The sequence below is a fragment of the Ictalurus punctatus genome, chromosome 17, assembly GCF_001660625.3.
Source record: "Ictalurus punctatus breed USDA103 chromosome 17, Coco_2.0, whole genome shotgun sequence".
In the NCBI taxonomy this organism is placed as follows: Eukaryota; Metazoa; Chordata; class Actinopteri; order Siluriformes; family Ictaluridae; genus Ictalurus; species Ictalurus punctatus.
In genome coordinates, this window is record NC_030432.2 from 7,223,395 (window position 1) to 7,463,394 (window position 240,000).

General features: G+C 38.3%; 1 protein-coding gene across 2 annotated transcripts; it reads right to left on the minus strand.

Moving 5' to 3' along the window:
• Positions 1-11,148: 11,148 nt before the first annotated feature.
• cadm1b (cell adhesion molecule 1b) lies at positions 11,149-216,071 on the minus strand. Of its 2 annotated transcripts, XM_017490141.3 has the most exons (11): positions 215,891-216,071; positions 91,589-91,609; positions 82,247-82,393; positions 65,597-65,749; positions 64,445-64,582; positions 61,393-61,551; positions 59,377-59,473; positions 58,627-58,799; positions 50,850-50,909; positions 15,830-15,955; positions 11,149-15,746 (listed from the first exon to the last, which is right to left on the minus strand). In XM_017490141.3, the coding sequence occupies exons 1-11, from the start codon at positions 215,964-215,966 to the stop codon at positions 15,628-15,630; spliced, it is 1,269 nt and encodes a 422-aa protein (XP_017345630.1). In that variant the 5' UTR covers positions 215,967-216,071; the 3' UTR covers positions 11,149-15,627. The 2 variants fall into 2 exon arrangements, with proteins under 2 accessions (XP_017345630.1, XP_047017146.1); XM_047161190.2 differs by lacking the exon at positions 91,589-91,609.
• Between the last annotated feature and the right edge of the window lie 23,929 nt (positions 216,072-240,000).

Here is a 240,000-nt window from a genome sequence, read left to right on the forward strand (position 1 = left end):
TTTGCAGGAGAAGAGGAGACAGGGAGAAAAGATGTGCATCAGTCAGGAGCAAATACATACAAAAGAACTGTGGGCTTGATTTGTCCTGTGAATCGATGTTCAAATGTTTTCAAATCATGACATATAAAAGCGCTACGGCTTTAAGAAACAACTGGTACCTTCTGTGTGTGTCTTTTAGTCTTTTTCCCCCTTCTTTCAGTATTCACCATGTTCATTCAGGGTCCCTCTGTGGATTTACCACGTAATCAAAAGCAAGGTTTCCCCACTGTTTTTGCCTCAGGTCTCACATTTCTCCTTCATCATTAAATCATGACACAAAAGCAGGTTAACTTTCTGACCCTTCTAATACCTTTTACAAAATAAATATTCCAGTAAGAGGTTATACCTTCATGCACTAAAACATGACACAAATGTAGGTGCAGCAAGGGCTAAAATGTCATTCTAATATATGAGACTAAATCTGGAGCCTTCAATATCAAGCCCCTGCCTTCCTAATCCCCTGCCTTCCTAATCTTTAATATAGACAACAGGCACATGGTAATACTCCTACATTGAATATCATTCCACACTTAGACATAAAGATAATAAAGCAATAGAAAAAGAATAATAACAACACAAACTATATCCTTCGAAAGCTATCGAGTTTAAATATGCTGCACTTCACATTCCTAGAGCTAAGGATTATTTGGTTAAAAAAGAAAACACACAAAAAAAGAGCATTATTGAGTCAGGGGCAAAGACTACAGTATATTCATAAAATCTCTGAGCTGCTGTGAGTCAAATTAATGCTCTTGCAGCTGAATGAGCAGAAATCTCCACAGCCATATTCCAAAACCTAGTGGAAAGCCTTTCCAGAACAGGGGGGTATTATAGCAGCAAAGGGGCAACCAACTCTATGTTAATACACATGGTTTTATAATGGGCACATATAAGTGTGATGGTCAGGTCTCCACATACCCTTGACCATAAAGTGTACCCTGTAGAATGATCTCGATGCTCTGTGCTGTGCCCTAAAGTTCTGAGAGAGGTTTTGTTATTTCAGCTAGTAGTTTATAACTGTGACAGTCACACTGATGTGTACAATAATTGTATTGAGGCTTTGCTGAGATAAGCTACCACACTGCTGTGTGTGTATAATTGTATATGCAGGGCACAATCACACACCCACAATTTGGAAATGCCAATCAGCCTACAGTGCATGTCTTTGGACTGGAGGAGGAAACTGGAATACCCGGAGAAAACCCCCGAAGCACAAGGAAATCATGCAAACTCATTTTTCCATTTTTTTTCCTTTTTATATACGTTTTCTTGTTTTCCTGGGTCATAAAAATTAGAACATCTGAAGGTTTCTCTGGTCTTGGTCCAGCACTATAGCCCATACATTGATAGCCCATTGGCAAGATGGATTTATTTTTTGAAATTCACATAAATATTTTTGGCTTATGAAACATGACTGCTGTAGTTTTTGTACGTTTATGATAACTGATGACAAAAATGATGATGCATCATATTGCAGAGTAACACACTCTATGATTGACAGGGGAGTGAGAGTATGCCATCCCTCCCGCCTAGAGAACATGGCCAGTTTGTTCACTTGCCTCCCAGCTGGCTGTGGCATTGTCGGGATTCGAACTCGCAATCTCCGCACAACAGGCTGAATCCTTTTGTTGTGCCACGGGGAGCTATGTTTGCTTTTTGAAATTGACATTGTAGGCCAGTTCCTTAGTATTTTCCCAGTTCTATGTGTTTGTGTTTCTTGTATTTCCTTGTTTATATTCTTCTCCTGTTGCAAATTGATTTCCCAGAATCTGCCTGTGTCTTGACCCATGCTATGGACTATGCCTACAATTATATTAACAGACTTTGCCATATAAAAACTCAGTATATAAAGGGTGAGATGTTTTACCATTGCAAAGGGTTTGTTATTCCAAAAAGTCCCTTACCACCCACAAGCCCCATAAAAACACCTTATGTGACCAAAATAAGGTCTGGTAAGCCTTACCCTATCTCTCTGCATGCCCCTGTTTGATTTATTGGACTTCCATCTGTCATGCCGTCTGGGTGTTTCAGCTCTTTATGACAAGCTTGATTTTTCCCTAGCTGGTTTCTGTATCCAATGCTAATAGTATTTTAGATGAATATTTTACTCACAGCTTAGTTTAATATAGGTTTACCAACAAATCATGTGGATGGACAGAGCACAGAATCACTGAGGGATACCCAGGTTTGGACACAGAGAGGGAATTTCCCATCCTCATTATAGAAACATGGGGCTTGTCTCTATCATTTTTCAGGGGAAAGCATGCAGGATCTGAGTCCTGTGCAAACAGACTCCCACGTAGTGAGCATGACTGGATGCAGTGGGAGCTCGGAGTGGGAGTTCTGTTGCCTGTGGCCTCTGATGACCCACCTACCTGATATTTTCCATCTGCCTGCAAAGCCACTGTAAATGCAATGAGTTGGAAAACAGATTTGATTCACTGCCAGCACTGATAACAAAATAAAGCATTATTTTTTTGTAATTGAAAATCGAGGCAAGAGGCTTTGAGAAGCGAAAAAAGAAAGAAAAGAAAACATTCAATAGTGAGTCAGGCTACATTTAAAAGCCTCGCAGCCTCACAAATCAGATAAAAGGTCAATAATAATACTTATGCTAAGGTTAGCAGTAAGTCTGGCAGATATAATCCTGAGTGGCTAACGGATTTACCATGGCTGATATAAACAGTTAACACTTTAACTTGTGGTCTTGGGTGGAAGGTGGTAAAATATCTGGCAACAATCTGTACATGAAAGGAAGAAAAATAATATGTTTTCACAGATCAATTACTATTTGTAGTTTCATAAAATAAACAATTTTTCAGCTCAAATTAAAAGCCTATCTCTTATAAGGTTTTCAGTTGTGTATAATGATTGCGGACTGTTTTAGGTCTAGTGCAACAATATTTCATTTGTACTACAGCGTCAAAAACTTAAAATAGAGCACAGATAAGCTAATTAAAATTATATTTTAGGCACCTTTCTTAATATGGGTGGACTTAGGGTAATGGGAGCTCCTGGGCTTGAACCCATTTTTGTGGCCCTGCAAGTAGTCTCTGTGCAGTGAGAGACATGAAAGTGTCCAAATTAAAGAGTTGTCATATTCTAGAGAAGGTGCACAGTATTGTTCAATTGATTTAGAGCACTATAGTTAACCATTCAGAACATCCACCAATCTGTTTTCGGTACCGCTTATCCTACACAAGGTCACAGGGAGGCTGGAGCCTATACCAGGGAACTCAGAGGACAAGGTGGGGGACACCCTGGATGGGGTGCCAACCCAATGCAGAGCACAATCACACACTATGGACAATTTAGAAGTGCCAATCAGATTACAACACATGACTTTGGATTGGAGGAGGAAACTAGAGTACCCAGAGAAAACCCCCGAAGCACTAGGAAAACATGCAAACTCCATACACACAAGTGGGAATCAAGCTTCCTCCAGTTTTCACCAGACATCAGTATCAACTTAAGAAATCTGGAAATATAAAGAATTTACAACATTAAAGTCCATAAATAAAGTCATGTGTAAAAAGCAGAATGACACAGGAAAAAAAGTATTGAACACACTAACTGAAATTTATTTAATACTTACTGGAGAAGTGCCTTTGTTTGTAATGACAGCCTAAAGACTGAAACCAATTGAGTTTCCTTTGCTGTATACTTTGGATCGTTGTCCTGCTGGAAGGTCCACCCACGTCTCATCTTCATCATCCTGGTGGATGGCAGCAGATTCTTCTCAAGAATCTCCCGGTAAAGGGCTCCATTCATTGTTCCTTCAATTATATGACATCGTTTGCATACAATTTCTTTCTGATGACTCCTCCATGCAGATCCTATTTGTGCAAGCAGCGCTTTACAGAGGACAGTGCAATGCTTTACACAGGTCAGTGGAAATTGTGAGCTGGAGGCACTTTGATATCTTGTTATAGCTTTCCTCCTCATGGTAAGCATCAATTAGCTTCATTTTCAGATCCTCAGTAAGCTGCTTAGCTGGGCCCAATGTTGTTTAGTCTTAGTACAAGGTGTGAAGAGTCAGAGAATTTATTACACTGTAGAATTGTTATTCGTACTGACCATTCAAGTTCTAATGAGTCAATTACGGCATAATGAGTTAATTAAGTTAACTTGCAGACTTAAAAAATTTTATCCATCCATCCATCCATCCATCCATCCATCCATCCATCTATCCATCCATCTATGTATCCATCCATCTATGTATCTATTGATCTGTACATTTACACTGCATATGTAGGAGAGTAGTCTTTAGTCGTTGAGCAGCCTATGATGGCCGGTTGTTCTAGTGGCAGCCATCTATAGAAGGAGTAACAGTTTGGTGTGTACACACACACACACACACACACACACACACACACACACACACACACACACACACACATTCTTTCTCTCTTTCTACCATCACACATTTTTCACATCCTTCATCTCTGATTATTCATTTGCAATGGTAGCTCTAAATCTTGCTTCTGCATGCTGATGATTTGATTATGGAAGAGGAGCAATTCTGATTTTTTGTTTTACTCTCAGTGAAACAGCTAGTCAGATTCATACAGACAACCTCAATAACGACTCATAAAAAAGAGAATTTATGTTAAGCAGGGAACTTTACATACATATACACATATACATATACTGTATACATACATACATTTTATATATATATATATATATATATATATATATATATATATATATATATATATATATATATATATATATAAAACTCACTTTAGATTGTACATATTGTAATAACGTGGGCAAAAATATAACTTGCTTGTCATTTTATTTTGCCCATAAAGCAGGTGCCTGTGTACAGCTAAAATGTTGATACTCCAAGTCTGTCAATACCCCATGATTAATTACAACTATTTATATTTTAATCTACAGTATCGACATAATAATGAGTCTTTATTGGTCACATATACAGTAGAGCACAGTGAAATTGTGCACAGTGAAAATTGTTTTCATCACATACCCCAGCCTGTGAGGAAGCTGGGGTCAGACATGATACAGCACCCCTGGAGCAGAGAGGGTTAAATGCTTTAACAGTGGCAGCTTGGCAGTGCTGGGGCTTGAATCCCCAACCTTCCGATCAGTAACCCAGAGCCTTAACCGCTAAGCCACGACTGCCCCATAATGTGCGACCAACCAGCTGGTACTACAATTACATTTAGAGACAGAAACAAGTGGAACATTACTAGAATTGCTTTAAATTGCTACAAGTTCTACTATTTCTCTCCCTTGTTGCTGAGAATTGTGGTTATTATATTGTTGCATTTGTGTTACTGTAAATAATGTGTTGATGTTTTCTAGCCTAACCTTACCTTGCCTTGACCTTCCTTAGTCTAGTCCTTTTTTGCTAGTCTTGTTCCCTTCACTGCCATAGTTTTATTTGTTAGTGTTTCATTAAAATCTGCATTTGCATCCACATCCCACCTCGGATTTGTTATAGTTTCTCAGGGGGTTAAAAAGTTTACCAGGAATCTAATAATAACACAGATGTGTGATAGTGCAGTTGCACAAACACTTCACAGTACTAATTATGTTTCACTTAATTTAAAAAGAAAAAGATTTGCAGTAAAAAGGTTGTGTCTTTTGCAGCCTGAGCTTCTCAAAGCTTACCTGTCGCCGAAATGTGCATAAATGAGAAATGTCTCATGTCTGCACATTGTTACAACAGTAAACACAACACAATACTTTGCAAGCTAGCATGTCTCTAATCACTGAGAATTATTTTTTGGCTTAAGCCTAAAAGAAATATAGTAGCAGTTCTCAGTATTGTGTTTGATCCAGCATGGGAAGGATCTTCCTGTATTCCTTGAGTGCTAGTGTGTTAGATCCATCTCAGCGTGGCTTGTATCGAAAACGACCGGAGCCTCCGAGTTACTGCAGCCATCAATCTCAGTAAGACATTCAGGGCTAAAGAGTTATGGTTTTATGTCCCTCCAGTGTCTTCACAAGGAGACCATGTGTAAGAAATGAGAGTCAAAGCTACAATCATTGTGCACTCAGCTATAGAGCGGCAATGTGATACCGCAATGACCATGTAGCATTTGACTGCAGCTCAGTCTCAGATATCATTCCAAGGACTGACTTAAGAATCAAAAAATTTACAATTTCTAGAGTCTATCATGTGAAGCAAAGTGTCTAAAGAAAAAGTGGGGTATGTCAAATGTGCTTGGTCTTAGTGATCTTGTGGTAATGCAAGTCAGATATGATTAATAGGTCGTAATTCCCAGGGTTTCAAAATTACTCAAGCTTATTGTAAATCATTGTTGCGACTGTCAATGATGTTGGAAATGCATCTCAAGGTTTTTAATTTTCTTTGCCCCCCCCCTTCATTGATTGGAATGAAAACCTGCACCTGCACTGTCTCTTTGCGGGTAAGATCGGACAACCGTTGCTCTTCAGCAAACAATATTGGGCAATTGTGCATTTAATACTGAATTCTGACTATTTTACTTATTTATTTATTCATTTACAATTCCAAAAAAAAGTTGGGACACTAAAATATAAATAAAAACAGAATTCAGTGATTTGCAAATCTGATAAACTCATGTTATTCACAATAGAACACAGAAAACATATCAAATGTTTAAACTGAGGAAATGTACCATTTGAAGGAAAAAATAAGGTCATTTTTAATTTGAAGGCCGCAACACGTGGGACGGGGCAACAATAGCCTGGAAAAGTAAGTGTTACTAAAAAGAAACAGCAACTAATTAGGTTGATTGTCAACAGGTCAGTAACATGATTGGGTATAAAAAAAAGAGTATCTTTGAGAGGCAGAGTCTCTCAGAAGTAAAGATGGGCAGAGGTTCACCTCTGCGAAAAACTGCATCCACAATTTGTGGAATAATTTCAGAATAAAGTTCCTGCATTTAAAACAGGCAATAGCTTGCATCTCTGATGGTATGGGGTGAATTAGTGCCTTTGGAATCGGCAGCTTGAACATCTGAAAGGCACCATCAATGCTGAAAGGTATATACAGGCTTTAGTGCAACAAATTCTTCCACCCAGATTCCATCCCTTCTTTACTTCTGAAAGACTCTGCCTCTCTAAGATACTCTTTTTATACCCAATCATGTTACTGGCCTGTTGCCAATTAACCTCCAGCTGTTTCTTTTTAGTAACACATAATTTTCCAGCCTTTTGTTGCTCCCTTCCCAAATTTTTTTTAGACATGTTGCAGCCATCAAATCCAAAATTATCTTATTTTTTTTTCTTAAAATTGTACATTTACTCAGTTTAAACATTTTATATGTTTTCTATGTTCTACTGTGAATATCATACGGGTTAATGAGATTTGCAAATCATTGCATTTTGTTTTTTTATTTACATTTTACACAGCATCCCAACTTTTTTGCAATTGGTGGTGTATTTTAAAATATAGGGGCACATCTATAGCACAATTTACAGGAGGGATGTGAACATGGGTATACGATACATTTCTCCTCATCCAACCAAAAAAAAAAAAAAAAAAAAAAAAAAAAACCCACACATTATCTGTAATATAAAAATGTTGGCAGAGCACATTTAAGGGTGATTTTTTTTTATCAAGAAAGTTGCTGAGCATTTTGTACTTGGGAATAAATGGTAGATGAGAACTGATAATCAAATGCAAAATATGAGTCATGAAATCTGTTTTAAGAGAACTTAATTGGTAGCGCTCTGTCTCCATGGAGAGCATATCAGATATCACCTAACCTCATCAAGCAACCAGATAATTAAAGTCCAATAAAGATACGGCATAAACAGACAAGGAAAAAAAGTTTGGTCTGAGAACAATGCAGAAGAGGGATTTGGCTTCTGATTGTACTCAAGTTCATTTAGGAACTAATTAGCTATTAACAATGCTAAATAACACGTAACGGGAGATAAAGGATTAATATGAGTATGTTCTGCATTGATTGCACAAGGTAAAGGCTGAACAGAAAACCAAACAAATGCTAAACGGTGAGATTTATGACCCAGCTTTTGATAAGTAGTATTTGTGTAGAGCATTCTTTGAAGACAGCTACAGAAGCTGAAATGTGTTAGCTGTGAAACATACAAAAATAAGCAAGGACGAATGTGATGTTCCTGCATGATGAACATAACCATAACACATAACCAGAGCGAGAATATGACATACAGAAATGATGTGATGATTATTCCTTTCAGGATATTATGTCACGTTGATCATTTGTCATGGATGTGCCGAGTGCTTTTGACTGCTGCTGATATTACCTTGCTCGATTACCTTTTTGCCCCCAAGATATTTCTCGCATTATGTACAAGTGCCTGTCAAGCATTCGAGTTTGCCATTCAGTGGACACATTTACACAAACCCAGAGTCCTGTTCACTAAATTACCGTCTCCTATTCTTCCACTCGCCTGATGACTCAACAGTACAGCAACCTGAGACACTTTCCTACTGGCAACACGATCAGCAATGAGAAAGATCAAGCTCACACACATATCCACTGACAGCGATTAAGATATTTCAATGCTACTTGCTCTGGGTGTGAATGTAGAGCTAGAGAACAGCTCTAATCCAATCTTCTCTAGCAAGATGCAGGCTTTAAATCTTTACTTTAAACGGAGCCAAATGCTTTTCAGATGTTTTGAAATTCCATATGGCTGGGTTGCTTAATTTTTATTCATATTTATTCCTGAGTGTTTGTGCTTGAACCTGATGGACTATAAAAGAGCGCACAGAACTCTGGATTCTCACACTGCCGAGCTGAAAACCTGATGAATGAGACTATGAATTCATATAATAAAACATGACAGGGCATGCTGTTATATGAAAATAATAATGGTGACCACCTTATAGTTGATTACTGTCCTATAAAAGCATGTCTTGAAGTGCTATGCCACAGAAATGAACCACTGATTCATTTTTAATTCATCAAAATGGACACATAATATTTTGTATAGTAGACTATACTTACTGTACTATATTTCCTGTAATTAAATATCTCCAAAACAAGTTAGTTCTTTTTATCACTCTTGGTACAGCAGCTATAAATTGTTACTTTCTCACCAGCGTCTATTATTTTTTTCCCCTCTTAAAGTTAATAAGACAAAAATCAAACCTTGTCAAGTTATGGAAAGCACACGCTCCTCTGTCCTGAAGACTTTTCCTTAATGGAAAACTTACTGTTTAAAGCGCTGACACTGGAGACCACGTGTTTTCCCTTTGAGCACATTTTTTAGTTCATTTGTGATTAGTCTTAGATGTGGACTGTCCACCATACAAGCCCCTATGAGGGTGTTGTTATTAAAGCAATAAGCCATAAAAGAGTGTTTCAGTGATTTTATCACTCTAGCACATGTTGAGTAGTGGCTTATTGCTTTTATAAGAGAGCAACAGAAACAATATGATCAAATTCAGTGTTAAGTATATCATTTTATTTATTAATACGATTCCCAATAAACAATTCTTACACCACACAATGTATTTGGATGGCAATGGCCTCTATCAGCAGGATAATGCTGCATAAATTGGTTCAGGAATGGTTTGAGGACCATGACAAAGAGACAAAGGTGTTGACTTGGCCTCAAAATTCCCCAGATCTCAATCCAGTCAAGCATCTGTGGGATGTGCTGGACAAACAAGTCCGATCCATGGAGGCCCCACCTCGCAACTTACAGGACTTAAAGGATCTGCTGCTAATGTCTTGGTGCCAGATACCACAGCACACCTTCAGAGGTCTTGTGGAGTCCATACCTTGATGGGTCACAGCTGTTTTGGTGGCACAAGGGGGACCTACACAATATTAGGCAGGTGGATTTAATGTTATTGCCGATTGGTGTATACAGCTCTGACTTGCCTTGCAGACTCAACTAGAATCAATCAACACTTTCTGATCAGAATTTAGAATTCAATAATGCTGTGGTATAAGCACTCATATGGAATGACTGTGAGTAAAACCTGACACATATTTAACAAGGCTCTATATCAATATCAGCAATTAATTTGTTCATCCTCAAAAGTATCCATAGGCAGCAAATTTTTACACAAAACGTTATGGACTATGGTGACTAGCATGAATGACTTCTTTCTTCTTTTCAACTTTTTTTAGTCTATTAAATTCGACAATCACTTTCATCAGTTAGATTTCCTACAATTTGGAATGATCTGATTAAACAACAACAACATTATTTAATTTGCTGTGATGTGTAATCATAGTTTTCCTCCTTTAGATCATTGGTTTTCGATAAATAATTTGCTGTAGTTTCAAAGCTTAGCTTTCAAAGATGATGATAAACCTTAGAATTAAAGTGATTATAAACTGCACACCAAAGACAAGTGTCATAGAAGAGATGAAGGTTTAGGCAATAACATTGCTTCCACAAGTGCCACTGATAGCATCTTTCAGATTTAGAGCTAATCATCTCTTTAGAGATGTAAGGCATGAAAAGTGTCACAACTTTGCATTTAAAGGAATTACGGTTAGGAAAAACAAGTTAAATACACTGCACCCTGAAGATCAGATCAGGTTTACTGATGGTGAAGTGATGGGGCGATTTATATCCCACACTGCTCTCATGCCTGTGCTTACACTCTCTGACAAACCAGTGCAGAAGAAAAGCATACCAAATACCCCTGAACAGTTCCTACCCAAGTCTCAAACTTTCTTCAATCTATAATCTCACCTGGATAATTCTTTTAAAAAGATAATTCTCTTCCCGATCCAGCCATGAGAATGATTTCAATACGTTCTTCTTTTGTCAAAGGCATTCTTAAAGCCTATCCGAAACTAATTATTAAATAATCATAAACTAGATATGAAACATTGCGGAAGACATTTTGCTAAGAAAGTGTTAATTTCCCCTTTTTGGGACACCCTGTACTATAAGGTGTCACTCAGAAAAGGATGGGTTTATTTTGAGTCTAGTTCCACTCAAGGTTTGTTCCGCTGTCTTTTCAGGGAGTTTTTCCTTGCTTTGCAAAAATGCGCATTGTTAAATTTATTTAAAAAAAAAAATACAACTGTCTGTTAAAAAAATCGAAGCATTATAATAAAAAGAATGAAATCAAAGAACGACAATGTAATAAAGGGTGGTGTAAGAAAGAGCTCAAATACTGTCTCAACATGAATATATCTATTTTTTATTAAGACAAGTACTGCTCCATTTGTTTAAAAATGTACTTTTATGATCAAATACAAACTGGAGATGGAAACATGTAGATATCTCCCATTACACCAAAACACAAACTACAGAGATATGACAAAATTTGGACAAAGAAATTGATCCAAACAATGAACAACTTGCACTGGGTGATATAGTAAGTGATCTAAAATGCTGAATTATAACCTCGGACTTCACTTTTAGGTCACGTGTTCACAAGCCTGCTATTATGTGTGATTGATCCAGCTATACAAAGTAATATCCACATTTAAAACAATGCACTGTGTGTTGGGTTTTTTGATGCTGTGTACTGAGCAGAAAATACTCAACTCGGGAGTGATAAGTGATTCTCTGGGAGTTAATGTTTTCATAAATTCTAAAGTTTTTCTGCTGTGGGGCCTAAATCTTGAACTCTACCTGAGATGCAATAAACTGAATTTGCACACAGACCTGAGACAGAAGAATTAATATTACAAATTGACATACAATTACACAGGGAACCTATTACCTACTGTTTGGTTTTACAATGGTTTATATCCTACCATTTACATTTGGTGCTTTGTGGCAGACTTTTAAGCACAGATATATCTCTAATTTCTCACATTTCTCAGATTCTGTTCATTTACAAAGCATGAGATATATAACAACAAAACGTATGACGCACTGAATGCTCCTTTATATTAATGTCCTTTATATCAGGGCCTATAAGGTAGACATGCAGACACTCACGGGCACTGTCAGATATTCATTAGTGTTGGATGATAAAACAGGGGTGGACAAATGACAAATTTATTAGCTAGCCCACCAGGCAAGTAAACGTTCTGATGTGCTACATGTTTTGATTGCCTCAAAACCTAATTTATTATGATTAAAAGTGGTAGCTAACATAAAACATAAACAAAAGTAGTAGATAACATAAAACATAAACGAGTGGTAGCTAACATAAAACATAAACAAAAGTAGTAACTAATGTAAGCAAATGTGGTAGCTAACATTAAACAAACAAAAGTAGTAGAAAACATAAAACATAAAAATGTGGTAGCTAACATATCCCTGCTGAAAAAAAACACAGAACCCCTCATCGAATTATCATTTTAATTATCGAATTTTAATTTATTTTAATAATTATAATGGGAATTATATTGGGTTTAATGGAAACTGTAATGGTCCCTCTGGGTCTCTACTGGTAATCTGTTGTATGTTATCTAGTGGATACCATTAAAGACCAATAATGGTAATGTAATGGCTTTAATGGTTAGGTGATGGTTTGTAATGGTATTTGTAGTGGAAACCGTTAGAATTTCTGTGATGGTTTCTATTATTGTTTTTCCAGCAGGGATAACAGCCTATGGTGAACTACTTAGGTAGCTAGTGAAGTGCATTAATACAGAGTAAAGGAAACAAACAAGTACATGATCATGTAGTACATTGTGTTTAGGCCTTTAACAAAAAGTCAGCATGTTTCAGCAGTGAGATGTGATGTGGTGGTCTGCCTTGCATCTTTATTTTTCTTGATATCTTTAAGCATAATGTGATTGTTACTAACAGCAGGAACGTTACTGTATATTACAGCTTTGCTCTGGAATAGTTTTCTTTCCACGTACCTGTGGGAGTCTGATTCGGAAATGCATGCTAATTAATCCGTTTTTTAAAAACCGTTGTGTTTTTAACGTGTGTAGTGCAGCAAGCGGTGGGATTTGGAATGAGTAGTACTGGCTATAGCAACAATAATTACACCACCATTGAGTGCATTTTATTTCAACAAACATATTAAATGAAAACTTCGTTGCAAAAGCCATTTAGAACTTCTTGTTGTTGTTTTTTCTGGTTAAACCTACTGGATACTAAATCTGGATACTGTGATTGTCCACCCCTGTGATATGTTTGAAACATTCGTTAACACATATTTCCAGTCTGCTCTTCAGTTCCTCAGCAGTCCAGACAAGTCAATTGAGATCAAAAGCATCGTACGTTCAAATTAACACAGAAAACACTGTACAAACAAACAAAGCAAGGTCAATGATCAAAGCCAAAGATTGACACTGGCAGATTATGAGATGGATATAAATATATCATAATATATTACCATTTCTAAACTGACACAATAATTTCCAGTTTTAAAATCCTGTTAAATAAACATTTTTGTTTATTTAAAAAAAAAATGTAGAAGCATTCTCTACATCCCATAATAACTCTACAACCAATAAAATAATGCACAGCCATGAGAATGCCAAAGTGTATAATATATGCCAACTTCTCCAATACTGCTCTATGTTACTTCATATATTCTAAACTACTTACTCATCCTATCCTGGACCATAGACAAGACCATGAAGGGGAAAAAAAGGATAAAGATATATAAGGCCCCCACAATAATACATGAAAACAAAAAAAAAATGAGGATGAAAAGTGAATGATAAAGAGTAGATTTTTAAACATATTAAACTGATAGGAGGTCATACACACACACACACACACACACACACACACACACACACACACACACACACACACACACACACACAGGCTCAGTAAGTACAGACTGAATCTGAATTTACAAGGTCTCGTGTTACTGTATATTTGATTACAGGGAGCATATTATCTGAAGCACTAGCAGAAACCAGTTTCCAGCACTGAGACTTGGTGACAACATGTGAGGAATCAAATAGAGCTGCTTTGTAGTCTGAAGCATGTCCAGAGGTGCCAACATGTGCGGTGTAGCTGTAGCATTTACGGTTTTTGACCTCTTGCTATGGTGATATGGGATCCACCTGAAAATTATGCTTTACTGCTTTCTCAGATAAAGCAGCGGTCAGACCAAGCGAGAATAAAATTCGCCGGATGGAAAGGTCAATTCACTGAAGGGGAAAGGACGTGAGACATGAAAGACTTTACCTGGGGCATGCATGACGTTACTTTCTCCTCACGCTGACTTTATCTATGTGAACTTTGTCTTGTGAATTCACAAACCTCAGCCTTGTCAGTCAACATAAATCGAGATGGTGGTCTTTTAGATCGGAAAAAAAAGTGGAGTTGCTTATTATTTCGGTCACACTAGGTGTTTTTTTTTCTTCCAATATGGTCCTGGTCAATTCCCATGCACCGGCCAGCTCGACCTATCATATGACAGATTTAAGCCAGGAAGGGTGAAGGCTAACACGTGCTTCCACCAAGACACGTGAAGCCAGTCAATTGTGTCTTTATTAACTGCTGCTCATGCTGCATAACACACTCAGGGAAGAGAGGGAGAGAGAGAGAGAGAGAGAGAGAGAGAGAGAGAGAGAGAGAGAGAGAGAGAGAGAGAGAGAGAGAGAGAGAGAGAATGCCATCCCTACTACACATTGAATGTGGCCAGTTGGATGGCTGTGGCATCATTTGGATTGGAACTCAAGATCTGTTGCCCCACAGAAAGCCTTTACCTCAGTGCTATGGCACACATCTAAACAACAAAACAAAACTGGCGTCTTGTACACAAATATATATTTTATTTTGTTAGCAATGTTGGCACCTCTGCATGTCTTTCGTTTTCATATGAGCAGGTTTCCTGGCATTAGAGAGCTTCTGTATCCATTCGATCCATGGCTCGTTCACTATTTGCTTTGGCATTCATTTTTAATGCATGATTGCAATTATCATGAAACCACTCGGTGGGCTTTTACGAACACGGCGGAAATGAATGAATACTAGCACAAGCAGGTTATTTGCACATACAGAAGAGCTATTAAATAATGCAAGAGCACAAAAGAGCTGCAACAGTTTTCAGCTCAGGTTTGTCACAACAATGTCAGACACCTTAAAAACCTAATACGGGTAGGGGGGGCGGGGGGGTGGTGGAGAAAAAGAACAACGGATAAATCACTTGGAACCGACCCATTAAAAAGATGTAAACAGTTCTTGTGAGGCTGAATGTTGCCGTTTGTATTAGCACGGATGGCGTTTGTTCTGCTTGGCTGACGGAACAGCGTGAGCGCTGGAGTGTGTGTTTGGTGTGCGGGCGTCGGAGAAGCGTGGTCTGATTGGGCCTGCTAAGAGAGCCAGCAGTACGCCAGCAAGTCGTGGGTGCAGGAACAAGAAGTAGGTGCTTTTGAAATAAATATAACAAGGCACAAATATTTTTTTTCTTTTCTTTTTCCACGAATGTTGAAAAAACTGAACAAAACTGGCACCGGCGGGAGGCGTTGGGAGGTGTTGGATAGTGAAGCTTGTTTTGAAAACGTGCGCTCTCTTTGAGCTCCTCCATCCTACACCTCTTCAGTCTCGATGGCAGCGTTGCTCCTCTTTCCTCTCCTGTCCTCTTGGTTAAATCACTTTGTCTAAATCCAATCTGATAACCATAAACCACAAACCCCTACAACCCTCACCCCCCTCATCCCTCCCTCCCCCTTCCGTCCAAACCCGACAGAACTCTCACTTCTCGTCCAGCAGGAAGAGACGCTAACAGAGTCAGAGTTAGATATAATATTCCTTTTTGTCATCCGTGTTGGTTTGCCCTCCCTCGGCGTTGATGATGGCTGTGTCGGCGTCTGCTGCGTCGTCTGCTCCTTTGGCTTCATGGGTAAAGTAGGTACCTGTGAAATGTGAAAGTGGTTTGAAAAATACATAAGGAAACGCAAAGACAAACTTTACACAATAAATTGTCTGCCTGTTGTACCTTTATGTCTGGCAAAGTAGCGTCCCAAAACGATGAGCAGACAGAGCATGGCGAATACGACCACAGCGACGACTCCGCCGATGACAGCGTGGTCGATTTTCTGTCCTGCTGCATCTGCTCTCGAATCTGCGAAATGAATAAATGAATAAAACCACATGTGGACAGCTGTGTTGTGCTCTGAGCTGCCTGTTTTGCTGATGCATGGGCTATTATCATAGATTTGAATTCTTTTACATACAGGCTTAAGAGCTCTACGCTGTATTCCTGAAACAGCTTAAACATCGCATGATATAAAGAAAAAGTCTGTCATTCAAGTGACACACAGAATTCGGTTCAGTTTTTTCCCTGAAACATACATAATGCTATAAGAATTCAGCATCCGCTACAATGATGTACAGTGGTGCTTGAAAGTTTGTGAACCCTTTAGAATTGTCGATAATTCTGCATAAATAAGACCCAAAGCATCATGTCCTCAAAGTAGATAAAGAGAACCCAATTAAACCAATAAGACAAAAATATTATAGTTGGTCATTTATTTATTGAGGAAAAAGATCTGGTATTACATATCTGTGAGTGGCAAAAGTATGTGAAGCTTTGCGTTCAGTGTCTCATGTGACCCCCTTGTGCCGCAATAACTGCAACTAAACGTTTCCGGTAACTGTTGATCAGTCCTGCACATCGGCTTGGAGGAATTTCAGTACAGAACAGCTTCAACACTGTTGTGAAGATCAGACTTTGATAGATCGCTGTTCTTGAAATAAAACAGGGCACTCACTTACATCTGATTGTCATCCCATTGACTGAAAACACAGACTCTAATTTCAACTTCAAATTAACTGCTAATCCTAGAACTTTGATCACAGATATGCAATATTTGATAATTTCCATCAATAAATAAATGACCAAGTATAATATTGTTGTCTCATTTGTTTAATTGGGTTCTCTTTGTCTACTTTTAGTACTTATGTGAAAATCTGATGAGGACATATTTATTCGGATATACAGAAAATTGTAAGGGTTCACAAACTTTCATGCACCACTGTACAATCTCATTTTGACACATGGCCTCTTGTTTGCTTCTCTGACTAATCCCCTCTGTTCACCTGGTCACTGACTTTTGGTGAATGTTGGTGGTTCTTCTAAAAGAAAAAAAAACAATATGATGTCAGCGAATGCTTTTCCCTTTAAGATGTTTTCACCATTTGCAGTCTTCTCATATTCTTGCTAGTTAGAGCTCACTTGTTGCGCAAGCACCAAACCCACACCTATAGCAGCTCTTATAACCACTGCTTTAATCCTATATATTTTTCAAATCAAACAAATGTTTTCAAATTCCATCAATTTCTTTCTTTCTTTTTTTTTTTGTGGAAATCATTCTACATTTGGCTCAAGCAGAAACGTGAGTCCTCAACTTTGGACAAAATAGAAACTAGTATCCAAGCAACTAAACTTAATAGAGGGGAGAGGATTTGATTGACAGTCTGTAAGTGCACCAGGCATGTGTACAGGGACACTTATCAAACCAAAAAAGCACCACACAGATTCTGTGGTTGACCCTACTTAAAAACAAAACAAAACTATAAAAAAATAAATAAATATATCTAATTTCAACAATACTACTACTGTTTTCATGCATTCAAAAGGGGAGATTTACTGCTGAATTTTGGCAGCAAAATTGCATTTTTAGTTTCTCATATACTGGAGCGTTTTATCTTTCATGTCAAAAAATGTTTAGATTCTGATTTCATGCACGAGCACGTCTATGATTATTGCTCCTCGTTTGAATTAAAATAGAAATTAAACTACACGTTTTTTTGTGTGTGTTTTTTTAAGATTGCCAAATTGTTTGTGTTTTTTAATTATTCTTTAGTGGTGGCAATAATTTTCCACAATTTTAAAACAAAAAATAATTATTATATTTAAGTATAAGTAAATACATGTATTTGATAAGTAAATAAGTATGTAATTATAACATGGTCTGTCTGAGTACTCGTTTCTGATTGGCTGGAAGGTGTGCATTCAAACCATTGAATGCACAGGTAGTTCCAGTCAGTATAATCACTGTTCTAAATGAATGTGCTGCCTATAAACAATTGTAACCATAGTATCATACAGTTACAGTTGCATACAGAAGTTAAACGCACAGCTACATTATTAGTAGAGATGTGGCACAGATGCAGGTAAGTCACACATACGCGCACACACACACACACAATCTCTCTCTCTCTAATAACTATTTATTACAATTCATTCAAATAAATGTAATCTTATCGCACTACTTTATCTTTGTGTATGATTTAGAGTGGGCAATTCTAGATCTAATGACCCGTATATAAAATGACTAACAGAAATTAACCTTTATTTTGATCCTTTCAATCAAATTTTGCACTGCAAACATCGATGAGAGCTTTACCTTGTCAATGCTGGCACACCTAGCCATGCATTATCCCTTACATACACAGTATATATTGTGCGCTTTGCATTCTAGATGCTTTTCTGGTCACCATGGTTGTAAAAAGTGATTATTTGCCTAGCGTTCCTGTCAGTTCAAACCAGTCTGGTCATTGTTATCAGAGCTCTCTCATGAACAAGGCATCATTTTCTGCCTGCAGAATAACCTTTTTTTGCACTTTCTGAAATATCTCGCACCAACAACCATGCCACGGTCAATGTCATTAAGATCACCCCCACCCCCACCCCCCACTTTGATGTTTGATATGAACATTAACTGAAGTTCTTGCCCTCTATCTGCATGATTGTGTGCATTGTGCTGCAGCCACTTGATTGCCAGACTGGATATCTGCGTATGTAAACTTTTGAACTGGTTTATTTTTGTAAATTCAGTTATTATTGTGTCTTGTGGACTATATGTAATCATCTGTTATGTGAAATTGCTTATTCAGGGCAGGACTAAATAAAAAAACATAATGCAAATTTTATGATCCCTTTTTTATGATCCCTCTAACATTATGCAGATTCCTCAAGGTGTTTGCAAACTTATGACTTTAACTGTAGCATGACAAATTCATTATACCCCATACATTCATATATTTTCCTGTATTGTGCTACTATATACACATACATTTACCTGTATTTTACTACCAAATGCAAACTTCACAGCATGTAAGCTTAAATATTTCATTTATAGACACTGAATAAGACTAATGAGACCGTGGTCATGCCAATATGAACAATATGTGGACTTTTTAACGTTTTTACCTTTCTGTATTGGTAGCTATTCACAAAAGGCAGTTCCATTATGGTTTTGAAATGTGTACAGCTTAGTTTAGCACAGCAGCTTTTCATGGGGAATATAAAGCACTGTTATTTAAAAGGGCATGTTCACTCAGGTCCCTCTGCCACCAGCCTTAAGTCAAGAGAAAAACAGAAACCATTCCTCAACCTCAATATATCTCTGAATAAGATGTAGGATTTGGCCAGACCACAGAGAGAGATGTCAGAAACATTGCTTCTGGTTTAAAAAAAACACCCAAAACAAAAAAAAGTTATACGTATTGTGCTTATAATTTGTATAATATTTGGTGCAGTACTCATACACCTATTTGTGGAGTACACAGGTTTCTGTTTGGCATCATCCTCCAACGTGCATGTTTGAGGCATCATGTACTACCAGGGGCAAGCAAGCATCACATGGTCCTTGTGCTTCTAGAAGCCAGATCGTGGTGTTACTTAGCATGAGATCAGGAATAGAGATGAGAGCACTGTCATGATGCATTCTGTTCAGCAGCGCTAACTCTTCCCAGACTGAAATCATCTCTCTACCTCTAGTGCTTCTGCCTGACGGTTCCAGATAAATCAGCTGTCTTAGGGCACAGACATTTCAGCCGAACTAAAGGGGAATTTGGCCTAGCTGTTTAAAAAAGGAGTGCTTAGGTCAAACGCCTCGGTGTAAGTAGGCTTACAAGTACAGCTTTCTTTATCAGAAAGAAGAGAATTCATAGGAAAATAAAATTTGTGTAGATTTGCGGCTGGTTAAAGGTAGGGAGGTAAGCGATGCTCTGAAGGCCAGCAAATCATGCTCTACTGCTCCCATTGTGCATCGCTGCTGGAGTGACGAATTAAAGTGTGGCCCCTGTCATTACAGTAGCTGAGGGCAGATTGGAAATAGCCAGCGCCTGAGTTCAGTGCCCATCTGCTCTCCTTGCAGCCAGTGTAGTGCCCTCAGGGCAAGGGCAGGCCTGGATTGAATCTCGGAAAATGAGATTCGTTTGGCCTTGTTTGCTTTAGAAATTAATCCAACATAAGCAACAATTAGCGCTGGATTAAGTACATGTTATATGACTAGAGACAGCCCACTCTTTCAAATATGGGGTTGAGAGCAACAGTCAATGGCAAATGTATTACTGAAGTTCTGCCCCTTCAGTAAAAAGAGCCAATCAAGATTCTACCAGAAAATACCTGGATATCAGGTTCTTACCATAATGCATGCGCAGAGATAGAGTACTTCGCTCTGTTAGTTATGGGAAATGTACATGTGCAGAATTGTCTGTTTTTTCATGCTATTTGAGTCAAAGACCACATATAAATTTTGTGGCCGTCTGGGAAAACCCATAAGATGTTGCTGTGGCTGAATTCTGACATCAACAAACAAACAAATAATTAAATTGGTCTCGCCAAAAAAAAAAGAATTCTTTTTGGACAATAACATGCATTAACACATTTTTACCAAAACAACGTAGAAAAGTTTCTGTTTATGTTTTCATGTCAAAACAGGTGTCAGCATCAAACTATATTTCCCAAGCAGCATCACAGCCTACAAATATGGCTGCCAAGGACTACATTTCCCACCCCACACACTCACTATTGCTTTCAAGGTCTCCTGCATCCCAATTGCCATACTATCTGTACTAAATAGTATCTGAGCTAAGAATCAGCATGTCCCAAATGGTCGTATGTTGAAATAAGTATCTCAAAGGTACCTGGATGGTCTACCTTCTCTGGATGGCTCTCTCCAAGTGTGGCTCAGTGGATACTTTTTCAGCTAAAATTTCCCACAATTCCTTGCGCGATGGAGGCAAGTTTTATTATGGATCCATTTTAAAGAGTTGTAAATGAAATGTGGAAAAATAAATCAAGGGAATGATAAATTAAATTACATAGTATAAATTATATAAGGTATGATGAATGAAGAAATGCTGAAATGCAACGAAGAGTTTGTTTACTATGACAGTAAACTAGGCAACAATGTTCTCTTCCTTTAAGACCGATGAACTACTACAAGTCTATAATGTTAACATTTACTGCAACTTTTTATTATTGCAGATGCTTTATGTGCACACTGCATAAAAATCACACATCCATGTGAAAAAATCTGCTTGCCCTTAATAATCATCCTTCTCTAGTGAGTTGTGGTGCTATTTTAGTGTTTGTCCAATAACTTAACTTTAATGATGCAATATACAGTATTTAATGGTCCATTCATCACTCTGAATGGTATTATCAGGAATACACCCTGAACAGAATTGCAGGGCACCGTGCAAATGCACACACACACACACACACACACACACACACACACACACACACACACACACCCACAGACGCACAGTAGCCAATCCACTTACATGCATGTTTTTGGGAGGAAACCTGAGAACCCTGAGGAAACCCACACGAACACTGGGAGAACATATAAATAGCCAGTACACACAGCTTTCTCAAGTGCTCTTGAAGCTAGCAAAGCATACAAACATGTATCAGTACAATAATATTGTTCTGGACTGAAAAGAAAAACCCTGAAAAACTGTACTTGAACTTTGATGAGAGCAAAATGGCAAATGTAATGCATTGCAGCTTTCACTAGCATGGTGTAAGACCTTTTGTGAGCACACAGGGGACTTGCAGCATGTGATGCCTTTCAAACAGACTTTCCTGAAAGAACTTTCCTGCCTGCTGCCACTGAATTGATCATACATTTGCTAATGGTTCCTGAGAGCTCGATCACAATGCCAGTGTTCAACTCTCTGATTGCAAAATGTCTTGTAACGTGTGGTTTCAGCACCGTTCACTGAACGACTGGTGACATTTTCAGAACGTGTGGGTGAAAATAACAAAGCCACATTTCCAACAGCTGCTATTGAGGCTAGTGCTAATCTGTATTGCCATACAGTAGATGACAGAGAGGGTATAATCACACTGTTTACCATAATTTCTCCCTACACTGGGTTTCTTTGAATATTTGTGTTCTACAATGAGTTTTATGTATCCTGATTAGGTAATAATTTAAAACAAAACCTTTACAAAGCAATGCCATAACTTGCATAAACCTCCTATACAGCTGAGTGTAACAGGTTTATCAACTTCAGCAGAGAATAATAGGAAATCACCCAGACTTATTTTTCGGCTTCCGATTTTGGCATGTGACGTATCTGAAGCCATTAAACTTTCATTTCATTCCTGTTCACTTCTGTCAGTCAGTGTAGCGGCTCAACACTGAACATGATGAACGATTTTTCTGCCTGAGCCACTAATGTTATAGCACTTCAGTGTCCATAAATTATATCGTGAGTAGGAAATAAAACAATAATAATCAGTAATGGGGTGACCTGATGTGAAGCAGAATGATAGTAATACTTTTTATCCATTTATAGTTAGATTTACCGTTTTGGAACATCCATAAAACAAGTTAGTACCTGTTCTCTTTTTCCCTCTTTCTTAAAGTTAATAAGACAAAGAAATGCAGCCTGTCATGTTACCAATGAACCGCAAAGACTTTCCTATGTCAGAAAAGTTATAGCAAATTTCTGACACTGGAGACCCCTTCCAAAAATGTTAAATGACATCTCCTTACCTTCTGAAAACTTCTCCATAGTAATAATTACACACCTTTTTAAAAATCTGTTTATGTGCCATACAATTTCCTGTGTAAGTTATTATTGTATTGGATATAAACCTTGCAGATTGGACTACTGTCAGAGCTACTGTCAGAGCTGCACCTTCTGACCAATCAGAATCCACAATTTAACAACTAACATGGTTAATGCACATCTGCATGCTCATAAAGTGGTCTGACATTCACAACCTTAATTCAATAATCATTCGAAGAGCTGATGAGATGTCGAGCTTTCGTGCTTAGATGTAATTCAACGATGCGCACACTGTAAAAAAAAAAAAAAAACACCTCAAGATCAAGCTGTGTGGCATTAGTTGCTCCTGACAGGTGACTTTTTGCATAATTTAGAGCAGTACCATTAAAGGAGGTGGATGATGCCAGCTGTGCTCTGCATTAAAGTTTACTAACACAGGCTACCCTCTGATTAATCTAATCTACACGCAACAGTGAGTTATAATTCATTAACATATACTCACACACTTGGCTGAGTATTGTAATCTGACAAAAAAGAATGAGCTTTACTGTAAGAGGCACTAGGCAAAGCGATATATACAGTGAGCTGTTAGTTTTCATTGACAATTCAAATCCTGAGATTTACTAAGATCCCAAATAAAGAGCACAAATTTGCATGTGAAATCTGATTAAATGGCGCATGCAGTCAATGGGTGTGTTGCGGATATTTTGCCAGGAATAACTGTGCACATTATGTCACATGCCAAGTGGTTTATGCAAATGCTATTTGTTCTCGAGTTGAATTCTTGAAGAGACTCCAGGATGATACTTTTAAAATAAAAACTGAAAGTATAATGCCAATTAAAGGTAAAAAGGCCAAAACAGTGTAAAAAGATGCGAGTGTTTTGTGTGAAAATATCTTGAATATAGAATATAGAACATCGAAGGATGTACAGGCCTCGCTTGCATCAATAAAGGTCACTATTCATGATTCCACTATCAGAAAGACACTGGGAAAATGGCATCCATGGAAGAGTGGCGAGGTGAAAACCACTGCTAACCCAGAAGAACAAGACTCATCCGAATTTTGCCAAAACACAACTTGATGATCCTCAAACCTTTTGGGAGAATGTTCTATGGATTGATGAGTAAAAAGTGGAACTGTTTGGAAGACAGGGGTCCTGTTACATCTGGCGTAAACCAAACACTGAATTCCACAAAAAGAACATCATACCTACGGTCAAGCATGGTGGTGGCAGTGAGATGGTGTGGGGATGCTTTGCTGCTTCAGGGTCTGGGCATCTTGCAATAATTGAGGGAAACATGAATTATGCTCTCTACCAGAAAATCCTAAAGGAGACTGACCGGTCTTCAGTCCATAAGTTGAAACTCAATTGCGACTGGACGCAACTCATGCAACAAGGCAATGACCCAAAGCATAGGAGTAAGTCCTAGTCCTAGAAGTAAGTGAAAGACTGATCTCAAGTTATCGGAAACATTTATTTGCAGTTATTGCTGCTAAAGTTGGCACAACTGCATTTTAAGTTTAAGGGGGCAGTTTGTTTTTCACATTGGTGATAGGTGTTGGATAACGTTTTTTGTGTCAATAAAATAAGTAAATAAATAAAAACTGGATTGTGTTTACTCAGGCTGCCTTTGTTTTATGTTCATTTGAAGTTCGAAAACTATTTAGTATGAAATATACACAAAAAATATATAAAATTTTTATTATACTAAACCAAATAATATTATAATAAACCAAATATCTTGTGATCTCCCAACTCTGGTTGTCTGGTGATGGACAACCCTCTGATCTCACCTTTGGTCACTACGCGCAATCTTGGTAACTCGGTACCCAAGGACAATCAACTGTCCTTATCCTTTCACATCACTCATCGGACACGCTCATATGAATTTATCCTTTACAACATCAGAAGGATCCGTCCATTTCTATCACCCAGACCACCCAGGTGCATGTATTGGACTACTGCAACTCACTCCTGCCAGCTCTGCCTCGGAGTGCCATTCGACCTTTGCAACTAATACAGAATACAGATGTATGACTTGTTTTGAAGCTTCCCAAATTCTCTGACACCACCCCATTACTATACTCCCTCTACTGGCTTCCTGTCAGCTATAAAACACTGATTCTTACCTACAAAGTAAAAAATGGACCAACACCAACTTTCCTCAAAGCACTTTTCACACCCCATACTGCACCACACTCCTTCCCATCCTGTAGCACTGCTTGACTGGTCCCACCATCTCTCAGGGTACAAGAAAGGCATGCGTCAAGACTGTTCTCTGTTCTGGCACCTTCGTGGTGGAATGAACTTCCACCACGTCTAAAGATCTACCTCTTTCGGAAATACTTAAATTAGCACTTTAATAAAAAAATAAAATAAAAAAAACAACTGTGCTGTCTGTGTGCTTTTCTTACTAAATTACCTCCCCATTAGAGTTCTTCGACTGATGGTATTCTTAGTCCATGACCTACTGAACCAGTATCAGGATGTATTTATTGATAGACACTTCAAAGCACTTTTATAAATTGCTCTGGATAAGGGCATCTGTCAAGTGCCATAAATGTAAAAGCAAATATAAGACTATTATATCTATATCTATTTCTCAACATTTATTCTCACTTCAAACTTCAAAAAGGCTTGTTCTACAGTAATTTTATCATGTAAGACAGGGTGAGATGGAAGCAAATGCAAGTATTGCATCTTTAATGATATATCAAAGTCCAAAGGGCAAGGCAAAACTCAAAAAATGAGGACAGGCATAGGTCAAACGATCAGGCAAACAGGCTTGAGCAGGTAAGGCAGATAAACACAGTCAAGGACAAAGCAGAATCAAAACCAGTAAGATCAACACAATAAAACAGCTTGGTAACAACAGAGTCTAAAGCAACTGAGCATTTACTTTGCAAATGTGCAATGTGTGAGCAATCTCTTTTAAAGCATAGTGTGAGTGGGAACAGGTGTGCCTAATTAGTATTCTGGAGAAGGTGAAGATGTCTGTGTGTGTTTTTGGGAGTTGTAGTCGTTGTCGGCCATGTTTGTAGTCTCCTGTGCATTCTGGGAAATGGAGTTGCTTGTTTGTTGTGATATGACAAATTTTGCTTATGTTAAACATTTATTTCAAGACAGAAGCAAAATGATCTACCAATATTATATAAGAAAATGTAAAGCTTCAAATTAATTATTTTTTTTTGTTAATGAATTAGGCTTAATAATCTTATATTTAGTTTCCTGTGATCTTATAATAGGAAATATTAGATACATTTGGCTATATTCAAGATATCTTCACTTGCTAAGGTGTCATGATTTTATTCATATTACATATGAATAAAAAAAAAACCCTGTTGCAGGCTATGTTAATGTGCTCTTAGCATCTGATATGTGAACATGTAGTGAATATTTAATCGAAAAAACAACTTTATAGTTGAAATAAAAAGTCATAATTGCAGAATTATTAAGGAAAGTAAACAAAATGGACACAAAGGTGCTAATATGATAATATCCAAACAAGCTCTTCAGAACACCCTGTTGTTGTTTTTTTACACATACAAACCTGTACTAAATCAGGGACTTAGTGTAACTTCTTGTTGCTTTTTTATGCTAACAAGGACAGCCATGTTGCAGATTTTCAAAGGATGTGTTGGTTTTAATACCCTTGCTTGCTTTAAGGACAAAACAACATTATTTTGATGCTTGAGGACACTTAGACATGGAGCATTCGAGTACTAAATTAACCTGAACCTTTGTCCTCAGCCAAAAATCATCCCAGCAGCCATCTGGCTGCACTGTGCTCTGATTTCCATCTAAGAAACTTTAACTCACTGAGCCTTAATTCCATGTCCAGCTACAAACTCGATTCCCTTTGGTCCATCTTCATATAAGCATCTTCATGTTAGACAGCTGGTGGGAAAACGAACATGGAGAAATGCACTGACTATTTGACTATTTTAGGATACAATACAGGCATAATTACCCACAAAGACATATTTCTCTGCCTGCATCTTTTAATTTAATCATGAAATCTCTCTCAAAGTTTCAACTTTGCCAACAAAGCATGTACTGAAGTTCATCTTTCCTCTCAGGTATCACGGTATAAAGGGATGCCATGCCAACATTGTCAGTAGCTTCATTTCATGAAAGACTATATCTGTGAAGAAGCAGCTCCTAGACCACAGGGTGCAATAGTGTGGGATCTTATCATGTAAGAGAGTGTGCTTTATGCAGTTTTGTCACCATGTAGATAAATATAGCAACACACACACTGACACCCCACCCTTCACTGTGTTGTCCTGCACAGTTGTGCATTTAATGTTTGATGTGTCTCTAGTGCGTTATGTGTCTTTGCTCTTAGGTATTGTAATATTTGGACAATTCAGGAACTTGCGATTAAGAATTTCACTGCAACAACTATACACTGTAGAATACTTTGTACATGACAAATAAACTCACGTACTCATGCACAAGACCTTGTCTGGAACAGCACCCCCGTACCTCAACAATCTCCTTGAAGTTTATGTTCCCTCCCGCAACCTGCAATCAGTTAACGACCGACGCCTGGTAGTGCCTACTCAGTGAGGCATGTGGTCCCTTTCCAGAACCTTCGAACTGACTGTCCCTCAGTGGTGGAATGAACTTCCAACCTCAATCCGGACATCAGAATCTGTTATTATCTTCAATAAAATACCTAAAGACCCACTTCTTCTGTAAACACTTAACTAACCCCTAACTTGCCCCCACTCAATAAATAAATAAATAAAAATCTACACGTTCACTGGGTCTTACACCTCTACTCTGCACTTTGCTCCTCTAGCACTTAAAAAGAAAGCTTAAAATGGGCCGTGGTTGGATCTTCCAGCAGGACAATGATCCAAAACATCATCAAAATCAACACAAAAATGGTTTACTGACCACAAAATCAAGGTCCTGCCATGGCCATCCCAGTCCCCTGATTTTAAACACATAGAAAACCTTTGTGGGTGAACTGAAAAGGAGAATCCACCAGCGAGGACCTCAAAATTTGAATAAACCTGTGTTGTGCTTGCAATTGTTTGATATCTATGAAAGCAGAGTATTTCTGTGATTTTTTTTAACAAAGGATCAAAAGGTTAGACAATAAAGACAAATTTTCACCGCCTTCTTTGCTCATATTTACCAAGGATGCCAATATTAGTGGAGGGCACTGTAAATGTTACTCACCACACCGTGGAAAAAAAGAGCAGCCTGATAACCATGAAGTAAATTTATTCACAAATCAATTTTCACTACTTTATGGCAGACAACTCTACCCATGTGTGTATGGCAGAATTCTTCTTTAAAAACCTAACACATAAACAAAGAACTATTCATTTTTATTGCTCTCTGACAGAGAGCACTGGAAAAAAGAAATAAACACGTACCTCATAAATGAACAGAACATTACACATTCAAGTTGTGGAAATATATTTTCTCTAGGCTCACACATATGCTGTCTGATAGTAATTTGACAATACTCTGAGAATAAACAATAAGAACATCCAGCCCTATCATACACTACTATTTTCATTCTGATATTAATATAACCTGCATCACATGCTCACCTTAATAAACAGGGCCATTGTTTGCTTTGAAATAAGAAATCATTTATTCTTATTTTTATATTTATTGATCTTTTGTGTGCTGTTAAAGAAACACATCAAATTATTATAATTTTGTTGAACACACTGATATTTGAAAGGATTGCGGAACTTAAAATATCAAGAATTTTTTTTATTAAACACCACAAATGTTCACAAGTCACGTCTCAAGTCTCTGAGCTTGTTTCTAATGTCAACCCCTTGCTGGCTTGGGTGTGTTGTATTTGGACTTGCTTTCCTAGCTTTAAAATTATTTTTAAGATGCCCTTTGTCAAGATTGTCGCCTTTTGTCGTGTCCCTCTGTACTGCACAATATGTCATGCTTGAGATGTCATTTAAGGGACTGTTGGAGTGGATGCAGCAGCTGAATGCTCATTTCTTGTAGTGTCACCCAAACCTTTTAATTGACCTTGAGATTTAGCCGTAATTGAGACTTAAGCTGCATTCGACTAAAGGTCACAAATAGTAATTCCTGAACTCTGCCTAGGAAAAACTAGGGCAGTGGTGGCTCAGTTGTTAAGACAATGGACTCCTGATCAGAAGTGTTTAAATCCCAGCACTACCAACCTGCCAGTGCTGGGCCCTTGAACAAGGCCCATAACCCTCAAATGCTCGGTTGTATAACTGTGGATAAGGGCAACTGCCAAATGCCATAAATGTAAATGTAAAAACCAAACACTCAGAATTTCTACTCAGGAACACAGGATGGTCATCTCAACCCCAATTTCAGGAAGTGATGTCAAATCAACATGGCTGCTCGCAGCTTCAGCAGTTTAAATGAGTTGTATTTTGTATATACAAGAATTTGCTTTAAATCAATCAACATACAGACGTATTAATGGTCTGCACTTAGTATCTATAATATATATATAGATCAGTCATCACAGTTAGCTGGCGAGCTTGTTGCTAACAAAAGATGACCATGGGGTATTCTTTATACATGTGATAATCACATTTACACTCAAGTTCATTAACAGTCCCAACCCTAGACTGGGACCAAACAGTGCGTAAGAATATGATTTTGATTTTATGCTATTGAGTTGACTTTGCACTACATGCAACATTAGTCTGATTCCATCTCAACACTTGTTAATCCATGGTTGAGCAGGGCCTCATAGTTGCTCTCCAGACTGGCCTGAATAAAAAAAACAAAGCTAAATATGCAGCTCAGATGCTCACAAAGCTGTCTGGGGCAGCAGAAGTGCATTCAGTGGAAATTAATCACCTGTGAAAATTATGGAACTGCAAAATAATGAAGCCAGAATGAGTTTGATTTAGCAACACTGACAGAAATCACTTGGCCATGGCTAATGTAACTCAGGAATTAATTACAAATCTTCTGACCTGTAAACAACTGCAGGACTCGCACACATCTGAGCTTTGCTTTGTTCTCACACAATAACAATAACTAGCTCACCTCATATCTGCCCTGTTTTTGTTTTTATTTCTTGTCATAATACAGAAGAATTAAGAAGTAACATTACCGGACTGAATAGCAGAAAGAGCGATGATGAAACTAAATTATACAAACAGTTGATGGGTAATCTGTTCGGACAAGTAACTGTCAACACTCTGGGTGTCTGTTATATGGTTCACATTATAATTTATCCTCAGTCCATGAATATTAGTATCTGAAACTTAAAAATAAAAAGTCGAATTTACAATGATACATCAAATCCCAAGATACTATACCACAGCACTGCTAAATTCTGGAGAGCGATTGGTCAGAATGTGTTGATAAATTTAGTATTTTCTACAGCAGCAGCTTGGACAGTAGTGCCAGCTGTAATTTAAGGCTTATATTAATGAGCTTGTTATAATATGTTATCTATGCTATATTTCTATAGTAACAACTTACACAGGACGTGTATGGCGGACATGTCACATAATCCAAGTATACTAATAATTGCATAAAATTTTTCTGTTAACAATGATAAAGTAAAGTTTTCCATAAGGTGACATATATTTAACATTTATGGAAGGAGTCTCCAGTGTCAGTACTTTGTAAGGGTCAGTAAGTTTGTGCAACAGGAAAGTCTTCATGACAAATGACTTAGCGTGTTCTTGATAACATGGCAAGTTGCATTTTTTTGTCTTACTAGGGAATGCTGAAGGAATGATTATATAAAGCTGCTATAACAGCGTTTTGTGGATGCTCCAAAACATTAAATGTTACTATAAATGGATAAAAAGTGCAGTATGTGTTCTTTAATTCATTAAAAAAAATTGTAAATTGCTGTGGTATAAGAGGCAAAAAGCTCTATTTAGCCAAAGCTATAATAGTTATAAATGCAGGCCAGAGTAATGTTTAAAGCCATATGCCAACATATACATATGCAAATGTCCATCAATCACAATCACAACAGCAATCACAATACATCACACCGTGTTGTATGTGTGCGTGTATGTACGTACACATACAACACGGTGTGATGTATTGTGATTGCTGTTGTACAAAATACTCTATTTTAATTACATTAACTCAATAACATCAACCATCAATTAATTAAAGCCAATGTTAGTTGACTGCATGGACTAAACTTATAAAAAAATAAATAAATAAATAATAATAATAAAAAACCTTAAGAATGTAAGCTGTCTAGACGGTAGCATTCATTTTTAATGCACCTACTTCACCTGAGGCACTGAACATGTTCAAAGCTGGATGGAAAATTAGTTTAAAAATGAGCCCAGTGAGTTGAGCGTCCCAGTCGGTCCTATAAAATTGTTTGGGGTCTAAAAGTAAACCTAAAGCATTTTAAGCGTTTCAATGGTAATGCATTAAAGGTAAAAACAAGACGATGTACAGCAAACTCTGCCAGACCACACACCATTTATCATGCAAATGTCACCGGTAAAAGGTCTCTGATGGAATATTATAATTTATTTAGTCTTCTGTATCTTACTGCTGAGAAAAATGCCTATGTATTATGCCAGCAACAGTGCTGTGCTTGATCCACTCATAATAACACAACACCTACAACATGTCAGTGTTACTGCTGTGCTAAAAATGATCCACCGCCCAAACATCTGCGTATGGTTCTGGGCAGTGTCCTGTGGACTGGGTAGGAGGTAGGTGGCAGGTTTTACACAACAACACATGAAATGCAGTCAGTAATTGTACACAAACTGCACCTATTATTTATTTAAATGTCACCTGAACTACACATGTGGCTTTTAGATACTTCACATGTTCTGTTTCACATATTTTACACATGTAGACTTTTCAAATGTACTACTACAACTACTACTACTCAGTCCCTCCAGGTTTTTGCAATTGCAGAAATTAATGCAAAATCAAGGAAACTCCACAACATTTGCAAGAGCTTGCAATTTTTCTAAATTACTGCAGTCATGATTACATATGACATCATCACAAAGCGCCAGGTGATGTCATCACAGCACGCATTTAGCCAAAGACCCCTTTGATTCACATGCTTCGAACATGAGTACAGCTGAAAGGTGTCATTTCACCAACAAACATAGCTGCTAAAGACAGTCAATTCAAGTAGTTTTCCACAGCAAAATCAAGCCTTTTGGCTGCAAAAATCACACAAAAAAACTCAGTGAAGTCTACTACATTACTACATGACTATTTACTACTACATGTGAGCATATACTTTAATATTCACATAATCATATGTGACAAAAAATATGATCATGTCTCAAATGTATTTGAATCATATGTTTGATTTTTTGAATATGTATAATAAAAATGTAATTTTAGAAAGCTGTAGATAAAAAAAGAGCTCGAGGGAAAGAACAATGCAATTTGTATTGAGAGTCACATCATGTGTCAAACTGGCCTGGCACTCATCAGCCTTATTATTAGTGGACTTGTGAATTCCCTCATCAGTGGATAGATATTCAGCACTATTATTCGGATGACTATCATCAGTGGGGAAAAAATGCATTATTTGTACGAAATGCTAGAGCTTTCAGTCAAAGTCAAAATATGTAGCTTTTTAATTAAACGCAATAGTTAGAGTGACTAAACTTGCCTAAAGCTATTTGTTGGAGCATACACATTCACACACAATGGACAATCTGGAAATGCCAATCAGCCTACAGTGCATGTCTTTGGACTAGGGGAGGAAACCAGAGTACCCAGAGGAAACCCACCAAGCATAGGGAGAACATGCAAACTCTCATAACATAAGAATAAAATATCGAAAATATAACACAGTTCAGATTAGTTGTGTCAATTGTAAATTCATGAAAAAATAAATACTTACTTGACTAATTTTCTTGATTAGTACTTTTCATTTTTTCAAGTGAATTATTCTACTTAAAGTCAGTGTGTTTTGTACTCTTTCCACCAGTGGCATCAATACAAAGATTCATTGGAGCATGATGTACGTTTTAATACAGGATTCTACAGTGCAAGTGTTTGCTTTTCTTAAAAGATGTGAGTAGAATTCAGATTTTCAGATTTCGAACCATACCGCCCTCCACTCTGATAAGTTTATATTTATTAAAACTCTCTTCCCACGGCAGACTGCTCTCTGCTCCACCTCCCTCTCTCTGCTTCTCAGAAGTAGTAATTACTGCAAAGCTCAGCCTATCGTGCAGCAGGTGTAAAAGAACACACTACTCCTAGCTCCAGCACATTTTTAATTGGGGTTTTAAATCAGCTGTATATGGTTGAAATGACAATAAAGCCACTTGACTTGACTTGCCAATAACCGATTAATTAACTGATAGTTTTTAAAATCGATACTGAATGAAAACGTAAGACTCATGTTGCTGTGAAATATTAAAATAAAGTAAAATATTGCTGAACTTTATTACAAAAATAGACAGTACCGTCTGTACCATGAAAATGTACTGCACTATTTTAATGAAAATAAATTTTATGTATATATATATATATATATATATATATATATATATATATATACACACACACAATTTTAATATTATATAAATATAAAAATATTACATTCATGAATAAAAGATATACATCCAAACTGAACCAAAAAGTAACACTCCAAATAATAAATAAAAGTAGAGACATCAAACACTTCAAATAACACAACAAAATTTGTCAGTAATTATTTTTATTTCGCCTCTAGAGGCCGCTCTCATCCTGTATACTGACAGTGTATTCTTCTCAGCTCCACATGTCCAGTGAAATTTGAGTTTGATGTGCCACATCACGATTAGCTGGTGTCTACATGACATATGGGCATTATGAATTATGTAAGATTTTGAAATATATAATGATTTAATTGAATCGACACCCTAGCTGTCGTAATTGCTTTCATTCATTTATTCCCCTTGTCGAGCCATTGGCAATCACTGAAAGAGCCACATATGGCTCGCGAGCCATAGGTTCCCGACCCTTCAGCTAGATTAAAGCAATAAGACACTAAGAGCATGTGTGTTATAGTGATTTTATCATGTATAAATGAGTTCTTAGGCATTATGTGAAGCAGAGTGCCTAAGACTCACTTAGCCCTGATAAAATCACTGTAACAAACACCCTTGATTGGCTTATTGCTTTTATAAAATGTCGACAAAAACAATATGATCTTCCAAACAAAGTAGTCTGTTAGCAATAAGCTGTGGTTGCTAAGCAAGATAACAGACAATGATTAGGGTATTCTATGAACTTAAGTGTAACTTTTTATTGATTTTTACTGATATTGGGGCATTAATACAAATGTTAATGTATGTGATGCAGTCACAGGTTTATGCCTTGGAAAACCATGGATTTTCCAACATCTTTGAATGCAGCTCAGCCAATCAGAATTTAGCACTGAAAATATCTGTTTTACATTAAGTATTTTAGGACAGCAATTTAAAAAAAAGATTTGCCAATTAATTTTATGACAAGCAAGTCTTAATCAAATTTGTGCTTCTAAATTATCTGTGTTGCTGTTTTTCTCAAGTCTGGTGCACCAGTGCTTCTTGGCAAAAAACTAACCTTAGAAGTCTGTAATAATAGGGGAGTCTTGGTCCACTCACTCTGGTGGTCTGCCAAAAATACTGTGGAGTGTGAGATGTTTGACTGGTATTTATGTGCATCTGTGTGTTTCCTTTGAGTGCTGTGGCATTTGCTCCTCCTCCATAGAAAACCATATTTGAGACGTGAACTGTTGCCTGCTACCTGTTGCTAGGCTACACAGAGAGGATGAAACACAAAACATGTATCAAGCGAAAGAGCGAGAGTGAGAGAGCGAGGAAGAGAGAAGCGTACCAGTGGTGTGAAAGCATAAAACACGCTCACGAACTGCACAACTCTGCATGTGCCCATTCTTACCCAAAAGGTGGAAGTAGTATCATTCAGCACCTGCAATGAACTTTGAGTCACACTGCATCCTAAATCTTTCATCAAGTAATAATACCATTCACAGAACTTTCACCACAGCATAGCAGAGAAGCCAAACAATTCACACTACAATGTGGTATTTTGAAATGGATTTAAAATATATAAACAAGGGATTTGTTTTTTGTTTTGGTTTTCTGAGCTCTTCAAAAATATTGGTCTGTTGAGAGGAGCTTTAGCCCAAGCACTGCAATCAATATAGAGAATTTATGAGTGCTGAGTAATACAGCTAAAGTTAACCACAGGTTGAACAGCATGATTTATCCTTAGCTTATGAGTACATACTTAGATCTGAGTGAATAAACCAGGCAGTCCATAAAGGCTGTACATTGCCCTTTCGATCTGGCATTTAACAAAGAACAGAATAAGTGTGCTAAAAGTACGTCACCTACTAAAAATATGGTGCAACAAGTAGAGGAGGCTCGTCCATAGGGACATGGCCAGTTACATGTGTGGCTCTTGCCTGGGGATGAGATGGCACCACAATGCACTATGGGAAGAAGGCAAGCTGGCCGAGGCAGTTTGATGCTCTGGGAAACCTTGTGTCCTGGCATTCATTAATTTATGTGGATGTTACTTTAACATGAACCACCTACACCCCTTCATGGCAATGGTATTCCCTAATAGCAGTGGCCTCTTTCAGCAGGATAACACATAAACTGCCACACTGCAAAAATTGATCAGGAATGATTTGAGGAACATGACCATGAGTTCAAGGTATTAACTTGGCCTCCCAATTCCTAAGATCTCGATCCAATCAAGCATCTGTGGGATGTGCTGGACAAACAAGTCTGATCTCTGGAGTTACAGGACTTAAAGGATCTGCTAACATCTTGGTGCCAGATACCACAGCACACCGAGGTCTTATGGAGTCCATGACTCGATGGGTCTGAGCTGCTTTGGCAGCACAAGATGTACACAATATTAGGTTTTAATCTTATGACTGAGTGATGTATATCAGCTGTTCAACAAATGTTAATCTTCATAAAGTCCTCATTTGCAACTCCATACATTTAAATGCCATTGAAATACTAATTACATTTTTAACTGACTACTGATTCTAAAAATGCTACTATTTGACAAACACAGTCATGGGGGAAAAAAAGGAAAATACACCCTCCTTCAATTATATGTATACTGTATTTATCAGTGCCTAAATAACAATTGTGTGGTCCTCACCAAATTCTATAAACAAACAAATCACCTCATGTGACAACAAAAAACAACACAACAGATTTCAATATACAGCCATTTCCCCCCAAAAAGTGAACTAATAATCAGAATCCAGCTAGGAAAAAATAAGTACAAGCTACTTCCATAATCATTAAGAGAGAAATTAGCAGCCAGGTGTTACTAACGAAATGCACAAGATTAGTTAATCATCAAGAAGTGTGACTACCTCTATAAAAGCAAAACTTTTGGCAGGTTGGTGTTCGGGAGCACTCGGATACCAAGAAGAAAGGCTATCAGCCATGACCTCAGAGAAGCAACTGTTGCTACTCATCAATCTGGGATGGGTTATAAGGCCATCTCCAAACAATTTGAAATTCACCATTCTACAGTGAGAAGGATTGTTTACAAATGGAAATCCTTCAAGACAGTGAATCTTACCAGGAGTGGGCATCCCAGCAAATTTAGTCCAAGGTCAGACCATTTAATGCTCAGAGATATAAAGAAAAACCCAATAGCTATATCATGTGACCTACAGGTCTCTGTAAGCACATTAAATATTTGTTAATGACTGCACAATCATACTGAAAAAGTATGGAATTCATTCAAGGAAAAAGCCCCTCTCTCCAAAAAGAATAAATTGCATCTGAACAAACCACAAAATTTCTGTAACAATGACCTTTATATTGATGAGACAAAGCTGGAGATGTTTAGTCAGCTTGGACATTGCCATGCTTGGCAAAAAAGAAACACAGCTTGTCACATAAAATAAGGGGTGATGATTTGCGTTTGTTTTGCAGCCATAGGACCTGGGGAAACTTGCAGTCATTGAGACAATGATGAACTTCACTATATACCACAATTTTCTTGAGAAATCCCTCCAGCTTAAGTTGGGCTGAAATTGGGTCAGGCAACAGGATGATGATCCCAAGCACACTAGCAAATTGACATATGAATGACTAAAGAAGAAAACAACTCAAGGTGTTGGAATGGCCAAGTCAAAGTTCAGACCTCAACCCACTGAGATACTGAGGAGGGATCTTAAGAGAGTTGTGCATAAATTAATGCCCTCAAACATCAGCGAACTAAAGCACTGTTGTAAAAATGATGTGAGAGGGTGATAAACTCAGACAAAAAATGTTTACTTCAAGTTATTCTTGCACTCACTGCCCCCATTTAGGTCCATAGTCTTATTATTGTACCTAGTGGTCAAAAATTGGAACTGTAACAAGCACTGATAAAAGCCCATTGGGATAGGAATCATGCTGCCCCATGCTCACTCTATGAACATTTTCAGTGGAGTAGTGTATAAGAGAGTTGCCAAGTTTTTCTGCTAAATTGGGCTAGCATAAACATTCGGTTGCCAAGACCTTGTTATATGACAAATAATTGGAATTGAAACAAACTGTTACATAAACAAAGGTAAAGTATATGTGAATTATGTTTCCCTTTTCGCCCATTTTTTTGCTGGTTGCAGGTCTTTTTTGTGGTAGTCGGAGAAGTTTTTGCTGAAAACTGCCAACCCTGGTTAATGATATTAACTCTTATGTGTGAGCCTTGCACAAAGATGGCAAACAAGCCTGCTGTATTGAACACAGTTGAACAAAGGTACGTCTAAAACCACTCAAAATGAACTGCTACACTGCATTCTGTCAACACATTATATATATATATATATATATATATATATATATATATATATATATATATATGTATGTATGTATGTATGTATGTATGTGTGTGTTCTGCTGCCAACAAGTACAATCACAATGCATTCACAGTGGCCTCATTTCACACAGTAAACCTCATGCTGAGCTAAAATACCAGGCTTTCATCTCTCTTCATGGTCCCAAACTGATATCTACGTACGTACATAGCCACCATTATTAAAACGTTAAAGAATTGGATGTCATAGAGCAGTACTGGACTACTTGCATGCACTTGACACCTCCAAGGTGAGAGACTTTTTCTTTTGCAGAGATGTTGTTGCAAGAATTTTTCAACAGTGTCTGGAACATTCCCTTTAAAACATGCATTTACCTTTATAACAGCAAACAGACAAAAAAAAAGTACAGTAGAAGAGCAATATAAAAAATACATGTACAACCGTAATTCTGAAAAAGTTGGGACAGTATGGAAAATGATAATAAAAACAAAAAGGAATGATTTGTAAATGTACTTTGACTTGTATTTAAAAATACAAAAATCATCTAAAAACAAGGTATTTGATGTTTTACCCAATCAACTGCATAGTTTTTTGAAGATAAACATTTATTTGGAAATTGATGCATGCAACACTTTACAAAAAAAGTTGTGACAAGGGCAATTTAGGACTAATAGTGATGTGACAAGTTCAAATAAGAAGGTCTAATCATATTATATAATGAGCCTCCAAAAAAGCCTAGTCCTTCAAGAGCAAGAATGGGTCGAGGATCACCAATCTGTCAACAGATACGTCAGAAAATACTTCAACACTTTGAGAACAACACTCCCCAAAGACAAGTAGGATCAGTAGGATTCTCGGCATTTCACCTTCTACAGTGCACAATATAATTAAAAGATTAAAGGAATCTGGTCAAAGCTCGGTGTGTAAAGGGCAAGGCCGAAAACCACTTCTGAATGTACGTCATCTCCGATCCCTCAGACCTCACTGTCTTAAAAACCGTCATGAGTCTGTAATGGATATCCTGACATGGGCTTGGGAATACTTTGGTAAAGCTTTGTCAGAAAACACCATTCGCCACTGCATCCAAGGATACAAGTAAAGACTTTACTATGCAAATCAGAAGCCATACATCAACACTGTCCAGAAGAACCGCCGACTTCTCTGGTCTCATCTGAGATGGACAGTATCACTGTGGAATCATGTTTTGTGCTCTGAGTCAACATTTCAAATAGTTTTTGGACAAAACAGCCGTCGTGTTCTCCGGGCCAAAGAGGAAAAGGACCATACAAACTGTTATCAGCATCAGGTCCAAAAACCAGTGTCTGCCATGGTATGGGGGCGTGTGAGTGCCCATGGCATTGCACATCTGTGAGGAGACCATTAGTGCAGATAGATATGTACACATTTTGGATCAACATATGCTGCCATCCAGAGCAGGACAACGCCAAACCACATTCTGCCCGGATTACAAGCGCATGGTTGCATAAGCAGAGACTGCGGCTACTAGAATGGCCTGCCTGCAGTCCTGACCTGTCTCCGATTGAGAATGTGTGGTGCAAAATAAGGCAACGAAGGCCCCGTACAGTTGCGCAGCTGAAGAAATGCATAATGGATGAATGGGGGGAAATTCCACTTACTAAACTTAACCAAATGGTGTCTTCAGTGCCCAAACACTTCATAAGTGTTATTAAAAGAAAAGGTGATGTTACACAGGGGTAAACAGTCAATTGTGCCAACTTTTTTGGAATGTGTTGCAGTCATCAGATTTTAAATGAGTGTATATTTTTTAAAATAAATTAAATTCACAAAGTGAACCATCAAATAATGTGTTAATAATGTGTTTTCAATATAGCACAGGGTGAACTGAATTTTCAAATGACTCTTTGTTTTGTTTTTTCGCATTTTCCATGCTGTCCCAAATTTTTCGGAATTGGGGTTTTACAATGCAGATCACTTAATTAATTAATTAATTAATTTGTTTGTTTTGCTGTCAATTGCAGTGTTATGCTGCATAAAAAAGAGAGAATTAAAAAATGACAGTTTTTACTTAAATAATACACAAAACAAAAGGCTAAGACTCAAAAAAATGTAATTATGAATATATTAAAGTTAAGTAATATGAGAAGTGTTTTATTTTTATCATGACTAGTATTTGTCTTAATTTAACAATATGGGGCTTCGGCCAAATTAACTGACTGATAAACCAACATGAACTAGATATAAATGCATGGCGCTTAGGCAGCAGAACTGATTGTATTTTTCATGTTCCAACATGGCCAGGAGATACTAAAGCAAAGTCACAAAACAGTACTATTTTTAAGGGTTGTCTGAGCAAGTACTCATCCTAAAGAAAAACTATATTTTGAAACACATTAAATATACTTCGACTGTAATATTTGTGATGTGTTTAGTGATTCTGCTGCTAATTTGTTGGCATTACTATTGCATTTTAGTCATACGTGTGAGAAGCTGGTGGTTTTCTGTGTCACAAAACAGCATAAAGGGACACAGTTAGTGCTGTTGCAATGGCATTTAGGTTTTGATGTTTGCTCCTAAAAACAAAAGTGCATGAACATCATATAAGAAATTCAGTGTAGAATTAACCGAGACATCAAATGTTGGAGTCAAGGTTTCAAAATGCAATGCAGATACAGTATATGACACAGTTATACTGAGTGACAGCACAGACTCGACTCAGCTAGTTAGCATCTATGAGATGATATGCGCAATGCCGTTCATGGTGGTATAAAAATTGATGCTTTGGAAGCTAAGTGTACAGATGAGGAGCTAAGAGAACTGGATAGACCAAATAACTAAAGCTCTGCTGAATCAATCACTTTATTTGAGATGACGTGAGGGCTAAATCCAACTGGCACCACTATCAGCGGGTAGTTGAATGGCATTGTGGGAAATTTAGGAACCTGTTAACAAAAATGAAACCAAATTAATATGTTAATGGAAGAATTTTAAACTAAGAAACTCAACTCAAAATAAACCTTGGTTCAGGGTGGGGTTTCCCTTTAGGTTAAAAAAATCTGCAAAATAGACATACCTTTTTTGGGCAAATGCAAATAGAACGTAATTGAGTCGTGCTCAAGGCAGCACAATGTGCTTATTTTCTAAATTACTCACACTGAATGGCTCTTAGGGTGTTCATATTCCAAATGAAGGGCTTGAAGTGAGTTGAGCAAGAAGTATACTTTTGATGCTCTCCTTCTGGATTACAACAAATCAGGAACCAAGGTCTCTATTTGGTTGCTCTGAAAGTTCAGAAAGTAACTTGAAACTTACTGAAACATAAAATCTGCCGTAGCGTTACAGAGTGCACACTGTGAAATGTGATGCTCGGGGTTAACCCTGTGTTCTGAATGAGACAACTATTTTAGAACCTTGTAGAAAAAAAATGAAAGCATGGCCAAGAGTGGACAGACCATTTATAAAAACCTACCGTGCCTTCTGTGTGTCATTTGCCCAGTGGCAGCTCCATCATCCTCACACACAGCAGCATAAATGCCCCTCATCAGACAGATATATGAGACTACCTGCTCATGCTTTACCTAAAGGCACTCAAGCCTGAGCTGCACATATTGCCAAAAAAGCCCTAAAAACACATCTGGAGAGGAGCTCATTATATGAGGAAAATACCCTGTTGATGTCAAAACATGGACTTAAGATACAGCTCAGCATCATTCTTCTGTTCTGATGATGTCTTGAGTGTATACGCTGTAATTCCTCTGCTAATTGAGGTAATACAGGTTTGCTATTCTGTTGGCCCAAGCCATAAGACTTATTTACCATGTGATGTTTGCTAGTGGCTATTTGAGTTCATCCACATACTGTGTATAAACTCACTGGTCAGGTAATAGGAAAACTTGTACCCCTGCAAATTCATGCAATTATACACTAAGCCAATCATGTTCATACAGAACATACAGATACAGGTCAGGAGCTTCAATTAATGTTCACATCAAACATCAGAATGGGGGGAAATGTGATCTCAGTGACTTTGATCATGGCATGGTTGGTGGTGCCAGACAGACTGGTTGGAGTATTTGGTTTGGTTTGGATATTTCAGAAAATACTGATCTGGGATTTCACACACAACAGTCTCTAGAAACAGAATGATGTGAAAAACATAAAACATCTAGTGAGCAACATTTCTACAAGTGAAAACACTTGTTTCTGAGAGAGGTCAGAGGAGAATGGCCGGACTGGTTCAAGCTGAAAAGAAGGCTACAGTAACTCAAATACTTTTTGCAACTATGGTGAGCAGAAAAGCAACTTACGACAGCAGAAGATCAGAGAGCAGAGATCAGGCTTGTTTGTCCAGCACAGTGCATTATCATGCTGAAAGAGGCCACTGCCATTAGGGAATACCGCTGCCATGGAGGGGTAGACTTAATCTGCAATAATGTTTAGGTAGGTGGTACATGTCAAAGTAATATCCACACGAATGCCAGGAAACCCAAGGTTTCCCAGCAGAACATTGCCGAGAACTGTGTTTTCTGACACCTTTCTATCATCTATTAACCTTTTCAGCAATCTGTGCTACAGTAGCTCTTCTGTGGGAGTGGACCAGATGGGCTAGTCTTTGCTTCCCACGTGCATCAATAAGCCCTGGGAGACCTTGAGTTGCGGTTCACCGGTTGTACTTCTTTGGTCTACTTTTGGTAGGTACTAACCTCAGCATACTGGGAACACCCCAGAAGACCTGCCTTGCTCTGACCCAGTTATCTAGCCATCACAATTTGGTACTTGTCAAAGTCACCCAGATCCTTATGCTTGCCCCTTTTTCCTGCTTCCAACACATCAACTGGCTATTCATTTGCTACCTGATATATCCCACCTCTTGACAGGTGCCATTAGTGAAATAATCAGTGTTATTCACTTCACTTGTCCAGGGTTTAAATGTTATGTCTACTCAGTGTGATATTTTTTACCATGCTTCACTCTTAAAATCTCATCATAAATCTCCAACTCACTTTACACTTTATTGTTCAGAAGAACATCCACAAAACCCTCTCTCTACTGTATTTCTTGTTATTATCCCAACATTGCTCTACGAACCAAACAATTCTGACTGATCCACCTACCCTGGAGGGATACTTGCAAAGCTTCATGCTGTATTGAACACTGCTGAAATTATATCTATGTGAAACTTCACAGCTGATAACCTTGTGTCTGGTTCAAATTGCTCTCTAACATTCTGAGCTCATCAATCCACACTGGCCTGACTGGATTACTCTGTTTGAAAGGTGGTACTGCTAAATGCTAATCAACACTGATACATAGTCTTTCCCTGTACTCACTGAATCTAAACAGAAGAGAGATAGACTTTACAAAACAGTTCAGCAGAGTTTAGGGGGATTTGTAAAGATTAATGATTAATCAAATTCCATGCTTTCACTATGTACTGCACATATTAATTACAGGGAGGTAAAAAGCCCTTAAAAGTCACTATTGTCACACAGAGTACTTCAATTTAGCCATTTATTCTGCATTATAAATAGCAATAATCAAGAAATGTCACCGCTGAAAGCTACTGAACACTTTAAAAAGGCACTGCTATTTTTTTTTAATGTGGAGTGCTCCTTATCATTTATTGCCAGTTCTCTCTGCGAGTTCATCAAAAATGCATTTTGGTTTGAGGTTCACTAGACCTAACAATGATTTATTTGGCGTTCTCTATAAACAGATTTCTACATGTGAAGTAGCTTGAATTAGTCCCCACTGAAGTTCAACTGGAAACATATCGCTGGCTTTTTTTTTCATTAAAGATCCCAAAATCCAGTTTCTCTTCTTCCACTTTCCACAGCAAGATAGCAGATTAGAATTGTTAATAGTTTCTCATAATAATAATAATAATAATAATAATAATAATAATAATAATAAATGTTCTTTATTATGCATTTGAAATTTCAGTGCCTAAAATTACAAAAGCTGAAAGAAAACATTCCCAGAGTAATTTGTGTTATGATCTGAGCCATTAACATTTTGAGCTATGGCACCAAGCTGGGCTACGATTCAGTCCGCAAAATGTATCTGCACTGCTAGAGATCAAACACAAAAAGGATTCAACAAACATAACCTGACAAGTGCTGTGGATATCAGCTGGCTTATTTTACTAAACTGGCCCGATCTTTCACCTTCTCCTGCTGCCTGCCGTAAACATGCATCTGTGTAAATCTGTCTTTCACACACAATCGATTTTAACAATCGATAATTTCTTAAACAGTGTAATATGATTCAATGTTTTATATACTGCCTATTTATTGATTTTTTTTTCCTTTCAGTAATGGTATAGACTAACGAAGCATTGTGCACTGCATTCCACCTGTCAGCGGACACTATGGTGCTCGGAGCACATCACGACTCCCAGCACAAACAGTGCAGCTAAATGTGTTTCTATATGTATATCCTGTCATGTTTTGTTTATATAGCCATGTGTGTTTTGTTATGAATCAAGTCTTGTCTCCACCCCTGTCTTGCCATTGATTTGTCTCCTTCCTGTGTCATAATCATTCTGACCTGTTTTCAGTTCCTCCCTTGATTACTTTGTGTGTTTAAGCCCTGTTGTTTCATTGTCTTTACATGACGTTTTGCCATGCTTTACACTCATTTAGTCCAAGCCTAGTTTCACATGTTTCCTTTTCCCTGGTTTGTGTATTTCTAGTTGGATTTCTTCGTTTTGTTCTGTGCCTGTGTTTACATTAATGATTATGGATATTCCCTGTATGATGCTGCCTGCCTATTCTTTGACCTATGCTCTGGATTATGACACTTTATGGCACTTTCTGTGTGAAGTGTCTAGGAGTGGAGCATGCCAGGGCAGCCCTTCAAGAAGTCACTGTGCGCAGAGTGAATGCCTTACAAGCTCAGCTCATGGCTGACTTTCTACTCGGCCAAAGGCAGTTGAGTTTCAGAGCCTCGGGTCCTGGGGATCTTGTATGGATCTGGAGGAGGAGCCTCTTGCTCTATCTTCCAGGTGTGGCTCTCTGCCAGATTTTGGAGCTCGCGTCGCAGCGACTCCTTCTGCTATGGAACACCCTCTCCCCCGACTCCGAGGAGCCAGAAAAACAGAGAGCAGCTCTCAAGCATATAAAGAGCTGCTTGAAGTGATTTACTATGGCAGTTGAAAAACTAAATCTGGACTGGCCAGGGAAGAGGAAGTGGCTCATAGCAGGCTTTTTTCCAGAAGTGCATGAAGAAATGTCACGCTTCTGTGGAAAACCATACACTAGCCGTATTTATGACCCTGCAACATCTGATTATTCAGCCATCGTGGGGAATGAAGGCACAGCAATTTAACTATGCCAGAGGTGGAGGAGCGGCTTGCGAGCTACCTCTCTCTCCATCAATGGCAGGAAGTTTAGGGGGGCCAGCTTTGCCATCCAAGACATGTAAGGCCGTATCAGTGTTGGTGGGCAAGGCCTATGCGGCAGCGGGTCTCACTTGTGGTCTACCAAGCAGACCTGCTGAGTGAACTTGACATATGGCGGCGTTCAGCCAGTTCCTTCCCCATCATGTTGAGTGCACCAGTGCTAGTGAGATGGAGGCACAGAAGGCAAGTGTGGGGGACCAGGTGGCCACAGTCGCAGTCTGCTAATAAGCCCGATCTGAGAATAATCATAAAGGCCAAGCAGACAAAGAAGGATTGGTCCTGAGGGGCCACGGAGGGACATATCAGGGGACATGAGGTTATTAGGGCAGTTAGCCCCCAGTACTACTGTAGGGCCTCCCCTAGCCATGGCTGTTCTAAATTTTCAGAATTCCCTGGTCAGCGAGCTATCACAGGACAACGAAACCTGATGCTTTCCCTCCAACAGAACGTGGAAGAGTCAACGTCACTAAAAGACCATTTGGCAGAATACATACAATTGCTATTGTTTCAGGACTGGTTTGTGACGATATTTCCACATAGAAATATCGCCCCATCACAGGAAGTTCCTGAGGTTTTGTGTTCTTACCTTCAGGCTTGCTTTATCATGGGCTGGGGTGCGGTCTTAGATAGCTGTCCTGCTTATGGTCTCTGGAGTGGCCTATAAATTGCCTAGAGATATGGGTATTTCTAGCACTGAAATTCTTTCTTCCTCAATTGAGAGGTCACCAGGTGTTAGTTGTGACAGACAACTCATTGGTAGTCTCATATATCAACCACCAGGGAGTGTTAGGTTCATGCCCCCTGTTCAGGCAGGCACAACTAATTCTTCTCTGGCTGGAGGGGAAAGTTTTTGTCAGTGAGTGCAATGTACATTCTGGACAACTGGAATGTGGGGGCAGACATCCTGTCAAGGCAGGGGATGAGGCCGGGGTTTGAGGCTCCATCCTCAAGTGGTGGAGGTTTGACCAAGCAGAAGTGGACGTGTTCACCTCCGAGGAGACAGCACACTGCCTACTGTGGTTCGCCTTCACTCCTTCCGCACCATTGGGGCTGGAGGCCATGGTGCACACATGGCCGAGGTCACGTTTGCATGCTTTTCCCCCAATCGCTCTGCTCCCACAAGTTCTGGTGAGAGTTCGCCAAGACCGTCTATGACTACTGCTAGTAGCACTTTATTGGCCAGCTCAAATATGGTTCTCAGAGAGAATATCCCTTCTAGACAGCACTCCATGGTAGATCACCATCCGCAGGGATCTACTGTATCAAGCCTGAGGGCTGATTTCTCAACCTTGGCCGGAACTATAGAAACTGTGTGTCTGGCCCCTGAGGAACACCAGCTCATAGATTCTGGTCCCGCAACTGAGGTTCTCGAGACCATGTTGACTGCTAGCATACCATCCACAAGGAAATTGTATGCGCACAAGTGACGACTTTTTCTCGTGGTGTGAGGAAAGTCAGCTAAACCCAGTGAACTGAGCAATAGCTACAGTCCTGGAGTTCTTACGAGGCTGTTTCTCTGCAGGGTTGGCTCCTTCTACAGTCAGGGTCTACGTGGACACCATTTCGGCCAGCCATGCCCCTACTGATGGAGCCTCTGTGGGGCAACATCATCTAGCATCGAGGTTTATGCATGGTGTCAAGTGGCTGAGTCCCACCTGCAGATTATGCCTAACTTCCGGGGACCTTTCTGTGGTGCTGGAAGGTCTGTCTTGTGCCCCACATGAGCCCTTAGAGTTAGCCTTAGAGAAGCTTCTGACTCTAAAGGTAGCTCTTCTGTTGGCTCTGACATCTCTCAAGCGAGTAGGAGATCTACAAGCTTTCTCTGTTGCCACTTCCTGCCATGACTTTGCCCCTGGATTAGCCAAGGCCTTCCTATATCCTAGGCTGGATTATATTCCTAAAGTGCCTACCCACTGCTACCCAGCCGATAGTGTTGCAGGCCTTCTGCCCTCTGTTCCTCATAGGTATGCTCTGGCCATAGTTGTAAGTCGGAGCAGCTGCTGGTCTGCTTTGGTGGTGACAAAGCAATCTCTAATTGGATAGTGGAAGCAATCTCTATCTCTTATGAGGCATGCAGTCTTGCTACACCTATGGGTATAAGGGCTCATTCCATTACGGGGGTTGTCTCCTCAAAGGGTTTGTACAAAGGTGTGCTGTACAGGATTTGTGTGCTGCAGCAGGGTGGTCTACGCCGCACACATTTGATATTACAGCCTGGATATACATTCCACCCCAGTCTCGAGTGTCTTGCAGTGACCCTCGGGCTCAGATCTTTTGAACAGGCCATGTCCTCAGTATGACAGAGTGGGTATCTTTGTTCCCACAACATGAAGCTCATGCAACATTGAGTTTTCTTTGAAAAAGAATGTCCCTGAGAAGGGAACTAGAAGTTGCATAGCTTTGTCATACTGGGGCATGCCTGCAAATCACATCTTTGCTTCATATAATAGAGGCTGCTTCATTGCTACGTCACCTAATCACAGCAGGCCTATAAATAGGTATGATGTTAAACAACCTTCAGATCCCAGTCACATGGGAGGAGCATGTGTCATGTGTCACTTCCCACAGCGTGTAGCTCACGCAACGTCTCATCTCTTCTCAGCGAACAGGGTTACATACGTAGCCCAGACGATTTCAAGCATTCGCATGGAAGCTGGAAATGTAATTTGTAGCTTAATGCATGACCATTAACTAAAGTGCAGTGTGACAGTTTCTTCTCTGTTGCCAATACCACAGAGCTGTTAACGTCTTAAATCTGATTGATCAGAAGCTCCCAGTTTCATTCATGCATTCACTCTGTTATAATTTCTATAGTACCAACATTGAGGGGGGTTTTTTTGGTTTCTCTGAAAATGTCAAGATGTGTTTTTTTGTCTTATTAACTTCAATAGAGAGAAAAAAAATAAGAAATTGGTGAAGGAATGATTGTTTATAGCTGTAGGTATACACAGGAACTAACTTGCATCATTTCATAACATTAAATGTAACTACAAACCGTTACTAAATGAACCATTTTTACTCTTTTGCAAGTTGCTGACGTATAAGAGGAATAAAACAATTCTGGAAATACCAACCTGTCACTGATTCTTTTACTATAACAGCACACCCTGTCCTGCTTTATTCCTTACTTAAGTTCTCTAATAAAACAGCATATAATGCTACTCCTGAGATACATTTGTGCTCATAAATTTACATACCCCCCTTGCAGAAGCTGCAAAATGTTATTATTATTATTATTTTTAAAAGAGATATAATAAAAATTGCATTTTGTTGTTTATTTAGTCCTGCCCTGAATAAGCTATTTCACATAATCTATCTTTACATATAATCCACAAGACTAAATTAATTTACACAAATTAACCAGTTCAAAATTTACATACGCTTGATTTTTAATACTGTGTGTTGTTACCTGGTTGATCAACAACTGTTATGTTTTGTGAAAGTTGTTTATGAGTCCCTGGTTTATCCTGAGCAGTTAAACTGCCCACTGTTCTTCAGAAAAATCCTCCAGGTCCTGCACATTCTTTGGTGTTCCAGCATCTTCTGCATATTTGACCCCTTTCCAACAACGGCTATATGGTGTCAGATTCCTCTAACTAACTGAGGACAACTGAGGGACTTGTACCCAACTATTACAAAAGGTGCAAACATTCACTGATGCTCAAGAAGGCAACACGATACATTAAGAGCCAGGGGGTGTAAACTTTTGACCAGGTTGATTAGTGTAAACTATTATTATTATTATTATTATTATTATTATTATTATCTTCTGGGAAACATGTAAATATGTATGTAGATTCTGAAGGACAGTACTAGATAAAACAACAGATCTTTAAGCACAATAATATTAATATAATATAATATAATATAATATAATATAATATAATACACCAGGGGTGAGGAACTCATTTGGGGTAGGGGTCCATATTGTCTAAAATATCCCCTTAGGTGGGCCGAGAACAATCCGAACAGTTAAAATTGAACTTGACACGTATTTAACACCTAAAATCTGGAATTCTGAGGTTAATGTTCATGCAATGGCCATAATAGGCAGGATTAGGCTAACACATACACCTACCATTTCACCACATCATACTGAAATTGTAATTCAAAAGTACTTCAATTTAAATAAAATTTTCATTTCAAGGAAAAAAATGAAGACAACAGTGCTGCTTTTTAAGTAGTGCAACCAACTCATTTACCTTGTCTGTCCGTGCCTGGACAACATCCTGGATGTACTTCTTCGCATGATTTGTATGGTAATGCTGTCGAATATTAAATTATTTGAGGACCGCCGCTTGCTGGGAGCAAATTAAACAAATTGGTTTTTTATTTATTTCCCAGAAGAAATATTCTGTTGTCCATTTTTCTTGGAATATATGGCATTCAGAATCCACCTTCAGTTTCTAAGGAAGAAACAGTTTTCACATACCCACGTTTTCATGTTACGTTGGAAATACCCAAAGATTACAAGTAACCATTAGCAACAGTAGGCTCATATAGCTTAAGGATGCCAACAAGAGGATGTCTAGTGGATATATCTATATCTGTGTGTGGATAATTTTTTACATTTCCATTACATTACTGCATTACATTTCCATTACTTGGCATACGGGCCACATGGAATCATCATTGGTCCCCTGGTTTATACCAAACATCCCATTCAAAAGAACAATTTTTCTGAAGAACAGTGGGAAGTTTAACTGCTCAGGACAAACAAGGAACTCGTGAACAATTATTATAAAACATAAAAACAGTCCTTTATCATCCAGGTAACAACACACAGTCTTAAGAATCAAGCGTATGTAAACTTTTGAACTGGTTCATTTGTGTAAATTTATATTATTGCACTCTTGTGGAGCTTATTCAGGGCAGTACTAAATAAAAAGCTAAATGCAATTTTTATGATCCTTTTTTATTTTTAAATTATTAACATTTTGCAGATTCTGTAGGGGTATGTAATTTTATGAGCACAACTGTACCCGTGATCCTGACCCCGTTTGCTCGCCGGACCTGCCTGATCCATCCTGATACCCTACTACTAGGGGCAGTGGTGGCTTGGCGGTTAAGGCTCTGGGTTACTGATCGGAAGTTCTGTGGTTCAAGCCATCACTGCCAAGCTGCCACTGTTGGGCCCTTGAGCAAGGCCCTTAACCCTCTCTGCTCCAGTGGTGCTGTATGATGGCTGACCCTGCACTCTGACCCCAACTTCCTAACATGCTGGGGTATGCAAAGAAAATAATTTCACTGTATGTATATGTGACCAATAAAGACTCAGTATCATTATCATTACTTCAGTTTGGAGTTCTCATCACCTGAAAACCCCTCACTGCTGCTAAGGATTGCCCCACATGGACAGCCTAAAGATCACTATGTGATTATTGCTATTGGTACCACATAGAAACAATAAAGATCGCTGTGGATGTTCTTCCTTGGATAGCCTTAGGACTGCAATTGCAGTTTTGCACTCAAGTCTCCATCGTTGAACAGTTAATAACTCCAGTTCAATACAATAGACTTTAAGTTAGTTTAAGTTAAAACTATAATGAATTCAGAAATGACCCTGATGCTCATACTCATTTCTCATATGCTCATAAGTTCCTGTTTACACAACTGCACTTTTTGACTACATAATATACAGGTATAAAATGACAGTTATTTATATTCACACTATCTGGTGTCACCCAGATGAGGATGGGTTCCCTTTAGAGTCTTGTTCCTTTAAAATGTAAAATTTTTATCAGTAATTTATATATTTCTGTAAAGCCATATGTCCATTGTTGTAATATTGCTAAAAGCGCTAAAATTTGAATTAAACAGTGATCAATCAGTCCTCAATCAGTTTCTGCTTTAACTATTGACTAGTCAACTAATTTTCTGAATCTCTCTCTTTCTCATACACACACACACACACACACACACACACACACACACACACACACACACAATGTTTACTACAGGAAGCACATAGAGACAGAACAAGGCAAACAGGTGAGATGGAGGTAGAACCCTGAAGCCAAGATGGTTTACAGTACCTTGGGCAGCATCAGGGTGGATGATGGTAGTAGTGGGTGGGGGGGTTGTGACGGGAACGTCTAAATGGGAAACAAAATGAACACACACACACACACACACACACACACAAGACAGACAGTGAAAAAAAGGGAAAAGGCATTCTGAAAGCACTGGAGGGTAGTGCAATACCAGAGAAATCTGACAATTCTCTCAAACTATTATTTCTTTAAGAAAAAAAAAACATGGTTAATTATATACATTATTATATATTAATCTTACAAGTGCCTGATTCATGCCTTCTACTGTATTAAGTTATTTATTCAACTTGAAGGCCCATAAGAGTCTCCTTTTACAGTGTGCAGGTAAATCTTAACTGGTTCTGTTGCATATTTTCTAAAAAGAGCATGCAATCAACCAAGCATGCATTTGATCTTGGTGTGATATACTGTATTACGATAATGTCTCACTAAATGTACAAGGTAACACACAAACCCACAAAACATAATGTACTGATGGCTTCCAGACAAGTTGAGTCTTTGTGCTGTTGATGTACAAGCCTGTCTAGAATGTGCACATCAACTCACCGTTTTTTTCTTCCCCCACCAACACACAGACCCCTTGCTGAGAAAAAGTCGCAGTGGGCAAAATTGGCTGGCTGTCTCTAACACTTTATTGTCTGTGCTCCATCAAAAGATCTCAGTAGGGATCTGAACATTTCCTTTCTAATGACAAAACTTCAAGAGCAGCATAGTGTCTGTAGATGCAGGAGCCTCAAGCCAGACCTCGGCAGAAACATTGTGAAGAATTCAGTGTATATGTTGATACAATAGCAGACAGGGGTATTGGAAATGTCAGCGCCTCCTTGTAGAAATTGTGCATGCAGTAGAGATGGCCACCGCCAAAGGTCTGAATGGGATGTGGCATGCATAATAGTCAAGCAAACAAAAATTTTCCACAGGCAATTTGCAGGCCGGCTGGCTCGTGGTTCAAAATTATGAGCGCTGAAATATGAATGCAATTTTGGAGTGCAATATTGTCCGTGGGCCGTGAAGACGAGAACAGGGAATTCAAATCATACGGGCATCACAAGCGGGATACTAACAACTTGTGACTTGCTTCCTATTCTTACCTATGATTTGTCTTTTCTCTGTTTCTCTTCTGAGGGCAGTAACAGAAGATATTGGCTTGATGTCAATTGATGTACACATAACAGAAGGAGGGGGATTCCATGTTCACAGTCATTTCATAGTTGATTAATTCTACGATTATTTTAGAAAATCGTGATTAACCATTAGCTCATGTTTCCACAAATGCATGTAATCGGTAAACATGGTGTTCATTCTCAATTAGATAATTAGCAAAATTATCTAATTGCTGCACCAATATATTTGAATTGTTATAAGGCAAAAGCTTTGTGCAACTATTTGTGATAAACATAGTGCAGTTGTAACTGCACAGTTTTATGTGTTGCAATACATATTTATGGATAATGCTGCATTTTCTTAGCAATTTTTTCTTGACACAATAAAAACTTATAATGATAATGGTTACACTACAGCCATGCTTATAAAAGTAGCACACATTAAATGGAAAAAAAATATATTAAATCGTTAATTATACCACTATTAAATTCTCAAAAAGTGTTGATTTTAATTTTCTATAATAGCAGCTCTAACAATATTGCAGCATGCAAAGCAAAATACATGTTTATATTAATGCGCTTGTTCTAATACGTTATCGTTTCTATAGTAACAGTTAATTCAGGGACTTTGAAACTTATGAAGCATCCATCCATCCATTTTCTGTACACTTATCTTACACACAGGGTCGCAGGGGCCTGGAGCCCATCCCGAGGGACTCGAGGTACACTCTGGAAGGGGTGACAACCCAACACAGGGCACAATCGCACACATGTTCACACACCACGGACAATTTAGAGACGCCAATCAGCCTACAACGCATGTCTTTGGACTTGACGGTCTTGCTCTATTGCCAGTTAATTTTATAATTTTTCACCTTTATTTCTTGAATAAGTATTTGCCCCCATCTTGATTTCTTCTGTTTTTGCATATATCTTATACTAAATGGTTTCAGAAATTAAAACAAAATCTAAGATCAAACAAAGGCAACCTGAGTAAACAGAAAATACCGTTTTTAAATGATAATGTTATTTATTGAAGCAAAAAAATTATCCAATACCATATGGACCTGTGTGAAAATGTATCTGCCCTCATAGTTACTAATTCCCCAAATCTATGAAACTGCATTCATAATGGGGTTCAGTTGGATTAGACACAACCACGCCTGATTACTGTAAACCCTGTTCAATCAAATAAGCAGAAGTATTTAAAAAGCACAAAGTTGGTTAAAAGGTCTTACCCAGTAACGAACTATGCCAAAATTTTAAGAAATTCCAGAAATTATGAGGAAGAAAGTGACAGAAATACATCAGTCTGGGAAGGGTTACAAAGCTATTTCAAAGGCTCTGGGACTCCAAAGGTAGTCCACAATAGTGAACCTTCCAAAATTCCTCCAAGACCACTGCAACTCCTCATCCAGGAAGTCACAAGGACAACATCAAAGGACCTAGAGGCCTCTCTTGCATCAGTAAAGGTCACTGTTCATGACTCCACTATCAGAAAGGCACTTGGCAAAAATGGCACCATGGAAGAGTGGGGAGGTGAAAACCACTGCTAACCCAGAAGAACATTAAGGATCAGATGAATTTTGGCAAAACACACCTTGAGGATCCTCAAACCTTTTGGGAGAATATTCTGTGGACTGATGAGTCGAAAGTGGATCTGTTTGGAAGACAGGGATCCCGTTACATCTGGTGTAACCAAACGCCAAATTCCACAAAAAGAACATCATAACTACAGTCAAGCATGGTGGTGGTGCAGTTATTGAGGCTAAAGTTGTCACAACTAGATTTAAAGTTTAAGGGGGCAATTGGTCCATGTTTTTTTTTTTTTTTTGCTTCAATAAAAAAATTTTTTTCAACTGTGTTGTGTGTTTATTCAGGTTGCCTTTGTTTTATGTTGTATTTCATTTCAAGATCTAAAACTATTTAGTATGAGATATAGACAAAAACAGAAGAAATCAGAATGGGGCAATTATGTTTTCAAAGCACTGTAGCATAATTATCTTATTTATAGAATAATAAATGCAAAACTTGATATTTTATATATATATATATATATATATTTATTTATAATATATTTCCTAATTTCATCTCCTAAATTTTTTACCGACCAAAGAGACCACAGTCCCGCCTACTTTAAATAGTTTATACTGGCTTACAAGAATGAGGCTCATGAAATCATGTTTCAAAGACCTTTCCTCAACAGTGAACTGGTTTTTCACATATCACTATCACTATAGTAAGAGGTCAACATTATAAATGCTACGATTGTTGTAAAACCATGGATGTTGGCACCTCTGAGCTAGAAGTAATGGCCACTGAAACATCTACTAATTTTCCTAAATCTGTGGTTCTGACAGTGGGTTCTCCTGAGAGAAGGCAGACAGATTTGGAACTCCTTAGACCTGTCTGTGGGTTCAGACTTACATTTCTAACTCTTCTGAAGTATAAAAAGTAGGTACTGATATAAATGATAAGTTTGGGACTTTACTGTCCTAATCCTGGACCCAAATTATAATTCTTATTTTTCCTTAAACATAAGTATCGTACTTCTTCTTTGTAAAATGGTAGAATAATAATATTGACATTAAGACATGAAAACTTTTTTTCGTTTTTCAACTTTCCTAATTACAGTCCACTGACTGATATATCAGTGCAGGTCAAATACCACAATTTCCCACAGATTAAAAAGTAAACATGCAATTAGCAGGAGTAGATTGATAAGCTCTATCAACAAATGAAATACATTGCCCGAATGACACCTGCTAGTCTTGTTGCACTACAAAAATGGCAAAAAATGCACAGGCATAAAAGATAAGCAGGACACTCTAATTAGGCAAAAAAATTCTCCTGTGAGCAACAAGTATTTAGTTTGATATTCATCTCGATTTCAATGCACTTTCTTCCAAGATGCGAAGCTTAAAACACTATTACATCAGATATTTTAGCAGTAGTTTGCCTATAACCTTGCCTTATCTTGAAGGGATCTGCTATAACTTGAATTTCATTCATTCATGTTTAGTAACGGCTCTATCCTGGTCCTGAGCCTATCCTGAGAACACTGGGCACGAGGCAGGAATACACTCTAGATGGTATGGGCAATATAGAGTCACCAATCCTAGATTCACCTAGCAGTATGCTATTTGTCCTATAAGATTCCCAGTTTAGGACAATCCAATCTCTCTTTTCTAGTGGCTATCTTCAGGGTCGAATTGGAGAGCAGTCTAGGCGATTGAATGTTTGTCACTATGCATAACATGACTGAACCACCGCAGTCACGCTTCATGCAACTTGTTGGCAATGGGAACCAATCTCATCTTTGTTCATGACTCGATTGAGCCAAGAGATTCGGAATGACCACCGCAACATCTTCATTTCCATGACATGGAGCCCCTGCTCCTGCTTCATCATCGTCAGCCAGCATTCTGCTCCATACAGCGCCTCAGGGCGAATGACCGTTTTGTAAACATTGGCCTTGAGATGGATTGGAATGTTTAAGTCACTCCAGTGTACCTGACGCTACTTCATCCATGCTGCACTGACATGAGCTTGGGCATCTGGAAAGGTATCGCCCCCTGAGGTGACAAGGGACCTTGGGGAATTTAAATTGGATGGTCTTATTCAGTTCCTGGTCGTCAATGTGTATGATGCCATTGGTTTGCATGCTGCTTTAGGATAATCCAATAAAATATCTCAAAAAGCAGTTTGTTTCTAAAACACCATGCCCGCTTGTTAAAATAGGAAGTAAACAAGCTTTTAAAATGTTTAAGAAAACAAACAAAAATCAGCAAAAACAAAAAATAATTTTGGGGTGAAAATAGCTCACACAAAAGCATATGATCTACACTTAAGAACAAAAGACAAAATGGATCACCTGTCAATCATTGTACTGTATATAGCATAAAATAAATTAAAGATGAAGTGATGAGTTGCATTTTCTGCTACTTCACTGTGACTTGTTCAAGAGGCACTGTTCAAATAAACAAGCTCTCACACTACTTATAGGCAGTAAAGGTTCAAAGCTTACTACCTCTTAACATAATCATAAAAAGTGTCCAACAAACAGTGTGTATTTTGAAGTACATTTATTTAGTGCTACAGTTAGCTACTGTATGAATAATCACTAGTTCATAGTACATAATTCAGTAGTGATATGTTGTCGTTAAATGAGTCAGCTCTGAATGCACAGATGCTTAATGTCTTTGTTACCGCACATAATAAAATTTATTGGAGAAATTTTTTTTTTTGTCAGGCTGGATCATGATCCCTGATTTTATCACAATAATTTTTTTTGTTTGCAAAGTTGCTAAACAGCACAACCAAACTAATTTCCCTATTGATGAAAATATAGCTCTACAAAGAAACATAACCTCAAAGAGTAAACACACTTATTTTGTTGTTTGCTTAGGCGCTGTTTCTGAATGTGGTAGTGTTACATTCGTGTGGGCTCTCTTTGTTATCTGTATTTTGGCAAACTTTTTTGGAGTGCTTTCTTGGTGCTTAAACAAGTTTGTCAAGTTTCCTCGACATGCCAATGTTGCCTTTGCAAATTTTGAAAAAAGCCATTGTGTTGTCAGCCACGCTGCTCTGTTGCCAAACAAATCGAGGAGGAATCATCAGCTAAGGAACTGTCTACTCTTGCTTATTATTGCTAGGTTTGTGTTCCTTTTAGTTGCACTAGCGAACACTGTAAGGTCTGGTTCAGCTCAGGATGATGTCTTTTAGTATCATGGTACTTGTGACATCTCTATAAAAACAGATCATGGTTACATATTAATTGTTCACAATCTAAAATCATATCGACTGATAACGATACACCAGCCTGCATGTTTTTGGACAGTAGCTAGAAACCAGACAACATGAACGAAACCTACACTCACATCATGAACTAACATTAGCATGAATTAAATGAGCTTTATGTCTATCTACAACACAGAGAATCCCAGGTACCATTCACTAGTACAATACTTGTGGTTACCACCCACACCAAAAAGAAAACCATCAGTTATTGTTTTCTCAAAGTGAGCAGCTAAAGCTCCACAAATCAGAGAGTCCTTTACAAGAACTGCACCAGAGCATATTTCTTCTTTCACTTTGGCCAAACTTATAATAGGAAAAAGGGACAGTGAAACATGTTGTGATAATAATGGTGTATCAATGATGGAACACAAAGGAGAGAAGTCAAGAGGGATCAATGATGCCGTTCCCTGTGAGATGACTGGGTACAAGTTTGTTACTTACTTTTGAGCAAACGTCCCTGTTGTGACAAGCAAAGAGCAACTCTGACAAGCCACAGAGGAACACACAGAGGAACACAGAGGACAAGCCACAGAGGTTCTCACATCACAAGAGGATTTTGTGTTTGTTAGAAGTCACAGAGGTCTGTGATATTCTGAATCTGTTTTGGTAAACTGATGTAAAATGTGTCATGAGATAGATCTACTTTTTTTTTAGAAGACATGAGCCTGGCAAAGCAACAAAAATCTATGCAAAAAAAAAACAACAACTTGCATGTTATTCTTTATAATTAACTTGTAATCTTTAATGGAATCCAGTGAAATGTATTCTGTAAGGAAATTCTGATTTGACCTATCTAGTTCAAACTTCTTCCATTTTCATTTTGGTTAATAGTTTCCTATATTACCCACAATGCCTTTCACCTACCTGCTGATTGTGGTTCCAGTGGTATTCAGCCCTCTCTTAATTTCTAATAAAGAGAGCGATGCAGCAGGGCTTTAGTCCTTTGGTCTGTCCAGCTCTCATGCTAATATCGTCGTCAGTACCATTGCGCACATTGTGTCACATTGATCAGATTGATCGCTAACTAGCCGAGCCGAGTCTCTGACGTCACTATATTGTGAACTCGGGATCAGTCCAATGTTTGCAGTCTCCACATATGCTCTCTCTACGGTGAATTTCACATTAATATGACATATGACACCACTGATAAAACGGTGAGTGAGAATAAAGGCTCTTGATATTGTTTTTTGGAACAAAATTTGATTGTTACCATCGTTATCGTTACAATGTTTGATATTGTTCTCCTATTAAACTCCTTAGTAACTGTGCTAGCAAAGTCACACTGTGATGTCCGTGCAGCACGCCACCACCAAACGTAAATACAGGACTAACTAACATATTAGTACCAGAATCACTAAACACATTACAGATATTTCAATATAAACAGTTATTATGTTTCTGGGTGGAGTTTCCTTTAAGCTCATATTAACACAATTATTAGACTAATATTAATATATATTGTATTAGGTGGTGTTGTACAGAATAGTCTGTGTTTAATAAATCTTATGTCTAATACATGTGATAGGACAGGTTAGTTTATTACTCTCCACTCCCGTAAGTAGCTTTCAGGAATTCTTAAAGAATTCCTTATGGCGTATAAGGGGAAAAAAAAGAAAAGAAAAAGATAAGAAAACTCACTGCACGTAAAATGTCCAAGTCCCTTTTGCTCCAGGAATCGACACCTTCCTTGGCAGGGAAACTTAAGCATGACTGCCGTAGTGCAGCAAATAACGCTGTTACTAAGGTTAATAGTGATTGAAAAAAAAGAAAGGATTCTGCCTCATAGTAATGATGGTATAGAATAGAAAATATGATTGTGCTTTGCTTCATATACAGACTGGAGCATATATACATACCATAGACATAGAGAATGTAATCATCGTACGCTTCTCCCACTAAGTTGGACGCCACGCAGCGGTAAGTCCCGTTGTAGGACTTGTTGAGGTTCTCGATGAGGAGATCAGAGCCTGTAATCACGGCGTGGGAGGGAACGTCATCATCTACTTTGAACCAGTTAATTTGATGAGGCCTGGGAAAACAGTACAATGGCAATTTAGAGAGCTCTGTGTCAACATCCCTGCTGAGAGAGAGGATAACGAGAAGGGCTCATTCAACTTTACTGGAGGTCTCAGTGCGTGAACACATGCACATTCGATTTACACAGATGCAACATATGCAAGAATATCAAAACAAATCACACCACAATAATATCTGAATGAGATACAGCATTATACGGGGACATCTATAATTTTGTTTGATGTATTAGCTCCATGTTTCCAGACTGGTTCCTTGGAGACTCCATGTGCTCCATATTTTTTTTTTGTCTCTCAATACACCTGCACCACTGCTCTTGATTGCTTTGTTGAGGTGCATTGGGAGTTTGGAAGACTGCTGTCCCCAAGGACCGGCTTATTGAAACACTAATACATCTACACAATTTTTAAGCTTCTGTTACAATCACTGCTGCATTTAACACCTAAACATTCCATTTTTGAGTGATACCAAAAAAAAAGAGAAAAGAAGAAGAACAAAAAAATCGTTGCTTGTCTGAAATAATCCAATATTGGGGAATTAGGAAAGGATTGTTGGATCGCTTTAGGACTCACTGAGGTTTGCCTTTTGCCATGCAGGTCAGCTCAAGGTTTTCCCCTTCTCTTGTCAGGCCCTCTGGAAACTCCACAACAATCTTTACCTCTGGTTTATCTGAAAAAAAAGGTTGGTGGTTCAATTAGAACCTTTACATTTATCTTTTTTAACATTTAACATTTTTACTTGTCGAGTCAAATACAGGTCAAGCTTCCAGGACAATCAGAGATCATCAAATCACATTGTCAACAATGCCTTCTTTCTAAGCCAAGCTGGAAACTTTGCTTCAATGTCCAGGTTCTCTCAAAAGAGTGCCATTCAATTCATTAAACTTTTTGTGTCTAGTGCTTTTAATAATAGACATTGTCACAAGCAGCTTTACAGAAATCCAAATGAAGATTTGGATCCATACTGAGCAAGCCAGAGGTGACAGTGGCAGGAAAAAAACTCCCTGAGAAGACATGAGAATGGAACATTGAGTCAAAAGGGAAGCCATTTTCTTCTGGGTGACACCAATTTGATTAGTAATCATTACAGAGTCCAGGTGTAGAAGAGTAAAGACCAGCAGTACTGTGTGTTGAAAGGATGTCTGGTGTAAGCACATTAGGAATACGTGTCCTGGGATGAGCACAGGACAGTCTTTATGATTAAAGCAGCAGTTCTTAGGTACAAATCCGCATAATCCAGGTGAGTTATCGACTGAAGCAATGGTGAGATGTGTGTGTGCGTGTGTATATATATTGTTCCACAGCATACCTGTTATACTATATAAAACCTAGACCTGGACATTGCAGTACATGATTTTTGTAGCAAATCTTTATCCCTTGGGTAAAAGATGCACAAGCAGAGGGCACCGACTTGTATTCAAACTGCTATTTAGTGGTAGTGTACTGTAAAAATGTTTTTCATCTTCCTTCCATTTTATCTGTGTTTGTCAAAATGTCAAGCTTTTTACAGTCAGACTGATCCCATCCTGTCTTTTCTTCACAAAGGTCAGACTCGTGCAGTCACCTTTCTGAATAAATTAATATTCTACAAAGATTACAAAAGGTTAGGTCAGCCTTTCCGGAACTTTCCTCAGCCCGCAATAATGCGCACTGATCACCCTCAATTACCATGCTATTTAGAGACTAGCTTTATCAAACTGAGGCATAACAAGACAAAGCCTGTTTTAATTAAAGCAAATCCCATGGCTCTGTCCAGGGTAATAACTTATAACCAAAAAAATCAATTTGTTCCTTGAATCAGACCTTTTATTAAAAAATTAATTAATTAATTCTTTCATTCATTACTTTTTTTTTTATTTTACCCAATTTCTGTAACATTTTAGGATTTGAGGATGTTAATTTATAGTTAATATGTGTGCATCAAAGTAGTGAATACAGCACTTATTTAGCAGCATGAGCAGCTTATTTAGTGCACTTGCATTCTTATGTTATACTGTAGGCATTATCTGCTTTTCTTTAATAAATCCTGAAAAGTTTCAGGCCAATTAATTATTACTAAAATAATCACTGTGCATCACCCTAACTGTGTTATTAAAAGAAATATAAAATGACTGCTTTGTTGTGTACACAGCTCTAGTTTACAGCACAAACCCCAAAGTACTAGGTAGGTTTTTCAGGTAAAGAAATGACAAGTCATAAGACAGCTGTACTGTACACTGAAACATCTCATACAGCTTTTAGGAATTTGCTTTTAATTTCATGAGAAACTATTTTCTCAAATAATTAAGAATCTGGCTCACACTTTACATTGAGTCAGAAATAGAAGTATTTAGGAGAAGCGAGTAACACCTATAAATAAGCTAGATATAAAAGAAATGCTGCTTATACAATGCCATAGAATTTATTGGACTTTATTCTGTAGGTATGATCATCCTGCCGTTGCTCTGACAGGATAAGGAAAAGAACTCATTATCTCCTTATGAGTTTAGAATTCAGCACATCACATAAAAAAGTGCTTCTGCATGAAAAAAAACAAAAAAATAAAACAAAAAATAGCCTGCTGTGTTGCATGCTTGAGCAATGACTCACATTGCACTTCCAGGTATTTCTGGGCTTGGAAGTCCTTCACAGCTGGATGGTCAATGATGCAGATGACGGCCACTCCATCGTCCTCCTTGGAGACGGTGAGACTGAGCCGGCTAGTAACGGTGAACATCCTGTCATACGTCTCCTCCACTGTTTCCTCACCTGAGAGCAAAACACAAGAGTGACAAGGCAGCCATAATGAGAGCTCTCTCTCTCTCTCTCTCTCTCTCTCTCTCTCTCCGTCTCTCTGAATGGCTCGTAATAACTCCCAGTCCCAGATGAAGGCCTTTGAGAAATGATCCATCACCTCCAGACAAATCTTACATTCATTTAAAGTGGCAGTCACATTTCCTTGCTGTCATGCTCAGTATACTGACTGTGACATCTGAGCCATCGCTACATCATATTATCACCAGTGTTGGGTAAATTACTCAAAAAGGTAATCCACTACAGATTACTAATTACTACTTTAAAATTGTAATTTGATACAGTGCCATGCAAAATACATTATCTTTCCTTATGCTCTGCTCATATCATGTTCACGTAAACTGGAACTCCTATAGACATTTATACACCTTGTTTTCCTGCTCAGCATCAGAGGATCTTACTGTTTCAGTTTCACCCTTTACTGGTTTAAAAAAAAATCACTGTATATCCATTTTTCCTTACATTGAATGTGAGCTAGCGTTTGGCAGAATTGAGATCTGTCAGCCAATAAGACACGAGTGTTTCCATGTATTTTCCTGTAAACCCTGTCTGATTGATCTCACCTCTGTTCACTGAAGATATAAAATTACAGGCGGTCTTCTTTTTCATTTTATCAGTTACGTAGTGACAAACCGCTCCAAGTGGAGAATTATTTGGGGCTATAGATAAAATCTTATGGGCAAAGCGTGGTTATTTTAAAAATGAATAAAAACAATAAATTTGTAATGCAAATAATGCAATTTTACTGACATCACTAACTGTAATCAAATTACATAAATTTAAAATGTAATGTGTTACATTACTGCGTTATCAGAAAAAGTAATTTGATTACAGTAACGTGTTACACCCAACTCTGATTATCATATACAATTATGTATTTTTTTTGTTGTTGCTGAGAGACATTTATCGAGTTGTTGTTCGATGAAATTCACACTGATTAAATTACATTTAGATTCATCTACATGCAAAAAATGCTGACATTAAGCCAAACAGAAAGAGAGAGAGAGCCTCCAGGACAGTTGGAGCGCATCAAGTCACACGTTGGCGACGCTGAGTTTTTTCTTAGACAATCTGGAAGCTTCAAGGGCACACTACTAATTGCAGTGCTGATGATGATAGTTTACTTGGAACTAATGAAGTGGGGAAATAATTATAGCTCAGCACTGGCCTACAATGCTCTTTTCCTGGAGACATACAATGTATAACAAACTGATCTGAGAAAAATTATGTAAGTATATAGACATTATATTAGTCTTTAGTAACATATAGGTTCAACGTGCACTACAGAATTGAGCTGAACAGTCCATTCTGATTGGTCAGAAGGTGTTGATTTAATTTTCTATAACACCAAGCAGCTCTTACAGTAGCATTGAACAAGCACGGCTGCTGTTATACTGAATATACTATGATTACTACAGACGGATAGTTAGTGCAACAGCACGATTGTGTGCTTTTATACAACAATTCTATTAATAAGAAATTCGTATTAATATTAGTTACTGACATTTCAGATACAACATGGCCAAAATATTTTAATTTCGAAAGAAGCTGCAGTTGGATAGAGTGCTGCTTGTTGCCATGCCAACGCACAGACTGACTGACAGCTTGTAGGAAGTATAGTTACAGTTTCAATGTAATGGTCTATTGCTAGAATTGGAATTTAATGTAGCGAATACCGTACAAACAAGCGGAATGATACAAACAGTGAAATGCATTAGTGCTGATATACAGTACTAAATATCAGCACTCCTGGAAATCTGCTTTTCCAATAATCAAATTAGTGGAACTGAAATAACTGTTGTATAATTATAATTCAAATGACATTTTTATATTAATACACTCAGTCTAATGCATTAACATTTCTAAAGTTACAGCTTACACAGGAGTATGTATGAATGGCAGATAAACAAATTAAAAACGTGCGTCATTCTCGATATGGTGACATTTTCTGTGAAGAGACATTTATTTAACATTTTCCTTTCGACATTCACTTTATATTTAACACTTACAAACATACTCCTGTGATTTTAATTTATTCAACCATATGTTTTTGACTGCCAACAAGGGCAAAGCAGATATATTTTACTTTTATATCTTTTATACTTTTAAGTAATATTCTATTGTGAAACCTCCTATATATACAGTATCTAGAAAGTGGCATTTAATATTTATAACACTGAGAAACTGTTGCCAAATAAGCACCATATAGAACCTTGAAATGCCTTGATTTTTTTCATTTAATTGTGCCAAAACAATATATTTACACTTCAATTTATCACCAGTATATACTGGCTGACGAGCACTAGTGATTAAACCTGCTTTCATTCCCAGTTTTGACTCTTGACTTGCTCATTCTGTATGACTCATTGCTTAAATTCGGGGCTCAGACTGATTCATTTATTTGCTCAGCAAAGCACGCAGTAGCATGAAAGCATTCGCTTGTCACCAGGTAGTCTCTGAGTTACTCGCCACTCCCCCCCCCATGTCTTAATGGAGAAAGGCATTCATGAGCAGATTATGCAGCCTGCAGACTCTCTTTATCACACAACCTCAACCGGTGTCAGCTAATAGGCGGGTAGCGCCGGCTGAGTGGGAGAGGAACAGCTGGAGTTTGTTCAAAGCCACTTATTTAAGCTGAGCCAAAAAAACTCCCACTGAAAAAACCCATCTCAGACTATTCTTTTCTGTACTTTGAAGCAAGCGTGGCCACCTCGTTCGAAATCTTGTTAAGAAGAAATTCCAAATCTTCATGGGCTTACTAGAATGGGAATGTGCACACTGAAGAAGGATTACGCATCTTGGAATCAGCACATCGGAAAAAGTGCTATTGATGGTGTGTGAATCTGACCTTGTAGGATCTGATCTCCTTTCATCCACACGATGCTGGAGGCGGGTTTGCTGCCCATAGCTGTGCAGGTTATCTCAGTCTCATTCCCTTCGCTCACCACATCCTCACGTGACTCGATGATTAGGTTGCTTGGTGGAACTGGAGGAGCATAAACAGCGGCAGGATTAGACACAGGCTTTGAGTTCCCCTGCGGCTGGATCTCTGTCTGGATCTAAAGTCTGCTGCACAACATTCACTTTCTCTAAGATCTGAGAGGCTAAAAAAATACATTATCAGAAGCACAATGGAAATACACAAACCCGGAAGATGTCATGTTAAAATAAAGTGCTAGGATGTGTTTACCTTAAATTTAAGAGCTCTGTCATAAAATCATCGACTGCCAGAGAGCAGATCAGAGTTCTAAGCTTTTTACACCAACGGATCTGTGACAGCAGTAATTACTTTTAGACCCTGATGTATCAGTTTACGACCTTTATTTTGCTCTGTGTTTATACACAAAATATATCCTGTTATGTCAAGCTGCTGTTTACTACAGTACCATATTTGTGTTTTTCTACTGTGCCTTCTCATGCGTCTGCCACTATAGTTGGCCTTCATGTTTCTCATGCTGTGTGCTAGTGATATGTGCAGTCATGTCCCCAGTGAAACCCTCAGTGTGAGATCCCTCTTGATAAGGCTTTTATTTCTATAGAGATTTTTTTTTTAATATCAGGTTTGCTGTTGTGGTTCAGCATTCATGCTGTGAATGTGTACAGCCTTGCATAATTTTAGGAAATGAAGCAAGTGACTTTGGAGCATGCTCACATACATTCATCTCCCCAGGAAGTCCAAAGATGGTCTGTAATAAAACTCTATAATTCAGTATTATTAAATGTGAAAAGTTTATTATAAAAAAAGCCTGAATCATTTGATGGGGCTTTTCAGAATCGAAGAAAAATTCAGTCTATATGGCTGCCAAAAGCAGCCCTCCAATATCAATAGTGCAACATCTGTTCCTCTTTTCATCACCCTTGGTATTGGAAATGGCATGAAGGTAATTGGCTGATATTGTGTTATGGCGGGATTCAATTAGACGGGTTCAATTGACTGAAAGGATCAATGAGGGAAATCAATAATCATGATTTTAACATTCACAAAGGTGCTCCGACATACCAAGCACAGTGATGTCGGCGTAGGCCTCCTGCGGGGGGTCCGTGTAAAGCTGGCACACGTATCTTCCCTCATCCATGAGTGTCACGTTGGACAGTGACACACGCAGCTCATTGTCAGAGAAGTTAACCAGCTGAAAACGGCTGTCCTTAAGAGCTGGAAAAACAAAGAGTCTTAACTGAGTCATAATATGGAGGTTTTTAAAATCATGCTAAATAAGTGACAGGCTCAGGGAAACTGTGGCTGGACGTTCAATGTCACATCCCTAATTGAGAAGTTCTACATTCAGATCTCCTTCTCAAACCTAGCTACTGATGTGAAGGGTATTTGGTTAAAAAAAAGAAAAGAAAAAGGTTTTCATACTAAGAATAATAATGATGCACACTGGGAAGCCGGCAAGGGATGAAAGGACTGTTCTCACTATGACTAGAACTGAATGAGATGTTTTATATGGGCATGTTCTACCTTTACTTCCTCAGGCACAACACTGAAACTCTGACATATCTGTCTATGACATGATCATTTTGTTAATCCAAGACATGCAGTACAACCTGGATGTGTAGAAATATGAGTGGACATGAGAACAAAAACAGGCCACTGAATGCATTTTCTAATGTAAACATACTGTATACAGTGGGTGAAAGGTTTGGCACTTTGCCCATTGACAAATCAATGTGCCCTGTTTCCATTTTGGCTCAGGGTCAGAGGAAGGTGGAGGGGGGGGGGGGGGGGGGGGGGACTTTTCTGCTTTGCTGAACATGACATGATCAACCATCACTAACAAAAAAGATACTGTAGCCCCCTAGAATACTGTAATGTTGTTTATACACACTCGTTTGAAGGTCATTTAAGCTAACCGTGGGAGTTTTGCCCTTGAGCTCCCCTTTTATGTTTGTAATAGAAAGGCTTTCTGATCATTTTGCCATGTGGTAGCTGCTGCACTGCTAGAAATGAATAACTTCAAATAAGCAAAGCGATGTAATTGGATAGGCCATTACTGACTTCTAAACCAGACCGATTTCATTGTTACAAACTGATATTTAAATCTGGTTTGTAAAACAAAAGTGAGGGAGGCAAAGAATGGAATTCACATCCAGGTTTTCTACATTTTAAAACGCCTGCAAATGAGGTGATCGAAGAATAAGGTGCAACACTACAAATCGGGCAAATCACGAGGTAGCTAGCACAGGACCATCATCTGCTCTTGGACTTCCAACAATAGCTAACCTGAACTGGAAGCACCTGCTGACAATAAAGATAGCAAAAGAAAGAGGAAAGAGACTGAGGAAAAACTGAGAGAGAAAAGAAGCGTATGACAGAACAGAGAGAGAGAGAGAGAGAGCATGTTTCTCACTCTTTTACTCATTTTAAGTGCTGCTAATATGAGACGCCTGCAAGGTGGTGTAACCCATTTCCGGTGGAACGTCGGAGCCCCCCATCAACTTACATAATGGATTCATGAGGAAAAATCTATGCTGAATGTAATTGTAATGCATTAGGTATAATTCAAAAAGTAAATTGTAATCATGAAGTAGATTTATTTGGCTTTCATTGTCTACTTTTAAAAGGCGCAAGGAACGAGCTAGAGTGGTTAAATGGAGTAATTTAAATGTTGGATACTGCTATTATCCACACTTCCACAGTTCTGAGTAAACAGCCACACAGTAGCGTCAGCACCCATGCCTGTGCAAGTAGTACACTGTGGTAGTTACTCCCTTGTTTATTAGACTGTTTTTCACTCAACATTTCCGGTTAGAAAAAGACAAACAATTTGTTTCAGATTCACACCGGACAACGTTGTCAAGACTTGAGTCAATCCACACCAGACAAATCTCATTTCCACACATTTTAATCTGTTTTGTTAACTCCTGAAATCGCTTATCAGTTACATTCCCCTCTGAAACTACTGGAACGGCAGAGGAATGAATTTAGAAGTTTACAGGAACATTTTTTTTCTGCCATTTTACAGAGAAATGCACCCAAATTAATTGAGAGAAACTTTATCATGCAGACAATGATCCAAAACACACTGCCAATACAATAAAGGACTTCATCAGGGGAAACAAGCGGATGGTTTTAGTGTGGCCAAGTCAATCTCCAGACCTTTAGCCAATTGAGCAGCATTTCACCTCCTGAAGAGGAGACTGAAGGGAGAAACCTCCCTTAACAAACAACAACTGAAAGAGGCTCCAGTAAAAGCCTGGAAAAGCATCACAAAAAATGAAACCAACAATTTGGTGATGTCAGTGAGTCGCGGGCTTGATGCAGTTATTGCAAGCAAGGACTATGCAACAACATAGTACGTGTTATTTACGTGTTATTCATTTACTTCAAGACTTATAGTCATGTGAAAAACACAAGTACACCCTATGGAAATTGTTGATTTTTTGAAAAATATTTGGACAAGAAAACATTTGATCCTCTTTGAAACAGTGCCTATTAATAAAGGTGATACACTTGATCAAGTGACATACAATTTATATTTTGTAGTCATTTCACACTTTAAATTAACAAAAAAAAGACCAGATCAGTCACACAGAAAAAGTAAGTACACCCCATATATATATATATATATATATATATATATATATATATATATATATATATATATATATATATATATATATATATATTCAAATCCATAAAATTAGAATTAGGTGTTCAGATAGGGTGCGAGTGATTAGAACCTGTTTAGGGAGTGCTTGTGTTATTTAAACCTCTCACATCTAGGTTCTATGTTCCCTTTGATATTGAGGTGTGTGGTGTCATCACGCCAAGATCTAAAGAGTTCTGTAAAGCCTTCAGAAAAAAAAAAGTTGTGGATGCCTATGAGTCTGGGAAAGGATTTAAAAATATCGCCACATTATTTGAAATACATCATTCTACTGTAAGGAAAATAATCTACAAATAGCAGAGCTTTCAAATGACTGCCAAATTGTCCAGGACTGGAAGAAGAAGTGTCCAAGAACCTCACAATTCCATCACAGGATCTGCTAGTAAGTCTTGCAATTGTTGGTGTCCCAGGAAAAAGCCTTTGCAAGAGTACAGTTTGTCAGTGAGAATATAGGCAAAGATATGGCCTTTTGGAATAATGTGCTCTGGACAGACGAATCAGAGATAGAGTTGTTTGGCCTCAATAAGAGCACACATGTTTGGCACAGACAAAAGACATCTTTTCAGGAGAAGCACCTCATACCAACTGTGAAGCACGGTGGTGGAAATGTTATGGTTTGGGGCTGCTTCCCTGCCTCAGTTACTGGGCAGTACGTATTCATTGATTCACCTATGAATTCTGCATCATATCAAAGAGTGATTGAAGATAATGTGAGGCCATCTTTCAGAAAGTTGAAGTTGAACCGAAAATGGATCTTTTCACAAAAATTCACATTTTTTTTCTTTTTACAATAATACTCTGCTCTCATGGATATCAAACAATTGCAAACAAAACACAGGTTTATAAAAAAAAATATATATATCTTTGTTAAATATAGCGTGTTGAGCGTGTTGTTGCCTCTCAATTGTGTAAACATCTTATAATAATAACCACTTTGAACCCTTTCAGTAAGGTTTTTGTAAATTTCACAGTACTGAAACGCTTTGGTCAAAGTTACCAATGACTTGTTGATAGCCTCTGATTTTGGAGCAACTTGCATTCTCATCCTTCTTGATCTTAGAGCTGCCTTCAATACTGTCAATACCAGCCTTGAAAGTGTTTTTTGTGTTTCGGGGATAGATTTAAATTGGTTTAAATCCAATTTTATTTACTTTTCCCAGTTTATTTCTATGGGTGGTTATAGGTCTGACACTAGCTCTGTGCTCACAAGTGTTCCTCAGGGCTCAGTTTTAGGCCCTTTACTTTTCAATATTTATTTATGTCCACTTGGGCATCACTTTTATTCTTTTATCACTTTTATATACCCCAATATATATTCACTCAAAATCTGGTGAAAACCATGATGTTTGTTTTCTTTCTGACTGTATTTCTGAGATAAAAACATGGGTGAATAATAATTTTCTGTGTCTGAATAGCGGTAAAGCTGAAGTTATGCTTAAAGGTTCCCGTCATCAAATTCTCAAAGCTGGTCAACTGTCTCTGTTTGTTAATGGCTCTTTTCTAGAGACTCAAAGTAAAATGAGGAACCTTGGAGTCATTTTTGATACCAGTCTTACATTTGATTCTTTTGTGCAAAGCACTGTTAAAGCATCCTTTTTTCACCTCAGAAATATAGTAAGACTATGTGCCCTATGCTAAATTTCTCTGTAGCTGAAAAGCTGATAAACTCATTCTTTGCCACTCGAATAGATTACTATAATGACCTTTTAGCCAGAGTTTATAAAACCATACTCAATAAGCTCCAATATGTACAAAACGCTGCCACCAGAATCCTGACTGGGACCAGGAAATACAATCATATCACTCCTGTTCTGGAGTCCTTGCACTGGCTCCCGGTCAGGTTCCGTGTCGATTTTAATATTATGATGCTGACACACAAAGCATTACATGGCTTGGCTCCTCATTACTTATCTGCTTTGTTAATCCGTTACACCTCAAATCACAGACTGTGCGCCTCACAGTCGAATTTGTTAACTGCTCCACAGACCCGCTTAAGATCTATGGGTGACAGGGGTTTTTCTGTCTATGCTCCTTCCCTTTGGAACTCTCTTCTTCTCGAACTTAGGGAAGCTCAGACCTTTGACATATTTAAAGCTTAACTCAAGACATACTTTTTTAAACTAGCACTTGCTAGTTTTTTTCTGTGTACTGCTTATTTTGTGTACAGTCCTCTGAGAAGCTACTTTTAAAGGCACTCTATAAAATTAAGTTTATTATTATTGTTGTTGTTGCTTTTCTGGTCAGTCACCCATTTGTGTGTTGATTATGATGCATGTTTTGGATCACTGTCCTGCTGGAAGATCCAATCACAGCCTATTTAGGCTTTCTGGCAGAGGCAGTCAAGTTTTAATTTAATATCTGTTGATATTTGATGGAATCCATGATGCTATGTATCCTAACAAAATTTCCAGGTCCTCTGTCAGAAAAACAGCCCCAAAACTGTGGGCATGAGGTACTTTTGCATATGGCTACCTCTGTGTGTGCACCAAACCCCCCTCTGGTGTTTATTGCTAAAAAGCTCTATTTTGGTTTCATCTGACCATAGAACCTGATGTCATTTGAAGTTCCAGTAGTGTCTGGCAAACTGAAGATGCTTGAGATTGTTTTTCAATGAGAGTAGAGGCTTTTTTCTTGAAACACTTCCAAACAACTTGTGGTGATGTAGGTGACTTCGGATTGTAGTTTGGAGACTTTCTGACCCCAAGACGCAACTAACTTCTGCAATTCTCCAGCTGTGATCCTTGGAGATTTTTTGGCCACTCAAACCATCCTCTTCACAGTGCGTTGAGACAATACAGACACATGTCCAACTCCAGGTTGATTCATAATATTTTCAGTTGACTGGAAGTTCGTAATTATTGCCCTGATGGTGGAAATGGGCTTTTTCAATGCTTGTGCCATTTTCTTATAGCCACTTCCCATTTTGTGAAGCTCAACAACCTTTTGTTGCACATCACAGCTATATTCCTTGGTATGTTATGAATGACTGACTAAGGGAATCTGGCCTATGTTTCACCTCATATTTATATCCATGTGAAACAGTAAGTCAAAGTTGAACAATTTCCTGCTCCTAGTCACCCAGGTGTACTAAATAAAATGTAAAATATCAATGGGAATATACTTCAAATATATTTTTCTCATATGAATTCATAGGGGTCCCAGTAATTGTTGTACTCCTATATTTAACTGTCTTTTGTTTGCAATTGTTTGATATCCACAGGCGCAGAGTATTTTAATGAGTTGTTTTAAACAAAAGATCAAAAAGTTTAACAATAAAGACAAATTTTCACAGCCTTCTTTGCTCATATTTACCAAGGGTGCCAATATTAGTGGAGGGCACTGTAGACATTAAGTGTAAAATGCAGGCAGCACAGCGCAGTCTTTAATTTAAAGTGCCTCTGACATAGCCCGTATGGATTGAAATGCTTGAATTGAATGAGGTCTTGACGAGACATGTCTGTTGCAAATTTTCCTTTAGTGTTAACATTTCTACAATGAAAAATGCTGCAGCATTTTAAGAGCATGCACTGTACTCAGAAAACTCGACAGATTGAATGTTGTTTCAACCAAAAGTTCCTAGAACTGTAACATTCAGAAAGCAGTCTGTTAACCTAAAGTTGTCAGCAGGGGGTGGGTTAAAACTTTGAATTGTTCAGTAGGCCATATTGAACATGCAGCCCAGTAGACATTAGACAGAATAATACATTACAGCAATGAAGAGACTGAAGACTGAGTGATCCAAGAGCCACATCCACACTCTTAATGTCAAGCGTTTGTGAGATGTGACCATCAGTGACCCCCTCCTCCACCTCTCTCTTTCTCTCTGCAGTGTGAGGAAATAAGTATTCGGATACTTTTGTTTTTGTCATCTGATATGCCTCCAGTGCATATAACCACTTCAGATTTACACACAATGTCTTTTTACTTTGTAGCTGTTGTTGTGTCCTGGAATGTAATGTGATTTGTGGTTCAGTGTGTTCAGCCATTCAGTTTTCCTTTAGTCCTCTCAGACACTGTGTTTTCCTTGTACCATGCTGAATAATTGGTGTGTTTGTCTCTCTCTCTCTCTCTCTCTCTCTCTCTCTCTCTCTCTGATCAATTACAGTTATGCTGATGAACAGGCCGCCAGTTGGACCTGCAGAGATTATGTACGGGATAGAAGAGAAATGCAGACGTGCATCATTTCTGCTCCTCCTCTTTATGTCACTGCTGACCATACAGTACATGTAACACTATTGTTTATGGATGTGTGTTTTTTTAATCTCATGTGTGAGGTTAGAGTGTTTATATTTGGGTTATATTCATACTGGGTTATATTTGTGTATAACATATGAAAAATTAGCCAGGAAGCTGTAGGATGTGTGAACCAGTTTAATCTGTTATTGCATTTTTCTTTTAATTTCTCTAACAGGTAAATTAAAGTTAAGTAAAGGTTTTCTCTATTGTAATTAGATGTTTTGGTTGGCTCTGATCGTCCCTGAAGAGAATGTTTCTTGAAAAAAATAAACTAGCGGCTAATACTTCTGCTTGAGTCTCATGTTTTGGGTCTGGCAGTTGGTGAACTGTAACATTGTAAATATGTATTAATAGACATAAAAAGATATGCTTAAACAACAACAACAACAACAACAACAACAACAACAACAATAATAATAATATTCAGACATTAACTAAGATTTCACAATGCACTCTCAGACTAGTAATAAGAAAAGTGAGAGGCAGCCAGCAGACACTTAAACAGAGTTGCAGGATTACCTGAAAACAGCAGGAACAAAAGTTACACAGAGAACATTAAGCAAAGAACTGCATTGTAATCATCTCCATTCCTACACTTCACACAAAACTCCTCTGCAAAAACAGCAGTTCAGAGATGTGCATCTAAAAGCATTTAGGCAAGTCAGAACACTTTTGGAACTATATTCTCTGGTCAGACGAGAGAACTCTTTGGCAAAAGAATGGAACGATGTACCAAGACAAATTAGAAGTGAATTTCGTCTCATCGGCCAAGAAACTGAATCTGGGGAGAAGATTGACATTTCAACAAGACAAGGACCCCAAACACACAGCCTAGTACTCCCAGTGGACATTTATGGAGGATTTTGAAATTGAGAATTCATCAGAAGGCCCCTTATAACCTTGGGGAATTTAAGACAATTTGCCAAGAGGAATGGGCCACAATTGAACCACAATGCTGCAAAGAGCTAATTACTTCTTACCACAGATGTCTCAAAGCTGTAATTGCCAACAATGGCCTTGCAACATATTACAAATTTGTGGTGTCTGAATATTTTTTCAATCAAAAATCTATTTTTTAAGTTTTAAACATTGCTTTGTTTATACTTGGGAATCTATGCTTATATTTACAATATAAATACAAAGTCAAAAGAGACATTATGTGTGTAAATTTGAATGTACATATTTACTGGAAGTATATTAAATAACAAAAACAAAAGTATTCTGAACACTTACTGTATTTCTCCTCATTGTATGTCTTTCAGAACAAGGTAGGGGTAATGAGTTCTCGTCAACCATAATTGCCACTAAGGTATGCCTAGTAAGAAAATGATCTATCACTAAGACACATTAATTGGAGTTAGATGAAAACATGGCAAAAAATGTGGCCTGACCTTTTTAATAATCTCTTCTTTTTCCTTTCATGAGTAAAGGAAGTTGCAGCGAGCGGAATAGTAATATAGGATGTTATAAAAATCTGCAGCTCACTTTCATCTTTTAGCAAAAGTGTCAGAGAACTAGTACTCTTCTGACTCTTTGTTGAAAGAGACCATGAGACCATAGTTTAGAGAAAAATCTCAGGTTTAATCATAATACTAATAGACAAACCCTGCAAATAAATAAACAAACAAATAAGTATCTATCTATCTATCTATCTATCTATCTATATCTATATCTATCTATATATATATATATATATATATATATATATATATATATATACACACACACACACACACATACAGATAGATAGATAGATAGATAGATAGATAGATAGATAGATAGATAGATAGATATATTAGTGTTACAGTGAAATGACATTTCCTGCCCTAAACTGAAAATTCAAGACACACTGAGTTGAAAACTGATTCATCTGAATGAAACGTCTGGGTTAATTTCCCTGTTCCCTGAGAAATTAATGAGACGTTGTGCAAGCTTCACACTGTGAGAAGCGCCCTCGCACGTGACCAGTATCTGAAGTATGTGTGAAATCACGCCTATTTATAGGCCTGCTGCATTCAGGTGTCATGGCATTTCGCACGTTGCGTGACTATGAAACAGCACCTGTAAACCATGTCATCAGCCTCTATTATCTGAAGTAAAGACGTGATTCACAGGCATGCCCCTGTACGACAAAGCTACGCAACGTCTCGTTCCCTTTTCAGGGAGCAGGGTAACATGTTTAACCCAGACGTTCCCTTTCAAAGGGAACTCAACATTGCATGAACTTCACGCTGTGGGAACGAGTAAACCCACTACATCATACTGAGGGTATGGCCTGTCACAGAGACTCCATCAATAGGGACTATGGCTGCACGATTAATGATAATAATTGCACGCCAAAATGATAATCACGATTATTTTGATCAATGTTGAGATTATTTATCACGATTATTCATCGATTTTAGGGACAACATATTTTTATTGCACTTTCACATTTAAATAAACCGACCACTGCTTTCACCTCCATGTTGTGCTACATTCCTGCTAATGTACAAATCTTTGCATCAGATTAGACTGATCCTTAATGTGCATCATCTCATTAAAAGCAAAATATAAATAAAATTGTACCCAAAATACAGGATAAGTAAAAATAAAAATGCCATGAACCAAATGAAAATATGCAATCACATATAACAATATGCAACTAAATGAAAACAATTCAGGCATGAATGCAGAAAAGGCAATAAGAGTGTTTACAGGAGGAGAGACGCGGCCAAATCACCCAATAGAGCGATTCAGGGATGACGTCATTTTGTACTGGAACCCGAAAGTTAGCATCACACTGGTTCCCTCGGCAAAAACCCAATAGGATTTTCCCATAAGCTTTTGGATTATTGCAAAAAAAATAAGCTCTGTGAACAACAAAAGTTTACAAAACTAACATGTTTCGTCCATCAAGATAATTTTCACAAAGAAACACAACTTTTATGTTAATAAAAGCCTAAATACAATCGCCAGAAATAAACAGCTTACCATATGCTATAAACGAACTACACCACGGTCGCTCCACTTCAACGTCAACATCACCAAACTTCCGACAACTTTTCCAAACTTGTTTTAAAACATTTTCCATTATTCTGATTTACTATGTGGAGGAATCTTCATCCATGTTTTTTGGGGGGGAATTAGTTGATTAGTTTATCTGCAAAGTTTTTTCCTGTTCGGCGTGATGACGTTTTATGTCCCCGACAACGTCTGTAGTCCCATTTAGCAACTTGTTAGTGTCATGATTCCCCTCACGCAAGCGCTGGAGCACACAGCGCAAGCGCTAAAATGCTAACTAGTTTCCAGGTTTTGGCATACAAAATGATGTTATCCCTGCACCACTCTATGGTGACTGGCTGTAAGTTTAGAAAGTGCTTGACTTGATATGCAGCGGCGTTTTCTATCGGCGGAGGACGAACTTTAAATGTTACTATTGCAGTCGATTATGTTCATGTAATAGTGGGCAGCCAAAATAGTAATCGAAATCAATATCTGATTAACTGTGCAGCCGTAATAAGGGCATGGCTGGCCGAAATGGCAGCCACATAGACCTAATTGTAGAAGGAGCCAACCTTGCTGAGAAATGTTCCTGTAAGAACTCTGGGACTATAGCCATTGCGCAGTTGAGAGACCGAAATCTATGAGCTGGATCCCCACAGGGGCCAGACTCAGAGTTTCCATGGTTCCAGTTAAGGGTGATAAATCAACCCTCTGGTTTGAGACACTAGATTGCTGCGAATGGGAATCTCCCAGGGAGTGCCGTCCAGCAGAGATATTATCTCAGAGAACCATATACAGTGGGCATTAAAAATGCACGTCAAAGGAAAAGGGATCTCGATTTCATGTGGTATCACGTGGAATCACGCACGTGCTGCAGGCACAGGAAATACAGGACCAGTCATTGTACAGGCAGACATGTTTCATTTGAATAAACACGGCTTGCTAGTAGATACAGTAGTCCTGCCTGGACATATACTACATATATACTTTTACCAACCAAACGGTGCTGTTTCTTGCACTGAAGCCTATGATCTGCTTGTGCTTGGCCTGCGGATCTGTGAACCTCGCTCAGAACCTTGTGCAACAAGCAGCAGAGCACATTAAATGTTGTTGATCCTGAAAAAACCATAAATAAATGTAAGCCTATCACAAATGTACTGATTCCAAGCAAAACAAGACTGTATCTTCAAAAAAAAACCCAAAAGTGCCTGTTGGGCAGTGAATGCATGGGAGAGGATTCTGGTGGACCAAACATACTGGGCTTTGAGTTTGTTTATTTTGCGTGCCCTCACCTCAGACTGCTGTGGACATGTTTGCTCAAAAGATCTGTGCTTTGTCTCGTAATGGCACTTCACGTTGGCACTTTTTATTAGAGCCACAGTCTCTGAGCATATCAGGCAGAGTGGTTTGACACTCGCTGCGGGAAGGATAAAGGCATAGAAAAAAATAATAATGCATCGCCGCTTAGGGCTTCCGTAGGTTTGGGTTCAGCAACCAAGAAATTCTTTGTGTTTTTGAAGAGGATGAATCCTGCAACTTTTTCGCCAGTTACTTATTGATGACTGGATCTCCCCTTCCCCCCAACTATTATCACCTCTCAGCAGCACTTCTCTTTGAGTGAAATGCTTTTGCCTCCATTGCAATGTCATAGACTGCAAATACATACAAATAACTTGACCTGGGCAGAATTTATATGACTCTCCAAGTTTTGTGCTTCTGCTTCTTCTTTTCTATTTGATGAGCCAAAAGATGAAAAGATTACTTAAAGATAATAATTTCTTATTAATCATCCAGTACATTTGCATGTGAATTCAAAGCTATTCAAGCTATAGTAAGTGAGCACATGCATTTTACTCCCTGGATTGCCCAATTAAACAAATGGCATTCCTTTTCTAAAAAAAGGTTTTAAAAAGTTAGTGGTACTTTCAAAAAAAAAAATTGGTCACAATTGTAACTGGTGGGACAGTGAAATAATCAGTTACTCAATAAGACCCATTATAAAATTGCAAACAATATAGTAGCATATTTTTTCCCGTAGCATGAACAATATTTGTTCATAGTTCTGAAGATGGAAAAAGTCAAACTGCATTTGGCAGTGATTTCTGTCATTGTAAAATAATGTTACAAAGCATTCTTTTATTTTTTGATCTACAGTTAAATAAAAGTTAAACTGGAAAATGAAATGGTAGACTATACAACTGCACCTATTTCTGTACATTGCTTGATCTAAATATTCTACATAATGAATAGACGCGGCACGGGGGAGATTTACTCATTACATTACTTCTGTTCAGAAAACACACTTCGGAGAGTAAATACTAAAGTTGTGTCCCAAATGACGTTCTATACAATTACACTGTGCACGGAGTACTCTACCATCTAGTGTGTGGATTTTAGAAAGGTAATATCATTTCAAATGGAACACTAGCGGGTTTGTACTAACCGGAAGTATAATCCACTTCCTAGTCGACAGCGCCTGAGGTCACATGCACGTAATGCGACACCGCTAGCTTTAGCCTCAGAGTCAGAGTTTACTGTTTCTGTCAGCGTTATCTTTTATTCCCAACATGACCTCAGTCCTCATCAGATGGTGGCAAAATCATCACGTGACTGAGGAAGAAATTGTGCGACCTTTAAGTCTTCTAAGGCAGGGAGCATTTTATATTAATCCCCGAGAAGGTTTATAAAATTTATAAAGCGGAGTTTCTGCAGCACGGAAGCATGACAGTGATCCAGTCGTGAGTTGCTTAAAAGGTTTAATTTAATGTAATTTTATTGTCATTATATGGTGTATTTGCGCGCTTGCAGTGTAAATTCTGTTGTTTATTATAACGGAAGTGATGTGTTAGTAACGAGTCCGCGTTGCTGATCACGTGCGATGCAGACACGGTGATACAGAGTGTAGCGCGAGTAAGATCTGTAATGTCTAATTTAAACATTATGATCAAAAGTAAAATAATATGTCTAAAAGCAGCGAGTAACAGAAACCACAAGGTGCAGTGAAAGTGAGTTTTTAGTATTAATTTAGGACTAGAGTTTAATTCAGTCCTTTTTGTGCATCCATAAAAAATAATGCTATCTCTCTCTCTATGTATATATATATATATATGTATGTATATATATATATATATATATATATATATATATATATATATATATATATATATATATATCTTATTTAGTTTATATTTATATTATATATAAGTACTTATGCATTATTTTTTTTTTGGATTCACAAAAAGCACCGAATTAAACTACAGTCCTAAATTAATAATATATATTCTTGTGTGTGTGTGTGTGTGTGTGTGTGTGTTGGGTTCTTTTCTGTTTTGGACAAACAGTTGTGTAAAGTTTTAGTCTCAATTTATATTTGTAACACTCAGTTTGTGGATTTTACTTTAAATAAATACACAAAAAAATGCACGGACATTTTGCCCCGCCCCCATCCGATTAATCGATCAATTGAAAAAAATAAAAATAAAAATAATCGGCCAACTAATCGATTATGAAAATAATCGTTAGTTACAGCCCTAATTTTTGTACGGAGCCTCTAAAGGGACATAGTGGGACATTTGAATCCTATAGATCCTTTAGAAAATTTGCTCTGGACTGGAGAAGCAACTTTCCCTGAGGTTCAATCTGAGCCCCAAGTTCCTCACATGGGCGAGAACAAAATATCAATGTTGAATCGCCGACTTCCTGGACCGCGCTAGAATTATCCAGTTGTCCAGGTAGTTTAGCACATGGATGCCCTGGGGTCGCAAAGGAGCCAGTGTGGCATCCATGCTCTTTGTGACGGTGTGAGGGGATAAAGCTAGACCAAAAGGAACAACCGATATCGATACACGTTACCTCCAAATGTGAACCTCAGGAACTTCCTTTGACTGGGCAATGGAATATGCATCTTTTTTAGATCTATCGTCACAAATCAATCCTCAAACTGAGACTGTTGAATGAAATGTTTGGCATCAACATCCGGAACCTGTATGTCCGAAGAGTACGGTTCAGATGTCGCAGATCTAAAATTGGCCGCATACCCCATCTTTTCTGTGGACCAGGAAATAACGGCTGTAAAACCCCCCTCCATCAGAGAAGAGGTACATGTTCTATGGCCTCCTTGTACAAGGGAGATCTACTTCCTGGGCTAACGTTGGACTCTGCCTTGTGCTGATTACTGTGGTGAGCACGCTTCTGAAAAGGGGGGTCAAGCTAGTAACTGGACCCGGTATCCGTTTCTATGGAGGTCAAAATCCATGGCGACACATTTGACAGTAGTTTCCATGCTGCCTGATGGTCTTACCATGTGACGTTAACTTTCCACATTTTGTTGGAGGGAAATATCAGATTTTCGTTGCCATGTGACAGCTCGCTGACCAGAGAAACTGAAAACTTGGGATGACATTGACTAGGGGAGCCCTACAGTAATACCGGGGGCTAACAGACCTAATAACCTTTCGTCCCCTGATACCTCACTCTGCGGCCCCTCAGGACTGCTTCTTTTTGCCTTTTCAGCCCTGATTATCACTTTAAATCAGGCCTACTAGTAGGCTGTGACCATGGTCACCCAGTCCCCCTGGCTTTATGCTGGGGGAGGCGGGCCACCACACTTGTCTTCTGTGCCTCCCTCACAGTTCAGCAGGTCTGCCTGGTGACACGTCATGGTGCACTTCTGGGAAAAAGGGGAGTTTTCTGTGGTGAGAGGGAGTGTTCTCCTTCTCACTGGCTCTCCTCTCTGCTCAGAGTCAGAGAGGGTGGGTTGACGCGAGCTCCCTTTCCTTGTTTTTTAAAACCCACAAGTGAAGCATCGGGTCTGGAGGAAAGAGGGAGATCTTTCAGGGACCCCCAGGATCTTAGCCAGCTAGGTGCCTCGACAGCAGCCAGCCCAGAGTCCTGAGGTTCCAAAACCCAACTCACTTTGTCTGAGAAGCAAGAGAGCCAGAGCGGAAAAAGGGACAGAAAAGTAGGGAGAGATATACATATATTTTTTGAAAAAATAGAGAGGAAGTGAAGAGTTTTTAGGAGCGTTCACACAAATACTCTGAAATGCAGTCTTTCACTGAAGATATCGCTGAAAAATAAGGGTGATGACCTGGTTTACAGGTGGCGTTTTGTAGTCACACGACACATAAAATTCCACATAACCTGACGACAGCAGGCCTATAAATTTCACACAGACTTCAGATATCGGTCACGTGTGAGGGCGCTTCCCACAGCGTGAAGCTCACATAACATTGAATTCCCTTTGAAAGGGAACATAATTTTTAAAAACTGCCAGATATAATATCCGTAATATCAGCAAGAAATATATCATTTTTTGTTACATTTTTATTTAGAATTTATTCAAAAACTATATACTATTGAAAAAAAGACATCCTTTTAATAGAGCATAACTGAGCTAAGCTGACTACTGAGGGGATAAATCATACATTTATTAGCTGGTTGCTCAGAAACCATTACTAATGTAAAAGTGCTTTGCGTAAGTATGCCGCCCCCCTCCCCCCTCTAACATTTCCACATTTAGTGTTACAATCTAGAACTGAAATGGATTTATATCATAAATTTGAATCTTGAAGTGACCCATTATTACTTAAACAAGGTGCTGTAATATCATATGGAAACAAATGATTCTACACTGTTTGGTCAAAAGTGACCTGACCATCACCAAACTGTTGCCACAAAGTTGAAAGCACATATAAGATGTCTTTGTAGTCTGTAGCATTACAATTTTCCTTTACTGGAGCTAAGAGGCCCAAACAGGTTCCAGCATGACAATGCCCCTGTGCACAAAGCGAGATCCATGAAAGCATGGTTTGCCAAGTTTTGAGTGGAAGAACTAACCTCGACCCCACTGAGCACCATTGGAAAGTCAAATGCAAATTCATGCCAAATGTGCACAAGGCCTCCTCAACCAACATCACTACCTGACCTAATGCTTTTGTGGCTGAATGAGAAAATCCCCATAGCCACACTCCAAAATCTAGTGGAAAGCCTTCCCAGAGGCGGGATTACTCTGGAATGGCATCTTCAAAAATCACATATGGCTACGATGGCCATGTGTCCACAAATTTCGGGACATATAGTGTATATTCATTATGGGCTTCTAATAACGTTTCTAATGTAGCAAATCATGATTATGGCCTCAACAAAACGTCAGTTGGAGAATATTTTGGCTATGAGGTGTTCTGTCCTCGCACTGCACATAAATATTCCTCACAGCAAAGCTTACCTGAGTCCGGTCACACACAATTCAACATAATATGAATTACATTAGAGCTTTTTTGTGCTCATATTTGAAACAATCACTGTTTAATGCGCCTCAAAAACATTTTCCCCCAACAGCAGGAATTACAACTGCAGGAGGTTCCCTCTTATGGACTAAAGAAGACGCTGATTACCGGTCAGACCGTCACTTAACAGCTCATCAAGGTCTTTATTAAGCAGAGAAGCCATGATTATATGCTTTGCATGCAGTTCATCAACGAAGAGCTAAACAATCTCAAGGCTGGAATATAAATGGACTATTCGGAGCGCTCTAATCAGGCCAACACAATTACACATTGTCAGTCAGTTGTTAGAAGGACCTTGTCAACAATGCTATGCTTTGCTGCACTTGCCAATAATAAGAAATGTTCAAACCATGGTCGGCTTAAAGAGAAAGCACAGGATGAATTGTCCAAGGCTGTGAGCAGGGCAAACAAAATATAACTGCTCTGTAGACCAGAAATAGTAGTTTAAAAGAAAGAAGGTATAAAAAAATAAACTTGCCTACATCTAGATATCTTTGCCTGATGTGAGTGAAAGTAGGAAGCGATTCTTACGTCTGACGTCTCGGAAGTAAATGGTCTGTCTGTTAGGGTTGAGGAGCTGGATGACAGAGTCGTCGTTGTTTTTCACCCGGCAGCTGATGGTGGCCGTTTCACCCTCAATCACGGACACGTTTGCCGTCACCAGGTTCTGACCCTGTGCTGTACAGCCAAAGGAAGAAGACACAATCTCTTAGTACTTTGGATCATAACGATGAAAAAAATCTTTAAACATGATATATATTAGTGAGGCTGCATTAGTGTAGAAAATGGGACAAAACCTTAATAAGACAGACTTTCCTACTATTATCTACTTTTACTGCATAATATCTTTCAAACAAACAAACAAAAAAGACCCAACCAAACAAAAAAACCCTCCTGAATGTTCGTACTTTAATATTTTAAGTCTTAGTTTTTTTATACTGTGCTCATACTGTGCTTTTTTTTTTACTTGATCACACGTTGTAAAATTATTCTTTGGTAATCAGATTGATGGTCTTCAAGCAAATAACACAATGTGCACACCGGCAGCTGATTTAATGCAATCATGACCAAAGACAGTCAACAAATGTTCTGGCAATGTCTGCCATTTCTAATGCCCGGACACTTATCTAAAAGCCAACAATAGGAGGACAGCATAGGATGAGACAAAAAAAAAATCACAGCTACAAATATGGTAATGGAAACAGCAAAATATAAACAAAGTTGATAAAGAACAGGAAAAAATAGTAAAATCAGTTTAACCGTATTATTATTTATGCAACCCCATTTTCTTTAGGTGTGTAAGAAAGTGGCCAATTTGAAAGATGGACCAATGGAAATGATAGAAAGAGTTTGATTTACTATCATACTAATACACTTACACTTACAGGAATGGAAGAAACTGAAAACTCACAATATCTACAATGTTATTTCTTTAAACAATCATGTACTATGTAGACAATTTTTTTGAAAAACTATGGAAATACTAAGGATGGTGAATTTACTACACCAATTTTTGTTGATGATGGAAGATGGTAAAAGGGATACAAATGATGTTCTAGTTTGGTATTAAAACACACTTTATAACAAGCATGCCAAACACTTGTCGGATTTACATAGAGAGGAAAGTTAGAAATTGCACAGGGAATGTTAAAAACCTGGTGTTCTGGACGTATTGATTTTACATGGCCGTATGTTTAACTGGTGAGTGTGAAGCAGCTGCGCTACAAGCCTGCAGATCACAGCGGGGAGAAGAGAACTGGTAATTGCCGCTCAAGGCAGAACTTTATCGGACCTCTCCATCTAAACACATGGTGATGGAGGCTGGCAATCAACACTAAGCTCTTGATGGCATAATATCTGCTTGCGATGTAAGCCTACACACACACACACACACACACACACACACACACACAAACACAAACACAAGCATAAACATAACCACCCACCTTCTCCCACACACTAAGTCTAACCTTTTACAACTGTTGCTAATTAGAATCAGCAACACTCTCAATCATATCAGCTCATGTTCATGCTCACAGCTGATTTTTTTTTTTCTGTTTAGAGAAAGCACATCCACTTGGTTTAGATTTATATTCCAACAGCCAAAAAATGCCAGAATGCTTTTAAATACCTCAAACTTCCACACAATAAGCATGGCAACCTTTAACGATCGCTGGAAAGTAAACAAGCAATGCAAATTTGCATGATGAGCAATCAGCCACCTCGAACCCCTTGTGATATTTAAGACTACAAAAAGCGCCTCAATTTCTCCACTTCGACAGGTACAAAAATAAATAAATAAATGAGAAAACAGGTTGGCTAACATGATTCACAAATCACCTGGCCTAGGTGCAGTATAACACACCACCACTGGAAATAAAGCAAGTAAACAACATTATTATGTCCTGCTCATGTGGGAATGTTGGATATAATATTGCTTTTCTTTATGAATGGGTATTAGCGAGCACAGCAGGCACGGGGTGTCATAGACACAAGAGATATGCTGTGCTGCCGCAAACTGCGACCGTGCCTGAGGTTAAACATCCATGACTCTGGGATTCAGACTGCCACACTAGCACTGCGGAGGGAGGAAAAAAATAAAAAGAAAACATAAATAAATAAATGAAACCTCCAGGCTTGGCTTGAAAGACTGTCAATGGCTCAGGAAAAGGTTTCAGCTCACTGTCTGCTGGGGAATATTCTTGAGAACAAATCCAATAAAACCGTTTAATTCTCTTCTTCTGTTTTCCTCTAAAAATGCTGGATTATTGAATCCACCAAAGGCGTTTGTTCTCGAGATGACTGAGCTATGATATTTAGATAAATAAAGCCAGATGTGTTTTAGGCTTTGGATAATTTTCAACATTTCTGCATTTATGAGCTATTTCTAAGCTCGACTTGCAGAGACCAATCCACTACCATGTGCGTAATGCGGTATATTATTCAGCTATTAATCTTAATGCATATTATTCAGTAGTGTTGTGGTACTCGATACCAGTCTTAGTCTTGAGACCATATATCAATCGTCTTGGTCTTGTCATAATCTCGGGGTGAAATTTTACTTCGTTGTCTTGGTCTCGACCTATGAAGACTTGAAATATTTTTTCAACACCACCCATCCATCTATTTTCTACACTGCTTATCCTACACAGGGATATCGGAGAGACTGGAGCCTGTCCCAGCGGACTCGGGGCGTGGGACAACCTGGACGGGGTGCCAACCCATTGCAGGTCACAATTGCACACACACTAACACACATATTCACACACTATTAACGATTGAAGTGCGGGTCTTTGGACTTGGGGAGGAAACCCACGAAGCATAGGGAGAACATGCAAGATCCACAAACACAGGGCAGAGGCAGGAATCAAACCCCCAACCCTGAATGTGCGAGGTAAATGTGCTAACCGCTAACCACTATGCCACCATGCTCCCCCTATGGTCCTGGTTTGATGCGGTCTTGGCTAAGGTGGTCTTGAACCCAACACAATTATTTGGTAATGACTATGCATCATTGAGACACTACAGTGAAATAGGGTAGGGTAATAGGTATCTAGTTATGAAAGTGAGGAATGTACGTTTAGACTCTCTGAGAGGTCCTGTGACTTCAAGAGGTTATTCACCATTCAACCAATCTTACAGGATTCACCATAATGCCACATGGATCTCTAAAAGTAGGATAACATGAAGAAGGAATGACTATATCAGGCAATGCACCAAAGATCATGACAGTATTTCTGATGTATGATCTCCAGGCAAGTAGTAAAAGCTCCAGTTTGTTGCCCAGTAATGTTTTTCTAGCCATGAGACCAAACAAATCTTAAAAGTGGAAGCTAACACCAGGAATCCCAAGTTGAGCAACAGCCGTCCGTGGCCAGAAGCCCAAGAGAGCAAAATTGTCTGTGCTTTTAGGGAGGGGTGGCATAATGTCTCTCCTTTATCAATCACAGTGCCCCGACCAATCATGGGCATCTGTGAGTTCATACATATGGGCAGATAGAGTTTTCCTCCAAGTGAGAGGACACCTGACCATAACACTCAAATGTACATTTTGAATATCCCATTCTAGATTTAGTCCCCCTTTGCTGTTTTAATAACCTCCACTCTTCTGAGAAGCTTTTCCACTAGATTTTGGAGTGTGACTGTGGGAATGTGTGCTCATTCAGCCATAAAAACTTTAATGAGGTCAGGCATTGATGTAGGATGAGGAGACCCGGGCGCAGTCAGCGTTCCAGTTCATCCCAAAGGTCCAAAATGAGTGAGGTTGAGGTCAATGCTTTGTGCAGGCCACTCAAGTTCTTCCACTCCATCCAACCATCCATCAATCTTTTATACCGCTTACCCTTTTTTCAGGGTCACGGAGAACCTGGAGCCTATCCCAGGGAGCATCGGGCACAAGGCAGGGTACACCCTGGACAGGGTGCCAGTCCATCGCAGGGCACAATCACATACACATTCACACACCCACTCATACACTACTTACACTTTAGATATGCCAATCAGCCTACCACGCACGTCTTTGGACTGGGGGAGGAAACCAGAGTACCCAGAGGAAACCCCCACACACAGGGCCACGGTGGGAATTGAAGACCCGAGCCTGGAGGTGTGCGGCTAACCACTAAGCCACCGTGTGCCCCATCTTCCACTCCAAACTTGGCAAACCAAGTCTTCATGGACATCACTTTGTGCAGAGGGGCACTGTCATGCTGAAGCAGGTTTTGGCCTCTTAGTTCCAGTGAAGGGAAATTGTAATGCTACAGCATACAAAGGCATCCTATACAATTGTGTGCTTTCAACTTTGTGGCACCAGTTTGGGGACAAACCACATATGGGTGTGATGGTCAGGTGTCCACAAACCTGACCATCATCATCAAGCCATATAGTGTATACTGTAACTGAAGCAGGTTAATACCTGGGCTGCGTAAAGTGTGCACTATAGAAAAGTGTTGATTAAGAAGTTAACCTGTTCAAGAGAAGAAGAGCTTCTTTAGGAACATGCATTGTCTTGTACATTCACAGCAGGGTCATGGCTGCAGCATTTCTTTCTTTTTTTTCAGAATAGGCTCAACTGTCAAGCAAGAACTCAGTGCAGTGTGGTTAGTAGGTCCTGCTGAAAAAGAATACAGTGGCCTGGTTTTATCCTTTGATGGATGAACGAGCAGGAGAATCAGGTAAGGGTCAGAGGAGTGGTTAGTGGTGTCTGTGCTTGAGTAAGGGAAAGGGGGAGGAGGAGCTGCACACAAACCCCTTCATCAATCCTCAAAGGAAAGCCTGCTGTTCTGATCCCATCTCACTATAAACCACAGCTCTAAATCCTTCTAACATTCAACCTGAGAACAAAACCCTCACTTGATCTGAAACAATCAGGATCAGTGGAGATGTTAATTATGTGGTTAATACTGTGGGCATAACATTATATATTAAATACAGTGTGTCTTCTTGTGAATGTAAAAGTATAATTGAAATGTGTGGTCAGGATGCAAATCAACTGTGCTGTCATCACTTCATGGTTTTTAAAGATTTGATTAAAATGTGCCTGCTTAATCAGAAGCTCTCCAAGGAAAAGGAATAAATGAATAAGAGAATGTGAAAAATGGCTAAAACATGAGTTTTTATTAAGTGCTTGATTCAATAACTGCATGTATATAATCCCCAAATGTAAATATTATTTAATGTATAATGCATTATTAACATGTTTTATTACGTTATTATATTATCATATTTAGTGATTGATTTCAAAACCATATTACTCTGTTTTATTACAAAACATTATTTATTTTCACTGGCACACCCAGATTGCTATAAAACAATGACCAAAGTATCAGGAAAGTTTTAAATTTTACATTTATTTACATTTTGTTATCTAAGTGCCCTCTGTAAGTTTTAGGAACGGCAAGGCCAATCCTATTATTTTCTTCTCTTTTTTTTGCTATACATTGAAGACATTTGGGTTTGAGATAAAAAAATATGAATATGAGATTATAGATCATAATTTAAATCTTTAATTTCCTGATATTTACATCTATATGTGTTAAACAACTTAAAACATAGCACCTTTGGTGGCAAATTACCCAATAACTGCATCAAGCCACTGACCCAGTGATATCACCAAACTGTTGCATTTTTCTTTTGTGTTGCTTTTCCAGGCTTGTACTTCAGCTTCTTACAGTTGTTTGTTTTGGGTTGTTTCTCCCATCAGTCTCCTCTTCAGGAGGCGAAATGCATGCTCAACTGGGTTAAGGTCTAGTGATTGACTTGGCCAGTCTAAAACCTTCCACTTTTCCCCTCTATGAAGTCCTTTGTTAAGTTGGCAGTGCTTTTTGTCTTGCTGAATAATGAGGTTCCTCCCAATTAGACTGGATGCACTTCTCTGTAAACTGGAAGACAGATTGTTTCTGTAGACTTCTGAATTCCTTCTGCTGCTACCATCATGAGTTACATCATCAATAATGATTCGTGAGCCAATTCCAGAATAAGCCATGCAAGCCAAAACCATGACACTACCTCCACCATGCTTGATGGATGAGCTTGTATGTTTTGGATCATGAGCAGATCCATTCTTTCTCCACAATTTGGTCTTTCTATCACTTTGGTAGAGGTTAATCTTGATTTAATAACTTTTGTTTCTTTGTGATTTCCAATCTGGCCTTCTGATTTTTAATGCTCATGAGAGGTTTGCATCTTGTAGTGTGGTCTCTAGCATATATATAAGAAATTCTATATTCATGAAAATACTGTAATTTAAATTTTGTACCAAGTGTTGTCCATTTTGCAAACCTGTGTGCATAAAAGTGGCATATGGAATTACAGAATTGATCCACAATTCTTCCCCAAGAATTCTTCAATGAGAATGCCAACCTATGTTTAAGAGCCCCTTCCCCAAACAAGCCCAGAATAGGTCCTGGGTGCTGTCTCATGCCAAGTGTAAAAACAGCTATTGACAACTTTCCAAAAATAATATGTAGATTTAGATCCCAATGAGTAAGTCAGAGGCGACAAGGAGAAATTGGCTGAGACGCCATGAGGTAGAAACCTAGAGAGCTACTATACTCAAAAGGGAACTCGTCCTCTCCGGGGAACCCCGGATAATAAATCATTGCTCTTATACAGTATAGCTGTGTACTATGAGATCAAACATTATGTGTGTTGAATGATCAACATGAGAATGTTGTGAATAGGGGATAACCACATATATTCTGGGATAACCACATATTAGTCTTTATTATTACAGCCACAATTCTTATGTGTGTGACTATACATCAGCCATAACAGTGTTATTGGCAGTGTTGCAGGAAGCATTATCCTAGTGAACGAGGCCATTAGGGAATACCATTGCCATGAAGGGGTGTACTTGCCCTGCATCAATGTTTAGGTAGGTGGTATGTGTCAAAGTAAAATCCACATGAATGCCAGGACACAAGGTTTCCCAGCAGAACACTGCCCAGAACATCAATCTGCTTCTGACAGCTTGCGTTCATCCCATAGTGCATCCTGGTGCCATCTTATCCCCAGGTAGGCAACCTTCTTCTATTGCTCAATGGTCCAGTTCTGATGATCACATGCCCATTGAAGGCACTTTTGATGGTGGACAGGGGTCAGCAGGGGCACTCTGACGGGTCTGCGGCTACGCAGCTCCATACGCAGCAAAGCGCGATGCACCATGTGTTCTGACACCTAATGCTGCAGTGTACAAAAACATACTATAGTGTACACTTGTGTGCTTCCAACTTTTTGGAAACAATTTGTGGAAGACCCAGATATAGATGTGATGGTCTGCTGTCCACATATTTTTGGCCATATAGTGTATTGACCTACACAAAGTGTGATCTTCTACACAAATGCTGCTTGCCAGCATAAATGTGATAAAGGTGAGAATGCTGAAGTTACAAATGGAACATTGAGTGCATATTTTCCTCCATGAAGGAGTACAAAGAAGGAGAGTTTGTCCTTCATGTTTTAAACCAAAGATAATACACCAAGAAGTACTAAAATGCCAATCCATTCAGGTCTGGAATGTATTTCATAAAGACTAGGTCCTGATCTTTCTAGTGACAGCGAGCCAAAATTGATCAGGATTGAAAATTATTTTCATTCTCATCTATTTGTTGCTGCACTGCCTAAAATTGATTGAAATGTTACTGAAATTGACCTATTCATGTGTGCTCTGTGAATACACTTGTGCTGAATTTTCTTTTAACTGAACTGGGTAGTGAGGTGCACAAAACACCCTGGGCATGTGTGGGAGAACACTGTAATCTTTTGCATCACCACCATGGTTATTGTGGAGGAAATGCTCTATATAGATTGTACAACCCCAATTCCAAAAAAGTTGGGACGCTGTGTAAAATGTAAATAAATGTAAATAAAAACAGAATGCAATGATTTGCAAATCTCATAAGCCCATATATTATTCACAATAGAACATAGAAAACATATTAAATGTTTAAACTGAGTAAATGTATCATTTTATGCCAAAAAATAAGGTAATTTTGAATTTGATGGCCACAACACATCTCAAAAAAGTTGGGACGAGGACATAAAAAGGCTGGAAAAGTAAGCAATATTGCATGCCCGTGCTCTTCGGGCCCTCAGGCGGCACTGCATTAAAAACAGGCATGGTTCTGTAATAGAAATCACTGCATGGGCTCAGAAATACTTCCAGAACACATTGTCTGTGAACACGGTTCGCCGTGCCATCCACAAATGCTGGTTAAAGCTCTATCATGCAAAGAAGAAGCCATATTTGAACACGATCCAGAAACGCCGCCGTCTTCTCTGGGCCAAAGCTCATTTAAAATGGACTGAGGCAAAGTGGAAACGAATCGAAATTTGAAATTCTTTGTGGTAACCATGGACGCCATGGCCTCTAAACTAAAGAGCACTAAAGAGGAGGGGGACCATCCAGCTTTTTATCAGCGCTCAGTTCAAAAGCCTGCATCTCTGATGATATGAAGGTGCATTAGTGCCTACGGAAAGGGCAGCTTGCACATCTGTAAAGGCACCATCAATGCTGAAAGGTATATACAGGTTTTAGAGCAACATATGCTTCCATCCAGATTCCATCCCATCTTTACTTCTGAGAGACTCTGCTTCTAAAAGATACTCTTTTTATACGCAATCATGTTACTGACCTGTTGCTAATTAACCTAAATAGTTGCAAAATGTTCCTCCAGCTGTTTCTTTTTAGTAATACTTGCTTTTTCAGCCTTTTGTTGCCCCGTACCAACTTTTTTGAGACGCGTTGCGGCCATCAAATTCAAAATGACCTAATTTTTTTTCTTAAAATGGTATATTTACTCCGTTTAAACAGATGTTATGTTGTCTATGTTCTATTGTGAATAACATATGGGTTTATAAGATTTGCAAATCATTGCATTCTGTTTTAATTTACATTTATTTACATTTTACACAGCATCCCAACTTTTTTGGAATTGGGGTTGTATAGGCATCAGTTGATGTGAATGTTAACGTGAATGTTTCCATTTATCTCTAGTAGAAATACATTTTCCCACAGGGTTGCTGGGTCAACTCATTCATTTTCCTTGGCCTTGGCTATTTTGCACCAGGAGGATCAGCTCCCTGAGAAATACTGAGCTACGTCCCCCAACACCCTTCAAAATAACTTGAAATTCTTCTTAAACCTTATAAACTGTGACACTTATAAACTCCTGTGAAAGGGAAGGTCAATGAATAGAGCTGAAATACATTTTGATTTGCAATACCATAAATGCAGAAACAGCAGGCATGTGTATGGTATTTAATGTTTTTGTTGGAGGGCATGCAAATAGACAAGCCAACAATGCACTATAAAAACTCTCAAAAAAGTACAGCAAATACAATTATTACAATATTATAGAAGTAAATAAAATATACCTGTTATTATCTGGGTAGCTCCTGAGGAAGCACAGGGACAAAAGATATGACATACATGTTAAAACATGGAATTTTGGTTTTTCACTTTACAATGCCAAGCATGGAAACATGATATGGACAGTGCAATACTAACAGACATAATATAACCTGAATTCAACTCGCTACTGCATTTCAGAGTTAAAGTAAGACACTACAGGTGAATAGGGTCATTTTTCTAAACAACAGACATCATAGTTGATTACTGACTAGAGTAATTTCTTACAAATATTTTTTTTTATATATATTATAAGTTTTTGAAAATACTAATTTGTTTATGTAAATTAGGCTTCATCTAATTAAATGTGAGTAAATTTGCATTCTTAATAAAAAATAAAATACAGCCTTCTGATGATGTCATGTCAACGCAAGTAACGGCACAGAAACTAAATTTCCCATCAGCCGAAGCACATCACATGACCTGGTCATAAGGCTTTTCTGTTTCTTTGTCAAGAATTTGTCTTGTCTGAACTATTGTAATCTCTAGTCTGTGTGCGTTTCTCGCCATATAGTCATTCATGTTCATTGTTGTTACTTCCTTATTGTTTTGTTCTTGTTTAATTTGATAATAAATAGCCTGCACTTACATTCGGCTTCATCTCCAGTCCCTGACATGATGTTGAAATTAAAATATTGATTTCACTGTGAACACTCTTGAAGGAAAGACATTTGCAGAATAGTTTACTGGAGTCATTTTTGTTTTATTGTTTAATCACTCTGCATAAGGGCATCAGCCAAGTACCATAAATGTAATCAAGAAACTACCACATGCTGTTATAAATGTTTTATTTTTAATGTCATTAAAAAAAAACATAAATCTGACATATCTCACAGTTAAGATTAAGGTTTTGATAATTTTCTCTGTAATATCCTCTTAATTAGAGATAAGAATGAACATGTTTCATTTTGGTTCTAAATATATATATATATTTTTTAAAAAACTGATTCTGAGAAAATATACAATATGATTTCAGGTTTCCCCTCTTGCAGGTGTGGTCTGTAAGGTTTCTAAAACAAATTGACATGTATGTAATAAGAACAAACTGAAATATAGTGTTTGTGCGGAGTGGGTGGTCGTGGTGGTTGTAAGTGTAAAAATCTGAGAAATAAACAATTTAATGTTTTAATAGTTTATATTGCTACACTGTAAGAGAAAAAATGTCATAAACATAATTATCCAAGTAATACTACCCCAATTCCAAAAAAGTTGGGACGCTGTGTAAAATGTAAATAAAAACAGAATGCAATGATTTTGCAAATCTCATAAACCCATATGTTATTCACAGTTGAACATAGAAAACATATCAAATGTTTAAACTGAGCAAATGCACAATTTTAAGAAAAAAATAAGGTCATAAATGGTACATTTACCCAGTTTGAACATTTGTTATGTTTTCTATGTTCTATTGTGAATAACATATGGGTTTATGAGATTTGCAAATCATTGCATTCTGTTTTTATTTACATTTTACACAGCGTCCGAACTTTTTTTGGAATTGGGGTTGTACTTGTGGCCAAAATTTCTGTAGTCTGTAATCTCTCATAAGATCTACTCAGCAATTCAGCAGCATATACACGAGAGAACAATACACTGCACACACATTCACCTGCAGTAACAGCAAAATGCTAAATACTGAATGCTTGGACTACATCAATGTACTAAGGCTCAATCTGAGGCAGAGGTTTATGACTCCTCAAAATTGTAAGCTTTCCGCCAAGCATACCTCACCAAAGTAAAACACATTTTCGAATGCTGCAAGTGATGTTCCTTCATTAGCGAAGACCATTACCATGGTTCATGCTTGAACCAGCAGCTAATGACTCCTTCACGAGAAAACTCGCAACCCCTACATATTCAGCCTCAACACCCTACATGCCTCGGTCAATAGAGCTGGCGCTCGTTATGACACGGCAGCAGGATGGTGATTAGACCACTGTCAGTCTCCTGACGTGACTGCGATAGACAGATTTAGCGTTTGATGCCATTCAGGTGGATAGAGGTGCACTGTTATCTACTCTTCACAGGAGGGGATGAATCCTATGCAGGCAGAGGATTATTTCACAGTAGTGATTGACAATGCTGTCATTGGAGTGGGAAGGATGAGTTAGTCCTTGCTGCTTTTTAGTTTACAGTTAAGCTAGCCACTCATGAGTGTCTACGAATACAAAAGTTGTCTATTCAGACTGAAAAATAAATGCAGTGTCGAGGAGTTATGGGCGGATATTGGGATGGAATAATTTACCCAAGCCAACTTATATGAAAAATTGCAAATAGTTAAGGTTAGGGATAGAGATGGGTTATAGGTTTTGTTACTTCATTCATTGATACATTTATCTGGAGACCAAATCATTAGACTGGGAGGCGGGAATACTTCCTGAATTGAACGACACACATTCACACATAGGGACAATCTAGTGTAGCCAATACACCATGTTTATTGAGGATAGAGGAAACTGGAAAACCCTGAGAAAACCCACATTGTATCTTAATAATATTACACATTTTGCATTAGATTTGCGCTCAGATTTATACAGTGGGTGGGAACTGGCAATCATGAACAATAGGAGAACTTAAAGAAATACCAGCCAGTGGGATCCCTATTTTCCACATGAAATTATACAACTTCTTGTAAATGTTATTAATAGTATTACTCTCACCACTTTTCAAGCATTAAATCTGAAAGAAAAAAAAAAACACAAGTGGAGCTTCAAGTAGTTAGCACAGTGTCACCTTCAACAATCTAAAGAGACATTTGTAAATGATACATACCACAAAGATGTTAAGAACGAAGCCTGCTGAAGATACAACCCTTTCAATCATACACACATCTTGGTAAAATGTGAGCAGTTACCTTCAGAGGATCATGAGCTTGGCTTGTATACTGCGGTAGTCCATCCAGATAGTTAGTAAAAATCTGGTTTTAGATGTGATCAATAATGGCAGAGGTGCCACACACTTCACATTTCAAAGGTAGAATAATGAATATCACGACAGTGCTGCTTGAAGCACTGTGCCAGAATCTGCCACTGTTTCTGGGTTTTCAGGCTAATGCACCTTAATCAGGTGTCCACAGAACTCTTATATGATAATATTATCCCTTATATATAAGGGGAAAGTATGAGTATTGCATCAAAATCTTACTCAATTAGAAGTGAAAGTCAAAAAAATATACTTGTCAAATTGAAATTGTGAAGTCTTGGAAGTTTGAACATGGTCTTGCACTTCATTTTGCTCAATTTCATAAGAAGTTGCATGAGACAATTTGCACAAAAAGTTGTCAAAGTTAAGGTTAGGATCAGGGCTAAGAACCAATGAGAATAAAAGGCGATCCATATGTAGAGAAGACTAATTGTGGCATCCAAACACCTTGGTATGAATCTGTTTTAAATATGGCTAATATATGTTTTAAATATTAATTGTTTATAGAGCTGTTGTATAAAAGCAACATTGCACTCGCAATCATGCGGTTATACTGACTATCGGCACAGCTGTGATTAGCTACAGCATTCGCCCTGTAGGTTTGTGCTTATGGCCAAGTCACAGCCGTGCTGATATTCAGTATAACCGCGCTCTTACTCATGAGATATTGATTAATTATACTCAGGTAAATCACAAATCTCGTAAAATGATTAGGTTAAGTACAGTTATTTAAGTACTTTCCACTTAATGCAATGGTTCATGCTCAAGAAAGAGTGATGGCACATTTCTCACTCTTATTCAGAATCAGAAGGTGCAGGTTCCTGTCTCAGGAAGCAAGCACATCAGCAGGACAGGAGAAGGAAGAGGAGGATAATGAGGACATCAGGATGAAGAGAACTGACAGGATATGTCATCCTCTCAGCAGGGTCAATGGCACTCAGGATGCTGAAGTTGCACTCAGTGCTGTCTGTGATCTTATCCATCACCCTGCACTGGCCTGATAAACCGAATTTTACGCCACGATCACAGATACTGCTGTTACTGTTGAATAAAAAATGATATACTTATACATTTTCCAAGAATTTGTTTGTTTATTGCAAATGTGTTTTTAATACTACTTCAAGAGTAATACGCTGGATCTAAAGCACTTTTTAATGAGCATGAGCATTACTACTAAATGAGACATTAACCTTATTTCACCTCTATCGGAAATCATTCAGACAATACGGAACGCATTGGCTTGCAAGGATTTTTGTGACAACCTAGAAGCGGTGTGTCTGGCTATCAGTCTTTGCACAGCACCTGTGCTATTCACTCACTGCATTCAGTGATCATATAACAGCATCTGTGAGCCACAATTCCATTCAAGAGCTCCGCACAAACGCTGCCTCAATTTGTTTGCTATTCTAATGTCTACTAGGGAGCCACAATCAGACACCTGTCAGAAACACCTGCTGCATTTTTCGTGCGGAGAAAAAAAAAACCACCAATGTGCACCTTTTTTGTTTCTCTTCGCAGTTTATAATCAACGCTGAATTTCCAATCTGCGGCCGCCATTTTTTCAATTTCCTACTTGCCTTCTCTCAGTCAAATCATAGCCATAAATCAGTTGTGAGTGTGAGGGCTGAGTGCAAATGTGTTTGGTGATGGAAACGTATAAAGCCTAAACATATAAACAGTAAATGTGGGAAACAAATGCAATGGATGCAATGATACGCTGGACCATTTAGCATTCAGACACACAAAGCCTGCTAGGTTAAAGTGCATTTTTTCATGCATGGTGATCTGTTTCGAAAATAGCTGATTGTGTTACTTATACAATGTACACATTTTATAACGCACAAAGAACCTCACAGCACAGCAGGGCCCGCTGAAGACCCCTCGATTCCTCTTGAGCTGCCATGCTGAAGGAGGAATGGGGTGAAGAATTTGAACCCGCTTGCATTCGGTTGTTAGTCACAGTATTTCAGTGAATGTTCTTAATTAGTTCTTTAAATGCCTATCATGAAAGGAGCTGTGAGGGTGGAAAAAAGAGATAAAAGATAAAGATAAAATCTAAAGATAAAATCAATATAAGATAAAAAAGAACACATTGCTTTCATGGATAGATCTGAAATCTCCACTGATTCAATGACAAACTCTTTAAAGAGCATGCTGAGCAAATAAAATGCTTTCATTCATAGACGGAATGACATTTTCTTCCTAAATACAGTATCTTACTACATTTTGGCAAACACGTTATTCGTAGGCTAAGAGTAGGACGTCGATAAAAATATGAAACGTTTGTACAGTGGCTCCTGTGTGAATTCTAAATCATTGTGAGTTAGGAATATGTTGTGCAGCTGTTTCAGCTGCCAGTGATGTATTACAGACTACCTAATTGTGTAATAAAAAGGATGAGCGACGGTTAATCATTTGACATTTTTGCTGTGTGATCTCACCACGTTTAAAGAGCGTGGTGGGAGATTACGGTACCGTGAACTGCCCTTTATCAACTGACGAAACCAAAAACAGCCTTTAATAAACCTTGCAAAGGTGTTACACTAGAACAAACTGTACAGACATCACCTGAAAATGTCATTCACTACTACAGCTAAAATCAATGCCATTCAAAATCTGAAAGAAGGAAAAAAACATAGATGGCACAGTTAAAATGAAATATTATACAAATATAACATAACAAATGTTTGTTTGGCATTTAAATTCACAAACAGTGCGTTTACATGGACAACAATAATCCACTATTAACCCTATTAAACAATACTGTGATTAAGAAACTACCATGTAAACAGCAAATTTTAATTACCTTAATCTGATTAAGGTCATACTCGAAGTAAACACAAATCAAATTAAGACATGTTACTCCTGTTTTAGTCGCATTATCGACATGTATTATAGACATGTAAACACCTTAATCACATTATTAACGTCGTGTGAGAGTTTTCACCGCATTTTGCGACAGGACACGATCACACACGGCAGTGCTCAACCGTTTTACAGCGAACAAGAGAGTACGGCCGCGTCCCAAACGGCATACTTGCATACTATAGGCCTGTAGTGGGAAAAGAATACATGTATCTCGGCTACTATATAGACGGTAAGTACGCGGTTTGGGGCGCAGCCCACGGCTTCAAGCAGTCGTCTATTGACTTTGTTAACGTTTGACAGGTGTATTTGTTATGATTTCTCTCCTGTCTCTGTCCCTGTATTGTCGTTGGGTGTTTCCCTTATGTGTCATCATTGTACTCAGCTTTTTTTGTGTGTTTCACCCTTGATTTCATTTAGTATTTAAAGCCCTTGTGTGTCTTTGTTTATCACGGAGTATTGAGTTTTATCACCGTGCCAAGCCTTTGTTCCTTGTTTCTGTGCCATAATTTTGACCCTGTTCTCGTCCTCGTTTTTCGATTATCGTTTTGCCTCGTTTATGCCTGTTTACCTATCGTCTGAACATTTGCCTGTTTTACTACGCCTATGTTTGATGCTTTGGATTTGTCTGCCTCTCTCTCCTATAATAAAGCTCTTATCTGCACTTGTATCCATCCTAACCTCCTTCACATGACAACTGTGTGTACATTCTGCACCTATGTGTGTAAATGAAATGCGAGATTTTAGTGTGCATTAAATAAAGGTGATTATTTTCAAATAACAGCGCATGCCAAAGCACTTTATTCCTCTTACACCACAGCTATTTCCTAATGGTTACAATACTGAATTTATTAATGAACACCACGTCATGCTTTTAACTGTTTGTAGTTAAATTATTTTTGTGGAGAATCAGCAAGAAAAGTTACTTCCTATTATCACTTACATTATCTAGCCATTGTCTTTCTGTACCACTTATCCTACACAGGGTCACGGGAAGCCTGGAGCCTATCCCAGGGGATTTGGAGTATGAGACAGGGGACACTCTGGACGGGGTGCCAACCCGTCACAGGGCACACTCGCACACACATTCACACACTATCGACAATTTTGAAATGCCAGTCAGCCTACAATGCATGTCTTTGGACTGGGGGAGGAAACTGTAGTACTCGGAGGAAACTCCCGAAGCACGGGGAGAACATGCAAACTCGACGCACACAGGGTGAAGATGGGAATTGACCCCCCAACCCTGGAGGTGCGAGGCAAATGTGCAAACCATAAACCAATGTCATCTCTCATCACAGATCAAAATTCAACCATCACCAAACTTGTATATAAAATAATCAATGACTGGGTGATGTGATGTAGAGAGCCACAAAGCAGAGTGCCATTACTACCCCGAAGTTGAAAATATTCCCACAACAGCACTGCATCTGGAAGTGTTGAATTCTGCTAAAACCACAGAAATTGGCCACTTATTACACATTTTTAATTAAATGATGGTTGACACATTGTACTTTTAGCTGTTTATAGCTACATGTTGTGGAACGTCCATGAGATAAGTTCCTATTATCGCTTACATTAGAGCAGTTATAAACAGTCATTCTCTCTCCAGCTTCTCTTTGTTTCTCTCTCTTGATGTTAATTAGACAACACAGATCACCATGTTACTGAAAAACCGGAAAGCCCTCTGTTCTGATGATGTCAACATGTTTTTTTAAAATCAGTTTATTATTAGCCTTATATTATATGAAGCATCTGCCATATAAGTCCCTGTGAATGAGCTGTTAATACAGAAAAGATTAAATAATTAGAACGAGCACACTAATACAAACCTGAGATGTGAATTACAGTCACAGTACTGACAGAGTTATATATATTGTTAAAAATCATCCACACCTTCTCATCAATACGGAATTAAACAGCGATGTGTTATGAGCCTATACCTCTTCTCACCTACACATTGTTCAGGAGTATGAAAATTATCTTTGTATGACAATACAATATGTTCAAGATATCTGAGTTACTATATTATTATAAATTTTATGAGACACCAGTACAGAAGATGTCACAAGAGTAAAAACTGTGCCATAAAAAAAATAAAGGTTATTAACAGTAGACTTCTTTTTACAGGTCAAACATGACAAGAGAAGTCAAAGGAATATCTTAGGAATGATATTTCTATGCTGTTCTGATAAACTACTGATGGATGATGCAATGTTATGTCATTTAATAATCAGCAGCTTTTTATTTTATTTTTTTTTTTAAAAAGCATATACTATGATTTAATATTGGCTTGTATGGTTATCATACGGTCCATTTTTTTCACACAGTTTCACCCGCGGCACCGGTTTACCTGGCTCCACAGTAGAATATGTCATATTGATTGACTGTTTAATTATCTGTTTAATTTGTTGTTAATTTGCACCTCATAGCAATCACATTTGACTGGCAAGAAGCCTGGTGCACAGCAGCTCCTATTTAACCTCCATCTGGCCCCACATCCCTGTGAGTAACTGAAAAGTATGGCTTAGCCACTGAAATACCAGTTTTTAGAGGCTGTTTTGTACGCATTTTATGACAGAATATCTCACCTCTGATCAGTGTGCCTCTACATCTGACAGACATGAATGAAGAGCTGTCTTTATATGTGAAAGAATTTTGGATTAATATTCTCCCGCATTAACTTGGATCTAATATGCTCTTGATGGTTAAGTGAAATATTTGCCTTGAGGGTCTCAAAGTCTTTCACTTTGTCTGCTTTGTGACTTGTATGTGCTACAGTTATATTTCAGAAACTTCATGCTTTATAACCAGAGAAAGGATAACTATTGTGAAACCGACATGAGGCTACTGCAAGACAGCCGTTGATACTGAGCATTATAATATTCTGAAAAGTTGAACTAAACATGAATACAATATTTGGATCGAACAGATACTGTGTTCTAAATAGATAAAAATACAGATAAACAGAGGGGAAAAAAAAGAAATACAGATAGGAGCCACATTGCCAGATAGATTCACAGGGCATTGAAGGGTGCAAATATGAATATGAATAGGAGGTGCACTATTCGTTTTAATTTTTTTGTCTATCGGTAGTAGCCTATCCTAAACACCACCTTACTAAGCTCTATACAGCTGTTATAATGAAATGGATCCCATTTTGACTAGCAGTAGTACTGCAACCCAGCTTTGTAGTAGATTATTTTATTGTGTTCAATTAACTTTTCTAATCTTTCTGGCATTGAACAAACCCTGAAACTAAAGTAAATCTGAACAAATACTATTAGGTGGATGTTTCTGTCAGCAATAAACAACAAAAAAATCCTTGATTTTGGAAAGACATTGATGTTTGGAAAGATAGTTAGCTTGCTGACTCAGTCACATTAGATTAGAAAATTTGCCAGAAAACTCCACAGGGCATCTGGCTGAGACAGATTATGAACTTCACTGATGTTTAAGAGTGGAAATAAATGTAAGTTAAAATAAATGTAAAAAATCACTTTAATTCAGCATCCCCTGGTGGTCCTGCACTCTCACTGCAGCGGCAGGGAACCAACCCTGCCACTGGGTTGCACTCAGTGCCGGTCTCAAGCCCGGATAAAATGGGAGGGTTGCCTCACGAAGGGAATCCGGTGTAAAATATGTGCCAAATCAAATATGCGGACCAATAATCTGCTGTGGCGACCCCTAACGGGAGCAGTCGAGTGAACAACATTTTTTTTTCAGCAGCTCTGTGTTGCTTCCAGTATTTCCAAAAAACATAGTGGTAAGGTTTTGGTTTAAGACCATGTCCACCTCTGGTTTAAATCTGAATAAATATTTCTAACACTGAAGAGATTCAGATACAGATCATGTCATTGTGTTACATTCCTAAGCTTCTAATCACCCCTAAAACTCCTAAACAACTACACAATATGACATGACACAAACAAAATACATTTCAAACATATTCTCTATGACATTGAAGGCTAGCCAAAGACAGACTGAGCATAGTTTTTTCTCTCCTGATTCAAGGTCTATCAAGTCCAATCATCAGCAGATCCTGTGATGCTGCGCCGTATGGGACTACAGTGATGCATATAAAAATAGACTGTCATTTGCAATCCCCCGCGGCTGTGAGCGTGAATGTCCATTTCCGCAGGATGGGACAGTGAAGTAATTGACACGCGGCAGCCTTCGCTCACTGAATTTTAAACTGAGACCTTCAGGTAACACACTACCTACGCACTCTCTCTCACATGTCTATATCTTATTCTCTTTCATCACCTCATAGCCACACAGCCCATTTTGAATAGGATGACCTCAAGAACTTCACAAAACAGCAATCTTTTAGTCTAAGTTAAGATGCAAGAATTAACCTTCTGTGAAATACATTACAATCATGAGTTTGAATATAGTTCATTACTGTATTTGGAACCAACAAATTAATATTTCAAAACATGAATATTACATTTGCGTCCCATCTACTTTTTAAGCAATGGCACTACATTCTGTTAATTTATTCCTTGTGCTTGTCCAGATATATATTTTTCTGAGATCACATACATAAATAACTATTGATACAACAAATATCAACTATCAAATATCAAGAGAGATGGACTATAATTAGAAGAAAATGTAGCTTTAATAAAATCCTTCAGCTGAAACGGTTAGTGTCCAGCATTAGAGTGAACTGGCTTGATGTCACTTCTAACAACATGAACTGGAGGCAAGAACGTAAATATTCATGCCACAAGTTTAGTTTCTGTAAAAACAAAAATGGCAAATTCACTAAGCTAAGGACCTATTTAGTCCTTTGTACACATGAATGCAATACGGATATGTCTGCAAGCTAGGGTAGTTTTTGTTTTTTAGTCACTGAAGAGGTATACCAGGCATTTAGTGTTCAGGAGTGTCAGGGTCTGGGACACAGTGAAACTGTTGACTTCAGGGAAGTCCATACAGAGTTCATTAGAAAAACATAATGCTAGGGAACCTTCATGCAGCCATTACATGCAGATGCCATGCAGCCATGATATATCATACATTGATATACTAGCCTTCATTTTTTATACATACTTATGGAGAAAAGAAACACATCAGTCATCACTGGATGAGATTCCCAATTTCACTGCACAATATCAAACAAACAAATAAACAAAACCAATTTGGTTCTTTAACCTCAGTCTTAGAACCACCTGGTTACTGTTGTAAATAAAAAATTCTGTAAATTTACGTACCCTCTTGCTTCACTGATTTCTCCAAACCGACTTTTCCCTAACCACATACATGCCTAATCTAGTACCTAAATGCTAGTACAAGAGCGGCAGCTTTCTAAATTGATCAAGTAAAGACACCTTCTTATCCTGATTGGTTTGATGTTTGTGGCCCACATTATTTGTTCTTCCTTCCATTTACAAATATACAGAACGGCAGTTTCTCTTCTCACTGACTCATCTGACTTCTCTACTACCTCAGCACAGAAATGCAATGCCTCTCTGATTGTGCTTTCCTGAAAAAGAGTCTTATGAATTTGTTGCTTGCTGGCAGACTGAGGATCATGACGTCTCCTAATCTTGTGATCCACTATGTGCTAACTGTTAGGTTAAAGACAGCAAAGCTAGGATGGTAATCTCTATCATGCTTGTCTCCTCATCTGGAGACAAGAGGAGCAGCTTTACTTCATAGTGTCCCAGTGTCAGGCTTTAACATGCCAACAGCTATCACTTACTTTTCTTGACACAATATGCAGGAAACAAATTCGGTGAGGCACAATTTATTGCAGTGACCTCGGATTAAGATGCTTAACTAAGCTGACCTAATTTGACTTCTGAAGACAAAATGTGGCAGCCAGATTTCTGACTGGCACTAAAAAACATGAGCACATTACCCCTGTGCTCGCTTCTCTTCACTGGTAACCGGTCAAGTTCCGTGTTGATTTAAAAATGTTAGCTTTTTGTTTTTAAAGCTTTGCATGGACCTACTCCGCAGTATATTTGTGATCTTCCCACCCATACACAGCTTCAAGACACCTTCAATCATCTAGTCAATTACTACACTCAGTTCCTAGTTCACGTTTAAGGCTAAAGGTGACCGGGCTTTCTCGCTGGCTGCTCCTAGGCTTTGGAATAGTTTTCCTCTCTACATTAGATCTTCCCCGTCCGTTTCTGTGTTTAAATCCTCTTTGAAGACTTATTTGTATTTTTTATGTTTTAATTGAGGGTGTAAATGTTTCATTGTTCTTTTTTTTGGTTTTTGTTTATTCCTTTAATTGGTTTAATTCTGTTTTTATTTTCTTGTACAGCATGTTGGTTTCAACATCTGTTGTTTTATTTATAGTTTTGTTCTTTATAAATCAATAAAATCAAATAAACTAAACTAAGACTTTTTGTGACCGCAGATTTGGGCCAAGACACGTCATGTGACGTCATCACAATGCGTGTTCAGCCAAAGCCCTCTTTGATGCGCGTGCGTCAAACATGAGTACAGCTAAAAGGTCTCACTTACCAAAAATGTCACCACGAAAGACCGTACAAAACAATTCTGTGCAATTTCGCAAATTCAAGTAGTTTTCTTTTTCTTTTTTTTTAAAATTTTTTTTTAAGAAAACTCCATAGCACACTTTGTTTAAAAGCCGCAGAAACAAAATCAAGCATTTTTGACCACAAAAATTACACACACAAAAAAACCTTCAGCTGTATGGACTGAATGTCTTTACAGTAGCCTTGTAGCAAGTCTCTGGTGCAATGAGTTGCCTTCAGCTAAATTATTTACATAAAATGCGTGTGATTGTCCACAATAGGCGATCTGCTCCAGTGCTCCTGTGATAGTTGTACTGTTTCATGTTCATAGTCATGCACCTATGGGCAGTTTTTTTATATATATATATATATATATATATATATCAGTTGTGCTATTTTTTCAATTACTTGGTTCGACTCGTTCATATACTGACGATTAGAAATCGTTCACTTCTCCAACATGTTCCTGTGTTAATCTATGTGTATAAGAGAACAGCATTCTTCCATTAACATATGAAGTTTAACGTATCACATATGCAGCCATGTTGGAACGCATATAATCATCAATCAAAGCACACAAAGCCTGGGATAAAAGAAAAGATAATTTCATTGCAGCGATATGGGGGCGGGATAGCACTCCAAGCTCAGCTTAAAGATCGGAAGCCAGATGCGTGGCTCTACACAAATGACAGGAAATGAAGGCTTTGATCATTACCTGGCACGTCAGCAGCACCTCCTCCTGTTTCTGTCCCTGGTACCTGCTTAGGCAGTTCTCTGACAACACGCCATGTTAACTGACTACAGAACATAAACAGTATATTCTATCATCCTTTGTTGTATGTAGTAAAATAAGGTTAGAAATAGAAATCAAGTGCTGTTGTGCTGCTGTGTACAACATACAGAAGATTTGACTGAGGCCATGCTTATTAACTCTAAGCTTTAATTTAGGCATATTTAGACTCCTGGCACATCAATGTGGGGTTTAATGTGTGAGTTAACACAGACAACTTATTCTTAGTGCACTCTTTATCAAACCATTAACACACTGGTGAGTGAATTCCACTTTAAACAGGTTAAAGCACAAATCCCAACTTTTGTTTTTTGGTCCCTAGGTAGCATCGGTGTGTCCGATAGGTAGCATCAGTATGGACAATACTTCTCCATTCTTGGAAATCAAATGGGATATGAAACATTTGAGCCTCCGATCCCTCAGTCTGTTTTCAACTTGGTCCATGTGTTCTGTGCTTTTCACTGCGTGGGCTGCTGCCTCCAAAGAAGTCTGTTCATCCCACATACATACCTCATCCTTCATCTCTGGATTTCCTCCTTGGCTGTGGATTGCTGTTCACATCTTAGACTGATGGTCTTATTTCAGATGTGATCATGGAGAAAACTTCCAGGATTTGTTGCAAACATTGCATTTGGTAGCAATTCATTTCTGATGGCACTGAGAAACGAGAATAAAGCAAGAGGCTTGGAGATCATCTGGGGATATTTGCTTCTTGTTGTCTGTCTTTCTCTCCCTTGCTTTCCTTTCTTGTCTCTCTTCCCCTCTTGCAAAATCGCTATTTCTTTTTCTATTTCTTTCTTTTGATGTGCCAGACTCTCTCTAAAATTCCCTCTCTGATAGCTAACTTAGCTGAACCCAATGCTGGTAGACTACCCCTGACAGACAGTGCTGATGTTTGTTAAGTGAAGGAAGTCACATCATTACTAATAGCTCCATCCCTCTGACTTGAGATGATACACAATTTTGTCTGCCTGAGTATGACCACGGGAGCAGCTGAAAGATCACATTTCTGTCAGTGGAGTGAATCACATACTGTGGGGACCTGTTCATCAAAAAACAACCAACCCCTGCATAGAGAGCCTGGAGATTGGATTGGTTCCCTGTATTAACTGATGTAGAAATTCTATAAAGTACAGTACATGTAAGGAGTGGGTGATAAGTAAGGGATAAAAAACAACAACAACAACAGGATGTACAGTTATAAATAAACAATCAATGATTATTGGGGGTTCAAATCCCACCTCCACCCTGTGTGAGTGGAGTTTGCATGTTCTCCCCATGCTTCAGGGGTTCTCCATGCTTCAGGATCCAGGTACTCCAGTTTCCTCCCCCAAGTCCAAATACATTTTTGCAGGCCCATGGCATTTCCAAATTGTTCCAAATTGATTATGCCCTGTAATAGGCTGGCATCTTGTCCAGGGATGCCCTTGCCTTGTGCCCCAAGTTCCCTGGGATAGGCTCTAGGCTCCCTGCAACTCTGTGTAGGACAAGCGGTATGGAAAATGGATGGATGGATGTTTTAATCCATTATGTTTAGGTTATGTTGAGCATCCACCATACAAGTCATTTTGAGTTAGCTGTTACTATAATAGAAACAATAACATATTAGAACAAGTATAATAATATAAACATGTGATTTACTGTCAAATTACTACTGCTGTTATAGAATATTAATCAACATTTTGATCAACATTTCAACATGACCAATCGGATTTGAATGAAATTTAAGTCATGCTGTATTATAAGCAAAAATGTTATACATTTAATATGTATTTAGGCAAATAGTATTTGAAGACTGTCACAATAATTCCACAGCCCATGTTTTGTGTATTTATTGGCCTGTGTATTTTTTGTTCTGTTTTGTGTATTTATTGTCCTGCGCTCATCTCACACTGTTGTGTATTTTATGTAGTCTTGCGTACTGTTATGTTTTGCACCATGGTCCTGGAGAAACGACATTTTGACTTTCCAATGTATACAATCTATATAAAGGAATGACAATAAAAACCCACTTGACTTGACTAATAAGCAAGATTGCATAGTGACAAAATAATTGACACATTTTACAATTTTTAAAAATAAATAAATAAATAAAAACGGCATGACAATATGATACTGATATGGATATATAACAATATACATTTCTCAGATACAAAGTCATATCCCTAGTGTTGAATGAACACCCAGAACGTTCATTTGTGTCCAATTGACATATATAAACACTGTAGGGTGTAATTTCAACACTCTGGGTGTTAAATCAACACTGGGGATTTTGTTGAGTATCATGAATGATGTGAGTACTTTTATCATTCTATGTAACTTATAGTTTGAACTCAGTGAACCTGCTTTTGCTTGTTATGATTCCTGCCAATATTGTGTCAGATCAGGTTGACACAATATTATGATGGCAAAGCTCTAGCTACATCCACATATCTGTAGAGGTTAACATGGCATGACAGCAGTTGATGCCAAGTATCCACTTGTAACATCATAAATGTTGGCGTCAAGGGAGGCAAATGACAACGAGTCTGGTAAGAAGCTTGTGTCTATCACTTTTAAAAATGAGACTGTCTTTCCTCAGCATGCTCAGTGCAATTACCGTCTCTGCAGGGTGCTGCCAGGGGAAGGAAGAAAAACTGAGAGTTGGCCGTGGCTACACATTGCAGTGGCACAGCTCCCAACTGGTGGCTGGATCGAATGGGATCTCAGCATCTTCTAGCAAAATTGTCAGGAGCATCCACTTGTCTGACGGCTCTCTCTGGGTAATAGCTAGAATGGGGTTGAGTAAATTGCACCAAGCAAACGGTCAGATGTGAGGAGAGACTGTGACACCTAGATTCATCATTTTCAAAAGGTTTCCACTTTTATAAGAGCATTTCACACTTGAACATCCATACCAAAGCCAGCAAGCACCTTACACTATCCACATCTCAGTCATGAGCACCAATATTTACATTTTTAATGCAAAGCAACACATATGTCCTGCTGCCACTACAGTTTTGACAGTTTTGATTGTTCTTCTAACTTTCCTTAATGTTGAATGCTAGATATGAAGAAAATATAAAATAACCAGATTAATTAATATATTCTTCAGAACCAAACAGACAAGAAATCCCTTTTTCTTCAGACAGATGGTAATCGGTGACATTAAAGCAGCGGGACCCCGAGATCAACAGGTCCACCTACGGCACGCCAACTCATGACCTGACAGGTTGCCATGGCAACAAAAATCCCAGTTATCTGAGTAAATTTGCATTTGGTTCATAAATTGAACATCACAGCTCATGCTTGATTCACATATTGTTGTTGAAACTGTACAGAAGCGTACAAAAATATGAGAGGAAATATATAAACTGATAAAATCACATCGTGGACTAAATTACTTTCAAAGGACAGTTACAGTACTTGCGTTAGGACAACACTTTATCTATGACTTAAAATAGATGGAAATGTATTATTATTATCGTTTATTATGATCATGTATACAGATGGCTCACCTCCTATGACGTAATTAACGGCAAATCCTTTTGAACGAAAAAGAGGATAGTTATTGTCCTATATTTAGGTAAAATCACACAAATCAACACTTAACCATGTGGTCTACATTCACGCACCCTTTCGGATACCTTCAAAGTAAAGGCTAAATTAGGACATTTGCAGACTTCCTCATATTAATACTCTCGAAAGCTTCCGGTTTTTGTAGTCTATAATACAACGCCAACTACATTGTTCAAAGAACTTTTGGAAGCAGATCACATCCCTCTATGGACACCAAATAACAAGAGCACAGCTTCTAACATAGCTGCCCTTCTGTACCCTTTCAATATAGAATGACTCAAACTATCCCTTTAGTGTGTTCCAAAAGTCTCCATACATTGGGGAAATTAACACTTTTTTAGCAAAATGTCTTCCAAAATTTTTCATACTTACTTTATAGTAATTTTTGTTTCAGATATCATTTAAGAATGACTTTGACAAAAGAAGAACGCATTGAAATCATTCTCATGGCTGAATCAGGAAGCTGTCGCAAGGTTGGACTTTAACAGGAAACTTGACAAGCACATCCCACACCACTTACAGTATTAACAAATTCAAAAAGACTGGACATGTTGCAGGCATGTGAATGTCCACGAACATCCACTGAAGAAGGCACAACCGATGTGGTGCTGGCATACAGTACATAATCCCCTATATACAGTATGGAGACTTCTGGGACACCCTGTAGAACAATAACTACTTAAACTATTATAACAATACAGTTCTATCCATTTGGCTGGGATTTAGAGAACATTTAAGTGTCAGCTAAACCCATTCAAACAGTTGGTGTTATTCGCTAAACCTTAATATGAATACGGCTGGGCAATATGATGATATAATATGTATATTGCGATAAATTATGACACAATAACACTTTTTGTGAATATTTTGTAACAATTCCAAACTCTGTTTGGAAGACCCTGAATTAGCTGTTAGAAGTTTGTACTGAATCTTTAAGACTGTGAAATGTTACAAACTTTTATTGAATCTTTGAATGTGGCCGGAATCTTTTTAAAAATATTATTGTTTTTCTGAACCTGAGAAGTTGTAAATTGTTAATTTTTTGTACTGAATCTTTAATAAGTCATTAAAGTCATTAAATGTTCACATTTTGTACTTTTTCGTACAATTTGTATTCACATTTTTAATTTTTTAAATTGTTAAACATTTGTACTGAATCTTTAAAAAGATATTTTTTATTGTACAGAAACTTTAAAGTCGAAAAACTGTTAAAATATGTACATGGTTTATTTTTTGGACTTTAAAAAAAAACATCAAAGTCAATTTTTCCACAGTTGGTTCTATTTTATGTTCCACAGCCAATCGTGTGGCAACAGTGCAATGCATAAAATCATGCAGATATGGGCGAGCAGCTTCAAAATGGGCAAAAATATTTGATCTCAGTGATTTTTGACTGTGGCATGATTGTTGGTGCCAGATGGGATGGTTTGAGCATTTCTATAACTCCTGATCTCCTGAGATTTTCACGCACAACATTCTCTAGAGCTTACTCAGACTGGTTCAACAAAGAAAAAAAACATTCACTGAGCAGCAGTTCTGCAGATGGAAATGCCTTGTAGATGAGAGAGGGCAATGGAGAATGGCCAGGCTGGTTAGAGCTGACAGAAAGGCTAGAGTAACTCAGATAACCTCTCTGTACAATTGTGATGACCAGAAAAGCATCTCAGAATGCACTATATATCAAACCTTGTGGTGGATGGGCTACAACAGCAGAAGACCATGTTGGGTTCCCCTTCTGTCAGCCAAGAACAGAAAGATGAGGCTACAGTGGTCACAGACTCACCAAAACTGGACAGTTGAATATTCGAAAAAAAACGTAACCTGGTTCGATGAATCTCGATTTCTCCTGAGGCACACAGATGGTAGGGTTAGAATTTGGCACCAACAGCATGAATCCATGGTCCCAACCTGCCTTGTGTCAACAGTCCAGGCTGGTGGAGGTTGTGTAATGCTGTGGGGAATGTTTTCTTGGCACACTTTGGGCCTGTTAATACCAGTCAATCATCACTTGAATGCCACACCCTATTTGAGTACTGTTGCTAACCATGTGCATCCCTTCATGGCCACAATTTACCCATCTTCTAATCACTACTTCCAACATGATAATGCAACATGTTACAAAGCAAAAATCATCTCAAGCTGGTTTCATGAACATGAAAGTGCCTTCTCAGTCACTAAATCCAACAGAACACCTTTGGGGTGTGGTAGAGCGGAAGATTCGCAGCATGAAAATGCACCTGAAAAATGTGCAGCAATTGCATGATGTGATTGTGTCAACATAGAGTAGAATCCATGACACTAAGAACTGAGGCTGCTTTGAGAGTAAAGGAAGGCCCTACCCAGTATTAGTATAGTATTCCTAATCAAGTGCTACATGAGTGTATATTGATATGATATTTTTGTGGCATCACCCAACCCTAGTCCAAGGCTCCACTATAAATAATGCAGTTTTATGAGTGTGTATTTTCCATACAAGCTGTGGATGAAAATATTGGGATCTTAAGACTGCCATTCAATTCTTCTTCAGCATTATGACTACTCATTCAATCTTACTGATCAATGGAGATAAAAAGGCATCATTCATAACACACTCAAACTTTAGAGGAGTGTTTCAGTGACAGATTTAATAAGCTGATGTTCTCTCTTACAGATATGAAAGTTTCTATTGTCACCCTCCTTTCTCACTGTCTCTCTTGCTTAAAGTAGAAGAATAGTCACAGCTCATATTCTCTTTTGTGGAGCTGTAGTTATTTATTCAACTTTATCTCATTCTGTACTGATTTGCTTCAATAACTGCATAAAGAGGATCAAACTAAGCGGCAGTGAGGAAGAACTGGTAATATAGTTGCACTTCACAGTATGAAATCCTAACAGACTACACCTAAGTCAGACTCGCTGGTAGACATTTTAAACAACAGTGATGGATTTACAATATTACACTGATCTACATGACATTTAAATATGTTTTATTAGCCTGTTTTGTCACTAGCTGACAGTACAAAAAACAAAAGACAGTACACTAATTTGGCTAAAATTGTGAAAATCAATTAGGCTGCTTCATTACCAGTCCTGTGGTTTCTCAGGGAATCACTGTCCACTTCAAAATGCTAATATATATATATTTAGAACATCTGTTTTTTACATTTCCAAATTACCACCAGATTGTTTGGACAGATGACATAAATGGCAAGTGCAGTGCAGCTAAAGAAAATGAGAAATGAGTTCCAGCAGTGGTGCTTCACAGCGCAAGTTTGCTTTTGAACAAAAAGAAAAAAGGAAGGAAATTAGCTCACTAATTACTGAAAATTACAGCTGTTACTTTAACACTGTTGCATGGGCTTTTTCAGAGCAAATCACAAGCCCTTTTAATAATGTCATTTCAAGTCTATCAAACTCAAGCAGGTTTGGATTCACAGGCAGGATTTTATTGAGCAAAACAGCAGAAATGGTCAGAAGTGATCTGAAATGTTAGGCAGAGAAAGACAATTTACAGACAGACTGGACTAGGCAAAGGCAGACACAATAACTAGACAAAACAAAGTCAAAACCGGATAAACATCACATGTAGAAGCAAGGCTCAGTAACTCAGTCTCCGAGCCTCATTTTTTATGTATTCGTAAATTTGCATAAGAAATATGGTATTTGTGAAAATCCAGTTATTTCAGTAAACTGTTCATATTCTATGAGAGCTCCTGACTCATTAAAGCAGGGGTTCCCAAACCAGGGGTTGCTTGATTTAAAAAATGGGGTCACAAGAGAAACTCACAATATCTTCTTTTGCTTCATTCAATTGTTTTGCAAATTTATTTTAGACATATCAAAGACGGATTTTGTGTGCTAATATTTGTTACCGGGAGTCACATTCAGACAAACCTTGTTTATGTAAGGAATAATTGACAAAGGGCCGTTGAATTATTAGAAAATAATGCACACCCAAGATACATTAGTAATACGGAGCTTTGTGTCATGGCCGTTACACCTCGGGTGTGCATTATTTTCCAATAATTAAATGGACCAGTGTAAATTATTCCACTTATAAAACGGTTACCACACCTTAAGACATTGTTCTGATGTTTTATTTCCATACATTTGTTAGGTTTTTGTCCTTAAAACGCTGTCGTGTGGAACTAATTTATTACGCATCCCATCACAAGCCTCCACTGCTAATTCCAAAACGTCATTTTAAAGCTATAACGGAGGCTTGAGCCATTGATATGCAGTTATTGGAGAGAGAGAGAGAGAGAGAGAGAGAGAGAGAGAGAGAGAGAGAGAGAGAGAGAGAGAGAGAAGCGAGTGATAATATGAAAATATAATAAATAAATAAATTGATCAGCCTACTTGTTGGAACAGCAAGGCCAATTCTATTTATTTCGCTATGCATTGAAGACATTTTGATTAAACAGTTTGAGATCAAAAGATGAATATGAGATGATAAATCAGAATTTCAGCTTTCATTTCCTCATATTTACATCTAGATGTGCTAAACAATTTAGAACATGGCACCTTTTGTTTGAACACACCCATTTTTTGCAAGTGATTAAAAATATTGGAACATATGACTGACAGGTGTTTCTTGCTGCCCAGGTGTGCCTTTTTAGATTGACTATTTAAATAATTAATAACTCTGAATGTCTACTCTTCATTTGAGCCCTAGGTGTCACCTGTGAAGACTGCATTTGTTGTTAAAAAGGATAAACCAACATGAAGCCCAGAGAGCTGTCTATGGGAGAAAAGCAAGCCATTCTGAAGCTGAGAAAAGAGGGAAAATCCATCAGAGCCTTTGCATAAGCATTGAGCATAGCCAAAACAATAATTTTGATTGTCCTGAAAAAGAAAGAAGCTACTGGTATACTAACAACCAACTCCTTGGTTAATCTGACGATCATGGGAAGTGTTTTATGATCCTTAGATAACCAAATGGTTTTAGCTGAGACTGGATCATAATTTTAAAAATAAATAAATAAGATAAAAAAGCGACAAAATGATTTAAACAAGCACAGATTTTCTTAAATGCAGGCAGTAAAATGCACATTAGTGTGTAACATGGTGGACAACAGTCCATAAAAATAATTCTCCAAACACTGCACATTATTATTACCACTTATGATTACTCTCTTATCATCTCAAGAAAGCGTCTTAGGAAGTATATTCAGTTGATCGATTATTAAAATCAGCCTCAAATGACTTGCTTTGTCACCAATTTGAGGAAAATCTGATTTATTCTTTGATTTAAGACTTTTGAGAGGCAATTTTTCATCTAAATGGCCTTTAGCTTTTCTTATTAAAGTACATTATTGCTCTTGTAGATTTATTTATTCAATGCGATAGATCATTAGTCAGATTAATGTAATGTGCTCTCATGCCATTACAGCTAGGGAGCCTGCAGAGAGCTTGCTTCCACTCGAAGTTTCTTCCACAGTTGAATGAGAGAGCAAATAAGAGTATGCACCGAATGCTAAATCCACTAATATTTCTAACGGTGTGCCTGGGCATATGTGTATCCATGTTCATTTCTGTTCAGTGCATATAGCTGCGTAAAATGTACAGGGATGTATATTGTGCAATAGGCAATGGGGATATACAGTATGTCAATCATAATAATGCAATTACTGTAGGCTAATTTGAGGCAAATGTCGGAGCACTGTATGCTAGTATGAGTCATTACTCAAAAATATGCCAAAATAGCAGTCTTCAAAAAATTTGTACAGCAGGCAGAAGAGAAAATATTGGTCATGGACATTAGACAACTCATTTGAAGAAGAATTAAACAAAAAGATGTACTGTTAAGTGTTTATTTATTTATTTATTTTTACTGTGCATTAGTGCAGAAGCTAAATAGCCACCATCCAGCTTTCATCCAACTGAGTTTTCACAATTGACACAGCCAGCAAGCAGTTCCTGACTGCACAACTGATAATATTATTATATAATAATCTTGTACAATAATTTTGCATGGGTGACTTTCAGGGCAGCAATACTGTAATACTTACTGTCAGAATATAAAGTTAAGTACACACTCTTATTAAATGTTCCTATTTTGACTAGGTGCTGTACTTATTGTCAATCACTTCATCACCAAGGCAGAACAAAATGCTGTTTTTATGTACTATAGATTCCTCCTGTCCATCTCCGTCACTCACTCCTGCTCTTCTTTACCACTGGCGTCAATGTATGCACCCATCTCTCTGAAGAGAATTAATCAGCCTTCATTTCCATTCAACTCAGGGCCATACGTGAGTAAAGGCTGCAGGAAACCTGGATCGGGCACTATTCTGCTGACTCAAAACGAGCCCCTTAAACCACTGATTATCTAACCTGAACTCTCCACCTCCACAGAGACTCCATTCCACCACACTCAATGCCAGCAAGACCAGAGTGCACAGGGAACCTTCTCCTTGTTAAAAAAAAAAAAAATCTAGCATTAGTTAACAACATGACCCACTATTGTCATCAAAGCTAAGTGAGAATATGAAAAGAAAAGTGTATGGCTTGTGTGCCATTTTGTTCCAATAATTACTCTATCCACCTATGCAGGAATGCCCAAACTCAGTCGAAATAAATATGTTCTTTCAAATTAGAAAAAAAGAAAGCATCTGGAAAAACACAGTTGCTGTCTTGTGCCATTTCTCATCGTCTTATGTCCTTAAGAGACAGCGGGGCTCGCTGCTCCTTCCTGTCACCTCCGTGTTCTTGTTTTCCAAACTGTCCTCCCTCCAGCAACATGCGTCCCGATCATTTTTCCATCCAATCGATGGCATGCTCTGACAGGCTGTTCAATCAGAACCCTGGAGCGAGTGCTCCTCAGCTGAGAAAAATAGGAGGCCTTTGGGGTTGTCTGTAGAAATCGTTCCCCATGACTACGGCCACAACTCTAACAACTCTGTTTTAACTGCCCTGATGTGACTGTTTGGCAAATTAGCGCTGGGACAGTAACTGCTGACAGACCCCAGGCACACAGCACTGCCGAGGCACTAATTCTACCCCTGACACTTTAAAACAGTTTAGATTCTTCTCCCCGGGGCCTTGCCACACTGATGTCACCAGAGTGAGTTGAGGTCAGGTGAATGTCCTATCATAGCCCCCACTCTGAGAGAAGAAAAATCAATTTTGACTTCTTTGAGGAAGTTATGAAATAAGCTCTCAGATGACTGAATCTAAGCTGTGGAAGCAATTAGTGACTGTGGACATCATGGCACAGGGGCTAGGAAGGTGAGAGCAGATCTGTGCTAATTGCTCATATCCTATCTAGCTGTCAAGGCTTAGAACTAGAGCACATGATGGCACTGGAACATACTCACAAGGTAAGTTAGTTCTGTGGATTTGGGCCAAAATGATCAGTGAGATACTATGGAGAATCGAGAAAAGAATATGCTCATGCTCATTGCATAAATACATTTAAAAAACAGACTTTTTTTTTTTTTTTTTACAAGGTCATTTACATTTACACAACAAAAGACAATATTTTACTTATGGGATTACATGGATTAAATTATCATGTGTATCAAAAACACTAGGCAAGAACATTTTGTGCTGGATAATACAAATCAATTTTATAAATGGACACAAATCCCCACAGCCACGCTTCAAAATCTAGTGTAAAGCTTTCCCAGAAGAGTGAGTGTTATTATAACAACAAAGGGGGGACTACATCTGGAACGGGATGTTCAACAAGCACATATGGCTGTGATGGTCAGGTGTCCACAGTCCTTTGGTCATATAGTGTATATGCACAAAGGTTGATTTATGTATGCACAAGATATTCAATTCAATTCAATTCAATTTTATTTGTATAGCGCTTTTTACAATAGACATTGTCTCAAAGCAGCTTTACAGAAATATCAACATGGTATACAGATATTAAAGGTGCGAATTTATCCCAACTGAGCAAGCCACTGAGTGGCGACGGTGGCAAGGAAAAACTCCCTAAGATGTTTTAAGAGGAAGAAACCTTGAGAGGAACCCGACTCAGAAGGGAACCCATCCTCATCTGGGTAAATATATCCTAGCAATAAGTAACCATCTCTTGATTTTCACATGTTCTTCCTGTGTCCGCATGGGTTTTCTCTGGGTTCTCTAGTTAAATTGCCCCTAGGTGCGGAGAGTACGAATGTGTGTGTGAACGGTGCCCTGTGATGGACTGACATTCCTTCCAAGGTGTATTCCCACCCAACACTCAGAGTTCCAATTCAACACTGACCAGGATAATGACTGGAAGTGAGTGAGTGAATTCAAGATTTCCACTCAAACAATAAAAGAAACTATGTAGCAGGGTTTGGGGTTCGATATGCACCTCCGCCCTGCATGTGTGTGGAGTTTGCATGTTGTCCCCATGTTTATGGTTTTTCCTCTGGGTACTCTGTTTTCCTCCCCCAGTCCAAAGACATGCGTTATAGGTTGATTGGTATCTCCAAATTGTCCATAGTTTGTGAATGGGTTTGTGAGTGTGTGTGTGTAATTGTGCCCTGCAATGGATTGGGTGTCTGCCGCCTCACGCCTCAAGTCCCCTAGGATAGGCTCCAGGCTCCCTGTGACACTGTGTAGCATAAGTGGTACAGAAAATAGGTGGATGGATCATTTGTACTACTTTGAACTACTATTTTGTTTCAGCTTTCTTTTTCATTTTCTCTCAAAAAATATGTGCCAAAACGATTACCACCCATAAGGAATATTTTAAATAAATGCAAAAAAAAAAAAAGAAAAGAAAAGAAAAATAAATAATTGCTCCCCGCCCCCTCTCATACATTCTGTTGTTGCCCTTAACAAGGTCTAGTTTGCCTGGGGTATAAATATGAGGTTGCACACATATAAAATCACTTTGTAACAAAAAAAAAAAAAAAACTTACAGGAGAAAAGAGACAGATGGTTGTTGACCTGCACAGATTTGCTTATGGATATAAAAATACATAAACAGGGCCATGACAAAAAGTTTCCCATATCTGAAATGGTTGGAAGTTTGCCAGTAGATGGACCTATGAGCCACATTGAAGATGATGATAAAAGAGAGAAAAAAAGCCTGAAGAAGAGAACCCAGTTTTAAAATTGTCCACTTTAGTTGATTCTTGTGGGTGTAAAGTTTCTGAATCAACTGTTAAACACCATTTTCATAACAACAAGCTGTCTCTAAGCATTGCAAGAAAGATGCCCTTTCTGTGAGCAGCACTGCACAAAATGCAGCACCTACTGTACAGTTCACCACATGCCATTAGGAATTACAACTAGCATCATGTGTTTCAGTCAGATGAGATTAAAATCTAACTTACAATACCAGTATATTTCATGCTGAAACCTGGTTGCCTCTGCCAGGAGGTTCAGACATGGCTACAGATAGAGCTTGATGGACATACTTCCAAATCAACACAAAAAAAGCAATGACCATCACAGTCTCTGGATTTGAAAACCTTCGGTCTAAATTGACGAGGGACATCCACACGCACAAACCAAAGAATATAAAGAAGTTTAAAATGTTCCGCATGGAGGAATGGCCTAAAATCCTTTTAAAGGTCTTCAAGTTTGTTAGACATTACGGGAAGAGACAAACTACTCTTATTTTCTCCAGGGCAGGTGGCACAAAATATTGATTTTCAGGATGACAATAATTTTGAAAGCAGTGTATTAAAATATATCACAGGCTTGGGAAGAAATCTTCATTGTTTAACTTTTTGATATTTTGTTAAAAAAATTCACAAAAATACTCTGCTCTCATGGATATCAAACAATTGCAAACACAACACAGGTTTATTTAAAATGTATATCTTTGTTAAATATAGGTGTGCAAAAATTATTGGCACCCCTATGAATTCATCTGAGAAAAATATATTTGAAATATATTCCCAGTGATAATTTAATTTTTTTAGTACACCTGGGTGACTAGTCACAGAACAAAAACATGACTTCCTGTTTCACGAGGTATAAACATGAGTTAACACATGATTCTCCAATTTCTCTTAGACATTCATAACAATGGGTAAGACCAAGGAATATAGCTGTGATGTGCAGCAAAAGGTTATTGAGCTTCACAAAATGGGAAGTGGCTATAAGAAAATAGCACAAGCATTGAAAATGCCCATTTCCACCATCAGGGCAATAATTAAGAAGTTCCAGTCAACTGGAAATGTTATGAATCAACCTGGAATTGGATGTGTGTTTATATTGTCTCAATGCACTGTGAAGAGGATGGTTCGAGTGGCCAAAAAATCTCCAAGGATCACAGCTGGAGAATCGCAGAAGTTAGTTATGTCTTGGGGTCAGAAAGTCTCCAAAACTACAATAGGAAGTCACCTACATCACCACAAGTTGTTTGGAAGGGTCATCCAAAAACAAACTCAAGCATCTTCAGTTTGCCAGACACTACTGGAACTTCAAATGGGATCGGGTTCTATGGTCAGATGAAACCAAAATAGAGCTTTTTGGCAATAAACACCAGAGGTGGTTTTAGCTCACACAGAGAGGTAGCCATATGGAAGTACCTCATGCCCGTATAGGGCTGGGCAGTACAGTTAAAAAATTTATCAAGATATAATGTTTCATATCGTTCAGTATCGATAATTATTGATACATTTTTATCTTTTTTTAAACAAAGACCAGTAGAAAAAAATTTAACCACTGTATTTTTAAATTACCCACTTTATTAAGGCAAACAACAAATAATTTTTGTATTAACAGTCAAAGACAAAATAGAATTTAAACAAATATCTTCTCTTATATCTTATATGAAGATTAAATAAGCAAGTCTTAAGGAAACTCTTGAACTTAATAAATAAAATGTTACTAAATGTGTGTAATGTAAAAGGCAAACTTTAAGGGAGATCAACATCGCATTATAGCACAGAATGTGACTCCTGGTGCTCTGGTTTGTGCTCAGCCTATTAGCATAGTTAGCCTAGCCTCGTATAAAACTTCCACTTTAACACTTACCACCGGATAACACTGTGCTGAGGTCCGCATCTAACGAGTCAAGCTCCTGCTCTGAGGACACTCACTGTCCTCCCCAGAGCCGACACTTTACCAGAAAACACAAAAAACAGCAAAATGTCACATTTCTTCCTTGCCCGATGTTAAGAGTCACGGGCACTGCGCATGCCACTACAACTCTCTCGCAGCTTGTGTTTCCGTACTTGGCCAGGACGGGTTTTCTTTGCAAAGCTTACACACAACGGTGTTCCCTATGTTGAAAACAACGGTGTTCCCTAGATGAAAATAAACTCACTGAACTCATTTGCATGTGTGTTCTGATGTCACATGGTGATGACGCAACCAAACCCCACAGATACACAACTTCTTATTGCTTGTCACTCATAGCACACTCCTTTATCAAAGCATGTGATAGGCTGTTTATGATCCAGGGACGGCGCACAATTGAGGGTTGTTCATGCAACCAAATTCATGTCTATTTACACTTTATCGAGGGTTATACCGAAAATTTTTTCTATTGTTACCGATAAAGGTGTACCGTCGATAAATACCGTTTTATCGCCCAGCCCTATGCCCGCCTCTATGCCCACGGTTAAATATGGTGGTGGCTCTTTAATATTTTGGGGCTGTTTTTCTGCCAGAGGACCTGGACATTTTGTTAGGATACATGGCATCATGGACTCTATCAAATATCAACAGATATTAAATGAAAACCTGACTGCCTCTTCCAGAAAGCTTAAAATTGGCCATGGTTGGATCTTCCAGCAGGACGATGATCCAAAACATGCATCAAAATCAACACAAAAATGGTTTACTGACCACAAAATCAAGTTTCTGCCATGGCCATCAAACTCCCCTGACTTGAAACCCATAGAAAACCTGTGGGGTGAACTGAAGTGGAGAGTCCACCAGCATAGACCTTGAAATTTGAAGAATCTGGAGAGATTCTATATGGAGGAATGATCTCAGATCCCTTGTATTCTCCAAACTCATCAGACATTATTGGAGAAGACTCAGAGCTGTTATCTTGGCAAAGGAAGGTAGCACAAAGTATTGACTAAAAGGGTGCCAATAATAGGGTGCACACCTATTTTAACAAATTATTTAAAAAAAATTGTTTTTTTTATAAACTTGTGTGTTGTTTGCAATTGTATGTATGTGTGTATACATATATATATATAATATATATATATATATATATATATATATATATATATATATGTGTGTGTGTGTGTGTGTATGTATATATATATATATATATATATGTGTGTGTGTGTGTGTGTGTGTGTGTGTGTATATATATATATATATATATATATATATATATATATATATATATATATATATATATATATATATATCTCACAAAAGTGAGTACACCCCTCACATTTTTGCAAATATTTGATTATAACTTTTCATGTGACAACACTGAAGAAATGACACTTTGCTACAATGTAAGTGGCTTAGCACGTTCGCCTAACACCTCCAGGGTCTGGGGTTCGATTCCCGCCAGGGCCATGTGTGTGCGGAGTTTGCATGTTCTCCCCGTGCTGCGGGGGTTTCCTCCCCCAGTCCAAAGACATGCATGGTAGGCTGATTGGCATGTCCATAGTGTATGAATGGGTGTGTGAGTGTGTATGTGATTGTGCCCTGCGATGGACTGGGTACCCCGCCTTGTGCCCGATGCTCCCTGGGATTGGCTTCAGGTTCCCCGTGACCCTGAAGAAGGAGTAAGCGGTGGAAGATGGATGGATGGATATATATATATATATATATATATATATATATATATATATATATACATATATATGTGTGTGTGTGTGTGTGTGTGTGTGTATATATATATATATATATATATATATATATATATATATATACTTCACTCGCACGTTGAGCACAGGTTCTCCACAGGGCTGTGTGTTGAGCCCCCTCCTGTACTGTCTCTACACATACGACTGTAGACCAGTCTACAACAATAATCTTATCATCAAGTTTGCTGACGACACCACAATGGTCGGACTTATCTCAAAAGGAGAGGAGGCAGCCTACAGAGAGGAAGTCCTAAACTTGGCAGCCTGGTGTTCAAAGAACAATCTGACTCTAAACACCAAGAAAACCAAGGAACTTATTGTAGACTTCAGAAAACACAACACTGAGCTGGCCCCCCTCTTCATTAATGGTGAGTGTGTGGAGAAGGTCCACACCGTCCGGTTTCTTGGTGTCCTTATCTCTGCAAACATCTCCTGGACGGACAACATCACAGCGGTTATCAAGAAGGCTCAAACGCGGCTACACTTCCTGAGGGTTCTCAGGAAGTACAATCTGGACTCCAATCTGCTGCTGATCTTCTACCGCTCGTCCGTCGAGAGCCTGCTGACATACTGTATCACGGTGTGGTACGGTAGCTGCACCGCAGCAGACAGGGAGAGGCTTCAGAGAGTAGTAAGAGCAGCACAGAAGATCATTGGCTGCCCTCTCCCCTCCCTGATGGATATTTACACTTCCCGTTGCCTCAGCAGAGGAAAAACCATCATTAAGGACAGTTCTCACCCTGGCTTTGATCTGTTCAATCTGTTGCCCTCAGGGAGACGTTACAGGTGCATCAAAACAAGGACTAGTAGATTTAAGAATAGTTTCTTCCCGAAAGCTATTACCATTATAAACAAATACATGTACTGAGTTCACAGCATATGTATATAGTGTCTCAAAACTGTGCATTTCATAGTACCTCCCCCATCCACCCCAATATCTATCTTGCATATCTTGTATATCTTGTTTATTTATCTTGTTTATTTATCTTGTTTATTTATCTGATTATTCTTCTTGTTTATTGAATGTACATGTTTGCACGGAACAAAAAGGAGTGGCTCTTAATTTCATTGTACATATGTATAGTGACAATAAAAGGCATTCATTCATTCATTCATGCATTCATATATATAATTTATTTTGAATTGTTTATATTGTATAAAATAAGTATTTATGCATTTTTTTTATGGATGAACAAAAAGCACAGAATTAAACTACACTCCTAAATTAATAATATATATTCTGTTGTGTGTATGTGTGTGTCTGTGTGTGTTGGGTTCTTTTCTATTTTGGACAAACAGTTGTGTAATGTTTTAGTCCGAAGTTTATATTTGTAACACTAAGTTTGTGGATTTTATTTTAAATAAACAAAAAAAAGGGTACTGAAAGATTGCCCTGCCCCATCCGATTAATCTGTCAAAAAATTGGCCAACTAATCGATTATGAAAATAATCGTTAGTTGCAGCCCTACATGTGTTATTCGTTTTATATTTTGATATATTAATTTGCACCTGTTATCAGTTGGGGTGCCAATAATTCTGGAAGGCAGTGTAGCATGTAGAACCCAACATGACTTACTAAATCTAATAATTGCATATTATTTGCGCAATACATTATATCTCAAAGCCAAAATATTCACATGCGGTAATACATTAAAGCCAGTATTATATTACACTTAATTGATTATTACATACAACATACTGGAACAAGAGTAATCACTGCCTTCAGTGCAGAGTAGCTTTTAAACTGTTGTTCATTTGTAAAATGGATCCTAATGGATAGAATACATTAGGAAACATTTAACATCATAAAACAACTGAGGGAAAATGAGTGGTCATTTCTTTTTTTTTCTTTTTTTACAGAACTGCAGTTACGTGAGACCCACATTAGCCCAAATTAGTTGACCAGTCAAGACCTTGGAATTATGATGCTCTTTGAAGCCAGGAAGTGATGATCCTCAATATGGTCAAAGCAAATGACACTTTTCAGATTTATATAGTGCATATTCCATCCATCAAGTTCTGTACGACTTACCCTACACTAGTACAGCTCCAGAGACTTAGAATATGCCAAGATGTGTTGAAGATGTCTTGGTGGCCAAACACATTACTAACACACTTTTCCTTTAATTTGTCAGCCATCTATATACAGTATTCAGTAGCTTGTCATCTCATATTTATCATTTAAAAAATAGTAAAACTGATGAGGTAAAAATCAAATCATAGCTATAATTATGCCATATAAAGTATGTTTTACTGTGTCTGTAGCCCATGCAGGTAAAGTCATTTTAGATTGAAACCCCCATAGCTGTATCTATTTCCAACTGATTTTTCCCCTCTCTATACCAAAAAACTCTGACTAAATCCAAAAATCTTGTGATGGCAGGATCTTGACAAGCAGAAATGTTCAGAAGGGATTACTTCAGATGTGAAGCACCATATCCAGTCCTCTGACTGCAAGGCACAATTAGGAGTGTGCTACTAAACCGAATAGAAAATTGCAATGAGACTAAAAACATTTTACATTCTGCATGCCATTAGTCTGCCTGATTATTAATTCATCATGAACGAGCCTTTGTGGATGGAAACTTCATTTTTTTCCCAGACTTTCACTACAAAGAGTCGAGGGAGAGCATTTGATAAAGATGACACTCGGAGACAGTCCTATAATGACCTACAGTTTTACCTTTAAGATTGATGATGTGGGGCTCACTTTTTAAAGCAGAGAAAGTTTATATGAGAGAGGATTTGAGGAGGGGAAAAGAGGTCTTTATTTTACAATACAGAATTCAAAACTGATATACATCATTTGGATGCAATGACTAATATAATACTGTCATATACGAATACATAAAATTCTACACAGCTCGATTTGAATTAAAAGGTTTGGGTCAGATGCAGCATTTTTCTCATTACTTCATTCGAATGCAATAAATAAATTTCTTATGAGATCAGGTTCACCTGATCATAGTGCAAGACTGTGTGGTGTCACACGTTAAGAGAAGAACTTGATCATTAAAAAAATACACTGTCAATAATTAATTTGAAATGATTCACAGCTGAAAATAGTAAATAAACAAAAATATTTTTTTTTGCACGTTCTGCCCATGGCATGTTCACCTCCCAGAAACATTCAGTGAACTGACTCCTCTAAATTGTCCCTAGATGTGAAGGTATATGTTCCTACCTCATGTCCAGTGTTCCTGGGATTGGCTCCACTATGTCCCAGTTACAAAGCATTTACTGAAGATGAATGAATGAACATTGATGCATTAACAGAGCGCATCATGGAGATGTAGAAAGCATCCTGAAAGCATCCTAGCCAGTCCATACAGGATTTCGCAGGGTTTTTTTGTGATTGTTGCGGCCAAAAATGTTTGATTTTGCTGCAGCTTTGTTTAAAATTTAAAAAACTTGTGGGTTTTTTTGTGCTTTTTTTAGCGGCAAAGTACTTGGCTAAACTGGAATTGCACAAAATTGGAATTGCTTGGTCTTTCGCAGTGTTTGTTGGTAAATGAGACCTTTTAGCTGTACCTTTTATCATGTCCGATGCACGTGAATTGAAGAGGGCTTTGGCTGAACGTGTGTTGTGATGTCGTCATGTGATGCGTCTTGGCCCAAATCTGCAGAAAAATTTTGATCATTTAGAAAAATTGCAAGCTCCTGCAAATATTTAGGAGATTCCTTGATTTTGCGTTCATTTCTGCGATTGCAAAATTCTGGAGGGACTGCCAAGTACTCTTAATCTTCAAAATAATGCAGAACTTGTGGTCTTTTGGAAGAATTATTAACCTGACCAATAAATCAGACCGGGGACACAATGTGTGACATCATTAAGAGGAATAACTTATTCCATTTGGTGTGTTATACACTCACCAACATATAGGTCTACACCTGATCATTGATGCAAATATCCAATCAGCCAATCTTGTTCTGCCCTGTTCAGTCAGGAACAGTAATCTGAGGCTAGAGTGGGTACAGACCCACTGAAACTGGACAGTTGAAGATTGTAAAAATACCACCTTATCTTTTTCCAATCTTCAACTGGCCAGATTCGGTAAACCTGGTGATTTCTGTTCTTGGCTGACAGGAGTGGAACTTGATGTGTGTCTTGTAATATTAGAAAAGGACCAGAAACTACGTTTCCCATCAGCTACTGCACCATGTCACATGTCTCATTCACCTGTTTAACATTTAGCTCATTATAAATGGTGTGTGTATATATAGTCAGATGACAGAATGCAAGAATGCAGCAGATTTTTTCAGTGTGCAAGAGGCCGTTTTTGAAAGGGAAAAACCCGGTGGGAGAAGGAAGGGAGACTCTCCATGAGCCAGGCTAATCGGGAATAGCTCAACATGATGCACTATATCGAGAAGGAGCCTTCCAGCCAGGCAGAAACCATCTCCCACCCTCCCTCCCTTAATGTGGATCTCGTTCAGCCTGCTGAGTCAACGGAGAACATCGTTCACTCTCCTTGCTTGACTGAGGCCGCCGCCCAGCACCCCTGTTCAGCTGAGAACATCACTCAGTCTCCCCGTTCAGCTGAAGATGTTGCTCCACCTCCCGGTGTGACCAAGAGCTCCACTTTACTAACCTGTTCCCCCTCAGGCATCACTACGCCAGACTCCGCTTCAGACATCGCTCCGCCATCCTGCTCCGCTGAGGACGTCGCTCTGAAATCCTGCTTCCCCGAGGACGTCGCTCTGCCTCCATGCTCCGCTGAGGATGTCGCTCCTTTTCTTTGTGCTGTATGTCGCTCCCCCTTCCTGCTCCACGGAGGACATCACTCCCCGCTTATGCTTCACTGAAGCATTGCGCCCTCCTCATGCTTCGCGGAGATCTTCTCTCCCACCTCTGGCATTGCGGAGTGCTTGACTCCCCCTATGGCCTTGCAGAGAACTTCGCTCCCCCCTCTGACCTTGTGGAGAACATCACTCCCTCCTCTAGCATAATGGTGAATGTCGCTCCCCCCTCGGACTCCACCTTGAGCATCGTTCCCCCCGAAGGCTCCACAGTAGCACTCAAGCCAGGGCGGGAACATCACATTATCTCTCTACGGTGCGGAAGTGACCGACCCACTTCTGAACCTCAGTGAACACGTCAAGCATACTCTATCCAGCCCCGTGAGGGATGACACATAATGGTACTATGAAATGCTTAAGGACATCTTGTGTGGGGATCCAGGACCCCCTCATGAACTGGTAATGTGCTTCAGGAGCTGCACGTTAAGGGAGCGGGGGGATCTGATGTGTGTCATGTAATATCTGAAAAGGACTAGAAACTACGTTTCCCATTAGCCACTGCACCATGTCACATGTCTCATTCACCTGTTTCACATTTAACTCATTAGTACTGGTGTGCACATATAGTCAAGTTTAGCACTGTTGTCTTGTGTTTTGTTCTGTTCCCATGTATCATGTTATACTTGTCTTTGATCCATGTTAGTCAAATGTTGTGCTTTATTTGTTACTTTATTAAACATTTCACTTATATTCTGCATTGCATCTGCTTCTAAATCCAAATCATGTCAATGTAGTCTGCTCTTGTAGTCTGTCCTCCTCAAGGTTTGCACGTACTGTTCATTCTGAGATGCTTTTCTACTCACCAGGGTTGTAAAGAGTGACTATTTGAGTTGGAGCCTTCCTGTCAGCTCAAATCAGTCTGGCCATTCTGTTCTGACCTCTCTCAAAGGGGCATTTTGACATGCAGAACTGCCGCTTGCTGGGTTTTTTTCTTCTTTTTCTCTTACCAGACTGTGTAAACTCTAGAGACTGTTGTGTGTGAAAATCCCACGCGATCGGCAGTTTTAAATAAATTAATTAATTAATTAATAACCATCTGGCACCAACAACTATGCCGCTGTCAAAGTGAATGACATACTTTTTTCACCCCATTTGGATGAGAACATGAACTGAAACTCTTGACCTGTATTTACATGATTTCATATGTTGCGCTGCTGCTACATTATTGTCTGATTAGGTAATAGCATTAATAAGCAGGTGTACGGGTGTTCCTAATAAAGTGGTTAGAGTGTATACACAATCATTGTACCCAGTCATGCAGTAGCTTTCTCTGGCCTTGGATTGTTCAAAAGTCATATTTTCCTATTGTACTTCAAAGTGTGAGAACTGCACTGAGCACTCCCATGAGTTGCCCTGACTGTTTTACTTCAAAAAAAAAAAAGAAAAAAAATGAAGGTGGCACTGAAGTTCAAGCCAAGATTTTAGCGCGATGTGAAAACTTTCATCCAAAAGCTTTGACTGGAACTACTCTGCAGAAACTCACCTCCCCTTTGACCAAAAATATCTTAGAAAACATTTTATGTGGCAAGAGAATTATCTTTTTTTTCTTCAGTTTACAGATGATTTAGTTATTAAGATCCTAAGAAGAGTATGAAAGCAAAGATAAGGTTACTCCTCTCTGCCTTGCATGCGAAATCACTTTTCAAACGGACACAAAGTCTCTCCCTGAGGCATGCCACCAGGAAGAAATTTCCATAACTGGGTTGGAGTTCTGGACCTGCACATTTCTTCCCTTTAGCAGAATAGTTTAGTTCCTGACCTTTAAAAAGAGAGATTTAAATGTCTTCAGGCAAAAATTGCCGGAGTCGCAACTTTGATAAGCAAAGTGACATACAGGGATGCCTGCAGAGAAACAAAAGCACCATGCCCTGGGCAAAAGTGTCAGACTTGCAAGTCGGGTAAACACAGCTCCATGGACAGTAGGTAAACACGACTCCGTGGACAGTGGAGACGGTGGTTGGTCTCAGTGTAGGCAAAATTATAACCTAGTAGAAATTCATTTTATATGATGTCCTCTGAGTCTATAATTACAGTGTAGTGTTCAAATTTGTGCACAAAAAATAGCTTACTAGTATTGCTGAATAAAAATAAAAGAATAAACATATTGCTACTATATGGTTGCAGTCTATTTTGGCAAAAATGCTCATGTGTTATCTGTTTCTGTTTATTTTATTTTTTTTAAATCTCTCTTCTAACTTTTTTGCTCCATCCCCTAGATTTTCCAGCTTTCCAGCTTCTTTTTTTAATCTATGTGGGTTAGCTCTGGCAGAAACAACTGAATAAAAGAGCAGTAGCCTTTGATAAGGTGCCAGTAAAAAAAAAAAATTAAATGAAACAAACAAACAAACAAAAATGTTATTTACGGGCTTGAACAGCACTGTCTGCACATCAAGGGCAAACCAGGTAAGCCAGTCAATTTATACAGCATTTTCATAGATCATTATAGAACATAAAAGCAAAACAAACTGAAGTGGATGAGGTATCAGGCAATATAATTTAGCTATGAATGGAAGATGAAGGCTCATTGACTTCTCTTTTGATGCACTGTAGAGTTTTCCCCACATGCACACATTGCTGAAATCATCACCATTCTGCTGCGAGTTGCAACTATAAAAAATGTACAGCAAGCGCTTGTGAACAGACTCCTGTGAGACTGACTTGTCACTCCTGCCAGCTCTCTGACATATCAACATCCCAGCTGAAAAAGACATGCAAGCCTGCTATTGCGCTTCCAATTCAACACGCGCACACACTGGAAAAGTGGCGGTGTCCTTCAAACACCAGTGGCGATCAACATGCTGAATGACCTCTCCAGCCGAGCACCCTGATGCGTTCCAGATCCGTGGTAGACCAATAGATCTCTCAGCATGTGATTAAAGTGAAGGATAGACTGTGCAGTGTGGTGTTTTTGAAGATGTGTTATAAATTACCCGTGTATGTCATAAATCGCTACTTGTGCATTTTCCTCAGAAATATTCACTGCTGTCATGCATCAAACGAGAGTTTAATATGGATGACAACATACTGTAGGAGCTTTGATTATTCATGTAATATCCGTCCATAAATTTCTCACACTCCAGTGGTACAAAGTAACATTTTCGTGATTGTCCTGGCAGAAAGTGAACGCTCATGGAAGCCACGCGAATCAACAAACAAGCGTCTGATCTCACAAACACAATCCTGCATGATCCTTGGCAAATACTCATGTTGATTTAGTTTATAATATAGATTCCAACCAGAAGGATATCAACACAGTGTACACAGGCTACAGTTTTTCTTGTTTCATGCTGCGTTGATATTGTTTACCCTACTTATAATCTGCTGGCCCAAACTCGGCCTATAATAGAAGAATTCCATGAAATCATAGAAAATGGAAAATGGATGATTTTGTTGTACAAATCCACAAAACTACCCCACTGAGCTCCATGTGTCTAGCCGTCTGGCACGCCAGCCCTTCATTAGACAGCTCCTGAGAGTCTGTGATCAGCACGTTAGATCTCTGCTCCAGCCTTTTGAAATGTCTACGTAACAGCAGTGAGATAAGACTGTTTGTCGCATGCCATTATTTCTAACTACCTTCAAGACCACATTGTGAACTGTGATTGCTTAAAAGACGAACGATCGCTGTGTAATCGGCTGGGCGGACAAGTGTTTAGATTGGTTGTCTGGAATATATGGAAAGAAAACACAAGTGCATAATCTGAGACAATATAGTGTTTTACATATCTAACAGTCTCAACAGAGTATACGCGGGTCATTTATTAAAAAGATGAATGCAAATGTATGGCGATAACATGGATGGCAATTTAACACTGCACGTATTCACAGGAGGCGATGTTACCTGCTGCGTTATTGCGCCGCCTCACACCTTCAGGGTCCATGGTTCGATCCTGAGCTCAGGTTATTGCCCGAGATATGATAAAGCATTAAGTGAAGTTGAATGAATAAATACATGTCTTCAAAGTGGATTTTAACAATTTGCTCAAATAAACATCGACTTTCATGGCTTTCCACAAATATAATAAAATGCAGAATCAGAATCCCTCAATGCCTCACAAACTTTACCAGATATACAGTACAATGTCACATATTAACGAAAAACACTGCAGTGAATAGGGTCATTTTTAAAAACAATAAATATTATTGCACTCAATCTTTGCCAGTTATTTGCTTTTTCAAAAAATTACATTTATTTATTCAAATTGGACTTTGTCTAAATAACTATACATAAACCATCTAGTCTTTTGAAGTTGTAAAATATTTATTTCACAACGACTAAGACGCTCTTTCACAGTAAAGCTTTATGGAAAATTATTTTTTATTGTTTAATCAAGGAAACACTGTGAATTAAAAAAAAATGTTATGCCATTTTTCAGTAGATAATCTAACGTAAATGCAACAATAATCAATTTCTGAAAATATCCTTCTGTAATATCCTTCTAATTGTGGAAAGGAATGAGCGTGTAAAATTTCATGAGCACAGATCATCAAGAAGCTGAGATTTTTTGTTTATGAATATTTTTTTAAAAATATTTTGAGGGAAACGGTTTTAAAAATACACAATTTCATGTCATGTGTTTCCACTGTAATTAATGTGGTTTGTCATAATGACACATAAACTGGCATATAGAGCAGGAAACAAGTCGAGTGGGCAGAGCTTAAGCCTCCATTAAATGTGCTGTTTGTCAGATTATTCAGTGGTTGCGAGTAGGCAAAACAGTGAAATAATTTTTTTGTTGTTGATGGGTTGTGATATGTTTATTGCTACAGTTTAAGAGAAGACACATTATAGATTCAGTTTATCTAAAAATCTAAAAAACGATTGACGTTTCCAAAACTACTTATTGTGTCTTGCCGTAATCAACAGCCACAAACTGGGCCAGAGACAGCAGGTGCCAATATTTTATTAAAACACACTTCTGGCAGTAAGTTCCCATATTTCAGCAGCAGACCCTCACTGGATTCCACTACAGGCATAAAAACGTAGACAGTAAACTTTCCCTTGAAACAAAATGCTCCACACACATCAGAGTGAGTGTCTATAGCAGTGTCCATCATTTGTTATTAGTCTAAAGCTTTCTATAAAAAGCCACCTTGGAGTATCATTTATCTCATGTGACCCTTGTTCGCTGACCTCGTCATGATGGATGCCTACTACACACATGTATTGGTACAATTTTGCTAGGAGAGAAAGATCCTAATTAATGTCTCAATTTTGTTATCTCTCATTTATTTCAATATCGCAGAGGTGACTCTTGCTGCGAACGGAGAACAATAGACATCTGAGGAGACTCGCTTTTGGCAGAGGTGTGCACTTGGAGAAATGCTGAATAACAATGCCGTAATCCATCATGGCATGCTGAGAGGCAGAGGACGATTTTCAGCCAACGGATGACGTCCTGGGAGGAACCGGTCCAGTCCTGCAAACTTCACTTTCCTGAAGAACTTAGATGAAGTAATGTAATTGTTCACATTAACCTTTAATCATGACGAACCTTTTTATCTTGTGTAGTCTTGATGTTTATAAAGAAATCCATATATAAAATTACTTAAAACTTAAAAAATACAATCAGCTACTGACTCCTATTTCTGTTTAAAAAAAAAAGCATAGGTCCCACTCAATTTACTTACACATAAACTTTGCATGTAGCTACTAAATAACTATAAACAATGTCTCCACTGTTACACACTGATTACAGCCACACACTTGCAACAGGAGATCATGTCTGTCTCTCTAATGTGTAAAAGGAGAAGGGCAATTTTTTTTTTTTTTTTTTAAATGAACTACTAGTTTTCCAACTCTTTCTAACTGTACCAGACTGCACAGGAACTGTCCACTTACAGCTTACACCTCTGGGGTTGGGGTTTGATTCCTAACTCTGTCCTGTGTGCACAGAGCTTGCATGCTCACACCATGTTTAGGGGTCTACTTTGGGTACTCAGGTTTCCACCCCCAGTCCACAGCCATGATTGACATCTCTAAATAGGTGTGTGAGTGTGTGATTGTGCCCTGCGATGGGCTGGCAACGTGTCCAGGGTGTCCCCTGCCTTGAGTTCCCTGGAATAGGCTCCAGGCTACCCGCAACCCTGTGTAGGATAAGTCGTACAGAAAATGGATGGCTGGATGGCCTTGCTTGGATTAGCATGCTACAGCACAAACATTACATAAATGTTAGACTTAAAATGTCAAGATATACTTGTGTACTTACATAACTCCTCTGTGAAGTTATATATCATAGTTATGTAAGGATATGATATAGTTATGTAAGTTACATTATGGCTGCTATAAAGAGTAATTTCCTGACCAGCCTCTCTGTTTTTCAACACTCTTGAAGCTAATAAGTCACAAAGTGCTGACACGCGATGCTCCTCCCATAAGCGGCTGTGGCTCAGGTGGTAGTGCGGGTTGTCCACTAACCATAGGGTTGGCGATTCGATTCCCGGCCCACATAACTCCACATGCAAGACTCTGAACCCCAAGTTGCTCCCGATGGCAAGTTAGCGCCTTGCATGGCAACTCTGCTACCATGGTGCGCGAGTGTGTATGTGAATGGGTAAATGAGAACCAGTGTAAAGCACTTTATAGAACTGGTAAGGTTAAAAAAGCACTATATTAGTGCAGACCATTGACCATAAATGTAAAACAAACATCTCCTTACAGAAAGCTTTATCAAATAAACACTTATCTGTCTTTGTTAAAAATAACAACACTGTTTCTTATTTATACGTTTGTTATTAGGCTTTTATTATGCGGAGGATCTGCTGCACAAATCAGAGTGAATTAGGCGTTTAATTCAGAGGGGGCGTTGACGAAGAAAGAATGGGCAGGTAGTGAGTGATTGTTCTTACTTGTGTGCTATTACCAGCAGACTTCAGTAGAAGCTGTTAATAAAGAGAGATAGAACTGGTGGACACACACACACATACACACACAGACATGAACTTGGGCTTGAATTTTGTTTTAAATGTGAACGTAAGACAAGCTTCGAACTGTTTGGCCTGTTGGTTTTTAGACATTAGATAAAAAAGAAAGAAAAATAAATCAAAGCCAAAGATCAGTCAAAATTGCCTCCAGAGTTCTCCTTTACACACACACACACACACACACACACATATACACACTGGGTTCTACTATAGAAATGATAACACATTAGAACGAGCACATTAATATAAACCTATCATTTGAATTACAGCTGGAACGACTATCAGAGGCTTGCTAACAGAATATTAATCAACACATTCTAACCAATCAGATTCCAGAATTCAACAGGGCTGTGCTATATATTATAGTTAGATTACAGTTTAATGTAACGTGAGACCAAACTAGACCATTCTAGGTTTCTGTAATGGTTTGGAGTGATATTTCTATATGGGTTGACATCATACTGTAAAGAGTCCTTGTCATGGTCTGTGACTGGCTCTAAGCATAATCAGAAGGAGTCTAGTGGTCTCTGATGATGATCTTCAAGCAATAACCTGAAGTTCAATGGAGATTAAATTGATCTAATGCATTTCTATTCATTCCTATTCTGATCTAGCGGTATTCCTATCTGTAATGTTATTACAAGTTTACAAGATATACATGTAGTTATGTTTTGATTAATGTTTACAAGCAGAAAGATTCCAATGAGGATCTCACAGTAGGAAAAAAAAATCATTAAATGAAAATTGGTCACTCAAACACTGCAGGACAGGAGCATAAATATTTCACTTATGAAAATTGCCTTATGTTTCTTTTTCCGCTTGTTTGATGTATGGATAAGTGCCTACTCCCACGGTTCAGACAGGATGAAGAAAAACACATCCGCTCTATTCATAGTCATTTTGAATTTGTCATTCATACAAGCTTCTTATAAGATCTGTATAATAGTGCTGCTCCAGTGTGTGGATCCTGCAAAGTAGGGCAGAAGTGGATACATCTAACCGGGACAGATACTAGGATCCCCCTTTATCTGTTTGTAGTTAAACATACAAAAGGATTGGTTACTCTAGATGTCATCCTACACACCTGTCTATTTTGCCAATTAATAAAGACCAGCCAGGTAAGATATTATCAAGCAGAGGAAATGCTGGTTAGAAAAGTGATAGCTGAATGTAGTTATGAGTTGGGGTGTAGTACAACAGCAACTCTGCCAGAGACAAGGAGCCCTGATGGTGCACTGAGTAGGAGATCAATGAGAATTCAAAATTAAAATTGTGCTGCAATCACTTCTAACAACCAAACGTACTGAATATACTAGAGAACCAAAAAGATGGGGGAATTATGTGGAGTGAGCTGCTCATGCCTTGAAGTGAAAACTTCAACTTGGGAGTTATGTGATAATATCTTTTGAATGGCCAGTCAAATCAATACATACAGTGCTTGATAATAAAACAGGTCCTGACATGTGGATAAATTAATAATCGATGATGATGTGAGAAACCTACTGTTACAAAGTGCTGACACTGGAGACTCATTCCATAAAGAGATCAATGACTATACTTTTACCATACATTTGGATTTATTATCCAATATAGATGGCACGATTGTAAGAGCTGCTGTTATATAAAATGAATCAACACCTTCTCGTCAGTCAGATTTGAGAATTCAACTGCTCTGTTGTATACTATAAAATATATTATGGCTGAAATGTTGGTTATGAGTAAGTGGCTGTCTAAGAAATTAATATTCAGAATCATGATTCTGCAAGGTCGCTTTAAACAGCAGTCATCGCATATTTGAGAATTTGAGAACATCAAAGTAGTTCGTATTCTTGAGGTCCAGCCCTATTAATGCAGCTCCAACCCTGATCAAGCAGTGTAAACTCAATCAGTATAATGATGCTAGTCCCTGGCCTTATTCAGCTTTTTTGGCAGTATGAAGCAAACTCCAGCCCCAATTCATCAGCAGATTGATTGAGCAATACCATAAAGATGAAAGCCTTGGGTTTGCGCTGCAACAATCAGAGAGATTATTACACTGCAGGGTTGGCTCCTCCTGTTGGTTTAACCTTTCTCCAGCATTCATTAACTCCCAGGCCCATCTGAGTGCCGGCTTGTCACGAGAAAGTGAAATTAACAAGATGAACGTTGCAGAGACTCGTTGCCTTGAGCAAGAATCATGCCGGGAACGCGTTGCCTTCTGCAGTATGCTTAGCATAATTACTTCTGTGAGGGAAAAAAACTAAGGGTCAGCTAGAATGTATATATTTCCCATTAGCCTTATAAATCTACATTATCTGTTCAATACAATACAAGAACACAAACACTTACTCAGCTTTCTATCCAGACTCTGTAGGTATATTTTATTTTCTTGGAATATATCTATGATGCAATGTCTACAGCTTATTTGGAAGTTTACATATTTTAAGAAGCATCAAATTTATGACAGATATTGCTTCAGCTGTGAGTAGAAATGGTTTGTCCCAGTATCACATAAGCTGGCTAACATACAGATGTAAGCTTTATAGTAGACATGTTTAAAGGATATGATAGTATGACTTCTCTTTTCAAATATTTCTTTAGAAAACTGGGTCCAGAGTGGACTAATACAGTATATACAGTGCTGTGAAAAAGTATTTGCCCCATCCTGATTTCTTCTGTTTTTGTGTACATCTCATAAATAGCAAAAATAAGTTATCCAACACCTATCGCCAATGTGAAAAACTAATTGCCGTCTTAAACTTAAGATCTGGTTGTGCCACCTTTAGCAGCAATAACTGCAACTAAACGCTTCCGATAACTGGAGTTCAGTCTTTCACTTACTTCTAGGAGTTGGATTTACTCCTATGTTTTGGATCATTGTCTTGTTGCATAAACCAGTTGCGCCTGAGTTTCAACTTATGGACTGAAGACTGGACATTCTCCTTTAGGATTTTCTGGTAGAGAGCAGTATTCATGTTTCCCTCAATTACTGCAATTTGCCCAGGCCCTGAAGCAGCAAAGCATCCTCACACCATCACACTTCCACCACCATGCTTGGTCGTAGGTACGTTGGTACGGTCGTAGGTATGATGATCTTTTTTGTGGAATTTGGTGTTTGGTTTATGCCAGATGTAATGAGACCCATCTTCCAAACAGTTCCACTTTCGACTCATCAATCCACAGAACATTCTAACCAAAGGTTTTGAAGATCCTCAAGGTGTGTTTTGGCAAAATTTCAGATGAGTCTTAATGTTCTTCTGGGTTAGCAGTGGTTTTCACCTCACCGCTCTTCCATGGTTGCCATTTTTACCCCGTGTCTTTCTGATATTGGAGTCATGAACAGTGACCTTTAATGAACAGTGGTCTTTTGTGACTTCCTGTATGAGTCGTTGCTGTGCTCTTGGAGGAACTCTGGAAGCTCAGCCACTTCTGGGTTGGCTCACTACTATGTTTTTCCATTTGGAGATAATGACTCTCACTGTGGTTCTTTGGATTCACAGAGCCTTTGAAATAGCTTTGTAACCCTTCCCAGACTGATGTATTTCAATCACCTTCTTCCTCATCATTTCTGGAATTTCTTTCAATTTTGGCATAGTGTATTACTGGGTAAGACCTTTTAACCAACTTCATGCTGTTGAAAAAGTTCTCTTTCAGTGTTGATGTGATTGAACAGGGTTTGTAGTAATCAGGCCTGGTTGTGTCTAGTCCAGCTGAACCCCATTATGAATGCAGTTTCATAGATTTGGGGAATTAGTAACTACGGGGCAAATACATTTTCACACAGGTCCAGTTGATATAGGATAACTTTTTTGCTTCAATGAACAAAATTATCATTTAAAAACTGTATTTTGTGTTTACTTAGATTGCCTTTGTTTTATCTTAGATTTTGTTTTAATTTCTGAAACAATTTAGTATGAGATATACACAAAAACAGAAGAAATCAGGATGGGGCAAATATTTTTTCACAACACTATGCAAACAAATGATTCCAGAATCACTGAGTTCAATATTAATAAAAATTTTTGAATAAAACTTGATACAACTTTATGGAAATGTAATTATATATTGTGCTAGCTAGTTTAGTTTTGGTCAACATTTAAAATATATATATTAAGGGTAACATTGTGATGATTGGGATTTTGTTAGGTTACATGGAGATGGAGTGAGGACAGTGTTGGGGAACACTGAATAGGGTGGGGGTGGTATTAGGTAGATCGGAATGGAGTGAGGACAGTGTTGGAGAATATTGGAATAGGCAAGGGATGGTGTTAAGGTACATGGGAATGGAATGAGGACAGTGTTTGGGAACACTTAATAGGCTGGGGATTCTGTTAGGTTACTTGGGAATGGAGTGAGAAAAGTGTTGGGGAACATTGGGAAAAGGCTAGAGATAGTGTTAGGGTACATGGGAATGGAGTGAGGACAGTGTTAGGGAACGTTAGAATAGGTTAGAGGTGGTGTTAGGTTACATGGGAATGGCGTGATGATGATGTTGTACAGGATGTGGGGGGTGTTAGGGCACATGGAAATGGAGTGACGATAGTGTTGGCGAACACTGGAATAGGGTGAAGATTGTGTTAGGTTACAGGTGAGCATGGTGAGGACACTGTAGGGGAACACTGGAATATGATAGAGATGGTGTTAATAATACCAGAAAGGTCTGGAATGGATCATCTCCATGCAGTTCTGCGTTCTGCTGATCTTCTTGTAAAAAAAACTGGCCTATTATAACTGTTTAATGTGTTACATTATAAAGGAATACATTTGTGTCCTAAAAAAGTAATTGTATTGTAATAGTCAAGTTTTCCTTTGCTTCCAATACACTGCATCCAGCTCATAAATTGCTGCTCAGCTCATTATCATAATGTTGAGGAGTGCTGGGATCAGAAGAAGCTTGCTTCTTGCTTGAACTGTGGAGAGCTATAGGGCCCTAGCACTGAACGTGAGGTGTTTGATCTAAGATCATTTAACAAGAAGTTAAGTGAGCGATTGTTGTAAAGTTTTAAAATGGATACCTTCCAAACTGAATGAAAAACAAACAAACAAGCAAACAAAAGACAGCTGGCGTTGCTTTCAGAGCTACATACAAACTGACAGTGTACATTGTTGCACTTAAGTATTGTTGCCCACAAGTTGATCAGTACCCTTGTAAACTGCATAGAGAGCATAAACTTGTGGATGTCACATAACTTTCTGCAGCTAAATAAAGATAAGACAGAGGTACTTATTATCGGAAATGATGCACAGAGAAAGTTAATTATGCCATATAGAGACTCCTTGTCTCTCAAGGTTAATGACTGCGCTAAGAATTTAGGGATCGTGTTTGACAGTGATCTCAGTTTTAAAAAAACATATTAGCAATGTTTGTAAATCAGCATATTACCACCTTCGTAACATCTCTAAAGTACATGATATTCTCTTCCCCACAGATGGTGAGAAGCTCATATCATTTGTTACATCTAGACTCGACTACTGCAACAGTGTTTTGGTTGGCTTAATAAAGAGCTCCATTAAAGACTTACAAAGACTGAAGAATCATATCACTCTGGCACTTAAATCACTTCACTGGCTACCTATGTTTACAGAATTAATTTTAAAATCCTGATATTAATTTTCAAATATCTTCATGGTGGTACTCCTACATACCTTTGTAATATGATCACTAAATACTCCTGCTAGATCACTTAGGTCCTCCAACTGAAACCTGCTGGTTGTACCCAAAACACGGCTGAAAAGTGGGGAGTCAGCCTATGGGCCTAAACTGTGGAACTCCCTACCTGACAACCTGCATGCGTTGATTCAATTAGCAGTTTTAAAAAGTATCTTAAAGCGCATTTGTTGACTAGGGACTTTCCTCAAACCATTTTCCATACTTGATTTTATTTGTATTCTTTTATTTATTCTATTTTAGTTGCTTAGCCTTTTATGTCTTTAATTGTATTTCTTACAACTGATTTTATTTTCCTGTATCTATTGTATGTCTTCTGTAAAGCACTTTGAAAACATTGTTTAAATAGTTAATAATAGTGCTAAATAAATAAATTAATTCCTTCATTACTTACTTATAGCTTGCTTGCTAACTTCTCTGGATGACTGTGCTGCAATGAAAACATAAGTGGTGAGTTTTGAATTTCATTGAATTGTTGACTGTCCTTAGTTTTTGCTTAATGTCTTAATTCTTGGTGGTTTGATAATATCATGCTTAGGAGATAATCTAACATGGATAATATCATGCTAAGGAGAGAATCTAACGTGGATTTGTGGCAGTGACTTGTGTGAATTTTTTGTGATGAGTAATGGTTTATTATAAGAAAATCCATGAGTGTATCTGTGTCATTTTAACTTGCCACTAACCCCTGTAAACAAAGCTCTGGAATAACTTTTGAAAATGTGTTGCGGTGAACATTTGTTGTTGTTTTTCGGGGTTGTTTTTTTTCAATCCAGTCATGATATCTTGGATCTGAAAAAGCTTGCTGTGATTGTATTCACATATGTATGTATACATAGCCAATCAGAGTGCAGCCTCTGCCTACACCCATTCAACATTGTAGTTTCAACAAATCGCTAGCAAGAAAAAATGTGCAGCCAGTGTCCCTTGAGCTTTGCACATAGTTACAGTACCCGCCACTAATGCTGGCATCCTTGGTAAATATGAGCAAAGAAGGCTGTGAAAAATTGTCTTTATTGTTTAACCTTCTGATCTTTTGTTAAAAGAATTCACAAAAATACTCTGTGCTCATGGATATCTAACAATTGCAATCAAAGCAGAGGTTTATAAAAAAAAAAATCTTTGTTTTCTCTGTAAAATGACAAGCTGTAGTTTTGTTTCGGAAAGGCAGATTTAATTCGTACTCTCATACGCATGTTGATCATCAGTAACATGCAAAGCTTGTTCCTGACATGGCTCATTTGCATTTAGTGGCGTCCACAAAACTACATAAAAGTTCAAGTGCACAGACAGCTAAATAAAGAGAACTAAATGAATGATGAAGGTAAAACCTGAAAGACAGATGTATGAGTTATATTGACTTGATATGAATGATGGGAGTAAAGGCTGAAAAAAGAGAAGTGGAAGTTATTTTGACTCACTTCTATGACAATAAAACAATAAGCAATTGTCAACTGTTTCTGGTTCATGAATAAATCCAGCTTAATCAATGTTAGCATTGGTAATATGCTGTAATATAAAGGAATAGAACACTCTGAATAGTATCAATAACTTCACTTCACATCTGTCCTCAGCCACCCTGCTGTCAATTATTTGCACACCTCACTGTGTTTTATATCCTTGCTTTATGAATTAAGACACAATGGACACTGCACCATAGAGAAGATGAATGATACCATCCATCCAGCAAAGGATGTCAGCTTTATAACATCTAACTGATACTCACTGATGGTCATATCAAAGGAAATAATTCACAACATGGTACAATCCATGATCATCTCTGCATAGAGGGCCTGATCAAAGCCAGGTGAACTAGAGAATGTGACAGTGTGTGGAGGGAAGAGTGTGAATGGAAATTCTCGCTGCTCGGAGGGAACCTGCAATCTCATTACTGGTAGAAGTAATGTGCAGCGAACAGTAATGAATCGTTACACAGCTGTCACAGTGTGAATGCTGTTTTAGGAGAAGATGGCACTGCCAGGGAATTACCCATCGTTCCTAAAGGAGTGGTTTGGGACACAGAAACTGATTAATTAGCTGGTAGAGTCAGTGGGTCAAATCCATTGGCAAACACATTCTTAGTTCAGTTGAAGACTATTAATATCTTTGTGAGTTTTCAGTGGCACTGGACTATAGATCAAGTTGGATTTCCTCTACTAATAAATCAATTGTTTTTCATTACAAATAAACTGAAGTGTTGCATTTCCATACATATCCTTAGAATCATTGACTTCAGTGGAATAATTCCATTGTACTGAATTCTTCTAATTCATATAACTGCACAAGGGAACATTGTGATCCATAACAAAGACATGTCCAATATCTGAGATTGTTAGACAAGTCTGCAGAAAAAAGAGTGCATATCAAGGGTGCTACCTATGACAAACTGTTATTCTCAAGATCCCCACCACAGTCACAAACCTACTTCTGTCAAACAAAAAGACAGTTCTATTTGTAGCCTATGTGCTGGGCTCATGTTCCAATGGGATCCCTGATCAAAATGCTGTCTCCTTTACATCTAAAATGACATGTATGCAGACATCCATATCTGCCATCTGCTCATAAAACAGATGGTGTGTAATGTCAGGGTTACTCCCTCATTTCAACCCATCCTATTACCCCTTCTCTTGTTTGTTTTAACACCGCATAAAGGTCATGACTGCCATTTGGAAATCAGCAAAGGTCCGGAACATTCACATGCCCTTTTTCTGACACGCTACAGGGGCCATGATCTCCCTCTCACTCAGCCTGAGCGGACTCTCAGTACATTTTGTTAACAGCCACTTTAAAAAAAAAAAAAACTGTCAGAGGACAACATCCTTGAGGGTATTTCACATGGTATCTTTCAAGCGTGCCATTTATGATTGACGAGATTTTTTTTTTTTACACTTCCTCTGCCTGTGCCTTTTAAAGGAGGAAAGATATGAACAACTCAGTAGTTACAAAACACCCTTCATTAAAAGCATCACAGATGGAAACTATTGACTATTGACTGACAGGCGCTTTAACTTAATTGACGTAGCTTCAGCTTCTCACTCTGAAGAGCTTAATGAACATCCATTTCTATCAGATTCTCCAATCCTATATTCTCTGCTTGTTTGCAATTTCAGAGAGGTTAAAATAGAGCAGAATGGAGTGTCAGGAGCTTTATCTTACAGCCCCAAAGTCTAAGATTGAAAAGCCCATTACATCACATCTAGTAAATCAGTGCTTAAATCTGGAAACAGAGTCTTCCGACAAGCTGGTGTACTGGACTAATGTACACGTCTCCTTCTGGAGTTCTTTATTTAAAGATCAGTTCTCAGAAAGGTCTTTACTGAAAAACAGCAGTGACCAAAATCACTATAAAGTGAGGGAACATTGAATAGTGAGGGCTTCTGCAATTTGACCCCTAATTTAACAGTATTTACTGCTGCATTACACTGAGGGGCAACTGTCTTCTTTTATGACTGTTTTACGACTGTGTTCGTTTGGCGCCTAGAGGACTCGAGGGTACGGTACAATCGCTCTCAGTATTACACATTTTATTGCTCCTTAAACATGTTAGAAGTTTGCTGCAGTCCACAATGTGGTGTATTGTGGGATACAAATGACTGTGAAATCATGTAGTCTGTATACGGACTCTATGAACTTCACTGAGATGATGAGTTTTTCTTTGATTAGTTTCATTAGTTTTAGTCATTAGTTTCACTTTAAATGTGTATTTATACAATACAGACCCTTATACAAAGCTGAGGTTGAAGTAGGGTTTTAGCAAAGGGCATGCTGTTATTGAAAATAAATGATGGGATGGTGTGATGTGGTCCAACGTGCAGCGAATATACTTCTACCAGTTTACTGTTAAGTTAAAGTGGTGCTTGAAAGATTGAAGAATTTTCTATATTGCACAATATTACATATCTGTGAGTGACAAAATTATGTGAACCTCTGCTTTCATTCCATTGATTGAAAACACCTGACTCTAATTTCACGCTCAAATTAACTGCTAATCTTAGAGGTTCATACTTTTGCCACTCACAGTTACGTAATATTGGGTCATTTTCCTCAATAAATAAATGAACAAGTACAACCTCAATTCCCAAAAAATTGGGATTGGTGTAAAATGTAAATAAATGCAAATAAAAACAATGCAATGATTTGCAAATCTCATAAGCCCATACATTATTCACAATAGAACATGGAAAACATAACAAATGTTTAAACTGAGTAAATGTATAATTTTAAGAAAAAAAATAAGGTAATTTTGAATTTGATGACCGCAACACAAAAAAGTCGGGGCAGGGCAACAAAAGACTGGAAAAGTGTTACCAAAAAGAAACTGCTGGAGGTCAACTGGCAACAAGTCAGTAACATGACTGGTATAAACAGAGTATCTAAAAGAGGCAAAGTCTTTCAGAAGTAAAGATGGGTAGAGGTTCACCAATCTGCGAAAAACTGCATCTACAATTTGTGGAACAATTTCAGAATAATGTTCGTCAATGTAAAATTGCAAAGTTTATGAATATCTTATCATCTACAGTCTTATCATCAAAAGATTTCGAGAATCTGGAGAAAAGGACAAGGGTGAAAATCAATACTGCATGGCCCTTATCTTCGGGACCTCAGGTGACACTGCATTAACAACAGGCATGATTCTGTAATGAAAATCACTGCATGGGCTCAGAAACACCTCCAGAACTCACTGTCTGTGAACACAGTTCGCCATGCCATCCACAAATGCTGGTTAAAGCTCTATCATGCAAAGAAGAAGCCATTTGTGAACATGACCGCCATCTTCTCTGGGCCAAAGCTCATTTAAAATGGACTGAGACAAAGCGGAAAACTGTTCAGTGGTCAAACAAATTATTTTTGGAAAACATGGACGCCGCGTCCTCTAAAGAGGACTTAAAGAGGAGGGGGACCATCCTTTTTATCAGTGCTCAGTTCAAAAGGCTGCATCTCTGATGGCAACTTGCACATCTGGAAAGGCACCAACAATGCTGAAAGGTATATATAGCTTTTAGAAAAACAAATGCTTCCATCCAGATTCCATCCCATCTGTACCTCTGAGAAACTCTTCCTCTCTTTACTTCCTCTATTTCTTCTCTCTCTTTACTCTTTTTATACCCAATCATGTTAGTGACCTGTTGCCAATCTACCTAATTAGTTAAAAAAATTTCCTCCAGCTGTTTCTTTTTAATAACACTTACTTTTCCAGCCTTTTGTTGCCCCGTCCCAGATTTCATGACACATGTTGCGACCATCAATTTCAAAATTACCATATTTTTTTCTTAAAATGTGACATTTACTCAGATTAAACATTTGATATGTTTTGTATGTTCTATTGTGAATAGCACATGGGTTTTTGCACTCTGTTCATTCATTGCATTCATTGCAATTTTACAGTTACAGACCTGAATTGCTATTGGTACTATAGTGAACTTCAAACATCCACGCAATGTTTTGGACTAAAATTGCACAGCACAGCAACAACAGCGGACAATTGCAAGTAGCTTAGCAAGAATCTAGCCGGTTAACATTAGGGATAACTCTAATGTTGATGATTACCTTCACAAAACAGCGATTAGTATGGTCAATGTTATAGATTTAACCAAGGACTGTATATTAGCTGGAACTTTTAACTGTATATTAACTGATCTAAAGTCAACACTGACATAAACTAATTAACTGGAGCTGTTAACTGTATAAATGATCTAAAGTCAACACTGATATAAACTAATTAACTGGAGCTGTTAACTGCATATTAACTGATCTAAAGTCAACATTGACATAAACTAATTTAAAATAAGAGAAGGGGCACGTAACACTGTTCACATTCTTAGCAGCCATGTTGCTTTGACTACACTCTGTAAATGGGGAAGGAGCTTTAAAGTTGTGGTGACGTTTTCAGGTGGGTTTTTTTTACCGATTGTGGTAGGGGAATTACAAGCTGCAACTTTGCCTCAAACACAGCATTGGTTATTACTTAAATTAGTTCCTCTTATGCCTTGCATTGTAACAGCTGTTTTTCTCACAGAGAAAGAATCCGAAAGTCATGAAAACTCTCCCTTTGCAGACAACGTATTGATTGTTACGAATCACTGACATTGGAGACTCCATCCATAAATGTTCATCTTCCATAAACATCTCCTTACAGAAAGATTCACCATAGTAACAAATAAAAACATTTTTCTTTTTTAAATAACAGCATGTTTTAATCTGTTTACTATTAGGCATAGGTCATGTGGATGTCAATTGGCAATAAGAATAACATATTAAAACGAGCACATTAATATAAACCTGTGATTGAAATTACAGCCAGCATTATTGACAGAGTTCCTGTCATAGAAAATTAATCAACACCGCCTAACCAATCAGAATGGAGAATTCTGCTTTGCTGTGTGGTAAGAAGGAAAAATCTACTGGGAAAACCGAGTAGGCGTTAATAAAAATGATCATGAAGTGCGATAGAAGTGACAGTGGCAATAAGAGACTGAAGTGATTCCCAGTATAACGTAAAGCCCGTTCTGCTACACTGTATCACTCACCCAGATGAAGCGGCTCTACATAGCTCTCACTGTCCTACATAATTAATGCACCTTTTCTCGCCTCCAATTATAGTCCACTTCATCTTCCAAAAAATCCATAAAGGGAAAATAACTATGCATTAATGAGAGAGGAGCATGTTCAACGTCCAAATGAACATCATCTGTTCATTCATTTTAACCATGAGAGACTTTTCAGTGCTGTAAATCCTGAATTTAATATGTCTCTAATTTCCATGTTCTTCTCCTCTTACCTCTTCCTCTTTCCGCTAAGCCGTTACCTCTTTAAAGTCGGGTGTTCTCCCTACGTTTGCTCACTGTGCTTGTGACTCTGGTGAATTGGTAACATGTAACATTATAAGTAAGTTTGAAATTTTCATTATTTCACTTTTATTTTGATAATTTTTACTTTAGACTAGAGATGGCATGGTGCCACTTTGTCTTTTTCGATGCTGATACTGATACCAATATTTAGTTCTTCAAAAACTACTAAGCAAATACGTAGTTAAAAACAGGACTTACACAAACCCGCAGCTTTGCTTACTCAACCTCTCCCACACAGAAATTATTTATTTGGCAAATATAATCCATCCATTTCCTGTACTGCTTATCCTATACATGGTCGCGGGGAGCCTGGAGCCTATACCAGGGCACAGGGTGGGGGACATCCTGGATGGGGTGCCAACTCATCACAGGGCATAATCGCACACACATTCACACAATTCTGGAAATGACAGTCAGCCTTCAACACATGTCCGTGGACTAGGGGGGAAACTGGAGTACCCAGAGGAAACACGCAAACTTCACACACACAGGGCAGAGGCAGGAATCGAATCCGCAACCTTGGAGATGCGAGGCAAATGTGCTAAGCACTAAACCACCGTGCCCCCCAGCAAATATAATTAATGTTGGATAAAGATAAATATAATGAAATCAGTCATTTTTATATGGAAAATCAAGTAGAACTCTGCGCCAACAATAGGGACGCCTCTGCCAACAAGTCTTGTTCTTCATGTTAATAATGTGTATCCCTGAAATACCCTTAATGTACTTCGAACAGGAGGGACGATATTGACGGAAGGCTATTTCTGACATTTGACTTGTTGCGACCTGGACCCTGTTTGGATCAATTCCAAAAATCGAATCAGTTCATCTGTTGGTTACAACGTAAAATCCAGATAAATCCTACAAACATTCAACCACTTGAGATATTATCTTTCTGAGAAATCTATTTTTGAGAATGACTTTGCCATAAAATCTGGTACATTTCTTGCATTATAAATATTTCTCATGTTTTAGTTATTAGTAGAGGTGTAACAATGCATCGATATGGTTCAATGTATCCATAAAATAACCAACGATCTGATGAATCGAAGCAATGTGTAAACCTCGATGTGTCTATGATTTTTATGATAGACCTTTATTTAGGACACTCTAATAAGTATATTTTGTTTGCATCTATGAATTAATAGAAATGTTACTGATTGTGTGAAATAGACACATCATTTAATATCGATTGCAGAGCCCTGAATCGATCGAATCGAAATCGCATTCAAGGTTTTGGGAAACATCGAATAGCTGGATAAAAGAATTATTAATTATAATTAGATCATATGGTCATGAAACTAGTGTGGCAGTAGTCAGCGCTGCTTAGGTAAAATTAGAAATCAAACAAGTTTTTAAAACGTATTTCTAAATAGACTGTTTACATGCATTTTTTTCTTGCATGCTAATTGCTTAAAGAATTTGAAAATTGCATTAAAAAAAAGTTGAATTTATCATAAAACTTACCTCAGGTGTTATCACTGTTTGCAGGACTACCAGACCGATAAATTATAAAACTTTTTGGATATCTAACACAAGACTACGCAAGTTTGGTGTCGCTAGTCAAGGGGATGCACAATTAAGCTGTCATTGTATGGGTTTAGCGGCTACGGTGCCAAGCAAAGTACGTTATTTTTCCTTATGCTCTGCTCAAATCATGTGCACGTAACTTGTAACTCATATAGACATTTACACACCTTGTTTTCCTGCTCAGCATGTGAAGATGTCAGTGTTTCAGTTTCAACCCCTTTACTGGTAAAAAAAATCGGCGTATATCCATTATCCCCTCTCACTAACTGACTCTGTGAGCTAGCATTGGGCAGAATTGAGAGCTGCCAGTCCATAAGACGCAAGTAATTCCATGTATTGTCCTGTAAAACCTGTCTGATTGGTCTTGCCTCCATTCACTGAAAATACAAAATTACAAAAATAAAATTTTTTTTTTTTTTTTTTTTTTCCAGGAGATGCAGCCAGAGACAAAAGGGAAGAGAATTACTAAATTAAAGAAAGTTAATTGTGTAAAGAAAATATAGCATAATAGAAGGACACATGTTTTAATTGGTATTTTGGAAGAGTCTGATCACACACTATGATTAACTGTGAAACAACAAACACACACACACACACACACACACACACACACAGTCCACTGTACACCTATTATGGTACTTGTGATATTACATTTTCTATCATTTCTACGACAACTATTTAAACCTGAAAAGTTAAAAGTGTAGGACATGTTTTACAAGTGGAAATGTGCAACTTGTGCAGAAAGCGAACCTCTTATTCGTTTTCACAAAATAAAAACGTACCACACAGACAACTGCACCTCCTGCATCCTTTGCCATCTGTTTGCACAGCAACTCTGGACAAGTTACAAAATGGATAATGATGTGGATATCACGCGGCAGCACGCAGCAGAAAAATTGTACCACTAGGACATAAACACAGATGGGAATTAAAAACGAGGTGGGACTCATTTATACAGTGTCAGACTGTATCTCTACTACTCCACTCATAACAAATTGTAGCTAAGATGTAAGTGTTTTCCACTGACACGTATTGTACACCGTCTTTCGAATCATAGTTCCTGCTGTTTGCTAATGGTTTCCATCCTTTTTGTTCATTTTAATTCACTGTCTCATTCTTGTGCTGCAAAAAAATGCAGTTTTGACAAAGGTAACATCACATTTCTTGTATCATCACAGGAAACGCTAGTGAAAAGCCAACGTGCTGAAGAACAATAGTCATTTTTGTGATGAGGAAGCATTTGTCTCAAAAGGAAAGCCTTCAATTTCAGGAGTGCCAGGTGGTGTGATTGTGGTCAGCTCTTGATGAGTAGCTATAGCTCATAAATAAAAGCTTTCAAGTCAGCAGTCCTGGTAGGTGTACACATCTATCCTCTATGCATTAAGCCTTCAGCGCTGCTATACAGTATGTCACCTTAATCAGACTTGCCTACCTTCATTGGCACCAGTCGAGATCAGAATCTACTACCCGCTGTTATTGAAAAGTGCTTACCTAGAAGAAAAGAGAGAGAGAGAGAGAGAGAGAAAGCAGAGTTAAGATGGGCAATATTCTTTGGCTCGCAGCTGCAGTTTTATTCAACCACTGTTCTGCTCGAGTGGATCCTTTTCATGACTTGAAATAAGTAGGGTTGATTAGTCACTGTGCTTTGTAGTGGAATTGAGATCCGTAGGCATCGGAAGCAGAGGTTTGCTTATTCCCTTAATGTAATAATTTCGGAAGCTTGGTTGTTCCACTTCAGAAAAGCCACAGGAAATGGTTATGATTTCACAAACACAGATACAATCTCAGGCTAGAATCGGTCTCACCTATTCTAGGTGCATGTGGAAATTTGCTCTTAGTGCATTAAGAGCACAATCAAGCACTCTTTCCCCAACAGGCACTTGGGATTTATTAATGCATCTTTTATGGCTCAAAAATGCAATAAAAGTCAATGAAAGAACAGATATTCAGGTGGTTTTTTTTCAAGACCACACGAGTAAGTGTGTTCTGATTTTTAGGAGTGCAGCATTAAGATATAACACCACACATTAGTGAAGCAAATCCCAGTAAAGAAAGCATATAACTTAATGCCAATAGTCATAGCTTCCACAGAAAATTACAACTGCATTTTACTGAGCATAATAAAGAGGCTTAGCACCAGATAAACCCTGTTATACCAGCCAATAAAGCCTTAGCCCTGGGTAACACATCTTTGTTTTGGATGAACAACCTCTCTTGTTGTCCAGACTTTAAAAAATGTAGACATAATCAAACTGAATCAAATTCAATTTTATTAATGTTAGTGAAAAAAATGCCATCCTAGAACACCTGCAATTCTACAGCCGGGTTGTCATTCTGTTACTGAAAGAAAAAAAGTAAAGGACAATGAGACAAGACAATTCTTCAAAAGCACTGGTCATTTTAAGTAAAACACTATACACTACAATACAAACACTATCGTGATTGCTTTTATTGATCTGAGTCCATGATAACTTTGTCCTCTGATGCATCTGCCATTATCAGATACTGAGCCATGTCTAATCAGGCAGATTTATTAAATCGCCTGGCTCTTTACAAATGAAGTTCATTATGCGTATTGATGTATCTATAAGATCTCTCATGAGGAAAAAAACCCTTAGAGAACTTCCAGTGCTTTCTCTACAGTCTACCTAAAGCACAGAACATTCACCGGATCTGTTTCAAAGGTCACAAAACCAGAACACATTTAATAAGGCATAGCACACATTTACATTAATATGTTCTGAGTACTACGTGCTGAGGAGCTCATATGGAAATTACAAACATATGTATTCACACCTTAGACGTACACTATATGGCCAAAAGTGTGTGGACACCTGACTTTCACTCCCATATGTGGTTCTTCCCCAAACTGTTGCCACAAAGCACGAAGCACAGAACTGTATAGAATGCCTTTAGTTGCTGTAGATTTCACAATTTCCCTTCACTGGAACTAAGAGGTCCAAACATGTTGGACACTCCTTGTACACAAAGTGAGGTCCAAGAAAACATGGTTTGACAAGGTTGGAGTAGAAGAACTCAAGTGTCCTGCACTGAGCCCTGACCTCAACCCCACTGAACACCTTTAGAAATCTAGTGGAAAGCCTTCCCAGACGAGTGGAGGTTATTATAAAAGCAAAGCAGAGACTAAATCTGGACTGTGATCTTCAACAAGCACATACGGGTGTGATGGTCAGGTTTCTACAAACTTTTGGCCATTTACTGTAGTGTACCTCAGACTGTTGTGTGTGAGCGAAATTTGCCAAAAGTAAAAGCATTACACACAACTCTGACCTCATGTTCAAAATCGACTCGAATTAGGAGCAGTATTAAGTCCAGTGTCACTATCTGACAGTTGGGCATTTTTAATTCACTCATGAAATCATATAATGTAAATTATTATATCGACTGAGAGTGAGTGATTTGAGTGATCTCTGCTGGTCTAATCTGTGCCTTGCTGAGATATTTTGCTCCTTCATGTGAAGTTCAGGAAAATGTGACATTCACATTTGTGAAGTGCACAAAAAAAAAGGCATTTTATTTTCATAACTGTAATACTGAACAATCACGAGTTATGAATACTTGGGCTGCATCCCAAACTGCACACTGTTGTAAATAATATGTCACAACACCACTGGTGTCATTGGCATTTAATTACGCAACTTAGTGTGCATTGTGTGGTTTGAGACACAGTCTAGAATTCTGCCTAAATGTGTACACTCGCAGCTGTGAGTTTAATACATGCAGTAAAGGAACAATGAAGCACAACCACATTATAACATGGTTTTCTGCCAATCAATTAAAATAGCATTTTATACCATATACAGTCCCCTTGGAAACTATTGGAACAGCAAGGCCAATTCATTTGTTTTTGCTGCAGACTGAAGATGTTTGGGTTTGAGATCAAAAGATGAATATGAGAGCTTAAGAGTGTTTAGCATTTCAGCTTTTATTTCCTGGTATTTATATGCAAATGTTTTAAACAACATTGAAAATAACACATTTTGTATCAGACCAACGAAATTTGTAGGCAAGTAAAAATACTGGAACATATTACTGGCAGGTGTTTCTTGCTACCCAGGTGTGTCCTGTTATTGGTTTGTTGATTTGTTGTTATTGATTTGTTGATTTTATTGATAAATATTGATTGTTTAAACAATAAATAACTCTGGATATCTACTCTTGGTTTTAGCCTTTAGTTTCGCCTGTGAAGACTGCATTTGTTGTTAAAAAGGATAAGCCAACATGAAGACCAGAGAGCTGTCTATAAGAGAAAAATAAGGCATTTGAATGCTGAGAAAAGAAAGAAAATCAATCAGAGGCTTTGCACAAACACTGGGCATAGCCAATACAACAATTTGGAATGTCCTGAAAAAGAAAGAATCCACTGGTGTACTGAGCAGAAGAAATGGGTTGGCCAAGGAAAACAACAAACACTCATGACAGAAACCATGTGAGAACTGTGAAGAAAAACCCAAAAACAACAGTCTATGACATCACCAACAACCTCCACAGGGCAGGGGTGAAGTTATCACAATCCACCAATTGAAGAAGACTTTGAGAGCAGAAATATACAGGACATACCACAAGATGCAAACCACTCATCAGCAGTAAGAATCAAAAAGCCAGTTGGAATTCGCAAAGATGAGAGATGAGCCAGAAAATTTCTGGAACCAAGATTAACCTCTACTAGAGTGATGGAAACTCCAGGATGTCTGACTGCACATCAACAAAATGTCTTGACAGGCCTTGCTAATGGCAACTCTAGTTAACATGCTGACTCTTGTTGAAACATGGGAGCGGAGTTTTTTGTACATTTGTGGAAATGGCGGGCCGGCTCAGTGAGTAAAAAAAAATCATTCAAATCTTATTTAACTCTACCCATTTATCCATTAGAGATCTTACCTAATGCATTTTTAAGTCACCAGCTCTGAATAGTGTTCCTAAGAAAGATTTCTGTAAGCTGTACAGTAGACTACCGAAAGACTACAGTAGACTCAGACTCTTTAATCAGCCCATAATAATCCCAACAAACTTCCTTGGTCCTATAGGAAGCAGAAGATCACATGAACTGACTGCAATCTCTGAAATGGTACGTTATGCAATAATCATGGTTAAAATTTTTAATCATATGATTAAAATTCAGAAGTGGTCCCAATTCAGAAAACATGGTGCTTTAACAATTTCATTCTTTCCGATTCATCCTTTGTAGACTTTATTAATAATATAATTGATCTTTTCTTATCTATCAATGATACCCCAGATATCAGTAATGCTACACTTTGGGAGTCTTTAAAAGCCTATAATGCGGGGATAATTTCATTTTTTATCGTGGCAAAGGAAAAAAAGAAACCAACTAAATGATCTCATTAATCAGATTAAACAATCAGACTTGAAATCAAGCCCTCACCTGAAATTTTTAAAGAAAGAATAAAGCTACAGACATAGATTGATTTAAATACATCAAAACAGGCAGAAAGACTGCTTCAGTCTCACTTTAAATTATATGAACACTCGGACAAATCTGGAAAAATTCTTCCACAACAAATAAGACAATATTCAGCTACTAATATTATAACATCTATTCGTAGAGAGGACAGCAGGGTCACAAAGGATTAATCAGAAATCAATGCGGCCTTTGAACAATTCTATACAGCCCTATATTCATCCAAAATTAACTATAACCCTTACGAACTTAACTCTTTTTTTAATTCCATTGAAATGCCCCAAATTGACATTCATGATAATGCAGAATTGCAGAAAATTCTAAATTTAGAAGAACTTAATGTAGATCTCTCAAACATGGCAAACTCAAAAGCTCCAGGATCAGATGGCTTCAGGGTAGAATTTTTTAAAATGTTTAAAGGGAAACTAATGCTTCTGCTATTTGCTGCATTCTCTATAGGCCGCCTCCCACAGATGTCAAGCGACAATTTCGGTTTTACCTAAAAAAGGGGAAAGACCCTCTGAACTGCAGCTCATTTCATCCTACAGTATATCTTTGCTCAATGTGGACTGTAAAATATTGGCAAAGGTTCTAGCCTGAAGACTGGAGAACATTCTCACTACTATCTTAGCACCAGATCAGTCTGGCTTCATTAAAAAATGCTTTTCTTTCTTTAATATATGCAGAGTATTCAATATTATTTATTCTCCTGACTCAAATAATATCTCTAGATGCTGAAAAAGCCTTTGATAGAGTGGAGTGGATCTTTTCAGCTGTCTAGAGAGATTTGGTGTGGGTCCAAATTTTCTGACTTGTGTAAAACTTTTATATGTGTTCCCCTTTTGTTCCATTATTACAAATAACACTAGTTTACAATATTTTCCATTGTATAGGGGAACTAGACAGGGTTGCCCTTTGTCCCCCTTTTTATTTGCAGTGGCGATTGAACCTCTAGCCATTTTGCTGAGGTCAACTTCAGTTATCCAGGATATATCTGGGGGACAGAGAGCACAAACTAATGCTCTATGCAGACGATCTGCTTCTATTTTATCGCAACTCCACATAATTATCTCCCTCATGTTATGACTGCACTAGAGCGTTTCAGTCGCATTTCAGGATATAAACTCAACCTCTCTAAGAGCGAATTATTTCTTATAAATCATGCAGCAAAAAATAGTTATTTTTCTGCCTACCCATTTACAGTAGCCCCTGATAAACTTACATATTTAGGTGTGGTTGTTTCAAAAAATATCTCTAACTAGGATATCCCTCGAAAAATGGTCTAAGCTCCCCATGTCTTTGATGGGTAGGATCAACGTAATTAAAATGAAAACGTTCCCTAAATTTTTATATTTGTTCCAAACTATACCTATTTACGCTAAGAAATCTTTTTTTGCTCATTTAAATAAGATAATCTCATCTTATCATTTAACAAGAACCCACCCCAGAATACGTCTGTCTTTCCTGCAAAACCCTAAAGCACAGGGGGGATGGCTCTCCCAAATTTTCAATTATATTATTGGGCTTGTAACCTAAGAGCTCTGATTTACTGGCAGGTTTCCATATATATAAATCACTTACCGGATTGTGTCCAGATAGATAGAATCCTCATCCTGCCTTCTTTCCTCACTTCCAGCCCTTCTATGCCCACCTTTACCACTGGGTCTAGACTCTCACTCGTTGCACCCAGTGGTACGGAACTCTGTCCAGATTTGGGCCCAAATTTGCAAATATTTCAGTTGGCAAAGAGGTTCCATTTGTGCCCCAGTTGCCAGAAATCATTGATTTTCTCAGCCTCTGAACAACCAGGCCTTCTTGCTATGGCAAGTAAAAGGTATCTTAACATTTAAAGATCTTTTTACTGATGGTTGCTTCTTATCTTTTGCGCAATTAGAATTTCGATTTAAAATATCTAAAGCCCACTTTTTCAGATATATCTTTTCCTTCCCTTCCTGATCCAAACCTTATTGATCAACTTTTTTCCTGATGACCCAAAGGAAAGGGGCACCATCTCTAGCTTATATATAAAATTTATATCATTATTATCCACTTCTGTTAATGCACAAAGAGATTCTTGGCAACTGGCCTAAATATTTGACTGACGGACGAGCAATGGAATGAGGCTAAATATAGAATCCATGGCTCTTTTATCTGTGCTAGGCACAGCCTTATTCAGTTCAAAGGGGTACATAGAATTCATCTATCCAAGGCAAACCTGGCAAAGATGTATTCCTCTGTTGACCCCACCTGTACAAGATGTAAGAAATCCCCTGCTACACTAGCCCATGTGTTTTGGTTATGTCCCAGTCTGTCTGTTTTTTGTTAACAGATTTTTGTGTCTTATTCTAGAATATTTAGTAAAGATGTTTACCCCTATCTTTGGTATTGTGTGTGAAAAAACCACTTTGTCAAAAAGTGAATTGGACTGTATAGCCTTTACTTCTCTGCTGGCAAGGCGCTTGATTTTGATTAATTGGAAACAGTCCTTCCCACCGTGGGCCGGAGATGCATTACAATTCCTGAGTTAGGAAAAAATAAAACTTAATTTGATGGGCTCCAGGTCTAAGTTCACTTTCATGTGGCATCCTTTCATAAATTATCTTCAAAACCAATTATAACTATAAGTGGACGAACTGATGCTGATGTCAGGTTTTGCTTGTGATTTACTGATGTTATTCTTTCGCTTTTTTTCTCTTTATATGCACATGATGTAAAAGCACAACGTCTGTATGTCTGCTTTGTTGTTTATTGTGTTGATATGTGAATATGCGTGCTGCCAATTGTTGTTTGAATAAATAAAAAAAGTGTGTGTGGGGGGGAATCAGATGGGGTGAATTACAATACAGAAGCAAGTCTCTTTGGTTCTTGAACGTGAAACACCCACAGGGCCGTGCTGAGGCTAATGAAGGAAGGCAAGAAGATGAGGTGGCTTTGGTGTAGAGGAGAAGAGAAAAAGAGCCCAGTCACGCCGCCCTCCATTCACATTGACACTCTGGCGCTACCACGAGCCATTTAATTAAAAGCAGCTGAGCTGTGACAGACAGGAGAGAGGCGAAATCTCCCTCCCTACACCATCGATCCGTAGCGCTGCGACGCTCGGCTCCTCCGCTGTAAGCGTATCAATCTCAGCCCACTCTCTGCATCAGCCACCAACCAATTCAGGGTGGAAAAAAGAAGAAGAAGAAGAAGAAGAAGAAGAAGAAGCAAAACATTTCACTTGCAACTCCTCGGGGATCTCTCTAGCCTGAAAAACAGATGGTTTTAAATATGCTTGCATCGTACCCACTAATTTTCGGGCCTATTATCTGATGCATGTCTTGTCTACATCACAGCTGATTACATGGTGAAGGGAAATACGGAAGGGAAACAAGGTTAGAGATCTGGTAAGCAGAGCTGTGTGGGAGACAGCAAAAGAAGTTAGGGAGGATCATTTACTGATATCCAAAGTGTATTATCTGTGCACTACATCTAAATCTGGCATGAAAAAAATGAAAAATGCAAGACTTGGGTTGTAATGAATTGTTTCACAGCGTGTGTGGTAAACAGTCGTCTGAGAGTTGTTGTCGTTCGGTAAACTCCATTAGCTTCTGTTTGTAGGGGACAGCCAGCTCAATAGTAGCAAAGCACAAATGTCACACGCTCGTTTTCTTTAAACGTACGCATGCAACTGTGACTTCATTACATGCATATACAAGTTCATCACTTTTCCGTGTGTGTGTTTGAAAAACACAGTGGGATTTTGTGGCAATTTTATTCTCCCATTTTCTCCTCAATTTGGCCACCTGCCAATTCCCACCCACCAGCCAGCGCTCTCGTATCATACAAGAACTGCATCTTTTGTCATACTGCTATTCTGTTTAACACACTCATGAAAGCACTGTCCACCCTCTTCAGCGTACATGAGCTCATAGACACCCACAACTGGCTAGCGTCACAGTGATTGACATTTGAGAATGAGGAACGCCATCCTTCCCACCCAGAGAGCTTCCAACCACAGATATACTGTATGTGGCACCTTTCAATTCAAATACTGAACTCTATGCAGCTTGGTACAGTTATCGCTACACTAAAGCTATTAGCATAGCTTTCAGAGATTTCACATATTTCAATAATTCTGCTTGAAAGGAGGTGAGAAAATATGAGGGACCTGCACTATAATTGTAACATCTATTATAAATATACAGGATATTGCTTGTACTGAAAGTTAGCCGGTCTGAGACAGAAATGACACTCATTTCCGCCTGCGTAAGAATGAAGTGAAATCGATGTAGAGAACATCATGATTTTTTTTTAATCACAGATTTTTTGTTTAACCATAGTAAATATATACCATACCACAGAGATCATGGTTACTATGTATAACAAAAAACTGAAAATAAAAACATAATGTTTTATCAGCTCTGCATCATCAATCAATTACAAAACATCTTTAACTCTTTTTACCAGAGGCCTAGAAATGGAATTTCCACCTGTTTTTGGGGTGTCTATGTTCATCACTGAATTTATTTGTGATGTCACACTCCATAGTAGTGGTTAATGACTCATAAGAAATTAGACACTTGGGGCATTAAGAAGTCTCTCCTTTTTACCTAGCCTAACAAGTTTGTATGTTATAAAATAATTATAATATTATAATAATATTAAAATGGCAGTGTACAGTATACAGTGCTTACTATCAAAAAGCTTTAGTTGCGTTGTCTGTTTTTATCTCTGTACCAATGTTTTGTAATGCCAAAACCCTGAAACGAGTTAGCATTTTTTCCATTGTCCTGAAGTCAATGTTTTTTTTTAATGGGATTTTGGTTAAAACCGTGAAATAAGGTGTACGGTGAACACAAGCTCAAAATAATTTCACATTTTCTTCTACGACATTAAATACACCAGTAATACCCCACTCATGAGTTTTTAAAACTGTTTCGTGTATTAAAAAACACAAAAAATAGTTGCTAACATGTTGCTAAATGAAACTACAGACGTTGTCTGGGACATTAAACATCATCACGTTTAATAGGAAAAAACTTTGCAGAAACTGGTTCAGGTATGTTGTGCACAATTCCCAAAAAGAAACGTGGATGAAGATTCATCCACAGAGTAAATCCGTGTTATGGAAAATGTTTTTAAATCAAGTTTGGAAAAGTTTTCAGAAGCTTGGTGACCGTGGTGTAGTTCGTTTATAGCATACGGTTAGCTTTTTATTTCTGGAGATTATATTTTTGCTTCAAACTTCATAAAATTTGTGTTCATTTGTGAAAATTGTCTTAATGGACAAAACATGTTAGTGTTGTAAACTTTTGTTGATCACAGAGCTTATTTTTTTGCGATAATCCAAAAGCCTATGGGAAAATCCTACTGGATTTTTGTCGAGGGAACCAGTGACTAACATGAGAAGTATGAAGTCTATCATTTAAATCATCGGTGAGTAACTTAACTAAAAAAAAAAGTTACGCAACTGTGACGACTCTGTGGTAAAAACTGTGATGCTTCTAATTCTATGGTTGTGAATATAACAAATATATATAAATAAATATAACACACAAGTTAACAACACAGAATCACAGCTATCTACTGTGCTTAATGTCTGGAGCTGAGCTGACTCATCTGATGGAGCAAGGAGAGATGAGATGCATTTGTAAAGGATATTGCCGACAGTCCTATTACACAGTGCGGTATTCTATCAATCCATCCATCACATGCATAAAAAGAGCAGTGACAGGCTTTTTACAATGGTAAATGGATGAAGTGTTATAGACTTGTATTATAACATGATGAATGGCGACCCAAGGCAACTAAAAAGAAATTTAAATGTGACAGGAGAATAGTCAAGAGGCCGGGCCTTTCATGGTCTCACTGTGAGCTTGACACTAATTATTCAAGTCCAGACGTGTGAACTAGAACATTGCCAAATATTGTGTTGCATGTCCAGTCGGTTCAAGACCAAGGCTCTTAATGTATGAACACAAAACACACACTAGCAGATGGCCTGTGAAGTCAGAGATATTCAGATTGGCAGCAAGGAGAGAGCAGCATGGCTGATGCCAAACACAAGATCAGTGACACGTGGCTACATGAAAGAAGGACAGAGAAAAAAAATGTTGTTAGATGTAGAAACAGTGCACGGAGATCAGCTGAGGTGGGACTACCACATGCAGTATCGTAGATCATTCAATAATGTGTAGGTGAGGTAGTGTAACTGTTGTACTAACATATTACACCTCATATAACACATAACAAAAACTACAGGCCAGATGCTTGGATATGAGTAGGCTTGATAAAAAATGATCTGGTATTATTGTATATGTTGTTAAACAAAAACATTACATAGTTCTCAATCCTGACCGTAGGTACAGCCAACTTTCACATTTTGCAACACTGATTCAACTAACTGGCAATTTAACAAGACTAAACTGGCTTGAAATGTGTGTTAGAGCACGGAAAACCCTCAAATGCTCAAGGCAGGATCAAGAGCTGTGCATATGAAAGGAAGCCATCTTAAATGGTGTCTAGTGCAGGTTTAAATATGTAAAGAAATGAATAATAAACAACGACGGGGAGGTGTGATGTGGCCCGATACGAAGCGCAGAACCATTAGGACATTGAAGTTTCTCATGTTCCAGTAACAGCACATCATGCAGTGTTTTATTTCTCTTTTACCACAGCAGTTTTCCCACACTAACAATATTTATTTATTAAAGAATGATGCATCATAGTTTGGAATAGGTACAATTAATGTTGTGGAAAGCACAACAGCTCCCATTATTACTTACAGCAGCAACAGTCCCTCTTTACTCTCTCTTGAAAAAATGCAGTTTGTCATGTTAGTAAAACACCACAAAGTACAAAAGATTCATGTATCTGAATCAAGTAAAACTTAACACTACAGACCCCTTCAATAAATGTTAAATAAACATTTCCTCACAGAAAACATTTTTAAAAACTGTTGTTGTTTTTTTAATCGGTTTTAGTGGCGCATCAATCATGGCCAAATTACAAGTTAGAAGTTACTGTGTAAGTTGTTACTATGGGAATGGTAATGCATTAGAATGAGTGCATTAATATAAACTTGTGATTTGCCTTGTAGCTGGATTTGTCAGAGCCATGCCATTATAGAAAATTAATCATTAACCAAATTGGATTTGGGAATTCAGTAGTACTCTGGTATAAATAGATATAACTAATCTAATATAGCAGATGCATACTCTCAAACTTCAATTTGCAGATAAAAAAAATATCACAGTTCATTTGGAAAACTGCATTTCATTAAAAGTGTCATGACATGTTTTTTTTTATTTTATTTTATTATCTTCCCTGAGTTGTAATTATAATTTTAGTAAAGTTTTTTGCACAAAAAACATACAAAAGTTTGTAATTTATGAACTTTTTCCGACCAGTCTCTGAAACGATCGATTTTTGTGCCCTTTACTTTTAAGACTTTAATGTAACCACCCACTGCTATGATTGGCTAACATCATTGCCTATGAATTAATTAGCAGCGCCCCCTGTCATAGCACTTGTGAGCACCCATGGGCGGGCCAATGGTGCAATGATGTAAAAGTAGGTGTCAGTGTCTTGGTGCAGGGGCAGTCATATACAAATGTACTTGCCCGTGTGACATCACAAATCCCACACACATTCAAACAAGCCATTTTTGGAGCTTGGTTAAATAAATGCTCTTTTGGTATTGAGGAGGATGTAATAAGCTATGAACCTTTTTAATGGTTCAATGACCTTGTCAAAAGATCAAGGAAAATTTGATTTCTCATGTCATGACCCCTTTAATATTTGGGATTTCGCTAGGCAGAGAGAGGTGAAATTACACCTAATATCCCCTGATGCTAGTTGGGAAACGCTAGTAAATCTAGTGGAATATATCAGCTTCATGTGCAATATCTTCCCACTTTTTTACACCATCTTCTTTCAATAGCATGAGTTTGTGTGTTGCCATGTACACAGCAATCAAAATAAACTCAAACTGGAAGAAATATAACTTTGTACATCTGGTCATTAGACCGTATTAGACATTTTGGATGAGTGTGTCTGGACAGCACAAATTGGGAAAAGAGCTAGCATTCACTCCAAAAAAAACGAAAAAAACAATGAGTCAGATATCGGAGAAAACAAATCGGATATATCGGACACTTTGCAAATGGAAAAAATGGAATTGGATTTGAAAAGACATATGTTTTGAACTGGAAATGTTCACTTATAAAGGCATAGTTAGGATCATTTTTATTAGTTTTTTTAAAGAAAGAGAATACTCGAGATTTTAGTATCGGAAAAGAACTGTAGTAATTGTCTAAGAGTTAACAACATTAGAGCTGGCTTAATCATCTCCTAAGCTCTGAATCTAGATCTGGAGTAACACCTAACTGTATGAAGCAAGTAATTAACTTTTAATCTTCCTGCTTTAGCTGGATTACAGGATGCATCTTATTACATGGTGGACTTAGTTTGGTTTAGGACTGCTTCCAGCAGCTAGACTGAATCACAGACATCTGAGAAATGTGTCAGCAACCAAGCTGCCTCCCTAAAGGCATCGGCTCACGCTATTCCAGCAGTGTTCTGTCAGTCAGCTCTACCTTCAACTGCAACAAAAAACTCCTAACAACAAAGTAGCCTGGATGACTGATTTGTGTCGCTTCCAACATTTAAACCTGTTTGCTTAATCTGCCAGAAATAGAAAATTTAAAAAAATGCACGTCAAGTTCCGTTTAACGCTGCATGCAAGACCCCGAAAGAACTGAAAATGACTGCAAATCAGTTTATTCATCTATTACCTACAGTCAGAAACCATCAGCAGAGCATACTTTTTTAAGTATGCACAATGACATTTACTAAAACCGACGTGCTTTAAAAGCTATTCCACTAATCACTTCTCCAGCAAATTCCTCTCCACCAATGTGACAAGCATCTTTCACTGAGTCTCTCCATCAAATAATCCATCCACCCCTCTGATAATCACTGAAACAGATTTGCCACAGTATTTGTGTAGTTATAACCAGGTTAATTTGGGCCACAGCAGAGAATTCTTAAGATTTAATTGCAGCACTTTATGATGATGTTTAGCCAAGACAAGTTATCTATCTTCCTTAACTGTCCTTATCATCAGAAAGAATCTGGACCGTGGGTACAGTCTTTGATGGATAAAACCTTCAGGCCTTTCAGTCTCATTCTGCACTGCCTGCAGGAGAGAGCCATTATAAGAGAGAAAAACCACAAATAAAGAGAAATCTTGAGAAGCAAAGAGAAATGCCTGGTTTGTTTAACCTTGATAATTTAAAAGTGTGCAAGGAGTAAATTCATGGGATTTGAAACTAAAGAAATTTAAACTATATCTCATTACAGGCAGTATGGGCACATTTAATATAATATAATATAATATTTCTTATTATGAGATTATTATAACTCAAATATGAGATTATTCAGCCTGATTTTACCCATTTCAAACTTTAAATTCTTCTTATTCTACTGGCAGATAATTTTGCTTATTACTAGAAATCAATGCTTAAAAGCTGAAATCCATCCATCCATACATTTTCCATGCCGCTTATCCTACACAGGGTCGCTGGAAGCCTGGAGCCTATGCCAGGGAACTCGGGGCACCCTGGATGGGATGCCAACCCGTCATAGGGCACAATCACACACATTCACACACTACGGACAATCTGGGAATTCCATTCAACCTATAATACAGTTCATTGGACTGGGGAAGGAAACGGGGCATGGTAGCTATCTCATTATTAATTATTTTATTTATTCCTTAGTTTAACTATGGCTCTGCTGGCAGCAGAGAGTTTTAAAACCGTCCACCTTCTCATAGTTTACATGAGTTACATGTGTAATGTGTGCCAAAAAAAAAAAAAAAAAAAAAAGGACCTAGTGTCCTGCACTAGGTAGCAGGGCAGATTATCGTTCTACAAATATGTGTATGTGTGGCAGTTTGATGACAGAACACTGGCTAGTTAGTCCGATGTCTCTAGTTTTCCTGGAAAAGCATCTCTCTCGCTCAAAGAACTGAGAAGCAGTGATGGTCTAAAGACAGTAGTGACCTTGTTCTACCTTCTGAATCACGGAGTGAACATTTTGAATTTTTTTGATCAAGAAGTCACATGAAAAGAGCATTAAGTCCAAAGGATACTAATCTTTTCAATGCAGTTTAACATACAATGAATGTGTACGTGAATGTGTTAACACAATGTTTAATTTAATATAGACATGACCCTCTGTCATACAGTAAGTCTCCGTGCATATGAAGGATTCGCCCACTGACACATCAGCTTGACAATCATTGCATCACCTCAAAGCTTCCTCAGGGGACCGGAGTAGGAACGGAGACATATTTACATGCCCATGAGAAAATATACCTTATATAGAGCCTTCTTGCACCTGGAATTCCTCAGCTCTGCTCCGGTGACTAATGTCGTCCAGTCTTGTTGTTTTCTTTATGCAAATGTCTGGTGCCAAGTTGACTGCAATAAAACATTTCCCCTCAAAAAAGTCTACACATTCAGCCAGCAATGCCAATCCAATATAAAGTAAATGTCCCAAATGACCCGTAAATAAACAAACAAGGCTGTTTTGTGTTTTTACTCTGTTACAGGGTTTCAGGTTCATCTTTGGTCATTTCATGGTTGATAATTAACCACCTGGTAGAGGCAGACTTTCAACTGACTGTTATACGCTTTTGTTTAACCTTTCTGGTGAACACTAGGGCTGGGCAGTACAGCTAAAAAATGAATCATGATATGTTTCCTATCATTTGGTATCAATAATTATTGATACATATTTATCTTTTATAAACAGTAGAAAAAAAGGTTTGAATTTAACCACTGTATTATTAATTTACCCACTTTATTAAGGCAAACAGCAAATAATTTTAGTATTAACAGTCAAAAACAAAATAGAATTTAAACAAATATCTTCTCTTATATCTTATGTGAAGATTAAATAAATACGTGTTACAGAAACTCTTGAACTTAAATAAATAAAATGTTACAAAATGTGTGCAATGTAAAAGTGTAAACATAGAACAATCAAGGCAAACTTTCAGGAGATCAACATCGCAGTATAGCACAGAACGCAACTCATGGTGCTCTAGTTTGTGTTCAGCCTGTTAGCATAGTTAGCCTAGCTTCATATAAAACTTCCACTTTAACATTTACTTCCGGATAACACTGTGCTGAGGTCTGCGTCTGACGGGCTGAGCTCCTGCTCTGAGGACACTCACTGTCCTCCCCAGAGCCGACATTTTAACAGAAAATACAAAAAGCGGGCATCAACAAAAAGTCACCTTTCTTCATAGCACGCTGTTCTACTTGTAGTGTACACTGCGCATGCACACTACAAGTCTCTCGCAGCTTGTTTCTCCATACTTGGCCGGGACATTTTTTTTTTTTTTGCAAAGCTTACACACAACGTGTTCCGATGTTGGTCAGACAAAAGGAAACCAAAGAACTGCCACACTGGTGAGCTGACATGTCCTTCTTTATACACAATCTCCTGGGCAGGCACTGAACTCATTTTCACATGTGGTCTTGTGTTCTGATGTCACATGGTGATGGCGTAACCAAACCTCACAGATACGCAACTTGTTATTGGCTGTTTGCTTGCCACTCGTAGCACACTCCTTTATCAGGGCAAATGATAGGCTCCAGGGACCGCACATGCTTGAGGGTCGTTCATGCAACCAAACTTCATGTCCGTTTACATGTTATCGATATGCGTTATATCAAACATTTTTTCTATCGTTATTGATAAAGGTGTACCAACAATAAATACCAATACCATTTTATCGCCCAGCCCTAGTGAACACAAACGATTATAAATTTGCAAGTCTGACATTGTGAGGACAAAGCTGAAGCTGAGAATACCACAATGCATACTATCCATCCATCTATCCACTTTCTGTACCGCTTATCCTACATATGGAGCACAGGTAGAACATGCAGACTCAGTGCACGCAGGGCAGAGGTGGGATCCAGACCCCTAATCCTGGAGGTGCGAGGCTATCAAATTTAGGCTAAATAATTTAACGTTAGACCTTTTATATTATATTAAAAAAATGTATTTACTCCAATCACATTATTCATGTCAGACTTATTTATGTTGCTGTGCACTCTAATATTGCTCAGCACCTTGGTCAGATTGTGTTTGTCTTCAATGCACTGCACTATAGAGGCATGTGGAGTGTAACAGGATAAGAAACTGCAATCAGCCAGATCAATCATGCTAAGATGGTTGGTTGACAATAGGTCAACAGCAGGTCACACTCTTTCCCAATGGGGCGGGGGTGGGGGGTGGGATGTATGAACGATTTATGAAAATTATGCCTTTGAGACCTTATGTTGTTTACTGTACATATTATGTGTGTTCTTCCAGTATGATTATTGTAAGCTTCTTACATCCTCAGGTTTAATTAACTTATTCTGGAGCTGGTGACATATATCTATATATATATATATATATATATATATATATATATGTGTGTGTGTGTGTGTGTGTGTGTGTGTGTGTGTGTGTGTGTGTGTGTATATATATATATATATATATATATATATATATATATATATATATATATATATATATATACACACACACACACATATATATATATATATATATATATATATATATATATATATATATATATATATATATATATATATATATATATATATATAACTGTGAAAGGCAGAGGAGTGGTTCAGGGAGTCATGGAGACCTGAAGCATCTGGCAGTGTCCCTAGATACACACACACACACACACACACACACACACACGTTATCTCTCTCTCTCTCTCTCTCTCTTTCGAACATGCATCTGTCATCCCGTTGCTACAGTTGAATAACCAATCACTGAGTAGAATCCATTGGCTCACTAGAATGAGTATAATGGAGTTACTACTGCTGCTAAGCTCAAGATGTGTTAAAGTCATGAGTGAACATATTATTAGAATTGGACTGTAATGTATTTGTCCTGTTTTACCATAGATTTGATCCAAAAGCTTTACTAAAATGTCTTTAAGTTTTGCTAAAAAGCTTTTAACAGTGTAACACTTTGGATCATAAAATTAGTGCTTTGAAAATAATTAGCTGATTCCTGTATACTTGTACAAATAACCTTTTTTAGAAAACATAAATAATGGATTAACCCACGGTCTTAGCAAAAGTTCATTAAGTCACTGAGAACATATGTTTGGAAAACTGACTTCTGGTCAGAAATGCTTGTTTGTGTTTGGATACACTTTCTGTCAGTCATTTTATAGACACTCTACAGGCTATCATAGATCCTGGGGAGGGAGCTTTGTAAAAATGTCAGGAACCATTCAAATGTTGTCAAACACAAATGACCATTTAAGACCTCAGTTGTGTCCCAAGTGGCATACTATACACTATACATTTATACTATGCATTACACACTCTGCCGTCTAGTGTATGTGTAGCTATTCCTCTAATGCTAGCGCCATCACATTACGTGCGTTTGACGTAATTTCCCTCGACTGGGAAACATATACTTCCGGTTAGTGCAATACCAAAAGTATATGCTGTTTCCCAGTCGAGGGCAAATTACGTAATGCAATGGCGCTAGCATTAGCGGACTAGTCAAACAGATAACAAAAATGAATTGGTACATTATACTGTTTATGTTAATGTTTCCTTTTATGCCCAGGACCTCAGTCACTGTAAGATGGAGGCGTAATCATCTCCGCAGAGAACTTTGCTTGCACAATTTAAAATCAACATAGTAAGTTGTGGTTGCTGGCAATGTAAACATCTTTTTTCTTTTTGGTTAAGCATCTGAGCCTAATATAGCCCCTCCCCAACCACTACGTAAGGAAAGATGAGCCCGTTGAGTGCATGAAGTGTCCATCATTCCACACTTCGTTTTTTCAGTTGAATGAGTGCGCCATCTGGGAACTTAAAGTGCACTTTGTTTTGGGGGTTTTTTCAGTGTGAACACATTAATCACAATATTTATACTACACGATTGTGTAGAATAGTGCATAAGTGTGTGATGTGGGACACACTACTAATCTTTAATCTCTATTTTAAAAAAGTATATAAAAAAAAAAAACCTAAAAAGACCCAATGCACCTTTAAGTAAAAAATTCAAACGAGAACAATGTAGAACACTGCAGACTAATCGTTAGTGTGGGTAATACAATTAACACACTGATAACAACAGCTAGCTTAGTTAGCTAATAAGAGTTACCTAAATGTGTGTAAATTGCAATGTGTTCAGAAGTACAGTAGCTGTCTTTGTGCAAATGTTATGTCATTGTGTTTTTAGAAACATTTCACTCAAGAATTTCAGTGAAACAATATTTTAAAGTTGAAAACTGATATTTACTGTATGTAGAATAAAATTAGCATGTTGCTAACATCATGCGGGAGCATATCTATGTTCTCAGGGTCCTATGTTCCCCAGATTTATTTGACACAAAATGAATACATAAAAAATTATCTGTTTCTATGGTCCTATGTTCCCAGACATACACTTTAAAAATCAGGACAAATGTTGTACAGAGGAACAGTGTAGAACTCTGATATTTATGTAGAAGTCTGGTTAATGAAATTGGCACACTGCTAAGAATAACTAGCTGATTTAGCTAATGGTAATTATCTAAACGTGGTCAATTGTTTAAATATGTTTAAGCGTTTAAGCATATCTGTCTCTATGCTAACATGTTTATTTCTTCATGGGTTAAAAACATTCCAGTCAAGAATTTGACCTAAATTTGTGACAAATGTTCAGTATAACAGGGTATCACTGATATTTAGGTAGCACTCTGGGTAATCAAATTAACACACTGCTAAAAATTAGCTGATTTAGCTAATGCGTGTCCCTGCAAGAAAATATTAAACTAAATCATGTTCCCTTAGTAAAAGTAAACAAAGAAACACTAATTGAACAATAATGGTTTATTGAAAGTAGTATGATTGTTTAAAACATTTTTTAAAATGTAAATGGATAGTTTTGTGAAGGGGGAAAATACATTATGCCTGTTAGTCAATAACATTGCTAACATAGCTCACATTTAGGTTCACAGTTTCTAAATCCCTTAATGTATACTCACTAACTGACAAGTTTAAGCAAAAAAAGTGTTGATAGTAGGTGTTATGCTGTTACATCTGACTGGCAACAAAAGCACATATGCAGAGTTCTCCCAAGGTACCAATTAACTAGCATTTCCTGGTTAGAAAAAACCACCATTTGCTCATATACTATCACTGTTCAGCTGCAGCGTGAACCACTAAAGAAATGACACAATGGCTGTTTTTCAAAAAATAAACACATGAAGAAAGCAATTAGCACAGGGTGTATAAACACAATGAAGCCACTCGCATGGGGAGAGCGGGAAAAAGAACAACACAGATGAGTTCCACTGGAGAAAAGCACTCTTCATCTTACAGATTAAATTCATGGCAAATCTGCTTTAGATGCCACAATATTACTGTCAGGAGGCTTTAATGTGCCACTTTGTGAGAAGAAAACAATGGAAGCTCCCACTGCAAATCCTTCGTTTTTCAAGAGCATGTGCTATTACCCTCTTCATGGAAGTTATACAGTCATTCATTTCATGTCCAAGAATCTCATTGGACAGATGTAGCAGAAAACCTCTCGCTGGACAACAGAATGGGATGCACAATGAAGCGGATGCAAATGGCGCCGTTCCTTTTGTGTTTGACTGTCTCATTTAAGAAATCAAAACAAGGAACTGCGTGCGCCGTGCACAATGGAGTGAGACAAAGGGACCAAAGCTGGAGGCAGCAATTCGGTTTCCTCGCCGACTTTAAGAAAGGGAACAAAAAAAAGGGCCATCTGTCTTCCCCACTCAAGTAAAACTTCTCACAACAAAACAACTTCGGTGTCCAATTTAACAGCTGCACAATTTCAGAATGCGGTACAACAGGTGGACCTAGGAAGACAGACCTTAATTTTGTCTAATTAGGTGAAGTTTGTTGGTGGGAAGTTAATAGCTAATTTAAGAGTTTAGGCAAAGTTTTTGTGGCATAAACACACTATATGGCCAAAAGTATTTGGACACTTGAACATCACACCCAAAGTGTTCAAACCTGTTCCAGCATGACAATGCCCCTGAGGTCCATGAAAACATGCTTCATCAAAGTTGGAGTGGAAGAACATGAGTGGCCTGCAAAAAGCCCTTACCTCAACCCTACGGAATGGGGCCTTTTCACTTTACATCAGTGCCTGATCTCACTAATGCTCTTGTGGATGAATGAGCAAATACTCACAGCCATGCCCCATAATCTAGTGGAAAGCCTTCCCAGAAGAGTGGAGGTTATTAAAACAGGAAAGAGGGAACTAAATCTATGTTAAGTCCATTACTTTCTGAATGATTGCCATCTCCTACACACTATGTAGACCTGCAACGACACTGTTCTAGAAGCTTCTACAAGCTTGAAACAGCTTCAACTTAAGTTGAAGGTAAACAGCACATCCATGAACTGTTTGTGCCATAGACCAGGTTCTTTGTGTGGAAAGTCCATCTGGCAGTGCCCTATAAAAATGCCCATTAAACTGGTTGCATAACAACAGTTTGAACTTGGATCAGCATTTTGTCGGTGTGTGGGAGTGCCAAAAGTGCAGTTTCCACTCAATTGTTTGGAAATGCTTTGAATAGACACAAAACTGAATGGACACGAAGAATTTTCCAGTCAGTGTTGTACATATACATGAATCTAAGCTTAATTGATGTGAAAAAGCTAACAAATAAATAAAGGTAAGATATGATCTCTCTGTGTCTTCAGTCTCTCCATGATTCATTATGTAGCTGAAAAGCTTTTTATCACATCATCTTGCTGAGCCATCTTCAGAATATATAAGCATTTCATGTACGAACTCAAAGATATGCATTTTATATTTCACTTTCTAACTGGCACATTTATGTTGCGCAACATAAAACTCTTAATATTACTGTTTAACCTCATATGTGTGGCAAAATGTTATCATGAACAAACTATATAAACTATATAAATTAAACATATACAAATATATGTATAGCACTTTCAATAACAGACATTGTCAGAAAGCTGCAGGACTGGATATTTCCCACCCCACACCATTCTGTGTAAACTATAGAGACATTCTCATGTGAACATTAACTGAAGCTCTTGACCTGTATCGGCATGACTTTATATCAGTGGTCACCAACTCTGTTCCTGGAGATCTACCTTCCTGAAGACTTTAGTTCCAACCATAATCCTGCCCACCTGACCATCTAATTATTGCCTTATGAAGTTCTTGCTCGACTAAAACATGTTGTGGATGAAACCTGCAGGAAGGTAGATCTCCAGGAACAGAGTTGGTGACCACTGCTTTATGCATTGTGCTGCTACCACATGATTGGCAGGCTGGATAATTAAATGAATGAGCAGCGCTACAGGTGTTCCTATTAAAGTGGCCGGCGAGTGTACACCATAGTGGTAATTGCGCCAGGGTTTGATTCAAACGTATATGAACAGCACCCTACGTGTCCATGTGACAGTTAAGCTCAGCACTCATAGAGCCAGCATGGGTGACTCTCCAAATCCAGAGGCCACACAATATAAGTTAATACCCATTCATAATAATTTCCGACCCTATCTTAAAATATCCCCTGCACCTGTGCCTTCCACACAACATTAATCATCTGCACAGTGTTGCACATTTTATGCACACCTTAGAAAACACATTTATACAATATTGAGAAAATAGCTAATTTTATTGCCATTTTCTGTGAATAGCAAAAGCCCAATGATGAAATTGGACATATTCATTTCAAAATAAGGTCTATTTAAAACATCTAAGAATTGGATTTGAACCTCCTACAACCACAGTTGAACACATAAACGTAAACCTATATCACCCACAACGTGTATGAGGTCCTGTCGCTGGCATGCGCACACAAACAAACAACCATCCCACACACACGCCAGCAAACAACAAAGGCCTTTTCTGTTCCCTTCGTATAAGACCAATCATGCTTGAGTGGGGGCAGCAGATGTATCTCCCTTTGTACCCCTGCATTTTAGACAGCTCTCCAGAGGAGTGCGGCACAAAAGAAATCAAATGTATTTTCTGCTTGCAGAGGTGAGACAGGCTTGCCGTCAGACAGCCATCTCCCTTCGAATGTCGGGAAGAGCTGCAATCATCCACAGAGGGCTGATGGATGGCGTGTGAAGCCCTGAGCCACGCACTCTGACTGCTGTGCTCATTCGCCGCATGCTGCTCAGAGACAAACTGGAGCACAGCTCAATTATAAACAGATTGACAGCCACGTTGCGCCATTATCAACCGCATGGTCACCCAGGGCAAGGATGGATAGCAAAGCAGATCGCCTTCACTTTCTGACACTGAACAACTGCACCCATACTCACGTAACATACTTGGATGCAGCTGCAGCTGAATATAAACCACTAAAGAGTCTTTGGGAATTTATCTGGTTATAGGAATATGGTTTTTTAAGCAGTGAAGGCTTATAGGAAGCAGCTGTACAATATTATAAATTGGGCACCTTTAGCACTTCAAGTACCATCTCGAAAGTATGATGGCTGGCAATTTGAAATTCTTATGATATGATTACCTAGTCTAAAAATATCAGGGTTATCATGGTATCACAATATTAACTGACATTTTTCATAAACCACACAAGCTTTTTATTACAATAAATATTTATTACAAAATCTTTGGACAAAATTCTCTTTGTACATGTTTGTATATTTAACATGAACCAAAAGGAAATGGTGTCTATATTTTACCATTCTGTGGTTTAAACTCTGCCAATATTTGTTTTTGTTTTTGACAGAAAATAGCTTCTTTAAACTGAAGAAAAAGCTTGAAAACTAATTTTTCCACAGTATATGACGGAATCTTTACCAAAAATCTATATTTTGAGAGCGACATTTCCATCTCTTACATCAGCAGCATTTATCACTCAGTCATTATAAGATGAAATAGAGAGTGGCTGTGAGGAAAAGCGGAGCGCTGAGCCGAAAAAGCAAAAAAAAGAAAAAGGAGGAACTCTATTTTTATCGATATTTTGAAAAGTCAACAGTGAGATAACCATCCAGTCATACACTGTGACTAACTGTGAAACCGTGACACCATAACAACCGTAGTGATAATGTTTTTGGAACTGTAGGGGGGGAGGGGGTCCAGACCCATGAGCTACTGGTGCAATGGGCCAGTTTAAGTGCTTATTGGTATTAAGTGGTATTGGCCAGTGGAAAATCTCTGTTTAGTCAGTTGCGTACCAATATTTCGATTTCTTTGTTCAAGGTCAGAATTTCATCCACGTACATAAAATACCTTGCTTAGAAATGTCTAGATAAACAACTAATATGACTGAATGGCAACAGCAGTTACTTTTTGATGTTTAAGTAATGTGTCATTTATGGCTACAAATAAGACAATTCAAAGAGGTTATGCTTTGTTATGTAGTGGCGCTTCATGTCTTTAAGCATTCTACTTTCATTGTTGATTTTTTTAAAAATAAGCCATGCCTACTGTTATCTAATTAGATCAGAGAGAATCAATAAAATGAAAAGACTATGAAAGTCTCTGAAAACTTTCCCTTTTCTGAAGGAATGGCTTTAACTATGTAGCTATGTATCTGGTCCCATAAACTGCTTGAGAATAAATAATTTACATGAATACTAAAGCCACTGAACTATATGTGTGTGTGTATGTGTGTGTATATATATATATATATATATATATATATATATATATATATATATATATATATATATATATAAATTCACTGTGCTGTAATGTATATGTGAATATACATTGAATTTGAATGTGAATATACAATATAAAAGCTTCTTCTTAATTTATTTATGATCCTATTTACACCTGCTTGTTATATCTTGTATGTGGATTCTATCAAGATTTTAACCACATGCATTTAAGTTTCGAGCCAAGTGTATGTCTTGTAAGATGGATTGACATCTGATTCCTGTATCACATGTTAATATGTAATTTAGCTTATTATTGTTTTCAGTTGCTTGCAGTTTTCAATCTCCTTAAACCACTAAATCTGGCGAAATCCGGCAAAACTGGGTCTTATTAGCTTTTATGAGGTATTCTTTATTACTACATACACTGTCCTTTTCAACAACTTGAATCACTTTAGTCCGGAAATGGCATTGCATTTCTTCAAATGCATCCAGTCCTTCTTCCACAGCTTGTTGAATGTGAGCCTGTGGGTATATCCTGAATTTTCCTCTACTAGAAATGATTTAAGATCACAGGTGTGATTTAAGATCGCAGGTGATGCCTTAATCAGTCAGACTGTAGGATGTTGGATGTTAATTTACAGATACACTGGGCCTCATTTTCTCCCAGTTGAGGGAAAAAGGCCTGGGTGAACATGGTTTCCTCTATAGACTTATAAGAAACAAGTCGTTGAGGCAGGTACTATTAATAAATAAATAAAATATGCGATTTATTCATGATTAGTTCATTATGAGTTAAAGACCTCTAATGGCTAGTTAATAATGAAGAAAGAATGTCAAAGACATCTGATACTCTATCACTATATACTAACATTATATTGTTTAATGAAAGTCAAGGTCCAGGACTAATGAGGTGCAGTGGGTAGTATTGCCGCCTCATAGCTCCAGGCTCCCCAGTTCGATCCTTAGCTCAGATTACTGTCTGTCTGGAGTATCTCATGTTCTCTCAGTGTCTGTGTGGGTTCCTATTCTCTGATTTTGAATCATCTGCCGGGAGCTTCTTGCTTGTGTCGGCATTTAAATTATACCGTTCCTTTATTTTTCGTTTGTTGTAGTTTCACTGTCCCTTCTGCCGTACTTTCTTTTGTTTGACGAACGCTTTTGTTTTTTGACTAAAGACAGCAATCGGAGTCCATCCACGTCGTATCCGTCTAAAATAATGTCGACTAATCTTCAACTAAGGTACGTTAAACACTCAAAATGACAAATGTTCAGCTTGTTCAGTGTGTTGACTGCAGGATGTTTAGTCGTTCTTCCTCCGTCGTTAGTAATAGCTTTATTTTTGCTAAGTGTATACTAGTTAGCTTTCTGATGGAGAAGACTACAGCATTAGAGGTGCTCATCCAGACTCTAGGGAGGGTTAGTGAGAGGGAGAGCAGTGTAGTTTCTGTAGGGGAAAGTCTGGATGCCTCAGACGGAGACAGCAATCCACCAACTCTGGCATTAGAGCCCTCGCAGCGGAGCGAACAGGTGACGACTCGGTGGCATAATCGCAAAGCTAACGCTAAGGATTACCCTTGGGAGCACCACTCCTCTCTTTACGTGTCCAACAGGTTTGCTCTCCTCAGTGAAGCACCTGCTGAGAAAACTGAAAGAGCTCTGGTTATAGAAGACTCTATCTTAAGGCACTTGAAATTAGCCAGGCCTTTAGGGGCTCCAGCAGCTGTAGTTAGGTTAGGGTTAGGAGCCAGGGCACCGGACATAGCAGGTAATCTTAGGGTCTTAGGCAAGCACAGGTTTTCAAAGATAGTTATTCATGTAGGAGCTAATGATATACGCCTTCATCAGTCAGAGGTTACTAAGAGTAACGTTGTGGCGAAGACAATGGCCGATGCAGTAATACGCTTTGGCCCCATCCCAATGCGGCGTGGCCATGTAGTTTACACCAGGGCATGGTCGCGGAACTGCTGGATGTCCAGGTGGTTTTCAGTCTTCCAAAATCAATGTGGGCTTTATAGATAATTAGAGTAGTTTTGAGAGCAAGGCTGGCCTGTTTGAGTTTTACAGTGTCCATTCCACTTGGGAAGATGCTGCTCTCATTTCTTGTAGCAACATTCTAGATTCAGTAGGGGTCAATCAGAATGTAATAGGCCCCACTCATAATGGTGGTCAAACTCTGGACCTTATACTAACATATGGATTAAATAATGAAACTACTGTCACATTTCCACAGTCTGAAGCTATCTCAGATCATTCTCTCATCTCGTTTAAATTGGGCATTGATCATAATATGTGCACCAGCTACTGTACAGAGTTTTATCAATAACCTCTCAGAGATATCAACTATGATTGGATCACCGTCTGATCTCAAAGAACTTCATCAGGCAACTGAATACTTAGAGTTCTGCTACATGCTAGATATGGTAGCTCCACTTAAAAGTAAAATAATTAGAAGGAAAAAACTAGCACCCTGGTTTAACCATCACACACACCTTAAAACAGACCATTCAAAAATTACAACGTAAATGCCATCAAACCAATTGGTAGTATTTAAAACAGAATGGAGGGAGAGCCTCCTGAACTACAGAAAATCTCTTTGTGCTGCTAGATTAATCTATCTCTCTACCCTAATTGAACATAACAAAAGTAATCCTGGATTCTTATTTAATACTGTAGCAAAATTAACTAGGAATAAAACCACTGCAGAAACATGCACACAATCATTATATAGCAGCGATGATTTCATAATTTTTTTCATTGGCAAAATATAAAATATTAGACAGAAAATTCAGCCTATTAATATAAAACCTTGTAGTTTTATAAATAACCCTGTAGATAATAATACAGCAGTACCAGTTCAGTGATTAGAATGTTTTACTCCCCTTTGAGAGACTGAACTAATTTTATTAATTTCTTCATCAAAATGATCAACTTGTATATTAGATCCCTTACCTGCATGTTTCTTCATGCAGATTATACCAGAAGTAATCAAACTTCTAAAAAATAATACATTCTTCCCATAGCATTGGCTATGTACCTAAATCATTTTACGTAGCATTTATCAAACCCCTGATTAAAAAACCTGACCTTGAGCCCTGTCAACTGTCCAGCTGTAGACCAATATCAAATCTCACCTTAGAGATTTGATATTGGCCTAGAAAAGGTTGTAGTACAGCAGCTATACTCGTACCTACATGGGAATAACATTCATGAAATCTATCAGTCAGGATTTAGGACTCATTATAGCACAGAGACAGCACTGATTAAAGTGGTAAATGACCTACTACTGGCCTCTGATCAGGATTGTGCCTCCTTGCTTGTGTTGCTTTACCTTAGTGCAGCTTTTGATACTATAGATCATACTATTCTCCTTGATAGACTAGAAAATATTGTTGGCATTAAGGGAACAGGCCTCTCCTGGCTCAGGTCTTATTTGACTGATTGCTATCAGTTCGTAGATGTAAATGGTGACTTCTCTATGCATACTGAGGTAACGTTTGGTGTTCCGCAAGGTTCTGTTTTAGGCCCACTGCTTTTTTCTTTATATATGCTACCTCTGGGTCAAATTATTTGTAAACATGGAATTAGCTTCCACTGTTGTGCTCATGACACACCGTTGTATGTTTCAGCAAAGCCAGGTGACAGACACCAGCTTAATAAAGTCAAGGAATGTGTAAAGGACATTAGACACTGGATGCTTATTAACTTCCTTTTACTTAATTCTGACAAAACAGAAGTACTTCTATTAGGACCTGCACATGCAGCTAGAAGAAAGCTTTCTGATTTCATAGATGGCCGTTCTGTTTCATCATGTGCAACCGTAAAAGACTTTGGTGTGATTATTGACTCCAGTCTTTCATTTGAAGTTCATGTAGATAATATTACTGGTGTAGCATTCTTTCATCTCAGAAATATTGTTAAGATAAGAAATATACTCAGCCGAAAGAGAAACATCTCTTTTTCAGGAGACTGTATTTTAAAGATAATTTTGTAAAATCCAAATAAACTTTATTAGAAAGTGTTTAAATAATGTTTTTCATGCTTGTTCAGTGAACCATAAACAATTATTGCACATTTACCTGTGGAACAGTCCTTAAGACACAAACAATTTACAGGTGGTAGGCAATTAAGGTCACAATTACAATAACTTAGGACACTAAAGAGACCTTCTACTGACTCTAAAAACACCACAAGAAAGATGCCTAAGGTTCCTGCTCACTTGTGAGAACATGCCATAAGCCTGCTGCAGTGTCTGTAATGTAAGATGCCTAAGACAGTGCTACACAGAGGCAGGAAGGACAGCTGATTGTCCTTGCAGTGGCAAACCACGTGTAACCATGTGATCCCCAGACTTGTTCAATCTTGGTGGAAGAGTGAGGTAACATCTTACAGCAAGAACTGACCAATCTGGTGCAGTCCATGAGGATGAGATGCACTGTAGTACTTAAAGCAGCTGGAGGCCACCAGATACTGACTGTTACTTTTGATATTGACCCCCACTTTGTTCAGGGACTCATTATTCCATTTCTGTTCTTTAAATGTCTGTGAAACTTGTTCAGTTTATGTCTCAGTTGTTGAATCTTTTTATTTTAATACAAATATTTACACATGTTAAGAAGTTTTCTGGAAATAAAAGCAGTTGAATGTGAGAGGACATTTCTTTTTTTGCTGAGTATAAAATGTCACTACACAATGCAGAAAAAATAGTTCATGCTTTCCTCACCTCTAGGTTGGATTACTGTAATGCCTTACTGCCTGGATGTTCCAGTATGTGCATAAACAAGCTGCACTTAATCCAGAATGCAGCTGCAAGAGTCCTTACTAGAACCAGAAGATATGACCATATAACCCCTATTTTATCTACACTGCATTGGCTACAAGGCTACAGCAGGGCAAAGAGCTTTCTCTTACAAAGCCCCCACAGTTATGGAACAGCCTTCCAATTAGTGTTCGGGACAGTCATAGTGTTTGTTTAGTTAAGCTTTTTGTGAATAGTTTTTTTCTTAGGTAAAGGAGCAGATGTAGAGAGCTCACAGGCATACAGTGTTGTGGTGAACTGGGATGTGTGGATGTGGCCACCCCAACGTCAGCCAGGTTTGTTGATGGTGGAGTGGCTGGCTACCTTATGTCACAGGGAGTGCTCATCTCTGTGTTACCTTCTGGCTCTCCCTATTAGTTATACTGTCACAACTAGTCTTGCCAGAGTCCCTGCTTGCACTCACAGAAAGTAAATTGTCCTTAACCATTACAGGGCAATAAGCATACCTAATAATCCCCCCCCCCTTTCTGTTGAGCTACACATGATACTCCTGAGATACCAGTGATCCTGACCCTTCTGCTCTCTGGACCAGCCTGAGCCATCCTGATGCCCAACTTCTGGTTGGAGTTCTCATCAATTGGAAGTCACATGCTGCTGCTGAGGATGGCCCAAAATGGTGCAGCCTAAAGATCATTGAGATTAATGAGGATGATACCACTTAAAAATCATAAAGATGGCTTTGGACCTTAATTCATATGAACAGTTATGTTATGATGGCTGGGACTACAATTGCTATTATAGCTTTTGTACTGCAATTACCACAAACAGTTTTGCACTCAAGTCTCCATCAGTGAACAGTGGAGAAGTTCAACAAAACATCCTGGTTACGCATGTAACCCTATTCCTTGAAAAGGGAACGAGACATTGCATGAACTTCATGCAGTGGGAACCTCCGGTATCTGAAGCTTGTGTAGCATCATGCCTATTTATAGGCATGCCGTGATAAGTTGATGTGGCAATTAAGCGGGTTGTGTTATATAAAAACGGCACCTGTGAACGACACCGTCAGCTTCTATTATCTGAAGAGAAGACGCAATTCACAGGCATGCCCCAGTATGACAAAGCTACGCAACGACTTGTTCCCTTCTCAGGGAACATTGTTACATGCATAACCCAGATGTTCCATTTCGGAGTGAACTCAACATTGCGTGAGCTTCGTGCTGTGGGAACTAAGGAACTGCTCAAGACACTCAAGCCTAGGGTGGAATGTATATCCAGGCTGTAATATCGAATGAATTCGTAGACCACGCCGCCACGGAGCACACAGCCTTTAAAAGTACCCCTTTGGACCAAACCATTCGAGGAGGCGACCCCCCTAGTGGAATGAGCCCTTATGCCCAGAGGCGTAGCGAAAGCGAGATTGCTTCCACTATCCAATTAGAGATGAGCTGCATCGACACAGCATCACCTCTACTGTCGCTGCCAAAGCAGACCAGCAGCTGCTCTGACTTATGCCACTGACCAGAGCGGTGGACATAAGTAGAGAGTGCTAGAGTGCTAGAAATGCGGCCTGCCTTTCTAGGCGATTTATATGCCACTCCAGATGAGGGCCGTTCCAGAGACCGTGAGCTGGACAGCGTCTAAGACCGCATCCCAGCCCATGAGGGAGGTGTCTGTCATTACCATATTGTGATAAGGAGACGCCTCTAGAGTGTGACCCCAGCCTTGAAACTGGGGACACCTCCCAATTCTCAGAGCACGTAGGCATTGCTCCATGACACTGATTACTCTCAGATTTTTCATCCTCGTATGAAACCCCCGACTTTTCAGCCACCACTGAAACGGTCTCATGTGCAATAGGCCCGACAGTATGATGTTGGCTGCTGCTTCCATAAGCCCCAACAGTCTCTCGCAGAGACTGGAGGAGATGCCCGGATCCAGCTTCATCTTTCTCAATGTTGATAGGATTGACCTTGTGCATGTTGGGGATAGAAATATCCTTATCATAGTAGAATCCCATATAATATATAGAAAAGTTGTCCTCTGCAGTAGAGAAAGCATACATTTCTTGAGGTTCAACTTAAGCCCCAAACTCTTCATGTGGGTGAGAACAACATCTTGATGTTGAATCGCCAGTTCCCTGGATTGGGCTAGAATTAACCAATCGTCCAGGTAGTTTAGTACACAGATGCTCTGGAGTCGCTAGGGAGCCAGAACGGCATCCATGCACTTTGTGAAAGTGCGAGGGGATAAAGCTAGCCCAAAGGGGAGAACCCGATATTGGTATGCTTTGCCTCCAAACGTGAACCACAGGAACTTCCTATGATGCGGCAATATTTCTATTTGAAAATATGCATCTTTTAAAGCTATCATCACAAACCAGTCCTTGAACTCAGGGAGTTTTTCCTTTCCACCGTCACCTCTGGCTTGCTCATTGGGGATAAATTCATACATTTAAAACCTATATCCTGAATTTATATATTTCTGAAAAGTTGCTTTGGGACAATGTTTATTGTTAAAAGCGCTATACAAATAAAACTGAATTGAATTGAATTGAAGTTTCCTCTGGGTCTTTGTTTCCTCCCGCCTGCACTAAAACATGCCGGTTGGTGGACTGGCTACTCTAAATTTCCCCTAGGTGTGAATGTGTGTGCCTGCTGCTCTGTGTTGTAACTCTGACCAGGAAAAAAGATTACTGAAGATTAATGAATGAATAATTACACTTCACCCCATAAACTGTAAAAATCCATTTCAAATTACCAGATCATACAATCAGACCTCTAACACTGATAATGAGTTATTGTCATAAAGCAGACAGGCAGAGTGCAGGTATTATGGTTTTATTAAACCCAATTTAGCAGAAAAAGCAAATGACTATGCAATATTCAAAAGTTGTAGGCAGACAAATGGACAGAGTTTGGCAAGACTAAATCAGTAACCATGAAGCAGGCTATAGCCAAAACACTATTCAATTACAAATGGCATTATATTTAAATTCTCAGTCATTCTTTGATTTATTAGATGCCCTGCCTTGAATAATCAATTAAAAGATAGCATTATATTGAACATTTACAAAGCAGTCCTCTTCTTCATAGAGGTGTTAAGTTTAGTAGAAAAGATGGAAACCTGATACCTAGTGTCAGGTTAAAGTTGGAACCATACAAATAGTACTGTTATTTCTGTTACTCACTGTGTCTACACCACGCATGAGGAGCAGCGTGGCCTCGTTATTAACACATTACTTCCGTTATAATAAACTATAGAATTTACACTGAAAGCACACAAATACAGCATATAATGACAATAAACTGGAATTAAACTAAGCCTTTTAAGTAACTTGCACCAATTTCCCCTTCCCCTTATACCCAGTGGAGCATTTTGGATATAAACATAAGTTTGTGCTCGTGCATCACTGTTTGATTTCCACGGTGTTTAATATAAAATGTTCCCATGCCTTAGAGGACTTTCTTCCTCAGTCACTTGACAATTATGCCTCCTTCTGATGGTGATTGAGATCATGTTAGGATTAAAAACGATTGCCATGAAAGGGTGTACTTGGTCTGCAACAATATTTAGGCAGGTGGTACGTGTCAAAGTAACATCCACATGAATGCCAGGACCCAAGGTTTCCCTGCAGAACATTGCCCAGCGCATCACACCGGCTCACGCATAACTTTGCCGGCTTGTCTTCTTCCCATAATGCATTCTGGTGCCATCTCTTCCCCAGGTAAGCACACACACACACACAGCCGTGCACATGAACTAAAAGGCAATGTGGTTCATCAGACCAGGCCACCTTCTTCCATTGCTCCATGGTGCAGTTCTGATGCTCGCATGCACATTGTGGGTGCTTTTGGTGGTGTACAGGGGTCAGCATGGGAACTCTGACTGGTCTGTGGCTACAGTATGCATATGTATTATACTAAATTGTAATTTATTTGTATTTTGATGTAACGGGCTCATTCATTCTCTGCAACTTTAATAAAACATTTAAAGACATGAACTCAGTGTTGGAATCCTTGTTTAGACTAGTGATTAAGGGTAGGTTGAAGTAAATACTTATAAACTAGATCTCCCAAAGGTAATGACTGTAATATTCAGAGCCTATAATATTCTCCTGGTGCTGCTGTAGTAGATAGGCACCTCATAAAAACACAGAGAGGACAAGGCACTGAGGATGACAGAATTCATAGCTCCCCAATGACTAAAGTTGAGGAATGAACAGTGGGTCTCTGTTTACCCTTTATATTCTCCTTACTAAAGCGCCATTGGTGTAGAATAAAGTAATGGGGACGGCACCTGCAGCACACCCCAGGATGCTCTAATACACTCTCTGAGAGATTTAGTGTGTTTAGAATATTGCGTTCTTCTTAGCTACCTTCTAGCATATCTATTGAGCTCATACAGCCTTCACTAACAAAACAACATAAACACCTTTCTGGGAACTAAGGCACTGAGGGGCGATAATACTGTCCCCCTTACTGTATTCCTTTGTCTGATATAAAATTTGTTATGCAAACTGCCGAGTGCATTTTCCACCTGATACACTTTAATGATGATAACCATTCTCAGATTCTCAGGGGGACATGAGATAGACATTTTATGATCAGCTGGTAAATGTCTTATTTATAACCCAGAGGCAGTAATTGACAAATTTGAGGACATAAATACAGACATGGTTGTAAGAAAAACATCACAGGGGATTATCATCATCATCACCATCACCATCATCATCACCATAAAAATGTCACTTTATCATGTTCTCAGAGAAGAATTACAGCAGAGCTCAGCCCATTCCAGACCCTCACACCCCCTAGCATCTTTAATGGAATGGGCTCATACTGGTCTGTGCAAAAATAAACAATATCCAGACTCTGAAATGATACCTGAGACTATGGATAAAAATAGCATAATCATAGCTCACAAACATTTCTGCGACACAGCATATGTATCACAATATGTCATATATGTATCACAGTATATCACATATGAAACACATTTATCTAATGTCTAACACTGAAAAGGAGTTTTTAATTCTACATAAAAATATACACTATGTGGCCAAAAGTATGTGGACACCTGGCCATCACACCCATATGTGCTTGTTGAACATCCTATTTCAGATTTAGTACTCCTTTGCTATTATAATGACCGCCACACTTCTGGGAAGACTTTCCACTAGATTTTGGAGCCTGGCTGTGGGAATTTCTGCTCATTCAGCCACAAGAGCATTAGTGAGGTCAGGCACTGATCTTGGGTGATGAGGCCTTGGGTACACATATGGGTGTGATGGTCAGGTGTCCACATACATTTGGCCATATATTGCATCTTTTGAGAATAACTTTATTATTAGGATGTATTGATCCAACCGTGAGTATCAGTATCATTATAAAATAGTGGTTTGAACTGCCAGATTGCAGAATTAAATCCGGTGATGTATTTTACCTCATGAGAATTTTTCATTAAACACAGGACACAAATAGTGTTGAACTGAGGGATCAGTTCCCTGATATATTTCACTACAGAATATACGATGGCCATAAAACAATTGTACAATGACCAGAGTTTTACTATTTCTGAGTGTGTCAGCTGTAGAGCCCTAGTTTAATTTATAGACTTACTGGCTTACTATTGCTTACATGTAGCCTTACATTTTGGCCTATTAGGCTTTAGTTTTAGCAAGGTACTGTTGGTTCTAAATATTAGCAGATATTAGCTGCCAAAACAAAGAATAATGCATTTATACCATTCATTTCCAAAGACCTTTGTACCACAGCACTGTTTGATTTTGATTGGCCATGAGGTGTTGATTCACTTTCTACAACAGCAACTCCAGCTCCAGCTGCAAGGTTTATATAAATGCCCATGTTCTAATAGCTTATTGTTTCTGTAGTAACCTTTTACACAGGCACATGACTGGCAGACGCTGCACATAAATGGATTAAAAAGGTGTGTAAATGTTAAAGTACCCCTGAAGTGCCTTGAAACGTGCAGTGTTATTTGATGCGTTGATGTAATTTCCAATGAAACAGTACGTCAGGGCAGGACATATTGAGTGGCTCCTCCTCCATTTTACATAGCCAATAACGTTTACCTCACAGCCCGGAAAAATGGCTGTCACAAAGTCGTAAGCTGGCACAAATACCTCCTTCTTCAAAGTGAATGAATTCAAGCCATTTCCTTCTTAATCAACTTTCAAACAGCCAAAGACACATTTACGAGCCATGCTTTCTGATATGATTTCTCTCGCTCAACAACGCCAAGTTCGGCAAGGTGATTTTATAATGTTGGGGACAGGACATTTCAGATTTTAGAGAGCATTTGATTGGACAGAAAATCTGATGAGAAGCTGACATGCAGAATGATGTCATCAAAATTGTTGATCTGTATTGGTGGTAGAGAAAGATTGACAATATTCACATTTATAAGATACATGCATTCAAACTTTACATTGTTTTGGAGCACACTAGCTTACAGATTACCTTAAGGCTAACATATCCATATTAAAAGCCACAAAACTTCAATTTTTATTTCAGGGGGACTTTAATATAAGGAGTTTTAAGTTTTCAGGTATGGGAAAGCCTTAAGGATGAAGCACTTTGATTTCACAGTAACACTCACTGCATTTTTTTTTTTTTTTTTGTCTTATCAACTTCAAGAGAGAGAAATAAGAAGCTGATGAATTAACAACAACTAACTTGTTTTGTGGGCATTCCACAACATCAAATGTAACTATAAATGGATACAAAGTATTAGGTGTCATGTTTTTAATAAATAAAAAAAATTAGCTGTTGTTAAGAACAAAACACTTGCTGTTATTGGACAATAATTAACTTCAGGGTGGTTACAGTAACTCCACAAGCCACATCACCCCAATCCAGTGTTGATTATTTTCCTATAACCACATTCCCAGTCCTATTTAATTCCTTACACATTAAACAAAGAAACTAAAAAAAAAAAAAAAAGAAGAAGTTGGCTAGTCCATGACCATGATCATCATTATTCAATGGTGGAGATGTTTATCCAGGCTGGCTCACATCCTGCATTGCATTATAAAGTTCCTTTTTTCTTCTGTGAAATTAAAAGCCCAATCTAAACCTTGGCAGCCCTAAGTAAAAAGAGACAAAATCTGTAACTAATATCAACATAATATGATGCATTAACATGCAAGAGTACTTACACGCACACTATAGCCTAATTTGTAGTGTACACACTACCTGATATTTTACTCAACAAGGCAAATGCAATAATGTATCGGTGATCCTGTTTGGATCATTTCCTCTGCTTCTAGCAGTTTTGTTTTTACTTTGACCTACTTCACAGCAACACATTTGGTAGTGAGGTGTTAGACCATCGAGAAATGAGTTACTGGCAGGAGAAATCACGTCACCCTCCAGCCATGGAAATATATTGCAGGTGGTGGAGACTGTGGGGGTCTTTCAAATCGCTACATTCCACTTGGTGCCATGGACTGTGGGAGAAATTGAAGGGCTTGGTGCAATATGGTGCGTTTTTCCCCTGGCCTAACAGTTTGACCTCTTTGTATGAGTCAACTACCAAGAGAGCTTGAAAATAATTAAGGATCAAAGTGAGTTGCAAATATTGACATCTTCATAACAAGTTACTTGTTAGAGTCACAGAGAACCACATTTTGAACAGGAATTCATCAATTCTATCCAGCTGTAGAAATGCATTCATTCTGAAATAGCTTGATGTTACTTTCACTGATTCCACAATCCACATGTTAGTCCAGGATTGATTATTGCTAATTTAAAATCTTGAAATGCTTTGGTTTTTTTAACGTTAGAAATATTTACATGTCTCGGAATATATGTGAGATGTTTTACGTCTAAATATCTCTTAAAAGCATGACAATGAAAGGCTGCTGAAAACCTGCTATGACACAAGCCTTATAATTCCAACCTCTAACTCAAACAATCAACCCTTTCTGCAACCAATCAGAAGACTCTGAGAGTCTAGTATAAACGTAATAAAACACAACATGGCATGCTATTGTAAGAAAAGAACCAACTACACGGTGGTGTGATGCTTTTCCTACAGAAAACATAACATAACAGTATGTCTCGAAGTGTTCTATTGTTCTCTTTACAACAATTTGCCAGTTATTACACTTGTTTATTTATTAGTCGAGATACCACTTTTTCTTTAAAAACTACCAAGCATTTAATTGATTGTTTTTTGCTGACGCACTAAAAATACAGGAAAAATACATAGCTAAGACAAATCTGCAGCTTTGCAAATATTTTATATATATATATATATATATATATATATATATATATATATATATATATATATATATATATATATATATATATATATATAACTTTTTCCTTTTTTCTTCAATATCAGCTTTTTTGTTGGTGTCGCTGGGTATAGAACTGGTGCCATTTTGATTTATTACTGAACAAAATTGTTTTTTTTTTATCCACTTATAGTTACATTCGAACAAGTTAGCTTGTATGACCACTTATGTTATAACAGCAATGAACAGTTTCCTCATCAGCATCTCTTTCATCTCTTTCCTAAAGACAATTTTAAAAAATAATACATTTACCTTTTTATGTTACCAAGAAACCAGGGAGTGCAAAGTAGGGCTGGGCGATATATTGATATAATATCGATATTGTGATAAATTATTATGCGATATACTTTTCTGAAATATCATTGATATGTTGATGTATTTTTTACGTGTTTAATAATTGCAAATTAAATGGTACTGCATGAATGGCACTGATTTGATGTATTTTAATTTTTTTTACTTAATCTTCTTCTATCATCAAACTCAGCTGAACCTTTTTTTGTTTATTTTCCTACCGTTTTGCAGACAGTTTGTTAGTTAAATTATATGTCGTGATACACATTAAATGTCGTAATATGATATTTTTGTCATATCGCCCAGCCCTAGTACAAATTCCTGTCCTGAAGCACTGACAGCCGATAAACGTTTATATAATAAACATCTCTATACAGAAAACATCACCATATCAACTATTAGAAATTTGTCTTTCCTGAATAACAGCCACATGTACTTGTGTATCATTCACCACACAAGTCTAAGTGAATGAGTTGTTACTATAGAAACAATAATCTATTCAAAATGAGCCCATTAATAAAAAACCTTGCCTTGTAGTCGGCACAACTGTCAGAGAGAATTAATTAGTCAACACCTTCTGACCAATTAGAGAATTCAACAGCACTGTGGTAGAGTGGATATAAAACGTATACACACCTCTGTCATACTGCCCAAAATAAATTGGGACACACTTTATGTTAAACCTTTAATAATCAGGAGTTACAAAATAAATAAAGAGAAATGTACTTTCTCTAAGTATACCTATACTGGGGTGCACTGATTAGACGACAGTGTCTTCGTACAGTATGCAATTCCTTTACTGGAGGAGATAAGCTCCTGATCCGTGACTAATGCGAGTTCTCAAGCTCCATTTTTCTCCTCAGGTCATTTTCCAGACAGGAGCCAGGAACGTGGAGGTGCTCCATTTGCTGACCCCTTCTCCTCATCCCTATAGAAGGTGCTCCACCTTCGCACATGGTCTTCTCCTCCCTTCCACCTGGACATGAAGCGCTCAAGCACTGCAAGGTGCCTCTTAAAAGGAGGGGGGATCACACAGTATCAGCGCTAAATTAATCTTTTTGAAATACTCAGACAATTCCTTTATTCTTTACTCTCTCTCAGCGAGCACATTGACTTTCAGTCACACACAAAGCATTAGACTTTTAATGCATAAAAAAGATCAAATCACGAGTCAAGTTAGGCAGTTAATGATTTCACAATGATTTTAAAATCAAATATTAAACAGGATGCTGCTGGAAGTTCAATGTGACCACTGTTCGGCATTATATTTTTGCATATTTTAACAAAGAACACGTTGCAACAATGAAAGAGGGAACATTTGGCTGAGTGACGTGAGCAGCAAAGTTCAAAGGGATGCTGAATTACAGCGAGTTGCATCATTTCAGGCACTGGGGAATCAGTTGCTGAGGAAAATGAGTTTTCAGATTTGAATAGAGCTCAGCAACGAGGAAAGAGCTAGAAATCACATCTTGATCACGACCTTTTTAATATATTCTGACACAAGTGAGATGACAAGACTTTCTCTTCTGAAAGAGAAAAAATAAACAATACAAAGAAAAAATTATGACAATAAATGTTTTTTCATAAACCTCTTCCTCTTCATACTTATTCTACTTTTTTTAATCACTTTCTCCTTTCTGTTAAGGTGGTAAAACTACATTTCAATACAATTCAAAATAACACTATTGGAAATCATGTACTATTTAAATTACACATCACACATGCTCGTAAATTCATGTCTGAGAAATCAACATTGCAGAAGTCTTGCTAGGTTTTCATAGCCTGACCATGACGGTCTAATTGGAGCATGACTTCAAACCAAAAGCCACACACACACACACACCCTCTGATCACCACACGACCTACACACCAGGCTAAACACAGGGTGTTTCCCTTCAGTGGGAACATAATAATACCCTTCTATTTCGGTGTAAGCAGATGGGAGCTGGTTGTACGTTACGCCCCAGTTTTCGATCCTTTATTTGCAAGCCAACTGTCAGATAAAATTTTTGCATTTCATCTCAGCTCAGGTGTCATCGCAAGGTCTTTAAAATGAGCCGTGTAGGAAGCTGCTAAATAGCATGCGGAAGAAGCAGCAGCATGGAGCACGGCAAGTCAACAAAGTAGCAGACGATAATTCACGTTATAAGTGAGAAAAATCACTTGCTGACCTGATCCTGACAAAGTTCTGAGAGTATGAAATTCAGAATTAAGAAAAGCTATGACCAATAAACCAGTCCCTTGCCTTAAAATAAAGTGTGTTTTACATTGTTTTGTTTTTCGATTTCAGCAGTCTTCAGGTCCTTCAACAACATTTCTATTGGCTTAAAGTCAAGTCATGACCCACTTTCTCTTGAGATTCAGTTCACAGATAGATGTCCAGAAATTTTCCTTTAGAATTTCACTCTTATAATTCAGAATTCATTGTTCCATTCCAAGTTGCTGATAAACCACTCCTGGGGTTTCTTCTATTCGTACACAGTCTGTCTGAAATCCACAGTCTGACTGTGGATTGGTGGAGTCCATACTCTTTAGATATTGTTTTTGTAACCTTTTCCATCCTGGTGAGCATCAACAACTCTTTTTCTGAGGTCCTCAGAAATCTCCTTTGTTTGTGCCATGATACACTTCCAAGATCACACAATTTATGGCATTTGGCAAGGCGACTTACATTTATCTCATTTATACATCAGAGCAGTTGAGGATTAAGGGCCTTGCTTAAGGGCCCAGCAGTGACAGCTTAGTGGTGCTGGGATTTAAACTCACAACCTTCCAATCAGTGGTCTACAACACTGCACTACTACTGCCTACTTGTACGTGCCTACACTGCCTACATATATGCAGATATACAGAAGGATTCAGAACCTTTCAAGCACCACTGTAGACGCATAGTGGACTACTTGAATGATACTGCAAGACAGAGAGCTTCCTAATTTCCTTGCAAAAAGAAAAAATCCAAAACTGTTGAACCGAGTCCCACAAACTGGAGAAAGTGGAGAAAAATTAACTACAGAAAAGGTTTATCAAAACACCAAAAATTCAAGAATTAGCAGCATATAAAACTTGAAGACTAGAGACTTTCACAGCTACGACTGTTAACACTTAATTAATTCTCTTCAACTGCTCAGAGTCACCAGTGTGTTAAGACTCAAGACAAGCTTCTCTTCTAATTTATTTCAGGAAGATGGAGTGCTACATCTAAAAGTGACCTTACTGAAATCTGTCTTGAGAAATTGATTAGATTTGGGTTTGTAAAATTGCTGGCTCTCCTCCGTGTGCTTTCTGATTTTAATTTCTCACACTGTAGATGAGAGGTTTTGGAAAGACCTTCAGAAACTAAGCTGGCCAATCACAGTAAAAGAGCAATCGTAATAAAAACAAACTAGCAACACTACGAATGTAAAACACTGATTAAACACATATTTATGAGGTTTCATTGTGAAGACTGTGACTAATTCTAGTCTTGAAATGAAAATGTAATGTGCCTTGTCATTTTTTACTGTTGCAGATAGAGGAAGCAGGAGATGAGAACAATCAATATTCTTCAATATTCAAAAACCCAGAATTTCCATGCTCCTCTCTTTAGAGCTGTTCCACATGTAAGAATGGAGCGCTGCTTCTAGTGAGAAGCTAATAAATGTCTTCATAAATGTGAATCAGATATCAGCAGGGCCCACAGGCACACCAGTTAAGAAAGAAAATAAGTACTATACTTATATTGAAGGAGACAACCACATGCTGCTCATCTCTTTTAGGCCCTTGATTGAGTTTATTTGACAAGCTGGGAAAACAGCGAAACCTAATCAAGTTTAAAGGCTCATTTCCACAGCATCCATGTTAGAGGACAAAAACAGCAAATTTAGCAGGTAGCTAGTAATAATAATAATAATAAAACACTCCTGAAAAGTGTTCCAAGCTACAAGTAATATCTTATATACAGTAGCTCTGCTCATCTACTGACAATCTAAAGCTGTCCAAAGTCATAAAAGAAGTCATAAAAGCACATTCCAGGAAACCAAAATAACATTGTAGCAGTGTATCAATGTAGCAGGAAATGTAACACATGCTAATATTTACCAGTATACAAAAAAAAAATACATACATTATGCAAAATGTAAAATGGCTGTCTGAGTTAAATATGAAGTCATAAGTAAAGTACAGATAAAGGGGCATGGTAACAGGAAATAGGTGGTTATAGAAAACACTCTTGGAATGCTGCTCGACCAACCAAATTAGTGGACGTGAACTAACTGTTATATAATTAAGTTTAATGTTGTGTAATAGCCATGAAAAAGTTCCCTCGTTCCCTCATCCCTCTCTATTCGTATGCAATGAGACACTATTTCCACTAAATAAAACTAAGCATGGCACGCTAGAAGAAAGATAAGTCTACTGCAACTCTTAGCTCTGTTTATACGTGTCTATAGCCCTACTTATGTGTCTCGCCCTATCTAAGCCTCAGCTCATTCTTCTGACTCTGGCTCTTAGTCTGATCCTATATTTGCCAGTATCTCAACTCAAGATTAATGTGGATTAATGTATAACTCTGTAATACAGAGAATAACTTCTTTTTTACAACCCCAATTCCAAAAAAGTTGGGACACTGTGTAAAATGTAAATAAAAACAGAATGATTTGCAAATCTCATAAACCCATATGTTATTCACAATAGAACATAGAAAACATATCAAAGGTTTAAATTGAATAAATGTACCATTGTAAGAAAAAAATAAGGTAATTTTGAATTTGATGGCTGTAACACACTTCAAAAAAGTTGAGACGGTGCAACAAAAGGCTGGAAAAGGAAGTGTTACTAAAAAGAAACAGCTGGAGGTTAATTGGCAAAAGGTCAGTAACACGATTGTGTATAAAAAAGAGTATCTTAAAGAGGCAGAGTCTTTCAGAAGTAAAGATGAGCAATCTGCGAAAAACTGTGTCTACAATTTGTGGAATAATTTCAGAATAATGTTCCTCAATGTAAAATTGCGAAGTATATGAATATCTCATTATCTACAGTACATAAAATCATCAAATGATTCCAAGAATCTGGAGAAATTTCTGTGCGCAAGGGACAAGGGTGGAAATCAATATTGCATGCCTGTGATCTTCGGGCCCTCAGGCAGCAGTGCGTTAAAAACAGGCATGATTCTGTAATGGAAATCACTGCATGGGCTCAGAAACACCCCCAGTACTCAGTGTCTGTGAACACAGTTCGCCGTGCCATCCACAAATGCTGGTTAAAGCTCTATCATGCAAAGAAGAAGCCACATATGAACATGATCCAGAAACGCCAGCGTCTTCTCTGGGTAAAAGCTCATTTAAAATGGACTAAGACAAAATGAAAAACTGTTCTGTGGTCAGACAAATCAAAATTTGAAATTCTTGTTGGAAACCATGGACACCGTGTCCTCTAAACTAAAGAGGACTAAAAAGGAGAGGGACCATCCGGCTTTTTATCAGTGCTCAGTTCAAAATCCTGCATCTCTTATGGTATGGGGGTGCACTAGTGCCTATGGAAAGGGCAGCTTGCACATCTGGAAAGACACCATCAATGCTGAAAGGTGTATACAGGTTTTAGAGCAACATATGGTTCCATCCATATTCCATCCCATCTTTACTTCTGAGAGATTCTGCCTCTTTAATATACTTTTTTTATACCCAATCATGTTACTGACCTGTTGCGAAGTAATGTAATTAGTAGCAAAATGTTTCTCCATCTGTTTCTTTTTAGAAAATTTTTTGGAAACTTACTTTTCCAGCCTTTTGTTTCCCAACTTTTTTGACATATGGGTTCATGAGATTTGCAGATCATTACGTTCTGTTTTTATTAATATTTTACACAGCATCCCAACTTTTTTGGAATTGGGGTTGTAGCATTATATACATCTGAATAACACTGGCACAGGAAAATAAATTTGCATTAGTACAACAGCAGGTCGGGGTTTTCCCTAGAACATGCAACAGGTATTGAATGTTATACAATCAAACTGTTTACCATGGTGTAGTGTTGAAAAAGCATCAGACTTTCCATGCCTTGTGCAACTCTAGCCCATCAAGAGTGGAAAAAACATACAGAAATGAATAATAAAGACAGATCTAAACCAAGACTAGATAACAGAAACCACAGGGTAGAACTGCTAAAAAAACAAGCCATATTAAGACTCCCAGAAACTCCCAGAAGCTCCAGCCCTATCAGCCGGGGTTTGTAAGTTTGAATCCCAATGATGCCACAGCCATCTGTGGCTGGTGTGTCCACGAGAGTAAAATTTGCAGTATGTGTGGCATACTTTCTGTCCCCTATACAGCGACAATAGCAAATCATGGGCGTCTGTGATGCATGCATGCGGAAGTGGATGGGATAGCGCTTTCCTCCGTGTGTGTTACACCTGTGTTTGAAAAGATGCCTCAACCTTTCCCCTACTTGTTAAGTTGGCAGCTGTCATGTGATAGGGGATAGCTGCTTGATGAGTAGGAATTGGCCATGACTAAATTAGGGAGAAATTCAGGGAAAAATAAAAATTAAAAATATAAATGAATGAAGGTATTTCTATGTATCATGATACAGTATATAGGTTTGCTAACAAACTGCTACCAATTTAAAATAATTTAAAAAAAACCTTGTTAAGCTTACTTCTATATCTAGATTCTAGAACATTACATATTCACTCATTACATAAATTCACATTCATGTATATATAAAACTGTACCATTTTAAAATGTTATTTTTTAACAGCTAATAATCTGCTTCTAATCAGAGTTTGGCTTCATAAAAAAGACTCATGACATCTCAAAAAAGTGTATTATGACAACATTTATCATGATATCAATATTACATAAAGAAGAACAGCACAGTTTATATTGTGTTATTCTAATTTACTACAGAGATTTGCCAATGATTACAGTGTTTAATTTATTAAGAATGACACACTACACTTTTTTAATGCTTCATAGTCATGATTATGATGTTGTGGACCATATGAGAGACAAGATAGTTCCTGTTCTCACTTACAGTATAGAAAAGATACATAGTTGTTCCCTTACCAGCCTTTCCTTTTCTCTCCGGGGGCTTTCACACTGGCAGTTTAGTCTGACACAGAGCATGGCTTGCTTGAAAAAATGGTGATGTGAAAGTTGTCATGCGGACCAGGAAGCGCACTGTGGTACTGAACCTGAGACTACCTGTAGGAGGGGGTCTGAATTCGGCTACACTGTAACTGAGCCGCGATTCCCATGAATCTGAACGCAACTCGTACTCGGGTCCGCAATTGTTCGAGATGTAAAGTCAAGTAATTTGTTCAAGTAAAGTGCATGTGTTTTAGCCGACGACAACATGTACCATGAGTGGCAGGAGAACATTGTGGGACACAGAAGAGGTCCACTGCTGTGCATAATAGCACCAAAATAATAATTTAAAAAATATATGGTGAGACGCAGTGTTCTCCATGCACATTGTGATGATGTAAGATGAATGCAAATGAACCAGGGTTCGAAAGAATCAAGTGAGTCTGAAATCAGACTAGAGCCGCGGAGGCACCGGGAACAATTGTACTCGGATTTGGACTGCAGCAAACGTGCCCAGTGTGTCATTTTACCAATAAAATGTTAGACTCCTCTCTCCTGAAGAATTGCTGAGAAACTTTACAAAACACTGTGACTGTTACAAAGCTGACACCCCGTTAGAAATGTTAAATAAACTACTCCTAAAAGTCAACATTTCTTCAAATTATTATACGTTTTTCTTTTCTTTAAACAACAACACATTATTTTTCAAATCTGTTTCCTATCTGTTTTACATTATTTGGAATGTGCACCTTACAAGTCCCTGTGTGTGAGCTGTGACTATAGAAACACTAATGTATTAAAACTAGTGCATTCACCTAAAGCTGTTGTTCGTGTTACAGCTGGAACTACAGTCCGAGCCGTGCTGTTACAAAATTAACACACATTTTAACATACATCAGATTCAAGAAGTAAACTGTGCTGTGGTTTAAAACATTGCATTACCCAGCCCTAGTGGAAATACAAACTGAACAAGAGGCAGAGGTTATCTTCTTTAAACTCCTAGACATAAATGTCTCACTCTTATAACTACATACCTTTTCCTATTAGTTCCACTGCAATTACTAAAGAGTCTGTTATAAGATGAATCACTGAATAATAAGCTGGGATTTTCAGAGATTACATATGAAAGCTGGAAATGAGGAACAGGGGGACCTAATTAAAAAGTGCACTGCCAGGAACTGAAAGAAGCAGTCATTTGACTGACATGAAAAATGTAACCTAGACATGTAGTAGCAGGTGACTGTCAAAATGGTGCATAAGTTTGTCAAAAAAACTATCTATCTATCTATCTATCTAGCTAGCTAGCTAGCTAGCTAGCTAACTAGCTTCAGCATGTTTGGGGTTTCAGGCTTGGGCTCTTAAATCCCACCTCCAATCTGTGTACGTGGAGTTTGCATGTTCTCCCCGTGCTTCGGGGGGCTTCCTCTGGGTACTCGGTTTTCCTTCCCCAGTCCAAAGACATGCGTTGTACGCTGATTGGCATTTCCAAATTGTCCGTAGTGTGTGAATGTGTGTGCGATTGTGCCTTGCAATGGGTTCACACTCCATCCCCTGCTTTTTACTATCAGTGTCGTAGTCTGTTACAACTACAGTGTTTCGGAGTCTAATCTCACAAATCTCACCCTTTGCTGACATCTAAACAAAACCAAACTAACAATAAAAAAGCACTGAGATATAAATGCAGTCTCATTAAGGATTTCAAAACCCGAACCCATACCTGATGACATTTCTGCCATTTGGAAAATATGAGTGCAAATAGCAGCTGTCTAAAACACTGTTTTTTGGGTTGTTGTTTTTTTTATCACCAAGCCCTCACACTCAACCTGCCTTCTTCCTTCACTCATAATTAACTACTTCCTCCCTTGTTATATCACTTTAAACACATTTTCAAGTCTTTAACTTTTATCTTTTGCACGGTTGCATGTTAAATGTCTCAATTAGTACCTGTAGTACTTTTTATACCACATTTATTGCCTCTAGCACAGATGGGAATGTTCTAGAAATGCATAAGAATTGGTCTTAAGTTGCTTAGGTTATGTGAACATTTAAAAAAAAAAAACTTACGAATTAAAAACAATATCTTTGAAACTTCTCAAAGCTCAGTCTATGAAAGTATTTTTAATAGAGATGTATAAAGAGATCTATATTGCATGCTCACAAAGGTATTCACTTTAATTAAAGTAAAAGAGCCATGGCCTAAAGACCAAAAAGTATTCTGACAATCTGCATATAAATAAAAGTGAAACAAGAACCATTTAAAATACATGTTTCTGTGAGAGACTTTTTTTCTACATATGCATATACATATACATTGTGGGGAGAAAAGGAAGTAAATTGAAAAAAAATCCTTGCCTTCACCCCTCCGAAAAACTGCCATCTTAAGCTCAAATAACCAAATGGCTTCTTATACACAGTATATTCTCATATCACATAATGGCACTGTAAGGCCTATATAAGGTATTATGTGCAAAATGGAATGGCCTTTGAGATTCAGTTGCTGAAAAAGTGATTTAAATAAGCCTCTGTTCAAAACTAAACTACATACATGTAATATAATTTTTAGGATGTGTCCTAAAAGTGCAATATATCCTCAACAACGTGAGCCTTAAAGCTCACAGCTCTCCAGCTCTCTTTTACAGTGGAACCATCGAAAACACACTGTCTACTGGACCAAAACAGATTGCTGCAGTTAACCACAAATGCTGACAGATGGCTTCTGAACCTTTTCACTGGCAGCCTTTGTGGCTACAAAGGGAGCTCTGCAAGAAAACCACCCATTTGGATGTATTTTTGGAGTTTGTCTGGGTTCTGAGTACATGGAGCTTGAAATACCTTTCAAAGTTCCTATGCAAATGCAGACCAAAAGCAATGAACTAAAAAAAAAAGATGTTTTAATAATATAAGTAATCCAGAGTCATTAGATGACTGTAATATTTACTGGAAGCCGCAGGCATCCAAACACAGCACAGCTGTCATCTACGAATGATTTCACTTTCTGCTGCTTAAGTATTCCATTAGAATTAAGCACGCAGTATTTTTCATCTGTGAAATTTCTGAAGGGCAAAATAATCTTAGTGCCACTGAGTAAAATTCAGTGTTTGACTGAAGCATGTTCCTGGTGGAATGGAAGCCTAATGAAACAGACATAATGTAATTGAAACTACAAAGTGTCACATCTAGGATGCAAAACTTCACCCATCTAATTAGGAAGCATAGGCAGGCAATTACTGTAAGGACACTGTTTGGAAAGAGGATGGAAGCATGTCTCTGAGATATATCGCTCGCCTCAAGGTTACAAACAGCAGTCAGTGTTAGGTAAATGAAACACTCAAGCAGACATAAGTCTCATTAAAGCCTATGAAGGGCACCCCTAATAAAATCCACGGCCTGACATTTAGAAGATCTGCGCTGATGGCTGACAAATTGGAGGTGCTTGGGAAAGAATTTAGATCTTGTGGAAGCTATTTATCCCAAAGGTTCTTTGTAGACAGGAAGAATATGCTTCACTTAGTAAGGTGCAGCCCATCATTTCAGCCCTCCCTTTTCTCACCACCATGACAGCAAGGCCAGGGAACAGGCTATTTTTCCAAACTATAGACCATGAAGGCAAACAATCCTCTTATGACGAGTTAGTGGTGGGGCCAGGCAGGAAATATGTCTAGGAAATGTATAATGTGTTTCTCACAACTTAAAACAATGTCATGCCACTTCCATTAGAATCCGTCAATGGCAGTCAAACATTATTTAATAGAGATGCTCAACCGCTACACCTTCCTATGATAAGACATCAAAGAAAAGCAAGCAAGAGAAAATTTCAAACCAAAAAAAGGTTCACCAGACTAGCTGGGCAGTGCCTTTTTAAAAAGGTCAACTTGAAAATGTAAAGCATGCATGAAAGGAGAGTTTAGCCTCATAAGAATCATTATACTGCCGTGATATTGATGCTGTCCACTCTGAAAAATAAAGCAGAGAATCGCAACCATAAGAAGCTCGTTGGCATGCGTTTCTTTGCTTCTGTGGAAAATTTAACACCTTGATGGATTTAAAGTTCAAGTTACTTGTATATTCATTGTTGTATATCTAGACATATTATACATTAGTGTTTTAATGGGATATATGAACTCTACATGTGACCTTGTGAGCCATGGACTTTATTTAAATGCAAATATTACTTTCAAATCCAGTCCAAAATGCATATTATACATATTATAAATCACTGACAACAAAAATGCAACTGCGAACAAAATTGGCATTGCTCCATAACAGTATTAATAAAAATAATAATAATATACTTTGGTGTACTGTAACATTACTGGTGTACTGTGGTGTACTGTAACTTTACTACTGTACTGTGGTGTACTGTGACATTACTGATGAACTGTGGTGTACTGTATTAAATCATTATTGACTTAGCCCAACTCTGACCAACTCTGAATTAAAAACTCACATAAGAAATCCAATTGCTACCACATGACTGCATTGAAATTTTCCAAATTTTTCCGCAAGTCATGATTATGCTGCTTCAAGGCCCTCTAAAAGGGTTCTGACAGCTTGTCTGCAATGTCAGGTTTCCAACAGGACGTCAGCATCACAGAACAATACGTCCTGATGTCACCTCTAAATAGGCTGCGCTTGACTGAAAGCCTGATTGTTCCCATAAATTCTGCTTCTAATTACACCAGCAAAACACATGCCCTCTCGCAAGCTTTTCAGATGACTGTTGAAAGAAACAATGAACATGGCTGTCATAGCACTTTGTATATTGTGACTATCTCCTGTGTCACTGTGATGGCTTAATATACCATAATTAAACCATTGTACGTGTCTGTTAGCGGGGGCAACAGTAATGTGTTGAGCCATCAAAATGGGAGAGATGTTTTACCTAAGAACACTGCATGCTTACTAGTGGAAAAGGAGCTGATGAATAAAGTAACTTGCTGAAATAACAACTAATGATTGTGAATAAAAATAAACATACAATATGTAGCTACTGTAGTCCTGAATTACTGGAATCATTATAAATTATTATGAACTGGCCAGGGAATACCTTTTACAAAAGCAATATGGATGTGCCAATCAGTATATGCCAATAATCGCATTCTATGACTCAATCGGTAGTCTCTAAATTTGGCCGATCTCACGAACCGATCGCAGTTTGATGACGTAAAACATGTGAGGACGTAAAACACATGATGCTGTTAAACTTTAGCACTACAGTCATGTCATCACCAGTGTGGAAATATTATGAGGTCTCAAGAAGCAATGAAAAATTAGCCATTTGCCGTGCATTTTTAAAGGCCTATTAAAATGTTCATTGTAAAATGAATATTTGTTGTGCTTATTTATTTGATTGTCAATTAAAACAACAATCTACAACATTACTGTAAATAATATAACCAAGGCAACATCTGTGGTATTACTTTATCTGAAAAAAAAGAGTAACAGTGACAGTCAACAGAAAGCTTACATATCACTTATATAAAGCTTGAAAGAGCGGGATTGCGATCAGTATCGGCCGATCACGATGACAAAAAAAATAGGTTATCAGTTTCGGCTCCAAAAATGCTGAACAGAGTATCCCTAAAAAGCAAGACAGGGAAAGAAAAAATGTTTCTCATTACCAAGCAATTAAAACTAATTTATGGCTGTAAATACACAGGAGGAAAATATTTCAATTCATATTTTGTTAAAAGCAAACTAGACAAGAAAAGAGCACTTGTTTGAAATATGAAATAAGCAGACATTCTAATGGTACCATCAACACTGCATTCAGTTTCAACAACCAAACATTCAATTATTTGACAGGTCATTTTGGCTAATCTGTGTAAAAATCACAAGCGCTATTCACTATTTCGAGTATTCTCGTTTGTTTTATATTGACAAACTTTTATAGACTAACTGTGAAAGTCAATGGCTAATCCTCTCAGATGACACTTATAACTATATATAACTTCCATTATCCTCCATTGGACAGTTACACATACAGTACATACCGTGTCTTCATTTTAGAAAGTTAAGTCAAGAAAAACAAGAACTCTGTCTATATACATATGTGTGTATATATATATATATATATATATATATATATATATATATATATATATATATATATATATATATATATATATATATACAGTGGCCTCCAGTAATATTGGCACCCTTGGTAATTATGAGCAAAGTCTGTGAAAAATTTATTGTTTTTATTGTTTAACCTTTTGATATTTTGTTTAAAAAAATCACAAAAATTCTTTGCTCTCATGGATATCAAACAATTGCAAACACAACACAGGTTTATCAAAAAAATCATTGTTAAATGTAGGTGTGCGACAAGTATTGACACTCCTATGAATTCACATGAAAAGTATATTCCCGTTGATATTTAAAAAATTGTAGCATCCTATGCAAGGAACAGGGAATTGTTCAACCATGACATCCTGTTTCACAGGGGTATAAATATGATGCAACACATAGGCCAAATTCCCTTAATCATTCATAACAATGGGTAAGACCAAGGAATATAGCTGTGATGTGCGGCGAAATGTTGTTGAGCTTCACAAAATGGGAAGTGGCTACAAGAAATAACACAAGCATTGAAAATGCCCATTTCCACCATCAGGGCAATAATTAAGAAGTTCCAGTCAACTGGAAATGTTGTGAATCAACATGGAAATAGACGTTTGTTTATGTTGTCTCAACGCACTGTTAATAGGATGTTCGAGTGACCAAAAAATCTCCAAAGATCACAGCTGGAGAATTGCAGATGTTAGTTACGTCTTGGGGTCAGAAAGTCTCCAAAACTACAATCCGAAGTCACCTACATCACCAGAAGTTGTTTGGAAGTGTTTCAAGAAAAAAGCCTCTACTCTCATCCAAAAGCAAACTCAAGCATCTCCAGTTCGCCAGACACTACTGGAACTTCAAATGGGATCGGGTTCTATGGTCAGATGAAACCAAAATAGAGCTTTTTGGCAATAAACACCAGAGGTGGTTTTGGCGCACATAGAGAGGTAGCCATATTGAAAAGTACCTCATGCCCACGGTTAAATATGTTGGTGGCTCTTTAATGTTTTGGGGCTGTTTTTCTAGGGTGCCCCAATAATTGTATGTATGTATATATATATATATATATATATATATATATATATATATATATATATATATATATATATATATATATATATATATATATATACACACACACACACACACACACACACATATATATATATATATATATATATATATATATAGACAGATAGATTGATAGATAGATAGATAGATAGATAGCCTTTCACAAAAGAAGAATGTATTGAAATCATTCTGTAGCAAGGTTGCAATGAACTTTTACAGGAAACATGGCAAGCACACGACACTGTTGCCAAACTGGGAGCCAAAATTGTGACAGATGACTCTGTGTGTGTTTACAAAGAAGTGGCAATCATGTAGACCATGCTTTGTACATCAAGTTAAATTTTGCTAAAAGTGTTAATTTCCCCTATGTATGGAGACTTTTGGGACACCCTGTAGAACTTCAGCACCTAGCCATACAGTAATCAGCACTGAAATATCAATTAGTTATAAACAGCTCTTTTATGGTAGTAATCACACTCTGCTTTAAAAAATACTTAAAATCAAAATGAATTAGGTGGGAAAACAACATTTTTAACCTCAAATCAAAATCTCTTCACGCTTTCAGATTCTTCTTAGCAACAGCATTTTTGCCTGTCCTGACTCGCTGATAAAATGTGAGAGGCCAAATGAGGTTTCACAAATCGTCTAACTTCCACGACAGCAACCCAATTACCATAGCTAAGATAACCTCTTCCCTGTCAGAGAGGATTAGCTACTGGTCCGGCAACACCGTTTTCAGGGTCGCACGAGAGCTGCCACTGTGCTCTATATGCAGAACTGGTTGTTTACAGAGCAGCTTATTTTCATTTGTGTATAAAACCCTAAATTGACAGATGTCATTGCGTTCCTCTGTGGGCATACTTCATGCTGTGATCAAATAATGAAGTAGTCTGCTTTATCCTTTCATTTTGATTGCCCTGTTTATTCATCTTACAAAGGTATCTTCCGTATCTTCCACACTATACGCTGGCTTCAAACACATGTCATCTGAAGCCTTTGGCAAGAATTCTAAGATATTGAGTTTAGTTATTAACCTCGTAGGTGGTATATCAAGAAATATTATAAACAGCACAGCAATGGTTATTACTGTATTTTGTTACTGCTGAACTAGGAGTGTAACATAATGCCACTATCTGTGCCTGTTTAGTGCACCGAATATCCATCCGTCCATTTTCTGTACCACTTAATGCTAATCACACACTTCTGACAATTTAGAGATGCCAGTCAGCCTACAACCCCAGTCAGTAAACCCCCTGAAGCATGGGGAGAAAATGCAAACTCCATGCACTTGTCAGTGAAGCACACGTGCTATTATCTCACTTAGCAAAATAGAGGCTACAATTCTAAACACAATTTAAAATTGTTATTCATATATATTAGCCCATGCTATAAAGTATTACAGTATTTAGAAACATAAATGTTATTGTTATTTTTATGACTTTCAGTAGCAATGTTTAAATCCTCCAAATTTTTAAGTGAAGGTTTTTTTTTTTATTCTTTATTTTAGGGGGACTTCAAAATGCCAAACATTTGTTTATGGGTCTTTAAAACGTAAGCAAGCTCTACTTACCTTTTTCTTGGTAAGAGACCTGAACCTCATGAAGCATCAATATAATTGTTACTAGAACCATGGGTTGTGATAGAATAAGGGATTTTGTGATTTTTCAATCACAGAAATGTACGCAAAATCAAGCAAATTCCTCTATATTCGGAGGAGCTTGAAATGTTTCAAAATTACCACAGATTTTCCACAGATTTGGGCCAAGACTTGTCATGTGACATCATCACAATGCACATTCAGTCAAAGCTCGCTTCGAGTCATTTGCGTGGAACATGAGTACAGCTAAAAGGTCTCATTAAGTAACAAACATCACTGCAAAAGACAATTTCGTGCAATTGCAATTTTGCGAATTCACATAGTTTTCCACAAAAAAAGCACAAAAAACTCTGCAATTTGCATCACAATTTTTTTTTAAAAAAGCTGCAGCAAAATCAAGCATTTTTGGCCGCAACAATCACCAAAACAAAAGCTCAGTGAAATCCTGTACAGAATTAAATATTGTAGGGCTGCAGATAATTTTGACAAACAATAAAAAATAATACAACCCCAATTTCAAAAAAGTTGGGATGCTGTGTAAAATGTAAATAAAAACAGAATGATTTGCAAATCTCATAAACCCCTATGTTATTCACAATGGAACACAGAAAACATATCAAATGTTTAAATTGAGTAAATGTACCATTTTAAGGAAAAAGTAAGGCAATTTTGAATTTGATGGCCGCAACACGTCTCAAAAAAGTTGGGACGGAGCAACAAAAGGCTGGAAATGTAAGAGTTACTAAAAAGAAACAACTGGAGGTTAATTAGCAACAGGTCAGTAACATGATTGGGTATAAACATAGTATCTTAGAGAGGTAGAGTCTTTCAGAAGTAAAGATGGGCAGAGGTTCACCAATCTGCCAAAAACTGTGTCTTCAATTTGTGGAACAATTTCAGAATAATGTTCCTCAACGTAAAATTGCAATGTAAGACTATGAATATCTCATCATCCACATGAATATCTCTAAGAATATCTCATCATCTACTATGATGACTATCATCTACATCTACTATGAATATCTCATCATGAATATGTCATCATCTACATAATCGAAATTGAAAAAAGGTTTTTATTCAATTTCGAGTTTTAGAAATCCAAATGACAGAAGTACCTCTCTTTTTAGGAACAAGGTCCTCATCTTTTAGCTGGGCAGATGCCTGTGTTGGAGTGTTGCAGGGAGTTTTGCTTTGTGTCATGCTAGTAGCTCCTAGCGCCGACCTTTGTGGAGTTAATCAGGTGCTGAAAAATGGATTTTGCTACATAGTCGATATAGACGATACAGTAAAATATGTATCAACAGACATTCTTCTTTCATCCGACAATATGTAGCGGCATATCGCAAAGCCCTATATATATACATTTTTGCTTATTTTAATATGAATAAGTTACAATAATTCTGGAGTTAACTGTAGCTGGCTAATGTATCCAGCTAATCTTAGCTTTTGACATGTTGCTACACATGTAGCTGCATTCTGTATCCTGTTACAAACATGAATCTTATAATTTATAGTTACTTAGCTCATGTGAAAACAAAAAGCCTGCCTATATTATGCCTTATTCCTGCTAGTTTTTAGATCTAAGCATAACCAGCATATGCCTGATAAGCTTGAACTCTTTTCAAAATTTCAAGAAATCTCATCAGTATTCAAACTGGGAAATCACACCCTGCAGACTTGAAGCTTTTATATCACCACTGTACGATTCTTGTAGTTTTTTTGTTTGTTTGTTTTTTTGCACAGTCCTAAAATAATTCAACTGTGATGAAGCCACTTGGTTATTTCTTGATTATCAGGATTATATCCAGATAGATTTATCAGGATTTATCTACATAAAAATTTACATGAAACACAAATGCACTCAAATGATTTCATTTTGGGAATGTTATACAAACAGTCTCTCGAAGCCACAACAATAATCAATCGCAGTAGATGATGCATATGCTCCTTGAATGGTGAACATAGCGGCTTTAGAGAGAGAAAAAAGTGAATGTTAGTGAAAAAACTGAACAAAAACACAATCATGATGTTTGGTGCATCAACCATCTTATTTATAAAATAGAGGAACAACACTGGGAGATACAATGAGTATACAATCCAGATGGTGTATAAAATGGTCAGGGTCAAAGGTGAAATGCCGTAAGAAAGTGTTTTCCTTAAAATTCCCATTTACGTTGTAATTTGAGGACGCCCATCAGATATGAATGTCTTTTCTAAGTGTTACATGAAAGGTTTAACCCACAGTAATGTACAATATGCATAACGTGGCAGTATGTGGCGTCATTTCCTTTTTCCTCTATTTTGCGTTGCAACTATTCAAAAACGTACAATGCACTTTAGAATTAGACAGCTACAGTTACCCTAATGACAGTGCATTTACTCATTAATTAAATATTAGAGAAGACATCTTCCTCACACCACATAGGAAATAATGATGTTATCGCAGCACAGCCAGTTGTGACTGGGCAAACAGATGCTGCTGTCACATCGCCTCCTCTTGCATAAGGTAATGAGATTAACTGCTGAGAGTATTCAATGTCCTGACAATCTTAAGTATTTAGCAGCTCTACTGAAAAGCGCCTTCCCCCCGAGCCACCATCTGTACATCCTATTGATTGGTCACTCACTCTTGCTTAGACAGCTGGAGTCCCACTTTCTGTCTCCACTGATCAATACTTATCCGACCTGAGGTCCAGACTGCATTCAATGTGACATGATGGCTTCCAACTTCACACCCCAACCTGCATTCTGCGATCCAGATATTAACGGAAATTACACTCTACGTTTTATTGCACGTTTTATGCTTGTGCGTTATAACGATATTACCATCCTTTTATGATATTATATTTTATTATCAGACATCAACCTTGTGAATTAGCTAGTGTGAGTTATCACTGAAAAATATGGCAAAAGATTATTTGATTAGATTTGTGCCAAATGTATTGAACGTAACTTTTCAACAAGCAAAGAAAAATATACAATGAGAAAGAAGAAAACCACTCTGAAACTGAAAACAGTGAACTCGGTGGCAAAAATTTAACTTGGTCTTCAAATAAACAGCATTTTTTGTGAACAAAAGAACTTCAAAACTTCCTTTTCACAAATTATGGATTATGAATGTGGTGCCAGAGTTCTCGTTTATGCTCCGCAAGTTTATGTTTGCTGTTCTGGCACAAACCTCTCGTATGGGTGGGCTTAACAGCAATTTACTCTCATTGGCTGGTGAGATTTGGATCAACAGCTTGAGTGTCCAGCTGAGGAGGAGGAGGATAACAGAAAAACAAATAAGGACAGATAACACAGATCTAAATAGGTGATTAGGTAATCAACTAAATTAAAACATTTTGTGTATACAAATAACTAGTTTAAAACATTTTCTGTATCACATACAATGTTTTTTTTTCTCTTATTGTTCAACAGCCCATATCTAGAACACATGACATTTACGCAGCACTACAGCTCTGTTTGTACCACAGCTCAAGTTACCAAAAAATAAAAATAAATAAATTAACCCAAAATGCATGGCGCGTTTGGTTAACTTCTTGCAGCTGGGTCGATTCAGGGTCGAACTGCTTTCTTACTGCAAATGAACTGTGTTTCAGTTTGGAACTCAGACCTACTTAATCTACCTTACTCAGACGGTCTTGGGCCACTTGTTTTGGTCCGGAGTGAAATTGCTGTGTTCATACCTGTGCAACCGAACCACAACAAGCAGGAAAACGCAGCAGGGTTCAGTGAAACCAGACTTAACAATGCGTACCTGAAAGCACCCTTTGAGAAACCCTAAAAACTTGATTTGACAACTGTCTGTAGACATCTCCAATCAGCACTGCACTTACTCAAGCATTAACACTGCAAAATAAAAGCTGACTATTTATCATTTCTGATAACAACTTGAACACATCAATTTTACAGTTATTGTTCAAGAAGACAATAAGTGTTAATGCAAGCCACATTAAAGATTCCAAAAAGACTGATGTAATAGTGGGACAAGACCCAGTACTATTCCTGGAGGGCTCATGTGTGACCAAAGCCAGTGGATTTCTTTGGAAATACTTTATGTGTTCACCCCTTTTGAGACAGCTGATTTAAAACAGCAGTGAAGCGGCAACAAGCGGGAATCCTTTAAGTCCACGAGGAAGAACAGGAGAAATGTCTGGAAATTGAAGCCGTTCTGAATGGACAGAGCTGTTGCCTGTATGTGCCAAGGTCCAAATAAATGAAATGCTGTAGAGTTTTATTCAATTCTATAGGCTATTTTAGATATTCTATAGTTTGGTGTTCACTGGGTGCTGTTTGATTTGATGTTCAAGTGCATCTAGTGTAACAGTAGTAGGTCTCCTGCTAGATCTTGCTACAGATATTAAACTGAGTGTTGCAAAATTACAACTCGTCTCCATCTCACAGGCGTGAGAGCATCAAAATAATGCTCAACTCAAACTCATCCAAATGGATTTAGATGTAAGGGCTCATATACAGAAGTTACAGCAAGGCAAAAATAAAAATACAGTTGAGATTAATATGTAATATATAAATACAAAGAAAGCAAATAATCAAATAAACATCTAATATATACAGCATATCCGATTTATAACCTGATGAAATAAAAATAGACTAATATTTTGTACCAACAACAGCAAAATGAGTGAAGCTTGAAAACAGTGAAGAGACTGAAACAGTCACAAAAAGATTTACTCTTTCGTCTTTTAATTTTTTACACCAACATAGAAAATAAAACTCCCAACTTAATGCGTCAACAAGATACTTGTTTAATCCACTGCTTATTTTCACTTTAGTCTTTGTTAATGAAACAACTGCCAAGTCCAAACTGCTTGTAAATGAAATCTTACTTGGCCAATAAAAGTCTTTCTGAATCTGAGCTCATGAAATCGTAATATGTGTGTGCTAAATGTATTTTTTCCATGCTTTCATTATGAAATATTAGTTTTTGTGTAAATTGTGCTGGTGTTTTTGTTAATTAGGTAGTTAATTTATAATGATATTAATGATATGAATAATATTGCCATTGAATGTTATTCTACAATATTTATGTGTATTTACATTGCACAAAAATTGTCAGTAATTGTCGATATTACTTAAAAAAAATAAGCCTAACTCCAAGGTCAGAATCGCATGAAACTGAGACATGGCTGTTTTTGGCAAACAACTGTCTGAGTAGCACTTAAGTCTGTAGTTAAATTATCTGGGTTGAATATCGATTTAAAAATTGCTGTATTAACTCCTAGGTGTCAGCAGTGCAATGCATAAAATCATGCAGATACAGGTCAAGAGCTTCAGTTAATGTTCACCCCAAAATCAGAATGGGGAAAAAATGTGATCTGAGTGACTCTGACTATGGCATGGTAATTGGTGCCAGACAGGCTGGGTGTTTCAGAAACTGCTAATCTCCTGAGATTTTCACATACAACAGTCTCTAAACTTTATACAGAATGCTGTGAGAAACAGCCAGTGAGCAGCAGTTCAGTGGGTGGAAATGCCTTGTGATGAGAGAGGTCAGAGGAGAATGGCCAGACTGGTGCAAAATTACAGGAAGGCTATAGTAACTCAAATAACCACTCTTTACAACCGTGGTGAGCAGAAAGGCATCTCAGAATGCACAACATGCCGAACTATGAGGTGGATGGACTACAACAACAGAAGACCACATCAGTTTCCACTTCTGTCAGCCAAGAACAACAATCTCAGGCTACAGTGGGTACAGGCTCACTGTAACTGAAAAACATCATCTGAAGAAGATCATCATCGTTGAAGATTGTAGAACATCATCTGGTCTTTTTCCAATCTCTAATTGTCTAGTTTTGGTGAAGCTTTGCCCACTATAACCTCAGATTCCTGTTCCCCTTTTCCCCATTGATGTCAACATTAACTGAAGCTCTTACCATGCCACGACAGTCGTGGGACTTTATCCATTGTGCTGCTAATCCATGATTGGCTGACTGGATAATTGCATAAATGAGCAGGGGTACACATGTCCCTATAAAAAGTGGGTGTATTTAACTACTCTGAAAATTATTTTTAAAAAAAGAAAATAATAAATATGTATTTAAACATTTTTGAGACTGATCTGAGTCATCTTTTAAAAATGGACGATACACGTTAGACTGTACACTCATCCCTCTGGTGGGTCAGACCTGTTTATATAGAAAATCCTTCAGGATTTCTTCATTTTCTCGAAAATTTTGCAAATTTCAGATAAACATATATATATATATATATATATATATATATATATATATATATATATATATATATATATATACATTTTTATAGATATTTAATCCAATATAAGCATTAATAAAGCCATTATAAAGTCAATGGATCCCTCTAGCTAACAATAATAAAAACAACAACAACAACAACAACAACAACAATAATAATAATAATAATAATAATAATAACAATAATAATAATAATAATAATAATAATAATAATAATAATGCACAAATTGGTTTGGAGATTTAGAAAATAGAAATGTTACCCAATCCAAAACATCAGTGTTTTGACTCATTTCCTACCTAGCTGTTCCAAACAAATCATCTTCAGAAATTGTTCTGGCCATCAGAAAAAAAAAGAAAAGAAAAAAAACTGTTCATGAATTTGCCCACAGGCCTTAAAGTGTTTTCTTTGGATTTGAAATTGTTAAATAGGACTACTGGGGTTGTGTCACCAGTTCCTAAGTGGGTCACATCACGCTGAGCTTCATACACCCTCACAGAGTACATGTATTCCTTCAATGCGTTTCATAAAGTGTGTTGATATGAGATATAGATGTGTGACAAAACTAACCTCGGCTGCATTAAAAAAATATGATTAAAATGAAATGTTAAACCCAGTGAACTGAACATGAAAGCCAGTCAAAGCATGTTAATAAAAGCATCGGATTTCATTACTGCATTCCTTTTTGAATGCCATCTACAGGCAAAAAGCTGGTAACTAACTTGAAAGTAAACTTGATAACGCACTTTAAAGAACATCTCTAGCACATTAAACATCTCTCATAAGTGAACAAGGTTACATCAGTGGCGCTGGTGTTAGTGCAACACTGCATCACTGTTATTTGTTTTCTGTGGATGGATGAAATAGCCTATTATCCACTGGATGCCCTGAAAAACAACATAATTTGATCTCTGTTCCTTTCTTGGTTGGTGCCAAAATTTAATCAGTGAGTAACTAGAATAGACAGTGGGCTCCTTCCATGAAAGACAGGGCAGAGAGAAACAATGACATATTTATCGTAGCAGACATGAACTCTCGTCCTCTCATCATATTTGACTCTCATTATCCAAGCACTGTCATGAATGAAGCATTCTCTGTCCCTTCAGCCTGCATCTCATCTGCTGCCTCTCATCTAATTCACTCTGTTCTGTCCCAATAACTGCACAAACAGCCATACGCTAATGCTGTTCCTTTTGAAGAATCAACCCTTAAGATGCTTGTGTGCTCATATTTTTAAATGAAGTGGTTAGTAGTGAGGTTACTAACTAAACGCTGAAGAACATGTATGTTTTTCAAGGTCCTGGCCTCGGTGTGTGCTAGATGGCTGAATGAAAAGAGATTAAACTCAGTTGGGATTAAACTGTCATTGTGTCATTGTGAACGAAGAGCAAAAGTTTATATGTCATGGTATAACACATAGCTAACATTTTCATTGCTAAGGAGATTGCTTTCATGGATACTTTAATGTGAAGTATATGTGAAGATACTCAATTAGATATAAATTCATAACATTTCCATATGACACAAACTAATACAGTGTTGGATTCGATTTCACCAGTAAGTCATATTAGGTGTAGTATATTGCAACTCTTTCAATAATCGATTATATTAGTTTATTAGAAACAGCACAGTGAACAAATAGGCTTATCGACATTTATTTGTTCTATTTTTATATCATCAGCATGAAACAGGAAAAAAGTGAAGTCTCGCTCTCTTTCTCCAATAACTGCATCTCAATGGCTCAAGCCTCCGTTATAGCTCTAAAATGACGTTTTGGAATTAGCAATGGAGGCTTGAGATGGGATGCGTAATAAATTAGTTCCACACACAAGAGCATTTTAAGGACAGAAACCTGACAAATGTCTTGAAATAAACATCTGAACAATGTCTTGAGGTGTGGTAACTGTGGTATAAGTGGAATAGTTGACTCAGGGCCGTTTAATTATTATTATTATATATATATTATTATAAAATAATACACACCCGAGGTGTCACCAATTGTCAATTATTCCTAACATAGTAACCGCTCCTTTTCACTTTAACATTTATTGAAGAAGTCTCGGGTGTTAGAGCTTTGCATAGTTTCCCAATAAAGGAAAGTCTTCAGGACATAAGAGTTTATGTGTTCTGGGTTCACGGTAAAACGACAAAATGCATTTTTTTGTGAGAGGGAAAGAGATGGTGAAGAAATGCTGGTGAGGAAATGACTGTTAATCATGGCTATAACATAATTAATAACAGGCATTAAGTTCCATCCATCATTCAATCCATTTTCCATATTGCTTATCCTACACAGGGTTGTTGCCTGGAGCCTAACCCAGAGAATGTGGGAACTCAAGACACCCTGGCGGGGTGCCAAACTATTGCAGGATACAATTGCATACACATTCACACACTTCAGACAATTTGTGGAAATGCATGTCTTTAGACTTGGGGAGGTGACCGGAGTACCTGGAGGAAACCCCCAAAGCACAGTTATAAAACTGACTGATTTTTTTTGTCAATTCAAAAACTGTGTGGCTGCCATGGTTTGAAAGGGGGAAAAAAAAAAAACACAAAAGAATTAATAAAAATGATCATATTAAAAAATATATAAAATGATTACAATGTAAAAATGAAAAAATATTAAGTACATTTCACACAGGCATGCACTCCAATTAGAACTATTTAAATAAAAAGTATGTTTTCACCTAACTTTCCATTTTGGCTGTTTCAAAGTCTCTGTGCCTCATATTCAAATTATAATAAAAGTCAAATGAGATTATAGCACGACTGAGTGCTTGATTCTGACTGGTTAGAAGTTGTGCATTATTTCCGTATACAGCACGGCTTGGAAAGTAGTTCCGGTTGTATCATGAACGACAGGTTAATATTTATGCACTTGTTCTAATACGTTACTGTTTCCATAGCTCATTCACAGGGATTTGCATGGCCGAAGCTCCACAAATGATTTAAGACTAATAATAAGCAGATTTTTATTAAACATTTTGTTATTTAACAGAGAAAACCTACAGCTGTTGATGTGGTGGTGGGGTTCTTTTGTTAGGAGACATTTATTTAACAGGGCGCACGGTGGATTAGTGGTTAGCATGTTTGCCTCACACCTCTAGGGTTGGGTGTTCGATTCCCACTGTGGCCTTGTGTGTGCAGAGTTTGCATGTTCTCCCTGTGCTGCGGGGGTTTCCTCCGCGTACTCCGGTTTCCTCCCCCAGTCCAAAGACCCACATGGAAGGCTGATTGGCATGTCCAAAGTGTCCGTAGTGTATGAATGGGTTGTGATTGTGCCCTGCGATGGATTGGCACCCTGTCCAGTGTGTACCCTTGTGCCCAATGCTCCCTGGGATAGGCTTAAGGTTTCCCTGTGACCCTGAAGAGGATAAGATGGATGGACATTTATTTAACATTTATGGACTCTTGGTTGTAAGTGTATTGTAACAGTCATTGTGTTTTGCAAAGTTGATCAGCACAGGAAAGTCTTCAGAACAGAGGAGTTTATGCTTTCCGGTTTCTCTGTAACATGACAAGCTGCGTTTTTTGAGAGAGAGAGGGAAAGAGATCAAGAGAAAGCGAGAGAGTGAGAGAGAGAGAGAGAGAGAGAGAGAGAGAGAGAGAAAGAGCGAGAGAGAGAGAGGCTGAAGAAAGAATGATTTTTTATCACACCTTTAACGTAGGTGAGAACAGGAACTAAGTTGACTCTCAGATGTTCCGCACCATTAAATCTAACTATAAAGCATTGCACATTAATAAATGATCAATTTTGGGGAAATTGCAGATTTTAAATATTCAGTCGATCCACATTTCTAAACATGAGATATGTAAAAAATAACACATTCCAGACTGTGCTTTTACACAAAAATAATGCACATGAGGGGCGTAACGGCATTCCATGTGCACATCATGCCACATCACACCCCCCTGGTGTGCATTATTTTTATATAACAGGACAGTCTGTCATGTGTTATTCCATGCATAACTCATGCTTAGAAATGTGGATCAACTGAATATTTAAATTTCCCCAAAATTTCTCAGCCTGTTTCTACAACTACAAAAAATGTTGCTATGATCGCACTGTACGGTAGTATACTTAATGTCCATTATTAAGCAATTACAGAGTGTGTTATATGTCAGCGCATAATTAAAACCTAATGAGCTAAAACTGTACCTCTATAAATAGAAAAATAAATGACTTCTTCAAATGATCTTCATCTAAATAGTATGTAAAAAAAAATGTTGTTACAACTCAGACATTGTTAATAGATCTTAGCAGATTCCTAGATAACTGGACTTTTCTTATTGTCAGGGTTCTTCAGTTTCTTTAATGCATTGTGTTAATGGACTGTAATGTGTCATTTTTCAGTTCTTCATGTCCTAATGCTGTTAATAAAATACAAGACTGATGGAGGGTGATGGAAAACTTGCACTGTTACAATTCTCATTCTGCACTGATCAGAAATAATGTATGACATGGAACTAATAAAAATGAATGTTAGGCTGGTTTACAACTAATGATAGCGAATACACATTAATGTTTAATGTGATGCCGTGTGATATATTTGATTACACTGATTTATGCTGGATGATGAACAAAGAAATAACCTAGTAAGAAACTGACCACTATAAACACTGCAGATCAGTTTAAAACCTTTAACTATATTATTAGTTACCATGTTAGAACACAATTTAGCTCTACTGGGTCCCTTCAAAAACAAATAATATAATAATAACAGTTTTGGATGAAACTGACAGAGCAGTTGAGCTGAAACCATTTAATCCGTGTAGGCTACAGCTACTCTAACGCAAGCCAGCTGGAATTTCTCCAAACGAAAAAAGCATATGGAATACTTTAGGCTTCCCATATTCACAACTTTAATGGGTGGAACATAAGGATTTTTTTTTTAAATAAATATTTATTTAAGGAAGCAGAGACAATTTAAAGCACTTACAGGAAAAACTTCTCTTTTTTTTGGTGTTGGCTTTCACATATCAAGAAGTTCATTTTAATGTGTTTTTCCTTCATGCCACTTTAAAACAGCATAAAATATTTATATTATATTACAGAAAGATATATAAATAAATAGTACTGGAGTACTATTATTCATCACTATACATCACTAAACAACCAATTTTGGTGACGCCAATCATTTTTCAGATGTCGGGCTGAATTGCTATTTGTAACATGTCTTCTCTTAAATCCTAGTAATAAGAATCTCAACAGAAAAAAAAAGTTCACTGTTTTTGTTCCACTGCATTATCAGATACTTTGTCCACATCACAATCACATCATGTTGTACTGTAAATCTCTGAAAAGCTAGTTTCCTGCTATAAATATCAATCTGTCATTGTGATATACATTTCAGATTTCTTTATACATTCTTACTTGAGTGGAAACATTCAAACAAATAGTATTTTTAAACAATATTTCTCTAAAATATACTATATTCAGAACCAAAAGTTTCACTTTCTAGACTTTAACTTTAGATTCTGATCCCTTTTCAGAAGAGAGGAGTTTCCCAAAAGTGCTGGATTTTCATTTGATTTCTTTTTTATAGCAGTGCAAGAAATAAAATAGAAACAAATAAATTGTAGTCCAACAGACTTATTTTTTCCAACAAAATGAAAAAAAAATCTCTCTCAAGTTCTTCATTGTTAAAATAAATTATTTTAATTTTATCATCATCCTAACGCTAGATTTTTGGTTTTATTAAGTAAGTTAATTTACACACATTGAATTACATACATCCAATTTGTGTAAATTTTTGAAAAAGTTCCTATGCAAAAGGTACTTGCAAGAATAGCAGCAATCAGCTAGCAAAGATGATTGTGATATGAATTATTTCAAATTAAAGTCATAAACACTTCTTTGAAAAACTTGAAAAAAAAAACTTGCACAAATTCCACCTTCTTCAAAATAAATAGACTCCAATCATTTTGTCTCAACCGAATGATGGCTGGAAAAGGAAACAGTGTGCAGGAATATGCACAGCCAAAAGATCAGATAAACCATGTTTGCTGCTAATGAGGTGTCTGGGGCGGGACATACATGTTCCAGGGAGCATTTAATTGGACGAACATAATAGAAGAACAGGATGAGTCATCAGAAAAAATAAATAAATAAAAATTCTGTATTTTCCCAGAAGAGGAGAACTATAGTTAAAATGAAAGCAAGAATATAAACCAAAAAATATTTTTGTTGATACACAATTGTTTTGCTGTCTATAACACTATAACAGGTACATATACCAATTTTGATTTCAGTGGCATTCTACTTAAGCAATGATGATTGAGCAAGAGTGTGGTTATACTGAATTAGTACTGAATTCTAGATTGTGGTTATACATAAGTAGCTATGGCAGCAGGCCTGAGGCCTCATGCCTACAGCCAAATCACAGCTGTGCCGATATTCAGTATAACCACACGATTACAGAAGTGCAATATTCCTTTTAAACAACAATTCTATGAGAAACAAGAAATGAATATCAAGTAAGTGACATTTCATCAAAAAGACAAAGGCTGCATTCAAATATCCCTACTACAATATTATAGAGTAGGTGAAAAGCAGTACGCCAAAAGGGTAGTATGTCAGAATTCTCAGTATTCATAAAACAGTAGGCGAGAAATACCCAGATGACCTACTGCTTCTGCAGAGATTCTGCAGTATGGAAACAATGCATACTGCGCTATCCCATAAGGCAATGGGACTGGCGCGGAAGAGCTGTCAGAATCAAATGGCGGAAGGCAGCGGGTCGGCTCTTTTAAGTTGTAGGCCACATGACAATGCCAACACAGCGAACATAGTACGTCCGGATTGCATTCATACTACATACATATACTGATCGATACATACTGTATTAAAGCAGTAGGTACTGAATCGAATGCAATAGGTACTGTCACAGTACACGATTTCGGACGCATCCCAAATGTTCTGTTTATTTTGGCACCGCTAGCAGAAATAGATCCTAAAGAAGCTACACTCACTTTATAGCATAGATACAGTAGCTTTCTACTTAGCTCATATTGATGTGAACATCCCCGTTAAACAGTCCATAAAGGATTTCACAGAGTTGTCTTTTTGTGATTGCTGCAACGAAAAATGCTTGATTTTGCTTTTGATTTTTCCCCAAAAATTTGCAATGCAATTTGCTGAGTGTTTTGTTGTTTAGTGTTTTTTTGCTGAAAACTACACAATTGCAACTATGCAATCACAATTACATCAAACTGTTTTGCACAGTGTTTCACAGATGTTTGTTGGTAAATGAGACCTTTTTGCTGTACTCACACACTTGAATCGAAGAGGGCTTTGGCTGAATGTGTGTTGTGATGATGTCACATGACATCTTGACGCATCCCAAATCTCCAGTAAATTTTGAAAAATTGCAGAGTTTCCTTGATTTTGCATTAATTTCTGCGATCGCAAAACCGTGAAATCCTGGAGGGCCTGGTTAAAGGTGCTTCCGGTAAAACTCCATCCCTGCTTCCTTTTCATCATCATTTGGCGAGCTTTTGTATTTTAAGTCAAAAGGTACATTCCTTAAAAAGCATCTTGTCCGCTGATGATGTCTCTAACACTACTGTGGGAACCATTTTGAACTAGGAAGTGGAATTTTACATGGCGAACACAGACGAGCGGAGTGATAAACACACTGAAATGTCCCAGTGCGGTTACAGGAAATATAGGCGCTCTTGGAACGCTACTTGACCGTTCAGATTAGTGGACCGCAACTAACGGTTGTATAAAGATCTTCATTCTACTGTTTTGTTACAGTGTTACATATATTTACTCAATGAATTATATTTTACACTGTCAATAAAACTGTGGCTTCTGTACAGTCAAGGATGCACAGACAGAGGTACAGCTCATAGTGCTTGGTAAATCAGGTTTCCTTGTCACACTGCACTCAGAGCTGGAGTCTCACACTAAACCTGTTGATGGATTACATGCCAAACCAGAGCAATCCCACAAGTCCACTTATACTGATGCTGTGAATCGTGCACTACAATGGAGAAAGGGGTTTTCTGGTGTCTGTCGGATGCACATGGGGACAGAAAACACATCAGTGAAACCCACGTCACATTGTAAACGTGCGTGTGTGTGTGTGTGGATCTGGAGTAGAGAAAATAAAAACAACGCACAGATGCGTGAATAATGATGGGGGGGTGATGGGGGTATAGGCACAAACGCTCTCATGACTGTTCACTTTAATATCAGGGAACAAAAATCCGGACAGGATCCCTAGTGTAACACTGAGTACAAACGATGACTATTTTACACACGACTTTTATCACCAACTAACATCACTAGTGCACATTTATAGAGTTTGTGTTACTCTCATTCTCTTCCTAGTGAATCCATTCCGGAGTTTGATCCCACAAACACTGATAAATAAGACTCGAAGCACTAACAATCTCTGAACAAAAACAAAGCGAAGAGCGTTTTGTTTCCAACACTTAACGCGCGCGCGCACACTCACACACACACACAGAGAGAGAGAGAGAGAGAGAGAGAGAGAGAGCGCAATTAAACGAATCCGCGAGTGCGGCTTCTTTACCTCTCTGCCATAACATGGCTTTATTAGCGCTTTCCCATTCACTGACGCACAAACGCATTAAGCCGAATGGTGTAAACTTTCAGGTCTTTACCTTGACGCAGAAAAGCTGTGAAAACGAGGCAGGTGAAGAGTGTAAGAGAGAGAGATCCGCTCGCCAAGCTCGCCATGTTGAACACCTGCTCCAGACTGGCGGCGCTAAATCACCTAGAGACGCTCTGGAGGATAATGAGATGCGGGGAAGGAGGAGGATATGAAGAACAGGGAAACCGTACACCGACTAAAGTGGATTTCCGAGCTGTGCCACATTTATGTGTCGGTGTGTGTTGCGGCGGGGGAGGGGGGGGGGGCAAATACAGCCTTGAATTTCTTCCCCAAAACTTCCCATTAAACTGGCTTTCCATAACATCCACTATGGAGAGAGTATCATCAGAGTCGCTTGTATTCTCAGGCGCAACACATATACAAAGACTCTAACGTGACTATAGGGTTTTATAATAACATGTGGCCATGAGTTAATACATCAAGGTCACGAATTCATATAATGAAGCAAAATGTGACTTTTTTTTGGTGGCCATGAATGAACACATTATGGCCAGAGGTTGTTTGTCGCTACTGTATTTCGACGGCACGAATCAGGGGAGAGCGGCGTAAGTTGTCACGCGCCTAGGTTGTCCCACTTTGTAGGCTACACCAAAGGTGCTAACTCAGAAATGGTTTGACTTCTTATTTTGAAGTCAGTTTGCTGTTTACATGTGGCCAAAGTAACTTTAAAATGAAGTGAGTGTTTTGTTTTTTCATTTAATTCAAACGTGGGGGGAAAAGGCATTGCACATTCACAGCAAACAAAGATACTGCAAATTGAGCTGCTGGGGGTGCTGTCCCTGCTGGAAAAAAACAATAGAAACTAGAATTTGTAATGGTTTTAATGGTTATAATGGGAATTGTATTGTTTTAATGCGAACTGTAATGGTCCCTGTGGGTCTCTACTGACCCTTCTATTTGTTGCCTTCTGTTGGTGGCATGGTATGTTTAATGGATACCATTAAGGACTATAATGGTAGTGGTAATGGTTTTAATGGTTAGTTGATTGTTTGTAATGGTATTTGTACGGGAAACCATTAGAATTTCTGTGATGGTTTCTACTGTTTTTTTTGTTGTTGTTTTTTCAGAAGGGGTATCTCCCCTGACTTTCAGAATTCCATTTCAACTGCAATTGCTATAATAATAATAATGGATAGATATTTTTATACCACAGATCCTTGAATGCTCAAATCTGATGGTCAGAAGTTGGTCATAATTTTTATATAACTGCACGGCTTTGACAGTAGTTCCAGCTGTAACATGAACGATATTGATGTGCATGTTCTAATACGTTAATGTTTTTATAATAACAGCTCATACACAGGGACTTCTATGGTGAAAGCTCGACATAATCTAAGACTAATAATAAACAGATTTTAATTAAATAGATTTTGTTAAACATATTCTTTAACAAGGTAAACTTCTAATCATTGATCTTGTGTCATTTTTTTTTTTTTTTTTTGGTTAGGAGACATTTATTTAACCTTTATGCAAAGAGTCTTGTAAGCGCTTTGTAAAAGTCATGGTGCATTATGAAGAGAGAGAGAGAGAGATCTGATCGAGTGAGAGAGTAAATGAGAGAAAAAATAGCAAGGCTGGTGAGGCAGTAACATGGTTATCACGGCTATAACATAAGCGAGAACTTTGCGACAGTGAGCGAGAACACTGGTAATAAACCTTTGTTAAGTATGACTGTTCAAAATTCTGATTTTACATTGAGTAGAGAAGAAAATGAAGCATTGTGTGTATGTGTGTGTGTGTGTGTGTGTGTGTGTGTGTGTGTGTGTGTATGTGTGTGTTTGATAGTTTGCTCCACATCGTATTCAATTCAAATGATGCCATCAGCAAGACCATGGTGACATTAATTTTAGTTATGTCTTTTCCTCCGTTATCTAACCAACACTGCTTTCAGGTTTTACAGATAGTTGTATAATTATAATCTTAGTGTATATGCTAAGTGAGGCATAAATGTTAGTTTACTGCACAATTTGCGTGCTTCATACTTTCCTGTGTGTAATGACATATGAGCTGCTAATAATGTAAATTTTATGGCTGCATTATCTCTGTGGCCGTAGGATGCATATTGTAATTATTTTTCTTAAGAATGAGCTGTTGAAAGTGCATTGTGCCTTTTTATATTCCAACACAACGTGACCTTTGGGATCACGGTCTCTGAGATGAACTTTGTAATCAATGTTAATAAGAAGATGGAACATTGCCTGTGTCGCGTGCTAGGTTCTAGTACTGATCTGTGTTCAGCTTACCATCTGTTATCTAACCCTTCTTTTATAAAACTCCTGATAAAAAATATTCCTGATTATCAGGACGTTGGGTACGAAGGTATTAGAAACACAAATTCTGTTACTTCATGTAGCATACAGGTTCTGGTTTGTGAAAGAATTTCAGAAGTTTGTTTAGGAAGTATATTTACAAACACTTTGCAAAGGTATTATGTATGCTATATGAAAATTATCAGAAGGATTGTTGTAAAGGGCTATCTACTCTATATTTTCAACAGAAAGAAGGCTATTTTTAGTTAAACAGAAAAAAAATACAGTAATTCCCCTAATGTCGTCAAGATTCAAAATCACAAATTACTTACATTTATCACTTTTACTATGACTTTTAAGATTCATAGTAGCTTTACTGTAGTTACTGAAGAATTCATAGTAGTTACTGCATAATATCCTTTAAAATAAATAACGGAATAATAAGCCAGTACTTTAAAAGCAGGTTAAAATCTAAACATATGAGGTTTTAACTCTGTCAAGTACAGATACAATTCCTGAGTTTATTATATATTCTGATCCTGATATTCTACCTCAGAAGCAACTTCATGTGGCCTAAATATTGCATTCTGCCTGTCTCAGCTAACATAAAAAAATATAGCTGTGTTGGATTTGGCTATGTTTTGTGATATCTATCCTTATTATATAGCTGTGAAAATATCACCATTAGTTATAGGCCTGCACACACAGAGACACACTGTAAGCGAGCAGCACTTATTTCTGATGGCTCTGAGCAGGCAGAATCCCATCTAATTGCACAATTTATTTGCTGCTCTATTCAGGGTGTTCACGTCAATCCTCATTCAGCAATGTACACAGATAGCATTTAGAAGCTCGTTTCAATCTCCCACACAGGTTTTCTTTCCACAGGATTTAATTTCACACATCAAGTTCACTTCTGATATCATTATCCATGGCAGCATGCCTGCTCTAACTTAGTTAGAGATGGTAAATGCTGCATGGAGATATTGTACGGCAGCAATATCAGTCTGTGTGTTAGTTCTCCATACATTTGCATTTGTTTTTATTTGTTTAGCAAATGCTTTTATCGAAAAGTGATTTAAATATAAGGTGAAAGAACACAATCCTGACATAGCTGTCACGGGGGAGAGTTCAGCGAGGTGGATGCATGTGCAGAACTTCTATACTGAAGACAGCACAAGGAACAGACTCAAGGAAACAGACATAAGGAACAAATACGAGGAGTAGACACACTAGGAACCAGGATGATCGAAACTAAGTAAACTAGAAAGTAAACACAAAAAAATGCTAAATAATCAAAAACATAGTGCAAACTGCGTATGAGTGAATAAAACTACACATAATACAATGTTGTAATATATGTATAAAGTAAAATGATGGGGCATGCTGTTATAGGAAAATAATCAACAATGTGGTAGTGTGATGTGGCCCGACATGAAGTTGAATTACTGTTCCCATGCCAAAGATTATTTTCCATTGACACATAACACAGCAATTCACCAGTGATTACAAGTTTGTATTGTATAAAGAATGACAGATTCTTTTTAGTATATACATTTAACATTGTTGAATGTCTCTCTGCAAGACAAAATAATTTCGGTTATTATGTTTGTTATAACAGCTTTATACAGTCCTTCTCTCACTACCTTCTCATATTCTCTCTCTTGAAGTTTATATTTAGAAAAAAGTGGGTAAATACTAACAATACACAAGAAGAAGAAGAAGAAGAAAAAGTAATGTCTAACTCCAAGAGCACACAGAAACTCAGTCTAAAGATAAGAGATAAAGATTATTTTTTATTTAATAACAAAAATGTATAAGTGCTCTCAAGAGAGCCAAGTCTTCACACAGCTCTTGTTATACTGTTTGTGCACAAATTTGAGCTTTGGGACTTGATGTACATTTCTGACCATTTACAGTATCATTTGTTCACCAATGGCTCTACCATGTATATCAGCAGTTCATTAAATGTGAATTTCAATTAATATTCATTCACATCTTCATGCATGTTAAATTCTGTTGAAACAGTAATTACTGTACAGTTGATATAAAAAGTCTACACACCCCTGCTAAAATTGTAGGTTTTTGTGATGTCCGGAACCTTTTCTACCTTTATTGTGAAATTTTAGCCTATAAATTAAAGTGTAAAATAATAACCTGGTTACATAAGTGTGCACATCCCTAAACTAATACTTAGTTGAAGCTGGGTTTGGAACATCTTGACTTACAGATTAGCCGTTTAAGAATGCGCATTTTTTCATGCGGTTTCATGCGATTAGTCACGTGTGATCACATGGCACCCAGCAGGCACACATCTTAGAATTTAAATTCATGTGTTGTGCTTCATACAATAACCACCAGGTGGCGCAGGGAACAACATACTGTAGCTGAACACAGTACAATAAAAAAAATGTAATGTGTGGACAGGAAGATTTAAGAAAAAATATTACGTATGGTTCACATAAAAATATTAAGTTTTTCATGATAACTTATGAAAAACAAATTTTTAATAACAAGATTGAATTATATAAAGTGAGCGTGATCAATCACGTAGTACAGGTACAATAACTATAGTATTTAAATTAATGTGGCCAAACTGTGTGGGCTAGTATAGTGCAGTGGTACCAAGCAGGGTGTAGTATGCCAGCAGTGTAGGTTGTGATAGCCTACAGCAAAACTTATACGGGGTTACAGCCTTAGCTCAGTTGAGTGTTCATTTAATAAACATTTTTTTCACAATAGAAAGTACCGTTGAATTAATTCCTTCTTCTCCTTTCTTGCCAATAGAAACTTTTGCTCTTTTCTTAGATTTAAAGTTTTACTATTGAAAAAAACTGATTTAAAGTGAACACAGAAATCCATACACTTAAAAAAAGCTAATTGAATTTACTTAATTCACATGCATACATTGGTTCCACATGACTGAATTGAGTTTCATTAACATAATATGTTTTTGCACATTGAACATATATTTTCAATGCCCTGAATAAAATTCTGAAAAAATTCTCCTGATGAGCCACTGTATGCCTATGGACTTTGTAGCATACTTGGATCAGACGAGCAGCTGCTCCATTCTGACCTCATCCTCTGATATTTCATACAACTGCAATTATTTGTGAAATTAAAATGAAAGCTGGTCAATTTCATTTAATTGTCTCAATACTTTATCCATTTTACAAAGACTTGAGGACATGCGGGATGTTAAAGGTACACAATTTGCAATATACACAAAATTATGTATGGAAACGGCTTAAGGGCAGATTTCTTTTGCGATAGCCTACACCAAAACTTATGCGACGATGTGTTTTTTAAAGGATGACTTCATCACACACACCATTTAATCGGTAAAAGGCCAATTGGATGGAAACAGGTGGGAGACAGCAACTATCACAAATGTTTTTTACGTACTTTCACTTTATCAATAAGTAACAGAAAAGCACAAAAAGTGGAACTTGGCTAATGTGTTCATCTTTGCAACGGGCCATGTAGAGCAACTGTTCAGACTTGTCATGCTGTATGTGAAATCACTCACTAATTTACTATTACCCTATATAGTGGGTGTGAGTAAATATAGATACACTCATTACTGTAGCACTAAGTGCCACTACCTTACCCCGCACTTGGTAGTTTAGACCATAACCTCATCTTGTTAACACCTCCTTCATGCAGTTCAAAGTCAGCCTGTCTCCACAAGGATTGTGAGGAGGTGGACTCAGGAGGGTTAGGGTTAGGCAATACATCAGCGTCACATTGTTTTGAAAAGTGTTGGAGATAAAGACATGGGGGTGGAAAGTAGATGTTAGCAGGAAGGACTTGCTTGAGCTGAGTGAAGGGAAAATTCTTAATTTCAGACTACATTGAGAACTGTGTGTATGTGTGTTTGTGTGTGTGACACGCTTGCTTCTTCCGCCTCTCCAGGCCTGAGCCGCTAAAAATGTGAGCGATTGTTGTGTCCGCATTCAGACCACTGCAGTGTATTGCGAGGCTCATGACCTCATTATACAACCCCAATTCCAAAAAGTTGGGATGTTGTATAAAATGTAAATGAAAACAGAATCTCATAAACCTATATGGTATTCACAACAGAACACAGAAAACATATAAAATGTATAAACAGAGGAAATGTACCATTTTAAGAAAAATGGTACATTTTTAGTTACAAAAATTAGTTATTATTTACAGCCATAATTAGTTACAAAATGTTCCTCCAGCTGTTTCTTTTTAGTAACACTTACATTTCTAGCCTTTTGTTGCCCCGTCACAACTTTTTTGAGACAGGTTGCTGACATCAAATACAAGATTACCTTATTTTTTCTTTAAATGGTAGATTTCATCAGTTTAAACATTTGATATGTCTTCTATGTTCGATTGTGAATAACATATGGGTTAATGAGATTTGCAAATCATCGCATTCTGTTTTTATTTACATTTTGCACAGTGTCCCAACTTTTTTGGAATTGGGGTTGTATATTTATTAATATTTAACAGTAACAGAGCAATGGCGAAGTAGCGAAGTAAAAGTACATTTCTGTGATTAAAAATAAAGTTGTTTAAGAGTATAAGTATGGCCAGTTAACTATAAAAAGTAATTTTTTCAAAAAGTAAACATAACGCATTACTACCTACCTCTGACTATCCGTGATAGTCAGGATGTTGTGGTTTAATTTTTACCCCAGTACAGGTACCATAACTATAGTGTTTAAATTAACATGGCTAATGTGTGTGGTAAAAAAAGGCAGTGGTAATGTGGCTGTTGCACAACACCAGCAACTGGGGTTCAATCCTCAGCTCAGGTGGAGTTCAATTTTATTCAGAGCATTGGAAACATATGAATAAATCATGTTTGAGTTACGAAAACAAATTATGTTAATGTAAATCAATTAAATTATGTGGAACCTGTGTACGCATTTGAATTCAGTACATTCAATAAGCTTTTTTTCAGTGTGTGGACTTATGTGCTCACTTTAAACCAGTTTTTCAATAGTGAAGCTTTAAATCTAAGAAATGAACAAAAGTTTCCATTGTGTCACGTAATGGAGGCTGAGACAGAAGCAAGTGCAGGTATGTCAGTTTAATAAAGTAACAAGTCCAAGGGATCAAGAAGAGCTCAACAAACATAGACAGGCAGAGGTCTGGTGATCAGGCAAACGGTCCAAACAAGGCAAGGCAAAAAGAAGAAGTCAAAAACAAGAACAAAGTCAAAAACAAGAATAAACAAACAAGGTATCAAGGCTTGGTAACAGCAGAGACAAAATAAAACTGAGCATATACTTCACAATGGCTGCATGTGTGAGAGTTTCTTAATTAGTATGTTGTGACTGAGATTTTAATTGGGAACATTTGTGTCTGATTAGTTCTCAAGCGAAGGTGACGTGACAGTGTGTAGCTTTGGGAGATGTAGTTGTCGGCCATGTTTGTAGTTTGTGGTGCATTCTGGGAAATGGAGCCGCTGGTTTGCTGTGACATGACACATTGGCAAGAAAGGAGAAAATGGAATTCATTCAATGCTACTTTGAGGAATATTCTACAGAGAAAAAAAACGCTCATTAAATGAATACTCTCAACTAAGCTGAGACTCAAACCATGGTTGCTGACATACTACACCCTACATGTCACCACTGCGCTATTCTAGCAAACACATCTGAACACACATTCCATTTTTTGAGGTTGGACAACATTTAATGTGCTCTGCTGCCACGGGCCAAGCGCAAGCAGATCATGGGCTTCAGTACAAGAATCAGCATCATTTGGTTGGTAAAAGAATATACGCTGTATACAGTTCCGGGCAGAACTACTGTATCTACTAGCAAGCTGTGTTTGTTCAAATAAAACAGGACTGCCCACCACTGGTCTTGTCTTTCCTGTGCCTGCAGCATGTGCATGATACCGCATGAAATCACGTCAAATTTCCTTTGATGCGCATTTTCAATGGCCACATCTGTAGCAATATTTTGCCATTCTACCTTACAAAAGCATTCTAACTCTATCAGATTGGCTGGGCATCTCCTGTGCACAGCCCTCTTCAGGCCACCCCACAGATTTTGACTGGATGTTGATCTGGACTCGGGCTGGGCCATTCCAAAACCTTGAACTTGTTTTGGTGAAGACATTCCTTTGTTGATCTGGTGGTTTGCTTTCAGTCACTGACATGCTGAAAGGTGAAATTTCTTCTCATTTTAACTGTTTTAGCAGAAAGTTTTGTGCCAGAATCTACTGGTATTAGGAGCTATTCATTATTCTCTCCACCCTGATTAAAGACTCAGTTCCCTCTGAAGAAATGCAGAACCAATGTATGAATGTGCCACCACCATGCTTCGCCTTGGAGATGGTATTCTTTTGGTGATAGTCTGTGTTTTGGGTTTTTTTGTGCAAAATAAATGATTCCACATAGTTTTGGGAGATTGGATGGCTTTTTTTGTTGTTGTTAATAAAGGCTTCGGTCTTGCCACCCTACTTCATAGCCACCCCTACCTCTATCTCATGCCAGAGATATGAAGAATTCAGGAGATTGTTATCACATGTAGGGAGCAACCAGTTATTGCCAGAAATTGCTGCAGTTCTTTTAATGTTTCTGTAGGCCTCTTCACAGCCTCCCTTACTAGTTTACTGTCAGATATATCGCAAGGATTGGGAGAAGGAAACAGGAATTATGGAGTGGATAATGTCTATAAATCAGAAATGCCTTGTGCAGCATGGTGACCTTGTTTCCCAGGCTGTGAATGAGAAGAAAAATGTGTCTCCCTCTTACAATGTCCAAAGTTTTTTGGTTGAAAGTTTTTTGTGTGCTTTTTGAGATGGATTTGGGCCAGAGATTTTGCTGAAACCTGGCAAACACAGTTGCTATGTCAAGATCAGTTGAACAAAGGTACATCTAAAACTGCTCAAAATGAGCTGCTACACTGGATACATATGCGGGATGTCTGTATGTTGCCCACCGTCAACTGCCTATTGGGTTACTCTAAAAGTTCACTAGATAATTGCCTACAGCACAAATCATGTGTGATAGCCTCTCAACTGAATTTTTTAAAGGCTTGATATCACTGAGCCACTGCTGCTATTCACTATGAATTTTATTTTGACAGTGCCGGTTTATACACCTGCAAAGGAATAGTGTGCATTATTCCAATTCTGATGCTTCAGGATGTGTTCAATAGCACTAAATAAATCACATTTACAGTACACTGCATTGCATGATTGTTCTTCTGTGGTCACTCTGTTATCCAGACAGCCCACAGCTCATCCCGATCCCAGTATTGCTTCAAACCAGTGAACTGCAAACTCTCTCTCTCTCTCTCTCTCTCTGTATGTATGTATGTGTGTGTGTGTATGTGTGTGTTTGTGTGTCCAGGTGACCGCTGTGCCATTGGCCCCTCAGGGAACCATAAGAAGGACAGAGAGCCAAGACACTCTCTTTGTTTTGCCTGCAGGCTATGTCAGTAATGAATGCTGACAAAACTCATAAATTCCTAATAGCAGGGCATGGCCAGTTCCCTTTTTCCATAGATCAGCACAGTATCAATGCCAAATGCAAAGGGTGTTAACCAGTTTTTGGGCCACAGCTGAGAGATGCACAAACATGCAACACAAAGAATAGAAAGGTTTTAGATCATTGCTTCATCCTCAATTACAAAACCTGGAATAACATTTGAAACAGCATGAGGAGGGAATACACTGAGTATACAACAAATTCATAGAAAGTTCAGCTTTACGCAACATTAGAAAATATACTGCTGTTGCAGCATTCCAAATCCATTTTATAAAAAGGTTTGCCTTAATAGTGTTCTAAGAATGTTACTAACACATGTGTTGGCTGGCCGGCGGCCCGCTTACAAAAGAGGAAAAGCGCTCCCCCTGAAACTGCCACCGTGGTGCTGAAAGAACAGTTCAGCTTGAGCACGACTAGTGTTTTGGACAGCCCGAGAATGCGTGGCTGTAAGTCAGGGCCACAGAAACACACATGGCTGGCGGCTAATGATCACTATTCACCAGCTCTCCACCAATCAGCAGCTGACAGGAGCATATAAAAGGGCCTTCCTTCCTCCTGTGGGCTTTCCACAGAAGATACCACCTCAGAGGAAGACCACGCTCCCTGGCTGCCTCCCTGAGGTCCCAGACCTCCAGAAAAGGCCTCACCCCCCCTGGGGGACCAAAACACTGCCACCGAGGTTGCAGAAAGGATAGCCATGAACTGGTTCCTAAGAACTCTGCCTTCCACAGAAAGCCAGGCCATGGGAATGCAGGCTCCCAACAACCCCAGAGAAATGATAACCAAGGCTCACCCTGAAACTTAGCAGGGAAGGATGGCAAACACCCAGCCCTCCTAGAACATTCCCTCCTAAAAGGTTCCCACCTGAATGGACCTACACTGGGGAGAGAGGGAACCGCCAAAATCGCCCCACCTACAGACCACCCTAGAAGAGTTCATGCCAAAAGAGTCGGACCCATAAACCCAGAAAAGAGCCCAGAAATCCTAGTTGGCAGGTGGTACCCTCCACACACATAACCCACCAAAACACCAACCTGACAGTAAGGGTAGAGGGACACACAATCACGGCGTTGTTGAACTCAGGTAGCACTGTAACCCTGGCCAGGCCACTAATGGTGGGCATCATTCCAGACCTTCCAGTGCTACTACTCCTGTGAAGAGACTGGCCAGGGTTCCCAACTAGCCCAGCCCACAAGACCACATCTAAACTAATATGTGATCTCTATCGGCTGTTGGAGGTTAAACAACTGAGGATGTCCATCTAACACCCACAAATGGATGGGCTCATTGAACGGTTTAACCAGACCCTGAAACAGATGTTGCACCGAGTTTTAGATGAGGAAGGGAGGAACTGGGACCTCCTCCTGCCCTACGTCATCTTCGTCGTCCGAGAGTGCCCTCAAGCATCCATGGGCTTCACACCATTCAAGTTCCTCTTCAAAGGTCGATCTCGAGGACTACTGGATGTGGCCCGGGAAGCATGGGAGGAACAGCCCTCACCATTTCGCTCTGTCATCGAGTTTGCATAAGAGATGCAGGAGCAGATCGACTGAGTCGCCCCGATCGTACAAGAACACATGAAAGTCGCTCCGGAAGAACAAAAAAGAGCATACAACCGCACGACACAACCACAGGAGTTCCAGCCTGGCGATCAAGTACTCCTGCTAGTGCCAAAAAGCCTCCTGCAAATTCCTGGCCTGATGGCAAGGCCCATATACATTCCTCGAGAAGGTGGGTGGTGTGAAATACCACCTGTAGCAGCCCAGTAAGTGAGCAGACACACAAACATACCATATAAACCTGTTAAAGAAGTGTCTTGAGCTTGCTCCAGTGAGTGCTTTTGCTACCCTAGACACAGATTACAGCAAACGTGCCTTGGTCCAGCAGGGAGAGGACCTCACCCCCACACAAAGACAGGAGCTGATGGAACTGGTGAACCAGTTCACCGATGTCTTCTCAACCACCCCCGAGATGACACAGCTGGTACACCATGAGATTAAGTCCTGTCCGTGAGTTGTGGTTAGACAGTGGCCCGAGGAGGAGATTGGCTGAATGCTTCAGGACAACATCATAAAGGAGTCCACCAGCCCCTGGGAGACCACACCACACCACCTACACTGACATGGAAGACACCAATCCCCGGGCACCTCACTCCACCTCCCCTTTTCCCACTTTCAAACACTTTTTTTGAATAAAAAAAACCCTCCGAGTTCTGCACCTAAGTGACCTCCTGTGTGTCTGTGCACAAACCACCGCTGCCTAGGCTCACTACACACAGTATACACAGTTGAACATTAAATCAAAAATGAACATCAGTCTGTACAGGAGTTCACAGAGTTTTTAATGATTTTGCAGCAGCTTTTTTTTTTTTTTTAAATTGTGATGCAAACTACTTGAATTGGTGAAACTGCAATTGCACAAAATTGCACGGTCTTTTGCAGTGGTGTTTGTTTTTAAATGAGACCTTTTAGCTAAACTCATGTTCAACACACATGAATCAAAGAGGGTTTTTGTTGAATGTGCATTGTGATGATGTTACATGGTGCATTAGAAAAATTGCAAGGTCCTCCAAATATTGTGGAGTTTGCTTGATTTTGCATTAATTTCTGCAATTGCAAAATTCTGGAGGGATAGGAACATTATAATCAATAGCAGTTTGTGACAGTAGAGTTTTTTGTTGAAGGACGACATTAATAACAACATGGCCTCAAACAAAATTATGTCGAGAGGTTATCATATTTGACTCATGCTATAACCTACTATCTAGTGAATTTTTATAGTAGTCCCATAATAGGCAGTTGAGAGTCGACACCAGCAGTTTTTGAGCAGTTTTAGACTAATCTTGACAACCACCCAAAAGACCTGAAGTCTATTTAAAAAACTAGTTTTGTCTTCTTTTTCTGAGCCTTTGCTTGTTTCCCAAACAAGTATTTCAGGCATATTTCTGATGTACAGACATTATCCACTCCATGATCCCCCTTCCCTTCTCCCATTGTTTTGCAATATATCTTAAAATAAAATAGCTGTGCACATCATAAACACACTGTCTGTGCTTATGCATTTCCTCTTTCACAGAAATTGATTAGATTTAATAAATTTAATTACTTTCAAACAAGATCTTGGCAAATCACGAGCATTTTAAACTAGCTAAATCTGGCAACCTTTGGTGTAGCTCTATCAGCTCCCTAGCTCCCTAGGTTGTGAATCACGCGCATTCACTCCGGCTTTCTGAGCATGCTGCAAACTGCAGCGCTGTCTCAAGAGGAAATCATGACAGAACCCCCCCGAGGGCGCTCCTCCTGGACTGCCAGAAAACACTACCCTCCCCTGGCGGTCCTGACCCCCTGGGCAAAATGTCCCCCGCTCTGCCTTGATAGAGGTCAAGTTTTCGCCCAAGGCCGCCTGGAGCTTGGTTTTGAAACCGGGGGGACAGCGGGCATAACAACTCCTTCACAGGGGGAGTAGGGATCACTACGGGGCGGGGATGCAGTGTGTGGAGCAGGCCGCTGAAGCAGAGCAGATGAAACGCTCCCACCTTTGGATTTTGCTGGCATTTTGGACATCAAAAGTTAAGATTAAGGTGTTGGACACGACTTACATCAACAACACTCCACAAAAAATGTGCCTATAAAATAATATTAAAGATGTTGCAGGAGCCCTGAAACTTGCGTCTTACTCCATCTATCGCTCAGCCGGAAGTCCCAAAATGTCCCCAGCTGAACCAGGAGACTGAGCGACGTCCTCAGTGGAGCAGGAAGGCAGAGTGACGTCCTCAGCAGCGCAGGAAAGCACAGCGATGTCCTCAATGGAACAGGACAGCAGAGTAACATCCTCAGTGGAGCAGGAAAGTAGAGCGATGTCCTCAGCGGAGCAGGAAAGCAGAGCGACATCCTCAGCAAATCTTGGTGTAGTGGCTTCCATGGCAGTGTAGGGAAGCAAAATGGAGCTTTTGGCTGTAACGGGAGGTGGAGGAACTTCCTCACTAGAAAAGGGTGGCTGAGTGGCATCCTCAGTCCCACAGAGAGTCTGAGCGTCGTTCTCCATCGACTTTGCAGCCTGAACATGGTTGGCTGTGTTGCCAGTCTCAGACATGAGTAGAAGTTGGTCGTCCTTGTCAGCAGACTCGGGTGTGAGCAGAACCTGGTTGTCCGTGTCAGCAGACTCGGGCGTGAGCAGAACCTGGTTGTCCGTGTCAGCAGACGTGGGCGTGAGACTTGGTCGTCCGTGTCAGCAGACTCGGGCATGAGCAGAACTGGGTCGTCCGTGTCAGCAGACTCGGGCATGAGCAGAACTTGGTCGTCCATATTGGCAAACTCGGGCATTAGCAGAACTTGGTCGTCTGTGTCAGCTGACTCGGGCCTGAGCAGAACTTGGTCGTCCATGTCAGCAGACTCGAGCTTGATCAGAACCTGGTCATCCGTGTCAGCCGACTCGGGCGTGAGTAGAACTTGGTTGGTCATGGCATCAGTTTCAGGCGTGAAGAGGTCACTTGGGTGGTCGCAGACTGGAACATGGCATGGGAGGTCACCTTGTTGACTTTTAGCTGGAACTTGGCATGGGGGCCTTCTCTTTGACCTTGGACAGGAACTTGGCTTGAGAGGCCATCTCTTCGACCTCAGACAGGAACTTGACTTCATGCTGGAGCTCTGGAGATGAGACAACCTCTTGAGTCTGAGGTTGGGGCTCTGGAGCTGATATTGCCACATTGACCTGTGGCTGAAGCTCAGCAGGTGAGACCACCTCGTAGGTCTCGAGCTGGAGCTCTGGTGCTGAGGTCTCCACGTTGACCTCCAGCTGGAGTTCGGCAGGTGAGACTACTTCGTGAGTCTCATGTTGGAGCTCTGAGTAGGAGGTCACACAGTTAGCCTGCTCATAATATGTAGTAAACGGCAGGTCAGGTTCATCTCTGAGGCATGGCTCCCCCACAAAATACTCAAAGAATGCCTAGTCATGAACATCCTCATGACTAGTCCCACAAACTGATTGACATTCTCCAGTCCCATGGATCCCATGGCTGCTAAACACTGTGTCCTCTGTGCTGGGCCACAAAACCCAGACAACAGGAACCCTAGCCATTGCTTCTCGCCGGGCTTGGGGTCCGTTAGGCTAGAAAAGTATATCTGGCAGTCCCCAAGAAAAAATTCAGGATCACCTTACAAACCATCAAACAGCTCCGGGAGATCGGTTCTTCTCCACTGCTGAAACTGGATCGAATCCACAGCTGGGACAGTTTACTTGGTTTTCCTTGTGTGACGTCTCCTCCGTCTTCCTGCTGCGTCCATGTTATGGACGTCCAGTATTCTGTAAAGTTCCTGGATGTAATGGAGTTGAGTATGGATGCAAATGCAGATAAAGACGTTTATTAAGGAGAGGGGCAGGCAGACAAATCCAAATTGTAATATAGAGATGTGGTCAAGACAGGCAAAGGGTCAGGCAAACGGGCATAAACTGGGCTAGGCTGTAATCAAAAACGAGGAAACAAGAAACAAGGTCAATCACAGGAACCATGAAACGATAACTTGGAAATGAGAAACGAGAGCTAGGTAAAGAGCTAAACTCATACTGCGCAATTTTCACAAAGACACGAGGGGTATAAATGACTAACGTAATCACGGTTAAACACGGACCGCTGGAAACAATATTGACACACCTAACGGAAAACAACCAATGACTAAACGATGGCGGAGACAGAACACAATGACAACAAACACATGTGTCGACAGTAAACGAAGTCACAGTCATAAAAAATCTAAAAGCATGCGTTCAATGAACGCTCGCGCACCTGGCTCGTGCACGCGCATGCACTCTAGCTTTCCGAGCACACTGCAAACTGCAGCACTGTCTAAAAAAGAAATTGTGATAAAGTCCTCCAATCGGGTTCGAGTCCAAAAGGAGCCGAGTTGGACTTAAGTCCAAGCCCTTTATGGCCCTTTATACCTTCACAAACCAATGGCAACATAAATATAACAAAAAATACCACTATTACATCTTTCCATTGCAATTCAATATTTTTTATTTCAAATCAACTAGTTTCCAATCACAAAATGGTTTCAAAGAAAAAAAGGGATATAGCTGTATATGTAGAACTTTTATTATATTACAAGTGTATGAAAATGCAAATTAACCTGTTTTGTTATTGTATTACACTATATTGTGTCCTCCAGTTCGAGTTGACATTTCAATTATTTGATGCCTCTCCCTCATATAGGGTGAGAGAGAGTATAGAGTAGAGTTACATTTTGCAGCATGTCATAACAATAAGCTTCATGCTTTATTACTACTTTTAATCTGTCTATGAATGACAACAAACTCATTTCTGACCACAACTCTGTTCTTCTAACCTTTTTCATTTAAAAAAAACAACAACTATCAGCAGGGTTTATGATAATTACTATATTACGAATTACATTTCACATTTTACATGAAATTCGAGACTGAAATCACCAAATGCTAATGTTTAGGGGCAGGTTATATGACTACAGTTTTATTTCACGATAAGGATATGTTTTCTCAGGTAGGTCTCTCAGTAGTTTTCAAGTAAGAAATATTACGGAAATTATATAAAGCAATTAAATGTAAAATGAAATAGACTTCTCTGTATGTCATACAGGGATTCTTATTAAATTTACTGAAGTTATTCAGTCAAATGAGTGAGTGAGTGATTTTGTCTTTGTCTTTTGTTGTTTGATTAACATTAATGACACAGACAGCAGCAGGTTTATTAGATTGATGCGACTTTCAGACCTGACACACCTCTGTCAGTATTTTTTTCCCCCCAACTGTTTAAACACAGTTAAGACATAACCGACTTTCTTTACATGAATACTCAGCCAGACCTACATTTTGACATGATGTGTGTTTATTTATTCAACCGTGAAGCGTAATAAGTCGCTAAAGAGAACTCAATTCAGTACTCGCATGATGAGGGGCCTCTGTGTGCACACACTGGATACCCCTGGTCTGAAAGCAACTGGTCAGGCAGGAAACATTAATTAATTTACTGTTATCAGGGGCAGTGCTAGAGTCTGTTGGGGCCCTAGGCAAAAATTCTCAGGGGCCTCGTCCAAAAAGCGTTCATCACTATTATGTTCTAAATAATCTGACACCAACCAAAAATGTACACAATGTAAACTTTTGTATTTATTTCAAATGTTCATATTAGTACAATTTTCAAACTATAAATACAAAGAATAATAAAAATTTAAATAAATAACTAAACATCTTCAGGTCAAAAGACCATTAAAACTGTCAATAAAAATATATAAAATATAAATAAAATGATAAATCATTGCAAAACACTTAAAATAAAAACAATATAAACATAGTACAAACTATATATCTAAAAACTGATTTTTTAATTTTCTTAGGAAACTAAGCCACATTTTAAGGCCAGTGCTCATCAACACCCTTTAAGCACTGATTCTACAAATGCTGCTTATGGGCCTTGGCTAGTGCAAATACCGCCACTATGTCCTCCATAGGTAACTAACAGCATTCAGTTATTTACTGTCAGAAAACAATCATCATTATCTGTTCGTCCTCCTTCTCAGAGCATGGCGCAGCGTGATATCGTCCCCTCTGGACTTCTAATAGTGCTTGCTGCAATTCCTATTTTTGACCACTAAGCTTAACAATAACTCGATGGAGTTAAATGGGAATGTGAATGAAAACTTCCTAGAAATGTAACATTCAGAAAACATTCTATTAATCCTAAATGTTTAACTGTGATGGTAATGTCCCAATTAAGCAAAATCTAGTAATTAGCATAGTTTTAGTTACAGTATATTAAATTGTCTAAATCGTTCCCTTGTCATGAGAAAACTTTTATATTAATATCAACTATGGATCTTACAACTGCAAGAAAATATGAAAGTCTGTCTAGATAAGTGTTATATTTATTTTAAACGACAGTGCTGTTGAATTCCCGAATCTGATCAGTCAGAAGGTCTTGATTTATTTTCTATAACAGAAGCTCCAACAGTAGGCAAGGCATATCACAGGTTTTTAAAATAAAGCACTAATTCTAATGTTTCTACAGCAACAACATTTAGATATATATAATTTTGTGGTTAAACTTCCTGTGAAGAGGAATAAGATGAATAAAACACATGTTGTTAAATATAAATAATCGACTTCAGGGTGGTAGTTGCTGTGTTTCTGGCCACATCGCACCACCCCAATGTTGAATATTTTCTAATAGCAGCATGCCTGTCATATTTTAATGCTTGCGTTGAGCCTTTTTAAATGGCCAAAGATATTATCTTGTACTAATGTTTCCTAACATAAACTACGGTGTCCCACAATAATCCAAGAATCTTGCTCCTTGTGTTTTATTCTATTTATACACTTCCACTAGCGGGTATAATTAACAAATAAAATGTCTGGGTTACACATGTAACATTATGTAAGCTTCACGCTGTGGGAACACCTCTGCGCATGACTGGTATCTGAAGTCTGTGTAAAATCATGCCAATTTATGGCTTGCCGTGATCATGTGATGTGGCATGCCGTGCGTTGCATGACCAGAAAATGGCACCTAGAAACCAGGTCATCAACTTCTCTTTGTTTGAAGCAAAGACGCAATTACAAGTATACCCCAGTAGGACAAAGCTATGCATCATTCCCTTCTCAGGGAAAAGGGTTATATGCGTAATCAAGGTGCTCCCTTTCAAAGGGAACTCAACGTTGCATGAGCTTGCATGATGTGAGAAGCTCCATCATACTGAGGATATGGACTGTCCAAGAAGTTTTCAGTCTGATGGTCACTGCAAGATTCTTGACAAAACTGTAATACAGAATGAATGTGTGCAGTATAGACCACCCTGCTGCAGCACACATCCCGTAAGGGTACCCCTTAGATAAAGTCTTTGAAGAGGTGACCGCCCTAATGGAATGAGCCCCTATGACCAGAGGCATAGTGAGACCATGCACCTCATAAGCAATAGAGATTGCTTAACTATCCAAATAGAGATGCGCTGGTTTGACACAGCATCACCTCTACTGTCACTGCCAAGCAGACCAGCAACTGGATGTTGGTGCAAAGAGCCCTTACTGGACACAGTAGGTGCAATCTTCCACATTCTGGTGTAAGGAATGGGGGAGGGCAAAAAGCCTGAAACACTACCGGCTGGGCAGCAGACGTGGGTACTTAGAAAATAATCCAGCCTAGGATATAGGGGGGTCTTGGCTAATCCAGTGGCAAAGTCAAGGCAGGAAGGGGCAACAGAGATGTAAGGGCCTGCAAAAAGAGCTACCTTCAGGGTAAGAAGCTTCTCTGAAGCTGGCTCAAATGGGCCACCTTACAGACCTTCCAGGACCAGAGAAAGGTCCCAGGAAGACATGCGTGGTCTGCAGATGGGCCTCAGCCATCTGACACCACACATAAACCTCAAAGTTAAAGGATGGTGCCCCACAGAGGCTCCATCAATAGGGGCATGGGTGGCTGAAATGACGGCCATGAACACCCTAATTGTAGAAGGAGCCAACCCTGCTGAGAAATTTTCCTGTAAGGACTCCAGGACTGTAGCTATTGGTCTACCTGACGTTCCTCATCCCACAATACAAAAGGTTGCCACTTGAACAAATACAATTTTCTCATGGATGGTGCTATAGTGTTAGCATGGTCTCTACAACGTCCACTGAGAGACTGGAATCTATGAGCTGGTGCCCCTCAGAGCTGGTGCCTTCCTGCTCTGCTGAGGACGTCACTCTACCTCCATGCTTCGCTGATGATGTCTCTCCTTTTCATTGCTCTGCTCCATATGTCACTCCCCCTTCCTGCTCCACACAGCTCATCGCTCCCCCCTCATGCTTCACTGAGAGCATTGCTACTCCCTCTGGCCTCGCGGAGAAACTCACTCCCCCTCTGGCCTTGAGGATAACCTTGCTCCCCCCTCAGCCCTCGCGGAGAGCATCGCTCCCACCTCTAGCTTTATGGGGAAATTTGCTTTCCCCTCATGCTCCATCTTGAGCTTTGTTCCTCCCGCTGGCTGTGCTGTAGCCATCGCTCCGCATTCAAGCCAGGCTGAGGATATCATGTCATCTCTCTGTGGTGTGGAAGAGACCGCCCCACACCTGAACTTCAGAGAGCATGCCAAATTCCTGTCTGAGGTCGACGAGATGGCCTCTCAAGCCAAGTTCCTGTCTGAGGTTGATGAGATGGCCTCTCAAGCCAAGTTCCTGTCCGAAGTCAATGAGACAGCCTCCCAAGTCAAGTTCCTGCTAGAGGACAACGAGGTGACCTCTTACTCCCAGTTCCAGTCTTAGGTCGAAGAAACAGCCTCCCAAACCCTGTTCCTGTCTGAGGTCGATGTCATGACCAACGATGTTATGCTTACACCTGAGTCTGCTGGCACAGTGAACCAAGTTCTGCATTTGTTATGATTTCTGTCCTGTCTCTACCCCTGTATTGTCATTGGTTGGTTCCTGTACATGTTAACATTGTATTCAGCTGTTCTGTGTTTTCCCTCTAATTACATTTAGTATTTAAACCCCTCATGTCTCTTTGTTCATCACAAAGTATTGAGTGGTTTCACTGTGCCAAGCTTTTGGTGCTCGTGGTACGTTTCATGTTTTTTGATCTTGTTTCTTGTTTCATGCCTTGCCTATTTCATGCCCGTTTGCCACTTGCCTGACCATTTGCCTGTTTGACTACGCTATTGACTACACCAAGTTTAGGATTTGTCTGTATATCTCCTCTCTAATAAAGCTCTTATCTGCACTTGCATCCATCCTATCCTCCATTATGTGACATCATGGATATCTTTACATATCAGATATTTTTAAATCAATATATTTAAATAATATCTAATAATTAATATATTTTATCGAGTTTTCTTGTTGTTTAACAATTACAAACTGACTGGAAGCAGCCAATAAGATGTTACATTTTTGTAATTAATCTTTTAAATTAGTTTTTTTTTTCCTTTTCTATGTTATTTATTTATTTTTTGTTGGCTGGGTTTTTTTTTGTTTGTTTGTTTATTGAACATTAAGTGAAACATTGTACATGTTTTTTTTTTGTTTTTTTTACAATGTTTTGTATTGCTGTATTGTATTACTGGCAGTTTGTGAGCAATATCACAAAATATAGAGTGTAGTGTAGAAATGTGTTTGAGAATCATTATATGATATTTTTGTCATATTGCCCACCATTACATAAATTTCAATTAGTTTTATCGGGGGGTTTTCTGGGAAAGTTCTGCAGAACAGGAGAATCATTCCGCAGTGCTGTTAATGCTCATCAGAACTGAAGTTACTTATGCTTCCAAATTGATTGTGTTTCATTTGTGCAGAACTAATAGGAAAATGTACCAAGACAATACTGTTGACTAGTGCAGGCTGCTCTCCCTGATTCAACTAATCAAATATCAAATACTTGTGTGTATGGGTCTAATTGGCGATCTGAGCTCATGTGAACAGCAATCAATCATCAATCAAGGCTGAGTACTCTAATGGAAATGTAGATTACTATGCTAATACTACTACTACTTCTAATAGTAATAATAATAATAATGATGATGATAATAATAATACAGTTTTTCTTGATTGCTTAAACACTATAAGCAGGCTTTTGAACTATTTTTTTATTTTTTAAAAAAAAGCCATTTATCAAAAAGCACAAGCATTTCCTTAAACAATAAACACTATTCCCCTGTTCTGACACATGAGTCAGATTTGTTGAACTGTCACTGCAAAACTCTACACACAAATTCCTTCATTTCTCAATGCCTACACCATGTAGTCATTTAGAAAGCACTAGGATTCAATATTGTTCACTCAAGTCAGCACAGCATCAGCTCAATTAACACACAATAACGCAGGTGGAATCGCTAAGAGTCAAAATTGATCACACACCAATCAGAACCATCAATTGATAGATAAAAGGTCTTGAGTCAGTTCATTCAGTTTTGGAACAATGGCTCCAGAGAGACGTCAAGGAAGAGGTCGAGGACACCGGAGAAGAGGAGGAAGAAGAGCAGTAGGGAGTGGAGGAAGAGGTAAAAGAAGAGGAAGAATAGGAAGAAGAGGAGGAGGTGGTGGAGGAGTAGGGAGAGTGGAGGAGGACAACAATGACAAGGAAGAGGAAGGGGAAGGGCAAGGGCAAGGAGACAAGCAGTCTTGGATGAAATTCATGCAACTCTAGTTGACCATGTTGACTCTACTTGACTCTAGTTGTCCTTGTCCTTGGTATGACTATGAGGGCTTCTGGGCAATGAGTACAACCAAACTTGAGTCACTTCACCATCGCCTCGATCATAAGAACCTTCAGGGAGGAAAACGGGTAGGTGTACTTCAGACTACTTTTGAGTGTTGTACTCTGTGCTGTTACAACACCTATATGTACTGTAGCTGTTTATATTTTTGTAGGACACAGAGATGACCACCTGGTGGAGGAAGGCTAAGGCTTTTGTCAGAAGAGCAACAGAGGGAGCTGGTAAATATGGTCAATGCCAACAATGTAATCCGCCTGTGAGAGATTCAAAGGAGAGTGATTGAAGACAATCACCAATTTCGAGATATAAATGCCATCAGCCTCTTCACAATTGATTGCATCCTCTGAAAGCACAGGTTCCAGATGAAACAAGCCTACCATGTCCGTTTGGAACGAAACTCTGACAGAGTAAAAGACCAACATGTGCAATATGTTCAAGTATGAGGTTTTTATATTATATGAAGTATTGTGTACCATCAAAACATAGCAGTACAGCAGTTTATACTGTAGCACAAATTACATATGGTGGTCTGCCATTTGTGCCCTCTTGAACTGTGTTTCAGGGTAGTCATATACCCTACTGTGTTTTATGTGTTTTGCAAAGAATCTTTGAGATTAAAGGACGGACTGTTCCCCATGAGATTATCTTTGTTGATGAGGCTGGATTTAACTTGACCAAAAGAAGGAGAAGGGGGCAGAACATAATTGGCCATCAGGCTATTGTGAATGTCAATGGCCAGCGAGGAGGGCACGTCACTATGTGCATGTTCACCCGCCAACGAGGGGTACTCCATTGCCATGCCATTATTGGACCCTATAACACTATGCTCCTCCTTGGTTTCCTTGATGGTCTAAGAGAGTGTGTTCCAGCTTGACCAGTGGGAGCCAGCACAATCAGAGCAGACTTGCTACATTGTTGTTTGGGATAATGTCAGCTTCCATTGTGCTGCACTGGTTCGTGACTGATTTACCAATAACCCGGGTTTTTCCGACATCTATCTGCCTGTATACTCTCCCTTTATAAACCAAATAGAGGAGTTTTTTTGGCATGGTGGTTGAAAGTGTATGACCATCAACCTCACATCCATGTTCAACTCCTCCAGGCCATGGAAGAAGCCTGCCTAAACATTTCAGATGATGTGTGCCATGGGTGGATCAGGCATGCAAGAGGATTTTACCCCCGCTGCCTGGCTAGGGCCAATATAGCCTGTGATGCTGATGTAATGCTGGGGCAGAATAATTTTTTGTTGTTGTTTGGTGTATTGTACTGTACAGTACATTAAGGAATAAAAAATGTGAAATGTATACATTTGTTTTGTCTTTTGTTGTGTTCATCATGTGTTGCATTTTTGCTGCTACTGTATTATAAAACTATAGTATTTATTTTGTTGTCACTATTATGCACTTTACCTGGCTGCTACCCCAATGAAGACTAAGTCATAGCAGGTTATGTTCATATCTATACCATTTTAAAATTATATTGTTACTCCTTGGCACCGATCTTCTGCACTACCTATTATATCAGACACTTCCACACTAAAACTGTGCACTGTTCGGCGCTACACTGTCACTTACTGTGCCTATTGTCCTGTTTAAGTAGTATTATACTGTCCTGTGTTAGCACACGTCTGCATGTGCACTTTGTGTAGAATATGGTAGTATATGGTTAGTGTGGTGTTTTATGTAGCACCATGGTCCTGGGGGAACGTTGTTTCATTTCACTCTGTACTGTACCAGCTGTATATGGTAGAAATGACAGTAAAATCCACTTGAACTTGAAAAGGTTTTTGAGGGGGAGAACCACAAGCAACATAACTTAATACCGGTTTTTGTACCATTATTTTGAATTTCTCACCAGTGTGTAAGACTATGTTGTAGTGTGTGAGTGTGTGTGTGTGTGTGTGTGTGTGTGTGTGTGTGTGTGTGTGTGTGTGTGTTTGTTTGAAGACTTGTGTGTCATGTCTGAGGACAAAGTTTTGTTTTTCAGTAAGATTGAATGGTTTTGAGTTGAGAGCTTCATTTTGACCTGAAAAGAGGAAGTTTTGGGAATTGGGTGAGAAGTTATGGATTTGTGTTTAGAGTTTCGAGAAAAGGAGGTGTAATTTCAAGAAAAGTGTTAAGCAATCGAGAAAAACTGTAATTACTGTTCA

Coding starts and splice junctions, on each gene's coding strand:
- cadm1b (XM_017490141.3), bottom strand. CDS start 215,966: ATGGCGAGCTTGGCGAGCGGATCTCTCTCTCTTACACTCTTCACCTGC. Junction 61,552..64,444: donor AGGAGATCAGATCCTACAAG/GTCAGATTCACA, acceptor TTTTGCTCTCAG/GTGAGGAAACAGTGGAGGAG. Junction 59,474..61,392: donor GAAATACCTGGAAGTGCAAT/GTGAGTCATTGC, acceptor CTTTTTTTTCAG/ATAAACCAGAGGTAAAGATT.